The 271,753-nt window shown below is 32.7% G+C and overlaps 15 pseudogenes; 4 read left to right on the top strand and 11 right to left on the bottom strand.

The window, feature by feature from the left end:
• Positions 1–74,311: 74,311 nt before the first annotated feature.
• Positions 74,312–132,452, bottom strand: LOC145982406 (NADH-ubiquinone oxidoreductase chain 4 pseudogene; annotated as a pseudogene).
• LOC145982428 (cytochrome c oxidase subunit 3 pseudogene) lies at positions 75,329–76,105 on the top strand (annotated as a pseudogene).
• Positions 77,663–78,476, bottom strand: LOC145982378 (NADH-ubiquinone oxidoreductase chain 5-like; annotated as a pseudogene).
• A 141-nt stretch (positions 132,453–132,593) lies between the features above and the next one.
• On the bottom strand, positions 132,594–214,751 carry LOC145982405 (NADH-ubiquinone oxidoreductase chain 4 pseudogene; annotated as a pseudogene).
• LOC145982436 (cytochrome c oxidase subunit 3 pseudogene) lies at positions 133,611–134,387 on the top strand (annotated as a pseudogene).
• LOC145982377 (NADH-ubiquinone oxidoreductase chain 5 pseudogene) lies at positions 135,448–136,948 on the bottom strand (annotated as a pseudogene).
• A 2,681-nt stretch (positions 214,752–217,432) lies between the features above and the next one.
• LOC145982403 (NADH-ubiquinone oxidoreductase chain 5 pseudogene) lies at positions 217,433–218,924 on the bottom strand (annotated as a pseudogene).
• A 74-nt stretch (positions 218,925–218,998) lies between these two features.
• Positions 218,999–221,055, bottom strand: LOC145982402 (NADH-ubiquinone oxidoreductase chain 4 pseudogene; annotated as a pseudogene).
• Positions 221,056–221,257: 202 nt separating this feature from the next.
• Positions 221,258–222,397, top strand: LOC145982401 (cytochrome b pseudogene; annotated as a pseudogene).
• Positions 222,398–222,487: 90 nt separating this feature from the next.
• LOC145982434 (NADH-ubiquinone oxidoreductase chain 1 pseudogene) lies at positions 222,488–223,426 on the bottom strand (annotated as a pseudogene).
• A 7,392-nt stretch (positions 223,427–230,818) lies between these two features.
• Positions 230,819–231,595, top strand: LOC145982370 (cytochrome c oxidase subunit 3 pseudogene; annotated as a pseudogene).
• A 25,116-nt stretch (positions 231,596–256,711) lies between these two features.
• Positions 256,712–258,214, bottom strand: LOC145982400 (NADH-ubiquinone oxidoreductase chain 5 pseudogene; annotated as a pseudogene).
• Positions 258,215–258,229: 15 nt separating this feature from the next.
• LOC145982399 (NADH-ubiquinone oxidoreductase chain 4 pseudogene) lies at positions 258,230–260,327 on the bottom strand (annotated as a pseudogene).
• Positions 260,328–261,759: 1,432 nt separating this feature from the next.
• On the bottom strand, positions 261,760–262,707 carry LOC145982425 (NADH-ubiquinone oxidoreductase chain 1 pseudogene; annotated as a pseudogene).
• Positions 262,708–269,142: 6,435 nt separating this feature from the next.
• On the bottom strand, positions 269,143–271,323 carry LOC145982398 (NADH-ubiquinone oxidoreductase chain 1 pseudogene; annotated as a pseudogene).
• Positions 271,324–271,753: the final 430 nt, after the last annotated feature.

The raw sequence follows: 271,753 nt of genomic DNA, 5'->3' as shown, positions 1-271,753 counted from the left end.
TTGGACTTTAAAATGAATAGTTGATTTTTCGAGGAATACGCTTTTAATGTTAGTACTCGTTCGAAACTCACTTTCTCTACAGAGCTAGTCAGAGATGATTTTCTTTAAAATGTTGAATTATTAAGCTATGTAGAGCCCGAAACGTGTTTTAGTTATGACATTTGGACTATGGAATGAATATTTGATTTTTCGAGAAATACGCGTACAATGCTGGTAAACGTTTGAAACTCATTTTTTCTACTTTCCTAGCCAGAAATGATTTTCATTAAAATGTTGAATTATTAAGATCATAAGAGCCTGAAAAGCGTTTTAATTATGACATTTCGCCTATAATATCAAAACTTGATTTTTCGAGAAATTCGCTTTAAATGATAATTTTCGTTTGAAACTCATTTTCTCTTCAGACTATGCCAGAGATGATTTTCTTAATAATTTTGAATTATTATGCTTTTCAGAGCCAGAAAAGCGTTTTAATTGTGACATTTGATCTATGGGTTTATTAGTTGATTTTTCGAGAAATACGCGTTCAAAGCTAGTACTCGTTCAAAACTCATTTTTTCTACAGACCAAGCCAGAGATGATTTTCTTTAAAATGTTGAATTAATATGCTTCTCAGAGCGTGAAAAGCGTTTTAATTAAGACATTTGGACTATAGAATGAATAGTTGATTTTTGTAGAAATACGCTTACAATGCTGGTACACGTTTGAAACTCATTTTCTCTACAGACCAAGCCAGAGATGATTTTTTTCTATTGTTACCTCTTCCGTGAGACACGAAATTTATAAGAAAAGGGCCTGTAACTAGGTAATCTATAAATAAAATCTTCTATATGATTACTTTTTATTAAGCCCGTTTTTCCGTACCGTCACGGAAAATCCGAATATATTTAAACCTTTACTTCTTGGCTGAGGCTCGAAGTTCAAAAGAAATTTTTGGATGAAATCCTATCGACTGCGTGAGGTTTGTATCTAAGCAAACTTTAAATAAAATCTCCTACATGATTATTTTCTCTTAAGCTTATTTTCGATTTTGGACCATCACGGAAAACCCGGGAAATATATTTTAGTTCTTACTTCTACGCTGAGACACGAAGTTCTAATGAAACTATGGACGAAATCTTATCGAGTATGTAAGGTTTGTATCTAGCGAATTTTTAAATAAAATCATCAATGTCATTAACTTCTATTTAGTCCGTTTTTTTATTTTTGTACCACCAGGGAAAATCCGGGAAATATTTATCAATTCTTACTTATTCTTTGAAAATATTAAGAAACTGGACCATATCTTATCGAGTGTGTATGACCTGTAACGAGGTAATTTATAAATAAAATCTTCTATGTGATTAATTTCTATTGAGCCAGTTTTTTTTATTTTTGTACCGTTAGATAAATTCAGGGAAATATTTTATAATTCTTACGTCCTCGCTCAGATACGAAGTTCACAAGAAACTATGGACAAAATATTGTTGAGTGTGTAGGGTTTGTATCCAGTTAGTCTTTAAATAAAATCTTCTATATGATTACTTTCTATTAAACCCGTACTTTATTTTTGTACATCAGGGAAATTTTTTTAAATTCTTACTTCCTGGCTGAGATGTAGAATTCATAAGAAACAATGGACCAATATCGAATGTGTGAGGTTTGTATCTAGGTATTCTTTAAATAAAATCATTTATATGATTACTTTCTATTAAGTCCGTATTTTATTTTTGTTCGTACATTCAGGGAAAACCCTTTAAATATTTTTAAATTCTTACTTCTTCGCTGAATCACGAAGTTCACAACAAATTATGGACCAAATCTTATCGACTGTGTAAGGGTTGTATCTAGGCAATCCATAAATAAAATCTCCTATATGACTACTTTCTCTTAAGCTCATTTTCAATTTTTGTACCATCACGGAAAACCAGGGAAATATATTTTAATTCTTACTTCTTCGCTGAGACAAGAAATTCATAAGAAACTATGGACAAAATATTATCGAATGTGTGAGGTTTGTATCTAAGTAATCCTTAAATAAAATCGTCTATACGATTTCCTTGTTTAATGCCCGTTTTTGTTTTTTGTGCGGTCACAGAAAACTCGTGAAATATGTCTTAAATATCACTTCTTCGCTGAGACACAAAGTTCACAAGAAACTATGGACGAAATCTTATCGAGTATCCGAGGTTCGTATATAAGTAATCTATAAATAAAGTATCCTATATGATTACTTTATATTAAACCCGTACTTTATTTTTGTACATCAGGGAAAACTCGGGAAATTTTTTTAAATTCTTACTTCTTGGCTGAGACATAGAATTCATACGAAACTATGGACCAATATCGAGTGTGTGAGGTTTGTATCTAGGTAGTCTTTAAATAAAATCATTTATATGATTACTTTCTATTAAGTCCGTTTTTTATTTTTGTACGTACATTCAGGGAAAACCCTGGAAATATTTTTAAATTCTTGCTTCCTCGCTGAATCACGAAGTTCACAAGAAATTATGGACCAAATCTTATCGACTGTGTAAGGGTTGTATCTAGGCAATCCATAAATAAAATCTCCTATATGACTACTTTCTCTTAAGCTCATTTTCAATTTTTGTACCATCACGGAAAACCAGGGAAATATATTTTAATTCTTACTTCTTCGCTGAGACACGAAATTCATAAGAAACTATGGACAAAATATTATCGAATGATTTGTACTTAGAAGGTTTGTATCTAAGTAATCCTTAAATAAAATCGTCTATACGATTTCCTTGTATTAAGCCCGTTTTTGTTTTTTGTGCGGTCACAGAAAACTCGGAAAAATTTCATAATTCTTATTTCTTTGCTGAGACACGAAGTTCTCAAGAACCTATGGACAAAATGTTATCTAATGTGAGAGGTTTGTATCTAAGTAATCCTTAAATCAAATATTTTATATGATTACTTTCTATTTTGCTCGTTTTTCATTTTTGTACTTTGACGGAAAATAATGTTGCTCACGGGACGGGACATGTCCCGTCTCATCTCCTGTCTCGTCTCGAAAACGAGACGAGACACGAGACGGGACAGGCCTTTTGAAATTCGAGACGGGACGAGACGGAATGCCTTTCTCGTCTCGTTTTCGAGACGAGACACGAAACGGGACGGGACGGCTTTTGAAAAGTCTCGTCTCGTCTCGAATGTCTCGAAAAAAAAATAAAAGCAAAAATTTAATCAGTTGCAAATAGTTGTTTGCTTGGAATAAAGTATTTCAATTAGAAACTTTCATAAGCGTGTATTAAGTCGAAATAAGACTATTCTAGAGAGAGTAATGAATGAAATCCTAAACTTATTTTTAATACTCCCCATTTTTGTTTTTCAATTCATTACAGGTTAATAACTTTATGTTACGATACTACTCCAGATACTAATACAATTCAGAATAACATCAAGTAAAAGGGCAGGTAGAGAAGGTGGAAGGAGGGGCCAAAAGATCGTGGAATGTCTGCGTCCGAGGTTTATCTTGTAAAAATAGTCTCAACTCTATAGGTTGGAAGGATAAACGGACCGACGGATGTGGTTTATTTTTATTAATTAATTTTTACATCAAAGGGTGTACAGAAGTGATTGTTATTAGGAAGTAGGAAAAGCATTGAAGGAAACATGGCAGTACAAATTGATAAGGAGTTGTTGGGAAAGTTATTAAGGAGTCCAAGATATAAGCAAGACTAAGAGAAGGAGATAATTAGGGACAAATAATCTTGCATTATCCCTCTCCGAACTGCTGAGAGCTAAAGAGGAGGAGAAAATACTGGAAATATGGAAAGAAGTAATTTGGTGATTTTAGTGTTTACATGGAACCATGACAAGATTTTACCACATGATTATTTGCACGTGTTGCGAAATTATTAGAATGTTATGGAAGTTTCGGAAATGTCTTTGTTGAGAAAATCCTTGTTGTTTCCCTCAGGCATTCTACAGGTGGTTGGATTCGATTTTTTTACGTCTGTTTGAAGATTATTTAGAATGCTTTTTTTATGTATTTATTTCTTATTTAAGTTGAATACTATTCCTTGGATTGTAATAACGAAATACTGAACCTGATATAGAATAGATTTCACGTGAAGGAAGTGCACTAACTTCTGTATAATCGTCGTAGAAGGAAACTTTGTTCTATTGGGACTCCCCGATGGTACAGTGGTAGCACTTCACCTTGTAATCAAGGGGTGCCGGTTTCGATAACCGGGGAAGGAACATAGTGATTTGAATCCCATTTTAAAGTCTGGGTCCAGTTCCGATTAGCTTTTCTGTGAATCAAATGAAGGAATGTTGTAGCTGTTCTTTTTATTCTGTTCTTTTTATTCGTTACTAAACAATTTTCACAAAGTAGTTTTATCAAACTTCAGAAGGAAGCTGACAGCAATGTTAGGGTGGCGGGAGTCTGTTTACGGCCAGGGCGTTTTCCGAGACTATTTTTCGCCGCTTCCCACTGACAGAGGTTTTGCTTTGAACAATGGACACCGTTCCTTCAGGGGGCAAACCTGCAGTAGCGGGTAAGTGCCATAAATCCAGGCCTAAAATAGGAATGAAAGTTGATGCAAGGGTGGGGCAATAAAAATTCTGTAATTTGCTTTGCTTGCTGACAGGAAGTTTTGCAGGAAAAGCTGAAAAGGAAAACGGCAAACTTTGAATGCAAGAGGGACAGTGAACACAAGTTCTTTGTATTATTCGCCGACACACAAGCTTCCATTTCGAAGGTGAGGCTATCAGCAGCGAAGATATTAGAGGATTGGAAGCAGTGACGACGCCAGAGGAGGCAGGGGGGCGCCACTTCGCCCTCTCCCGGGCCCTCCAACTGAAGTTAATTAAATATCAAATAATAAAGAGAGTTCATTTATAAGTATATGACGATTTTCACCTTTTCAAAGTGGTGTATTCTGCATGATATCACTTTCCTGTTTATAATACCAACTTGATTAACAAATATTAATTTGTTTAGTATATATATATATAGCTATGTGTATGTGACTTTCGTTCAAGATTCGAGCGCCGACCTGGGCATAGGTGATTTCTCATTCATTTATGTCCTATAATCGTCGAGATTAACCTAAGTTTTAAAAAGTTTTAAGAACTGGGAAAAAGTGTTGAATGTGGATGGTTTTAAAACATCACGAATATTTTCAGGATCACAAGACATCATCTGTAGTACGCGCAAATTATTCTAATCGTGGTCGTTAGTGATAACGCTAATTATTAAAATACATTCAAAGTTGATTCAAGATTTGATTGGTTGGTTGATTTTGTGTTTTAAGTCCATTTTATGCACAGAAAAGTCAATCGGGACTTAGCTTAAAGTGCCTCCACTGGGTATCGAACCTGGGACCAAAGGTGATCGAAAAAACTCGGCACTAAATGTCAGTTGTTGTGGATTCATCGCGGTTTCTTACTATTCAGGGACTTGAATTTCGAGATGATGAGTCTGAGGAAACCTTAACAAAGGGAATTTCTTCGATACTCTTGAAGTTAATGAGGATATATTATTTCGAAATGTATTGAACATGAACCTTAAAATGCAAATTACACTTAAAATTCGAATCAAAACATATCGCGGGCACGTAAAATAACGCTATTTAGGATTTGCCACGCTTCAATCATTGGATACAGGTTCGCTCTTTCTCGAACACATCAAAATCGAAGTACATCTTCCCACGAACCCCATAGGTGCCTATAATTGTTTAGCACAGACATACGTTGGAGTGGTAGAGTAAGAGTAAGTAATGCCAGGGTCAGAATATTTCTTGAATCGTGAGTAACTGTAATCTTTGTCTGATTTTTTTTATCCTGTGATAACATTTCCCTGAAAGGTGAAATACAAATTTTGCCCAAAACTCTTCAGCATTACGAAGATGGTTGTCCTTAAAATCTTTGAAAAGGCTTGCTCGAAACAGAATGCTGGATGCAAACTGCCTCATTTGGCTATTCTTGCCATTGAGAAGAAATGTCAAGTCCTGGACGTACCAAAGGTGGCAATGTGTTCTCCAAACCACACAGAGCAGAATTCTCCTACAGGAGAAATACACTTCACTAAGTGCCTCACATTGTTTCTAATACTTAAGAAGATTCATTTCTTCCAACGTCACGTTTATTTTGCAAGAAAATTAAACTCTTCGAAGCATTTTTTCGTCATTTATATTATTATCTTATAACTTAAATATTTATATCAGTAGTTTCATCTCAAGAAAGACGATGAATTATAAAATTATGAATGTCTTTTAATACTGAAATAGGCTACTGGAGACAACGCAACTTACCAATAAAAAAGAATTAATGTCTTTATTAAAACGAATCATGTGGAGATAAACTAGTAATCAAGAAGTAAATTTAGGCAGTAAACGTCCACTCTAATTAAAAGACAAACACAAAACACCATACATGAATATAATAATAATAATAATTATTATTATTATTATTATAATTATTTTAATAGTCACTATTATAAGTATTATTATATATGTATATATATATAAATGTGTAGTGTTTTCTGGCGTTTTAATTGTGACTACCCCCTTACAATATTTTGTTGCAAGCCTTTCGCCCCCACCCCCCAGTCACATTTCCCTGGCGCCGTCACTGGTTGGAAGTAAATTTATTAGGACGAGGAAAGTGACATTAGCTGTTGACAGTGTTGCACCAAAGGACTTGATATGTGGTACTGTTTGTATAAATTATAGGAAATTTAAGCAAAAAATTATAATTGTTGAGACTTGAGAGTTGTTTCCTTCAGATAAAAAAGTTCAGATAAAACAAGAATTTAGCCTTACTGTTATGAAAAGAAATAACGCAGTACAGGGAAAGAATAACTCCTCACATGTGTCGCACCTGGTGGGATGCAACCCACATGCACAAGAGTATTGCAGGAAGTCTATGAACGAGGATGAAAAGGGATGATTTACTTCAAAATGTTAAATTATTATGCTTTTCAGAGGCTGAAAAGCGTTTTAATTATGACATTTTAACTATGGGATTAATAGTTGATTTTTCGAGAAATACGCGTTCAATGCAAGTACTCGTTCGAAACTCATTTTCTCTACAGAGCTAGTCAGAGATGATTTTCTCTAAAACGTTGAATTATTAAGCTTTACAGAGCCTGAAAAGCGTTTTAATTAATACATTTGGACTATGGAATGAATATTTGATTTTTGGAGAAATACTCGTTCAATGCTGGTACAGGTTTGAAACTTATTTTCTCTACAGACCTAGCTAGTGATGATTTTCATTAAAATGTTGAATTATTAATCTTTTCAGAGCCTGAAAATCGTTTTAATTCTGACATTTGGACTATAGGATTAATATCTGATTTTTCGAGATATACGCGTTCAAAGCTAGTACTCGTTTGAAACTCATTTTCTCTACAGGCCTAACCTGAGATGATTTTTTTTAAAATGTTGAATTATTGAGTTTTTCAGAGGCTGAAAAGCGTTATAATTCTGACATTTCGACTAAGGATCAAAATTTGATTTTTCGAGAAGTTTGCGTTCAATGTTAATACTCACATGAGACTCATTTCTATACAGACCAAGCCAGAAATGATTTTCTTTAAAATGTTGAAGTATTATGCTTTTCAGAGGTTGTAAAGCGTTTTAATTAAGACATTTGGACTTTAAAATGAATAGTTAATTTTTCGAGAAATACGCTTTTAATGTTAGTACTCGTTCGAAACTCATTTTCTCTACAGAGCTAGTCAGAGATGATTTTCTTTAAAATGTTGAAATATTAAGCTACGTAGAGCCTGAAAAGTGTTTTAATTATGACATTTGGACTATGGAATGAATATTTGATTTTTCGAGAAATACGCGTTCAATGCTAGTACTCGTTCTAAACTCATTTTTTCTACAGACCAAGCCAGAGATGATTTTCTTTAAAATGTTGAATTAATATGCTTTCCAGAGCGTGAAATGCGTTTTAATTAAGACATTTGGACTATAGAATGAATAGTTGATTTTTGTAGAAATACGCGTACAATGCTGGTACACGTTTGAAACTCATTTTCTCTACAGACCTAGCCAGAAATGATTTTTTAAAATGTTGTCTTATTAAGCTTTTCAGCGCCTGAGAAGCGTTTTAATTCTGACATTTCGACTATAGGATCAAAACTTGAGTTTTCGAGAAATTCGCGTTCAATGCTAATACTCGTTTGAAACTCTTTTTCTCTACAGACCAAGCCAGAGATGATTTTCTTTCAATTGTTACCTCTTCCCTGAGACACGAAATTTATAAGAAAAGGGCCTGTAACTAGGTAATCTATAAATAAAATCTTCTATATGATTACTTTTTATTAAGCCCGTTTTTTTGTACCGTCACGGAAAACCCGGAAATATATTTAAACCTTTACTTCTTGGCTGAGGCTCGAAGTTCAAAAGAAATTTTTGGATGAAATCCTATCGACTGTGTGAAGTTTGTATCTAAGCAAACTTTAAATAAAATCTCCTACATGATTATTTTCTCTTAAGCTTATTTTCGATTTTGGACCATCACGGAAAACCCGGGAAATATATTTTAGTTCTAACTTCTTCGCTGAGACACGAAGTTCAAATGAAACTATGGACGAAATCTTATCGATTATGTAAGGTTTGTATCTAGCGAATTTTTAAATAAAATCATCTAAGTCCGTTTTTTTATTTTTGTACCACCAGGGAAAATCCTTGAAATATTTATCAATTCTTACTTATTCTTTGAAAATATTAAGAAACTGGACCATATCTTATCGAGTGTGTATGACCTGTAACGAGGTAATTTATAAATAAAATCTTCTATGTGATTAATTTCTATTGAGCCAGTTTTTTTATTTTTGTTCCGTTAGATAAATTCAGGGAAATATTTTATAATTCTTACGTCCTCGCTCAGATACAAAGTTCACAAGAAACTATGGACAAAATATTGTTGAGTGTGTAGGGTTTGTATCCAGTTAGTCTTTAAATAAAATCTTCTATATGATTACTTTCTATTAAACCCGTACTTTATTTTTGTACATCAGGGAAAACTCGGGAATTTTTTTTAAATTCTTACTTCTTGGCTGAGACATAGAATTCATAAGAAACACATTATCGAATGTGTGAGATTTGTATCGAGGAATTATTATATAATATCTCCTATATGGTTAGTCTCAATTCAGAACATTTTTAATTTTTGTACCATCAAGGAATACCCGGGAAATATATTTTTGTTCTTACTTCCTCGCTGAAACACGAATTTCACAAGAAACTATGAACCAAATTTTATCTAGTGTGTAGGGTTTGTATCCAGTTAATCTTTGAATAAAATCTTCTCTATGATTACTTTCTTTTAAGCCCGTATTTTATTTTGGTAAATCAGGGAAAACTAGGGAAATTATAATTCTTACGTCCGCGTTGATACACGAAATTCACAAGAAACTATGCACCAAATATTATCGAGTGTGAGAGATTTGTATCTAAGTAATCTTTAAATATAATCTTCTATGTGATTACTTTCTATTAAGCACGATTTTTATTTTTGTACCATCACGGAAAACCCGTGACATCTGTCTTAAATATCACTTCTTCGCTGAGACACAAAGTTCACAAGAAACTATGGACGAAATCTTAACGAGTATCCGAGGTTCGTATATAAGTAATCTATAAATAAAGTATCCTATATGATTACTTTATATTAAGCCTATTTTCAATCTTTGTAAGGTTGCGGAAAATGCGGTAAATATGTTTTTTTAACTTTTACTTCCTCGTTACGATACGCTGTTCACAAGAAATTATTTACCAGATATTATCGAATGTGTGGAGTTTGTATCTAAGTAATACTTAAATAAAATCTTCTACACAATTACTTACTATGAAGCCCGTTTTTTTGTACCGTCAAAAAAACACGGGAAATATTTCTTAATTCTTATTTCTTCGCTGAGACACGAGGTTCAGAAGAAACTATGGACAAAATATTGTTGAGTGTGTAGGGTTTGTATCCAGTTAGTCTTTAAATAAAATCTTCTATATGATTACTTTCTATTAAACCCGTACTTTATTTTTGTACTACAGGGAAAACTAGGGAAATTTTTTTAAATTCTTACTTCTTGGCTGAGACATAGAATTCATAAGAAACTATGGACCAATATCGAGTGTGTGAGGTTTGTATCTAGGTAATCTTTAAATAAAATCATTTATATGATTACTTTCTATTAAGTCCGTTTTTTATTTTTGTACGTACATTCAGGGAAAACCCTGGAAATATTTTTAAATTCTTACTTCCTCGCTGAATCACGAAGTTCACAAGAAATTATGGACCAAATCTTATCGACTGTGTAAGGGTTGTATCTAGGCAATCCATAAATAAAATCTCCTATATGACTACTTTCTCTTAAGCTCATTTTCAATTTTTGTACCATCACGGAAAACCAGGGAAATATATTTTAATTCTTACTTCTTCGCTGAGACACGAAATTCATAAGAAACTATGGACAAAATATTATCGAATGTGTGAGGTTTTTATCTAAGTAATCCTTAAATAAAATCGTCTATACGATTTCCTTGTATTAAGCCCGTTTTTGTTTTTTGTGCGGTCACAGAAAACTCGGAAAAATTTCATAATTCTTATTTCTTTGCTGAGACACGAAGTTCTCAAGAACCTATGGACAAAATATTATCTAATGTGAGAGGTTTGTATCTAAGTAATCCTTAAATAAAATATTTTATATGATTACTTTCTATTTTGCTCGTTTTTCATTTTTGTACCTTGACGGAAAATAGTGTTGCTCATGGGACGGGACATGTCCCGTCTCGTCTCCTGTCTCGTCTCGAAAAGGAGACGAGACATGAGACGGGACAAGCCTTTTAAAATTCGAGACGGGACCAGACGGAATGCCTTTCTCGTCTCGTTTTCGAGACGAGATACGAGACGGGACGGGACGGCTTTTGTAAAGTCTCGTCTCGTCTCGAATGTCTCGAAAAAAAAAATAAGAGCAAAAATTTTATCAGTTGCAAATAGTTGTTTGCTTGGAATAAAGGATTTCAATTAGAAACTTTGATAAGCGTGTATTAAGTCGAAATAAGACTATTCTAGAGAGAGTAATGAATGAAAACCTAAACTTATTTTTAATACTCTCTCGAAACACAGCATTACTCCCCATTTTTGTTTTTCAATTCATTCCAGGTTAATAACATTATGTTACGATAGTACTCCTTATACTAATACAATTCTGAATAACATCAAGTAAAAGGGCAGGTAGAGAAGGAGGAAGGAGGGGCCAAAAGATCGTGGAATGTCTGCGTTCGAGGTTTATCTTGTAAAAATAGTCTCAGCTCCATAGGTTGGAAGGATAAACGGACCGGCGGATATGGTTTATTTTTATTAATTAATTTTTACATCAAAGGGTGTACAGAAGTGATTGTTATTAGGAAGTAGGAAAAGCATTGTAGGAAACATGGCAGTACAAATTGATAAGGAGTTGTTGTTAAAGTTATTAAGGAGTCCAAGATATAAGCAAGACTAAGAGAAGGAGATAATTAAGGACAAATAATCTTGCATTATCCCACTCCGAACTTCTGAGAGCTAAAGAGGAGGAGAAAATACAGGAAATATGGAAAGAAGTAATTTGGTGATTTTCGTGTTTACATGGAACCATGACAAGATTTTACCACATGATTATTTGCACGTGTTGCGAAATTATTAGAATGTTATGGAAGTTTCGGAAATGTCTTTGTTGAGAAAATCCTTGTTGTTTCCCTCAGGCATTCTACAGGTGGTTGGATTCGATTTTTTTACGTCTGTTTGAAGATTATTTAGAATGCTTTTTTATGTATTTATTTCTTATTTAAGTTGAATACTATTCCTTGGATTGTAATTACGAAATACTGAGCCTGATATAGAATAGATTTCACATGAAGGAAGTGCACTAACTTCTGTATAATCGTCGTAGAAGGAAACTTTGTTCTATTGGGACTCCCCGATGGTACAGTGGTAGCACTTCACCTTGTAATCAAGGGGTGCCGGGTTCGATAACCGGTGAAGGAACATAGTGATTTGAATCCCATTTTAAAGTGAGGGGCCAGTTCCGATTAGCTTTTCTGTGAATCAAATGAAGGAAAGTTGTAGCTGTTCTTTTTATTCTGTAAATTTAGCCTTCAAGTTTATTAGCAAAATACATGTAGTGTCTACTGTCTACATTTTCAGTCGTTACTAAACAAATTTCACAAAGTAGTTTTATCAAACTTCAGAGGGAAGCTGACAGCAATGTTAGGGTGGCGGGAGTCTGTTTACGGCCAGGGCGTTTTCCGAGACTATTTTTCGCCGCTTCCCACTGACAGAGGTTTTGCTTTGAACAATGGACACCGTTCCTTCAGGGGGCAAACCTGCAGTAGCGGGTAAGTGCCATAAATCCAGGCCTAAAGTAGGAATGAAAGTTGATGCAAGGGTGGGGCAATAAAAAATCTGTAATTTGCTTTGCTTGCTGACAGGAAGTTTTGCAGGAAAAGCTGAAAAGGAAAACGGCAAACTTTGAATGCAAGAGGGACAGTGAACACAAGTTCTTTGTATTATTCGCCGACACACAAGATTCCATTTCGAAGGTGAGGCTATCAGCAGCGAAGTTATTAGAGGGTTGGAAGCAGTGACAACGCCAGAGGAGGCAGGGGGGCGCCACTTCGCCCTCTCCCGGGCCCTTTTTTTTAATTATTAAAATACATTCAAAGTTGATTCAAGATTTGATTGGTTGGTTGATTTTGTGTTTTAAGTCCATTTTATGCACAGAAAAGTCAATCGGGACTTAGCTTAAAGTGCCTCCACTGGGAATCGAACCTGGGACCAAAGGTGATCGAAAAAACTCGGCACTAAATGTCAGTTGTTGTGGATTCATCGCGGTTTCTTACTATTCAGGGACTTGAATTTCGAGATGATGAGTCTGAGGAAACCTTAACAAAGGGAATTTCTTCGATACTCTTGAAGTTAATGAGGATATATTATTTCGAAATGTATTGAACATGAACCTTAAAATGCAAATTACACTTAAAATTCGAATCAAAACATATCGCGGGCACGTAAAATAACGCTATTTAGGATTTGCCACGCTTCAATCATTGGATACAGGTTCGCTCTTTCTCGAACACATCAAAATCGAAGTACATCTTCCCACGAACCCCATAGGTGCCTATAATTGTTTAGCACAGACATACGTTGGAGTGGTAGAGTAAGAGTAAGTAATGCCAGGGTCAGAATAATTCTTGAATCGTGAGTAACTGTAATCTTTGTCTGATTTTTTTTATCCTGTGATAACATTTCCCTGAAAGGTGAAATACAAATTTTGCCCAAAACTCTTCAGCATTACGAAGATGGTTGTCCTTAAAATCTTTGAAAAGGCTTGCTCGAAACAGAATGCTGGATGCAAACTGCCTCATTTGGCTATTCTTGCCATTGAGAAGAAATGTCAAGTCCTGGACGTACCAAAGGTGACAATGTGTTCTCCAAACCACACACAGCAGAATTCTCCTACAGGAGAAATACACTTCACTAAGTGCCTCACATTGTTTCTAATACTTAAGAAGATTCATTTCTTCCAACGTCACGTTTATTTTGCAAGAAAATTAAACTCTTCGAAGCATTTTTTCGTCATTTATATTATTATCTTATAACTTAAATATTTATATCAGTAGTTTCATCTCAAGAAAGACGATGAATTATAAAATTATGAATGTCTTTTAATACTGAAATAGGCTACTGGAGACAACGCAACTTACCAATAAAAAAGAATTAATGTCTTTATTAAAACGAATCATGTGGAGATAAACTAGTAATCAAGAAGTAAATTTAGGCAGTAAACGTCCACTCTAAATAAAAGACAAACACAAAACACCATACATGAATATAATAATAATAATAATAATTATTATTATTATTATAATTATTTTAATAGTCATTATTATAAGTATTATTATATATGTATATATATATAAATGTGTAGTGTTTTCTGGCGTTTTAATTGTGACTACCCCCTTACAATATTTTGTTGCAAGCCTTTCGCCCCCCCCAGTCACATTTCCCTGGCGCCGTCACTGGTTGGAAGTAAATTTATTAGGACGAGGAAAGTGACATTAGCTGTTGACAGTGTTGCACCAAAGGACTTGATATGTGGTACTGTTTGTATAAATTATAGGAAATTTAAGCAAAAAATTATAATTGTTGAGACTTGAGAGTTGTTTCCTTCAGATAAAAAAGTTCAGATAAAACAAGAATTTAGCCTTACTGTTATGAAAAGAAATAACGCAGTACAGGGAAAGAATAACTCCTCACATGTGTCGCACCTGGTGGGATGCAACCCACATGCACAAGAGTATTGCAGGAAGTCTATGAACGAGGATGAAAAGGGATGATTTACTTCAAAATGTTAAATTATTATGCTTTTCAGAGGCTGAAAAGCGTTTTAATTATGACATTTTAACTATGGGATTAATAGTTGATTTTTCGAGAAATACGCGTTCAATGCAAGTACTCGTTCGAAACTCATTTTCTCTACAGAGCTAGTCAGAGATGATTTTCTCTAAAACGTTGAATTATTAAGCTTTACAGAGCCTGAAAAGCGTTTTAATTAATACATTTGGACTATGGAATGAATATTTGATTTTTGGAGAAATACGCGTTCAATGCTGGTACAGGTTTGAAACTTATTTTCTCTACAGACCTAGCTAGTGATGATTTTCATTAAAATGTTGAATTATTAATCTTTTCAGAGCCTGAAAATCGTTTTAATTCTGACATTTGGACTATAGGATTAATATCTGATTTTTCGAGATATACGCGTTCAAAGCTAGTACTCGTTTGAAACTCATTTTCTCTACAGGCCTAACCTGAGATGATTTTTTTTAAAATGTTGAATTATTGAGTTTTTCAGAGGCTGAAAAGCGTTATAATTCTGACATTTCGACTAAGGATCAAAATTTGATTTTTCGAGAAGTTTGCGTTCAATGTTAATACTCACATGAGACTCATTTCTATACAGACCAAGCCAGAAATGATTTTCTTTAAAATGTTGAAGTATTATGCTTTTCAGAGGTTGTAAAGCGTTTTAATTAAGACATTTGGACTTTAAAATGAATAGTTAATTTTTCGAGAAATACGCTTTTAATGTTAGTACTCGTTCGAAACTCATTTTCTCTACAGAGCTAGTCAGAGATGATTTTCTTTAAAATGTTGAAATATTAAGCTACGTAGAGCCTGAAATGTGTTTTAATTATGACATTTGGACTATGGAATGAATATTTGATTTTTCGAGAAATACGCGTTCAATGCTAGTACTCGTTCTAAACTCATTTTTTCTACAGACCAAGCCAGAGATGATTTTCTTTAAAATGTTGAATTAATATGCTTTCCAGAGCGTGAAATGCGTTTTAATTAAGACATTTGGACTATAGAATGAATAGTTGATTTTTGTAGAAATACGCGTACAATGCTGGTACACGTTTGAAACTCATTTTCTCTACAGACCTAGCCAGAAATGATTTTTTAAAATGTTGTCTTATTAAGCTTTTCAGCGCCTGAGAAGCGTTTTAATTCTGACATTTCGACTATAGGATCAAAACTTGAGTTTTCGAGAAATTCGCGTTCAATGCTAATACTCGTTTGAAACTCTTTTTCTCTACAGACCAAGCCAGAGATGATTTTCTTTCAATTGTTACCTCTTCCCTGAGACACGAAATTTATAAGAAAAGGGCCTGTAACTAGGTAATCTATAAATAAAATCTTCTATATGATTACTTTTTATTAAGCCCGTTTTTTTGTACCGTCACGGAAAACCCGGAAATATATTTAAACCTTTACTTCTTGGCTGAGGCTCGAAGTTCAAAAGAAATTTTTGGATGAAATCCTATCGACTGTGTGAAGTTTGTATCTAAGCAAACTTTAAATAAAATCTCCTACATGATTATTTTCTCTTAAGCTTATTTTCGATTTTGGACCATCACGGAAAACCCGGGAAATATATTTTAGTTCTAACTTCTTCGCTGAGACACGAAGTTCAAATGAAACTATGGACGAAATCTTATCGATTATGTAAGGTTTGTATCTAGCGAATTTTTAAATAAAATCATCTAAGTCCGTTTTTTTATTTTTGTACCACCAGGGAAAATCCTTGAAATATTTATCAATTCTTACTTATTCTTTGAAAATATTAAGAAACTGGACCATATCTTATCGAGTGTGTATGACCTGTAACGAGGTAATTTATAAATAAAATCTTCTATGTGATTAATTTCTATTGAGCCAGTTTTTTTATTTTTGTTCCGTTAGATAAATTCAGGGAAATATTTTATAATTCTTACGTCCTCGCTCAGATACGAAGTTCACAAGAAACTATGGACAAAATATTGTTGAGTGTGTAGGGTTTGTATCCAGTTAGTCTTTAAATAAAATCTTCTATATGATTACTTTCTATTAAACCCGTACTTTATTTTTGTACATCAGGGAATTTTTTTTAGATTCTTACTTCCTGGCTGAGATGTAGAATTCATAAGAAACAATGGACCAATATCGAGTGTGTGAGGTTTGTATCTAGGTATTCTTTAAATAAAATCATTTATATGATTACTTTCTATTAAGTCCGTATTTTATTTTTGTTCGTACATTCAGGGAAAACCCTGGAAATATTTTTAAATTCTTACTTCTTCGCTGAATCACGAAGTTCACAACAAATTATGGACCAAATCTTATCGACTGTGTAAGGGTTGTATCTAGGCAATCCATAAATAAAATCTCCTATATGACTACTTTCTCTTAAGCTCATTTTCAATTTTTGTACCATCACGGAAAACCAGGGAAATAGATTTTAATTCTTACTTCTTCGCTGAGACAAGAAATTCATAAGAAACTATGGACAAAATATTATCGAATGTGTGAGGTTTGTATCTAAGTAATCCTTAAATAAAATCGTCTATACGATTTCCTTGTTTAATGCCCGTTTTTGTTTTTTGTGCGGTCACAGAAAACTCGTGAAATATGTCTTAAATATCACTTCTTCGCTGAGACACAAAGTTCACAAGAAACTATGGACGAAATCTTATCGAGTATCCAAGGTTCGTATATAAGTAATCTATAAATAAAGTATCCTATATGATTACTTTATATTAAACCCGTACTTTATTTTTGTACATCAGGGAAAACTCGGGAAATTTTTTTAAATTCTTACTTCTTGGCTGAGACATAGAATTCATACGAAACTATGGACCAATATCGAGTGTGTGAGGTTTGTATCTAGGTAGTCTTTAAATAAAATCATTTATATGATTACTTTCTATTAAGTCCGTTTTTTATTTTTGTACGTACATTCAGGGAAAACCCTGGAAATATTTTTAAATTCTTGCTTCCTCGCTGAATCACGAAGTTCACAAGAAATTATGGACCAAATCTTATCGACTGTGTAAGGGTTGTATCTAGGCAATCCATAAATAAAATCTCCTATATGACTACTTTCTCTTAAGCTCATTTTCAATTTTTGTACCATCACGGAAAACCAGGGAAATATATTTTAATTCTTACTTCTTCGCTGAGACACGAAATTCATAAGAAACTATGGACAAAATATTATCGAATGATTTGTACTTAGAAGGTTTGTATCTAAGTAATCCTTAAATAAAATCGTCTATACGATTTCCTTGTATTAAGCCCGTTTTTGTTTTTTGTGCGGTCACAGAAAACTCGGAAAAATTTCATAATTCTTATTTCTTTGCTGAGACACGAAGTTCTCAAGAACCTATGGACAAAATGTTATCTAATGTGAGAGGTTTGTATCTAAGTAATCCTTAAATCAAATATTTTATATGATTACTTTCTATTTTGCTCGTTTTTCATTTTTGTACTTTGACGGAAAATAATGTTGCTCACGGGACGGGACATGTCCCGTCTCATCTCCTGTCTCGTCTCGAAAACGAGACGAGACACGAGACGGGACAAGCCTTTTGAAATTCGAGACGGGACGAGACGGAATGCCTTTCTCGTCTCGTTTTCGAGACGAGACACGAAACGGGACGGGACGGCTTTTGAAAAGTCTCGTCTCGTCTCGAATGTCTCGAAAAAAAAATAAAATCAAAAATTTAATCAGTTGCAAATAGTTGTTTGCTTGGAATAAAGTATTTCAATTAGAAACTTTGATAAGCGTGTATTAAGTCGAAATAAGACTATTCTAGAGAGAGTAATGAATGAAATCCTAAACTTATTTTTAATACTCCCCATTTTTGTTTTTCAATTCATTACAGGTTAATAACTTTATGTTACGATACTACTCCAGATACTAATACAATTCAGAATAACATCAAGTAAAAGGGCAGGTAGAGAAGGTGGAAGGAGGGGCCAAAAGATCGTGGAATGTCTGCGTCCGAGGTTTATCTTGTAAAAATAGTCTCAACTCTATAGGTTGGAAGGATAAACGGACCGACGGATGTGGTTTATTTTTATTAATTAATTTTTACATCAAAGGGTGTACAGAAGTGATTGTTATTAGGAAGTAGGAAAAGCATTGAAGGAAACATGGCAGTACAAATTGATAAGGAGTTGTTGGGAAAGTTATTAAGGAGTCCAAGATATAAGCAAGACTAAGAGAAGGAGATAATTAGGGACAAATAATCTTGCATTATCCCTCTCCGAACTGCTGAGAGCTAAAGAGGAGGAGAAAATACTGGAAATATGGAAAGAAGTAATTTGGTGATTTTAGTGTTTACATGGAACCATGACAAGATTTTACCACATGATTATTTGCACGTGTTGCGAAATTATTAGAATGTTATGGAAGTTTCGGAAATGTCTTTGTTGAGAAAATCCTTGTTGTTTCCCTCAGGCATTCTACAGGTGGTTGGATTCGATTTTTTTACGTCTGTTTGAAGATTATTTAGAATGCTTTTTTTATGTATTTATTTCTTATTTAAGTTGAATACTATTCCTTGGATTGTAATAACGAAATACTGAACCTGATATAGAATAGATTTCACGTGAAGGAAGTGCACTAACTTCTGTATAATCGTCGTAGAAGGAAACTTTGTTCTATTGGGACTCCCCGATGGTACAGTGGTAGCACTTCACCTTGTAATCAAGGGGTGCCGGTTTCGATAACCGGGGAAGGAACATAGTGATTTGAATCCCATTTTAAAGTCTGGGTCCAGTTCCGATTAGCTTTTCTGTGAATCAAATGAAGGAATGTTGTAGCTGTTCTTTTTATTCTGTTCTTTTTATTCGTTACTAAACAATTTTCACAAAGTAGTTTTATCAAACTTCAGAGGGAAGCTGACAGCAATGTTAGGGTGGCGGGAGTCTGTTTACGGCCAGGGCGTTTTCCGAGACTATTTTTCGCCGCTTCCCACTGACAGAGGTTTTGCTTTGAACAATGGACACCGTTCCTTCAGGGGGCAAACCTGCAGTAGCGGGTAAGTGCCATAAATCCAGGCCTAAAATAGGAATGAAAGTTGATGCAAGGGTGGGGCAATAAAAATTCTGTAATTTGCTTTGCTTGCTGACAGGAAGTTTTGCAGGAAAAGCTGAAAAGGAAAACGGCAAACTTTGAATGCAAGAGGGACAGTGAACACAAGTTCTTTGTATTATTCGCCGACACACAAGCTTCCATTTCGAAGGTGAGGCTATCAGCTGCGAAGATATTAGAGGATTGGAAGCAGTGACGACGCCAGAGGAGGCAGGGGGGCGCCACTTCGCCCTCTCCCGGGCCCTCCAACTGAAGTTAATTAAATATCAAATAATAAAGAGAGTTCATTTATAAGTATATGACGATTTTCACCTTTTCAAAGTGGTGTATTCTGCATGATATCACTTTCCTGTTTATAATACCAACTTGATTAACAAATATTAATTTGTTTAGTATATATATATATAGCTATGTGTATGTGACTTTCGTTCAAGATTCGAGCGCCGACCTGGGCATAGGTGATTTCTCATTCATTTATGTCCTATAATCGTCGAGATTAACCTAAGTTTTAAAAAGTTTTAAGAACTGGGAAAAAGTGTTGAATGTGGATGGTTTTAAAACATCACGAATATTTTCAGGACCACAAGACATCATCTGTAGTACGCGCAAATTATTCTAATCGTGGTCGTTAGTGATAACGCTAATTATTAAAATACATTCAAAGTTGATTCAAGATTTGATTGGTTGGTTGATTTTGTGTTTTAAGTCCATTTTATGCACAGAAAAGTCAATCGGGACTTAGCTTAAAGTGCCTCCACTGGGTATCGAACCTGGGACCAAAGGTGATCGAAAAAACTCGGCACTAAATGTCAGTTGTTGTGGATTCATCGCGGTTTCTTACTATTCAGGGACTTGAATTTCGAGATGATGAGTCTGAGGAAACCTTAACAAAGGGAATTTCTTCGATACTCTTGAAGTTAATGAGGATATATTATTTCGAAATGTATTGAACATGAACCTTAAAATGCAAATTACACTTAAAATTCGAATCAAAACATATCGCGGGCACGTAAAATAACGCTATTTAGGATTTGCCACGCTTCAATCATTGGATACAGGTTCGCTCTTTCTCGAACACATCAAAATCGAAGTACATCTTCCCACGAACCCCATAGGTGCCTATAATTGTTTAGCACAGACATACGTTGGAGTGGTAGAGTAAGAGTAAGTAATGCCAGGGTCAGAATATTTCTTGAATCGTGAGTAACTGTAATCTTTGTCTGATTTTTTTTATCCTGTGATAACATTTCCCTGAAAGGTGAAATACAAATTTTGCCCAAAACTCTTCAGCATTACGAAGATGGTTGTCCTTAAAATCTTTGAAAAGGCTTGCTCGAAACAGAATGCTGGATGCAAACTGCCTCATTTGGCTATTCTTGCCATTGAGAAGAAATGTCAAGTCCTGGACGTACCAAAGGTGGCAATGTGTTCTCCAAACCACACAGAGCAGAATTCTCCTACAGGAGAAATACACTTCACTAAGTGCCTCACATTGTTTCTAATACTTAAGAAGATTCATTTCTTCCAACGTCACGTTTATTTTGCAAGAAAATTAAACTCTTCGAAGCATTTTTTCGTCATTTATATTATTATCTTATAACTTAAATATTTATATCAGTAGTTTCATCTCAAGAAAGACGATGAATTATAAAATTATGAATGTCTTTTAATACTGAAATAGGCTACTGGAGACAACGCAACTTACCAATAAAAAAGAATTAATGTCTTTATTAAAACGAATCATGTGGAGATAAACTAGTAATCAAGAAGTAAATTTAGGCAGTAAACGTCCACTCTAAATAAAAGACAAACACAAAACACCATACATGAATATAATAATAATAATAATTATTATTATTATTATTATAATTATTTTAATAGTCACTATTATAAGTATTATTATATATGTATATATATATAAATGTGTAGTGTTTTCTGGCGTTTTAATTGTGACTACCCCCTTACAATATTTTGTTGCAAGCCTTTCGCCCCCACCCCCCAGTCACATTTCCCTGGCGCCGTCACTGGTTGGAAGTAAATTTATTAGGACGAGGAAAGTGACATTAGCTGTTGACAGTGTTGCACCAAAGGACTTGATATGTGGTACTGTTTGTATAAATTATAGGAAATTTAAGCAAAAAATTATAATTGTTGAGACTTGAGAGTTGTTTCCTTCAGATAAAAAAGTTCAGATAAAACAAGAATTTAGCCTTACTGTTATGAAAAGAAATAACGCAGTACAGGGAAAGAATAACTCCTCACATGTGTCGCACCTGGTGGGATGCAACCCACATGCACAAGAGTATTGCAGGAAGTCTATGAACGAGGATGAAAAGGGATGATTTACTTCAAAATGTTAAATTATTATGCTTTTCAGAGGCTGAAAAGCGTTTTAATTATGACATTTTAACTATGGGATTAATAGTTGATTTTTCGAGAAATACGCGTTCAATGCAAGTACTCGTTCGAAACTCATTTTCTCTACAGAGCTAGTCAGAGATGATTTTCTCTAAAACGTTGAATTATTAAGCTTTACAGAGCCTGAAAAGCGTTTTAATTAATACATTTGGACTATGGAATGAATATTTGATTTTTGGAGAAATACTCGTTCAATGCTGGTACAGGTTTGAAACTTATTTTCTCTACAGACCTAGCTAGTGATGATTTTCATTAAAATGTTGAATTATTAATCTTTTCAGAGCCTGAAAATCGTTTTAATTCTGACATTTGGACTATAGGATTAATATCTGATTTTTCGAGATATACGCGTTCAAAGCTAGTACTCGTTTGAAACTCATTTTCTCTACAGGCCTAACCTGAGATGATTTTTTTTAAAATGTTGAATTATTGAGTTTTTCAGAGGCTGAAAAGCGTTATAATTCTGACATTTCGACTAAGGATCAAAATTTGATTTTTCGAGAAGTTTGCGTTCAATGTTAATACTCACATGAGACTCATTTCTATACAGACCAAGCCAGAAATGATTTTCTTTAAAATGTTGAAGTATTATGCTTTTCAGAGGTTGTAAAGCGTTTTAATTAAGACATTTGGACTTTAAAATGAATAGTTAATTTTTCGAGAAATACGCTTTTAATGTTAGTACTCGTTCGAAACTCATTTTCTCTACAGAGCTAGTCAGAGATGATTTTCTTTAAAATGTTGAAATATTAAGCTACGTAGAGCCTGAAAAGTGTTTTAATTATGACATTTGGACTATGGAATGAATATTTGATTTTTCGAGAAATACGCGTTCAATGCTAGTACTCGTTCTAAACTCATTTTTTCTACAGACCAAGCCAGAGATGATTTTCTTTAAAATGTTGAATTAATATGCTTTCCAGAGCGTGAAATGCGTTTTAATTAAGACATTTGGACTATAGAATGAATAGTTGATTTTTGTAGAAATACGCGTACAATGCTGGTACACGTTTGAAACTCATTTTCTCTACAGACCTAGCCAGAAATGATTTTTTAAAATGTTGTCTTATTAAGCTTTTCAGCGCCTGAGAAGCGTTTTAATTCTGACATTTCGACTATAGGATCAAAACTTGAGTTTTCGAGAAATTCGCGTTCAATGCTAATACTCGTTTGAAACTCTTTTTCTCTACAGACCAAGCCAGAGATGATTTTCTTTCAATTGTTACCTCTTCCCTGAGACACGAAATTTATAAGAAAAGGGCCTGTAACTAGGTAATCTATAAATAAAATCTTCTATATGATTACTTTTTATTAAGCCCGTTTTTTTGTACCGTCACGGAAAACCCGGAAATATATTTAAACCTTTACTTCTTGGCTGAGGCTCGAAGTTCAAAAGAAATTTTTGGATGAAATCCTATCGACTGTGTGAAGTTTGTATCTAAGCAAACTTTAAATAAAATCTCCTACATGATTATTTTCTCTTAAGCTTATTTTCGATTTTGGACCATCACGGAAAACCCGGGAAATATATTTTAGTTCTAACTTCTTCGCTGAGACACGAAGTTCAAATGAAACTATGGACGAAATCTTATCGATTATGTAAGGTTTGTATCTAGCGAATTTTTAAATAAAATCATCTAAGTCCGTTTTTTTATTTTTGTACCACCAGGGAAAATCCTTGAAATATTTATCAATTCTTACTTATTCTTTGAAAATATTAAGAAACTGGACCATATCTTATCGAGTGTGTATGACCTGTAACGAGGTAATTTATAAATAAAATCTTCTATGTGATTAATTTCTATTGAGCCAGTTTTTTTATTTTTGTTCCGTTAGATAAATTCAGGGAAATATTTTATAATTCTTACGTCCTCGCTCAGATACAAAGTTCACAAGAAACTATGGACAAAATATTGTTGAGTGTGTAGGGTTTGTATCCAGTTAGTCTTTAAATAAAATCTTCTATATGATTACTTTCTATTAAACCCGTACTTTATTTTTGTACATCAGGGAAAACTCGGGAATTTTTTTTAAATTCTTACTTCTTGGCTGAGACATAGAATTCATAAGAAACACATTATCGAATGTGTGAGATTTGTATCGAGGAATTATTATATAATATCTCCTATATGGTTAGTCTCAATTCAGAACATTTTTAATTTTTGTACCATCAAGGAATACCCGGGAAATATATTTTTGTTCTTACTTCCTCGCTGAAACACGAATTTCACAAGAAACTATGAACCAAATTTTATCTAGTGTGTAGGGTTTGTATCCAGTTAATCTTTGAATAAAATCTTCTCTATGATTACTTTCTTTTAAGCCCGTATTTTATTTTGGTAAATCAGGGAAAACTAGGGAAATTATAATTCTTACGTCCGCGTTGATACACGAAATTCACAAGAAACTATGCACCAAATATTATCGAGTGTGAGAGATTTGTATCTAAGTAATCTTTAAATATAATCTTCTATGTGATTACTTTCTATTAAGCACGATTTTTATTTTTGTACCATCACGGAAAACCCGTGACATCTGTCTTAAATATCACTTCTTCGCTGAGACACAAAGTTCACAAGAAACTATGGACGAAATCTTAACGAGTATCCGAGGTTCGTATATAAGTAATCTATAAATAAAGTATCCTATATGATTACTTTATATTAAGCCTATTTTCAATCTTTGTAAGGTTGCGGAAAATGCGGTAAATATGTTTTTTTAACTTTTACTTCCTCGTTACGATACGCTGTTCACAAGAAATTATTTACCAGATATTATCGAATGTGTGGAGTTTGTATCTAAGTAATACTTAAATAAAATCTTCTACACAATTACTTACTATGAAGCCCGTTTTTTTGTACCGTCAAAAAAACACGGGAAATATTTCTTAATTCTTATTTCTTCGCTGAGACACGAGGTTCAGAAGAAACTATGGACAAAATATTGTTGAGTGTGTAGGGTTTGTATCCAGTTAGTCTTTAAATAAAATCTTCTATATGATTACTTTCTATTAAACCCGTACTTTATTTTTGTACTACAGGGAAAACTAGGGAAATTTTTTTAAATTCTTACTTCTTGGCTGAGACATAGAATTCATAAGAAACTATGGACCAATATCGAGTGTGTGAGGTTTGTATCTAGGTAATCTTTAAATAAAATCATTTATATGATTACTTTCTATTAAGTCCGTTTTTTATTTTTGTACGTACATTCAGGGAAAACCCTGGAAATATTTTTAAATTCTTACTTCCTCGCTGAATCACGAAGTTCACAAGAAATTATGGACCAAATCTTATCGACTGTGTAAGGGTTGTATCTAGGCAATCCATAAATAAAATCTCCTATATGACTACTTTCTCTTAAGCTCATTTTCAATTTTTGTACCATCACGGAAAACCAGGGAAATATATTTTAATTCTTACTTCTTCGCTGAGACACGAAATTCATAAGAAACTATGGACAAAATATTATCGAATGTGTGAGGTTTGTATCTAAGTAATCCTTAAATAAAATCGTCTATACGATTTCCTTGTATTAAGCCCGTTTTTGTTTTTTGTGCGGTCACAGAAAACTCGGAAAAATTTCATAATTCTTATTTCTTTGCTGAGACACGAAGTTCTCAAGAACCTATGGACAAAATATTATCTAATGTGAGAGGTTTGTATCTAAGTAATCCTTAAATAAAATATTTTATATGATTACTTTCTATTTTGCTCGTTTTTCATTTTTGTACCTTGACGGAAAATAGTGTTGCTCATGGGACGGGACATGTCCCGTCTCGTCTCCTGTCTCGTCTCGAAAAGGAGACGAGACATGAGACGGGACAAGCCTTTTGAAATTCGAGACGGGACCAGACGGAATGCCTTTCTCGTCTCGTTTTCGAGACGAGATACGAGACGGGACGGGACGGCTTTTGTAAAGTCTCGTCTCGTCTCGAATGTCTCGAAAAAAAAAATAAGAGCAAAAATTTTATCAGTTGCAAATAGTTGTTTGCTTGGAATAAAGGATTTCAATTAGAAACTTTGATAAGCGTGTATTAAGTCGAAATAAGACTATTCTAGAGAGAGTAATGAATGAAAACCTAAACTTATTTTTAATACTCTTTCGAAACACAGCATTACTCCCCATTTTTGTTTTTCAATTCATTCCAGGTTAATAACATTATGTTACGATAGTACTCCTTATACTAATACAATTCTGAATAACATCAAGTAAAAGGGCAGGTAGAGAAGGAGGAAGGAGGGGCCAAAAGATCGTGGAATGTCTGCGTTCGAGGTTTATCTTGTAAAAATAGTCTCAGCTCCATGGGTTGGAAGGATAAACGGACCGGCGGATATGGTTTATTTTTATTAATTAATTTTTACATCAAAGGGTGTACAGAAGTGATTGTTATTAGGAAGTAGGAAAAGCATTGTAGGAAACATGGCAGTACAAATTGATAAGGAGTTGTTGTTAAAGTTATTAAGGAGTCCAAGATATAAGCAAGACTAAGAGAAGGAGATAATTAAGGACAAATAATCTTGCATTATCCCACTCCGAACTTCTGAGAGCTAAAGAGGAGGAGAAAATACAGGAAATATGGAAAGAAGTAATTTGGTGATTTTCGTGTTTACATGGAACCATGACAAGATTTTACCACATGATTATTTGCACGTGTTGCGAAATTATTAGAATGTTATGGAAGTTTCGGAAATGTCTTTGTTGAGAAAATCCTTGTTGTTTCCCTCAGGCATTCTACAGGTGGTTGGATTCGATTTTTCTACGTCTGTTTGAAGATTATTTAGAATGCTTTTTTATGTATTTATTTCTTATTTAAGTTGAATACTATTCCTTGGATTGTAATTACGAAATACTGAGCCTGATATAGAATAGATTTCACATGAAGGAAGTGCACTAACTTCTGTATAATCGTCGTAGAAGGAAACTTTGTTCTATTGGGACTCCCCGATGGTACAGTGGTAGCACTTCACCTTGTAATCAAGGGGTGCCGGGTTCGATAACCGGTGAAGGAACATAGTGATTTGAATCCCATTTTAAAGTGAGGGGCCAGTTCCGATTAGCTTTTCTGTGAATCAAATGAAGGAAAGTTGTAGCTGTTCTTTTTATTCTGTAAATTTAGCCTTCAAGTTTATTAGCAAAATACATGTAGTGTCTACTGTCTACATTTTCAGTCGTTACTAAACAAATTTCACAAAGTAGTTTTATCAAACTTCAGAGGGAAGCTGACAGCAATGTTAGGGTGGCGGGAGTCTGTTTACGGCCAGGGCGTTTTCCGAGACTATTTTTCGCCGCTTCCCACTGACAGAGGTTTTGCTTTGAACAATGGACACCGTTCCTTCAGGGGGCAAACCTGCAGTAGCGGGTAAGTGCCATAAATCCAGGCCTAAAGTAGGAATGAAAGTTGATGCAAGGGTGGGGCAATAAAAATTCTGTAATTTGCTTTGCTTGCTGACAGGAAGTTTTGCAGGAAAAGCTGAAAAGGAAAACGGCAAACTTTGAATGCAAGAGGGACAGTGAACACAAGTTCTTTGTATTATTCGCCGACACACAAGATTCCATTTCGAAGGTGAGGCTATCAGCAGCGAAGTTATTAGAGGGTTGGAAGCAGTGACAACGCCAGAGGAGGCAGGGGGGCGCCACTTCGCCCTCTCCCGGGCCCTTTTTTTTAATTATTAAAATACATTCAAAGTTGATTCAAGATTTGATTGGTTGGTTGATTTTGTGTTTTAAGTCCATTTTATGCACAGAAAAGTCAATCGGGACTTAGCTTAAAGTGCCTCCACTGGGAATCGAACCTGGGACCAAAGGTGATCGAAAAAACTCGGCACTAAATGTCAGTTGTTGTGGATTCATCGCGGTTTCTTACTATTCAGGGACTTGAATTTCGAGATGATGAGTCTGAGGAAACCTTAACAAAGGGAATTTCTTCGATACTCTTGAAGTTAATGAGGATATATTATTTCGAAATGTATTGAACATGAACCTTAAAATGCAAATTACACTTAAAATTCGAATCAAAACATATCGCGGGCACGTAAAATAACGCTATTTAGGATTTGCCACGCTTCAATCATTGGATACAGGTTCGCTCTTTCTCGAACACATCAAAATCGAAGTACATCTTCCCACGAACCCCATAGGTGCCTATAATTGTTTAGCACAGACATACGTTGGAGTGGTAGAGTAAGAGTAAGTAATGCCAGGGTCAGAATAATTCTTGAATCGTGAGTAACTGTAATCTTTGTCTGATTTTTTTTATCCTGTGATAACATTTCCCTGAAAGGTGAAATACAAATTTTGCCCAAAACTCTTCAGCATTACGAAGATGGTTGTCCTTAAAATCTTTGAAAAGGCTTGCTCGAAACAGAATGCTGGATGCAAACTGCCTCATTTGGCTATTCTTGCCATTGAGAAGAAATGTCAAGTCCTGGACGTACCAAAGGTGACAATGTGTTCTCCAAACCACACACAGCAGAATTCTCCTACAGGAGAAATACACTTCACTAAGTGCCTCACATTGTTTCTAATACTTAAGAAGATTCATTTCTTCCAACGTCACGTTTATTTTGCAAGAAAATTAAACTCTTCGAAGCATTTTTTCGTCATTTATATTATTATCTTATAACTTAAATATTTATATCAGTAGTTTCATCTCAAGAAAGACGATGAATTATAAAATTATGAATGTCTTTTAATACTGAAATAGGCTACTGGAGACAACGCAACTTACCAATAAAAAAGAATTAATGTCTTTATTAAAACGAATCATGTGGAGATAAACTAGTAATCAAGAAGTAAATTTAGGCAGTAAACGTCCACTCTAAATAAAAGACAAACACAAAACACCATACATGAATATAATAATAATAATAATTATTATTATTATTATTATAATTATTTTAATAGTCATTATTATAAGTATTATTATATATGTATATATATATAAATGTGTAGTGTTTTCTGGCGTTTTAATTGTGACTACCCCCTTACAATATTTTGTTGCAAGCCTTTCGCCCCCCCCAGTCACATTTCCCTGGCGCCGTCACTGGTTGGAAGTAAATTTATTAGGACGAGGAAAGTGACATTAGCTGTTGACAGTGTTGCACCAAAGGACTTGATATGTGGTACTGTTTGTATAAATTATAGGAAATTTAAGCAAAAAATTATAATTGTTGAGACTTGAGAGTTGTTTCCTTCAGATAAAAAAGTTCAGATAAAACAAGAATTTAGCCTTACTGTTATGAAAAGAAATAACGCAGTACAGGGAAAGAATAACTCCTCACATGTGTCGCACCTGGTGGGATGCAACCCACATGCACAAGAGTATTGCAGGAAGTCTATGAACGAGGATGAAAAGGGATGATTTACTTCAAAATGTTAAATTATTATGCTTTTCAGAGGCTGAAAAGCGTTTTAATTATGACATTTTAACTATGGGATTAATAGTTGATTTTTCGAGAAATACGCGTTCAATGCAAGTACTCGTTCGAAACTCATTTTCTCTACAGAGCTAGTCAGAGATGATTTTCTCTAAAACGTTGAATTATTAAGCTTTACAGAGCCTGAAAAGCGTTTTAATTAATACATTTGGACTATGGAATGAATATTTGATTTTTGGAGAAATACGCGTTCAATGCTGGTACAGGTTTGAAACTTATTTTCTCTACAGACCTAGCTAGTGATGATTTTCATTAAAATGTTGAATTATTAATCTTTTCAGAGCCTGAAAATCGTTTTAATTCTGACATTTGGACTATAGGATTAATATCTGATTTTTCGAGATATACGCGTTCAAAGCTAGTACTCGTTTGAAACTCATTTTCTCTACAGGCCTAACCTGAGATGATTTTTTTTAAAATGTTGAATTATTGAGTTTTTCAGAGGCTGAAAAGCGTTATAATTCTGACATTTCGACTAAGGATCAAAATTTGATTTTTCGAGAAGTTTGCGTTCAATGTTAATACTCACATGAGACTCATTTCTATACAGACCAAGCCAGAAATGATTTTCTTTAAAATGTTGAAGTATTATGCTTTTCAGAGGTTGTAAAGCGTTTTAATTAAGACATTTGGACTTTAAAATGAATAGTTAATTTTTCGAGAAATACGCTTTTAATGTTAGTACTCGTTCGAAACTCATTTTCTCTACAGAGCTAGTCAGAGATGATTTTCTTTAAAATGTTGAAATATTAAGCTACGTAGAGCCTGAAAAGTGTTTTAATTATGACATTTGGACTATGGAATGAATATTTGATTTTTCGAGAAATACGCGTTCAATGCTAGTACTCGTTCTAAACTCATTTTTTCTACAGACCAAGCCAGAGATGATTTTCTTTAAAATGTTGAATTAATATGCTTTCCAGAGCGTGAAATGCGTTTTAATTAAGACATTTGGACTATAGAATGAATAGTTGATTTTTGTAGAAATACGCGTACAATGCTGGTACACGTTTGAAACTCATTTTCTCTACAGACCTAGCCAGAAATGATTTTTTAAAATGTTGTCTTATTAAGCTTTTCAGCGCCTGAGAAGCGTTTTAATTCTGACATTTCGACTATAGGATCAAAACTTGAGTTTTCGAGAAATTCGCGTTCAATGCTAATACTCGTTTGAAACTCTTTTTCTCTACAGACCAAGCCAGAGATGATTTTCTTTCAATTGTTACCTCTTCCCTGAGACACGAAATTTATAAGAAAAGGGCCTGTAACTAGGTAATCTATAAATAAAATCTTCTATATGATTACTTTTTATTAAGCCCGTTTTTTTGTACCGTCACGGAAAACCCGGAAATATATTTAAACCTTTACTTCTTGGCTGAGGCTCGAAGTTCAAAAGAAATTTTTGGATGAAATCCTATCGACTGTGTGAAGTTTGTATCTAAGCAAACTTTAAATAAAATCTCCTACATGATTATTTTCTCTTAAGCTTATTTTCGATTTTGGACCATCACGGAAAACCCGGGAAATATATTTTAGTTCTAACTTCTTCGCTGAGACACGAAGTTCAAATGAAACTATGGACGAAATCTTATCGATTATGTAAGGTTTGTATCTAGCGAATTTTTAAATAAAATCATCTAAGTCCGTTTTTTTATTTTTGTACCACCAGGGAAAATCCTTGAAATATTTATCAATTCTTACTTATTCTTTGAAAATATTAAGAAACTGGACCATATCTTATCGAGTGTGTATGACCTGTAACGAGGTAATTTATAAATAAAATCTTCTATGTGATTAATTTCTATTGAGCCAGTTTTTTTATTTTTGTTCCGTTAGATAAATTCAGGGAAATATTTTATAATTCTTACGTCCTCGCTCAGATACAAAGTTCACAAGAAACTATGGACAAAATATTGTTGAGTGTGTAGGGTTTGTATCCAGTTAGTCTTTAAATAAAATCTTCTATATGATTACTTTCTATTAAACCCGTACTTTATTTTTGTACATCAGGGAAAACTCGGGAATTTTTTTTAAATTCTTACTTCTTGGCTGAGACATAGAATTCATAAGAAACACATTATCGAATGTGTGAGATTTGTATCGAGGAATTATTATATAATATCTCCTATATGGTTAGTCTCAATTCAGAACATTTTTAATTTTTGTACCATCAAGGAATACCCGGGAAATATATTTTTGTTCTTACTTCCTCGCTGAAACACGAATTTCACAAGAAACTATGAACCAAATTTTATCTAGTGTGTAGGGTTTGTATCCAGTTAATCTTTGAATAAAATCTTCTCTATGATTACTTTCTTTTAAGCCCGTATTTTATTTTGGTAAATCAGGGAAAACTAGGGAAATTATAATTCTTACGTCCGCGTTGATACACGAAATTCACAAGAAACTATGCACCAAATATTATCGAGTGTGAGAGATTTGTATCTAAGTAATCTTTAAATATAATCTTCTATGTGATTACTTTCTATTAAGCACGATTTTTATTTTTGTACCATCACGGAAAACCCGTGACATCTGTCTTAAATATCACTTCTTCGCTGAGACACAAAGTTCACAAGAAACTATGGACGAAATCTTAACGAGTATCCGAGGTTCGTATATAAGTAATCTATAAATAAAGTATCCTATATGATTACTTTATATTAAGCCTATTTTCAATCTTTGTAAGGTTGCGGAAAATGCGGTAAATATGTTTTTTTAACTTTTACTTCCTCGTTACGATACGCTGTTCACAAGAAATTATTTACCAGATATTATCGAATGTGTGGAGTTTGTATCTAAGTAATACTTAAATAAAATCTTCTACACAATTACTTACTATGAAGCCCGTTTTTTTGTACCGTCAAAAAAACACGGGAAATATTTCTTAATTCTTATTTCTTCGCTGAGACACGAGGTTCAGAAGAAACTATGGACAAAATATTGTTGAGTGTGTAGGGTTTGTATCCAGTTAGTCTTTAAATAAAATCTTCTATATGATTACTTTCTATTAAACCCGTACTTTATTTTTGTACTACAGGGAAAACTAGGGAAATTTTTTTAAATTCTTACTTCTTGGCTGAGACATAGAATTCATAAGAAACTATGGACCAATATCGAGTGTGTGAGGTTTGTATCTAGGTAATCTTTAAATAAAATCATTTATATGATTACTTTCTATTAAGTCCGTTTTTTATTTTTGTACGTACATTCAGGGAAAACCCTGGAAATATTTTTAAATTCTTACTTCCTCGCTGAATCACGAAGTTCACAAGAAATTATGGACCAAATCTTATCGACTGTGTAAGGGTTGTATCTAGGCAATCCATAAATAAAATCTCCTATATGACTACTTTCTCTTAAGCTCATTTTCAATTTTTGTACCATCACGGAAAACCAGGGAAATATATTTTAATTCTTACTTCTTCGCTGAGACACGAAATTCATAAGAAACTATGGACAAAATATTATCGAATGTGTGAGGTTTGTATCTAAGTAATCCTTAAATAAAATCGTCTATACGATTTCCTTGTATTAAGCCCGTTTTTGTTTTTTGTGCGGTCACAGAAAACTCGGAAAAATTTCATAATTCTTATTTCTTTGCTGAGACACGAAGTTCTCAAGAACCTATGGACAAAATATTATCTAATGTGAGAGGTTTGTATCTAAGTAATCCTTAAATAAAATATTTTATATGATTACTTTCTATTTTGCTCGTTTTTCATTTTTGTACCTTGACGGAAAATAGTGTTGCTCATGGGACGGGACATGTCCCGTCTCGTCTCCTGTCTCGTCTCGAAAAGGAGACGAGACATGAGACGGGACAAGCCTTTTGAAATTCGAGACGGGACCAGACGGAATGCCTTTCTCGTCTCGTTTTCGAGACGAGATACGAGACGGGACGGGACGGCTTTTGTAAAGTCTCGTCTCGTCTCGAATGTCTCGAAAAAAAAAATAAGAGCAAAAATTTTATCAGTTGCAAATAGTTGTTTGCTTGGAATAAAGGATTTCAATTAGAAACTTTGATAAGCGTGTATTAAGTCGAAATAAGACTATTCTAGAGAGAGTAATGAATGAAAACCTAAACTTATTTTTAATACTCTTTCGAAACACAGCATTACTCCCCATTTTTGTTTTTCAATTCATTCCAGGTTAATAACATTATGTTACGATAGTACTCCTTATACTAATACAATTCTGAATAACATCAAGTAAAAGGGCAGGTAGAGAAGGAGGAAGGAGGGGCCAAAAGATCGTGGAATGTCTGCGTTCGAGGTTTATCTTGTAAAAATAGTCTCAGCTCCATAGGTTGGAAGGATAAACGGACCGGCGGATATGGTTTATTTTTATTAATTAATTTTTACATCAAAGGGTGTACAGAAGTGATTGTTATTAGGAAGTAGGAAAAGCATTGTAGGAAACATGGCAGTACAAATTGATAAGGAGTTGTTGTTAAAGTTATTAAGGAGTCCAAGATATAAGCAAGACTAAGAGAAGGAGATAATTAAGGACAAATAATCTTGCATTATCCCACTCCGAACTTCTGAGAGCTAAAGAGGAGGAGAAAATACAGGAAATATGGAAAGAAGTAATTTGGTGATTTTCGTGTTTACATGGAACCATGACAAGATTTTACCACATGATTATTTGCACGTGTTGCGAAATTATTAGAATGTTATGGAAGTTTCGGAAATGTCTTTGTTGAGAAAATCCTTGTTGTTTCCCTCAGGCATTCTACAGGTGGTTGGATTCGATTTTTCTACGTCTGTTTGAAGATTATTTAGAATGCTTTTTTATGTATTTATTTCTTATTTAAGTTGAATACTATTCCTTGGATTGTAATTACGAAATACTGAGCCTGATATAGAATAGATTTCACATGAAGGAAGTGCACTAACTTCTGTATAATCGTCGTAGAAGGAAACTTTGTTCTATTGGGACTCCCCGATGGTACAGTGGTAGCACTTCACCTTGTAATCAAGGGGTGCCGGGTTCGATAACCGGTGAAGGAACATAGTGATTTGAATCCCATTTTAAAGTGAGGGGCCAGTTCCGATTAGCTTTTCTGTGAATCAAATGAAGGAAAGTTGTAGCTGTTCTTTTTATTCTGTAAATTTAGCCTTCAAGTTTATTAGCAAAATACATGTAGTGTCTACTGTCTACATTTTCAGTCGTTACTAAACAAATTTCACAAAGTAGTTTTATCAAACTTCAGAGGGAAGCTGACAGCAATGTTAGGGTGGCGGGAGTCTGTTTACGGCCAGGGCGTTTTCCGAGACTATTTTTCGCCGCTTCCCACTGACAGAGGTTTTGCTTTGAACAATGGACACCGTTCCTTCAGGGGGCAAACCTGCAGTAGCGGGTAAGTGCCATAAATCCAGGCCTAAAGTAGGAATGAAAGTTGATGCAAGGGTGGGGCAATAAAAATTCTGTAATTTGCTTTGCTTGCTGACAGGAAGTTTTGCAGGAAAAGCTGAAAAGGAAAACGGCAAACTTTGAATGCAAGAGGGACAGTGAACACAAGTTCTTTGTATTATTCGCCGACACACAAGATTCCATTTCGAAGGTGAGGCTATCAGCAGCGAAGTTATTAGAGGGTTGGAAGCAGTGACAACGCCAGAGGAGGAAGGGGGGCGCCACTTCGCCCTCTCCCGGGCCCTTTTTTTTAATTATTAAAATACATTCAAAGTTGATTCAAGATTTGATTGGTTGGTTGATTTTGTGTTTTAAGTCCATTTTATGCACAGAAAAGTCAATCGGGACTTAGCTTAAAGTGCCTCCACTGGGAATCGAACCTGGGACCAAAGGTGATCGAAAAAACTCGGCACTAAATGTCAGTTGTTGTGGATTCATCGCGGTTTCTTACTATTCAGGGACTTGAATTTCGAGATGATGAGTCTGAGGAAACCTTAACAAAGGGAATTTCTTCGATACTCTTGAAGTTAATGAGGATATATTATTTCGAAATGTATTGAACATGAACCTTAAAATGCAAATTACACTTAAAATTCGAATCAAAACATATCGCGGGCACGTAAAATAACGCTATTTAGGATTTGCCACGCTTCAATCATTGGATACAGGTTCGCTCTTTCTCGAACACATCAAAATCGAAGTACATCTTCCCACGAACCCCATAGGTGCCTATAATTGTTTAGCACAGACATACGTTGGAGTGGTAGAGTAAGAGTAAGTAATGCCAGGGTCAGAATAATTCTTGAATCGTGAGTAACTGTAATCTTTGTCTGATTTTTTTTATCCTGTGATAACATTTCCCTGAAAGGTGAAATACAAATTTTGCCCAAAACTCTTCAGCATTACGAAGATGGTTGTCCTTAAAATCTTTGAAAAGGCTTGCTCGAAACAGAATGCTGGATGCAAACTGCCTCATTTGGCTATTCTTGCCATTGAGAAGAAATGTCAAGTCCTGGACGTACCAAAGGTGACAATGTGTTCTCCAAACCACACACAGCAGAATTCTCCTACAGGAGAAATACACTTCACTAAGTGCCTCACATTGTTTCTAATACTTAAGAAGATTCATTTCTTCCAACGTAACGTTTATTTTGCAAGAAAATTAAACTCTTCGAAGCATTTTTTCGTCATTTATATTATTATCTTATAACTTAAATATTTATATCAGTAGTTTCATCTCAAGAAAGACGATGAATTATAAAATTATGAATGTCTTTTAATACTGAAATAGGCTACTGGAGACAACGCAACTTACCAATAAAAAAGAATTAATGTCTTTATTAAAACGAATCATGTGGAGATAAACTAGTAATCAAGAAGTAAATTTAGGCAGTAAACGTCCACTCTAAATAAAAGACAAACACAAAACACCATACATGAATATAATAATAATAATTATTATTATTATTATTATTATAATTATTTTAATAGTCATTATTATAAGTATTATTATATATGTATATATATATAAATGTGTAGTGTTTTCTGGCGTTTTAATTGTGACTACCCCCTTACAATATTTTGTTGCAAGCCTTTCGCCCCCCCCCAGTCACATTTCCCTGGCGCCGTCACTGGTTGGAAGTAAATTTATTAGGACGAGGAAAGTGACATTAGCTGTTGACAGTGTTGCACCAAAGGACTTGATATGTGGTACTGTTTGTATAAATTATAGGAAATTTAAGCAAAAAATTATAATTGTTGAGACTTGAGAGTTGTTTCCTTCAGATAAAAAAGTTCAGATAAAACAAGAATTTAGCCTTACTGTTATGAAAAGAAATAACGCAGTACAGGGAAAGAATAACTCCTCACATGTGTCGCACCTGGTGGGATGCAACCCACATGCACAAGAGTATTGCAGGAAGTCTATGAACGAGGATGAAAAGGGATGATTTACTTCAAAATGTTAAATTATTATGCTTTTCAGAGGCTGAAAAGCGTTTTAATTATGACATTTTAACTATGGGATTAATAGTTGATTTTTCGAGAAATACGCGTTCAATGCAAGTACTCGTTCGAAACTCATTTTCTCTACAGAGCTAGTCAGAGATGATTTTCTCTAAAACGTTGAATTATTAAGCTTTACAGAGCCTGAAAAGCGTTTTAATTAATACATTTGGACTATGGAATGAATATTTGATTTTTGGAGAAATACGCGTTCAATGCTGGTACAGGTTTGAAACTTATTTTCTCTACAGACCTAGCTAGTGATGATTTTCATTAAAATGTTGAATTATTAATCTTTTCAGAGCCTGAAAATCGTTTTAATTCTGACATTTGGACTATAGGATTAATATCTGATTTTTCGAGATATACGCGTTCAAAGCTAGTACTCGTTTGAAACTCATTTTCTCTACAGGCCTAACCTGAGATGATTTTTTTTAAAATGTTGAATTATTGAGTTTTTCAGAGGCTGAAAAGCGTTATAATTCTGACATTTCGACTAAGGATCAAAATTTGATTTTTCGAGAAGTTTGCGTTCAATGTTAATACTCACATGAGACTCATTTCTATACAGACCAAGCCAGAAATGATTTTCTTTAAAATGTTGAAGTATTATGCTTTTCAGAGGTTGTAAAGCGTTTTAATTAAGACATTTGGACTTTAAAATGAATAGTTAATTTTTCGAGAAATACGCTTTTAATGTTAGTACTCGTTCGAAACTCATTTTCTCTACAGAGCTAGTCAGAGATGATTTTCTTTAAAATGTTGAAATATTAAGCTACGTAGAGCCTGAAAAGTGTTTTAATTATGACATTTGGACTATGGAATGAATATTTGATTTTTCGAGAAATACGCGTTCAATGCTAGTACTCGTTCTAAACTCATTTTTTCTACAGACCAAGCCAGAGATGATTTTCTTTAAAATGTTGAATTAATATGCTTTCCAGAGCGTGAAATGCGTTTTAATTAAGACATTTGGACTATAGAATGAATAGTTGATTTTTGTAGAAATACGCGTACAATGCTGGTACACGTTTGAAACTCATTTTCTCTACAGACCTAGCCAGAAATGATTTTTTAAAATGTTGTCTTATTAAGCTTTTCAGCGCCTGAGAAGCGTTTTAATTCTGACATTTCGACTATAGGATCAAAACTTGAGTTTTCGAGAAATTCGCGTTCAATGCTAATACTCGTTTGAAACTCTTTTTCTCTACAGACCAAGCCAGAGATGATTTTCTTTCAATTGTTACCTCTTCCCTGAGACACGAAATTTATAAGAAAAGGGCCTGTAACTAGGTAATCTATAAATAAAATCTTCTATATGATTACTTTTTATTAAGCCCGTTTTTTTGTACCGTCACGGAAAACCCGGAAATATATTTAAACCTTTACTTCTTGGCTGAGGCTCGAAGTTCAAAAGAAATTTTTGGATGAAATCCTATCGACTGTGTGAAGTTTGTATCTAAGCAAACTTTAAATAAATCTCCTACATGATTATTTTCTCTTAAGCTTATTTTCGATTTTGGACCATCACGGAAAACCCGGGAAATATATTTTAGTTCTAACTTCTTCGCTGAGACACGAAGTTCAAATGAAACTATGGACGAAATCTTATCGATTATGTAAGGTTTGTATCTAGCGAATTTTTAAATAAAATCATCTAAGTCCGTTTTTTTATTTTTGTACCACCAGGGAAAATCCTTGAAATATTTATCAATTCTTACTTATTCTTTGAAAATATTAAGAAACTGGACCATATCTTATCGAGTGTGTATGACCTGTAACGAGGTAATTTATAAATAAAATCTTCTATGTGATTAATTTCTATTGAGCCAGTTTTTTTATTTTTGTTCCGTTAGATAAATTCAGGGAAATATTTTATAATTCTTACGTCCTCGCTCAGATACAAAGTTCACAAGAAACTATGGACAAAATATTGTTGAGTGTGTAGGGTTTGTATCCAGTTAGTCTTTAAATAAAATCTTCTATATGATTACTTTCTATTAAACCCGTACTTTATTTTTGTACATCAGGGAAAACTCGGGAATTTTTTTTAAATTCTTACTTCTTGGCTGAGACATAGAATTCATAAGAAACACATTATCGAATGTGTGAGATTTGTATCGAGGAATTATTATATAATATCTCCTATATGGTTAGTCTCAATTCAGAACATTTTTAATTTTTGTACCATCAAGGAATACCCGGGAAATATATTTTTGTTCTTACTTCCTCGCTGAAACACGAATTTCACAAGAAACTATGAACCAAATTTTATCTAGTGTGTAGGGTTTGTATCCAGTTAATCTTTGAATAAAATCTTCTCTATGATTACTTTCTTTTAAGCCCGTATTTTATTTTGGTAAATCAGGGAAAACTAGGGAAATTATAATTCTTACGTCCGCGTTGATACACGAAATTCACAAGAAACTATGCACCAAATATTATCGAGTGTGAGAGATTTGTATCTAAGTAATCTTTAAATATAATCTTCTATGTGATTACTTTCTATTAAGCACGATTTTTATTTTTGTACCATCACGGAAAACCCGTGACATCTGTCTTAAATATCACTTCTTCGCTGAGACACAAAGTTCACAAGAAACTATGGACGAAATCTTAACGAGTATCCGAGGTTCGTATATAAGTAATCTATAAATAAAGTATCCTATATGATTACTTTATATTAAGCCTATTTTCAATCTTTGTAAGGTTGCGGAAAATGCGGTAAATATGTTTTTTTAACTTTTACTTCCTCGTTACGATACGCTGTTCACAAGAAATTATTTACCAGATATTATCGAATGTGTGGAGTTTGTATCTAAGTAATACTTAAATAAAATCTTCTACACAATTACTTACTATGAAGCCCGTTTTTTTGTACCGTCAAAAAAACACGGGAAATATTTCTTAATTCTTATTTCTTCGCTGAGACACGAGGTTCAGAAGAAACTATGGACAAAATATTGTTGAGTGTGTAGGGTTTGTATCCAGTTAGTCTTTAAATAAAATCTTCTATATGATTACTTTCTATTAAACCCGTACTTTATTTTTGTACTACAGGGAAAACTAGGGAAATTTTTTTAAATTCTTACTTCTTGGCTGAGACATAGAATTCATAAGAAACTATGGACCAATATCGAGTGTGTGAGGTTTGTATCTAGGTAATCTTTAAATAAAATCATTTATATGATTACTTTCTATTAAGTCCGTTTTTTATTTTTGTACGTACATTCAGGGAAAACCCTGGAAATATTTTTAAATTCTTACTTCCTCGCTGAATCACGAAGTTCACAAGAAATTATGGACCAAATCTTATCGACTGTGTAAGGGTTGTATCTAGGCAATCCATAAATAAAATCTCCTATATGACTACTTTCTCTTAAGCTCATTTTCAATTTTTGTACCATCACGGAAAACCAGGGAAATATATTTTAATTCTTACTTCTTCGCTGAGACACGAAATTCATAAGAAACTATGGACAAAATATTATCGAATGTGTGAGGTTTGTATCTAAGTAATCCTTAAATAAAATCGTCTATACGATTTCCTTGTATTAAGCCCGTTTTTGTTTTTTGTGCGGTCACAGAAAACTCGGAAAAATTTCATAATTCTTATTTCTTTGCTGAGACACGAAGTTCTCAAGAACCTATGGACAAAATATTATCTAATGTGAGAGGTTTGTATCTAAGTAATCCTTAAATAAAATATTTTATATGATTACTTTCTATTTTGCTCGTTTTTCATTTTTGTACCTTGACGGAAAATAGTGTTGCTCATGGGACGGGACATGTCCCGTCTCGTCTCCTGTCTCGTCTCGAAAAGGAGACGAGACATGAGACGGGACAAGCCTTTTGAAATTCGAGACGGGACCAGACGGAATGCCTTTCTCGTCTCGTTTTCGAGACGAGATACGAGACGGGAGGGGACGGCTTTTGTAAAGTCTCGTCTCGTCTCGAATGTCTCGAAAAAAAAAATAAGAGCAAAAATTTTATCAGTTGCAAATAGTTGTTTGCTTGGAATAAAGGATTTCAATTAGAAACTTTGATAAGCGTGTATTAAGTCGAAATAAGACTATTCTAGAGAGAGTAATGAATGAAAACCTAAACTTATTTTTAATACTCTTTCGAAACACAGCATTACTCCCCATTTTTGTTTTTCAATTCATTCCAGGTTAATAACATTATGTTACGATAGTACTCCTTATACTAATACAATTCTGAATAACATCAAGTAAAAGGGCAGGTAGAGAAGGAGGAAGGAGGGGCCAAAAGATCGTGGAATGTCTGCGTCCGAGGTTTATCTTGTAAAAATAGTCTCAGCTCCATAGGTTGGAAGGTTAAACGGACCGGCGGATATGGTTTATTTTTATTAATTAATTTTTACATCAAAGGGTGTACAGAAGTGATTGTTATTAGGAAGTAGGAAAAGCATTGTAGGAAACATGGCAGTACAAATTGATAAGGAGTTGTTGTTAAAGTTATTAAGGAGTCCAAGATATAAGCAAGACTAAGAGAAGGAGATAATTAAGGACAAATAATCTTGCATTATCCCACTCCGAACTTCTGAGAGCTAAAGAGGAGGAGAAAATACAGGAAATATGGAAAGAAGTAATTTGGTGATTTTCGTGTTTACATGGAACCATGACAAGATTTTACCACATGATTATTTGCACGTGTTGCGAAATTATTAGAATGTTATGGAAGTTTCGGAAATGTCTTTGTTGAGAAAATCCTTGTTGTTTCCCTCAGGCATTCTACAGGTGGTTGGATTCGATTTTTCTACGTCTGTTTGAAGATTATTTAGAATGCTTTTTTATGTATTTATTTCTTATTTAAGTTGAATACTATTCCTTGGATTGTAATTACGAAATACTGAGCCTGATATAGAATAGATTTCACATGAAGGAAGTGCACTAACTTCTGTATAATCGTCGTAGAAGGAAACTTTGTTCTATTGGAACTCCCCGATGGTACAGTGGTAGCACTTCACCTTGTAATCAAGGGGTGCCGGGTTCGATAACCGGTGAAGGAACATAGTGATTTGAATCCCATTTTAAAGTGAGGGGCCAGTTCCGATTAGCTTTTCTGTGAATCAAATGAAGGAAAGTTGTAGCTGTTCTTTTTATTCTGTAAATTTAGCCTTCAAGTTTATTAGCAAAATACATGTAGTGTCTACTGTCTACATTTTCAATCGTTACTAAACAATTTTCACAAAGTAGTTTTATCAAACTTCAGAGGGAAGCTGACAGCAATGTTAGGGTGGCGGGAGTCTGTTTACGGCCAGGGCGTTTTCCGAGACTATTTTTCGCCGCTTCCCACTGACAGAGGTTTTGCTTTGAACAATGGACACCGTTCCTTCAGGGGGCAAACCTGCAGTAGCGGGTAAGTGCCATAAATCCAGGCCTAAAGTAGGAATGAAAGTTGATGCAAGGGTGGGGCAATAAAAATTCTGTAATTTGCTTTGCTTGCTGACAGGAAGTTTTGCAGGAAAAGCTGAAAAGGAAAACGGCAAACTTTGAATGCAAGAGGGACAGTGAACACAAGTTCTTTGTATTATTCGCCGACACACAAGATTCCATTTCGAAGGTGAGGCTATCAGCAGCGAAGTTATTAGAGGGTTGGAAGCAGTGACAACGCCAGAGGAGGCAGGGGGGCGCCACTTCGCCCTCTCCCGGACCCTTTTTTTTAATTATTAAAATACATTCAAAGTTGATTCAAGATTTGATTGGTTGGTTGATTTTGTGTTTTAAGTCCATTTTATGCACAGAAAAGTCAATCGGGACTTAGCTTAAAGTGCCTCCACTGGGAATCGAACCTGGGACCAAAGGTGATCGAAAAAACTCGGCACTAAATGTCAGTTGTTGTGGATTCATCGCGGTTTCTTACTATTCAGGGACTTGAATTTCGAGATGATGAGTCTGAGGAAACCTTAACAAAGGGAATTTCTTCGATACTCTTGAAGTTAATGAGGATATATTATTTCGAAATGTATTGAACATGAACCTTAAAATGCAAATTACACTTAAAATTCGAATCAAAACATATCGCGTGCACGTAAAATAACGCTATTTAGGATTTGCCACGCTTCAATCATTGGATACAGGTTCGCTCTTTCTCGAACACATCAAAATCGAAGTACATCTTCCCACGAACCCCATAGGTGCCTATAATTGTTTAGCACAGACATACGTTGGAGTGGTAGAGTAAGAGTAAGTAATGCCAGGGTCAGAATAATTCTTGAATCGTGAGTAACTGTAATCTTTGTCTGATTTTTTTTATCCTGTGATAACATTTCCCTGAAAGGTGAAATACAAATTTTGCCCAAAACTCTTCAGCATTACGAAGATGGTTGTCTTTAAAATCTTTGAAAAGGCTTGCTCGAAACAGAATGCTGGATGCAAACTGCCTCATTTGGCTATTCTTGCCATTGAGAAGAAATGTCAAGTCCTGGACGTAACAAAGGTGGCAATGTGTTCTCCAAACCACACACAGCAGAATTCTCCTACAGGAGAAATACACTTCACTAAGTGCCTCACATTGTTTCTAATACTTAAGAAGATTCATTTCTTCCAACGTCACGTTTATTTTGCAAGAAAATTAAACTCTTCGAAGCATTTTTTCGTCATTTATATTATTATCTTATAACTTAAATATTTATATCAGTAGTTTCATCTCAAGAAAGACGATGAATTATAAAATTATGAATGTCTTTTAATACTGAAATAGGCTACTGGAGACAACGCAACTTACCAATAAAAAAGAATTAATGTCTTTATTAAAACGAATCATGTGGAGATAAACTAGTAATCAAGAAGTAAATTTAGGCAGTAAACGTCCACTCTAAATAAAAGACAAACACAAAACACCATACATGAATATAATAATAATAATTATTATTATTATTATTATTATAATTATTTTAATAGTCATTATTATAAGTATTATTATATATGTATATATATATAAATGTGTAGTGTTTTCTGGCGTTTTAATTGTGACTACCCCCTTACAATATTTTGTTGCAAGCATTTCGCCCCCACCCCCCCAGTCACATTTCCCTGGCGCCGTCACTGGTTGGAAGTAAATTTATTAGGACGAGGAAAGTGACATTAGCTGTTGACAGTGTTGCACCAAAGGACTTGATATGTGGTACTGTTTGTATAAATTATAGGAAATTTAAGCAAAAAATTATAATTGTTGAGACTTGAGAGTTGTTTCCTTCAGATAAAAAAGTTCAGATAAAACAAGAATTTAGCCTTACTGTTATGAAAAGAAATAACGCAGTACAGGGAAAGAATAACTCCTCACATGTGTCGCACCTGGTGGGATGCAACCCACATGCACAAGAGTATTGCAGGAAGTCTATGAACGAGGATGAAAAGGGATGATTTACTTCAAAATGTTAAATTATTATGCTTTTCAGAGGCTGAAAAGCGTTTTAATTATGACATTTTAACTATGGGATTAATAGTTGATTTTTCGAGAAATACCCGTTCAATGCAAGTACTCGTTCGAAACTCATTTTCTCTACAGAGCTAGTCAGAGATGATTTTCTCTAAAACGTTGAATTATTAAGCTTTACAGAGCCTGAAAAGCGTTTTAATTAATACATTTGGACTATGGAATGAATATTTGATTTTTGGAGAAATACGCGTTCAATGCTGGTACTGGTTTGAAACTTATTTTCTCTACAGACCTAGCTAGTGATGATTTTCATTAAAATGTTGAATTATTAATCTTTTCAGAGCCTGAAAATCGTTTTAATTCTGACATTTGGACTATAGGATTAATATCTGATTTTTCGAGATATACGCGTTCAAAGCTAGTACTCGTTTGAAACTCATTTTCTCTACAGGCCTAACCTGAGATGATTTTTTTTAAAATGTTGAATTATTGAGTTTTTCAGAGGCTGAAAACCGTTATAATTCTGACATTTCGACTAAGGATCAAAATTTGATTTTTCGAGAAGTTTGCGTTCAATGTTAATACTCACATGAGACTCATTTCTATACAGACCAAGCCAGAAATGATTTTCTTTAAAATGTTGAAGTTTTATGCTTTTCAGAGGTTGTAAAGCGTTTTAATTAAGACATTTGGACTTTAAAATGAATAGTTAATTTTTCGAGAAATACGCTTTTAATGTTAGTACTCGTTCGAAACTCATTTTCTCTACAGAGCTAGTCAGAGATGATTTTCCTTAAAATGTTGAAATATTAAGCTACGTAGAGCCTGAAAAGTGTTTTAATTATGACATTTGGACTATGGAATGAATATTTGATTTTTCGAGAAATACGCGTTCAATGCTAGTACTCGTTCTAAACTCATTTTTTCTACAGACCAAGCCAGAGATGATTTTCTTTAAAATGTTGAATTAATATGCTTTCCAGAGCGTGAAATGCGTTTTAATTAAGACATTTGGACTATAGAATGAATAGTTGATTTTTGTAGAAATACGCGTACAATGCTGGTACACGTTTGAAACTCATTTTCTCTACAGACCTAGCCAGAAATGATTTTCATTAAAATGTTGTCTTATTAAGCTTTTCAGCGCCTGAGAAGCGTTTTAATTCTGACATTTCGACTATAGGATCAAAACTTGAGTTTTCGAGAAATTCGCGTTCAATGCTAATACTCGTTTGAAACTCTTTTTCTCTACAGACCAAGCCAGAGATGATTTTCTTTCAATTGTTACCTCTTCCCTGAGACACGAAATTTATAAGAAAAGGGCCTGTAACTAGGTAATCTATAAATAAAATCTTCTATATGATTACTTTTTATTAAGCCCGTTTTTTTGTACCGTCACGGAAAACCCGGAAATATATTTAAACCTTTACTTCTTGGCTGAGGCTCGAAGTTCAAAAGAAATTTTTGGATGAAATCCTATCGACTGTGTGAAGTTTGTATCTAAGCAAACTTTAAATAAAATCTCCTACATGATTATTTTCTCTTAAGCTTATTTTCGATTTTGGACCATCACGGAAAACCCGGGAAATATATTTTAGTTCTAACTTCTTCGCTGAGACACGAAGTTCAAATGAAACTATGGACGAAATCTTATCGATTATGTAAGGTTTGTATCTAGCGAATTTTTAAATAAAATCATCTAAGTCCGTTTTTTTATTTTTGTACCACCAGGGAAAATCCTTGAAATATTTATCAATTCTTACTTATTCTTTGAAAATATTAAGAAACTGGACCATATCTTATCGAGTGTGTATGACCTGTAACGAGGTAATTTATAAATAAAATCTTCTATGTGATTAATTTCTATTGAGCCAGTTTTTTTATTTTTGTTCCGTTAGATAAATTCAGGGAAATATTTTATAATTCTTACGTCCTCGCTCAGATACAAAGTTCACAAGAAACTATGGACAAAATATTGTTGAGTGTGTAGGGTTTGTATCCAGTTAGTCTTTAAATAAAATCTTCTATATGATTACTTTCTATTAAACCCGTACTTTATTTTTGTACATCAGGGAAAACTCGGGAATTTTTTTTAAATTCTTACTTCTTGGCTGAGACATAGAATTCATAAGAAACACATTATCGAATGTGTGAGATTTGTATCGAGGAATTATTATATAATATCTCCTATATGGTTAGTCTCAATTCAGAACATTTTTAATTTTTGTACCATCAAGGAATACCCGGGAAATATATTTTTGTTCTTACTTCCTCGCTGAAACACGAATTTCACAAGAAACTATGAACCAAATTTTATCTAGTGTGTAGGGTTTGTATCCAGTTAATCTTTGAATAAAATCTTCTCTATGATTACTTTCTTTTAAGCCCGTATTTTATTTTGGTAAATCAGGGAAAACTAGGGAAATTATAATTCTTACGTCCGCGTTGATACACGAAATTCACAAGAAACTATGCACCAAATATTATCGAGTGTGAGAGATTTGTATCTAAGTAATCTTTAAATATAATCTTCTATGTGATTACTTTCTATTAAGCACGATTTTTATTTTTGTACCATCACGGAAAACCCGTGACATCTGTCTTAAATATCACTTCTTCGCTGAGACACAAAGTTCACAAGAAACTATGGACGAAATCTTAACGAGTATCCGAGGTTCGTATATAAGTAATCTATAAATAAAGTATCCTATATGATTACTTTATATTAAGCCTATTTTCAATCTTTGTAAGGTTGCGGAAAATGCGGTAAATATGTTTTTTTAACTTTTACTTCCTCGTTACGATACGCTGTTCACAAGAAATTATTTACCAGATATTATCGAATGTGTGGAGTTTGTATCTAAGTAATACTTAAATAAAATCTTCTACACAATTACTTACTATGAAGCCCGTTTTTTTGTACCGTCAAAAAAACACGGGAAATATTTCTTAATTCTTATTTCTTCGCTGAGACACGAGGTTCAGAAGAAACTATGGACAAAATATTGTTGAGTGTGTAGGGTTTGTATCCAGTTAGTCTTTAAATAAAATCTTCTATATGATTACTTTCTATTAAACCCGTACTTTATTTTTGTACTACAGGGAAAACTAGGGAAATTTTTTTAAATTCTTACTTCTTGGCTGAGACATAGAATTCATAAGAAACTATGGACCAATATCGAGTGTGTGAGGTTTGTATCTAGGTAATCTTTAAATAAAATCATTTATATGATTACTTTCTATTAAGTCCGTTTTTTATTTTTGTACGTACATTCAGGGAAAACCCTGGAAATATTTTTAAATTCTTACTTCCTCGCTGAATCACGAAGTTCACAAGAAATTATGGACCAAATCTTATCGACTGTGTAAGGGTTGTATCTAGGCAATCCATAAATAAAATCTCCTATATGACTACTTTCTCTTAAGCTCATTTTCAATTTTTGTACCATCACGGAAAACCAGGGAAATATATTTTAATTCTTACTTCTTCGCTGAGACACGAAATTCATAAGAAACTATGGACAAAATATTATCGAATGTGTGAGGTTTGTATCTAAGTAATCCTTAAATAAAATCGTCTATACGATTTCCTTGTATTAAGCCCGTTTTTGTTTTTTGTGCGGTCACAGAAAACTCGGAAAAATTTCATAATTCTTATTTCTTTGCTGAGACACGAAGTTCTCAAGAACCTATGGACAAAATATTATCTAATGTGAGAGGTTTGTATCTAAGTAATCCTTAAATAAAATATTTTATATGATTACTTTCTATTTTGCTCGTTTTTCATTTTTGTACCTTGACGGAAAATAGTGTTGCTCATGGGACGGGACATGTCCCGTCTCGTCTCCTGTCTCGTCTCGAAAAGGAGACGAGACATGAGACGGGACAAGCCTTTTGAAATTCGAGACGGGACCAGACGGAATGCCTTTCTCGTCTCGTTTTCGAGACGAGATACGAGACGGGACGGGACGGCTTTTGTAAAGTCTCGTCTCGTCTCGAATGTCTCGAAAAAAAAAATAAGAGCAAAAATTTTATCAGTTGCAAATAGTTGTTTGCTTGGAATAAAGGATTTCAATTAGAAACTTTGATAAGCGTGTATTAAGTCGAAATAAGACTATTCTAGAGAGAGTAATGAATGAAAACCTAAACTTATTTTTAATACTCTTTCGAAACACAGCATTACTCCCCATTTTTGTTTTTCAATTCATTCCAGGTTAATAACATTATGTTACGATAGTACTCCTTATACTAATACAATTCTGAATAACATCAAGTAAAAGGGCAGGTAGAGAAGGAGGAAGGAGGGGCCAAAAGATCGTGGAATGTCTGCGTTCGAGGTTTATCTTGTAAAAATAGTCTCAGCTCCATAGGTTGGAAGGATAAACGGACCGGCGGATATGGTTTATTTTTATTAATTAATTTTTACATCAAAGGGTGTACAGAAGTGATTGTTATTAGGAAGTAGGAAAAGCATTGTAGGAAACATGGCAGTACAAATTGATAAGGAGTTGTTGTTAAAGTTATTAAGGAGTCCAAGATATAAGCAAGACTAAGAGAAGGAGATAATTAAGGACAAATAATCTTGCATTATCCCACTCCGAACTTCTGAGAGCTAAAGAGGAGGAGAAAATACAGGAAATATGGAAAGAAGTAATTTGGTGATTTTCGTGTTTACATGGAACCATGACAAGATTTTACCACATGATTATTTGCACGTGTTGCGAAATTATTAGAATGTTATGGAAGTTTCGGAAATGTCTTTGTTGAGAAAATCCTTGTTGTTTCCCTCAGGCATTCTACAGGTGGTTGGATTCGATTTTTCTACGTCTGTTTGAAGATTATTTAGAATGCTTTTTTATGTATTTATTTCTTATTTAAGTTGAATACTATTCCTTGGATTGTAATTACGAAATACTGAGCCTGATATAGAATAGATTTCACATGAAGGAAGTGCACTAACTTCTGTATAATCGTCGTAGAAGGAAACTTTGTTCTATTGGGACTCCCCGATGGTACAGTGGTAGCACTTCACCTTGTAATCAAGGGGTGCCGGGTTCGATAACCGGTGAAGGAACATAGTGATTTGAATCCCATTTTAAAGTGAGGGGCCAGTTCCGATTAGCTTTTCTGTGAATCAAATGAAGGAAAGTTGTAGCTGTTCTTTTTATTCTGTAAATTTAGCCTTCAAGTTTATTAGCAAAATACATGTAGTGTCTACTGTCTACATTTTCAGTCGTTACTAAACAAATTTCACAAAGTAGTTTTATCAAACTTCAGAGGGAAGCTGACAGCAATGTTAGGGTGGCGGGAGTCTGTTTACGGCCAGGGCGTTTTCCGAGACTATTTTTCGCCGCTTCCCACTGACAGAGGTTTTGCTTTGAACAATGGACACCGTTCCTTCAGGGGGCAAACCTGCAGTAGCGGGTAAGTGCCATAAATCCAGGCCTAAAGTAGGAATGAAAGTTGATGCAAGGGTGGGGCAATAAAAATTCTGTAATTTGCTTTGCTTGCTGACAGGAAGTTTTGCAGGAAAAGCTGAAAAGGAAAACGGCAAACTTTGAATGCAAGAGGGACAGTGAACACAAGTTCTTTGTATTATTCGCCGACACACAAGATTCCATTTCGAAGGTGAGGCTATCAGCAGCGAAGTTATTAGAGGGTTGGAAGCAGTGACAACGCCAGAGGAGGCAGGGGGGCGCCACTTCGCCCTCTCCCGGGCCCTTTTTTTTAATTATTAAAATACATTCAAAGTTGATTCAAGATTTGATTGGTTGGTTGATTTTGTGTTTTAAGTCCATTTTATGCACAGAAAAGTCAATCGGGACTTAGCTTAAAGTGCCTCCACTGGGTATCGAACCTGGGACCAAAGGTGATCGAAAAAACTCGGCACTAAATGTCAGTTGTTGTGGATTCATCGCGGTTTCTTACTATTCAGGGACTTGAATTTCGAGATGATGAGTCTGAGGAAACCTTAACAAAGGGAATTTCTTCGATACTCTTGAAGTTAATGAGGATATATTATTTCGAAATGTATTGAACATGAACCTTAAAATGCAAATTACACTTAAAATTCGAATCAAAACATATCGCGGGCACGTAAAATAACGCTATTTAGGATTTGCCACGCTTCAATCATTGGATACAGGTTCGCTCTTTCTCGAACACATCAAAATCGAAGTACATCTTCCCACGAACCCCATAGGTGCCTATAATTGTTTAGCACAGACATACGTTGGAGTGGTAGAGTAAGAGTAAGTAATGCCAGGGTCAGAATAATTCTTGAATCGTGAGTAACTGTAATCTTTGTCTGATTTTTTTTATCCTGTGATAACATTTCCCTGAAAGGTGAAATACAAATTTTGCCCAAAACTCTTCAGCATTACGAAGATGGTTGTCCTTAAAATCTTTGAAAAGGCTTGCTCGAAACAGAATGCTGGATGCAAACTGCCTCATTTGGCTATTCTTGCCATTGAGAAGAAATGTCAAGTCCTGGACGTACCAAAGGTGACAATGTGTTCTCCAAACCACACACAGCAGAATTCTCCTACAGGAGAAATACACTTCACTAAGTGCCTCACATTGTTTCTAATACTTAAGAAGATTCATTTCTTCCAACGTCACGTTTATTTTGCAAGAAAATTAAACTCTTCGAAGCATTTTTTCGTCATTTATATTATTATCTTATAACTTAAATATTTATATCAGTAGTTTCATCTCAAGAAAGACGATGAATTATAAAATTATGAATGTCTTTTAATACTGAAATAGGCTACTGGAGACAACGCAACTTACCAATAAAAAAGAATTAATGTCTTTATTAAAACGAATCATGTGGAGATAAACTAGTAATCAAGAAGTAAATTTAGGCAGTAAACGTCCACTCTAAATAAAAGACAAACACAAAACACCATACATGAATATAATAATAATAATAATTATTATTATTATTATTATAATTATTTTAATAGTCATTATTATAAGTATTATTATATATGTATATATATATAAATGTGTAGTGTTTTCTGGCGTTTTAATTGTGACTACCCCCTTACAATATTTTGTTGCAAGCCTTTCGCCCCCCCCAGTCACATTTCCCTGGCGCCGTCACTGGTTGGAAGTAAATTTATTAGGACGAGGAAAGTGACATTAGCTGTTGACAGTGTTGCACCAAAGGACTTGATATGTGGTACTGTTTGTATAAATTATAGGAAATTTAAGCAAAAAATTATAATTGTTGAGACTTGAGAGTTGTTTCCTTCAGATAAAAAAGTTCAGATAAAACAAGAATTTAGCCTTACTGTTATGAAAAGAAATAACGCAGTACAGGGAAAGAATAACTCCTCACATGTGTCGCACCTGGTGGGATGCAACCCACATGCACAAGAGTATTGCAGGAAGTCTATGAACGAGGATGAAAAGGGATGATTTACTTCAAAATGTTAAATTATTATGCTTTTCAGAGGCTGAAAAGCGTTTTAATTATGACATTTTAACTATGGGATTAATAGTTGATTTTTCGAGAAATACGCGTTCAATGCAAGTACTCGTTCGAAACTCATTTTCTCTACAGAGCTAGTCAGAGATGATTTTCTCTAAAACGTTGAATTATTAAGCTTTACAGAGCCTGAAAAGCGTTTTAATTAATACATTTGGACTATGGAATGAATATTTGATTTTTGGAGAAATACGCGTTCAATGCTGGTACAGGTTTGAAACTTATTTTCTCTACAGACCTAGCTAGTGATGATTTTCATTAAAATGTTGAATTATTAATCTTTTCAGAGCCTGAAAATCGTTTTAATTCTGACATTTGGACTATAGGATTAATATCTGATTTTTCGAGATATACGCGTTCAAAGCTAGTACTCGTTTGAAACTCATTTTCTCTACAGGCCTAACCTGAGATGATTTTTTTTAAAATGTTGAATTATTGAGTTTTTCAGAGGCTGAAAAGCGTTATAATTCTGACATTTCGACTAAGGATCAAAATTTGATTTTTCGAGAAGTTTGCGTTCAATGTTAATACTCACATGAGACTCATTTCTATACAGACCAAGCCAGAAATGATTTTCTTTAAAATGTTGAAGTATTATGCTTTTCAGAGGTTGTAAAGCGTTTTAATTAAGACATTTGGACTTTAAAATGAATAGTTAATTTTTCGAGAAATACGCTTTTAATGTTAGTACTCGTTCGAAACTCATTTTCTCTACAGAGCTAGTCAGAGATGATTTTCTTTAAAATGTTGAAATATTAAGCTACGTAGAGCCTGAAAAGTGTTTTAATTATGACATTTGGACTATGGAATGAATATTTGATTTTTCGAGAAATACGCGTTCAATGCTAGTACTCGTTCTAAACTCATTTTTTCTACAGACCAAGCCAGAGATGATTTTCTTTAAAATGTTGAATTAATATGCTTTCCAGAGCGTGAAATGCGTTTTAATTAAGACATTTGGACTATAGAATGAATAGTTGATTTTTGTAGAAATACGCGTACAATGCTGGTACACGTTTGAAACTCATTTTCTCTACAGACCTAGCCAGAAATGATTTTTTAAAATGTTGTCTTATTAAGCTTTTCAGCGCCTGAGAAGCGTTTTAATTCTGACATTTCGACTATAGGATCAAAACTTGAGTTTTCGAGAAATTCGCGTTCAATGCTAATACTCGTTTGAAACTCTTTTTCTCTACAGACCAAGCCAGAGATGATTTTCTTTCAATTGTTACCTCTTCCCTGAGACACGATATTTATAAGAAAAGGGCCTGTAACTAGGTAATCTATAAATAAAATCTTCTATATGATTACTTTTTATTAAGCCCGTTTTTTTGTACCGTCACGGAAAACCCGGAAATATATTTAAACCTTTACTTCTTGGCTGAGGCTCGAAGTTCAAAAGAAATTTTTGGATGAAATCCTATCGACTGTGTGAAGTTTGTATCTAAGCAAACTTTAAATAAAATCTCCTACATGATTATTTTCTCTTAAGCTTATTTTCGATTTTGGACCATCACGGAAAACCCGGGAAATATATTTTAGTTCTAACTTCTTCGCTGAGACACGAAGTTCAAATGAAACTATGGACGAAATCTTATCGATTATGTAAGGTTTGTATCTAGCGAATTTTTAAATAAAATCATCTAAGTCCGTTTTTTTATTTTTGTACCACCAGGGAAAATCCTTGAAATATTTATCAATTCTTACTTATTCTTTGAAAATATTAAGAAACTGGACCATATCTTATCGAGTGTGTATGACCTGTAACGAGGTAATTTATAAATAAAATCTTCTATGTGATTAATTTCTATTGAGCCAGTTTTTTTATTTTTGTTCCGTTAGATAAATTCAGGGAAATATTTTATAATTCTTACGTCCTCGCTCAGATACAAAGTTCACAAGAAACTATGGACAAAATATTGTTGAGTGTGTAGGGTTTGTATCCAGTTAGTCTTTAAATAAAATCTTCTATATGATTACTTTCTATTAAACCCATACTTTATTTTTGTACATCAGGGAAAACTCGGGAATTTTTTTTAAATTCTTACTTCTTGGCTGAGACATAGAATTCATAAGAAACACATTATCGAATGTGTGAGATTTGTATCGAGGAATTATTATATAATATCTCCTATATGGTTAGTCTCAATTCAGAACATTTTTAATTTTTGTACCATCAAGGAATACCCGGGAAATATATTTTTGTTCTTACTTCCTCGCTGAAACACGAATTTCACAAGAAACTATGAACCAAATTTTATCTAGTGTGTAGGGTTTGTATCCAGTTAATCTTTGAATAAAATCTTCTCTATGATTACTTTCTTTTAAGCCCGTATTTTATTTTGGTAAATCAGGGAAAACTAGGGAAATTATAATTCTTACGTCCGCGTTGATACACGAAATTCACAAGAAACTATGCACCAAATATTATCGAGTGTGAGAGATTTGTATCTAAGTAATCTTTAAATATAATCTTCTATGTGATTACTTTCTATTAAGCACGATTTTTATTTTTGTACCATCACGGAAAACCCGTGACATCTGTCTTAAATATCACTTCTTCGCTGAGACACAAAGTTCACAAGAAACTATGGACGAAATCTTAACGAGTATCCGAGGTTCGTATATAAGTAATCTATAAATAAAGTATCCTATATGATTACTTTATATTAAGCCTATTTTCAATCTTTGTAAGGTTGCGGAAAATGCGGTAAATATGTTTTTTTAACTTTTACTTCCTCGTTACGATACGCTGTTCACAAGAAATTATTTACCAGATATTATCGAATGTGTGGAGTTTGTATCTAAGTAATACTTAAATAAAATCTTCTACACAATTACTTACTATGAAGCCCGTTTTTTTGTACCGTCAAAAAAACACGGGAAATATTTCTTAATTCTTATTTCTTCGCTGAGACACGAGGTTCAGAAGAAACTATGGACAAAATATTGTTGAGTGTGTAGGGTTTGTATCCAGTTAGTCTTTAAATAAAATCTTCTATATGATTACTTTCTATTAAACCCGTACTTTATTTTTGTACTACAGGGAAAACTAGGGAAATTTTTTTAAATTCTTACTTCTTGGCTGAGACATAGAATTCATAAGAAACTATGGACCAATATCGAGTGTGTGAGGTTTGTATCTAGGTAATCTTTAAATAAAATCATTTATATGATTACTTTCTATTAAGTCCGTTTTTTATTTTTGTACGTACATTCAGGGAAAACCCTGGAAATATTTTTAAATTCTTACTTCCTCGCTGAATCACGAAGTTCACAAGAAATTATGGACCAAATCTTATCGACTGTGTAAGGGTTGTATCTAGGCAATCCATAAATAAAATCTCCTATATGACTACTTTCTCTTAAGCTCATTTTCAATTTTTGTACCATCACGGAAAACCAGGGAAATATATTTTAATTCTTACTTCTTCGCTGAGACACGAAATTCATAAGAAACTATGGACAAAATATTATCGAATGTGTGAGGTTTGTATCTAAGTAATCCTTAAATAAAATCGTCTATACGATTTCCTTGTATTAAGCCCGTTTTTGTTTTTTGTGCGGTCACAGAAAACTCGGAAAAATTTCATAATTCTTATTTCTTTGCTGAGACACGAAGTTCTCAAGAACCTATGGACAAAATATTATCTAATGTGAGAGGTTTGTATCTAAGTAATCCTTAAATAAAATATTTTATATGATTACTTTCTATTTTGCTCGTTTTTCATTTTTGTACCTTGACGGAAAATAGTGTTGCTCATGGGACGGGACATGTCCCGTCTCGTCTCCTGTCTCGTCTCGAAAAGGAGACGAGACATGAGACGGGACAAGCCTTTTGAAATTCGAGACGGGACCAGACGGAATGCCTTTCTCGTCTCGTTTTCGAGACGAGATACGAGACGGGAGGGGACGGCTTTTGTAAAGTCTCGTCTCGTCTCGAATGTCTCGAAAAAAAAAATAAGAGCAAAAATTTTATCAGTTGCAAATAGTTGTTTGCTTGGAATAAAGGATTTCAATTAGAAACTTTGATAAGCGTGTATTAAGTCGAAATAAGACTATTCTAGAGAGAGTAATGAATGAAAACCTAAACTTATTTTTAATACTCTTTCGAAACACAGCATTACTCCCCATTTTTGTTTTTCAATTCATTCCAGGTTAATAACATTATGTTACGATAGTACTCCTTATACTAATACAATTCTGAATAACATCAAGTAAAAGGGCAGGTAGAGAAGGAGGAAGGAGGGGCCAAAAGATCGTGGAATGTCTGCGTCCGAGGTTTATCTTGTAAAAATAGTCTCAGCTCCATAGGTTGGAAGGTTAAACGGACCGGCGGATATGGTTTATTTTTATTAATTAATTTTTACATCAAAGGGTGTACAGAAGTGATTGTTATTAGGAAGTAGGAAAAGCATTGTAGGAAACATGGCAGTACAAATTGATAAGGAGTTGTTGTTAAAGTTATTAAGGAGTCCAAGATATAAGCAAGACTAAGAGAAGGAGATAATTAAGGACAAATAATCTTGCATTATCCCACTCCGAACTTCTGAGAGCTAAAGAGGAGGAGAAAATACAGGAAATATGGAAAGAAGTAATTTGGTGATTTTCGTGTTTACATGGAACCATGACAAGATTTTACCACATGATTATTTGCACGTGTTGCGAAATTATTAGAATGTTATGGAAGTTTCGGAAATGTCTTTGTTGAGAAAATCCTTGTTGTTTCCCTCAGGCATTCTACAGGTGGTTGGATTCGATTTTTTTACGTCTGTTTGAAGATTATTTAGAATGCTTTTTTATGTATTTATTTCTTATTTAAGTTGAATACTATTCCTTGGATTGTAATTACGAAATACTGAGCCTGATATAGAATAGATTTCACATGAAGGAAGTGCACTAACTTCTGTATAATCGTCGTAGAAGGAAACTTTGTTCTATTGGGACTCCCCGATGGTACAGTGGTAGCACTTCACCTTATAATCAAGGGGTGCCGGGTTCGATAACCGGTGAAGGAACATAGTGATTTGAATCCCATTTTAAAGTGAGGGGCCAGTTCCGATTAGCTTTTCTGTGAATCAAATGAAGGAAAGTTGTAGCTGTTCTTTTTATTCTGTAAATTTAGCCTTCAAGTTTATTAGCAAAATACATGTAGTGTCTACTGTCTACATTTTCAATCGTTACTAAACAATTTTCACAAAGTAGTTTTATCAAACTTCAGAGGGAAGCTGACAGCAATGTTAGGGTGGCGGGAGTCTGTTTACGGCCAGGGCGTTTTCCGAGACTATTTTTCGCCGCTTCCCACTGACAGAGGTTTTGCTTTGAACAATGGACACCGTTCCTTCAGGGGGCAAACCTGCAGTAGCGGGTAAGTGCCATAAATCCAGGCCTAAAGTAGGAATGAAAGTTGATGCAAGGGTGGGGCAATAAAAATTCTGTAATTTGCTTTGCTTGCTGACAGGAAGTTTTGCAGGAAAAGCTGAAAAGGAAAACGGCAAACTTTGAATGCAAGAGGGACAGTGAACACAAGTTCTTTGTATTATTCGCCGACACACAAGATTCCATTTCGAAGGTGAGGCTATCAGCAGCGAAGTTATTAGAGGGTTGGAAGCAGTGACAACGCCAGAGGAGGCAGGGGGGCGCCACTTCGCCCTCTCCCGGGCCCTTTTTTTTAATTATTAAAATACATTCAAAGTTGATTCAAGATTTGATTGGTTGGTTGATTTTGTGTTTTAAGTCCATTTTATGCACAGAAAAGTCAATCGGGACTTAGCTTAAAGTGCCTCCACTGGGAATCGAACCTGGGACCAAAGGTGATCGAAAAAACTCGGCACTAAATGTCAGTTGTTGTGGATTCATCGCGGTTTCTTACTATTCAGGGACTTGAATTTCGAGATGATGAGTCTGAGGAAACCTTAACAAAGGGAATTTCTTCGATACTCTTGAAGTTAATGAGGATATATTATTTCGAAATGTATTGAACATGAACCTTAAAATGCAAATTACACTTAAAATTCGAATCAAAACATATCGCGTGCACGTAAAATAACGCTATTTAGGATTTGCCACGCTTCAATCATTGGATACAGGTTCGCTCTTTCTCGAACACATCAAAATCGAAGTACATCTTCCCACGAACCCCATAGGTGCCTATAATTGTTTAGCACAGACATACGTTGGAGTGGTAGAGTAAGAGTAAGTAATGCCAGGGTCAGAATAATTCTTGAATCGTGAGTAACTGTAATCTTTGTCTGATTTTTTTTATCCTGTGATAACATTTCCCTGAAAGGTGAAATACAAATTTTGCCCAAAACTCTTCAGCATTACGAAGATGGTTGTCTTTAAAATCTTTGAAAAGGCTTGCTCGAAACAGAATGCTGGATGCAAACTGCCTCATTTGGCTATTCTTGCCATTGAGAAGAAATGTCAAGTCCTGGACGTAACAAAGGTGGCAATGTGTTCTCCAAACCACACACAGCAGAATTCTCCTACAGGAGAAATACACTTCACTAAGTGCCTCACATTGTTTCTAATACTTAAGAAGATTCATTTCTTCCAACGTCACGTTTATTTTGCAAGAAAATTAAACTCTTCGAAGCATTTTTTCGTCATTTATATTATTATCTTATAACTTAAATATTTATATCAGTAGTTTCATCTCAAGAAAGACGATGAATTATAAAATTATGAATGTCTTTTAATACTGAAATAGGCTACTGGAGACAACGCAACTTACCAATAAAAAAGAATTAATGTCTTTATTAAAACGAATCATGTGGAGATAAACTAGTAATCAAGAAGTAAATTTAGGCAGTAAACGTCCACTCTAAATAAAAGACAAACACAAAACACCATACATGAATATAATAATAATAATAATTATTATTATTATTATTATAATTATTTTAATAGTCATTATTATAAGTATTATTATATATGTATATATATATAAATGTGTAGTGTTTTCTGGCGTTTTAATTGTGACTACCCCCTTACAATATTTTGTTGCAAGCATTTCGCCCCCACCCCCCCAGTCACATTTCCCTGGCGCCGTCACTGGTTGGAAGTAAATTTATTAGGACGAGGAAAGTGACATTAGCTGTTGACAGTGTTGCACCAAAGGACTTGATATGTGGTACTGTTTGTATAAATTATAGGAAATTTAAGCAAAAAATTATAATTGTTGAGACTTGAGAGTTGTTTCCTTCAGATAAAAAAGTTCAGATAAAACAAGAATTTAGCCTTACTGTTATGAAAAGAAATAACGCAGTACAGGGAAAGAATAACTCCTCACATGTGTCGCACCTGGTGGGATGCAACCCACATGCACAAGAGTATTGCAGGAAGTCTATGAACGAGGATGAAAAGGGATGATTTACTTCAAAATGTTAAATTATTATGCTTTTCAGAGGCTGAAAAGCGTTTTAATTATGACATTTTAACTATGGGATTAATAGTTGATTTTTCGAGAAATACGCGTTCAATGCAAGTACTCGTTCGAAACTCATTTTCTCTACAGAGCTAGTCAGAGATGATTTTCTCTAAAACGTTGAATTATTAAGCTTTACAGAGCCTGAAAAGCGTTTTAATTAATACATTTGGACTATGGAATGAATATTTGATTTTTGGAGAAATACGCGTTCAATGCTGGTACTGGTTTGAAACTTATTTTCTCTACAGACCTAGCTAGTGATGATTTTCATTAAAATGTTGAATTATTAATCTTTTCAGAGCCTGAAAATCGTTTTAATTCTGACATTTGGACTATAGGATTAATATCTGATTTTTCGAGATATACGCGTTCAAAGCTAGTACTCGTTTGAAACTCATTTTCTCTACAGGCCTAACCTGAGATGATTTTTTTTAAAATGTTGAATTATTGAGTTTTTCAGAGGCTGAAAAGCGTTATAATTCTGACATTTCGACTAAGGATCAAAATTTGATTTTTCGAGAAGTTTGCGTTCAATGTTAATACTCACATGAGACTCATTTCTATACAGACCAAGCCAGAAATGATTTTCTTTAAAATGTTGAAGTATTATGCTTTTCAGAGGTTGTAAAGCGTTTTAATTAAGACATTTGGACTTTAAAATGAATAGTTAATTTTTCGAGAAATACGCTTTTAATGTTAGTACTCGTTCGAAACTCATTTTCTCTACAGAGCTAGTCAGAGATGATTTTCTTTAAAATGTTGAAATATTAAGCTACGTAGAGCCTGAAAAGTGTTTTAATTATGACATTTGGACTATGGAATGAATATTTGATTTTTCGAGAAATACGCGTTCAATGCTAGTACTCGTTCTAAACTCATTTTTTCTACAGACCAAGCCAGAGATGATTTTCTTTAAAATGTTGAATTAATATGCTTTCCAGAGCGTGAAATGCGTTTTAATTAAGACATTTGGACTATAGAATGAATAGTTGATTTTTGTAGAAATACGCGTACAATGCTGGTACACGTTTGAAACTCATTTTCTCTACAGACCTAGCCAGAAATGATTTTTTAAAATGTTGTCTTATTAAGCTTTTCAGCGCCTGAGAAGCGTTTTAATTCTGACATTTCGACTATAGGATCAAAACTTGAGTTTTCGAGAAATTCGCGTTCAATGCTAATACTCGTTTGAAACTCTTTTTCTCTACAGACCAAGCCAGAGATGATTTTCTTTCAATTGTTACCTCTTCCCTGAGACACGAAATTTATAAGAAAAGGGCCTGTAACTAGGTAATCTATAAATAAAATCTTCTATATGATTACTTTTTATTAAGCCCGTTTTTTTGTACCGTCACGGAAAACCCGGAAATATATTTAAACCTTTACTTCTTGGCTGAGGCTCGAAGTTCAAAAGAAATTTTTGGATGAAATCCTATCGACTGTGTGAAGTTTGTATCTAAGCAAACTTTAAATAAAATCTCCTACATGATTATTTTCTCTTAAGCTTATTTTCGATTTTGGACCATCACGGAAAACCCGGGAAATATATTTTAGTTCTAACTTCTTCGCTGAGACACGAAGTTCAAATGAAACTATGGACGAAATCTTATCGATTATGTAAGGTTTGTATCTAGCGAATTTTTAAATAAAATCATCTAAGTCCGTTTTTTTATTTTTGTACCACCAGGGAAAATCCTTGAAATATTTATCAATTCTTACTTATTCTTTGAAAATATTAAGAAACTGGACCATATCTTATCGAGTGTGTATGACCTGTAACGAGGTAATTTATAAATAAAATCTTCTATGTGATTAATTTCTATTGAGCCAGTTTTTTTATTTTTGTTCCGTTAGATAAATTCAGGGAAATATTTTATAATTCTTACGTCCTCGCTCAGATACAAAGTTCACAAGAAACTATGGACAAAATATTGTTGAGTGTGTAGGGTTTGTATCCAGTTAGTCTTTAAATAAAATCTTCTATATGATTACTTTCTATTAAACCCGTACTTTATTTTTGTACATCAGGGAAAACTCGGGAATTTTTTTTAAATTCTTACTTCTTGGCTGAGACATAGAATTCATAAGAAACACATTATCGAATGTGTGAGATTTGTATCGAGGAATTATTATATAATATCTCCTATATGGTTAGTCTCAATTCAGAACATTTTTAATTTTTGTACCATCAAGGAATACCCGGGAAATATATTTTTGTTCTTACTTCCTCGCTGAAACACGAATTTCACAAGAAACTATGAACCAAATTTTATCTAGTGTGTAGGGTTTGTATCCAGTTAATCTTTGAATAAAATCTTCTCTATGATTACTTTCTTTTAAGCCCGTATTTTATTTTGGTAAATCAGGGAAAACTAGGGAAATTATAATTCTTACGTCCGCGTTGATACACGAAATTCACAAGAAACTATGCACCAAATATTATCGAGTGTGAGAGATTTGTATCTAAGTAATCTTTAAATATAATCTTCTATGTGATTACTTTCTATTAAGCACGATTTTTATTTTTGTACCATCACGGAAAACCCGTGACATCTGTCTTAAATATCACTTCTTCGCTGAGACACAAAGTTCACAAGAAACTATGGACGAAATCTTAACGAGTATCCGAGGTTCGTATATAAGTAATCTATAAATAAAGTATCCTATATGATTACTTTATATTAAGCCTATTTTCAATCTTTGTAAGGTTGCGGAAAATGCGGTAAATATGTTTTTTTAACTTTTACTTCCTCGTTACGATACGCTGTTCACAAGAAATTATTTACCAGATATTATCGAATGTGTGGAGTTTGTATCTAAGTAATACTTAAATAAAATCTTCTACACAATTACTTACTATGAAGCCCGTTTTTTTGTACCGTCAAAAAAACACGGGAAATATTTCTTAATTCTTATTTCTTCGCTGAGACACGAGGTTCAGAAGAAACTATGGACAAAATATTGTTGAGTGTGTAGGGTTTGTATCCAGTTAGTCTTTAAATAAAATCTTCTATATGATTACTTTCTATTAAACCCGTACTTTATTTTTGTACTACAGGGAAAACTAGGGAAATTTTTTTAAATTCTTACTTCTTGGCTGAGACATAGAATTCATAAGAAACTATGGACCAATATCGAGTGTGTGAGGTTTGTATCTAGGTAATCTTTAAATAAAATCATTTATATGATTACTTTCTATTAAGTCCGTTTTTTATTTTTGTACGTACATTCAGGGAAAACCCTGGAAATATTTTTAAATTCTTACTTCCTCGCTGAATCACGAAGTTCACAAGAAATTATGGACCAAATCTTATCGACTGTGTAAGGGTTGTATCTAGGCAATCCATAAATAAAATCTCCTATATGACTACTTTCTCTTAAGCTCATTTTCAATTTTTGTACCATCACGGAAAACCAGGGAAATATATTTTAATTCTTACTTCTTCGCTGAGACACGAAATTCATAAGAAACTATGGACAAAATATTATCGAATGTGTGAGGTTTGTATCTAAGTAATCCTTAAATAAAATCGTCTATACGATTTCCTTGTATTAAGCCCGTTTTTGTTTTTTGTGCGGTCACAGAAAACTCGGAAAAATTTCATAATTCTTATTTCTTTGCTGAGACACGAAGTTCTCAAGAACCTATGGACAAAATATTATCTAATGTGAGAGGTTTGTATCTAAGTAATCCTTAAATAAAATATTTTATATGATTACTTTCTATTTTGCTCGTTTTTCATTTTTGTACCTTGACGGAAAATAGTGTTGCTCATGGGACGGGACATGTCCCGTCTCGTCTCCTGTCTCGTCTCGAAAAGGAGACGAGACATGAGACGGGACAAGCCTTTTGAAATTCGAGACGGGACCAGACGGAATGCCTTTCTCGTCTCGTTTTCGAGACGAGATACGAGACGGGAGGGGACGGCTTTTGTAAAGTCTCGTCTCGTCTCGAATGTCTCGAAAAAAAAAATAAGAGCAAAAATTTTATCAGTTGCAAATAGTTGTTTGCTTGGAATAAAGGATTTCAATTAGAAACTTTGATAAGCGTGTATTAAGTCGAAATAAGACTATTCTAGAGAGAGTAATGAATGAAAACCTAAACTTATTTTTAATACTCTTTCGAAACACAGCATTACTCCCCATTTTTGTTTTTCAATTCATTCCAGGTTAATAACATTATGTTACGATAGTACTCCTTATACTAATACAATTCTGAATAACATCAAGTAAAAGGGCAGGTAGAGAAGGAGGAAGGAGGGGCCAAAAGATCGTGGAATGTCTGCGTCCGAGGTTTATCTTGTAAAAATAGTCTCAGCTCCATAGGTTGGAAGGTTAAACGGACCGGCGGATATGGTTTATTTTTATTAATTAATTTTTACATCAAAGGGTGTACAGAAGTGATTGTTATTAGGAAGTAGGAAAAGCATTGTAGGAAACATGGCAGTACAAATTGATAAGGAGTTGTTGTTAAAGTTATTAAGGAGTCCAAGATATAAGCAAGACTAAGAGAAGGAGATAATTAAGGACAAATAATCTTGCATTATCCCACTCCGAACTTCTGAGAGCTAAAGAGGAGGAGAAAATACAGGAAATATGGAAAGAAGTAATTTGGTGATTTTCGTGTTTACTTGGAACCATGACAAGATTTTACCACATGATTATTTGCACGTGTTGCGAAATTATTAGAATGTTATGGAAGTTTCGGAAATGTCTTTGTTGAGAAAATCCTTGTTGTTTCCCTCAGGCATTCTACAGGTGGTTGGATTCGATTTTTTTACGTCTGTTTGAAGATTATTTAGAATGCTTTTTTATGTATTTATTTCTTATTTAAGTTGAATACTATTCCTTGGATTGTAATTACGAAATACTGAGCCTGATATAGAATAGATTTCACATGAAGGAAGTGCACTAACTTCTGTATAATCGTCGTAGAAGGAAACTTTGTTCTATTGGGACTCCCCGATGGTACAGTGGTAGCACTTCACCTTGTAATCAAGGGGTGCCGGGTTCGATAACCGGTGAAGGAACATAGTGATTTGAATCCCATTTTAAAGTGAGGGGCCAGTTCCGATTAGCTTTTCTGTGAATCAAATGAAGGAAAGTTGTAGCTGTTCTTTTTATTCTGTAAATTTAGCCTTCAAGTTTATTAGCAAAATACATGTAGTGTCTACTGTCTACATTTTCAATCGTTACTAAACAATTTTCACAAAGTAGTTTTATCAAACTTCAGAGGGAAGCTGACAGCAATGTTAGGGTGGCGGGAGTCTGTTTACGGCCAGGGCGTTTTCCGAGACTATTTTTCGCCGCTTCCCACTGACAGAGGTTTTGCTTTGAACAATGGACACCGTTCCTTCAGGGGGCAAACCTGCAGTAGCGGGTAAGTGCCATAAATCCAGGCCTAAAGTAGGAATGAAAGTTGATGCAAGGGTGGGGCAATAAAAATTCTGTAATTTGCTTTGCTTGCTGACAGGAAGTTTTGCAGGAAAAGCTGAAAAGGAAAACGGCAAACTTTGAATGCAAGAGGGACAGTGAACACAAGTTCTTTGTATTATTCGCCGACACACAAGATTCCATTTCGAAGGTGAGGCTATCAGCAGCGAAGTTATTAGAGGGTTGGAAGCAGTGACAACGCCAGAGGAGGCAGGGGGGCGCCACTTCGCCCTCTCCCGGGCCCTTTTTTTTAATTATTAAAATACATTCAAAGTTGATTCAAGATTTGATTGGTTGGTTGATTTTGTGTTTTAAGTCCATTTTATGCACAGAAAAGTCAATCGGGACTTAGCTTAAAGTGCCTCCACTGGGAATCGAACCTGGGACCAAAGGTGATCGAAAAAACTCGGCACTAAATGTCAGTTGTTGTGGATTCATCGCGGTTTCTTACTATTCAGGGACTTGAATTTCGAGATGATGAGTCTGAGGAAACCTTAACAAAGGGAATTTCTTCGATACTCTTGAAGTTAATGAGGATATATTATTTCGAAATGTATTGAACATGAACCTTAAAATGCAAATTACACTTAAAATTCGAATCAAAACATATCGCGTGCACGTAAAATAACGCTATTTAGGATTTGCCACGCTTCAATCATTGGATACAGGTTCGCTCTTTCTCGAACACATCAAAATCGAAGTACATCTTCCCACGAACCCCATAGGTGCCTATAATTGTTTAGCACAGACATACGTTGGAGTGGTAGAGTAAGAGTAAGTAATGCCAGGGTCAGAATAATTCTTGAATCGTGAGTAACTGTAATCTTTGTCTGATTTTTTTTATCCTGTGATAACATTTCCCTGAAAGGTGAAATACAAATTTTGCCCAAAACTCTTCAGCATTACGAAGATGGTTGTCTTTAAAATCTTTGAAAAGGCTTGCTCGAAACAGAATGCTGGATGCAAACTGCCTCATTTGGCTATTCTTGCCATTGAGAAGAAATGTCAAGTCCTGGACGTAACAAAGGTGGCAATGTGTTCTCCAAACCACACACAGCAGAATTCTCCTACAGGAGAAATACACTTCACTAAGTGCCTCACATTGTTTCTAATACTTAAGAAGATTCATTTCTTCCAACGTCACGTTTATTTTGCAAGAAAATTAAACTCTTCGAAGCATTTTTTCGTCATTTATATTATTATCTTATAACTTAAATATTTATATCAGTAGTTTCATCTCAAGAAAGACGATGAATTATAAAATTATGAATGTCTTTTAATACTGAAATAGGCTACTGGAGACAACGCAACTTACCAATAAAAAAGAATTAATGTCTTTATTAAAACGAATCATGTGGAGATAAACTAGTAATCAAGAAGTAAATTTAGGCAGTAAACGTCCACTCTAAATAAAAGACAAACACAAAACACCATACATGAATATAATAATAATAATAATTATTATTATTATTATTATAATTATTTTAATAGTCATTATTATAAGTATTATTATATATGTATATATATATAAATGTGTAGTGTTTTCTGGCGTTTTAATTGTGACTACCCCCTTACAATATTTTGTTGCAAGCATTTCGCCCCCACCCCCCCAGTCACATTTCCCTGGCGCCGTCACTGGTTGGAAGTAAATTTATTAGGACGAGGAAAGTGACATTAGCTGTTGACAGTGTTGCACCAAAGGACTTGATATGTGGTACTGTTTGTATAAATTATAGGAAATTTAAGCAAAAAATTATAATTGTTGAGACTTGAGAGTTGTTTCCTTCAGATAAAAAAGTTCAGATAAAACAAGAATTTAGCCTTACTGTTATGAAAAGAAATAACGCAGTACAGGGAAAGAATAACTCCTCACATGTGTCGCACCTGGTGGGATGCAACCCACATGCACAAGAGTATTGCAGGAAGTCTATGAACGAGGATGAAAAGGGATGATTTACTTCAAAATGTTAAATTATTATGCTTTTCAGAGGCTGAAAAGCGTTTTAATTATGACATTTTAACTATGGGATTAATAGTTGATTTTTCGAGAAATACGCGTTCAATGCAAGTACTCGTTCGAAACTCATTTTCTCTACAGAGCTAGTCAGAGATGATTTTCTCTAAAACGTTGAATTATTAAGCTTTACAGAGCCTGAAAAGCGTTTTAATTAATACATTTGGACTATGGAATGAATATTTGATTTTTGTAGAAATACGCGTTCAATGCTGGTACTGGTTTGAAACTTATTTTCTCTACAGACCTAGCTAGTGATGATTTTCATTAAAATGTTGAATTATTAATCTTTTCAGAGCCTGAAAATCGTTTTAATTCTGACATTTGGACTACAGGATTAATATCTGATTTTTCGAGATATACGCGTTCAAAGCTAGTACTCGTTTGAAACTCATTTTCTCTACAGGCCTAACCTGAGATGATTTTTTTTAAAATGTTGAATTATTGAGTTTTTCAGAGGCTGAAAAGCGTTATAATTCTGACATTTCGACTAAGGATCAAAATTTGATTTTTCGAGAAGTTTGCGTTCAATGTTAATACTCACATGAGACTCATTTCTATACAGACCAAGCCAGAAATGATTTTCTTTAAAATGTTGAAGTTTTATGCTTTTCAGAGGTTGTAAAGCGTTTTAATTAAGACATTTGGACTTTAAAATGAATAGTTAATTTTTCGAGAAATACGCTTTTAATGTTAGTACTCGTTCGAAACTCATTTTCTCTACAGAGCTAGTCAGAGATGATTTTCCTTAAAATGTTGAAATATTAAGCTACGTAGAGCCTGAAAAGTGTTTTAATTATGACATTTGGACTATGGAATGAATATTTGATTTTTCGAGAAATACGCGTTCAATGCTAGTACTCGTTCTAAACTCATTTTTTCTACAGACCAAGCCAGAGATGATTTTCTTTAAAATGTTGAATTAATATGCTTTCCAGAGCGTGAAATGCGTTTTAATTAAGACATTTGGACTATAGAATGAATAGTTGATTTTTGTAGAAATACGCGTACAATGCTGGTACACGTTTGAAACTCATTTTCTCTACAGACCTAGCCAGAAATGATTTTCATTAAAATGTTGTCTTATTAAGCTTTTCAGCGCCTGAGAAGCGTTTTAATTCTGACATTTCGACTATAGGATCAAAACTTGAGTTTTCGAGAAATTCGCGTTCAATGCTAATACTCGTTTGAAACTCTTTTTCTCTACAGACCAAGCCAGAGATGATTTTCTTTCAATTGTTACCTCTTCCCTGAGACACGAAATTTATAAGAAAAGGGCCTGTAACTAGGTAATCTATAAATAAAATCTTCTATATGATTACTTTTTATTAAGCCCGTTTTCTTGTACCGTCACGGAAAACCCGGAAATATATTTAAACCTTTACTTCTTGGCTGAGGCTCGAAGTTCAAAAGAAATTTTTGGATGAAATCCTATCGACTGTGTGAAGTTTGTATCTAAGCAAACTTTAAATAAAATCTCCTACATGATTATTTTCTCTTAAGCTTATTTTCGATTTTGGACCATCACGGAAAACCCGGGAAATATATTTTAGTTCTAACTTCTTCGCTGAGACACGAAGTTCAAATGAAACTATGGACGAAATCTTATCGATTATGTAAGGTTTGTATCTAGCGAATTTTTAAATAAAATCATCTAAGTCCGTTTTTTTATTTTTGTACCACCAGGGAAAATCCTTGAAATATTTATCAATTCTTACTTATTCTTTGAAAATATTAAGAAACTGGACCATATCTTATCGAGTGTGTATGACCTGTAACGAGGTAATTTATAAATAAAATCTTCTATGTGATTAATTTCTATTGAGCCAGTTTTTTTATTTTTGTTCCGTTAGATAAATTCAGGGAAATATTTTATAATTCTTACGTCCTCGCTCAGATACAAAGTTCACAAGAAACTATGGACAAAATATTGTTGAGTGTGTAGGGTTTGTATCCAGTTAGTCTTTAAATAAAATCTTCTATATGATTACTTTCTATTAAACCCGTACTTTATTTTTGTACATCAGGGAAAACTCGGGAATTTTTTTTAAATTCTTACTTCTTGGCTGAGACATAGAATTCATAAGAAACACATTATCGAATGTGTGAGATTTGTATCGAGGAATTATTATATAATATCTCCTATATGGTTAGTCTCAATTCAGAACATTTTTAATTTTTGTACCATCAAGGAATACCCGGGAAATATATTTTTGTTCTTACTTCCTCGCTGAAACACGAATTTCACAAGAAACTATGAACCAAATTTTATCTAGTGTGTAGGGTTTGTATCCAGTTAATCTTTGAATAAAATCTTCTCTATGATTACTTTCTTTTAAGCCCGTATTTTATTTTGGTAAATCAGGGAAAACTAGGGAAATTATAATTCTTACGTCCGCGTTGATACACGAAATTCACAAGAAACTATGCACCAAATATTATCGAGTGTGAGAGATTTGTATCTAAGTAATCTTTAAATATAATCTTCTATGTGATTACTTTCTATTAAGCACGATTTTTATTTTTGTACCATCACGGAAAACCCGTGAAATATGTCTTAAATATCACTTCTTCGCTGAGACACAAAGTTCACAAGAAACTATGGACGAAATCTTATCGAGTATCCGAGGTTCGAATATAAGTAATCTATAAATAAAGTATCCTATATGATTACTTTATATTAAGCCTATTTTCAATCTTTGTAAGGTTGCGGAAAATGCGGTAAATATGTTTTTTTAACTTTTACTTCCTCGTTACGATACGCAGTTCACAAGAAATTATTTACCAGATATTATCGAATGTGTGGAGTTTGTATCTAAGTAATACTTAAATAAAATCTTCTACACAATTACTTACTATGAAGCCCGTTTTTTTGTACCGTCAAAAAAACACGGGAAATATTTCTTAATTCTTATTTCTTCGCTGAGACACGAGGTTCAGAAGAAACTATGGACAAAATATTGTTGAGTGTGTAGGGTTTGTATCCAGTTAGTCTTTAAATAAAATCTTCTATATGATTACTTTCTATTAAACCCGTACTTTATTTTTGTACTACAGGGAAAACTAGGGAAATTTTTTTAAATTCTTACTTCTTGGCTGAGACATAGAATTCATAAGAAACTATGGACCAATATCGAGTGTGTGAGGTTTGTATCTAGGTAATCTTTAAATAAAATCATTTATATGATTACTTTCTATTAAGTCCGTTTTTTATTTTTGTACGTACATTCAGGGAAAACCCTGGAAATATTTTTAAATTCTTACTTCCTCGCTGAATCACGAAGTTCACAAGAAATTATGGACCAAATCTTATCGACTGTGTAAGGGTTGTATCTAGGCAAAAAAAAAAGGTAAAGTGCTCCCCTGTGCATAGCACCACGCCATGAAGGCGTATAGGGGGTGTGGGGGTAACGCCCCACACTTTCTTGATCCGGTCGTGAGTGGGGGTGATGTGATCAGCATCACGCCCTTGACCGCCTTTACCCCCCAGGGTTTCCCCCAGGTACCCATGTTATTCGACGCTGGGTGGGCGCCGGGGCCGCTTCCAACCTTAGAAAAGTTCCCGGATTTGAACCGGCCGGGGATCGAACCCGGGACCTTGAGCATGGTAGTCAGACGCGTTACCGACTGAGCCACCGCGGCCACCTTGTATCTAGGCAATCCATAAATAAAATCTCCTATATGACTACTTTCTCTTAAGCTCATTTTCAATTTTTGTACCATCACGGAAAACCAGGGAAATATATTTTAATTCTTACTTCTTCGCTGAGACACGAAATTCATAAGAAACTATGGACAAAATATTATCGAATGTGTGAGGTTTGTATCTAAGTAATCCTTAAATAAAATCGTCTATACGATTTCCTTGTATTAAGCCCGTTTTTGTTTTTTGTGCGGTCACAGAAAACTCGGAAAAATTTCATAATTCTTATTTCTTTGCTGAGACACGAAGTTCTCAAGAACCTATGGACAAAATATTATCTAATGTGAGAGGTTTGTATCTAAGTAATCCTTAAATAAAATATTTTATATGATTACTTTCTATTTTGCTCGTTTTTCATTTTTGTACCTTGACGGAAAATAGTGTTGCTCATGGGACGGGACATGTCCCGTCTCGTCTCCTGTCTCGTCTCGAAAAGGAGACGAGACATGAGACGGGACAAGCCTTTTGAAATTCGAGACGGGACCAGACGGAATGCCTTTCTCGTCTCGTTTTCGAGACGAGATACGAGACGGGACAGGACGGCTTTTGTAAAGTCTCGTCTCGTCTCGAATGTCTCGAAAAAAAAATAAGAGCAAAAATTTTATCAGTTGCAAATAGTTGTTTGCTTGGAATAAAGGATTTCAATTAGAAACTTTGATAAGCGTGTATTAAGTCGAAATAAGACTATTCTAGAGAGAGTAATGAATGAAAACCTAAACTTATTTTTAATACTCTTTCGAAACACAGCATTACTCCCCATTTTTGTTTTTCAATTCATTCCAGGTTAATAACATTATGTTACGATAGTACTCCTTATACTAATACAATTCTGAATAACATCAAGTAAAAGGGCAGGTAGAGAAGGTGGAAGGAGGGGCCAAAAGATCGTGGAATGTCTGCGTCCGAGGTTTATCTTGTAAAAATAGTCTCAGCTCCATGGGTTGGAAGGATAAACGGACCGACGGATATGGTTTATTTTTATTAATTAATTTTTACATCAAAGGGTGTACAGAAGTGATTGTTATTAGGAAGTAGGAAAAGCATTGTAGGAAACATGGCAGTACAAATTGATAAGGAGTTGTTGTTAAAGTTATTAAGGAGTCCAAGATATAAGCAAGACTAAGAGAAGGAGATAATTAAGGACAAATAATCTTGCATTATCCCACTCCGAACTTCTGAGAGCTAAAGAGGAGGAGAAAATACAGGAAATATGGAAAGAAGTAATTTGGTGATTTTAGTGTTTACATGGAACCATGACAAGATTTTACCACATGATTATTTGCACGTGTTGCGAAATTATTAGAATGTTATGGAAGTTTCGGAAATGTCTTTGTTGAGAAAATCCTTGTTGTTTCCCTCAGGCATTCTACAGGTGGTTGGATTCGATTTTTTTACGTCTGTTTGAAGATTATTTAGAATGCTTTTTTATGTATTTATTTCTTATTTAAGTTGAATACTATTCCTTGGATTGTAATTACGAAATACTGAGCCTGATATAGAATAGATTTCACGTGAAGGAAGTGCACTAACTTCTGTATAATCGTCGTAGAAGGAAACTTTGTTCTATTGGGACTCCCCGATGGTACAGTGGTAGCACTTCACCTTGTAATCAAGGGGTGCCGGGTTCGATAACCGGTGAAGGAACATAGTGATTTGAATCCCATTTTAAAGTGAGGGGCCAGTTCCGATTAGCTTTTCTGTGAATCAAATGAAGGAAAGTTGTAGCTGTTCTTTTTATTCTGTAAATTTAGCCTTCAAGTTTATTAGCAAAATACATGTAGTGTCTACTGTCTACATTTTCAATCGTTACTAAACAATTTTCACAAAGTAGTTTTATCAAACTTCAGAGGGAAGCTGACAGCAATGTTAGGGTGGCGGGAGTCTGTTTACGGCCAGGGCGTTTTCCGAGACTATTTTTCGCCGCTTCCCACTGACAGAGGTTTTGCTTTGAACAATGGACACCGTTCCTTCAGGGGGCAAACCTGCAGTAGCGGGTAAGTGCCATAAATCCAGGCCTAAAGTAGGAATGAAAGTTGATGCAAGGGTGGGGCAATAAAAATTCTGTAATTTGCTTTGCTTGCTGACAGGAAGTTTTGCAGGAAAAGCTGAAAAGGAAAACGGCAAACTTTGAATGCAAGAGGGACAGTGAACACAAGTTCTTTGTATTATTCGCCGACACACAAGCTTCCATTTCGAAGGTGAGGCTATCAGCAGCGAAGTTATTAGAGGATTGGAAGCAGTGACGACGCCAGAGGAGGCAGGGGGGCGCCACTTCGCCCTCTCCCGGGCCCTCCAACTGAAGTTAATTAAATATCAAATAATAAAGAGAGTTCATTTATAAGTATATGACGATTTTCACCTTTTCAAAGTGGTGTATTCTGCATGATATCACTTTCCTGTTTATAATACCAACTTGATTAACAAATATTAATTTGTTTAGTATATATATATATAGCTATGTGTATGTGACTTTCGTTCAAGATTCGAGCGCCGACCTGGGCATAGGTGATTTCTCATTCATTTATGTCCTATAATCGTCGAGATTAACCTAAGTTTTAAAAAGTTTTAAGAACTGGGAAAAAGTGTTGAATGTGGATGGTTTTAAAACATCACGAATATTTTCAGGACCACAAGACATCATCTGTAGTACGCGCAAATTATTCTAATCGTGGTCGTTAGTGACAACGCTAATTATTAAACTACATTCAAAGTTGATTCAAGATTTGATTGGTTGGTTGATTTTGTGTTTTAAGTCCATTTTATGCACAGAAAAGTCAATCGGGACTTAGCTTAAAGTGCCTCCACTGGGTATCGAACCTGGGACCAAAGGTGATCGAAAAAACTCGGCACTAAATGTCAGTTGTTGTGGATTCATCGCGGTTTCTTACTATTCAGGGACTTGAATTTCGAGATGATGAGTCTGAGGAAACCTTAACAAAGGGAATTTCTTCGATACTCTTGAAGTTAATGAGGATATATTATTTCGAAATGTATTGAACATGAACCTTAAAATGCAAATTACACTTAAAATTCGAATCAAAACATATCGCGGGCACGTAAAATAACGCTATTTAGGATTTGCCACGCTTCAATCATTGGATACAGGTTCGCTCTTTCTCGAACACATCAAAATCGAAGAACATCTTCCCACGAACCCCATAGGTGCCTGTAATTGTTTAGCACAGACATACGTTGGAGTGGTAGAGTAAGAGTAAGTAATGCCAGGGTCAGAATATTTCTTGAATCGTGAGTAACTGTAATCTTTGTCTGATTTTTTTTATCCTGTGATAACATACAAGTGCCCGACCAACATTATTTAATCTACTACAAGCATCATCAATTGAATGGTATCAAATGTCACCTCCCTCTGAACATACATATTCAGAACTCCCAATACTACTTACTAACAACTAATTTTTAAGGTGGCAGAGAAGTGCATTGAATTTGAGCTTCAATTATAAGGAATATCCCTTACTTAAAAGTGGCAACCTGAAATCAAGTAGGATTACAAGATAGATCCTCCCCATTAATAGAACAAATAATATTTTTCCATGACCACACAATATTAATTTTAATTATAATTACAGTATTAGTAGGATACTTAATAGCATCATTATTTAATAACAAATTAACAAACCGAATACTTTTAGAAGGACAAACATTAGAAACAATATGAACAATTATACCAGCAATTACCCTAGTTTTTATTGCCCTACCCTCTCTACGTTTATTATACTTATTAGATGAAATTAATCAACCTTCATTGACCCTTAAAACTATTGGACATCAATGATATTGAAGTTATGAATACTCCGATTTTATAAGGGCAGAATTTGACTCATATATATCCCCAACAAATGAAATATCTATAGACTCATTTCGATTATTAGATGTAGATAATCGAACAGTATTACCAATTAACATAGATATCCGAGTACTAACTACATCTGCAGATGTATTACACTCATGAGCCATACCATCCATAGGGATTAAAATAGATGCCACCCCAGGACGACTTAACCAGGCAGGAGTAAATATTAGTCGAATTGGCTTATTTTTCGGACAATGTTCAGAAATTTGTGGTTCTAATCATAGATTCATACCAATTATTGTTGAAACTACAACTCACAAATCTTTTATTAATTGACTAATAAAAATTATACAAGAATCATTAGATGACTGAAAAGTAAGTAATGGTCTCTTAAACCACAAAATAGTAATATAACAACTACTTCTAATGAAAAGAGTTAGTTAATCTATAACATAGGAATGTCAAACCTAAATTATCTTTATAGATACTTTTTTATTCCACAAATATACCCATTAAATTGAATTATTCTATTTATAATATTTATATCAATTTATTTTCTATTTATAATCATCAATTATTATAATTATAATAAATTATTAAATAGTAACAACTTTAAAATAGAAAATAAAACCAAAAATTAAATACTGAAAATGATAACAAGATTATTTTCATCATTCGATCCAACATCATCAATTATAAATATATCACTAAATTGAATTAGAACATTCCTGGGATTATTAATAATCCCAGCCCCATTTTGATTAATACAATCACGAACCTCTATATTATATAACATAATAATAATAAAGTTACATGAAGAATTTAAAACATTTTTAGGGATAATTAGTCACCAGGGAAGAACCCTAATATTTATTAGTATATTTTCAATAATCTTATTTAATAATTCAATAGGATTACTACCCTATGTATTTACTAGATCAAGTCACTTAGTATTTACCCTAACCCTGGCCCTACCAATATGATTATCATTTATATTATTTGGGTGAATCAATAATACAAAACATATATTAGCACACCTAGTACCGGAAGGTGTGCCAGCACTATTAATACCAATTATAGTAGGTATTGAAATAATTAGAAATCTAATTCGTCCAATAACTCTATCAGTGCGACTAGCAGCAAACATAATAGTTGGACATTTAATAATATCAATAATTGGAAATACAGGAACAATATTAGAAATTATTGGACTTTCAATATTAATTTTAGCACAAATTATATTAATTATTATAGAAACAGCCGTAGCATTTATCCAATCTTATGTATTTGCCTTATTAATTGCTATTTATTCTAGAGAATCAAAATAAACAATGTCAGCAAACCAAAACCACCCATATCACCTAGTAGATCAAAGCCCATGACCAGCAACAGGAGCTATTAGAGCAATAATATTAACAACAGGGATAATTAGATGATTTCACCAACAAAATATAATTCTATTATCAATAGGAATAACAACTATACTTCTTACAATAATTCAATGATGACGAGATATTTCACGAGAGGGAACATATCAAGGATTACATACAAATCAAGTTATAATAGGACTACGATGGGGCATAATTCTATTTATTATCTCAGAGGTATTATTTTTTGTATCCTTCTTTTGAGCATTTTTCCATAGAAGATTATCCCCAACAATTGAACTGGGGATATTATGACCACCAAGGGGAATTACTCCATTTAACCCAATACAAGTACCTTTATTAAATACAGCAATTTTACTAGCCTCAGGAGTAACAGTAACATGAGCCCATCATGGGTTATTAGAAAAAAACCACTCACATACAACGCAAGCCCTTATATTAACACTAATATTAGGAATATATTTTACTATTCTTCAGGCATATGAATATTATGAATCCCCCTTTACTATCGCTGATGCAGTATATGGATCCACATTCTTTATAGCAACAGGATTTCATGGGTTACATGTTATTATTGGATCAACATTCCTAGGGGTATGTTTAGCTCGACACATCTTATGCCATTTTTCACCAACACATCACTTCGGATTTGAAGCAGCAGCCTGATATTGACATTTCGTAGATGTAGTATGATTATTCCTTTATATTTCAATTTACTGATGAGGTAGATAATTTACTTAGTATATTTAAAGTACGCTTAACTTCCAATTAAAAAGATTATAATAAAATAAAGTAAATAATTAATATAATCATAAGTACCTCATTATTAATTATAATAATTACCTCAATTGTAATAATATTATCCACATTACTATCAAAAAAAATAATTACAGACCGAGAAAAAAGATCACCGTTTGAGTGTGGATTTGACCCAAAATCCTCAGCACGAATTCCATTCTCTATACAATTCTTTCTAATTGCAGTAATTTTTCTAATTTTTGATGTAGAAATTGTATTACTATTACCAATGACAGTTATTATTACTAATTCAAAACTAATATATTGAATATGTGTTAGACTCCTATTCCTATTAATCTTGCTTTTAGGTTTATATCATGAATGAACCCAAGGATCACTAGAATGAGCATGCTAGAGTAATAGTTAATAATAATATTTGAGTTGCATTCAAAAGGTATTGAATAGTTCAATTTACTTTATTGAGCAAGAAGCAAAAGCAATCAGCTTCGACCTGAATAAATTGGTATATATTACCCTTGCTTATTTGACTGAAGCCAAAGGAAGGCGGCATATTAATGTTAATAATAAAATTAGGATTATCTCCTCAGTTAAGGGGTATATTATTAAGTGGGGGCTGCTAACTTCCATCTTTAGTGGTGAAACTCCATTAATACTCTCACACTATTTCTTTAGTATAAAATTACATTATCTTTTCATGATAAAGCTGAACTTTAAATAAGTTCAAGAAATGCCTATAGAATTATTTTATCCTTCCTAATAACTTCAATATTATGCTTTATTATAAGCTATATAAACACATATAAATTATTAATAAAATTACTATTAAAAATGAAAATATAAAATAAATATTAAAATAATTAGAATGTATTAATTGGATATTTAAAGAACCACTCCTTATATATTTATAGACTCCCTGTCCCCCCATAAGTTCACTTCATCCATAATCAACAGCCTTAATATATAGACCTCCAGTAATAAATGAACTACCAATTAATCCACCAGAGGATAAATAAGGTAAAAATCATATCCCCCCTAATAAATAATATATTATTTTATTATTAAAAAATGGATAAATTTCGAACAAGAAAGATGTAATATTATACCCAATTCACCCTCCCAATAAAATACATATAATTGCCCCTATTTTCAAACTAAGTGGGATAATAATAACAAAAACAGAAGGAAATATTAATCATATTAACCCAGAACCACCTACAATAGATAAGAATAATAGGCCTAACATACCTTTAAATATGCCTCATCCCCCATCATCTGAAAAGAATTGAAATGATATACCTCTATAAGATTTACCAACTAAATAATAATTTAATCGAAAACTATAGGCTATAGTTATACCCGTAGAAACTCATAATAAAACAAATATTACTAAATTAAAAGAAGATATACTTAATATTTCCAAAATTAAATCCTTAGAATAAAACCCAGCCAAAAACGGTATTCCACATAAGGCAAGACTAGAAATTATTATACAAGAAATAGTTATTGGTATTTTATTAATTAGACCCCCCATACAAAATTAGCACCAACCCCAGCTATAAATATAGTTAACCCTGACAGTAATAAGAGTATCCTACCAAAAACAGTATATATATCAGTATATCTCCAAAACGAATTAATAAATAAACTCCAGCAGTAACCAAAGTAGAAGAATGAACTAATGCAGAAACTGGGGTGGGTGCAGCCATAGCTGCCGGCAATCATGCAGAAAATGGAATTTGTGCACTCTTTGTTATCCCAGCAATAATAATAAATCTAGTAATTAATATTATATCAAAGTCAGAAACTAATCATAAATAATAGATATAATTTCAGCTACCATAATTTAATATTCAAGCAATAGATAATAAAATAAATACATCACCAATTCGGTTAGACAAAGCAATTAATATTCCAGCAGAATAGGAACGAACATTCTGATAATAAATTACTAGGCAGTAAGAAACTAGTCCTAGACCATCCCATCCTAAAATAATTCTAATAATATTAGGAGAAATAATTAAAAACATTATAGACCCGACAAATAATAAAACTAAAATAATAAATCGATTTATATTATAATCCCCTTCTATATAAGAACCTCTATAATTAATAACCATAGAAGAGATATATATAACTAATCCTATAAAAATTAAAGATATTCAATCAAATAATATTGTTATGATAATACTAGAACTATTCAAATTAACAATATTTCACTCAATAAAAATTGTAATATCCCTAATTAAAAATATTATCCCTAATAATAATAAAATTATTCTACAATTTATAAAATAATTGATACTATACTTGTAATAAAAAAATTAAAAAACATTGATCTAAGAACTTTTTAGCTACCAGTAAGTCCACAACTTACTATTCTACTTAAACTACTTAAATAATTTAAATTCAATGAAATATTGGAGAACAAAAAACAATTAAAAAATTTAATGGAAATAAATGACAAAATAATAATAAATATTCACGAATGTTACTTCTTCAGCAAGAAAATACACCAGAGTAGTATATTCCATGTTGAGTGTAAGAATATAAATATAAAGTATAACCAGCACTTAAAAAGGAGAGTAATGCAACACCTACAAAACTAAAGTAGGATCACCCAATAATTCTATTTAATAGACTAATTTCACCCAACAGATTAATAGAAGGGGGGCAGCTATATTAGTAATTCTCAATATAAATCATCATAAAGATAATCTAGGAATATAACTAATTATCCCCCTATTAATTAATATACTACGACTACCTAATCGTTCATAAGTAATATTTACTAGACAAAATATTCCAGAAGAACAAAGACCATGTGCTACTATTAAAGTAAGACTACATGCCCCTATAGTTATAATCCCCATCAAAACAAGACCTATATGTGCTACAGATGAATATGCAACCAAAGCCTTTAAATCAATTTGACGTATACAAACAAGACTAATTATTCAAATTCCAACAATGCTAATACCAAATCAAAAAATATTATATTTAACAGCTAATCTCTCAATACAAGAAATAATTCGCAAAATCCCATACCCTCCGAGCTTTAATAAAATCCCAGCCAAAATCATAGACCCACTAACTGGAGCCTCAACATGAGCCCTAGGTAATCACAAATGAACCAAAAATATAGGTATTTTTACTAAAAAGGCAAACACCATTCTAATATATCAATATTAATATATCTAAATATATATATATATATAAACCCCCCACCTTATAATTTAACATAAAAATACCAACCAAAAGAGGTAAAGAAGCAAGTAATGTATAAAAAAGTAAATATACCCCCGCTTGTACTCGTTCTGGCTGATACCCTCACCCTAAAATTAAAAATAAAGTAGGTACTAATGATCCCTCAAAAAACAAATAAAATAAAAAAAAATATTCTTATAAAAGTTAATATTAACAATAATAATAAAATAATTAACAAAAATATAAATCTACAAGGATAAAAATAAATAGATATAATACTATTTCTAGCCACTATTATTAAAAAAATAATTCAAATGCTAAGCAAAATTAAAGAGTAAGACATCACATCTAAGCCAATAAAATAACCAGCCCCCCATACTCCGATACCAAATCATACTATTAATAAAAACAAAAAACAACCAAAAATAATAGAAATTTGACCACCATTCATAAAGAACTATTAAATCTCAAAAGGATTAAAAATATAAAATAAAAAATATATTTTAACATTTCAATAATACAAAAGAATTAAAATAATCATTACCATGAGTACGTGTAACTGATACTATAACAGATAGACCAAGAGCCCCCTCACATACACAAAACGAAATAAATAATAAACAAAAATAAGCTTCTTCCTGATTATTAATAAAATAATAAGTTATATATAAATATAAGGATAACACAATAAATTCAAGTCTTAATAGAGTTACTAATAAGTGCCTACGTTGAGAAATAAAGCATAAAAATCTAGTAAATAAAATAAATAATATAAATAATACTCTTAACATAAGTTTTTATAGTTTAATAAAAACAATGGTCTTGTAAATCATTAATGAATTAATAATTCTAAAAACATCAAGGAAGATATAATTACATCATCATTAGCTCCCAAAGCCAATATTTTTATTAAACTACCCCTTGATATTAAAATACAATTAATACTAATTACTGTTATATTACTATTAGCACTAATAATATTATACATAAAACATCCACTGTCTATGGGGATCACACTAATTATACAAACTATTACTGCATGCCTAACAATATCCACATTCTTAAAATCCACATGATTTTACGATTGAAAATGTAGACAGTAGATACTACATGTATTTTGCTAATAAACTTGAAGGCTAAATTTACAGAATAAAAAGAACAGCTACAACATTCCTTCATTTGATTCACAGAAAAGCTAATCGGAACTGGACCCACACTTTAAAATGGGATTCAAATCACTATGTTCCTTCACCGGTTATCGAACCCGGCACCCCTTGATTACAAGGTGAAGTGCTACCACTGTACAATCGGGGAGTCCCAATAGAACAAAGTTTCCTTCTACGACGATTATACAGAAGTTAGTGCACTTCCTTCATGTGAAATCTATTCTATATCAGGCTCAGTATTTCGTTATTACAATCCAAGGAATAGTATTCAACTTAAATAAGAAATAAATACATAAAAAAGCATTCTAAATAATCTTCAAACAGACGTAAAAAAATCGCATCCAACCACCTGTAGAATGCCTGAGGGAAACAACAAGAATTTTCTCAACAAAGACATTTCCGAAACTTCCATAACATTCTAATAATTTCGCAACACGTGCAAATAATCATGTGGTAAAATCTTGTCATGGTTCCATGTAAACACGAAAATCACCAAATTACTTCTTTCCATATTTCCTGTATTTTCTCCTCCTCTTTAGCTCTCAGCAGTTCGGAGTGGGATAATGCAAGAATATTTGTCCCTAATTATCTCCTTCTCTTAGTCTTGCTTATATCTTGGACTCCTTAATAACTTTCCCAACAACTCCTTATCAATTTGTACTGCCATGTTTCCTACAATGATTTTCCTACTTCCTAATAACAATCACTTCTGTACACCCTTTGATGTAAAAATTAATTAATAAAAATAAACCACATCCGTCGGTCCGTTTATCCTTCCAACCTATAGAGCTGAGACTATTTTTACAAGATAAACCTCGGACGCAGACATTCCACGATCTTTTGGCCCCTCCTTCCACCTTCTCTACCTGCCCTTTTACTTGATGTTATTCAGAATTGTATTAGTATCTGGAGTACTATCGTAACATAAAGTTATTAACCTGGAATGAATTGAAAAACAAAAATGGGGAGTAATGCTGTATTTCGAAAGAGTATTAAAAATAAGTGTAAGTTTTCATTCATTACTCTCTCTAGAATAGTCTTATTTCGACTTAATACACGCTTATCAAAGTTTCTAATTGAAATACTTTATTCCAAGCAAACAACTATTTGCAACTGATTAAATTTTTGCTTTTATTTTTTTTTCGAGACATTCGAGACGAGACGAGACTTTTCAAAAGCCGTCCCATCCCGTCTCGTGTCTCGTCTCGAAAACGAGACGAGAAAGGCATTCCGTCTCGTCCCGTCTCGAATTTCAAAAGGCTTGTCCCGTCTCATGTCTCGTCTCGTTTTCGAGACGAGACAGGAGACGAGACGGGACATGTCCCGTCCCGTGAGCAACACTATTTTCCGTCAAGGTACAAAAATGAAAAACGAGCAAAATAGAAAGTAATCATATAAAATATTTTATTTAAGGATTACTTAGATACAAACCTCTCACATTAGATAACATTTTGTCCATAGGTTCTTGAGAACTTCATGTCTCAGCAAAGAAATAAGAATTATGAAATTTTTCCGAGTTTTCTGTGACCGCACAAAAAACGAAAACGGGCTTAATACAAGGAAATCGTATAGACGATTTTATTTAAGGATTACTTAGATACAAACCTCACACATTCGATAATATTTTGGCCATAGTTTCTTATGAATTTCGTGTCTCAGCGAAGAAGTAAGAATTAAAATATATTTCCCTGGTTTTCCGTGATGGTACAAAAATTGAAAATGAGCTTAAGAGAAAGTAGTCATATAGGAGATTTTATTTATGGATTGCCTAGATACAACCCTTACACAGTCGATAAGATTTGGTCCATAATTTCTTGTGAACTTCGTGATTCAGCGAGGAAGCAAGAATTTAAAAATATTTCCAGGGTTTTCCCTGAATGTACGTACAAAAATAAAAAAGAGGACTTAATAGAAAGTAATCATATAAATGTTTTTATTTAAAGATTACCTAGATACAAACCTCACACACTCGATATTGGTCCATAGTTTCTTATGAATTCTATGTCTCAGCCAAGAAGTAAGAATTTAAAAAAAATTCCCGAGTTTTCCCTGATGTACAAAAATAAAGTACGGGTTTAATAGAAAGTAATCATATGAAAGATTTTATTTAAAGACTAACTGGATACAAACCCTACACACTCAACAATATTTTGTCCATAGTTTCTTCTGAACCTCGTGTCTCAGCGAAGAAATAAGAATTAAGAAATATTTCCCGTGTTTTGTTGACGGTACAAAAAAACGGGCTTCATAGAAAGTAATTGTGTAGAAGATTTTATTTAAGTATTACTTCTTAGATACAAACTCCACACATTCGATAATATCTGGTAAATAATTTCTTGCGAACTGCGTATCGTAACGAGGAAGTAAAAGTTAAACATATTTACCGCATTTTCCGCCACCTTACAAAGATTGAAAATAGGCTTAATATAAAGTAATCATATAGGATACTTTATTTATAGATTACTTATATACGAACCTCGGATACTCGATAAGATTTCGTCCATAGTTTCTTGTGAACTTTGTGTCTCAGCGAAGAAGTGATATTTAAGACATATTTCACGGGTTTTCCGTGATGGTACAAAAATAAAAATCGTGCTTAATGGAAAGTAATCACATAGAAGATTATATTTAAAGATTACTTAGATACAAATCTCACACACTCGATAATATTTGGTGCATAGTTTCTTGTGAATTTCGTCACGGAAAACCCGTGAAATATGTCTTAAATATCACTTCTTCGCTGAGACACAAAGTTCACAAGAAACTATGGACGAAATCTTATCGAGTATCCGATGTTCGTATATAAGTAATCTATAAATAAAGTATCCTATATGATTACTTTATATTAAGCCTATTTTCAATCTTTGTAAGGTGGCGGAAAATGCGGTAAATATGTTTTTTTAACTTTTACTTCCTCGTTACGATACGCAGTTTACAAGACATTATTTACCAGATATTATCGAATGTGTGGAGTTTGTATCTAAGTAATACTTAAATAAAATCTTCTACACAATTACTTACTATGAAGCCCGTTTTTTGGTACCGTCAACAAAACACGGGAAATATTTCTTAATTCTTATTTCTTCGCTGAGACACGTGGTTCAGAAGAAACTATGGACAAAATATTGTTGAGTGTTAAGGGTTTGTATCCAGTTAGTCTTTAAATAAAATTTTCCATATGATTACTTTCTATTAAACCCGTACTTTATTTTTGTACTACAGGGAAAACTCGGGAATTTTTTTTAAATTCTTACTTCTTGGCTGCGACATAGAATTCATAAGAAACTATGGACCAATATCGAGTGTGTGAGGTTTGTATCTAGGTAACCTTTAAATAAAATCATTTATATGATTACTTTCTATTAAGTCCGTTTTTTATTTTTGTACGTACATTCAGGGAAAACCCTGGAAATATTTTTAAATTCTTGCTTCCTCGCTGAATCACGAAGTTCACACGAAATTATGGACCAAATCTTATCGACTGTGTAAGGGTTGTATCTAGGCAATCCATAAATAAAATCTCCTATATGACTACTTTCTCTTAAGCTCATTTTCAATTTTTGTACCATCACGGAAAACCAGGGAAATATATTTTAATTCTTACTTCTTCGCTGAGACACGAAATTCATAAGAAACTATGGACAAAATATTATCGAATGTGTGAGGTTTGTATCTAAGTAATCCTTAAATAAAATCGTCTATACGATTTCCTTGTATTAAGCCCGTTTTTGTTTTTCGTGCGATCACAGAAAACTCGGAAAAATTTCATAATTCTTATTTCTTTGCTGAGACACGAAGTTCACAAGAACCTATGGACAAAATGTTATCTAATGTGAGAGGTTTGTATCTAAGTAATCCCTAAATAAAATGTTTTATATAATTACTTTCTATTTTGCTAGTTTTTCATTTTTTATCAATTTGTACTGCCATGTTTCCTACAATGCTTTTCCTACTTCCTAATAACAATCACTTCTGTACACCCTTTGATGTAAAAATTAATTAATAAAAATAAACCATATCCGTCGGTCCGTTTATCCTTCCAACCTATAGAGCTGAGACTATTTTTACAAGATAAACCTCGGACGCAGACATTCCACGATCTTTTGGCCCCTCCGTCCACCTTCTCTACCTGCCCTTTTACTTGATGTTATTCAGAATTGTATTAGTATCTGGAGTACTATCGTAACATAAAGTTATTAACCTGGAATGAATTGAAAAACAAAAATGGGGAGTAATGCTGTGTTTCGAAAGAGTATTAAAAATAAGTGTAGGTTTTCATTCATTACTCTCTCTAGAATAGTCTTATTTCGACTTAATACACGCTTATCAAAGTTTCTAATTGAAATACTTTATTCCAAGCAAACAACTATTTGCAACTGATTAAATTTTTGCTTTTATTTTTTTTTTTCGAGACATTCGAGACGAGACGAGACTTTTCAAAAGCCGTCCAATCCCGTCTCGTGTCTCGTCTCGAAAACGAGACGAGAAAGGCATTCCCTGTCATCCCGTCTCGAATTGCAAAAGGCTTGTCCCGTCTCATGTCTCGTCTCGTTTTCGAGACGAGACAGGAGACGAGACGGGACTTGTCCCGTCCCGTGAGCAACACTATTTTCAGTCAAGGTACAAAAATGAAAAACGAGCAAAATAGAAAGTAATCATATAAAATATTTTATTTAAGGATTACTTAGATACAAACCTCTCACATTAGATAACATTTTGTCCATAGGTTCTTGAGAACTTCGTGTCTCAGCAAAGAAATAAGAATTATGAAATTTTTCCGAGTTTTCTGTGACCGCACAAAAAACAAAAACGGGCTTAATACAAGGAAATCGTATAGACGATTTTATTTAAGGATTACTTAGATACAAACCTCACACATTCGATAATATTTTGTCCATAGTTTCTTATGAATTTCGTGTCTCAGCGAAGAAGTAAGAATTAAAATATATTTCCCTGGTTTTCCGTGATGGTACAAAAATTGAAAATGAGCTTAAGAGAAAGTAGTCATATAGGAGATTTTATTTATGGATTGCCTAGATACAACCCTTACACAGTCGATAAGATTTGGTCCATAATTTCGTGTGAACTTCGTGATTCAGCGAGGAAGTAAGAATTTAAAAATATTTCCAGGGTTTTCCCTGAATGTACGTACAAAAATAAAAAACGGACTTAATAGAAAGTAATCATATAAATGATTATATTTAAAGATTACCTAGATACAAACCTCACACACTCGATATTGGTCCATAGTTTCTTATGAATTCTATGTCTCAGCCAAGAAGTAAGAATTTTAAAAAAATTCAAGAGTTTTCCCTGATGTACAAAAATAAAGTACGGGTTTAATAGAAAGTAATCATATAGAAGATTTTATTTAAAGACTAACTAACCCTTAACACTCAACAATATTTTGTCCATAGTTTCTCCTGAACCTCGTGTCTCAGCGAAGAAATAAGAATTAAGAAATATTTCCCGTGTTTTGTTGACGGTACAAAAAAACGGGCTCCATAGTAAGTAATTGTGTAGAAGATTTTATTTAAGTATTACTTAGATACAAACTCCACACATTCGATAATATCTGGTAAATAATTTCTTGTGAACTGCGTATCGTAACGAGGAAGTAAAAGTTAAAAAAACATATTTACCGCATTTTCCGCCACCTTACAAAGATTGGAAATAGGCTTAATATAAAGTAATCATATAGGATACTTTATTTATAGATTACTTATATACGAACCTCGGATACTCGATAAGATTTCGTCCATAGTTTCTTGTGAACTTTGTGTCTCAGCGATGAAGTGATATTTAAGACATATTTCACGGGTTTTCCGTGATGGTACAAAAATAAAAATCGTGCTTAATAGAAAGTAATCACATAGAAGATTATATTTAAAGATTACTTAGATACAAATCTCACACACTCGATAATATTTGGTGCATAGTTTCTTGTGAATTTCGTGTATCAACGCGGACGTAAGAATTATAAAATATTTCATTAGTTTTCCCTGATTTACCAAAATAAAATACGGGCTTAAAAGAAAGTAATCATAGAGAAGATTTTTTTCAAAGATTAACTGGATACAAACGCTACACACTAGATAAAATTTGGTTCATTGTTTCTTGTGAAATTCGTGTTTCAGCGAGGAAGTAAGAACAAAAATATATTTCCCGGGTATTCCTTGATGGTACAAAAATTAAAAATGTTCTGAATTGAGACTAACCATATAGGAGATATTATATAATAATTCCTCGATACAAATCTCACACATTCGATAATGTGTTTCTTATGAATTCTATGTCTCAGCCAAGAAGTGAAAATTTAAAAAAAATTCCCGAGTTTTCCCTGATGTACAAAAATAAAGTACGGGTTTAATAGAAAGTAATCATCTAGAAGATTTTATTTAAAGACTAACTGGATACAAACCCTACACACTCAACAATATTTTGTCCATAGTTTCTTGTGAACTTCGTATCTGAGCGAGGACATAAGAATTATAAAATATTTCCCTGAATTTATCTAACGGTACAAAAATAAAAAAACGGGCTCAATAGAAATTAATCACATAGAAGATTTTATTTATAAATTACCTCGTTACAGGTCATACACACTCGATAAGATATGGTCGAGTTTCTTAATATTTTCAAAGAATAAGTAAGAATTGATAAATATTTCCCGGATTTTCCCTGGTGGTACAAAAATAAAAAAACGGACTTAATAGAAGGTAATCACATAGATGATTTTATTTAAAAATTCACTAGATACAAACCTTACATACTCGATAAGATTTCGTCCATAGTTTCATTTGAACTTCGTGTCTCAGCGAAGAAGTAAGAACTAAAATATATTTCCCGGGTTTTCCGTGATGGTCCAAATTCGAAAATAAGCTTAAGAGAAAATAATCATGTAGGAGATTTTATTTAATGTTTGCTTAGATACAAACCTCACGCAGTCGATAGGATTTCATCCAAAATTTCTTTTGAACTTCGAGCCTCGGCCAAGAGGTAAAGGTTTAAATATATTTCCGGGTTTTCCGTGACGGTACAAAAAAACGGGCTTAATAAAAAGTAATCATATAGAAGATTTTATTTATAGATTACCTAGTTACAGGCCCTTTTCTTATAAATTTCGTGTCTCAGGGAAGAGGTAACAATTGAAAGAAAATCATCTCTGGCTTGGTCTGTAGAGAAAAAGAATTTCAAACGAGTATTAGCATTGAACGCGAATTTCTCGAAAACTCAAGTTTTGATCCTATAGTCGAAATGTCAGAATTAATGAAAATCATTTCTGGCTAGGTCTGTAGAGAAAATGAGTTTCAAACGTGTACCAGCATTGTACGCGTATTTCTACAAAAATCAACTATTCATTCTATGGTCCAAATGTCATAATTAAAACGCTTTTCACGGTCTGAAAAGCATATTAATTCAACATTTTAAAGAAAATCTTCTTTGGCTTGGTCTGTAGAAAAAATGAGTTTCGAACGAGAACTAGCATTGAACGCGTATTTCTTACTTCCTCGCTGAATCACGAAGTTCACACGATATTATGGACCAAATCTTATCGACTGTGTAAGGGTTGTATCTAGGCAATCCATAAATAAAATCTCCTATATGACTACTTTCTCTTAATCTCATTTTCAATTTTTGTACCATCACGGAAAACCAGGGAAATATATTTTAAATATATATAGGAGATTTTATTTATGGATTGCCTAGATACAACCCTTACACAGTCGATAAGATTTGGTCCATAATTTCGTGTGAACTTCGTGATTCAGCGAGGAAGTAAGAATTTAAAAATATTTCCAGGGTTTTCCCTGAATGTACGTACAAAAATAAAAAACGGACTTAATAGAAAGTAATCATATAAATGATTATATTTAAAGATTACCTAGATACAAACCTCACACACTCGATATTGGTCCATAGTTTCTTATGAATTCTATGTCTCAGCCAAGAAGTAAGAATTTTAAAAAAATTCAAGAGTTTTCCCTGATGTACAAAAATAAAGTACGAGTTTAATAGAAAGTAATCATATAGAAGATTTTATTTAAAGACTAACTAACCCTTAACACTCAACAATATTTTGTCCATAGTTTCTTCTGAACCTCGTGTCTCAGCGAAGAAATAAGAATTAAGAAATATTTCCCGTGTTTTGTTGACGGTACAAAAAAACGGGCTTCATAGTAAGTAATTGTGTAGAAGATTTTATTTAAGTATTACTTAGATACAAACTCCACACATTCGATAATATCTGGTAAATAATTTCTTGTGAACTGCGTATCGTAACGAGGAAGTAAAAGTTAAAAAAACATATTTACCGCATTTTCCGCCACCTTACAAAGATTGAAAATAGGCTTAATATAAAGTAATCATATAGGATACTTTATTTATAGATTACTTATATACGAACCTCGGATACTCGATAAGATTTCGTCCATAGTTTCTTGTGAACTTTGTGTCTCAGCGAAGAAGTGATATTTAAGACATATTTCACGGGTTTTCCGTGATGGTACAAAAATAAAAATCGTGCTTAATAGAAAGTAATCACATAGAAGATTATATTTAAAGATTACTTAGATACAAATCTCACACACTCGATAATATTTGGTGCATAGTTTCTTGTGAATTTCGTGTATCAACGCGGACGTAAGAATTATAAAATATTTCATTAGTTTTCCCTGATTTACCAAAATAAAATACGGGCTTAAAAGAAAGTAATCATAGAGAAGATTTTTTTCAAAGATTAACTGGATACAAACGCTACACACTAGATAAAATTTGGTTCATTGTTTCTTGTGAAATTCGTGTTTCAGCGAGGAAGTAAGAACAAAAATATATTTCCCGGGTATTCCTTGATGGTACAAAAATTAAAAATGTTCTGAATTGAGACTAACCATATAGGAGATATTATATAATAATTCCTCGATACAAATCTCACACATTCGATAATGTGTTTCTTATGAATTCTATGTCTCAGCCAAGAAGTGAAAATTTAAAAAAAATTCCCGAGTTTTCCCTGATGTACAAAAATAAAGTACGGGTTTAATAGAAAGTAATCATCTAGAAGATTTTATTTAAAGACTAACTGGATACAAACCCTACACACTCAACAATATTTTGTCCATAGTTTCTTGTGAACTTCGTATCTGAGCGAGGACATAAGAATTATAAAATATTTCCCTGAATTTATCTAACGGTACAAAAATAAAAAAACGGGCTCAATAGAAATTAATCACATAGAAGATTTTATTTATAAATTACCTCGTTACAGGTCATACACACTCGATAAGATATGGTCGAGTTTCTTAATATTTTCAAAGAATAAGTAAGAATTGATAAATATTTCCCGGATTTTCCCTGGTGGTACAAAAATAAAAAAACGGACTTAATAGAAGGTAATCACATAGATGATTTTATTTAAAAATTCACTAGATACAAACCTTACATACTCGATAAGATTTCGTCCATAGTTTCATTTGAACTTCGTGTCTCAGCGAAGAAGTAAGAACTAAAATATATTTCCCGGGTTTTCCGTGATGGTCCAAATTCGAAAATAAGCTTAAGAGAAAATAATCATGTAGGAGATTTTATTTAATGTTTGCTTAGATACAAACCTCACGCAGTCGATAGGATTTCATCCAAAATTTCTTTTGAACTTCGAGCCTCGGCCAAGAGGTAAAGGTTTAAATATATTTCCGGGTTTTCCGTGACGGTACAAAAAAACGGGCTTAATAAAAAGTAATCATATAGAAGATTTTATTTATAGATTACCTAGTTACAGGCCCTTTTCTTATAAATTTCGTGTCTCAGGGAAGAGGTAACAATTGAAAGAAAATCATCTCTGGCTTGGTCTGTAGAGAAAAAGAATTTCAAACGAGTATTAGCATTGAACGCGAATTTCTCGAAAACTCAAGTTTTGATCCTATAGTCGAAATGTCAGAATTAATGAAAATCATTTCTGGCTAGGTCTGTAGAGAAAATGAGTTTCAAACGTGTACCAGCATTGTACGCGTATTTCTACAAAAATCAACTATTCATTCTATGGTCCAAATGTCATAATTAAAACGCTTTTCACGGTCTGAAAAGCATATTAATTCAACATTTTAAAGAAAATCTTCTTTGGCTTGGTCTGTAGAAAAAATGAGTTTCGAACGAGAACTAGCATTGAACGCGTATTTCTTACTTCCTCGCTGAATCACGAAGTTCACACGATATTATGGACCAAATCTTATCGACTGTGTAAGGGTTGTATCTAGGCAATCCATAAATAAAATCTCCTATATGACTACTTTCTCTTAATCTCATTTTCAATTTTTGTACCATCACGGAAAACCAGGGAAATATATTTTAAATATATATAGGAGATTTTATTTATGGATTGCCTAGATACAACCCTTACACAGTCGATAAGATTTGGTCCATAATTTCGTGTGAACTTCGTGATTCAGCGAGGAAGTAAGAATTTAAAAATATTTCCAGGGTTTTCCCTGAATGTACGTACAAAAATAAAAAACGGACTTAATAGAAAGTAATCATATAAATGATTATATTTAAAGATTACCTAGATACAAACCTCACACACTCGATATTGGTCCATAGTTTCTTATGAATTCTATGTCTCAGCCAAGAAGTAAGAATTTTAAAAAAATTCAAGAGTTTTCCCTGATGTACAAAAATAAAGTACGAGTTTAATAGAAAGTAATCATATAGAAGATTTTATTTAAAGACTAACTAACCCTTAACACTCAACAATATTTTGTCCATAGTTTCTTCTGAACCTCGTGTCTCAGCGAAGAAATAAGAATTAAGAAATATTTACCGTGTTTTGTTGACGGTACAAAAAAACGGGATTCATAGTAAGTAATTGTGTAGAAGATTTTATTTAAGTATTACTTAGATACAAACTCCACACATTCGATAATATCTGGTAAATAATTTCTTGTGAACTGCGTATCGTAACGAGGAAGTAAAAGTTAAAAAAACATATTTACCGCATTTTCCGCCACCTTACAAAGATTGAAAATAGGCTTAATATAAAGTAATCATATAGGATACTTTATTTATAGATTACTTATATACGAACCTCGGATACTCGATAAGATTTCGTCCATAGTTTCTTGTGAACTTTGTGTCTCAGCGAAGAAGTGATATTTAAGACATATTTCACGGGTTTTCCGTGATGGTACAAAAATAAAAATCGTGCTTAATAGAAAGTAATCACATAGAAGATTATATTTAAAGATTACTTAGATACAAATCTCACACACTCGATAATATTTGGTGCATAGTTTCTTGTGAATTTCGTGTATCAACGCGGACGTAAGAATTATAAAATATTTCATTAGTTTTCCCTGATTTACCAAAATAAAATACGGGCTTAAAAGAAAGTAATCATAGAGAAGATTTTTTTCAAAGATTAACTGGATACAAACGCTACACACTAGATAAAATTTGGTTCATTGTTTCTTGTGAAATTCGTGTTTCAGCGAGGAAGTAAGAACAAAAATATATTTCCCGGGTATTCCTTGATGGTACAAAAATTAAAAATGTTCTGAATTGAGACTAACCATATAGGAGATATTATATAATAATTCCTCGATACAAATCTCACACATTCGATAATGTGTTTCTTATGAATTCTATGTCTCAGCCAAGAAGTGAAAATTTAAAAAAAATTCCCGAGTTTTCCCTGATGTACAAAAATAAAGTACGGGTTTAATAGAAAGTAATCATCTAGAAGATTTTATTTAAAGACTAACTGGATACAAACCCTACACACTCAACAATATTTTGTCCATAGTTTCTTGTGAACTTCGTATCTGAGCGAGGACATAAGAATTATAAAATATTTCCCTGAATTTATCTAACGGTACAAAAATAAAAAAACGGGCTCAATAGAAATTAATCACATAGAAGATTTTATTTATAAATTACCTCGTTACAGGTCATACACACTCGATAAGATATGGTCGAGTTTCTTAATATTTTCAAAGAATAAGTAAGAATTGATAAATATTTCCCGGATTTTCCCTGGTGGTACAAAAATAAAAAAACGGACTTAATAGAAGGTAATCACATAGATGATTTTATTTAAAAATTCACTAGATACAAACCTTACATACTCGATAAGATTTCGTCCATAGTTTCATTTGAACTTCGTGTCTCAGCGAAGAAGTAAGAACTAAAATATATTTCCCGGGTTTTCCGTGATGGTCCAAATTCGAAAATAAGCTTAAGAGAAAATAATCATGTAGGAGATTTTATTTAATGTTTGCTTAGATACAAACCTCACGCAGTCGATAGGATTTCATCCAAAATTTCTTTTGAACTTCGAGCCTCGGCCAAGAGGTAAAGGTTTAAATATATTTCCGGGTTTTCCGTGACGGTACAAAAAAACGGGCTTAATAAAAAGTAATCATATAGAAGATTTTATTTATAGATTACCTAGTTACAGGCCCTTTTCTTATAAATTTCGTGTCTCAGGGAAGAGGTAACAATTGAAAGAAAATCATCTCTGGCTTGGTCTGTAGAGAAAAAGAATTTCAAACGAGTATTAGCATTGAACGCGAATTTCTCGAAAACTCAAGTTTTGATCCTATAGTCGAAATGTCAGAATTAATGAAAATCATTTCTGGCTAGGTCTGTAGAGAAAATGAGTTTCAAACGTGTACCAGCATTGTACGCGTATTTCTACAAAAATCAACTATTCATTCTATGGTCCAAATGTCATAATTAAAACGCTTTTCACGGTCTGAAAAGCATATTAATTCAACATTTTAAAGAAAATCTTCTTTGGCTTGGTCTGTAGAAAAAATGAGTTTCGAACGAGAACTAGCATTGAACGCGTATTTCTTACTTTCTCGCTGAATCACGAAGTTCACACGAAATTATGGACCAAATCTTATCGACTGTGTAAGGGTTGTATCTAGGCAATCCATAAATAAAATCTCCTATATGACTACTTTCTCTTAAGCTCATTTTCAATTTTTGTACCATCACGGAAAACCAGGGAAATATATTTTAAATATATATAGGAGATTTTATTTATGGATTGCCTAGATACAACCCTTACACAGTCGATAAGATTTGGTCCATAATTTCGTGTGAACTTCGTGATTCAGCGAGGAAGTAAGAATTTAAAAATATTTCCAGGGTTTTCCCTGAATGTACGTACAAAAATAAAAAACGGACTTAATAGAAAGTAATCATATAAATGATTATATTTAAAGATTACCTAGATACAAACCTCACACACTCGATATTGGTCCATAGTTTCTTATGAATTCTATGTCTCAGCCAAGAAGTAAGAATTTTAAAAAAATTCAAGAGTTTTCCCTGATGTACAAAAATAAAGTACGGGTTTAATAGAAAGTAATCATATAGAAGATTTTATTTAAAGACTAACTAACCCTTAACACTCAACAATATTTTGTCCATAGTTTCTTCTGAACCTCGTGTCTCAGCGAAGAAATAAGAATTAAGAAATATTTCCCGTGTTTTGTTGACGGTACAAAAAAACGGGCTTCATAGTAAGTAATTGTGTAGAAGATTTTATTTAAGTATTACTTAGATACAAACTCCACACATTCGATAATATCTGGTAAATAATTTCTTGTGAACTGCGTATCGTAACGAGGAAGTAAAAGTTAAAAAAACATATTTACCGCATTTTCCGCCACCTTACAAAGATTGAAAATAGGCTTAATATAAAGTAATCATATAGGATACTTTATTTATAGATTACTTATATACGAACCTCGGATACTCGATAAGATTTCGTCCATAGTTTCTTGTGAACTTTGTGTCTCAGCGAAGAAGTGATATTTAAGACATATTTCACGGGTTTTCCGTGATGGTACAAAAATAAAAATCGTGCTTAATAGAAAGTAATCACATAGAAGATTATATTTAAAGATTACTTAGATACAAATCTCACACACTCGATAATATTTGGTGCATAGTTTCTTGTGAATTTCGTGTATCAACGCGGACGTAAGAATTATAAAATATTTCATTAGTTTTCCCTGATTTACCAAAATAAAATACGGGCTTAAAAGAAAGTAATCATAGAGAAGATTTTTTTCAAAGATTAACTGGATACAAACGCTACACACTAGATAAAATTTGGTTCATTGTTTCTTGTGAAATTCGTGTTTCAGCGAGGAAGTAAGAACAAAAATATATTTCCCGGGTATTCCTTGATGGTACAAAAATTAAAAATGTTCTGAATTGAGACTAACCATATAGGAGATATTATATAATAATTCCTCGATACAAATCTCACACATTCGATAATGTGTTTCTTATGAATTCTATGTCTCAGCCAAGAAGTGAAAATTTAAAAAAAATTCCCGAGTTTTCCCTGATGTACAAAAATAAAGTACGGGTTTAATAGAAAGTAATCATCTAGAAGATTTTATTTAAAGACTAACTGGATACAAACCCTACACACTCAACAATATTTTGTCCATAGTTTCTTGTGAACTTCGTATCTGAGCGAGGACATAAGAATTATAAAATATTTCCCTGAATTTATCTAACGGTACAAAAATAAAAAAACGGGCTCAATAGAAATTAATCACATAGAAGATTTTATTTATAAATTACCTCGTTACAGGTCATACACACTCGATAAGATATGGTCGAGTTTCTTAATATTTTCAAAGAATAAGTAAGAATTGATAAATATTTCCCGGATTTTCCCTGGTGGTACAAAAATAAAAAAACGGACTTAATAGAAGGTAATCACATAGATGATTTTATTTAAAAATTCACTAGATACAAACCTTACATACTCGATAAGATTTCGTCCATAGTTTCATTTGAACTTCGTGTCTCAGCGAAGAAGTAAGAACTAAAATATATTTCCCGGGTTTTCCGTGATGGTCCAAATTCGAAAATAAGCTTAAGAGAAAATAATCATGTAGGAGATTTTATTTAATGTTTGCTTAGATACAAACCTCACGCAGTCGATAGGATTTCATCCAAAATTTCTTTTGAACTTCGAGCCTCGGCCAAGAGGTAAAGGTTTAAATATATTTCCGGGTTTTCCGTGACGGTACAAAAAAACGGGCTTAATAAAAAGTAATCATATAGAAGATTTTATTTATAGATTACCTAGTTACAGGCCCTTTTCTTATAAATTTCGTGTCTCAGGGAAGAGGTAACAATTGAAAGAAAATCATCTCTGGCTTGGTCTGTAGAGAAAAAGAATTTCAAACGAGTATTAGCATTGAACGCGAATTTCTCGAAAACTCAAGTTTTGATCCTATAGTCGAAATGTCAGAATTAATGAAAATCATTTCTGGCTAGGTCTGTAGAGAAAATGAGTTTCAAACGTGTACCAGCATTGTACGCGTATTTCTACAAAAATCAACTATTCATTCTATGGTCCAAATGTCATAATTAAAACGCTTTTCACGGTCTGAAAAGCATATTAATTCAACATTTTAAAGAAAATCTTCTTTGGCTTGGTCTGTAGAAAAAATGAGTTTCGAACGAGAACTAGCATTGAACGCGTATTTCTTACTTTCTCGCTGAATCACGAAGTTCACACGAAATTATGGACCAAATCTTATCGACTGTGTAAGGGTTGTATCTAGGCAATCCATAAATAAAATCTCCTATATGACTACTTTCTCTTAAGCTCATTTTCAATTTTTGTACCATCACGGAAAACCAGGGAAATATATTTTAAATATATATAGGAGATTTTATTTATGGATTGCCTAGATACAACCCTTACACAGTCGATAAGATTTGGTCCATAATTTCGTGTGAACTTCGTGATTCAGCGAGGAAGTAAGAATTTAAAAATATTTCCAGGGTTTTCCCTGAATGTACGTACAAAAATAAAAAACGGACTTAATAGAAAGTAATCATATAAATGATTATATTTAAAGATTACCTAGATACAAACCTCACACACTCGATATTGGTCCATAGTTTCTTATGAATTCTATGTCTCAGCCAAGAAGTAAGAATTTTAAAAAAATTCAAGAGTTTTCCCTGATGTACAAAAATAAAGTACGAGTTTAATAGAAAGTAATCATATAGAAGATTTTATTTAAAGACTAACTAACCCTTAACACTCAACAATATTTTGTCCATAGTTTCTTCTGAACCTCGTGTCTCAGCGAAGAAATAAGAATTAAGAAATATTTCCCGTGTTTTGTTGACGGTACAAAAAAACGGGCTTCATAGTAAGTAATTGTGTAGAAGATTTTATTTAAGTATTACTTAGATACAAACTCCACACATTCGATAATATCTGGTAAATAATTTCTTGTGAACTGCGTATCGTAACGAGGAAGTAAAAGTTAAAAAAACATATTTACCGCATTTTCCGCCACCTTACAAAGATTGAAAATAGGCTTAATATAAAGTAATCATATAGGATACTTTATTTATAGATTACTTATATACGAACCTCGGATACTCGATAAGATTTCGTCCATAGTTTCTTGTGAACTTTGTGTCTCAGCGAAGAAGTGATATTTAAGACATATTTCACGGGTTTTCCGTGATGGTACAAAAATAAAAATCGTGCTTAATAGAAAGTAATCACATAGAAGATTATATTTAAAGATTACTTAGATACAAATCTCACACACTCGATAATATTTGGTGCATAGTTTCTTGTGAATTTCGTGTATCAACGCGGACGTAAGAATTATAAAATATTTCATTAGTTTTCCCTGATTTACCAAAATAAAATACGGGCTTAAAAGAAAGTAATCATAGAGAAGATTTTTTTCAAAGATTAACTGGATACAAACGCTACACACTAGATAAAATTTGGTTCATTGTTTCTTGTGAAATTCGTGTTTCAGCGAGGAAGTAAGAACAAAAATATATTTCCCGGGTATTCCTTGATGGTACAAAAATTAAAAATGTTCTGAATTGAGACTAACCATATAGGAGATATTATATAATAATTCCTCGATACAAATCTCACACATTCGATAATGTGTTTCTTATGAATTCTATGTCTCAGCCAAGAAGTGAAAATTTAAAAAAAATTCCCGAGTTTTCCCTGATGTACAAAAATAAAGTACGGGTTTAATAGAAAGTAATCATCTAGAAGATTTTATTTAAAGACTAACTGGATACAAACCCTACACACTCAACAATATTTTGTCCATAGTTTCTTGTGAACTTCGTATCTGAGCGAGGACATAAGAATTATAAAATATTTCCCTGAATTTATCTAACGGTACAAAAATAAAAAAACGGGCTCAATAGAAATTAATCACATAGAAGATTTTATTTATAAATTACCTCGTTACAGGTCATACACACTCGATAAGATATGGTCGAGTTTCTTAATATTTTCAAAGAATAAGTAAGAATTGATAAATATTTCCCGGATTTTTTTTTGTACCGTCAAAAAAACACGGGAATTATTTCTTAATTCTTATTTCTTCGCTGAGACACGAGGTTCAGAAGAAACTATGGACAAAATATTGTTGAGTGTGTAGGGTTTGTATCCAGTTAGTCTTTAAATAAAATCTTCTATATGATTACTTTCTATTAAACCCGTACTTTATTTTTGTACTACAGGGAAAACTAGGGAAATTTTTTTAAATTCTTACTTCTTGGCTGAGACATAGAATTCATAAGAAACTATGGACCAATATCGAGTGTGTGAGGTTTGTATCTAGGTAATCTTTAAATAAAATCATTTATATGATTACTTTCTATTAAGTCCGTTTTTTATTTTTGTACGTACATTCAGGGAAAACCCTGGAAATATTTTTAAATTCTTACTTCCTCGCTGAATCACGAAGTTCACAAGAAATTATGGACCAAATCTTATCGACTGTGTAAGGGTTGTATCTAGGCAATCCATAAATAAAATCTCCTATATGACTACTTTCTCTTAAGCTCATTTTCAATTTTTGTACCATCACGGAAAACCAGGGAAATATATTTTAATTCTTACTTCTTCGCTGAGACACGAAATTCATAAGAAACTATGGACAAAATATTATCGAATGTGTGAGGTTTGTATCTAAGTAATCCTTAAATAAAATCGTCTATACGATTTCCTTGTATTAAGCCCGTTTTTGTTTTTTGTGCGGTCACAGAAAACTCGGAAAAATTTCATAATTCTTATTTCTTTGCTGAGACACGAAGTTCTCAAGAACCTATGGACAAAATATTATCTAATGTGAGAGGTTTGTATCTAAGTAATCCTTAAATAAAATATTTTATATGATTACTTTCTATTTTGCTCGTTTTTCATTTTTGTACCTTGACGGAAAATAGTGTTGCTCATGGGACGGGACATGTCCCGTCTCGTCTCCTGTCTCGTCTCGAAAAGGAGACGAGACATGAGACGGGACAAGCCTTTTGAAATTCGAGACGGGACCAGACGGAATGCCTTTCTCGTCTCGTTTTCGAGACGAGATACGAGACGGGACGGGACGGCTTTTGTAAAGTCTCGTCTCGTCTCGAATGTCTCGAAAAAAAAAATAAGAGCAAAAATTTTATCAGTTGCAAATAGTTGTTTGCTTGGAATAAAGGATTTCAATTAGAAACTTTGATAAGCGTGTATTAAGTCGAAATAAGACTATTCTAGAGAGAGTAATGAATGAAAACCTAAACTTATTTTTAATACTCTTTCGAAACACAGCATTACTCCCCATTTTTGTTTTTCAATTCATTCCAGGTTAATAACATTATGTTACGATAGTACTCCTTATACTAATACAATTCTGAATAACATCAAGTAAAAGGGCAGGTAGAGAAGGAGGAAGGAGGGGCCAAAAGATCGTGGAATGTCTGCTTTCGAGGTTTATCTTGTAAAAATAGTCTCAGCTCCATAGGTTGGAAGGATAAACGGACCGGCGGATATGGTTTATTTTTATTAATTAATTTTTACATCAAAGGGTGTACAGAAGTGATTGTTATTAGGAAGTAGGAAAAGCATTGTAGGAAACATGGCAGTACAAATTGATAAGGAGTTGTTGTTAAAGTTATTAAGGAGTCCAAGATATAAGCAAGACTAAGAGAAGGAGATAATTAAGGACAAATAATCTTGCATTATCCCACTCCGAACTTCTGAGAGCTAAAGAGGAGGAGAAAATACAGGAAATATGGAAAGAAGTAATTTGGTGATTTTCGTGTTTACATGGAACCATGACAAGATTTTACCACATGATTATTTGCACGTGTTGCGAAATTATTAGAATGTTATGGAAGTTTCGGAAATGTCTTTGTTGAGAAAATCCTTGTTGTTTCCCTCAGGCATTCTACAGGTGGTTGGATTCGATTTTTCTACGTCTGTTTGAAGATTATTTAGAATGCTTTTTTATGTATTTATTTCTTATTTAAGTTGAATACTATTCCTTGGATTGTAATTACGAAATACTGAGCCTGATATAGAATAGATTTCACATGAAGGAAGTGCACTAACTTCTGTATAATCGTCGTAGAAGGAAACTTTGTTCTATTGGGACTCCCCGATGGTACAGTGGTAGCACTTCACCTTGTAATCAAGGGGTGCCGGGTTCGATAACCGGTGAAGGAACATAGTGATTTGAATCCCATTTTAAAGTGAGGGGCCAGTTCCGATTAGCTTTTCTGTGAATCAAATGAAGGAAAGTTGTAGCTGTTCTTTTTATTCTGTAAATTTAGCCTTCAAGTTTATTAGCAAAATACATGTAGTGTCTACTGTCTACATTTTCAGTCGTTACTAAACAAATTTCACAAAGTAGTTTTATCAAACTTCAGAGGGAAGCTGACAGCAATGTTAGGGTGGCGGGAGTCTGTTTACGGCCAGGGCGTTTTCCGAGACTATTTTTCGCCGCTTCCCACTGACAGAGGTTTTGCTTTGAACAATGGACACCGTTCCTTCAGGGGGCAAACCTGCAGTAGCGGGTAAGTGCCATAAATCCAGGCCTAAAGTAGGAATGAAAGTTGATGCAAGGGTGGGGCAATAAAAATTCTGTAATTTGCTTTGCTTGCTGACAGGAAGTTTTGCAGGAAAAGCTGAAAAGGAAAACGGCAAACTTTGAATGCAAGAGGGACAGTGAACACAAGTTCTTTGTATTATTCGCCGACACACAAGATTCCATTTCGAAGGTGAGGCTATCAGCAGCGAAGTTATTAGAGGGTTGGAAGCAGTGACAACGCCAGAGGAGGCAGGGGGGCGCCACTTCGCCCTCTCCCGGGCCCTTTTTTTTAATTATTAAAATACATTCAAAGTTGATTCAAGATTTGATTGGTTGGTTGATTTTGTGTTTTAAGTCCATTTTATGCACAGAAAAGTCAATCGGGACTTAGCTTAAAGTGCCTCCACTGGGTATCGAACCTGGGACCAAAGGTGATCGAAAAAACTCGGCACTAAATGTCAGTTGTTGTGGATTCATCGCGGTTTCTTACTATTCAGGGACTTGAATTTCGAGATGATGAGTCTGAGGAAACCTTAACAAAGGGAATTTCTTCGATACTCTTGAAGTTAATGAGGATATATTATTTCGAAATGTATTGAACATGAACCTTAAAATGCAAATTACACTTAAAATTCGAATCAAAACATATCGCGGGCACGTAAAATAACGCTATTTAGGATTTGCCACGCTTCAATCATTGGATACAGGTTCGCTCTTTCTCGAACACATCAAAATCGAAGTACATCTTCCCACGAACCCCATAGGTGCCTATAATTGTTTAGCACAGACATACGTTGGAGTGGTAGAGTAAGAGTAAGTAATGCCAGGGTCAGAATAATTCTTGAATCGTGAGTAACTGTAATCTTTGTCTGATTTTTTTATCCTGTGATAACATTTCCCTGAAAGGTGAAATACAAATTTTGCCCAAAACTCTTCAGCATTACGAAGATGGTTGTCCTTAAAATCTTTGAAAAGGCTTGCTCGAAACAGAATGCTGGATGCAAACTGCCTCATTTGGCTATTCTTGCCATTGAGAAGAAATGTCAAGTCCTGGACGTACCAAAGGTGACAATGTGTTCTCCAAACCACACACAGCAGAATTCTCCTACAGGAGAAATACACTTCACTAAGTGCCTCACATTGTTTCTAATACTTAAGAAGATTCATTTCTTCCAACGTCACGTTTATTTTGCAAGAAAATTAAACTCTTCGAAGCATTTTTTCGTCATTTATATTATTATCTTATAACTTAAATATTTATATCAGTAGTTTCATCTCAAGAAAGACGATGAATTATAAAATTATGAATGTCTTTTAATACTGAAATAGGCTACTGGAGACAACGCAACTTACCAATAAAAAAGAATTAATGTCTTTATTAAAACGAATCATGTGGAGATAAACTAGTAATCAAGAAGTAAATTTAGGCAGTAAACGTCCACTCTAAATAAAAGACAAACACAAAACACCATACATGAATATAATAATAATAATTATTATTATTATTATTATTATAATTATTTTAATAGTCATTATTATAAGTATTATTATATATGTATATATATATAAATGTGTAGTGTTTTCTGGCGTTTTAATTGTGACTACCCCCTTACAATATTTTGTTGCAAGCCTTTCGCCCCCCCCAGTCACATTTCCCTGGCGCCGTCACTGGTTGGAAGTAAATTTATTAGGACGAGGAAAGTGACATTAGCTGTTGACAGTGTTGCACCAAAGGACTTGATATGTGGTACTGTTTGTATAAATTATAGGAAATTTAAGCAAAAAATTATAATTGTTGAGACTTGAGAGTTGTTTCCTTCAGATAAAAAAGTTCAGATAAAACAAGAATTTAGCCTTACTGTTATGAAAAGAAATAACGCAGTACAGGGAAAGAATAACTCCTCACATGTGTCGCACCTGGTGGGATGCAACCCACATGCACAAGAGTATTGCAGGAAGTCTATGAACGAGGATGAAAAGGGATGATTTACTTCAAAATGTTAAATTATTATGCTTTTCAGAGGCTGAAAAGCGTTTTAATTATGACATTTTAACTATGGGATTAATAGTTGATTTTTCGAGAAATACGCGTTCAATGCAAGTACTCGTTCGAAACTCATTTTCTCTACAGAGCTAGTCAGAGATGATTTTCTCTAAAACGTTGAATTATTAAGCTTTACAGAGCCTGAAAAGCGTTTTAATTAATACATTTGGACTATGGAATGAATATTTGATTTTTGGAGAAATACGCGTTCAATGCTGGTACAGGTTTGAAACTTATTTTCTCTACAGACCTAGCTAGTGATGATTTTCATTAAAATGTTGAATTATTAATCTTTTCAGAGCCTGAAAATCGTTTTAATTCTGACATTTGGACTATAGGATTAATATCTGATTTTTCGAGATATACGCGTTCAAAGCTAGTACTCGTTTGAAACTCATTTTCTCTACAGGCCTAACCTGAGATGATTTTTTTTAAAATGTTGAATTATTGAGTTTTTCAGAGGCTGAAAAGCGTTATAATTCTGACATTTCGACTAAGGATCAAAATTTGATTTTTCGAGAAGTTTGCGTTCAATGTTAATACTCACATGAGACTCATTTCTATACAGACCAAGCCAGAAATGATTTTCTTTAAAATGTTGAAGTATTATGCTTTTCAGAGGTTGTAAAGCGTTTTAATTAAGACATTTGGACTTTAAAATGAATAGTTAATTTTTCGAGAAATACGCTTTTAATGTTAGTACTCGTTCGAAACTCATTTTCTCTACAGAGCTAGTCAGAGATGATTTTCTTTAAAATGTTGAAATATTAAGCTACGTAGAGCCTGAAAAGTGTTTTAATTATGACATTTGGACTATGGAATGAATATTTGATTTTTCGAGAAATACGCGTTCAATGCTAGTACTCGTTCTAAACTCATTTTTTCTACAGACCAAGCCAGAGATGATTTTCTTTAAAATGTTGAATTAATATGCTTTCCAGAGCGTGAAATGCGTTTTAATTAAGACATTTGGACTATAGAATGAATAGTTGATTTTTGTAGAAATACGCGTACAATGCTGGTACACGTTTGAAACTCATTTTCTCTACAGACCTAGCCAGAAATGATTTTTTAAAATGTTGTCTTATTAAGCTTTTCAGCGCCTGAGAAGCGTTTTAATTCTGACATTTCGACTATAGGATCAAAACTTGAGTTTTCGAGAAATTCGCGTTCAATGCTAATACTCGTTTGAAACTCTTTTTCTCTACAGACCAAGCCAGAGATGATTTTCTTTCAATTGTTACCTCTTCCCTGAGACACGAAATTTATAAGAAAAGGGCCTGTAACTAGGTAATCTATAAATAAAATCTTCTATATGATTACTTTTTATTAAGCCCGTTTTTTTGTACCGTCACGGAAAACCCGGAAATATATTTAAACCTTTACTTCTTGGCTGAGGCTCGAAGTTCAAAAGAAATTTTTGGATGAAATCCTATCGACTGTGTGAAGTTTGTATCTAAGCAAACTTTAAATAAAATCTCCTACATGATTATTTTCTCTTAAGCTTATTTTCGATTTTGGACCATCACGGAAAACCCGGGAAATATATTTTAGTTCTAACTTCTTCGCTGAGACACGAAGTTCAAATGAAACTATGGACGAAATCTTATCGATTATGTAAGGTTTGTATCTAGCGAATTTTTAAATAAAATCATCTAAGTCCGTTTTTTTATTTTTGTACCACCAGGGAAAATCCTTGAAATATTTATCAATTCTTACTTATTCTTTGAAAATATTAAGAAACTGGACCATATCTTATCGAGTGTGTATGACCTGTAACGAGGTAATTTATAAATAAAATCTTCTATGTGATTAATTTCTATTGAGCCAGTTTTTTTATTTTTGTTCCGTTAGATAAATTCAGGGAAATATTTTATAATTCTTACGTCCTCGCTCAGATACAAAGTTCACAAGAAACTATGGACAAAATATTGTTGAGTGTGTAGGGTTTGTATCCAGTTAGTCTTTAAATAAAATCTTCTATATGATTACTTTCTATTAAACCCGTACTTTATTTTTGTACATCAGGGAAAACTCGGGAATTTTTTTTAAATTCTTACTTCTTGGCTGAGACATAGAATTCATAAGAAACACATTATCGAATGTGTGAGATTTGTATCGAGGAATTATTATATAATATCTCCTATATGGTTAGTCTCAATTCAGAACATTTTTAATTTTTGTACCATCAAGGAATACCCGGGAAATATATTTTTGTTCTTACTTCCTCGCTGAAACACGAATTTCACAAGAAACTATGAACCAAATTTTATCTAGTGTGTAGGGTTTGTATCCAGTTAATCTTTGAATAAAATCTTCTCTATGATTACTTTCTTTTAAGCCCGTATTTTATTTTGGTAAATCAGGGAAAACTAGGGAAATTATAATTCTTACGTCCGCGTTGATACACGAAATTCACAAGAAACTATGCACCAAATATTATCGAGTGTGAGAGATTTGTATCTAAGTAATCTTTAAATATAATCTTCTATGTGATTACTTTCTATTAAGCACGATTTTTATTTTTGTACCATCACGGAAAACCCGTGACATCTGTCTTAAATATCACTTCTTCGCTGAGACACAAAGTTCACAAGAAACTATGGACGAAATCTTAACGAGTATCCGAGGTTCGTATATAAGTAATCTATAAATAAAGTATCCTATATGATTACTTTATATTAAGCCTATTTTCAATCTTTGTAAGGTTGCGGAAAATGCGGTAAATATGTTTTTTTAACTTTTACTTCCTCGTTACGATACGCTGTTCACAAGAAATTATTTACCAGATATTATCGAATGTGTGGAGTTTGTATCTAAGTAATACTTAAATAAAATCTTCTACACAATTACTTACTATGAAGCCCGTTTTTTTGTACCGTCAAAAAAACACGGGAAATATTTCTTAATTCTTATTTCTTCGCTGAGACACGAGGTTCAGAAGAAACTATGGACAAAATATTGTTGAGTGTGTAGGGTTTGTATCCAGTTAGTCTTTAAATAAAATCTTCTATATGATTACTTTCTATTAAACCCGTACTTTATTTTTGTACTACAGGGAAAACTAGGGAAATTTTTTTAAATTCTTACTTCTTGGCTGAGACATAGAATTCATAAGAAACTATGGACCAATATCGAGTGTGTGAGGTTTGTATCTAGGTAATCTTTAAATAAAATCATTTATATGATTACTTTCTATTAAGTCCGTTTTTTATTTTTGTACGTACATTCAGGGAAAACCCTGGAAATATTTTTAAATTCTTACTTCCTCGCTGAATCACGAAGTTCACAAGAAATTATGGACCAAATCTTATCGACTGTGTAAGGGTTGTATCTAGGCAATCCATAAATAAAATCTCCTATATGACTACTTTCTCTTAAGCTCATTTTCAATTTTTGTACCATCACGGAAAACCAGGGAAATATATTTTAATTCTTACTTCTTCGCTGAGACACGAAATTCATAAGAAACTATGGACAAAATATTATCGAATGTGTGAGGTTTGTATCTAAGTAATCCTTAAATAAAATCGTCTATACGATTTCCTTGTATTAAGCCCGTTTTTGTTTTTTGTGCGGTCACAGAAAACTCGGAAAAATTTCATAATTCTTATTTCTTTGCTGAGACACGAAGTTCTCAAGAACCTATGGACAAAATATTATCTAATGTGAGAGGTTTGTATCTAAGTAATCCTTAAATAAAATATTTTATATGATTACTTTCTATTTTGCTCGTTTTTCATTTTTGTACCTTGACGGAAAATAGTGTTGCTCATGGGACGGGACATGTCCCGTCTCGTCTCCTGTCTCGTCTCGAAAAGGAGACGAGACATGAGACGGGACAAGCCTTTTGAAATTCGAGACGGGACCAGACGGAATGCCTTTCTCGTCTCGTTTTCGAGACGAGATACGAGACGGGACGGGACGGCTTTTGTAAAGTCTCGTCTCGTCTCGAATGTCTCGAAAAAAAAAATAAGAGCAAAAATTTTATCAGTTGCAAATAGTTGTTTGCTTGGAATAAAGGATTTCAATTAGAAACTTTGATAAGCGTGTATTAAGTCGAAATAAGACTATTCTAGAGAGAGTAATGAATGAAAACCTAAACTTATTTTTAATACTCTTTCGAAACACAGCATTACTCCCCATTTTTGTTTTTCAATTCATTCCAGGTTAATAACATTATGTTACGATAGTACTCCTTATACTAATACAATTCTGAATAACATCAAGTAAAAGGGCAGGTAGAGAAGGAGGAAGGAGGGGCCAAAAGATCGTGGAATGTCTGCGTTCGAGGTTTATCTTGTAAAAATAGTCTCAGCTCCATAGGTTGGAAGGATAAACGGACCGGCGGATATGGTTTATTTTTATTAATTAATTTTTACATCAAAGGGTGTACAGAAGTGATTGTTATTAGGAAGTAGGAAAAGCATTGTAGGAAACATGGCAGTACAAATTGATAAGGAGTTGTTGTTAAAGTTATTAAGGAGTCCAAGATATAAGCAAGACTAAGAGAAGGAGATAATTAAGGACAAATAATCTTGCATTATCCCACTCCGAACTTCTGAGAGCTAAAGAGGAGGAGAAAATACAGGAAATATGGAAAGAAGTAATTTGGTGATTTTCGTGTTTACATGGAACCATGACAAGATTTTACCACATGATTATTTGCACGTGTTGCGAAATTATTAGAATGTTATGGAAGTTTCGGAAATGTCTTTGTTGAGAAAATCCTTGTTGTTTCCCTCAGGCATTCTACAGGTGGTTGGATTCGATTTTTCTACGTCTGTTTGAAGATTATTTAGAATGCTTTTTTATGTATTTATTTCTTATTTAAGTTGAATACTATTCCTTGGATTGTAATTACGAAATACTGAGCCTGATATAGAATAGATTTCACATGAAGGAAGTGCACTAACTTCTGTATAATCGTCGTAGAAGGAAACTTTGTTCTATTGGGACTCCCCGATGGTACAGTGGTAGCACTTCACCTTGTAATCAAGGGGTGCCGGGTTCGATAACCGGTGAAGGAACATAGTGATTTGAATCCCATTTTAAAGTGAGGGGCCAGTTCCGATTAGCTTTTCTGTGAATCAAATGAAGGAAAGTTGTAGCTGTTCTTTTTATTCTGTAAATTTAGCCTTCAAGTTTATTAGCAAAATACATGTAGTGTCTACTGTCTACATTTTCAGTCGTTACTAAACAAATTTCACAAAGTAGTTTTATCAAACTTCAGAGGGAAGCTGACAGCAATGTTAGGGTGGCGGGAGTCTGTTTACGGCCAGGGCGTTTTCCGAGACTATTTTTCGCCGCTTCCCACTGACAGAGGTTTTGCTTTGAACAATGGACACCGTTCCTTCAGGGGGCAAACCTGCAGTAGCGGGTAAGTGCCATAAATCCAGGCCTAAAGTAGGAATGAAAGTTGATGCAAGGGTGGGGCAATAAAAATTCTGTAATTTGCTTTGCTTGCTGACAGGAAGTTTTGCAGGAAAAGCTGAAAAGGAAAACGGCAAACTTTGAATGCAAGAGGGACAGTGAACACAAGTTCTTTGTATTATTCGCCGACACACAAGATTCCATTTCGAAGGTGAGGCTATCAGCAGCGAAGTTATTAGAGGGTTGGAAGCAGTGACAACGCCAGAGGAGGCAGGGGGGCGCCACTTCGCCCTCTCCCGGGCCCTTTTTTTTAATTATTAAAATACATTCAAAGTTGATTCAAGATTTGATTGGTTGGTTGATTTTGTGTTTTAAGTCCATTTTATGCACAGAAAAGTCAATCGGGACTTAGCTTAAAGTGCCTCCACTGGGTATCGAACCTGGGACCAAAGGTGATCGAAAAAACTCGGCACTAAATGTCAGTTGTTGTGGATTCATCGCGGTTTCTTACTATTCAGGGACTTGAATTTCGAGATGATGAGTCTGAGGAAACCTTAACAAAGGGAATTTCTTCGATACTCTTGAAGTTAATGAGGATATATTATTTCGAAATGTATTGAACATGAACCTTAAAATGCAAATTACACTTAAAATTCGAATCAAAACATATCGCGGGCACGTAAAATAACGCTATTTAGGATTTGCCACGCTTCAATCATTGGATACAGGTTCGCTCTTTCTCGAACACATCAAAATCGAAGTACATCTTCCCACGAACCCCATAGGTGCCTATAATTGTTTAGCACAGACATACGTTGGAGTGGTAGAGTAAGAGTAAGTAATGCCAGGGTCAGAATAATTCTTGAATCGTGAGTAACTGTAATCTTTGTCTGATTTTTTTATCCTGTGATAACATTTCCCTGAAAGGTGAAATACAAATTTTGCCCAAAACTCTTCAGCATTACGAAGATGGTTGTCCTTAAAATCTTTGAAAAGGCTTGCTCGAAACAGAATGCTGGATGCAAACTGCCTCATTTGGCTATTCTTGCCATTGAGAAGAAATGTCAAGTCCTGGACGTACCAAAGGTGACAATGTGTTCTCCAAACCACACACAGCAGAATTCTCCTACAGGAGAAATACACTTCACTAAGTGCCTCACATTGTTTCTAATACTTAAGAAGATTCATTTCTTCCAACGTCACGTTTATTTTGCAAGAAAATTAAACTCTTCGAAGCATTTTTTCGTCATTTATATTATTATCTTATAACTTAAATATTTATATCAGTAGTTTCATCTCAAGAAAGACGATGAATTATAAAATTATGAATGTCTTTTAATACTGAAATAGGCTACTGGAGACAACGCAACTTACCAATAAAAAAGAATTAATGTCTTTATTAAAACGAATCATGTGGAGATAAACTAGTAATCAAGAAGTAAATTTAGGCAGTAAACGTCCACTCTAAATAAAAGACAAACACAAAACACCATACATGAATATAATAATAATAATTATTATTATTATTATTATTATAATTATTTTAATAGTCATTATTATAAGTATTATTATATATGTATATATATATAAATGTGTAGTGTTTTCTGGCGTTTTAATTGTGACTACCCCCTTACAATATTTTGTTGCAAGCCTTTCGCCCCCCCCAGTCACATTTCCCTGGCGCCGTCACTGGTTGGAAGTAAATTTATTAGGACGAGGAAAGTGACATTAGCTGTTGACAGTGTTGCACCAAAGGACTTGATATGTGGTACTGTTTGTATAAATTATAGGAAATTTAAGCAAAAAATTATAATTGTTGAGACTTGAGAGTTGTTTCCTTCAGATAAAAAAGTTCAGATAAAACAAGAATTTAGCCTTACTGTTATGAAAAGAAATAACGCAGTACAGGGAAAGAATAACTCCTCACATGTGTCGCACCTGGTGGGATGCAACCCACATGCACAAGAGTATTGCAGGAAGTCTATGAACGAGGATGAAAAGGGATGATTTACTTCAAAATGTTAAATTATTATGCTTTTCAGAGGCTGAAAAGCGTTTTAATTATGACATTTTAACTATGGGATTAATAGTTGATTTTTCGAGAAATACGCGTTCAATGCAAGTACTCGTTCGAAACTCATTTTCTCTACAGAGCTAGTCAGAGATGATTTTCTCTAAAACGTTGAATTATTAAGCTTTACAGAGCCTGAAAAGCGTTTTAATTAATACATTTGGACTATGGAATGAATATTTGATTTTTGGAGAAATACGCGTTCAATGCTGGTACAGGTTTGAAACTTATTTTCTCTACAGACCTAGCTAGTGATGATTTTCATTAAAATGTTGAATTATTAATCTTTTCAGAGCCTGAAAATCGTTTTAATTCTGACATTTGGACTATAGGATTAATATCTGATTTTTCGAGATATACGCGTTCAAAGCTAGTACTCGTTTGAAACTCATTTTCTCTACAGGCCTAACCTGAGATGATTTTTTTTAAAATGTTGAATTATTGAGTTTTTCAGAGGCTGAAAAGCGTTATAATTCTGACATTTCGACTAAGGATCAAAATTTGATTTTTCGAGAAGTTTGCGTTCAATGTTAATACTCACATGAGACTCATTTCTATACAGACCAAGCCAGAAATGATTTTCTTTAAAATGTTGAAGTATTATGCTTTTCAGAGGTTGTAAAGCGTTTTAATTAAGACATTTGGACTTTAAAATGAATAGTTAATTTTTCGAGAAATACGCTTTTAATGTTAGTACTCGTTCGAAACTCATTTTCTCTACAGAGCTAGTCAGAGATGATTTTCTTTAAAATGTTGAAATATTAAGCTACGTAGAGCCTGAAAAGTGTTTTAATTATGACATTTGGACTATGGAATGAATATTTGATTTTTCGAGAAATACGCGTTCAATGCTAGTACTCGTTCTAAACTCATTTTTTCTACAGACCAAGCCAGAGATGATTTTCTTTAAAATGTTGAATTAATATGCTTTCCAGAGCGTGAAATGCGTTTTAATTAAGACATTTGGACTATAGAATGAATAGTTGATTTTTGTAGAAATACGCGTACAATGCTGGTACACGTTTGAAACTCATTTTCTCTACAGACCTAGCCAGAAATGATTTTTTAAAATGTTGTCTTATTAAGCTTTTCAGCGCCTGAGAAGCGTTTTAATTCTGACATTTCGACTATAGGATCAAAACTTGAGTTTTCGAGAAATTCGCGTTCAATGCTAATACTCGTTTGAAACTCTTTTTCTCTACAGACCAAGCCAGAGATGATTTTCTTTCAATTGTTACCTCTTCCCTGAGACACGATATTTATAAGAAAAGGGCCTGTAACTAGGTAATCTATAAATAAAATCTTCTATATGATTACTTTTTATTAAGCCCGTTTTTTTGTACCGTCACGGAAAACCCGGAAATATATTTAAACCTTTACTTCTTGGCTGAGGCTCGAAGTTCAAAAGAAATTTTTGGATGAAATCCTATCGACTGTGTGAAGTTTGTATCTAAGCAAACTTTAAATAAAATCTCCTACATGATTATTTTCTCTTAAGCTTATTTTCGATTTTGGACCATCACGGAAAACCCGGGAAATATATTTTAGTTCTAACTTCTTCGCTGAGACACGAAGTTCAAATGAAACTATGGACGAAATCTTATCGATTATGTAAGGTTTGTATCTAGCGAATTTTTAAATAAAATCATCTAAGTCCGTTTTTTTATTTTTGTACCACCAGGGAAAATCCTTGAAATATTTATCAATTCTTACTTATTCTTTGAAAATATTAAGAAACTGGACCATATCTTATCGAGTGTGTATGACCTGTAACGAGGTAATTTATAAATAAAATCTTCTATGTGATTAATTTCTATTGAGCCAGTTTTTTTATTTTTGTTCCGTTAGATAAATTCAGGGAAATATTTTATAATTCTTACGTCCTCGCTCAGATACAAAGTTCACAAGAAACTATGGACAAAATATTGTTGAGTGTGTAGGGTTTGTATCCAGTTAGTCTTTAAATAAAATCTTCTATATGATTACTTTCTATTAAACCCGTACTTTATTTTTGTACATCAGGGAAAACTCGGGAATTTTTTTTAAATTCTTACTTCTTGGCTGAGACATAGAATTCATAAGAAACACATTATCGAATGTGTGAGATTTGTATCGAGGAATTATTATATAATATCTCCTATATGGTTAGTCTCAATTCAGAACATTTTTAATTTTTGTACCATCAAGGAATACCCGGGAAATATATTTTTGTTCTTACTTCCTCGCTGAAACACGAATTTCACAAGAAACTATGAACCAAATTTTATCTAGTGTGTAGGGTTTGTATCCAGTTAATCTTTGAATAAAATCTTCTCTATGATTACTTTCTTTTAAGCCCGTATTTTATTTTGGTAAATCAGGGAAAACTAGGGAAATTATAATTCTTACGTCCGCGTTGATACACGAAATTCACAAGAAACTATGCACCAAATATTATCGAGTGTGAGAGATTTGTATCTAAGTAATCTTTAAATATAATCTTCTATGTGATTACTTTCTATTAAGCACGATTTTTATTTTTGTACCATCACGGAAAACCCGTGACATCTGTCTTAAATATCACTTCTTCGCTGAGACACAAAGTTCACAAGAAACTATGGACGAAATCTTAACGAGTATCCGAGGTTCGTATATAAGTAATCTATAAATAAAGTATCCTATATGATTACTTTATATTAAGCCTATTTTCAATCTTTGTAAGGTTGCGGAAAATGCGGTAAATATGTTTTTTTAACTTTTACTTCCTCGTTACGATACGCTGTTCACAAGAAATTATTTACCAGATATTATCGAATGTGTGGAGTTTGTATCTAAGTAATACTTAAATAAAATCTTCTACACAATTACTTACTATGAAGCCCGTTTTTTTGTACCGTCAAAAAAACACGGGAAATATTTCTTAATTCTTATTTCTTCGCTGAGACACGAGGTTCAGAAGAAACTATGGACAAAATATTGTTGAGTGTGTAGGGTTTGTATCCAGTTAGTCTTTAAATAAAATCTTCTATATGATTACTTTCTATTAAACCCGTACTTTATTTTTGTACTACAGGGAAAACTAGGGAAATTTTTTTAAATTCTTACTTCTTGGCTGAGACATAGAATTCATAAGAAACTATGGACCAATATCGAGTGTGTGAGGTTTGTATCTAGGTAATCTTTAAATAAAATCATTTATATGATTACTTTCTATTAAGTCCGTTTTTTATTTTTGTACGTACATTCAGGGAAAACCCTGGAAATATTTTTAAATTCTTACTTCCTCGCTGAATCACGAAGTTCACAAGAAATTATGGACCAAATCTTATCGACTGTGTAAGGGTTGTATCTAGGCAATCCATAAATAAAATCTCCTATATGACTACTTTCTCTTAAGCTCATTTTCAATTTTTGTACCATCACGGAAAACCAGGGAAATATATTTTAATTCTTACTTCTTCGCTGAGACACGAAATTCATAAGAAACTATGGACAAAATATTATCGAATGTGTGAGGTTTGTATCTAAGTAATCCTTAAATAAAATCGTCTATACGATTTCCTTGTATTAAGCCCGTTTTTGTTTTTTGTGCGGTCACAGAAAATTCGGAAAAATTTCATAATTCTTATTTCTTTGCTGAGACACGAAGTTCTCAAGAACCTATGGACAAAATATTATCTAATGTGAGAGGTTTGTATCTAAGTAATCCTTAAATAAAATATTTTATATGATTACTTTCTATTTTGCTCGTTTTTCATTTTTGTACCTTGACGGAAAATAGTGTTGCTCATGGGACGGGACATGTCCCGTCTCGTCTCCTGTCTCGTCTCGAAAAGGAGACGAGACATGAGACGGGACAAGCCTTTTGAAATTCGAGACGGGACCAGACGGAATGCCTTTCTCGTCTCGTTTTCGAGACGAGATACGAGACGGGAGGGGACGGCTTTTGTAAAGTCTCGTCTCGTCTCGAATGTCTCGAAAAAAAAAATAAGAGCAAAAATTTTATCAGTTGCAAATAGTTGTTTGCTTGGAATAAAGGATTTCAATTAGAAACTTTGATAAGCGTGTATTAAGTCGAAATAAGACTATTCTAGAGAGAGTAATGAATGAAAACCTAAACTTATTTTTAATACTCTTTCGAAACACAGCATTACTCCCCATTTTTGTTTTTCAATTCATTCCAGGTTAATAACATTATGTTACGATAGTACTCCTTATACTAATACAATTCTGAATAACATCAAGTAAAAGGGCAGGTAGAGAAGGAGGAAGGAGGGGCCAAAAGATCGTGGAATGTCTGCGTCCGAGGTTTATCTTGTAAAAATAGTCTCAGCTCCATAGGTTGGAAGGTTAAACGGACCGGCGGATATGGTTTATTTTTATTAATTAATTTTTACATCAAAGGGTGTACAGAAGTGATTGTTATTAGGAAGTAGGAAAAGCATTGTAGGAAACATGGCAGTACAAATTGATAAGGAGTTGTTGTTAAAGTTATTAAGGAGTCCAAGATATAAGCAAGACTAAGAGAAGGAGATAATTAAGGACAAATAATCTTGCATTATCCCACTCCGAACTTCTGAGAGCTAAAGAGGAGGAGAAAATACAGGAAATATGGAAAGAAGTAATTTGGTGATTTTCGTGTTTACATGGAACCATGACAAGATTTTACCACATGATTATTTGCACGTGTTGCGAAATTATTAGAATGTTATGGAAGTTTCGGAAATGTCTTTGTTGAGAAAATCCTTGTTGTTTCCCTCAGGCATTCTACAGGTGGTTGGATTCGATTTTTTTACGTCTGTTTGAAGATTATTTAGAATGCTTTTTTATGTATTTATTTCTTATTTAAGTTGAATACTATTCCTTGGATTGTAATTACGAAATACTGAGCCTGATATAGAATAGATTTCACATGAAGGAAGTGCACTAACTTCTGTATAATCGTCGTAGAAGGAAACTTTGTTCTATTGGGACTCCCCGATGGTACAGTGGTAGCACTTCACCTTGTAATCAAGGGGTGCCGGGTTCGATAACCGGTGAAGGAACATAGTGATTTGAATCCCATTTTAAAGTGAGGGGCCAGTTCCGATTAGCTTTTCTGTGAATCAAATGAAGGAAAGTTGTAGCTGTTCTTTTTATTCTGTAAATTTAGCCTTCAAGTTTATTAGCAAAATACATGTAGTGTCTACTGTCTACATTTTCAATCGTTACTAAACAATTTTCACAAAGTAGTTTTATCAAACTTCAGAGGGAAGCTGACAGCAATGTTAGGGTGGCGGGAGTCTGTTTACGGCCAGGGCGTTTTCCGAGACTATTTTTCGCCGCTTCCCACTGACAGAGGTTTTGCTTTGAACAATGGACACCGTTCCTTCAGGGGGCAAACCTGCAGTAGCGGGTAAGTGCCATAAATCCAGGCCTAAAGTAGGAATGAAAGTTGATGCAAGGGTGGGGCAATAAAAATTCTGTAATTTGCTTTGCTTGCTGACAGGAAGTTTTGCAGGAAAAGCTGAAAAGGAAAACGGCAAACTTTGAATGCAAGAGGGACAGTGAACACAAGTTCTTTGTATTATTCGCCGACACACAAGATTCCATTTCGAAGGTGAGGCTATCAGCAGCGAAGTTATTAGAGGGTTGGAAGCAGTGACAACGCCAGAGGAGGCAGGGGGGCGCCACTTCGCCCTCTCCCGGGCCCTTTTTTTTAATTATTAAAATACATTCAAAGTTGATTCAAGATTTGATTGGTTGGTTGATTTTGTGTTTTAAGTCCATTTTATGCACAGAAAAGTCAATCGGGACTTAGCTTAAAGTGCCTCCACTGGGAATCGAACCTGGGACCAAAGGTGATCGAAAAAACTCGGCACTAAATGTCAGTTGTTGTGGATTCATCGCGGTTTCTTACTATTCAGGGACTTGAATTTCGAGATGATGAGTCTGAGGAAACCTTAACAAAGGGAATTTCTTCGATACTCTTGAAGTTAATGAGGATATATTATTTCGAAATGTATTGAACATGAACCTTAAAATGCAAATTACACTTAAAATTCGAATCAAAACATATCGCGTGCACGTAAAATAACGCTATTTAGGATTTGCCACGCTTCAATCATTGGATACAGGTTCGCTCTTTCTCGAACACATCAAAATCGAAGTACATCTTCCCACGAACCCCATAGGTGCCTATAATTGTTTAGCACAGACATACGTTGGAGTGGTAGAGTAAGAGTAAGTAATGCCAGGGTCAGAATAATTCTTGAATCGTGAGTAACTGTAATCTTTGTCTGATTTTTTTTATCCTGTGATAACATTTCCCTGAAAGGTGAAATACAAATTTTGCCCAAAACTCTTCAGCATTACGAAGATGGTTGTCTTTAAAATCTTTGAAAAGGCTTGCTCGAAACAGAATGCTGGATGCAAACTGCCTCATTTGGCTATTCTTGCCATTGAGAAGAAATGTCAAGTCCTGGACGTAACAAAGGTGGCAATGTGTTCTCCAAACCACACACAGCAGAATTCTCCTACAGGAGAAATACACTTCACTAAGTGCCTCACATTGTTTCTAATACTTAAGAAGATTCATTTCTTCCAACGTCACGTTTATTTTGCAAGAAAATTAAACTCTTCGAAGCATTTTTTCGTCATTTATATTATTATCTTATAACTTAAATATTTATATCAGTAGTTTCATCTCAAGAAAGACGATGAATTATAAAATTATGAATGTCTTTTAATACTGAAATAGGCTACTGGAGACAACGCAACTTACCAATAAAAAAGAATTAATGTCTTTATTAAAACGAATCATGTGGAGATAAACTAGTAATCCAGAAGTAAATTTAGGCAGTAAACGTCCACTCTAAATAAAAGACAAACACAAAACACCATACATGAATATAATAATAATAATAATTATTATTATTATTATTATAATTATTTTAATAGTCATTATTATAAGTATTATTATATATGTATATATATATAAATGTGTAGTGTTTTCTGGCGTTTTAATTGTGACTACCCCCTTACAATATTTTGTTGCAAGCATTTCGCCCCCACCCCCCCAGTCACATTTCCCTGGCGCCGTCACTGGTTGGAAGTAAATTTATTAGGACGAGGAAAGTGACATTAGCTGTTGACAGTGTTGCACCAAAGGACTTGATATGTGGTACTGTTTGTATAAATTATAGGAAATTTAAGCAAAAAATTATAATTGTTGAGACTTGAGAGTTGTTTCCTTCAGATAAAAAAGTTCAGATAAAACAAGAATTTAGCCTTACTGTTATGAAAAGAAATAACGCAGTACAGGGAAAGAATAACTCCTCACATGTGTCGCACCTGGTGGGATGCAACCCACATGCACAAGAGTATTGCAGGAAGTCTATGAACGAGGATGAAAAGGGATGATTTACTTCAAAATGTTAAATTATTATGCTTTTCAGAGGCTGAAAAGCGTTTTAATTATGACATTTTAACTATGGGATTAATAGTTGATTTTTCGAGAAATACGCGTTCAATGCAAGTACTCGTTCGAAACTCATTTTCTCTACAGAGCTAGTCAGAGATGATTTTCTCTAAAACGTTGAATTATTAAGCTTTACAGAGCCTGAAAAGCGTTTTAATTAATACATTTGGACTATGGAATGAATATTTGATTTTTGGAGAAATACGCGTTCAATGCTGGTACTGGTTTGAAACTTATTTTCTCTACAGACCTAGCTAGTGATGATTTTCATTAAAATGTTGAATTATTAATCTTTTCAGAGCCTGAAAATCGTTTTAATTCTGACATTTGGACTATAGGATTAATATCTGATTTTTCGAGATATACGCGTTCAAAGCTAGTACTCGTTTGAAACTCATTTTCTCTACAGGCCTAACCTGAGATGATTTTTTTTAAAATGTTGAATTATTGAGTTTTTCAGAGGCTGAAAAGCGTTATAATTCTGACATTTCGACTAAGGATCAAAATTTGATTTTTCGAGAAGTTTGCGTTCAATGTTAATACTCACATGAGACTCATTTCTATACAGACCAAGCCAGAAATGATTTTCTTTAAAATGTTGAAGTATTATGCTTTTCAGAGGTTGTAAAGCGTTTTAATTAAGACATTTGGACTTTAAAATGAATAGTTAATTTTTCGAGAAATACGCTTTTAATGTTAGTACTCGTTCGAAACTCATTTTCTCTACAGAGCTAGTCAGAGATGATTTTCTTTAAAATGTTGAAATATTAAGCTACGTAGAGCCTGAAAAGTGTTTTAATTATGACATTTGGACTATGGAATGAATATTTGATTTTTCGAGAAATACGCGTTCAATGCTAGTACTCGTTCTAAACTCATTTTTTCTACAGACCAAGCCAGAGATGATTTTCTTTAAAATGTTGAATTAATATGCTTTCCAGAGCGTGAAATGCGTTTTAATTAAGACATTTGGACTATAGAATGAATAGTTGATTTTTGTAGAAATACGCGTACAATGCTGGTACACGTTTGAAACTCATTTTCTCTACAGACCTAGCCAGAAATGATTTTTTAAAATGTTGTCTTATTAAGCTTTTCAGCGCCTGAGAAGCGTTTTAATTCTGACATTTCGACTATAGGATCAAAACTTGAGTTTTCGAGAAATTCGCGTTCAATGCTAATACTCGTTTGAAACTCTTTTTCTCTACAGACCAAGCCAGAGATGATTTTCTTTCAATTGTTACCTCTTCCCTGAGACACGAAATTTATAAGAAAAGGGCCTGTAACTAGGTAATCTATAAATAAAATCTTCTATATGATTACTTTTTATTAAGCCCGTTTTTTTGTACCGTCACGGAAAACCCGGAAATATATTTAAACCTTTACTTCTTGGCTGAGGCTCGAAGTTCAAAAGAAATTTTTGGATGAAATCCTATCGACTGTGTGAAGTTTGTATCTAAGCAAACTTTAAATAAAATCTCCTACATGATTATTTTCTCTTAAGCTTATTTTCGATTTTGGACCATCACGGAAAACCCGGGAAATATATTTTAGTTCTAACTTCTTCGCTGAGACACGAAGTTCAAATGAAACTATGGACGAAATCTTATCGATTATGTAAGGTTTGTATCTAGCGAATTTTTAAATAAAATCATCTAAGTCCGTTTTTTTATTTTTGTACCACCAGGGAAAATCCTTGAAATATTTATCAATTCTTACTTATTCTTTGAAAATATTAAGAAACTGGACCATATCTTATCGAGTGTGTATGACCTGTAACGAGGTAATTTATAAATAAAATCTTCTATGTGATTAATTTCTATTGAGCCAGTTTTTTTATTTTTGTTCCGTTAGATAAATTCAGGGAAATATTTTATAATTCTTACGTCCTCGCTCAGATACAAAGTTCACAAGAAACTATGGACAAAATATTGTTGAGTGTGTAGGGTTTGTATCCAGTTAGTCTTTAAATAAAATCTTCTATATGATTACTTTCTATTAAACCCGTACTTTATTTTTGTACATCAGGGAAAACTCGGGAATTTTTTTTAAATTCTTACTTCTTGGCTGAGACATAGAATTCATAAGAAACACATTATCGAATGTGTGAGATTTGTATCGAGGAATTATTATATAATATCTCCTATATGGTTAGTCTCAATTCAGAACATTTTTAATTTTTGTACCATCAAGGAATACCCGGGAAATATATTTTTGTTCTTACTTCCTCGCTGAAACACGAATTTCACAAGAAACTATGAACCAAATTTTATCTAGTGTGTAGGGTTTGTATCCAGTTAATCTTTGAATAAAATCTTCTCTATGATTACTTTCTTTTAAGCCCGTATTTTATTTTGGTAAATCAGGGAAAACTAGGGAAATTATAATTCTTACGTCCGCGTTGATACACGAAATTCACAAGAAACTATGCACCAAATATTATCGAGTGTGAGAGATTTGTATCTAAGTAATCTTTAAATATAATCTTCTATGTGATTACTTTCTATTAAGCACGATTTTTATTTTTGTACCATCACGGAAAACCCGTGACATCTGTCTTAAATATCACTTCTTCGCTGAGACACAAAGTTCACAAGAAACTATGGACGAAATCTTAACGAGTATCCGAGGTTCGTATATAAGTAATCTATAAATAAAGTATCCTATATGATTACTTTATATTAAGCCTATTTTCAATCTTTGTAAGGTTGCGGAAAATGCGGTAAATATGTTTTTTTAACTTTTACTTCCTCGTTACGATACGCTGTTCACAAGAAATTATTTACCAGATATTATCGAATGTGTGGAGTTTGTATCTAAGTAATACTTAAATAAAATCTTCTACACAATTACTTACTATGAAGCCCGTTTTTTTGTACCGTCAAAAAAACACGGGAAATATTTCTTAATTCTTATTTCTTCGCTGAGACACGAGGTTCAGAAGAAACTATGGACAAAATATTGTTGAGTGTGTAGGGTTTGTATCCAGTTAGTCTTTAAATAAAATCTTCTATATGATTACTTTCTATTAAACCCGTACTTTATTTTTGTACTACAGGGAAAACTAGGGAAATTTTTTTAAATTCTTACTTCTTGGCTGAGACATAGAATTCATAAGAAACTATGGACCAATATCGAGTGTGTGAGGTTTGTATCTAGGTAATCTTTAAATAAAATCATTTATATGATTACTTTCTATTAAGTCCGTTTTTTATTTTTGTACGTACATTCAGGGAAAACCCTGGAAATATTTTTAAATTCTTACTTCCTCGCTGAATCACGAAGTTCACAAGAAATTATGGACCAAATCTTATCGACTGTGTAAGGGTTGTATCTAGGCAATCCATAAATAAAATCTCCTATATGACTACTTTCTCTTAAGCTCATTTTCAATTTTTGTACCATCACGGAAAACCAGGGAAATATATTTTAATTCTTACTTCTTCGCTGAGACACGAAATTCATAAGAAACTATGGACAAAATATTATCGAATGTGTGAGGTTTGTATCTAAGTAATCCTTAAATAAAATCGTCTATACGATTTCCTTGTATTAAGCCCGTTTTTGTTTTTTGTGCGGTCACAGAAAACTCGGAAAAATTTCATAATTCTTATTTCTTTGCTGAGACACGAAGTTCTCAAGAACCTATGGACAAAATATTATCTAATGTGAGAGGTTTGTATCTAAGTAATCCTTAAATAAAATATTTTATATGATTACTTTCTATTTTGCTCGTTTTTCATTTTTGTACCTTGACGGAAAATAGTGTTGCTCATGGGACGGGACATGTCCCGTCTCGTCTCCTGTCTCGTCTCGAAAAGGAGACGAGACATGAGACGGGACAAGCCTTTTGAAATTCGAGACGGGACCAGACGGAATGCCTTTCTCGTCTCGTTTTCGAGACGAGATACGAGACGGGAGGGGACGGCTTTTGTAAAGTCTCGTCTCGTCTCGAATGTCTCGAAAAAAAAAATAAGAGCAAAAATTTTATCAGTTGCAAATAGTTGTTTGCTTGGAATAAAGGATTTCAATTAGAAACTTTGATAAGCGTGTATTAAGTCGAAATAAGACTATTCTAGAGAGAGTAATGAATGAAAACCTAAACTTATTTTTAATACTCTTTCGAAACACAGCATTACTCCCCATTTTTGTTTTTCAATTCATTCCAGGTTAATAACATTATGTTACGATAGTACTCCTTATACTAATACAATTCTGAATAACATCAAGTAAAAGGGCAGGTAGAGAAGGAGGAAGGAGGGGCCAAAAGATCGTGGAATGTCTGCGTCCGAGGTTTATCTTGTAAAAATAGTCTCAGCTCCATAGGTTGGAAGGTTAAACGGACCGGCGGATATGGTTTATTTTTATTAATTAATTTTTACATCAAAGGGTGTACAGAAGTGATTGTTATTAGGAAGTAGGAAAAGCATTGTAGGAAACATGGCAGTACAAATTGATAAGGAGTTGTTGTTAAAGTTATTAAGGAGTCCAAGATATAAGCAAGACTAAGAGAAGGAGATAATTAAGGACAAATAATCTTGCATTATCCCACTCCGAACTTCTGAGAGCTAAAGAGGAGGAGAAAATACAGGAAATATGGAAAGAAGTAATTTGGTGATTTTCGTGTTTACATGGAACCATGACAAGATTTTACCACATGATTATTTGCACGTGTTGCGAAATTATTAGAATGTTATGGAAGTTTCGGAAATGTCTTTGTTGAGAAAATCCTTGTTGTTTCCCTCAGGCATTCTACAGGTGGTTGGATTCGATTTTTTTACGTCTGTTTGAAGATTATTTAGAATGCTTTTTTATGTATTTATTTCTTATTTAAGTTGAATACTATTCCTTGGATTGTAATTACGAAATACTGAGCCTGATATAGAATAGATTTCACATGAAGGAAGTGCACTAACTTCTGTATAATCGTCGTAGAAGGAAACTTTGTTCTATTGGGACTCCCCGATGGTACAGTGGTAGCACTTCACCTTGTAATCAAGGGGTGCCGGGTTCGATAACCGGTGAAGGAACATAGTGATTTGAATCCCATTTTAAAGTGAGGGGCCAGTTCCGATTAGCTTTTCTGTGAATCAAATGAAGGAAAGTTGTAGCTGTTCTTTTTATTCTGTAAATTTAGCCTTCAAGTTTATTAGCAAAATACATGTAGTGTCTACTGTCTACATTTTCAATCGTTACTAAACAATTTTCACAAAGTAGTTTTATCAAACTTCAGAGGGAAGCTGACAGCAATGTTAGGGTGGCGGGAGTCTGTTTACGGCCAGGGCGTTTTCCGAGACTATTTTTCGCCGCTTCCCACTGACAGAGGTTTTGCTTTGAACAATGGACACCGTTCCTTCAGGGGGCAAACCTGCAGTAGCGGGTAAGTGCCATAAATCCAGGCCTAAAGTAGGAATGAAAGTTGATGCAAGGGTGGGGCAATAAAAATTCTGTAATTTGCTTTGCTTGCTGACAGGAAGTTTTGCAGGAAAAGCTGAAAAGGAAAACGGCAAACTTTGAATGCAAGAGGGACAGTGAACACAAGTTCTTTGTATTATTCGCCGACACACAAGATTCCATTTCGAAGGTGAGGCTATCAGCAGCGAAGTTATTAGAGGGTTGGAAGCAGTGACAACGCCAGAGGAGGCAGGGGGGCGCCACTTCGCCCTCTCCCGGGCCCTTTTTTTTAATTATTAAAATACATTCAAAGTTGATTCAAGATTTGATTGGTTGGTTGATTTTGTGTTTTAAGTCCATTTTATGCACAGAAAAGTCAATCGGGACTTAGCTTAAAGTGCCTCCACTGGGAATCGAACCTGGGACCAAAGGTGATCGAAAAAACTCGGCACTAAATGTCAGTTGTTGTGGATTCATCGCGGTTTCTTACTATTCAGGGACTTGAATTTCGAGATGATGAGTCTGAGGAAACCTTAACAAAGGGAATTTCTTCGATACTCTTGAAGTTAATGAGGATATATTATTTCGAAATGTATTGAACATGAACCTTAAAATGCAAATTACACTTAAAATTCGAATCAAAACATATCGCGTGCACGTAAAATAACGCTATTTAGGATTTGCCACGCTTCAATCATTGGATACAGGTTCGCTCTTTCTCGAACACATCAAAATCGAAGTACATCTTCCCACGAACCCCATAGGTGCCTATAATTGTTTAGCACAGACATACGTTGGAGTGGTAGAGTAAGAGTAAGTAATGCCAGGGTCAGAATAATTCTTGAATCGTGAGTAACTGTAATCTTTGTCTGATTTTTTTTATCCTGTGATAACATTTCCCTGAAAGGTGAAATACAAATTTTGCCCAAAACTCTTCAGCATTACGAAGATGGTTGTCTTTAAAATCTTTGAAAAGGCTTGCTCGAAACAGAATGCTGGATGCAAACTGCCTCATTTGGCTATTCTTGCCATTGAGAAGAAATGTCAAGTCCTGGACGTAACAAAGGTGGCAATGTGTTCTCCAAACCACACACAGCAGAATTCTCCTACAGGAGAAATACACTTCACTAAGTGCCTCACATTGTTTCTAATACTTAAGAAGATTCATTTCTTCCAACGTCACGTTTATTTTGCAAGAAAATTAAACTCTTCGAAGCATTTTTTCGTCATTTATATTATTATCTTATAACTTAAATATTTATATCAGTAGTTTCATCTCAAGAAAGACGATGAATTATAAAATTATGAATGTCTTTTAATACTGAAATAGGCTACTGGAGACAACGCAACTTACCAATAAAAAAGAATTAATGTCTTTATTAAAACGAATCATGTGGAGATAAACTAGTAATCAAGAAGTAAATTTAGGCAGTAAACGTCCACTCTAAATAAAAGACAAACACAAAACACCATACATGAATATAATAATAATAATAATTATTATTATTATTATTATAATTATTTTAATAGTCATTATTATAAGTATTATTATATATGTATATATATATAAATGTGTAGTGTTTTCTGGCGTTTTAATTGTGACTACCCCCTTACAATATTTTGTTGCAAGCATTTCGCCCCCACCCCCCCAGTCACATTTCCCTGGCGCCGTCACTGGTTGGAAGTAAATTTATTAGGACGAGGAAAGTGACATTAGCTGTTGACAGTGTTGCACCAAAGGACTTGATATGTGGTACTGTTTGTATAAATTATAGGAAATTTAAGCAAAAAATTATAATTGTTGAGACTTGAGAGTTGTTTCCTTCAGATAAAAAAGTTCAGATAAAACAAGAATTTAGCCTTACTGTTATGAAAAGAAATAACGCAGTACAGGGAAAGAATAACTCCTCACATGTGTCGCACCTGGTGGGATGCAACCCACATGCACAAGAGTATTGCAGGAAGTCTATGAACGAGGATGAAAAGGGATGATTTACTTCAAAATGTTAAATTATTATGCTTTTCAGAGGCTGAAAAGCGTTTTAATTATGACATTTTAACTATGGGATTAATAGTTGATTTTTCGAGAAATACGCGTTCAATGCAAGTACTCGTTCGAAACTCATTTTCTCTACAGAGCTAGTCAGAGATGATTTTCTCTAAAACGTTGAATTATTAAGCTTTACAGAGCCTGAAAAGCGTTTTAATTAATACATTTGGACTATGGAATGAATATTTGATTTTTGGAGAAATACGCGTTCAATGCTGGTACTGGTTTGAAACTTATTTTCTCTACAGACCTAGCTAGTGATGATTTTCATTAAAATGTTGAATTATTAATCTTTTCAGAGCCTGAAAATCGTTTTAATTCTGACATTTGGACTATAGGATTAATATCTGATTTTTCGAGATATACGCGTTCAAAGCTAGTACTCGTTTGAAACTCATTTTCTCTACAGGCCTAACCTGAGATGATTTTTTTTAAAATGTTGAATTATTGAGTTTTTCAGAGGCTGAAAAGCGTTATAATTCTGACATTTCGACTAAGGATCAAAATTTGATTTTTCGAGAAGTTTGCGTTCAATGTTAATACTCACATGAGACTCATTTCTATACAGACCAAGCCAGAAATGATTTTCTTTAAAATGTTGAAGTTTTATGCTTTTCAGAGGTTGTAAAGCGTTTTAATTAAGACATTTGGACTTTAAAATGAATAGTTAATTTTTCGAGAAATACGCTTTTAATGTTAGTACTCGTTCGAAACTCATTTTCTCTACAGAGCTAGTCAGAGATGATTTTCCTTAAAATGTTGAAATATTAAGCTACGTAGAGCCTGAAAAGTGTTTTAATTATGACATTTGGACTATGGAATGAATATTTGATTTTTCGAGAAATACGCGTTCAATGCTAGTACTCGTTCTAAACTCATTTTTTCTACAGACCAAGCCAGAGATGATTTTCTTTAAAATGTTGAATTAATATGCTTTCCAGAGCGTGAAATGCGTTTTAATTAAGACATTTGGACTATAGAATGAATAGTTGATTTTTGTAGAAATACGCGTACAATGCTGGTACACGTTTGAAACTCATTTTCTCTACAGACCTAGCCAGAAATGATTTTCATTAAAATGTTGTCTTATTAAGCTTTTCAGCGCCTGAGAAGCGTTTTAATTCTGACATTTCGACTATAGGATCAAAACTTGAGTTTTCGAGAAATTCGCGTTCAATGCTAATACTCGTTTGAAACTCTTTTTCTCTACAGACCAAGCCAGAGATGATTTTCTTTCAATTGTTACCTCTTCCCTGAGACACGAAATTTATAAGAAAAGGGCCTGTAACTAGGTAATCTATAAATAAAATCTTCTATATGATTACTTTTTATTAAGCCCGTTTTCTTGTACCGTCACGGAAAACCCGGAAATATATTTAAACCTTTACTTCTTGGCTGAGGCTCGAAGTTCAAAAGAAATTTTTGGATGAAATCCTATCGACTGTGTGAAGTTTGTATCTAAGCAAACTTTAAATAAAATCTCCTACATGATTATTTTCTCTTAAGCTTATTTTCGATTTTGGACCATCACGGAAAACCCGGGAAATATATTTTAGTTCTAACTTCTTCGCTGAGACACGAAGTTCAAATGAAACTATGGACGAAATCTTATCGATTATGTAAGGTTTGTATCTAGCGAATTTTTAAATAAAATCATCTAAGTCCGTTTTTTTATTTTTGTACCACCAGGGAAAATCCTTGAAATATTTATCAATTCTTACTTATTCTTTGAAAATATTAAGAAACTGGACCATATCTTATCGAGTGTGTATGACCTGTAACGAGGTAATTTATAAATAAAATCTTCTATGTGATTAATTTCTATTGAGCCAGTTTTTTTATTTTTGTTCCGTTAGATAAATTCAGGGAAATATTTTATAATTCTTACGTCCTCGCTCAGATACAAAGTTCACAAGAAACTATGGACAAAATATTGTTGAGTGTGTAGGGTTTGTATCCAGTTAGTCTTTAAATAAAATCTTCTATATGATTACTTTCTATTAAACCCGTACTTTATTTTTGTACATCAGGGAAAACTCGGGAATTTTTTTTAAATTCTTACTTCTTGGCTGAGACATAGAATTCATAAGAAACACATTATCGAATGTGTGAGATTTGTATCGAGGAATTATTATATAATATCTCCTATATGGTTAGTCTCAATTCAGAACATTTTTAATTTTTGTACCATCAAGGAATACCCGGGAAATATATTTTTGTTCTTACTTCCTCGCTGAAACACGAATTTCACAAGAAACTATGAACCAAATTTTATCTAGTGTGTAGGGTTTGTATCCAGTTAATCTTTGAATAAAATCTTCTCTATGATTACTTTCTTTTAAGCCCGTATTTTATTTTGGTAAATCAGGGAAAACTAGGGAAATTATAATTCTTACGTCCGCGTTGATACACGAAATTCACAAGAAACTATGCACCAAATATTATCGAGTGTGAGAGATTTGTATCTAAGTAATCTTTAAATATAATCTTCTATGTGATTACTTTCTATTAAGCACGATTTTTATTTTTGTACCATCACGGAAAACCCGTGAAATATGTCTTAAATATCACTTCTTCGCTGAGACACAAAGTTCACAAGAAACTATGGACGAAATCTTATCGAGTATCCGAGGTTCGAATATAAGTAATCTATAAATAAAGTATCCTATATGATTACTTTATATTAAGCCTATTTTCAATCTTTGTAAGGTTGCGGAAAATGCGGTAAATATGTTTTTTTAACTTTTACTTCCTCGTTACGATACGCAGTTCACAAGAAATTATTTACCAGATATTATCGAATGTGTGGAGTTTGTATCTAAGTAATACTTAAATAAAATCTTCTACACAATTACTTACTATGAAACCCGTTTTTTTGTACCGTCAAAAAAACACGGGAAATATTTCTTAATTCTTATTTCTTCGCTGAGACACGAGGTTCAGAAGAAACTATGGACAAAATATTGTTGAGTGTGTAGGGTTTGTATCCAGTTAGTCTTTAAATAAAATCTTCTATATGATTACTTTCTATTAAACCCGTACTTTATTTTTGTACTACAGGGAAAACTCGGGAATTTTTTTTAAATTCTTACTTCTTGGCTGAGACATAGAATTCATAAGAAACTATGGACCAATATCGAGTGTGTGAGGTTTGTATCTAGGTAATCTTTAAATAAAATCATTTATATGATTACTTTCTATTAAGTCCGTTTTTTATTTTTGTACGTACATTCAGGGAAAACCCTGGAAATATTTTTAAATTCTTACTTCCTCGCTGAATCACGAAGTTCACAAGAAATTATGGACCAAATCTTATCGACTGTGTAAGGGTTGTATCTAGGCAAAAAAAAAAGGTAAAGTGCTCCCCTGTGCATAGCACCACGCCATGAAGGCGTATAGGGGGTGTGGGGGTAACGCCCCACACTTTCTTGATCCGGTCGTGAGTGGGGGTGATGTGATCAGCATCACGCCCTTGACCGCCTTTACCCCCCAGGGTTTCCCCCAGGTACCCATGTTATTCGACGCTGGGTGGGCGCCGGGGCCGCTTCCAACCTTAGAAAAGTTCCCGGATTTGAACCGGCCGGGGATCGAACCCGGGACCTTGAGCATGGTAGTCAGACGCGTTACCGACTGAGCCACCGCGGCCACCTTGTATCTAGGCAATCCATAAATAAAATCTCCTATATGACTACTTTCTCTTAAGCTCATTTTCAATTTTTGTACCATCACGGAAAACCAGGGAAATATATTTTAATTCTTACTTCTTCGCTGAGACACGAAATTCATAAGAAACTATGGACAAAATATTATCGAATGTGTGAGGTTTGTATCTAAGTAATCCTTAAATAAAATCGTCTATACGATTTCCTTGTATTAAGCCCGTTTTTGTTTTTTGTGCGGTCACAGAAAACTCGGAAAAATTTCATAATTCTTATTTCTTTGCTGAGACACGAAGTTCTCAAGAACCTATGGACAAAATATTATCTAATGTGAGAGGTTTGTATCTAAGTAATCCTTAAATAAAATATTTTATATGATTACTTTCTATTTTGCTCGTTTTTCATTTTTGTACCTTGACGGAAAATAGTGTTGCTCATGGGACGGGACATGTCCCGTCTCGTCTCCTGTCTCGTCTCGAAAAGGAGACGAGACATGAGACGGGACAAGCCTTTTGAAATTCGAGACGGGACCAGACGGAATGCCTTTCTCGTCTCGTTTTCGAGACGAGATACGAGACGGGACAGGACGGCTTTTGTAAAGTCTCGTCTCGTCTCGAATGTCTCGAAAAAAAAATAAGAGCAAAAATTTTATCAGTTGCAAATAGTTGTTTGCTTGGAATAAAGGATTTCAATTAGAAACTTTGATAAGCGTGTATTAAGTCGAAATAAGACTATTCTAGAGAGAGTAATGAATGAAAACCTAAACTTATTTTTAATACTCTTTCGAAACACAGCATTACTCCCCATTTTTGTTTTTCAATTCATTCCAGGTTAATAACATTATGTTACGATAGTACTCCTTATACTAATACAATTCTGAATAACATCAAGTAAAAGGGCAGGTAGAGAAGGTGGAAGGAGGGGCCAAAAGATCGTGGAATGTCTGCGTCCGAGGTTTATCTTGTAAAAATAGTCTCAGCTCCATGGGTTGGAAGGATAAACGGACCGACGGATATGGTTTATTTTTATTAATTAATTTTTACATCAAAGGGTGTACAGAAGTGATTGTTATTAGGAAGTAGGAAAAGCATTGTAGGAAACATGGCAGTACAAATTGATAAGGAGTTGTTGTTAAAGTTATTAAGGAGTCCAAGATATAAGCAAGACTAAGAGAAGGAGATAATTAAGGACAAATAATCTTGCATTATCCCACTCCGAACTTCTGAGAGCTAAAGAGGAGGAGAAAATACAGGAAATATGGAAAGAAGTAATTTGGTGATTTTAGTGTTTACATGGAACCATGACAAGATTTTACCACATGATTATTTGCACGTGTTGCGAAATTATTAGAATGTTATGGAAGTTTCGGAAATGTCTTTGTTGAGAAAATCCTTGTTGTTTCCCTCAGGCATTCTACAGGTGGTTGGATTCGATTTTTCTACGTCTGTTTGAAGATTATTTAGAATGCTTTTTTATGTATTTATTTCTTATTTAAGTTGAATACTATTCCTTGGATTGTAATTACGAAATACTGAGCCTGATATAGAATAGATTTCACGTGAAGGAAGTGCACTAACTTCTGTATAATCGTCGTAGAAGGAAACTTTGTTCTATTGGGACTCCCCGATGGTACAGTGGTAGCACTTCACCTTGTAATCAAGGGGTGCCGGGTTCGATAACCGGTGAAGGAACATAGTGATTTGAATCCCATTTTAAAGTGAGGGGCCAGTTCCGATTAGCTTTTCTGTGAATCAAATGAAGGAAAGTTGTAGCTGTTCTTTTTATTCTGTAAATTTAGCCTTCAAGTTTATTAGCAAAATACATGTAGTGTCTACTGTCTACATTTTCAATCGTTACTAAACAATTTTCACAAAGTAGTTTTATCAAACTTCAGAGGGAAGCTGACAGCAATGTTAGGGTGGCGGGAGTCTGTTTACGGCCAGGGCGTTTTCCGAGACTATTTTTCGCCGCTTCCCACTGACAGAGGTTTTGCTTTGCTTCAGGGGGCAAACCTGCAGTAGCGGGTAAGTGCCATAAATCCAGGCCTAAAGTAGGAATGAAAGTTGATGCAAGGGTGGGGCAATAAAAATTCTGTAATTTGCTTTGCTTGCTGACAGGAAGTTTTGCAGGAAAAGCTGAAAAGGAAAACGGCAAACTTTGAATGCAAGAGGGACAGTGAACACAAGTTCTTTGTATTATTCGCCGACACACAAGCTTCCATTTCGAAGGTGAGGCTATCAGCAGCGAAGTTATTAGAGGATTGGAAGCAGTGACGACGCCAGAGGAGGCAGGGGGGCGCCACTTCGCCCTCTCCCGGGCCCTCCAACTGAAGTTAATTAAATATCAAATAATAAAGAGAGTTCATTTATAAGTATATGACGATTTTCACCTTTTCAAAGTGGTGTATTCTGCATGATATCACTTTCCTGTTTATAATACCAACTTGATTAACAAATATTAATTTGTTTAGTATATATATATATAGCTATGTGTATGTGACTTTCGTTCAAGATTCGAGCGCCGACCTGGGCATAGGTGATTTCTCATTCATTTATGTCCTATAATCGTCGAGATTAACCTAAGTTTTAAAAAGTTTTAAGAACTGGGAAAAAGTGTTGAATGTGGATGGTTTTAAAACATCACGAATATTTTCAGGACCACAAGACATCATCTGTAGTACGCGCAAATTATTCTAATCGTGGTCGTTAGTGACAACGCTAATTATTAAACTACATTCAAAGTTGATTCAAGATTTGATTGGTTGGTTGATTTTGTGTTTTAAGTCCATTTTATGCACAGAAAAGTCAATCGGGACTTAGCTTAAAGTGCCTCCACTGGGTATCGAACCTGGGACCAAAGGTGATCGAAAAAACTCGGCACTAAATGTCAGTTGTTGTGGATTCATCGCGGTTTCTTACTATTCAGGGACTTGAATTTCGAGATGATGAGTCTGAGGAAACCTTAACAAAGGGAATTTCTTCGATACTCTTGAAGTTAATGAGGATATATTATTTCGAAATGTATTGAACATGAACCTTAAAATGCAAATTACACTTAAAATTCGAATCAAAACATATCGCGGGCACGTAAAATAACGCTATTTAGGATTTGCCACGCTTCAATCATTGGATACAGGTTCGCTCTTTCTCGAACACATCAAAATCGAAGAACATCTTCCCACGAACCCCATAGGTGCCTGTAATTGTTTAGCACAGACATACGTTGGAGTGGTAGAGTAAGAGTAAGTAATGCCAGGGTCAGAATATTTCTTGAATCGTGAGTAACTGTAATCTTTGTCTGATTTTTTTTATCCTGTGATAACATACAAGTGCCCGACCAACATTATTTAATCTACTACAAGCATCATCAATTGAATGGTATCAAATGTCACCTCCCTCTGAACATACATATTCAGAACTCCCAATACTACTTACTAACAACTAATTTTTAAGGTGGCAGAGAAGTGCATTGAATTTGAGCTTCAATTATAAGGAATATCCCTTACTTAAAAGTGGCAACCTGAAATCAAGTAGGATTACAAGATAGATCCTCCCCATTAATAGAACAAATAATATTTTTCCATGACCACACAATATTAATTTTAATTATAATTACAGTATTAGTAGGATACTTAATAGCATCATTATTTAATAACAAATTAACAAACCGAATACTTTTAGAAGGACAAACATTAGAAACAATATGAACAATTATACCAGCAATTACCCTAGTTTTTATTGCCCTACCCTCTCTACGTTTATTATACTTATTAGATGAAATTAATCAACCTTCATTGACCCTTAAAACTATTGGACATCAATGATATTGAAGTTATGAATACTCCGATTTTATAAGGGCAGAATTTGACTCATATATATCCCCAACAAATGAAATATCTATAGACTCATTTCGATTATTAGATGTAGATAATCGAACAGTATTACCAATTAACATAGATATCCGAGTACTAACTACATCTGCAGATGTATTACACTCATGAGCCATACCATCCATAGGGATTAAAATAGATGCCACCCCAGGACGACTTAACCAGGCAGGAGTAAATATTAGTCGAATTGGCTTATTTTTCGGACAATGTTCAGAAATTTGTGGTTCTAATCATAGATTCATACCAATTATTGTTGAAACTACAACTCACAAATCTTTTATTAATTGACTAATAAAAATTATACAAGAATCATTAGATGACTGAAAAGTAAGTAATGGTCTCTTAAACCACAAAATAGTAATATAACAACTACTTCTAATGAAAAGAGTTAGTTAATCTATAACATAGGAATGTCAAACCTAAATTATCTTTATAGATACTTTTTTATTCCACAAATATACCCATTAAATTGAATTATTCTATTTATAATATTTATATCAATTTATTTTCTATTTATAATCATCAATTATTATAATTATAATAAATTATTAAATAGTAACAACTTTAAAATAGAAAATAAAACCAAAAATTAAATACTGAAAATGATAACAAGATTATTTTCATCATTCGATCCAACATCATCAATTATAAATATATCACTAAATTGAATTAGAACATTCCTGGGATTATTAATAATCCCAGCCCCATTTTGATTAATACAATCACGAACCTCTATATTATATAACATAATAATAATAAAGTTACATGAAGAATTTAAAACATTTTTAGGGATAATTAGTCACCAGGGAAGAACCCTAATATTTATTAGTATATTTTCAATAATCTTATTTAATAATTCAATAGGATTACTACCCTATGTATTTACTAGATCAAGTCACTTAGTATTTACCCTAACCCTGGCCCTACCAATATGATTATCATTTATATTATTTGGGTGAATCAATAATACAAAACATATATTAGCACACCTAGTACCGGAAGGTGTGCCAGCACTATTAATACCAATTATAGTAGGTATTGAAATAATTAGAAATCTAATTCGTCCAATAACTCTATCAGTGCGACTAGCAGCAAACATAATAGTTGGACATTTAATAATATCAATAATTGGAAATACAGGAACAATATTAGAAATTATTGGACTTTCAATATTAATTTTAGCACAAATTATATTAATTATTATAGAAACAGCCGTAGCATTTATCCAATCTTATGTATTTGCCTTATTAATTGCTATTTATTCTAGAGAATCAAAATAAACAATGTCAGCAAACCAAAACCACCCATATCACCTAGTAGATCAAAGCCCATGACCAGCAACAGGAGCTATTAGAGCAATAATATTAACAACAGGGATAATTAGATGATTTCACCAACAAAATATAATTCTATTATCAATAGGAATAACAACTATACTTCTTACAATAATTCAATGATGACGAGATATTTCACGAGAGGGAACATATCAAGGATTACATACAAATCAAGTTATAATAGGACTACGATGGGGCATAATTCTATTTATTATCTCAGAGGTATTATTTTTTGTATCCTTCTTTTGAGCATTTTTCCATAGAAGATTATCCCCAACAATTGAACTGGGGATATTATGACCACCAAGGGGAATTACTCCATTTAACCCAATACAAGTACCTTTATTAAATACAGCAATTTTACTAGCCTCAGGAGTAACAGTAACATGAGCCCATCATGGGTTATTAGAAAAAAAACACTCACATACAACGCAAGCCCTTATATTAACACTAATATTAGGAATATATTTTACTATTCTTCAGGCATATGAATATTATGAATCCCCCTTTACTATCGCTGATGCAGTATATGGATCCACATTCTTTATAGCAACAGGATTTCATGGGTTACATGTTATTATTGGATCAACATTCCTAGGGGTATGTTTAGCTCGACACATCTTATGCCATTTTTCACCAACACATCACTTCGGATTTGAAGCAGCAGCCTGATATTGACATTTCGTAGATGTAGTATGATTATTCCTTTATATTTCAATTTACTGATGAGGTAGATAATTTACTTAGTATATTTAAAGTACGCTTAACTTCCAATTAAAAAGATTATAATAAAATAAAGTAAATAATTAATATAATCATAAGTACCTCATTATTAATTATAATAATTACCTCAATTGTAATAATATTATCCACATTACTATCAAAAAAAATAATTACAGACCGAGAAAAAAGATCACCGTTTGAGTGTGGATTTGACCCAAAATCCTCAGCACGAATTCCATTCTCTATAAAATTCTTTCTAATTGCAGTAATTTTTCTAATTTTTGATGTAGAAATTGTATTACTATTACCAATGACAGTTATTATTACTAATTCAAAACTAATATATTGAATATGTGTTAGACTCCTATTCCTATTAATCTTGCTTTTAGGTTTATATCATGAATGAACCCAAGGATCACTAGAATGAGCATGCTAGAGTAATAGTTAATAATAATATTTGAGTTGCATTCAAAAGGTATTGAATAGTTCAATTTACTTTATTGAGCAAGAAGCAAAAGCAATCAGCTTCGACCTGAATAAATTGGTATATATTACCCTTGCTTATTTGACTGAAGCCAAAGGAAGGCGGCATATTAATGTTAATAATAAAATTAGGATTATCTCCTCAGTTAAGGGGTATATTATTAAGTGGGGGCTGCTAACTTCCATCTTTAGTGGTGAAACTCCATTAATACTCTCACACTATTTCTTTAGTATAAAATTACATTATCTTTTCATGATAAAGCTGAACTTTAAATAAGTTCAAGAAATGCCTATAGAATTATTTTATCCTTCCTAATAACTTCAATATTATGCTTTATTATAAGCTATATAAACACATATAAATTATTAATAAAATTACTATTAAAAATGAAAATATAAAATAAATATTAAAATAATTAGAATGTATTAATTGGATATTTAAAGAACCACTCCTTATATATTTATAGACTCCCTGTCCCCCCATAAGTTCACTTCATCCATAATCAACAGCCTTAATATATAGACCTCCAGTAATAAATGAACTACCAATTAATCCACCAGAGGATAAATAAGGTAAAAATCATATCCCCCCTAATAAATAATATATTATTTTATTATTAAAAAATGGATAAATTTCGAACAAGAAAGATGTAATATTATACCCAATTCACCCTCCCAATAAAATACATATAATTGCCCCTATTTTCAAACTAAGTGGGATAATAATAACAAAAACAGAAGGAAATATTAATCATATTAACCCAGAACCACCTACAATAGATAAGAATAATAGGCCTAACATACCTTTAAATATGCCTCATCCCCCATCATCTGAAAAGAATTGAAATGATATACCTCTATAAGATTTACCAACTAAATAATAATTTAATCGAAAACTATAGGCTATAGTTATACCCGTAGAAACTCATAATAAAACAAATATTACTAAATTAAAAGAAGATATACTTAATATTTCCAAAATTAAATCCTTAGAATAAAACCCAGCCAAAAACGGTATTCCACATAAGGCAAGACTAGAAATTATTATACAAGAAATAGTTATTGGTATTTTATTAATTAGACCCCCCATACAACGAATATCCTGAACATCCCCTATTACATGAATAACTACACCGGCACATAAAAACAATAAAGACTTAAATATAGCATGTGTCAATAAATGGAAAAATGATAACTCCTTTAACCCCACAGATAATGTTAACATTATTAACCCAAGTTGTCTTAATGTAGATAAAGCAATAATTTTCCTCAAATCATATTCAAAATTAGCACCAACCCCAGCTATAAATATAGTTAACCCTGACAGTAATAAGAGTATCCTACCAAAAACAGTATATATATCAGTATATCTCCAAAACGAATTAATAAATAAACTCCAGCAGTAACCAAAGTAGAAGAATGAACTAATGCAGAAACTGGGGTGGGTGCAGCCATAGCTGCCGGCAATCATGCAGAAAATGGAATTTGTGCACTCTTTGTTATCCCAGCAATAATAATAAATCTAGTAATTAATATTATATCAAAGTCAGAAACTAATCATAAATAATAGATATAATTTCAGCTACCATAATTTAATATTCAAGCAATAGATAATAAAATAAATACATCACCAAATCGGTTAGACAAAGCAATTAATATTCCAGCAGAATAGGAACGAACATTCTGATAATAAATTACTAGGCAGTAAGAAACTAGTCCTAGACCATCCCATCCTAAAATAATTCTAATAATATTAGGAGAAATAATTAAAAACATTATAGACCCGACAAATAATAAAACTAAAATAATAAATCGATTTATATTATAATCCCCTTCTATATAAGAACCTCTATAATTAATAACCATAGAAGAGATATATATAACTAATCCTATAAAAATTAAAGATATTCAATCAAATAATATTGTTATGATAATACTAGAACTATTCAAATTAACAATATTTCACTCAATAAAAATTGTAATATCCCTAATTAAAAATATTATCCCTAATAATAATAAAATTATTCTACAATTTATAAAATAATTGATACTATACTTGTAATAAAAAAATTAAAAAACATTGATCTAAGAACTTTTTAGCTACCAGTAAGTCCACAACTTACTATTCTACTTAAACTACTTAAATAATTTAAATTCAATGAAATATTGGAGAACAAAAAACAATTAAAAAATTTAATGGAAATAAATGACAAAATAATAATAAATATTCACGAATGTTACTTCTTCAGCAAGAAAATACACCAGAGTAGTATATTCCATGTTGAGTGTAAGAATATAAATATAAAGTATAACCAGCACTTAAAAAGGAGAGTAATGCAACACCTACAAAACTAAAGTAGGATCACCCAATAATTCTATTTAATAGACTAATTTCACCCAACAGATTAATAGAAGGGGGGCAGCTATATTAGTAATTCTCAATATAAATCATCATAAAGATAATCTAGGAATATAACTAATTATCCCCCTATTAATTAATATACTACGACTACCTAATCGTTCATAAGTAATATTTACTAGACAAAATATTCCAGAAGAACAAAGACCATGTGCTACTATTAAAGTAAGACTACATGCCCCTATAGTTATAATCCCCATCAAAACAAGACCTATATGTGCTACAGATGAATATGCAACCAAAGCCTTTAAATCAATTTGACGTATACAAACAAGACTAATTATTCAAATTCCAACAATGCTAATACCAAATCAAAAAATATTATATTTAACAGCTAATCTCTCAATACAAGAAATAATTCGCAAAATCCCATACCCTCCGAGCTTTAATAAAATCCCAGCCAAAATCATAGACCCACTAACTGGAGCCTCAACATGAGCCCTAGGTAATCACAAATGAACCAAAAATATAGGTATTTTTACTAAAAAGGCAAACACCATTCTAATATATCAATATTAATATATCTAAATATATATATATATATAAACCCCCCACCTTATAATTTAACATAAAAATACCAACCAAAAGAGGTAAAGAAGCAAGTAATGTATAAAAAAGTAAATATACCCCCGCTTGTACTCGTTCTGGCTGATACCCTCACCCTAAAATTAAAAATAAAGTAGGTACTAATGATCCCTCAAAAAACAAATAAAATAAAAAAAAATATTCTTATAAAAGTTAATATTAACAATAATAATAAAATATTTAACAAAAATATAAATCTACAAGGATAAAAATAAATAGATATAATACTATTTCTAGCCACTATTATTAAAAAAATAATTCAAATGCTAAGCAAAATTAAAGAGTAAGACATCACATCTAAGCCAATAAAATAACCAGCCCCCCATACTCCGATACCAAATCATACTATTAATAAAAACAAAAAACAACCAAAAATAATAGAAATTTGACCACCATTCATAAAGAACTATTAAATCTCAAAAGGATTAAAAATATAAAATAAAAAATATATTTTAACATTTCAATAATACAAAAGAATTAAAATAATCATTACCATGAGTACGTGTAACTGATACTATAACAGATAGACCAAGAGCCCCCTCACATACACAAAACGAAATAAATAATAAACAAAAATAAGCTTCTTCCTGATTATTAATAAAATAATAAGTTATATATAAATATAAGGATAACACAATAAATTCAAGTCTTAATAGAGTTACTAATAAGTGCCTACGTTGAGAAATAAAGCATAAAAATCTAGTAAATAAAATAAATAATATAAATAATACTCTTAACATAAGTTTTTATAGTTTAATAAAAACAATGGTCTTGTAAATCATTAATGAATTAATAATTCTAAAAACATCAAGGAAGATATAATTACATCATCATTAGCTCCCAAAGCCAATATTTTTATTAAACTACCCCTTGATATTAAAATACAATTAATACTAATTACTGTTATATTACTATTAGCACTAATAATATTATACATAAAACATCCACTGTCTATGGGGATCACACTAATTTTACAAACTATTACTGCATGCCTAACAATATCCACATTCTTAAAATCCACATGATTTTACGATTGAAAATGTAGACAGTAGATACTACATGTATTTTGCTAATAAACTTGAAGGCTAAATTTACAGAATAAAAAGAACAGCTACAACATTCCTTCATTTGATTCACAGAAAAGCTAATCGGAACTGGACCCACACTTTAAAATGGGATTCAAATCACTATGTTCCTTCACCGGTTATCGAACCCGGCACCCCTTGATTACAAGGTGAAGTGCTACCACTGTACAATCGGGGAGTCCCAATAGAACAAAGTTTCCTTCTACGACGATTATACAGAAGTTAGTGCACTTCCTTCATGTGAAATCTATTCTATATCAGGCTCAGTATTTCGTTATTACAATCCAAGGAATAGTATTCAACTTAAATAAGAAATAAATACATAAAAAAGCATTCTAAATAATCTTCAAACAGACGTAAAAAAATCGAATCCAACCACCTGTAGAATGCCTGAGGGAAACAACAAGAATTTTCTCAACAAAGACATTTCCGAAACTTCCATAACATTCTAATAATTTCGCAACACGTGCAAATAATCATGTGGTAAAATCTTGTCATGGTTCCATGTAAACACGAAAATCACCAAATTACTTCTTTCCATATTTCCTGTATTTTCTCCTCCTCTTTAGCTCTCAGCAGTTCGGAGTGGGATAATGCAAGAATATTTGTCCCTAATTATCTCCTTCTCTTAGTCTTGCTTATATCTTGGACTCCTTAATAACTTTCCCAACAACTCCTTATCAATTTGTACTGCCATGTTTCCTACAATGATTTTCCTACTTCCTAATAACAATCACTTCTGTACACCCTTTGATGTAAAAATTAATTAATAAAAATAAACCACATCCGTCGGTCCGTTTATCCTTCCAACCTATAGAGCTGAGACTATTTTTACAAGATAAACCTCGGACGCAGACATTCCACGATCTTTTGGCCCCTCCTTCCACCTTCTCTACCTGCCCTTTTACTTGATGTTATTCAGAATTGTATTAGTATCTGGAGTACTATCGTAACATAAAGTTATTAACCTGGAATGAATTGAAAAACAAAAATGGGGAGTAATGCTGTATTTCGAAAGAGTATTAAAAATAAGTGTAAGTTTTCATTCATTACTCTCTCTAGAATAGTCTTATTTCGACTTAATACACGCTTATCAAAGTTTCTAATTGAAATACTTTATTCCAAGCAAACAACTATTTGCAACTGATTAAATTTTTGCTTTTATTTTTTTTTCGAGACATTCGAGACGAGACGAGACTTTTCAAAAGCCGTCCCATCCCGTCTCGTGTCTCGTCTCGAAAACGAGACGAGAAAGGCATTCCGTCTCGTCCCGTCTCGAATTTCAAAAGGCTTGTCCCGTCTCATGTCTCGTCTCGTTTTCGAGACGAGACAGGAGACGAGACGGGACATGTCCCGTCCCGTGAGCAACACTATTTTCCGTCAAGGTACAAAAATGAAAAACGAGCAAAATAGAAAGTAATCATATAAAATATTTTATTTAAGGATTACTTAGATACAAACCTCTCACATTAGATAACATTTTGTCCATAGGTTCTTGAGAACTTCATGTCTCAGCAAAGAAATAAGAATTATGAAATTTTTCCGAGTTTTCTGTGACCGCACAAAAAACGAAAACGGGCTTAATACAAGGAAATCGTATAGACGATTTTATTTAAGGATTACTTAGATACAAACCTCACACATTCGATAATATTTTGGCCATAGTTTCTTATGAATTTCGTGTCTCAGCGAAGAAGTAAGAATTAAAATATATTTCCCTGGTTTTCCGTGATGGTACAAAAATTGAAAATGAGCTTAAGAGAAAGTAGTCATATAGGAGATTTTATTTATGGATTGCCTAGATACAACCCTTACACAGTCGATAAGATTTGGTCCATAATTTCTTGTGAACTTCGTGATTCAGCGAGGAAGCAAGAATTTAAAAATATTTCCAGGGTTTTCCCTGAATGTACGTACAAAAATAAAAAAGAGGACTTAATAGAAAGTAATCATATAAATGTTTTTATTTAAAGATTACCTAGATACAAACCTCACACACTCGATATTGGTCCATAGTTTCTTATGAATTCTATGTCTCAGCCAAGAAGTAAGAATTTAAAAAAAATTCCCGAGTTTTCCCTGATGTACAAAAATAAAGTACGGGTTTAATAGAAAGTAATCATATGAAAGATTTTATTTAAAGACTAACTGGATACAAACCCTACACACTCAACAATATTTTGTCCATAGTTTCTTCTGAACCTCGTGTCTCAGCGAAGAAATAAGAATTAAGAAATATTTCCCGTGTTTTGTTGACGGTACAAAAAAACGGGCTTCATAGAAAGTAATTGTGTAGAAGATTTTATTTAAGTATTACTTCTTAGATACAAACTCCACACATTCGATAATATCTGGTAAATAATTTCTTGCGAACTGCGTATCGTAACGAGGAAGTAAAAGTTAAACATATTTACCGCATTTTCCGCCACCTTACAAAGATTGAAAATAGGCTTAATATAAAGTAATCATATAGGATACTTTATTTATAGATTACTTATATACGAACCTCGGATACTCGATAAGATTTCGTCCATAGTTTCTTGAGAACTTTGTGTCTCAGCGAAGAAGTGATATTTAAGACATATTTCACGGGTTTTCCGTGATGGTACAAAAATAAAAATCGTGCTTAATGGAAAGTAATCACATAGAAGATTATATTTAAAGATTACTTAGATACAAATCTCACACACTCGATAATATTTGGTGCATAGTTTCTTGTGAATTTCGTCACGGAAAACCCGTGAAATATGTCTTAAATATCACTTCTTCGCTGAGACACAAAGTTCACAAGAAACTATGGACGAAATCTTATCGAGTATCCGATGTTCGTATATAAGTAATCTATAAATAAAGTATCCTATATGATTACTTTATATTAAGCCTATTTTCAATCTTTGTAAGGTGGCGGAAAATGCGGTAAATATGTTTTTTTAACTTTTACTTCCTCGTTACGATACGCAGTTTACAAGACATTATTTACCAGATATTATCGAATGTGTGGAGTTTGTATCTAAGTAATACTTAAATAAAATCTTCTACACAATTACTTACTATGAAGCCCGTTTTTTGGTACCGTCAACAAAACACGGGAAATATTTCTTAATTCTTATTTCTTCGCTGAGACACGTGGTTCAGAAGAAACTATGGACAAAATATTGTTGAGTGTTAAGGGTTTGTATCCAGTTAGTCTTTAAATAAAATTTTCCATATGATTACTTTCTATTAAACCCGTACTTTATTTTTGTACTACAGGGAAAACTCGGGAATTTTTTTTAAATTCTTACTTCTTGGCTGCGACATAGAATTCATAAGAAACTATGGACCAATATCGAGTGTGTGAGGTTTGTATCTAGGTAACCTTTAAATAAAATCATTTATATGATTACTTTCTATTAAGTCCGTTTTTTATTTTTGTACGTACATTCAGGGAAAACCCTGGAAATATTTTTAAATTCTTGCTTCCTCGCTGAATCACGAAGTTCACACGAAATTATGGACCAAATCTTATCGACTGTGTAAGGGTTGTATCTAGGCAATCCATAAATAAAATCTCCTATATGACTACTTTCTCTTAAGCTCATTTTCAATTTTTGTACCATCACGGAAAACCAGGGAAATATATTTTAATTCTTACTTCTTCGCTGAGACACGAAATTCATAAGAAACTATGGACAAAATATTATCGAATGTGTGAGGTTTGTATCTAAGTAATCCTTAAATAAAATCGTCTATACGATTTCCTTGTATTAAGCCCGTTTTTGTTTTTCGTGCGATCACAGAAAACTCGGAAAAATTTCATAATTCTTATTTCTTTGCTGAGACACGAAGTTCACAAGAACCTATGGACAAAATGTTATCTAATGTGAGAGGTTTGTATCTAAGTAATCCCTAAATAAAATGTTTTATATAATTACTTTCTATTTTGCTAGTTTTTCATTTTTTATCAATTTGTACTGCCATGTTTCCTACAATGCTTTTCCTACTTCCTAATAACAATCACTTCTGTACACCCTTTGATGTAAAAATTAATTAATAAAAATAAACCATATCCGTCGGTCCGTTTATCCTTCCAACCTATAGAGCTGAGACTATTTTTACAAGATAAACCTCGGACGCAGACATTCCACGATCTTTTGGCCCCTCCGTCCACCTTCTCTACCTGCCCTTTTACTTGATGTTATTCAGAATTGTATTAGTATCTGGAGTACTATCGTAACATAAAGTTATTAACCTGGAATGAATTGAAAAACAAAAATGGGGAGTAATGCTGTGTTTCGAAAGAGTATTAAAAATAAGTGTAGGTTTTCATTCATTACTCTCTCTAGAATAGTCTTATTTCGACTTAATACACGCTTATCAAAGTTTCTAATTGAAATACTTTATTCCAAGCAAACAACTATTTGCAACTGATTAAATTTTTGCTTTTATTTTTTTTTTTCGAGACATTCGAGACGAGACGAGACTTTTCAAAAGCCGTCCAATCCCGTCTCGTGTCTCGTCTCGAAAACGAGACGAGAAAGGCATTCCCTGTCATCCCGTCTCGAATTGCAAAAGGCTTGTCCCGTCTCATGTCTCGTCTCGTTTTCGAGACGAGACAGGAGACGAGACGGGACTTGTCCCGTCCCGTGAGCAACACTATTTTCAGTCAAGGTACAAAAATGAAAAACGAGCAAAATAGAAAGTAATCATATAAAATATTTTATTTAAGGATTACTTAGATACAAACCTCTCACATTAGATAACATTTTGTCCATAGGTTCTTGAGAACTTCGTGTCTCAGCAAAGAAATAAGAATTATGAAATTTTTCCGAGTTTTCTGTGACCGCACAAAAAACAAAAACGGGCTTAATACAAGGAAATCGTATAGACGATTTTATTTAAGGATTACTTAGATACAAACCTCACACATTCGATAATATTTTGTCCATAGTTTCTTATGAATTTCGTGTCTCAGCGAAGAAGTAAGAATTAAAATATATTTCCCTGGTTTTCCGTGATGGTACAAAAATTGAAAATGAGCTTAAGAGAAAGTAGTCATATAGGAGATTTTATTTATGGATTGCCTAGATACAACCCTTACACAGTCGATAAGATTTGGTCCATAATTTCGTGTGAACTTCGTGATTCAGCGAGGAAGTAAGAATTTAAAAATATTTCCAGGGTTTTCCCTGAATGTACGTACAAAAATAAAAAACGGACTTAATAGAAAGTAATCATATAAATGATTATATTTAAAGATTACCTAGATACAAACCTCACACACTCGATATTGGTCCATAGTTTCTTATGAATTCTATGTCTCAGCCAAGAAGTAAGAATTTTAAAAAAATTCAAGAGTTTTCCCTGATGTACAAAAATAAAGTACGGGTTTAATAGAAAGTAATCATATAGAAGATTTTATTTAAAGACTAACTAACCCTTAACACTCAACAATATTTTGTCCATAGTTTCTCCTGAACCTCGTGTCTCAGCGAAGAAATAAGAATTAAGAAATATTTCCCGTGTTTTGTTGACGGTACAAAAAAACGGGCTCCATAGTAAGTAATTGTGTAGAAGATTTTATTTAAGTATTACTTAGATACAAACTCCACACATTCGATAATATCTGGTAAATAATTTCTTGTGAACTGCGTATCGTAACGAGGAAGTAAAAGTTAAAAAAACATATTTACCGCATTTTCCGCCACCTTACAAAGATTGGAAATAGGCTTAATATAAAGTAATCATATAGGATACTTTATTTATAGATTACTTATATACGAACCTCGGATACTCGATAAGATTTCGTCCATAGTTTCTTGTGAACTTTGTGTCTCAGCGATGAAGTGATATTTAAGACATATTTCACGGGTTTTCCGTGATGGTACAAAAATAAAAATCGTGCTTAATAGAAAGTAATCACATAGAAGATTATATTTAAAGATTACTTAGATACAAATCTCACACACTCGATAATATTTGGTGCATAGTTTCTTGTGAATTTCGTGTATCAACGCGGACGTAAGAATTATAAAATATTTCATTAGTTTTCCCTGATTTACCAAAATAAAATACGGGCTTAAAAGAAAGTAATCATAGAGAAGATTTTTTTCAAAGATTAACTGGATACAAACGCTACACACTAGATAAAATTTGGTTCATTGTTTCTTGTGAAATTCGTGTTTCAGCGAGGAAGTAAGAACAAAAATATATTTCCCGGGTATTCCTTGATGGTACAAAAATTAAAAATGTTCTGAATTGAGACTAACCATATAGGAGATATTATATAATAATTCCTCGATACAAATCTCACACATTCGATAATGTGTTTCTTATGAATTCTATGTCTCAGCCAAGAAGTGAAAATTTAAAAAAAATTCCCGAGTTTTCCCTGATGTACAAAAATAAAGTACGGGTTTAATAGAAAGTAATCATCTAGAAGATTTTATTTAAAGACTAACTGGATACAAACCCTACACACTCAACAATATTTTGTCCATAGTTTCTTGTGAACTTCGTATCTGAGCGAGGACATAAGAATTATAAAATATTTCCCTGAATTTATCTAACGGTACAAAAATAAAAAAACGGGCTCAATAGAAATTAATCACATAGAAGATTTTATTTATAAATTACCTCGTTACAGGTCATACACACTCGATAAGATATGGTCGAGTTTCTTAATATTTTCAAAGAATAAGTAAGAATTGATAAATATTTCCCGGATTTTCCCTGGTGGTACAAAAATAAAAAAACGGACTTAATAGAAGGTAATCACATAGATGATTTTATTTAAAAATTCACTAGATACAAACCTTACATACTCGATAAGATTTCGTCCATAGTTTCATTTGAACTTCGTGTCTCAGCGAAGAAGTAAGAACTAAAATATATTTCCCGGGTTTTCCGTGATGGTCCAAATTCGAAAATAAGCTTAAGAGAAAATAATCATGTAGGAGATTTTATTTAATGTTTGCTTAGATACAAACCTCACGCAGTCGATAGGATTTCATCCAAAATTTCTTTTGAACTTCGAGCCTCGGCCAAGAGGTAAAGGTTTAAATATATTTCCGGGTTTTCCGTGACGGTACAAAAAAACGGGCTTAATAAAAAGTAATCATATAGAAGATTTTATTTATAGATTACCTAGTTACAGGCCCTTTTCTTATAAATTTCGTGTCTCAGGGAAGAGGTAACAATTGAAAGAAAATCATCTCTGGCTTGGTCTGTAGAGAAAAAGAATTTCAAACGAGTATTAGCATTGAACGCGAATTTCTCGAAAACTCAAGTTTTGATCCTATAGTCGAAATGTCAGAATTAATGAAAATCATTTCTGGCTAGGTCTGTAGAGAAAATGAGTTTCAAACGTGTACCAGCATTGTACGCGTATTTCTACAAAAATCAACTATTCATTCTATGGTCCAAATGTCATAATTAAAACGCTTTTCACGGTCTGAAAAGCATATTAATTCAACATTTTAAAGAAAATCTTCTTTGGCTTGGTCTGTAGAAAAAATGAGTTTCGAACGAGAACTAGCATTGAACGCGTATTTCTTACTTCCTCGCTGAATCACGAAGTTCACACGATATTATGGACCAAATCTTATCGACTGTGTAAGGGTTGTATCTAGGCAATCCATAAATAAAATCTCCTATATGACTACTTTCTCTTAATCTCATTTTCAATTTTTGTACCATCACGGAAAACCAGGGAAATATATTTTAAATATATATAGGAGATTTTATTTATGGATTGCCTAGATACAACCCTTACACAGTCGATAAGATTTGGTCCATAATTTCGTGTGAACTTCGTGATTCAGCGAGGAAGTAAGAATTTAAAAATATTTCCAGGGTTTTCCCTGAATGTACGTACAAAAATAAAAAACGGACTTAATAGAAAGTAATCATATAAATGATTATATTTAAAGATTACCTAGATACAAACCTCACACACTCGATATTGGTCCATAGTTTCTTATGAATTCTATGTCTCAGCCAAGAAGTAAGAATTTTAAAAAAATTCAAGAGTTTTCCCTGATGTACAAAAATAAAGTACGAGTTTAATAGAAAGTAATCATATAGAAGATTTTATTTAAAGACTAACTAACCCTTAACACTCAACAATATTTTGTCCATAGTTTCTTCTGAACCTCGTGTCTCAGCGAAGAAATAAGAATTAAGAAATATTTCCCGTGTTTTGTTGACGGTACAAAAAAACGGGCTTCATAGTAAGTAATTGTGTAGAAGATTTTATTTAAGTATTACTTAGATACAAACTCCACACATTCGATAATATCTGGTAAATAATTTCTTGTGAACTGCGTATCGTAACGAGGAAGTAAAAGTTAAAAAAACATATTTACCGCATTTTCCGCCACCTTACAAAGATTGAAAATAGGCTTAATATAAAGTAATCATATAGGATACTTTATTTATAGATTACTTATATACGAACCTCGGATACTCGATAAGATTTCGTCCATAGTTTCTTGTGAACTTTGTGTCTCAGCGAAGAAGTGATATTTAAGACATATTTCACGGGTTTTCCGTGATGGTACAAAAATAAAAATCGTGCTTAATAGAAAGTAATCACATAGAAGATTATATTTAAAGATTACTTAGATACAAATCTCACACACTCGATAATATTTGGTGCATAGTTTCTTGTGAATTTCGTGTATCAACGCGGACGTAAGAATTATAAAATATTTCATTAGTTTTCCCTGATTTACCAAAATAAAATACGGGCTTAAAAGAAAGTAATCATAGAGAAGATTTTTTTCAAAGATTAACTGGATACAAACGCTACACACTAGATAAAATTTGGTTCATTGTTTCTTGTGAAATTCGTGTTTCAGCGAGGAAGTAAGAACAAAAATATATTTCCCGGGTATTCCTTGATGGTACAAAAATTAAAAATGTTCTGAATTGAGACTAACCATATAGGAGATATTATATAATAATTCCTCGATACAAATCTCACACATTCGATAATGTGTTTCTTATGAATTCTATGTCTCAGCCAAGAAGTGAAAATTTAAAAAAAATTCCCGAGTTTTCCCTGATGTACAAAAATAAAGTACGGGTTTAATAGAAAGTAATCATCTAGAAGATTTTATTTAAAGACTAACTGGATACAAACCCTACACACTCAACAATATTTTGTCCATAGTTTCTTGTGAACTTCGTATCTGAGCGAGGACATAAGAATTATAAAATATTTCCCTGAATTTATCTAACGGTACAAAAATAAAAAAACGGGCTCAATAGAAATTAATCACATAGAAGATTTTATTTATAAATTACCTCGTTACAGGTCATACACACTCGATAAGATATGGTCGAGTTTCTTAATATTTTCAAAGAATAAGTAAGAATTGATAAATATTTCCCGGATTTTACCTGGTGGTACAAAAATAAAAAAACGGACTTAATAGAAGGTAATCACATAGATGATTTTATTTAAAAATTCACTAGATACAAACCTTACATACTCGATAAGATTTCGTCCATAGTTTCATTTGAACTTCGTGTCTCAGCGAAGAAGTAAGAACTAAAATATATTTCCCGGGTTTTCCGTGATGGTCCAAATTCGAAAATAAGCTTAAGAGAAAATAATCATGTAGGAGATTTTATTTAATGTTTGCTTAGATACAAACCTCACGCAGTCGATAGGATTTCATCCAAAATTTCTTTTGAACTTCGAGCCTCGGCCAAGAGGTAAAGGTTTAAATATATTTCCGGGTTTTCCGTGACGGTACAAAAAAACGGGCTTAATAAAAAGTAATCATATAGAAGATTTTATTTATAGATTACCTAGTTACAGGCCCTTTTCTTATAAATTTCGTGTCTCAGGGAAGAGGTAACAATTGAAAGAAAATCATCTCTGGCTTGGTCTGTAGAGAAAAAGAATTTCAAACGAGTATTAGCATTGAACGCGAATTTCTCGAAAACTCAAGTTTTGATCCTATAGTCGAAATGTCAGAATTAATGAAAATCATTTCTGGCTAGGTCTGTAGAGAAAATGAGTTTCAAACGTGTACCAGCATTGTACGCGTATTTCTACAAAAATCAACTATTCATTCTATGGTCCAAATGTCATAATTAAAACGCTTTTCACGGTCTGAAAAGCATATTAATTCAACATTTTAAAGAAAATCTTCTTTGGCTTGGTCTGTAGAAAAAATGAGTTTCGAACGAGAACTAGCATTGAACGCGTATTTCTTACTTTCTCGCTGAATCACGAAGTTCACACGAAATTATGGACCAAATCTTATCGACTGTGTAAGGGTTGTATCTAGGCAATCCATAAATAAAATCTCCTATATGACTACTTTCTCTTAAGCTCATTTTCAATTTTTGTACCATCACGGAAAACCAGGGAAATATATTTTAAATATATATAGGAGATTTTATTTATGGATTGCCTAGATACAACCCTTACACAGTCGATAAGATTTGGTCCATAATTTCGTGTGAACTTCGTGATTCAGCGAGGAAGTAAGAATTTAAAAATATTTCCAGGGTTTTCCCTGAATGTACGTACAAAAATAAAAAACGGACTTAATAGAAAGTAATCATATAAATGATTATATTTAAAGATTACCTAGATACAAACCTCACACACTCGATATTGGTCCATAGTTTCTTATGAATTCTATGTCTCAGCCAAGAAGTAAGAATTTTAAAAAAATTCAAGAGTTTTCCCTGATGTACAAAAATAAAGTACGGGTTTAATAGAAAGTAATCATATAGAAGATTTTATTTAAAGACTAACTAACCCTTAACACTCAACAATATTTTGTCCATAGTTTCTTCTGAACCTCGTGTCTCAGCGAAGAAATAAGAATTAAGAAATATTTCCCGTGTTTTGTTGACGGTACAAAAAAACGGGCTTCATAGTAAGTAATTGTGTAGAAGATTTTATTTAAGTATTACTTAGATACAAACTCCACACATTCGATAATATCTGGTAAATAATTTCTTGTGAACTGCGTATCGTAACGAGGAAGTAAAAGTTAAAAAAACATATTTACCGCATTTTCCGCCACCTTACAAAGATTGAAAATAGGCTTAATATAAAGTAATCATATAGGATACTTTATTTATAGATTACTTATATACGAACCTCGGATACTCGATAAGATTTCGTCCATAGTTTCTTGTGAACTTTGTGTCTCAGCGAAGAAGTGATATTTAAGACATATTTCACGGGTTTTCCGTGATGGTACAAAAATAAAAATCGTGCTTAATAGAAAGTAATCACATAGAAGATTATATTTAAAGATTACTTAGATACAAATCTCACACACTCGATAATATTTGGTGCATAGTTTCTTGTGAATTTCGTGTATCAACGCGGACGTAAGAATTATAAAATATTTCATTAGTTTTCCCTGATTTACCAAAATAAAATACGGGCTTAAAAGAAAGTAATCATAGAGAAGATTTTTTTCAAAGATTAACTGGATACAAACGCTACACACTAGATAAAATTTGGTTCATTGTTTCTTGTGAAATTCGTGTTTCAGCGAGGAAGTAAGAACAAAAATATATTTCCCGGGTATTCCTTGATGGTACAAAAATTAAAAATGTTCTGAATTGAGACTAACCATATAGGAGATATTATATAATAATTCCTCGATACAAATCTCACACATTCGATAATGTGTTTCTTATGAATTCTATGTCTCAGCCAAGAAGTGAAAATTTAAAAAAAATTCCCGAGTTTTCCCTGATGTACAAAAATAAAGTACGGGTTTAATAGAAAGTAATCATCTAGAAGATTTTATTTAAAGACTAACTGGATACAAACCCTACACACTCAACAATATTTTGTCCATAGTTTCTTGTGAACTTCGTATCTGAGCGAGGACATAAGAATTATAAAATATTTCCCTGAATTTATCTAACGGTACAAAAATAAAAAAACGGGCTCAATAGAAATTAATCACATAGAAGATTTTATTTATAAATTACCTCGTTACAGGTCATACACACTCGATAAGATATGGTCGAGTTTCTTAATATTTTCAAAGAATAAGTAAGAATTGATAAATATTTCCCGGATTTTCCCTGGTGGTACAAAAATAAAAAAACGGACTTAATAGAAGGTAATCACATAGATGATTTTATTTAAAAATTCACTAGATACAAACCTTACATACTCGATAAGATTTCGTCCATAGTTTCATTTGAACTTCGTGTCTCAGCGAAGAAGTAAGAACTAAAATATATTTCCCGGGTTTTCCGTGATGGTCCAAATTCGAAAATAAGCTTAAGAGAAAATAATCATGTAGGAGATTTTATTTAATGTTTGCTTAGATACAAACCTCACGCAGTCGATAGGATTTCATCCAAAATTTCTTTTGAACTTCGAGCCTCGGCCAAGAGGTAAAGGTTTAAATATATTTCCGGGTTTTCCGTGACGGTACAAAAAAACGGGCTTAATAAAAAGTAATCATATAGAAGATTTTATTTATAGATTACCTAGTTACAGGCCCTTTTCTTATAAATTTCGTGTCTCAGGGAAGAGGTAACAATTGAAAGAAAATCATCTCTGGCTTGGTCTGTAGAGAAAAAGAATTTCAAACGAGTATTAGCATTGAACGCGAATTTCTCGAAAACTCAAGTTTTGATCCTATAGTCGAAATGTCAGAATTAATGAAAATCATTTCTGGCTAGGTCTGTAGAGAAAATGAGTTTCAAACGTGTACCAGCATTGTACGCGTATTTCTACAAAAATCAACTATTCATTCTATGGTCCAAATGTCATAATTAAAACGCTTTTCACGGTCTGAAAAGCATATTAATTCAACATTTTAAAGAAAATCTTCTTTGGCTTGGTCTGTAGAAAAAATGAGTTTCGAACGAGAACTAGCATTGAACGCGTATTTCTTACTTCCTCGCTGAATCACGAAGTTCACACGATATTATGGACCAAATCTTATCGACTGTGTAAGGGTTGTATCTAGGCAATCCATAAATAAAATCTCCTATATGACTACTTTCTCTTAATCTCATTTTCAATTTTTGTACCATCACGGAAAACCAGGGAAATATATTTTAAATATATATAGGAGATTTTATTTATGGATTGCCTAGATACAACCCTTACACAGTCGATAAGATTTGGTCCATAATTTCGTGTGAACTTCGTGATTCAGCGAGGAAGTAAGAATTTAAAAATATTTCCAGGGTTTTCCCTGAATGTACGTACAAAAATAAAAAACGGACTTAATAGAAAGTAATCATATAAATGATTATATTTAAAGATTACCTAGATACAAACCTCACACACTCGATATTGGTCCATAGTTTCTTATGAATTCTATGTCTCAGCCAAGAAGTAAGAATTTTAAAAAAATTCAAGAGTTTTCCCTGATGTACAAAAATAAAGTACGAGTTTAATAGAAAGTAATCATATAGAAGATTTTATTTAAAGACTAACTAACCCTTAACACTCAACAATATTTTGTCCATAGTTTCTTCTGAACCTCGTGTCTCAGCGAAGAAATAAGAATTAAGAAATATTTCCCGTGTTTTGTTGACGGTACAAAAAAACGGGCTTCATAGTAAGTAATTGTGTAGAAGATTTTATTTAAGTATTACTTAGATACAAACTCCACACATTCGATAATATCTGGTAAATAATTTCTTGTGAACTGCGTATCGTAACGAGGAAGTAAAAGTTAAAAAAACATATTTACCGCATTTTCCGCCACCTTACAAAGATTGAAAATAGGCTTAATATAAAGTAATCATATAGGATACTTTATTTATAGATTACTTATATACGAACCTCGGATACTCGATAAGATTTCGTCCATAGTTTCTTGTGAACTTTGTGTCTCAGCGAAGAAGTGATATTTAAGACATATTTCACGGGTTTTCCGTGATGGTACAAAAATAAAAATCGTGCTTAATAGAAAGTAATCACATAGAAGATTATATTTAAAGATTACTTAGATACAAATCTCACACACTCGATAATATTTGGTGCATAGTTTCTTGTGAATTTCGTGTATCAACGCGGACGTAAGAATTATAAAATATTTCATTAGTTTTCCCTGATTTACCAAAATAAAATACGGGCTTAAAAGAAAGTAATCATAGAGAAGATTTTTTTCAAAGATTAACTGGATACAAACGCTACACACTAGATAAAATTTGGTTCATTGTTTCTTGTGAAATTCGTGTTTCAGCGAGGAAGTAAGAACAAAAATATATTTCCCGGGTATTCCTTGATGGTACAAAAATTAAAAATGTTCTGAATTGAGACTAACCATATAGGAGATATTATATAATAATTCCTCGATACAAATCTCACACATTCGATAATGTGTTTCTTATGAATTCTATGTCTCAGCCAAGAAGTGAAAATTTAAAAAAAATTCCCGAGTTTTCCCTGATGTACAAAAATAAAGTACGGGTTTAATAGAAAGTAATCATCTAGAAGATTTTATTTAAAGACTAACTGGATACAAACCCTACACACTCAACAATATTTTGTCCATAGTTTCTTGTGAACTTCGTATCTGAGCGAGGACATAAGAATTATAAAATATTTCCCTGAATTTATCTAACGGTACAAAAATAAAAAAACGGGCTCAATAGAAATTAATCACATAGAAGATTTTATTTATAAATTACCTCGTTACAGGTCATACACACTCGATAAGATATGGTCGAGTTTCTTAATATTTTCAAAGAATAAGTAAGAATTGATAAATATTTCCCGGATTTTCCCTGGTGGTACAAAAATAAAAAAACGGACTTAATAGAAGGTAATCACATAGATGATTTTATTTAAAAATTCACTAGATACAAACCTTACATACTCGATAAGATTTCGTCCATAGTTTCATTTGAACTTCGTGTCTCAGCGAAGAAGTAAGAACTAAAATATATTTCCCGGGTTTTCCGGGATGGTCCAAATTCGAAAATAAGCTTAAGAGAAAATAATCATGTAGGAGATTTTATTTAATGTTTGCTTAGATACAAACCTCACGCAGTCGATAGGATTTCATTAAAAATTTCTTTTGAACTTCGAGCCTCGGCCAAGAGGTAAAGGTTTAAATATATTTCCGGGTTTTCCGTGACGGTACAAAAAAACGGGCTTAATAAAAAGTAATCATATAGAAGATTTTATTTATAGATTACCTAGTTACAGGCCCTTTTCTTATAAATTTCGTGTCTCAGGGAAGAGGTAACAATTGAAAGAAAATCATCTCTGGCTTGGTCTGTAGAGAAAAAGAATTTCAAACGAGTATTAGCATTGAACGCGAATTTCTCGAAAACTCAAGTTTTGATCCTATAGTCGAAATGTCAGAATTAATGAAAATCATTTCTGGCTAGGTCTGTAGAGAAAATGAGTTTCAAACGTGTACCAGCATTGTACGCGTATTTCTACAAAAATCAACTATTCATTCTATGGTCCAAATGTCATAATTAAAACGCTTTTCACGGTCTGAAAAGCATATTAATTCAACATTTTAAAGAAAATCTTCTTTGGCTTGGTCTGTAGAAAAAATGAGTTTCGAACGAGAACTAGCATTGAACGCGTATTTCTTACTTCCTCGCTGAATCACGAAGTTCACACGATATTATGGACCAAATCTTATCGACTGTGTAAGGGTTGTATCTAGGCAATCCATAAATAAAATCTCCTATATGACTACTTTCTCTTAAGCTCATTTTCAATTTTTGTACCATCACGGAAAACCAGGGAAATATATTTTAAATATATATAGGAGATTTTATTTATGGATTGCCTAGATACAACCCTTACACAGTCGATAAGATTTGGTCCATAATTTCGTGTGAACTTCGTGATTCAGCGAGGAAGTAAGAATTTAAAAATATTTCCAGGGTTTTCCCTGAATGTACGTACAAAAATAAAAAACGGACTTAATAGAAAGTAATCATATAAATGATTATATTTAAAGATTACCTAGATACAAACCTCACACACTCGATATTGGTCCATAGTTTCTTATGAATTCTATGTCTCAGCCAAGAAGTAAGAATTTTAAAAAAATTCAAGAGTTTTCCCTGATGTACAAAAATAAAGTACGAGTTTAATAGAAAGTAATCATATAGAAGATTTTATTTAAAGACTAACTAACCCTTAACACTCAACAATATTTTGTCCATAGTTTCTTCTGAACCTCGTGTCTCAGCGAAGAAATAAGAATTAAGAAATATTTCCCGTGTTTTGTTGACGGTACAAAAAAACGGGCTTCATAGTAAGTAATTGTGTAGAAGATTTTATTTAAGTATTACTTAGATACAAACTCCACACATTCGATAATATCTGGTAAATAATTTCTTGTGAACTGCGTATCGTAACGAGGAAGTAAAAGTTAAAAAAACATATTTACCGCATTTTCCGCCACCTTACAAAGATTGAAAATAGGCTTAATATAAAGTAATCATATAGGATACTTTATTTATAGATTACTTATATACGAACCTCGGATACTCGATAAGATTTCGTCCATAGTTTCTTGTGAACTTTGTGTCTCAGCGAAGAAGTGATATTTAAGACATATTTCACGGGTTTTCCGTGATGGTACAAAAATAAAAATCGTGCTTAATAGAAAGTAATCACATAGAAGATTATATTTAAAGATTACTTAGATACAAATCTCACACACTCGATAATATTTGGTGCATAGTTTCTTGTGAATTTCGTGTATCAACGCGGACGTAAGAATTATAAAATATTTCATTAGTTTTCCCTGATTTACCAAAATAAAATACGGGCTTAAAAGAAAGTAATCATAGAGAAGATTTTTTTCAAAGATTAACTGGATACAAACGCTACACACTAGATAAAATTTGGTTCATTGTTTCTTGTGAAATTCGTGTTTCAGCGAGGAAGTAAGAACAAAAATATATTTCCCGGGTATTCCTTGATGGTACAAAAATTAAAAATGTTCTGAATTGAGACTAACCATATAGGAGATATTATATAATAATTCCTCGATACAAATCTCACACATTCGATAATGTGTTTCTTATGAATTCTATGTCTCAGCCAAGAAGTGAAAATTTAAAAAAAATTCCCGAGTTTTCCCTGATGTACAAAAATAAAGTACGGGTTTAATAGAAAGTAATCATCTAGAAGATTTTATTTAAAGACTAACTGGATACAAACCCTACACACTCAACAATATTTTGTCCATAGTTTCTTGTGAACTTCGTATCTGAGCGAGGACATAAGAATTATAAAATATTTCCCTGAATTTATCTAACGGTACAAAAATAAAAAAACGGGCTCAATAGAAATTAATCACATAGAAGATTTTATTTATAAATTACCTCGTTACAGGTCATACACACTCGATAAGATATGGTCGAGTTTCTTAATATTTTCAAAGAATAAGTAAGAATTGATAAATATTTCCCGGATTTTCCCTGGTGGTACAAAAATAAAAAAACGGACTTAATAGAAGGTAATCACATAGATGATTTTATTTAAAAATTCACTAGATACAAACCTTACATACTCGATAAGATTTCGTCCATAGTTTCATTTGAACTTCGTGTCTCAGCGAAGAAGTAAGAACTAAAATATATTTCCCGGGTTTTCCGTGATGGTCCAAATTCGAAAATAAGCTTAAGAGAAAATAATCATGTAGGAGATTTTATTTAATGTTTGCTTAGATACAAACCTCACGCAGTCGATAGGATTTCATCCAAAATTTCTTTTGAACTTCGAGCCTCGGCCAAGAGGTAAAGGTTTAAATATATTTCCGGGTTTTCCGTGACGGTACAAAAAAACGGGCTTAATAAAAAGTAATCATATAGAAGATTTTATTTATAGATTACCTAGTTACAGGCCCTTTTCTTATAAATTTCGTGTCTCAGGGAAGAGGTAACAATTGAAAGAAAATCATCTCTGGCTTGGTCTGTAGAGAAAAAGAATTTCAAACGAGTATTAGCATTGAACGCGAATTTCTCGAAAACTCAAGTTTTGATCCTATAGTCGAAATGTCAGAATTAATGAAAATCATTTCTGGCTAGGTCTGTAGAGAAAATGAGTTTCAAACGTGTACCAGCATTGTACGCGTATTTCTACAAAAATCAACTATTCATTCTATGGTCCAAATGTCATAATTAAAACGCTTTTCACGGTCTGAAAAGCATATTAATTCAACATTTTAAAGAAAATCTTCTTTGGCTTGGTCTGTAGAAAAAATGAGTTTCGAACGAGAACTAGCATTGAACGCGTATTTCTTACTTCCTCGCTGAATCACGAAGTTCACACGATATTATGGACCAAATCTTATCGACTGTGTAAGGGTTGTATCTAGGCAATCCATAAATAAATTCTCCTATATGACTACTTTCTCTTAAGCTCATTTTCAATTTTTGTACCATCACGGAAAACCAGGGAAATATATTTTAAATATATATAGGAGATTTTATTTATGGATTGCCTAGATACAACCCTTACACAGTCGATAAGATTTGGTCCATAATTTCGTGTGAACTTCGTGATTCAGCGAGGAAGTAAGAATTTAAAAATATTTCCAGGGTTTTCCCTGAATGTACGTACAAAAATAAAAAACGGACTTAATAGAAAGTAATCATATAAATGATTATATTTAAAGATTACCTAGATACAAACCTCACACACTCGATATTGGTCCATAGTTTCTTATGAATTCTATGTCTCAGCCAAGAAGTAAGAATTTTAAAAAAATTCAAGAGTTTTCCCTGATGTACAAAAATAAAGTACGAGTTTAATAGAAAGTAATCATATAGAAGATTTTATTTAAAGACTAACTGGATACAAACCCTACACACTCAACAATATTTTGTCCATAGTTTCTTCTGAACCTCGTGTCTCAGCGAAGAAATAAGAATTAAGAAATATTTCCCGTGTTTTGTTGACGGTACAAAAAAACGGGCTTCATAGTAAGTAATTGTGTAGAAGATTTTATTTAAGTATTACTTAGATACAAACTCCACACATTCGATAATATCTGGTAAATAATTTCTTGTGAACTGCGTATCGTAACGAGGAAGTAAAAGTTAAAAAAACATATTTACCGCATTTTCCGCCACCTTACAAAGATTGAAAATAGGCTTAATATAAAGTAATCATATAGGATACTTTATTTATAGATTACTTATATACGAACCTCGGATACTCGATAAGATTTCGTCCATAGTTTCTTGTGAACTTTGTGTCTCAGCGAAGAAGTGATATTTAAGACATATTTCACGGGTTTTCCGTGATGGTACAAAAATAAAAATCGTGCTTAATAGAAAGTAATCACATAGAAGATTATATTTAAAGATTACTTAGATACAAATCTCACACACTCGATAATATTTGGTGCATAGTTTCTTGTGAATTTCGTGTATCAACGCGGACGTAAGAATTATAAAATATTTCATTAGTTTTCCCTGATTTACCAAAATAAAATACGGGCTTAAAAGAAAGTAATCATAGAGAAGATTTTTTTCAAAGATTAACTGGATACAAACGCTACACACTAGATAAAATTTGGTTCATTGTTTCTTGTGAAATTCGTGTTTCAGCGAGGAAGTAAGAACAAAAATATATTTCCCGGGTATTCCTTGATGGTACAAAAATTAAAAATGTTCTGAATTGAGACTAACCATATAGGAGATATTATATAATAATTCCTCGATACAAATCTCACACATTCGATAATGTGTTTCTTATGAATTCTATGTCTCAGCCAAGAAGTGAAAATTTAAAAAAAATTCCCGAGTTTTCCCTGATGTACAAAAATAAAGTACGGGTTTAATAGAAAGTAATCATCTAGAAGATTTTATTTAAAGACTAACTGGATACAAACCCTACACACTCAACAATATTTTGTCCATAGTTTCTTGTGAACTTCGTATCTGAGCGAGGACATAAGAATTATAAAATATTTCCCTGAATTTATCTAACGGTACAAAAATAAAAAAACGGGCTCAATAGAAATTAATCACATAGAAGATTTTATTTATAAATTACCTCGTTACAGGTCATACACACTCGATAAGATATGGTCGAGTTTCTTAATATTTTCAAAGAATAAGTAAGAATTGATAAATATTTCCCGGATTTTCCCTGGTGGTACAAAAATAAAAAAACGGACTTAATAGAAGGTAATCACATAGATGATTTTATTTAAAAATTCACTAGATACAAACCTTACATACTCGATAAGATTTCGTCCATAGTTTCATTTGAACTTCGTGTCTCAGCGAAGAAGTAAGAACTAAAATATATTTCCCGGGTTTTCCGTGATGGTCCAAATTCGAAAATAAGCTTAAGAGAAAATAATCATGTAGGAGATTTTATTTAATGTTTGCTTAGATACAAACCTCACGCAGTCGATAGGATTTCATCCAAAATTTCTTTTGAACTTCGAGCCTCGGCCAAGAGGTAAAGGTTTAAATATATTTCCGGGTTTTCCGTGACGGTACAAAAAAACGGGCTTAATAAAAAGTAATCATATAGAAGATTTTATTTATAGATTACCTAGTTACAGGCCCTTTTCTTATAAATTTCGTGTCTCAGGGAAGAGGTAACAATTGAAAGAAAATCATCTCTGGCTTGGTCTGTAGAGAAAAAGAATTTCAAACGAGTATTAGCATTGAACGCGAATTTCTCGAAAACTCAAGTTTTGATCCTATAGTCGAAATGTCAGAATTAATGAAAATCATTTCTGGCTAGGTCTGTAGAGAAAATGAGTTTCAAACGTGTACCAGCATTGTACGCGTATTTCTACAAAAATCAACTATTCATTCTATGGTCCAAATGTCATAATTAAAACGCTTTTCACGGTCTGAAAAGCATATTAATTCAACATTTTAAAGAAAATCTTCTTTGGCTTGGTCTGTAGAAAAAATGAGTTTCGAACGAGAACTAGCATTGAACGCGTATTTCTTACTTCCTCGCTGAATCACGAAGTTCACACGATATTATGGACCAAATCTTATCGACTGTGTAAGGGTTGTATCTAGGCAATCCATAAATAAAATCTCCTATATGACTACTTTCTCTTAATCTCATTTTCAATTTTTGTACCATCACGGAAAACCAGGGAAATATATTTTAAATATATATAGGAGATTTTATTTATGGATTGCCTAGATACAACCCTTACACAGTCGATAAGATTTGGTCCATAATTTCGTGTGAACTTCGTGATTCAGCGAGGAAGTAAGAATTTAAAAATATTTCCAGGGTTTTCCCTGAATGTACGTACAAAAATAAAAAACGGACTTAATAGAAAGTAATCATATAAATGATTATATTTAAAGATTACCTAGATACAAACCTCACACACTCGATATTGGTCCATAGTTTCTTATGAATTCTATGTCTCAGCCAAGAAGTAAGAATTTTAAAAAAATTCAAGAGTTTTCCCTGATGTACAAAAATAAAGTACGGGTTTAATAGAAAGTAATCATATAGAAGATTTTATTTAAAGACTAACTAACCCTTAACACTCAACAATATTTTGTCCATAGTTTCTTCTGAACCTCGTGTCTCAGCGAAGAAATAAGAATTAAGAAATATTTCCCGTGTTTTGTTGACGGTACAAAAAAACGGGCTTCATAGTAAGTAATTGTGTAGAAGATTTTATTTAAGTATTACTTAGATACAAACTCCACACATTCGATAATATCTGGTAAATAATTTCTTGTGAACTGCGTATCGTAACGAGGAAGTAAAAGTTAAAAAAACATATTTACCGCATTTTCCGCCACCTTACAAAGATTGAAAATAGGCTTAATATAAAGTAATCATATAGGATACTTTATTTATAGATTACTTATATACGAACCTCGGATACTCGATAAGATTTCGTCCATAGTTTCTTGTGAACTTTGTGTCTCAGCGAAGAAGTGATATTTAAGACATATTTCACGGGTTTTCCGTGATGGTACAAAAATAAAAATCGTGCTTAATAGAAAGTAATCACATAGAAGATTATATTTAAAGATTACTTAGATACAAATCTCACACACTCGATAATATTTGGTGCATAGTTTCTTGTGAATTTCGTGTATCAACGCGGACGTAAGAATTATAAAATATTTCATTAGTTTTCCCTGATTTACCAAAATAAAATACGGGCTTAAGAGAAAGTAATCATAGAGAAGATTTTTTTCAAAGATTAACTGGATACAAACGCTACACACTAGATAAAATTTGGTTCATTGTTTCTTGTGAAATTCGTGTTTCAGCGAGGAAGTAAGAACAAAAATATATTTCCCGGGTATTCCTTGATGGTACAAAAATTAAAAATGTTCTGAATTGAGACTAACCATATAGGAGATATTATATAATAATTCCTCGATACAAATCTCACACATTCGATAATGTGTTTCTTATGAATTCTATGTCTCAGCCAAGAAGTGAAAATTTAAAAAAAATTCCCGAGTTTTCCCTGATGTACAAAAATAAAGTACGGGTTTAATAGAAAGTAATCATCTAGAAGATTTTATTTAAAGACTAACTGGATACAAACCCTACACACTCAACAATATTTTGTCCATAGTTTCTTGTGAACTTCGTATCTGAGCGAGGACATAAGAATTATAAAATATTTCCCTGAATTTATCTAACGGTACAAAAATAAAAAAACGGGCTCAATAGAAATTAATCACATAGAAGATTTTATTTATAAATTACCTCGTTACAGGTCATACACACTCGATAAGATATGGTCGAGTTTCTTAATATTTTCAAAGAATAAGTAAGAATTGATAAATATTTCCCGGATTTTCCCTGGTGGTACAAAAATAAAAAAACGGACTTAATAGAAGGTAATCACATAGATGATTTTATTTAAAAATTCACTAGATACAAACCTTACATACTCGATAAGATTTCGTCCATAGTTTCATTTGAACTTCGTGTCTCAGCGAAGAAGTAAGAACTAAAATATATTTCCCGGGTTTTCCGGGATGGTCCAAATTCGAAAATAAGCTTAAGAGAAAATAATCATGTAGGAGATTTTATTTAATGTTTGCTTAGATACAAACCTCACGCAGTCGATAGGATTTCATCCAAAATTTCTTTTGAACTTCGAGCCTCGGCCAAGAGGTAAAGGTTTAAATATATTTCCGGGTTTTCCGTGACGGTACAAAAAAACGGGCTTAATAAAAAGTAATCATATAGAAGATTTTATTTATAGATTACCTAGTTACAGGCCCTTTTCTTATAAATTTCGTGTCTCAGGGAAGAGGTAACAATTGAAAGAAAATCATCTCTGGCTTGGTCTGTAGAGAAAAAGAATTTCAAACGAGTATTAGCATTGAACGCGAATTTCTCGAAAACTCAAGTTTTGATCCTATAGTCGAAATGTCAGAATTAATGAAAATCATTTCTGGCTAGGTCTGTAGAGAAAATGAGTTTCAAACGTGTACCAGCATTGTACGCGTATTTCTACAAAAATCAACTATTCATTCTATGGTCCAAATGTCATAATTAAAACGCTTTTCACGGTCTGAAAAGCATATTAATTCAACATTTTAAAGAAAATCTTCTTTGGCTTGGTCTGTAGAAAAAAATGAGTTTCGAACGAGAACTAGCATTGAACGCGTATTTCTTACTTCCTCGCTGAATCACGAAGTTCACACGATATTATGGACCAAATCTTATCGACTGTGTAAGGGTTGTATCTAGGCAATCCATAAATAAAATCTCCTATATGACTACTTTCTCTTAAGCTCATTTTCAATTTTTGTACCATCACGGAAAACCAGGGAAATATATTTTAAATATATATAGGAGATTTTATTTATGGATTGCCTAGATACAACCCTTACACAGTCGATAAGATTTGGTCCATAATTTCGTGTGAACTTCGTGATTCAGCGAGGAAGTAAGAATTTAAAAATATTTCCAGGGTTTTCCCTGAATGTACGTACAAAAATAAAAAACGGACTTAATAGAAAGTAATCATATAAATGATTATATTTAAAGATTACCTAGATACAAACCTCACACACTCGATATTGGTCCATAGTTTCTTATGAATTCTATGTCTCAGCCAAGAAGTAAGAATTTTAAAAAAATTCAAGAGTTTTCCCTGATGTACAAAAATAAAGTACGAGTTTAATAGAAAGTAATCATATAGAAGATTTTATTTAAAGACTAACTAACCCTTAACACTCAACAATATTTTGTCCATAGTTTCTTCTGAACCTCGTGTCTCAGCGAAGAAATAAGAATTAAGAAATATTTCCCGTGTTTTGTTGACGGTACAAAAAAACGGGCTTCATAGTAAGTAATTGTGTAGAAGATTTTATTTAAGTATTACTTAGATACAAACTCCACACATTCGATAATATCTGGTAAATAATTTCTTGTGAACTGCGTATCGTAACGAGGAAGTAAAAGTTAAAAAAACATATTTACCGCATTTTCCGCCACCTTACAAAGATTGAAAATAGGCTTAATATAAAGTAATCATATAGGATACTTTATTTATAGATTACTTATATACGAACCTCGGATACTCGATAAGATTTCGTCCATAGTTTCTTGTGAACTTTGTGTCTCAGCGAAGAAGTGATATTTAAGACATATTTCACGGGTTTTCCGTGATGGTACAAAAATAAAAATCGTGCTTAATAGAAAGTAATCACATAGAAGATTATATTTAAAGATTACTTAGATACAAATCTCACACACTCGATAATATTTGGTGCATAGTTTCTTGTGAATTTCGTGTATCAACGCGGACGTAAGAATTATAAAATATTTCATTAGTTTTCCCTGATTTACCAAAATAAAATACGGGCTTAAAAGAAAGTAATCATAGAGAAGATTTTTTTCAAAGATTAACTGGATACAAACGCTACACACTAGATAAAATTTGGTTCATTGTTTCTTGTGAAATTCGTGTTTCAGCGAGGAAGTAAGAACAAAAATATATTTCCCGGGTATTCCTTGATGGTACAAAAATTAAAAATGTTCTGAATTGAGACTAACCATATAGGAGATATTATATAATAATTCCTCGATACAAATCTCACACATTCGATAATGTGTTTCTTATGAATTCTATGTCTCAGCCAAGAAGTGAAAATTTAAAAAAAATTCCCGAGTTTTCCCTGATGTACAAAAATAAAGTACGGGTTTAATAGAAAGTAATCATCTAGAAGATTTTATTTAAAGACTAACTGGATACAAACCCTACACACTCAACAATATTTTGTCCATAGTTTCTTGTGAACTTCGTATCTGAGCGAGGACATAAGAATTATAAAATATTTCCCTGAATTTATCTAACGGTACAAAAATAAAAAAACGGGCTCAATAGAAATTAATCACATAGAAGATTTTATTTATAAATTACCTCGTTACAGGTCATACACACTCGATAAGATATGGTCGAGTTTCTTAATATTTTCAAAGAATAAGTAAGAATTGATAAATATTTCCCGGATTTTCCCTGGTGGTACAAAAATAAAAAAACGGACTTAATAGAAGGTAATCACATAGATGATTTTATTTAAAAATTCACTAGATACAAACCTTACATACTCGATAAGATTTCGTCCATAGTTTCATTTGAACTTCGTGTCTCAGCGAAGAAGTAAGAACTAAAATATATTTCCCGGGTTTTCCGTGATGGTCCAAATTCGAAAATAAGCTTAAGAGAAAATAATCATGTAGGAGATTTTATTTAATGTTTGCTTAGATACAAACCTCACGCAGTCGATAGGATTTCATCCAAAATTTCTTTTGAACTTCGAGCCTCGGCCAAGAGGTAAAGGTTTAAATATATTTCCGGGTTTTCCGTGACGGTACAAAAAAACGGGCTTAATAAAAAGTAATCATATAGAAGATTTTATTTATAGATTACCTAGTTACAGGCCCTTTTCTTATAAATTTCGTGTCTCAGGGAAGAGGTAACAATTGAAAGAAAATCATCTCTGGCTTGGTCTGTAGAGAAAAAGAATTTCAAACGAGTATTAGCATTGAACGCGAATTTCTCGAAAACTCAAGTTTTGATCCTATAGTCGAAATGTCAGAATTAATGAAAATCATTTCTGGCTAGGTCTGTAGAGAAAATGAGTTTCAAACGTGTACCAGCATTGTACGCGTATTTCTACAAAAATCAACTATTCATTCTATGGTCCAAATGTCATAATTAAAACGCTTTTCACGGTCTGAAAAGCATATTAATTCAACATTTTAAAGAAAATCTTCTTTGGCTTGGTCTGTAGAAAAAATGAGTTTCGAACGAGAACTAGCATTGAACGCGTATTTCTTACTTTCTCGCTGAATCACGAAGTTCACACGAAATTATGGACCAAATCTTATCGACTGTGTAAGGGTTGTATCTAGGCAATCCATAAATAAAATCTCCTATATGACTACTTTCTCTTAAGCTCATTTTCAATTTTTGTACCATCACGGAAAACCAGGGAAATATATTTTAAATATATATAGGAGATTTTATTTATGGATTGCCTAGATACAACCCTTACACAGTCGATAAGATTTGGTCCATAATTTCGTGTGAACTTCGTGATTCAGCGAGGAAGTAAGAATTTAAAAATATTTCCAGGGTTTTCCCTGAATGTACGTACAAAAATAAAAAACGGACTTAATAGAAAGTAATCATATAAATGATTATATTTAAAGATTACCTAGATACAAACCTCACACACTCGATATTGGTCCATAGTTTCTTATGAATTCTATGTCTCAGCCAAGAAGTAAGAATTTTAAAAAAATTCAAGAGTTTTCCCTGATGTACAAAAATAAAGTACGGGTTTAATAGAAAGTAATCATATAGAAGATTTTATTTAAAGACTAACTAACCCTTAACACTCAACAATATTTTGTCCATAGTTTCTTCTGAACCTCGTGTCTCAGCGAAGAAATAAGAATTAAGAAATATTTCCCGTGTTTTGTTGACGGTACAAAAAAACGGGCTTCATAGTAAGTAATTGTGTAGAAGATTTTATTTAAGTATTACTTAGATACAAACTCCACACATTCGATAATATCTGGTAAATAATTTCTTGTGAACTGCGTATCGTAACGAGGAAGTAAAAGTTAAAAAAACATATTTACCGCATTTTCCGCCACCTTACAAAGATTGAAAATAGGCTTAATATAAAGTAATCATATAGGATACTTTATTTATAGATTACTTATATACGAACCTCGGATACTCGATAAGATTTCGTCCATAGTTTCTTGTGAACTTTGTGTCTCAGCGAAGAAGTGATATTTAAGACATATTTCACGGGTTTTCCGTGATGGTACAAAAATAAAAATCGTGCTTAATAGAAAGTAATCACATAGAAGATTATATTTAAAGATTACTTAGATACAAATCTCACACACTCGATAATATTTGGTGCATAGTTTCTTGTGAATTTCGTGTATCAACGCGGACGTAAGAATTATAAAATATTTCATTAGTTTTCCCTGATTTACCAAAATAAAATACGGGCTTAAAAGAAAGTAATCATAGAGAAGATTTTTTTCAAAGATTAACTGGATACAAACGCTACACACTAGATAAAATTTGGTTCATTGTTTCTTGTGAAATTCGTGTTTCAGCGAGGAAGTAAGAACAAAAATATATTTCCCGGGTATTCCTTGATGGTACAAAAATTAAAAATGTTCTGAATTGAGACTAACCATATAGGAGATATTATATAATAATTCCTCGATACAAATCTCACACATTCGATAATGTGTTTCTTATGAATTCTATGTCTCAGCCAAGAAGTGAAAATTTAAAAAAAATTCCCGAGTTTTCCCTGATGTACAAAAATAAAGTACGGGTTTAATAGAAAGTAATCATCTAGAAGATTTTATTTAAAGACTAACTGGATACAAACCCTACACACTCAACAATATTTTGTCCATAGTTTCTTGTGAACTTCGTATCTGAGCGAGGACATAAGAATTATAAAATATTTCCCTGAATTTATCTAACGGTACAAAAATAAAAAAACGGGCTCAATAGAAATTAATCACATAGAAGATTTTATTTATAAATTACCTCGTTACAGGTCATACACACTCGATAAGATATGGTCGAGTTTCTTAATATTTTCAAAGAATAAGTAAGAATTGATAAATATTTCCCGGATTTTCCCTGGTGGTACAAAAATAAAAAAACGGACTTAATAGAAGGTAATCACATAGATGATTTTATTTAAAAATTCACTAGATACAAACCTTACATACTCGATAAGATTTCGTCCATAGTTTCATTTGAACTTCGTGTCTCAGCGAAGAAGTAAGAACTAAAATATATTTCCCGGGTTTTCCGTGATGGTCCAAATTCGAAAATAAGCTTAAGAGAAAATAATCATGTAGGAGATTTTATTTAATGTTTGCTTAGATACAAACCTCACGCAGTCGATAGGATTTCATCCAAAATTTCTTTTGAACTTCGAGCCTCGGCCAAGAGGTAAAGGTTTAAATATATTTCCGGGTTTTCCGTGACGGTACAAAAAAACGGGCTTAATAAAAAGTAATCATATAGAAGATTTTATTTATAGATTACCTAGTTACAGGCCCTTTTCTTATAAATTTCGTGTCTCAGGGAAGAGGTAACAATTGAAAGAAAATCATCTCTGGCTTGGTCTGTAGAGAAAAAGAATTTCAAACGAGTATTAGCATTGAACGCGAATTTCTCGAAAACTCAAGTTTTGATCCTATAGTCGAAATGTCAGAATTAATGAAAATCATTTCTGGCTAGGTCTGTAGAGAAAATGAGTTTCAAACGTGTACCAGCATTGTACGCGTATTTCTACAAAAATCAACTATTCATTCTATGGTCCAAATGTCATAATTAAAACGCTTTTCACGGTCTGAAAAGCATATTAATTCAACATTTTAAAGAAAATCTTCTTTGGCTTGGTCTGTAGAAAAAATGAGTTTCGAACGAGAACTAGCATTAAACGCGTATTTCTCGAAAAATCAACTAATAATCCCATAGATCAAATGTCAGAATTAAAACGCTTTTCTGGCTCTGAAATGCATAAAAATTCAAAATTATTAAGAAAATCATCTCTGGCATGGTCTGAAGAGAAAATGAGTTTCAAACGAAAATTATCATTTAAAGCGAATTTCTCGAAAAATCAAGTTTTGATATTATAGGCGAAATGTCACAATTAAAACGCTTTTCAGGCTCTAATAATCTTAATAATTCAACATTTTAATGAAAATCATTTCTGGCTAGGTAAGTAGAGAAAATGAGTTTCAAGCGTTTACCAGCATTGTACGAGTATTTATCGAAAAATCAAATATTCATTCCATAGTCCAAATGTCATAATTAAAACACTTTTCAGGCTCTATATAGCTTAATAATTCAACATTTTAAAGCTTAAATGCCTTAACTAAAACGCTTTTCAACCTCTGAAAAGCATAATAATTCAACATTTTAAAGAAAATCATTTCTGGCTTGGTTTGTATAGAAATGAGTCTCATGTGAGTATTAACATTGAACGCAAATTTCTCGAAAAATCAAGTTTTGATCCTTAGTCGAAATGTCAGAATTATAACTCTTTTCAGCCTCTGAAAATCTTAATAATTGAACATTTTATAGAAAACCATCTCAGGTTAGGTCTGTAGAGAAAATGAGTTTCAAACGAGTACTAGCTTTGAACGCGTATATCTCGAAAAATTAGATATTAATCCTATAGTCCAAATGTCTTAATTAAAACGCTTTTGAGGATCTGAAAAGCATAATAATTTAACATTTTAAAGTAAATCATCTCTGGCTTTGTCTGTATAGAAAATGAGTCTTAGTGAGTATTAGCATTGAACGCGAATTTCTCGAAAAATTAAGTTTTGATCCTATAGTAGAAATGTCAGAATTAAAACGCTTTTCAGTCTCTGAAAAGCTTAATAATTCAACATATTATTGAAAATCATCACTAGCTAGGTCTGTAGAGAAAATAAGTTTCAAACCTGTACCAGTATTGAACGCGTATTTCTCTAAAAATCATAGTCCAAATGTATTAATTAAAACGCTTTTCAGGCTCTGTAAAGCTTAATAATTCAACGTTTTAGAGAAAATCATCTCTGACTAGTTCTGTAGAGAAAATGAGTTTCGAACGAGTACTAGCATTAAACGCGTATTTCTCGAAAAATCAACTATTAATCCCATAGTTAAAATGTCATAATTAAAACGCTTTTCATCCTCTGAAAAGCATAATAATTTAACATTTTGAAGTAAATCATCTCTGGCTTGGTCTGTATAGAAAATGGGTTTTGAAGTGTTTACTAGCATTGAACGCGAATTTCTCGAAACACAAAATATTTTTTTCCGGAAAGTGGGATAAAGCTCCAAATATTTTACCCATTGCGTATTGAGAATAAATAAGGTTCGTTAATAATGAGGACATTAATATTAAAAATGCAGTTTGTTGGTTACTGATTGCTAGGTATCTTATGAAATCTACCTTGTGGTTTTTCTGGCTTCCATACAAGAGTGCCCTTTTCATTACTGCTATACCTTTTGGAAGTTTTGCAATGTTTTTCACTAGACCTTCTTTCTTTCTGAATGTCGAACTTCCGTGCACTATGAAAATGTACATTTCTTCTTTAAATTCTAAGCTTGGCGCTCGGGATAAACAAAAGAGATTTTAAATGTGTAGTAATAAAAGATTTCAATATTTAGTATATTACAAATAGAAAGCGTATGATCGCAATAAAAAGATTGTTCGGCAGGAATAATTAACCATCGATTATGCTAAAAAATATATTTTTTGTTTAGCTAGAGCAAGGTCCCAGGAGGATGCAAGAAGCCGTTCCTGCAAATGTGTATGTTGTACGAAGCGAAGAAACGTGACAAAACCATCACGAATGGAAGGCAAACCTGCATATATTTTATATCGCACATTTACAGAACCGTGCCTCCTAAAGTTACTAAAATCCCAACTTCAATGATTCTTTTAGACATGATATAGTTGAAAAAAATATGTTTAGATGCACCAAAAGTGCATCATTATCAGATTATGCATTAAACGTGTTATTGAAATCAACATATTTGTGTAAATTGGGTGCCTCCCAGATGGCGTAGTAATAACGTCGAGGTCTTCTAATCAAGGGTCCCCTCGTTCGATACCAAATGGAGGCACAAAGTGGATCGGATCACACTTTAAACTGTAGGTCGATTCGCGATTTAGGCTATTTGTGAATCAAGTGGACTTAAAACCCAATATCAACCTTAAGAATATTAGAATCCACTAATTCACCCGCAGCTAAGTCAAATTTCACACATCCCTTTTCGTCCTCGTTCAAAGACTTCCTGCAATACTCTTGTGCATGTGGGTTGCATCCCACCAGGTGCGACACATGTGAGGAGTTATTCTTTCCCTGTACTGCGTTATTTCTTTTCATAACAGTAAGGCTAAATTCTTGTTTTATCTGAACTTTTTTATCTGAAGGAAACAACTCTCAAGTCTCAACAATTATAATTTTTTGCTTAAATTTCCTATAATTTATACAAACAGTATCACATATCACGTCTTTTGGTGCAACACTGTCAACAGCTAATGTTACTTTCCTCGTCCTAATAAATTTACTTCCAACCAGTGACGGCGCCAGGGAAATGTGACTGGGGGGGTGGGGGCGAAAGGCTGGCAACAAAATATTGTAAGGGGGTAGTCACATTAAAAAGCCAGAAAACACTACACATATATATATACATATATAATAATACTTATAATAATGACTATTATAATTATTATTATTATTATTATATTCATGTATGGTGTTTTGTGTTTGTCTTTTATTTAGAGTGGACGTTTATTGCCTAAATTTACTTCTTGATTACTAGTTTATTTCCACATGATTCGTTTTAATAAAGACATTAATTCTTTTTAGTTGGTAAGTTGCGTTGTCTCTAGTAGCCTATTTCAGTATTGAAAGACATTCATAATTTTATAATTCATCGTCTTTCTTGAGATGAAACTACTGATATAAATATTTAAGTTATAAGATAATAATATAAATGACGAAAAAAATGCTTCGAAGAGTTTAATTTTCTTGCAAAATAAACGTGACGTTGGAAGTATTAGACGTTCTTAAGTATTAGAAACAATGTGAGGCACTTAGTGAAGTGTATTTCTCCTGTAGGAGAATTCTGCTGTGTGTGGTTTGGAGAACACATTGCCACCTTTGGTACGTCCAGGACTTGACATTTCTTCTCAATGGCAAGAACAGCCAAATGAGGCAGTTTGCATCCAGCATCCTGTTTCGAGCAAGCCTTTTCAAAGATTTTAAGGACAACCATCTTCGTAATGCTGAAGAGTTTTGGGCAAAAAACCTTTCAGAAAATGTTATCACAGGAAAAAAAAATCAGACAAAGATTACAGTTACTCACGATTCAAGAAATATTCTGACCCTGGCATTACTTACTCTTACTCTACCACTCCAACGTATGTCTGTGCTAATCAATTACAGGCACCTATGGGGTTCGTGGGAAGATGTTCTTCGATTTTGATGTGTTCGAGAAAGAGCGAACCTGTATCCAATGATTGAAGCGTGGCAAATCCTAAATTGCGTTATATTGCGTATATTCGCTTTAAATGATAATTTTCGTTTGAAACTCATTTTCTCTTTAGACCATGCCAGAGATGATTTTCTTAATAATTTTGAATTATTATGCATTTCAGAGCCAGAAAAGCGTTTTAATTCTGACATTTGATCTATGGGTTTATTAGTTGATTTTTCGAGAAATACGCGTTCAATGCTAGTACTCGTTCAAAACTCATTTTTTCTACAGACCAAGCCAGAGATGATTTTCTTTAAAACGTTGAATTAATATGCTTTTCAGAGCGTGAAAAGCGTTTTAATTAAGACATTTGGACTATAGAATGAATAGTTGATTTTTGTAGAAATACGCGTACAATGCTAGTACACGTTTGAAACTCATTTTCTCTACAGACCAAGCCAGAGATGACTTTTTTTCAATTGTTACCTCTTCCCTGAGACACGAAATTTATAAGAAAAGGGCCTGTAACTAGGTAATCTATAAATAAAATCTTCTTAATGATTACTTTTTATTAAGCCCGTTTTTTTGTACCGTCACGGAAAACCCGGAAATATATTTAAACCTTTACTTCTTGGCTGAGGCTCGAAGTTCAAAAGAAATTTTTGGATGAAATCCTATCGACGTGAGGTTTTACATGATTATTTTCTCTTAAGCTTATTTTCGATTTTGGACCATCACGGAAAACCCGGGAAATATATTTTAGTTCTTACTTCTTCGCTGAGACACGAAGTTCAAAAGAAACTATGGACGAAATCTTATCGAGTATGTAAGGTTTGTATCTAGGGAAATTTTAAATAAAATCATCAATGTGATTAAACTGTAGGTCGATTCGCGAATTAGCCTATTTGTGAATCAAGTCGACTTGAAACCCAATATCAACCTTAAGAATATTAGAATCCACTAATTCACCCGCAGCTAAGTCAAATTTCACACATCCCTTTTCATCCTCGTTCATAGACTTCCTGCAATATTCTTGTGCATGTGGGTTGCATCCCACCAGGTGCGACACATGTGAGGAGTTATTCCTTCCCTGTACTGCGTTATTTCTTTTCATAACAGTAAGGCTAAATTCTTGTTTTATCTGAACTTTTTTATCTGAAGGAAACAACTCTCAAGTCTCAACAATTATAATTTTTGCTTAAATTTCCTATAATTTATACAAACAGTAGCACATATCACGTCCTTTGGTGCAACACTGTCAACAGCTAATGTTACTTTCCTCGTCCTAATAAATTTACTTCCAACCAGTGACGGCGCCAGGGAAATGTGACTGGGGGGGGGGTGCGAAAGGCTTGCAACAAAATATTGTAAGGGGGTAGTCACATTAAAACGCCAGAAAACACTACACATATATATATATATATATATATATACATATATAATAATACTTATAATAATGACTATTATAATAATTATAATAATAATTACAATAATTACTATTATTATTATATTCATGTATGGTGTTTTGTGTTTGTCTTTTATTTAGAGTGGACGTTTACTGTCTAAATTTACTTCTTGTTTACTAGTTTATCTCCACATGATTCGTTTTAATAAAGACATTAATTCTTTTTTATTGGTAAGTTGCGTTGTCTCTAGTAGCCTATTTCAGTATTGAAAGACATTCATAATTTTATAATTCATCGTCTTTCTTGAGATGAAACTACTGATATAAATATTTAAGTTATAAGATAATAATATAAATGACGAAAAAATGCTTCGAAGAGTTTAATTTTCTGCAAAATAAACGTGACGTTGGAACAAATGAATCTTCTTAAGTATTGGAAACAATGTGAGGCACTTAGTGAAGCGTATTTCTCCTGTAGGAGAATTCTGCTCTGTGTGGTTTGGAGAACACATTGCCACCTTTGGTACGTCCAGGACTTGACATTTCTTCTCAATGGCAAGAACAGCCAAATGAGGCAGTTTGCATCCAGCATCCTGTTTCGAGCAAGCCTTTTCAAAGATTTTAAGGACAACCATCTTCGTAATGCTGAAGAGTTTTGGGCAAAATTTGTATTTCACCTTTCAGGGAAATGTTATCACAGGATAAAAAAAAATCAGACAAAGATTACAGTTATCTCACGATTCAAGAAATATTCTGACCATGGCATTACTTACTCTTACCCTACCACTCCAACGTATGTCTGTGCAATTACAGGCACCTATGGAGTTCGTGGGAAGATGTTCTTCGATTTTGATATATTCGAGAAAGAGCAAACCTGTATCCAATGATTGAAGCGTGGCAAATCCTAAATAGCGTTATTTTACGTGCCCGCGATATGTTTTGATTCGAATTTTAAGTGTAATTTGCATTTTAAGGTTCATGTTCAATACATTTCGAAATAATATATCCTCATTAACTTCAAGAGTATCGAAGAAATTCCCTTTGTTAAGGTTTCCTCAGACTCATCATCTCGAAATTCAAGTCCCTGAATAGTAAGAAACCGCGATGAATCCACAACAACTGACATTTAGTGCCGGGTTTTTTCGATCACCTTTGGTCCCAGGTTCGATACCCAGTGGAGGCACTTTAACCTAAGTCCCGATTGACTTTTCTGTGCATAAAATGGACTTAAAACACAAAATCAACCAACCAATCAAATCTTGAATCAACTTTGAATGTATTTTAATAATTAGCGTTGTCACTAACGACCACGATTAGAATAATTTGCGCGTACTACAGATGATGTCTTGTGGTCCTGAAAATATTCGTGATGTTTTAAAACCATCCACATTCAACACTTTTTCCCAGTTCTTAAAACTTTTTAAAACTTAGGTTAATCTCGACGATTATAGGACATAAATGAATGAGAAATCACCTATGCCCAGGTCGGCGCTCGAATCTTGAACGAAAGTCACATACACATAACTATATATATATATACTAAACAAATTAATATTTGTTAATCAAGTTAATATTATAAACAGGAAAGTGATATCATGCAGAATACACCACTTTGAAAAGGTGAAAATCGTCATATACTTATAAATGAACTCTCTTTATTATTTGATATTTAATTAACTTCAGTTGGAGGGCCCGGGAGAGGGCGAAGTGGCGCCCCCCTGCCTCCTCTGGCGTCGTCACTGCTTACAACCCTCTAATAACTTCGCTGCTGATAGCCTCACCTTCGAAATGGAAGCTTGTGTGGCGGCGAATAATACAAAGAACTTGTGTTCACTGTCCCTCTTGCATTCAAAGTTTGCCGTTTTCCTTTTCAGCTTTTCCTGCAAAACTTCCTGTCAGCAAGCAAAGCAAATTACAGAATTTTTATTGCCCCACCCTTGCATCAACTTTCATTCCTACTTTAGGCCTGGATTTATGGCACTTACCCGCTACTGCAGGTTTGCCCCCTGAAGGAACGGTGTCCATTGTTCAAAGCAAAACCTCTGTCAGTGGGAAGCGGCGAAAAATAGTCTCGGAAAACGCCCTGGCCGTAAACAGACTCCCGCCACCCTAACATTGCTGTCAGCTTCCCTCTGAAATTTGATAAAACTACTTTGTGAAATTTGTTTAGTTACGATTGAAAATGTAGAAAGTAGATACCACATGTATTTTGATAATAAACTTGAAGGCTAAATTTACAGAATAAAAAGAACAGCTACAACATTCCTTCATTTGATTCACAGAAAAGCTAATCGGAACTGGACCCACACTTTAAAATGGGATTCAAATCACTATGTTCCTTCACCGGTTATCGAACCCGGCACCCCTTGATTACAAGGTGAAGTGCTACCACTGTACCATCGGGGAGTCCCAATAGAACAAAGTTTCCTTCTACGACGATTATACAGAAGTTAGTGCACTTCCTTCATATGAAATCTATTCTATATCAGGCTCAGTATTTCGTTATTACAATCCAAGGAATAGTATTCAACTTAAATAAGAAATAAATACATAAAAAAGCATTCTAAATAATCTTCAAACAGACGTAAAAAAATTGAATCCTACCACCTGTAGAATGCCTGAGGGAAACAACAAGAATTTTCTCAACAAAGACATTTCCGAAACTTCCATAACATTATAATAATTTCGCAACACGTGCAAATAATCATGTGGTAAAATCTTGTCATGGTTCCATGTAAACACGAAAATCTCCAAATTATTTCTTTCCATATTTCCTGTATTTTCTCCTCCTCTTTAGCTCTCAGCAGTTCGGAGTGGGATAATGCAAGATTATTTGTCCCTAATTATCTCCTTCTCTTAGTCTTGCTTATATCTTGGACTCCTTAATAACTTTCCCAACAACTCCTTATCAATTTGTACTGCCATGTTTCCTACAATGCTTTTCCTACTTCCTAATAACAATCACTTCTGTACACCCTTTGATGTAAAAATTAATTAATAAAAATAAACCACATCCGTCGGTCCGTTTATCCTTCCAACCTATAAAGCTGAGACTATTTTTACAAGATAAACCTCGGACGCAGACATTCCACGATCCTTTGGCCCCTCCTTCCACCTTCTCTACCTGCCCTTTTACTTGAAGTTATTCAGAATTTTATTAGTATCTGGAGTACTATCGTAACATAAAGTTATTAACCTGGAATGAATTGAAAAACAAAAATGGGGAGTAATGCTGTGTTTCGAAAGAGTATTAAAAATAAGTTTAGGTTTTCATTCATTACTCTCTCTAGAATAGTCTTATTTCGACTTAATACACGCTTATCAAAGTTTCTAATTGAAATACTTTATTCCAAGCAAACAACTATTTGCAACTGATTAAATATTTTGCTTTTATTTTTTTTTCGAGACATTCGAGACGAGACGAGACTTTTCGAAAACGAGACGAGAAAGGCATTCCGTCTCGTCCCGTCTCGAATTTCAAAAGGCTTGTCCCGTCTCATGTCTCGTCTCGTTTTCGAGACGAGACAGGAGACGAGACGGGACATGTCCCGTCCCGTGAGCAACACTATTTTCCGTCAAGGTACAAAAATGTAAAACGAGCAAAATAGAAAGTAATCATATAAAATATTTTATTTAAGGCTTACTTAGATACAAACCTCTCACATTAGATAACATTTTGTCCATAGGTTCTTGAGAACTTCGTGTCTCAGCAAAGAAATAAGAATTATGAAATTTTTCCGAGTTTTCTGTGACCGCACAAAAAACAAAAACGGGCTTAATACAAGGAAATCGTATAGACGATTTTATTTAAGGATTACTTAGATACAAACCTCACACATTCGATAATATTTTGTCCATAGTTTCTTATGAATTTCGTGTCTCAGCGAAGAAGTAAGAATTAAAATATATTTCCCTGGTTTTCCGTGATGGTACAAAAATTGAAAATGAGCTTAAGAGAAAGAAGTCATATAGGAGATTTTATTTATGGATTGCCTAGATACAACCCTTACACAGTCGATAAGATTTGGTCCATAATTTCTTGTGAACTTCGTGATTCTGCGAGGAAGTAAGAATTTAAAAATATTTCCAGGTTTTTCCCTGAATGTACGTACAAAAATAAAAAACGGACTTAATAGAAAGTAATCATATAAATGATTTTATTTAAAGATTACCTAGATACAAACCTCACACACTCGATATTGGTCCATAGTTTCTTATGAATTCTATGTCTCAGCCAAGAAGTAAGAATTTAAAAAAATTTCCCGAGTTTTCCCTGATGTACAAAAATAAAGTACGGGTTTAATAGAAAGTAATCATATGGAAGATTTTATTTAAAGACTAACTGGATACAAACCCTACACACTCAACAATATTTTGTCCATAGTTTCTTCTGAAACTCGTGTCTCAGCGAAGAAATAAGAATTAAGAAATATTTCCTGTGTTTTGTTGACGGTACAAAAAAACGGGCTTCATAGTAAGTAATTGTGTAGAAGATTTTATTTAAGTATTACTTAGATACAAACTCCACACATTCGATAATATCTGGTAAATAATTTCTTGTGAACTGCGTATCGTAACGAGGAAGTAAAGTTAAAAAAACATATTTAAAGCATTTTCCGCCACTTTACAAAGATTGAAAATAGGCTTAATATAAAGTAATCATATAGGATACTTTATTTATAGATTACTTAAATACGAACCTCGGATACTCGATAAGATTTCGTCCATAGTTTCTTGTAAACTTTGTGTCTCAGCAAAGAAGTGATATTTAAGACATATTTCACGGGTTTTCCGTGATGGTACAAAAATAAAAATCGTGCTTAATAGAAAGTAATCACATAGAAGATTATATTTAAAGATTACTTAGATTCAAATCTCACACACTCGATAATATTTGGTGCATAGTTTCTTGTGAATTTCGTGTATCAACGCGGACGTAAGAATTATAATTTCCCTAGTTTTCCCTGATTTACGAAAATAAAATACGGGCTTAAAAGAAAGTAATCATAGAGAAGATTTTATTCAAAGATTAACTGGATACAAACCCTACACACTAGATAAAATTTGGTTCATAGTTTCTTGTGAAATTCGTGTTTCAGCGAGGAAGTAAGAACAAAAATATATTTCCCGGGTATTCCTTGATGGTACAAAAATTAAAAATGTTCTGAATTGAGACTAACCATATAGGAGATATTATATAATAATTCCTCGATACAAATCTCACACATTCGATAATGTGTTCTTATGAATTCTATGTCTCAGCCAAGAAGTAAGAATTTAAAAAAAATTCCCGAGTTTTCCCTGATGTACAAAAATAAAGTACGGGTTTAATAGAAAGTAATCATATAGAAGATTTTATTTAAAGACTAACTGGATACAAACCCTACACACTCAACAATATTTTGTCCATAGTTTCTTGTGAACTTCGTATCTGAGCGAGGACATAAGAATTATAAAATATTTCCCTGAATTTATCTAACGGTACAAAAATAAAAAAAACTGGCTCAATAGAAATTAATCACATAGAAGATTTTATTTATAAATTACCTCGTTACAGGTCATACACACTCGATAAGATATGGTCCAGTTTCTTAATATTTTCAAAGAATTAGTAATAATTGATAAATATTTCCCGGATTTTCCCTGGTGGTACAAACATAAAAAAACGGACTTAATAGAAGGTAATCACATAGATGATTTTATTTAAAAATTCGCTAGATACAAACCTTACATACTCGATAAAATTTCGTCCATAGTTTCATTTGAACTTCGTGTCTCAGCGAAGAAGTAAGAACTAAAATATATTTCCCGGGTTTTCCGTGATGGTCCAAAATCGAAAATAAGCTTAAGAGAAAATAATCATGTAGGAGATTTTATTTAAAGTTTGCTTAGATACAAACCTCACGCAGTCGGTAGGATTTCATCCAAAATTTCTTTTGAACTTCGTGCCTCAGCCATGAAGTAAAGGTTTAAAAATATTTCCGGGTTTTCCGTGACGGTACAAAAAAACGGGCTTCATAAAAATTAATCATATAGAAGATTTTATTTATAGATTACCTAGTCTCAAACCCTTTTCTTATAAATTTCGTGTCTCAGGAAAGAGGTAATGAAAAATGTCTTAATTATCACTTCTTCGCAGAGACTCAAAGTTCACAAGAAACTATGGACGAAATCTTATCGAGTATACTATCGTATATAAGTAATCTATAAATAAAGTATCCTATATGATTACTTTATATTAAGCCTATTTTCAATCTTTGTAAGGTGGCGGAAAATGCGGTAAATACGTTTTTTTAACTTTTACTTCCTCGTTACGATACGCAGTTCACAAGAAATTATTTACCAGATATTATCGAATGTGTTGAGTTTGTATCTAAGTAATACTTAAATAAAATCTTCTACACAATTACTTTCTATGAAGCCCGTTTATTTGTACCGTCAACAAAACACGGGAAATATTTCTTAATTCTTATTTCTTCGCTGAGACACGAGGTTCAGAAGAAACTATGGACAAAATATTGTTGAGTGTGTAGGGTTTGTATCCAGTTAGTCTTTAAATAAAATCTTCGATGTGATTACTTTCTATTAAACCCGTACTTTATTTTTGTACATCAGGGAAAACTCGGGAAATTTTTTTAAATTCTTACTTCTTGGCTGAGACATAGAATTCATAAGAAACTATGGACCAATATCGAGTGTGAGAGGTTTGTATCTAGGTAATCTTTAAATAAAATCATTTATATGATTACATTCTATTAAGTCCGTTTTTTATTTTTGTACGTACATTCAGGGAAAACCCTGGAAATATTTTTAAATTCTTACTTCCTCGCTCAATCACGAAGTTCACAAGAAATTATGGGCCAAATCTTATCGAATGTGTAAGGGTTGTATCTAGGCAATCCATAAATAAAATCTCCTATATGACTACATTCTCTTAAGCTCATTTTCAATTTTTGTACCATCACGGAAAACCAGGGAAATATATTTTAATTCTTACTTCTTCGCTGAGACACGAAATTCATAAGAAACTATGGACAAAATATTATCGAATGTGTGAGGTTTGTATCTAAGTAATCCTTAAATAAAATCGTCTAGACGATTTCCTTGTATTAAGCCCGTTTTTGTTTTTTGTGCGGTCACAGAAAACTCGGAAAAATTTCATAATTCTTATTTCTTTGATGAGACACGAAGTTCTCAAGAACCTATGGACAAAATGTTATCTAATGTGAGAGGTTTGTATCTAAGTAATCCTTAAATAAAATATTTTATATGATTACTTTTTATTTTGCTCGTTTTTCATTTTTGTACCTTGACGGAAAATAGTGTTGCTCACGGGACGGGACATGTCCCGTCTCGTCTCCTGTCTCGTCTCGAAAACGAGACGAGACACGAGACTTGACAAGCCTTTTGAAATTCGAGACGGGACGGGACGGAATGCCTTTCTCGTCTCGTTTTCCAGACGAGACAATCGATTTTTTACGTCTGTTTGAAGATTATTTAGAATGCTTTTTTATGTATTTATTTCTTATTTAAGTTGAATACTATTCCTTGGATTGTAGTAACGAAATACTGAGCCTGATAAAAATAGATTTCAGATGAAGGAAGTGCACTAACTTCTGTATAATCGTCGTAGAAGGAAACTTTGTTCTATAGGGACTCACCGATGGTACAGTGGTAGCACTTCACCTTGTAATCAAGGGGTGCCGGTGAAGGAACATAGTGATTTGAATCCCATTTTGAAGTGTGGGTCCAGTTCCGATTAGCTTTTCTGTGAATCAAATGAAGGAATGTTGTAGCTGTTCTTTTTATTCTGTAAATTTAGCCTTCAAGTTTATTAGCAAAATACATGTAGTATCTACTGTCTACATTTTCAATCGTTACTAAACAAATTTCACAAAGTAGTTTTATCAAATTTCAGAGGGAAGCTGACAGCAATGTTAGTGTGGCGGGAGTCTGTTTATCGCCAGGGCGTTTTCCGAGACTATTTTTCGCCGCTTAAAACTGACGGAGGTTTTCCTTTGAACAATGGACACCCTTCCTTCAGGGGCAAAACCTGCAGTAGCGGGTAAGTGCCATAAATCCAGGCCTAAAGTAGGAATGAAAGTTGATGCAAGGGAGGGGCAATAAAAATTCTGTAATTTGCTTTGCTTGCTGACAGGAAGTTTTGCAGGAAAAGCTGAAAAGGAAAACGGCAAACTTTGAATGCAAGAGGGACAGTGAACACAAGTTCTTTGTATTTTTCGCCGACACACAAGCTTCCATTTCGAAGGTGAGGCTATCAGCAGCGAAGTTATTAGAGGGTTGGAAGCAGTGACGACGCCAGAGGAGGCAGGGGGGCGCCACTTCGCCCTCTCCCGGGCCCTCCAACTGAAGTTAATTAAATATCAAATAATAAGGAGAGTTCATTTATAAGTATATGACGATTTTCACCTTTTCAAAGTGGTGTATTCTGCATGATATCACTTTCCTGTTTATAATACCAACTTGATTAACAAATATTAATTTGTTTAGTATATATATAGCTATGTGTATGTGACTTTCGTTCAAGATTCGAGTGCCGACCTGGGCATAGGTGATTTCTCATTCACTTATGTCCTATAATCGTCGAGATTAACCTAAGTTTTAAAAAGTTTTAAGAACAGGGAAAAAGTGTTGAATGTGGATGGTTTTAAAACATCACGAATATTTTCAGGACCACAAGACATCATCTGTAGTACGCGCAAATTATTCTAATCGTGGTCGTTAGTGACAACGCTAATTATTAAAATACATTCAAAGTTGATTCAAGATTTGATTGGTTGGTTGATTTTGTGTTTTAAGTCCATTTTATGCACAGAAAAGTCAATCGGGACTTAGCTTAAAGTGCCTCCACTGGGTATCGAACTTGGGACCAAAGGTGATCGAAAAAACCCGGCACTAAATGTCAGTTGTTGTGGATTCATCGCGGTTTCTTACTATTCATGGACTTGAATTTCGAGATGATGAGTCTGAGGAAACCTTAACAAAGGGAATTTCTTCGATACTCTTGAAGTTAATGAGAATATATTATTTCGAAATGTATTGAACATGAACCTTAAAATGCAAATTACACTTAAAATCAAAACATATCGCGGGCACGTAAAATAACGCTATTTAGGATTTGCCACGCTTCAATCATTGGATACAGGTTTGCTCTTTCTCGAATATATCAAAATCGAAGAACATCTTCCCACGAACTCCATAGGTGCCTGTAATTGCACAGACATACGTTGGAGTGGTAGGGTAAGAGTAAGTAATGCCATGGTCAGAATATTTCTTGAATCGTGAGATAACTGTAATCTTTGTCTGATTTTTTTTTATCCTGTGATAACATTTCCCTGAAAGGTGAAATACAAATTTTGCCCAAAACTCTTCAGCATTACGAAGATGGTTGTCCTTAAAATCTTTGAAAAGCTTGCTCGAAACAGGATGCTGGATTCAAACTGCCTCATTTGGCTGTTCTTGCCATTGAGAAGAAATGTCAAGTCCTGGACGTACCAAAGGTGGCAATGTGTTCTCCAAACCACACAGAGCAGTATTCTCCTACAGGAGAAATACGCTTCACTAAGTGCCTCACATTGTTTCCAATACTTAAGAAGATTCATTTGTTCCAACGTCACGTTTATTTTGCAGAAAATTAAACTCTTCGAAGCATTTTTTCGTCATTTATATTATTATCTTATAACTTAAATATTTATATCAGTAGTTTCATCTCAAGAAAGACGATGAATTATAAAATTATGAATGTCTTTCAATACTGAAATAGGCTACTAGAGACAACGCAACTTACCAATAAAAAAGAATTAATGTCTTTATTAAAACGAATCATGTGGAGATAAACTAGTAAACAAGAAGTAAATTTAGACAGTAAACGTCCACTCTAAATAAAAGACAAACACAAAACACCATACATGTATATAATAATAATAATAATTATTGTAATTATTATTATAATTATTATAATAGTCATTATTATAAGTATTATTATATATGTATATATATATATATATGTGTAGTGTTTTCTGGCGTTTTAATGTGACTACCCCCTTACAATATTTTGTTGCAAGCCTTTCGCCCCCCCCCCCCAGTCACATTTCCCTGGCGCCGTCACTGGTTGGAAGTAAATTTATTAGGACGAGGAAAGTAACATTAGCTGTTGACAGTGTTGCACCAAAGGACGTGATATGTGCTACTGTTTGTATAAATTATAGGAAATTTAAGCAAAAATTATAATTGTTGAGACTTGAGAGTTGTTTCCTTCAGATAAAAAAGTTCAGATAAAACAAGAATTTAGCCTTACTGTTATGAAAAGAAATAACGCAGTACAGGGAAGGAATAACTCCTCACATGTGTCGCACCTGGTGGGATGCAACCCACATGCACAAGAATATTGCAGGAAGTCTATGAACGAGGATGAAAAGGGATGTGTGAAATTTGACTTAGCTGCGGGTGAATTAGTGGATTCTAATATTCTTAAGGTTGATATTGGGTTTCAAGTCGACTTGATTCACAAATAGGCTAATTCGCGAATCGACATACAGTTTAATCACATTGATGATTTTATTTAAAATTTCCCTAGATACAAACCTTACATACTCGATAAGATTTCGTCCATAGTTTCTTTTGAACTTCGTGTCTCAGCGAAGAAGTAAGAACTAAAATATATTTCCCGGGTTTTCCGTGATGGTCCAAAATCGAAAATAAGCTTAAGAGAAAATAATCATGTAAAACCTCACGTCGATAGGATTTCATCCAAAAATTTCTTTTGAACTTCGAGCCTCAGCCAAGAAGTAAAGGTTTAAATATATTTCCGGGTTTTCCGTGACGGTACAAAAAAACGGGCTTAATAAAAAGTAATCATTAAGAAGATTTTATTTATAGATTACCTAGTTACAGGCCCTTTTCTTATAAATTTCGTGTCTCAGGGAAGAGGTAACAATTGAAAAAAAGTCATCTCTCGCTTGGTCTGTAGAGAAAATGAGTTTCAAACGTGTACTAGCATTGTACGCGTATTTCTACAAAAATCAACTATTCATTCTATAGTCCAAATGTCTTAATTAAAACGCTTTTCACGCTCTGAAAAGCATATTAATTCAACGTTTTAAAGAAAATCATCTCTGGCTTGGTCTGTAGAAAAAATGAGTTTTGAACGAGTACTAGCATTGAACGCGTATTTCTCGAAAAATCAACTAATAAACCCATAGATCAAATGTCAGAATTAAAACGCTTTTCTGGCTCTGAAATGCATAATAATTCAAAATTATTAAGAAAATCATCTCTGGCATGGTCTAAAGAGAAAATGAGTTTCAAACGAAAATTATCATTTAAAGCGAATATACGCAATATAACGCAATTTAGGATTTGCCACGCTTCAATCATTGGATACAGGTTCGCTCTTTCTCGAACACATCAAAATCGAAGAACATCTTCCCACGAACCCCATAGGTGCCTGTAATTGTTTAGCACAGACATACGTTGGAGTGGTAGAGTAAGAGTAAGTAATGCCAGGGTCAGAATATTTCTTGAATCGTGAGTAACTGTAATCTTTGTCTGATTTTTTTTTCCTGTGATAACATTTTCTGAAAGGTTTTTTGCCCAAAACTCTTCAGCATTACGAAGATGGTTGTCCTTAAAATCTTTGAAAAGGCTTGCTCGAAACAGGATGCTGGATGCAAACTGCCTCATTTGGCTGTTCTTGCCATTGAGAAGAAATGTCAAGTCCTGGACGTACCAAAGGTGGCAATGTGTTCTCCAAACCACACACAGCAGAATTCTCCTACAGGAGAAATACACTTCACTAAGTGCCTCACATTGTTTCTAATACTTAAGAACGTCTAATACTTCCAACGTCACGTTTATTTTGCAAGAAAATTAAACTCTTCGAAGCATTTTTTTCGTCATTTATATTATTATCTTATAACTTAAATATTTATATCAGTAGTTTCATCTCAAGATAGACGATGAATTATAAAATTATGAATGTCTTTCAATACTGAAATAGGCTACTAGAGACAACGCAACTTACCAACTAAAAAGAATTAATGTCTTTATTAAAACGAATCATGTGGAGATAAACTAGTAATCAAGAAGTAAATTTAGGCAATAAACGTCCACTCTAAATAAAAGACAAACACAAAACACCATACATGAATATAATAATAATAATAATAATTATAATAGTCATTATTTTAAGTATTATTATATATGTATATATATATGTGTAGTGTTTTCTGGCTTTTTAATGTGACTACCCTATTACAATATTTTGTTGCCAGCCTTTCGCCCCCACCCCCCCAGTCACATTTCCCTGGCGCCGTCACTGGTTGGAAGTAAATTTATTAGGACGAGGAAAGTAACATTAGCTGTTGACAGTGTTGCACCAAAAGACGTGATATGTGATACTGTTTGTATAAATTATAGGAAATTTAAGCAAAAAATTATAATTGTTGAGACTTGAGAGTTGTTTCCTTCAGATAAAAAAGTTCAGATAAAACAAGAATTTAGCCTTACTGTTATGAAAAGAAATAACGCAGTACAGGGAAAGAATAACTCCTCACATGTGTCGCACCTGGTGGGATGCAACCCACATGCACAAGAGTATTGCAGGAAGTCTTTGAACGAGGACGAAAAGGGATGTGTGAAATTTGACTTAGCTGCGGGTGAATTAGTGGATTCTAATATTCTTAAGGTTGATATTGGGTTTTAATTCCACTTGATTCACAAATAGCCTAAATCGCGAATCGACCTACAGTTTAAAGTGTGATCCGATCCACTTTGTGCCTCCATTTGGTATCGAACGAAGGGACCCTTGATTAGAAGACCTCGACGTTATTACTACGCCATCTGGGAGGCACCCAATTTACACAAATATGTTGATTTCAATAACACGTTTAATGCATAATCTGATAATGATGCACTTTTGGTGCATCTAAACATATTTTTTTCAACTATATCATGTCTAAAAGAATCATTGAAGTTGGGATTTTAGTAACTTTAGGAGGCACGGCTCTGTAAATGTGCGATATAAAATATATGCAGGTTTGCCTTCCATTCATGATGGTTTTGTCACGTTTCTTCGCTTCGTACAACATACACATTTGCAGGAACGGCTTCTTGCATCCTCCTGGGACCTTGCTCTAGCTAAACAAAAAATATATTTTTTAGCATAATCGATGGTTAATTATTCCTGCCGAACAAGGATTTTATTGCGATCATACGCTTTCTATTTGTAATATACTAAATATTGAAATCTTTTATTACTACACATTTAAAATCTCTTTTGTTGCTCCCGAGCGCAAAGCTTAGAATTTAAAGAAGAAATGTACATTTTCATAGTGCACGGAAGTTCGACATTCAGAAAGAAAGAAGGTCTAGTGAAAAACATTGCAAAACTTCCAAAAGGTATAGCAGTAATGAAAAGGGCACTCTTGTATGGAAGCCAGAAAAACCACAAGGTAGATTTCATAAGATACCTAGCAATCAGTAACCAACAAACTGCATTTTTAATATTAATGTCCTCATTATTAACGAACCTTATTTATTCTCAATACGCAATGGGTAAAATATTTGGAGCTTTATCCCACTTTCCGGAAAAAAATATTTTGTGTTTCGAGAAATTCGCGTTCAATGCTAGTAAACACTTCAAAACCCATTTTCTATACAGACCAAGCCAGAGATGATTTACTTCAAAATGTTAAATTATTATGCTTTTCAGAGGCTGAAAAGCGTTTTAATTATGACATTTTAACTATGGGATTAATAGTTGATTTTTCGAGAAATACGCGTTTAATGCTAGTACTCGTTCGAAACTCATTTTCTCTACAGAACTAGTCAGAGATGATTTTCTCTAAAACGTTGAATTATTAAGCTTTACAGAGCCTGAAAAGCGTTTTAATTAATACATTTGGACTATGATTTTTAGAGAAATACGCGTTCAATACTGGTACAGGTTTGAAACTTATTTTCTCTACAGACCTAGCTAGTGATGATTTTCATTAATATGTTGAATTATTAAGCTTTTCAGAGACTGAAAAGCGTTTTAATTCTGACATTTCTACTATAGGATCAAAACTTAATTTTTCGAGAAATTCGCGTTCAATGCTAATACTCACTAAGACTCATTTTCTATACAGACCAAGCCAGAGATGATTTACTTTAAAATGTTAAATTATTATGCTTTTCAGATCCTCAAAAGCGTTTTAATTAAGACATTTGGACTATAGGATTAATATCTAATTTTTCGAGATATACGCGTTCAAAGCTAGTACTCGTTTGAAACTCATTTTCTCTACAGACCTAACCTGAGATGGTTTTCTATAAAATGTTCAATTATTAAGATTTTCAGAGGCTGAAAAGAGTTATAATTCTGACATTTCGACTAAGGATCAAAACTTGATTTTTCGAGAAATTTGCGTTCAATGTTAATACTCACATGAGACTCATTTCTATACAAACCAAGCCAGAAATGATTTTCTTTAAAATGTTGAATTATTATGCTTTTCAGAGGTTGAAAAGCGTTTTAGTTAAGGCATTTAAGCTTTAACATGTTGAATTATTAAGCTATATAGAGCCTGAAAAGTGTTTTAATTATGACATTTGGACTATGGAATGAATATTTGATTTTTCGATAAATACTCGTACAATGCTGGTAAACGCTTGAAACTCATTTTCTCTACTTACCTAGCCAGAAATGATTTTCATTAAAATGTTGAATTATTAAGATTATTAGAGCCTGAAAAGCGTTTTAATTGTGACATTTCGCCTATAATATCAAAACTTGATTTTTCGAGAAATTCGCTTTAAATGATAATTTTCGTTTGAAACTCATTTTCTCTTCAGACCATGCCAGAGATGATTTTCTTAATAATTTTGAATTTTTATGCATTTCAGAGCCAGAAAAGCGTTTTAATTCTGACATTTGATCTATGGGATTATTAGTTGATTTTTCGAGAAATACGCGTTTAATGCTAGTTCTCGTTCGAAACTCATTTTTTCTACAGACCAAGCCAAAGAAGATTTTCTTTAAAATGTTGAATTAATATGCTTTTCAGACCGTGAAAAGCGTTTTAATTATGACATTTGGACCATAGAATGAATAGTTGATTTTTGTAGAAATACGCGTACAATGCTGGTACACGTTTGAAACTCATTTTCTCTACAGACCTAGCCAGAAATGATTTTCATTAATTCTGACATTTCGACTATAGGATCAAAACTTGAGTTTTCGAGAAATTCGCGTTCAATGCTAATACTCGTTTGAAATTCTTTTTCTCTACAGACCAAGCCAGAGATGATTTTCTTTCAATTGTTACCTCTTCCCTGAGACACGAAATTTATAAGAAAAGGGCCTGTAACTAGGTAATCTATAAATAAAATCTTCTATATGATTACTTTTTATTAAGCCCGTTTTTTTGTACCGTCACGGAAAACCCGGAAATATATTTAAACCTTTACCTCTTGGCCGAGGCTCGAAGTTCAAAAGAAATTTAGGATGAAATCCTATCGACTGCGTGAGGTTTGTATCTAAGCAAACATTAAATAAAATCTCCTACATGATTATTTTCTCTTAAGCTTATTTTCGAATTTGGACCATCACGGAAAACCCGGGAAATATATTTTAGTTCTTACTTCTTCGCTGAGACACGAAGTTCAAATGAAACTATGGACGAAATCTTATCGAGTATGTAAGGTTTGTATCTAGTGAATTTTTAAATAAAATCATCTATGTGATTACCTTCTATTAAGTCCGTTTTTTATTTTTGTACCACCAGGGAAAATCCGGGAAATATTTATCAATTCTTACTTATTCTTTGAAAATATTAAGAAACTCGACCATATCTTATCGAGTGCGTATGACCTGTAACGAGGTAATTTATAAATAAAATCTTCTATGTGATTAATTTCTATTGAGCCCGTTTTTTTATTTTTGTACCGTTAGATAAATTCAGGGAAATATTTTATAATTCTTATGTCCTCGCTCAGATACGAAGTTCACAAGAAACTATGGACAAAATATTGTTGAGTGTGTAGGGTTTGTATCCAGTTAGTCTTTAAATAAAATCTTCTAGATGATTACTTTCTATTAAACCCGTACTTTATTTTTGTACATCAGGGAAAACTCGGGAATTTTTTTTAAATTTTCACTTCTTGGCTGAGACATAGAATTCATAAGAAACACATTATCGAATGTGTGAGATTTGTATCGAGGAATTATTATATAATATCTCCTATATGGTTAGTCTCAATTCAGAACATTTTTAATTTTTGTACCATCAAGGAATACCCGGGAAATATATTTTTGTTCTTACTTCCTCGCTGAAACACGAATTTCACAAGAAACAATGAACCAAATTTTATCTAGTGTGTAGCGTTTGTATCCAGTTAATCTTTGAAAAAAATCTTCTCTATGATTACTTTCTTTTAAGCCCGTATTTTATTTTGGTAAATCAGGGAAAACTAATGAAATATTTTATAATTCTTACGTCCGCGTTGATACACGAAATTCACAAGAAACTATGCACCAAATATTATCGAGTGTGTGAGATTTGTATCTAAGTAATCTTTAAATATAATCTTCTATGTGATTACTTTCTATTAAGCACGATTTTTATTTTTGTACCATCACGGAAAACCCGTGAAATAATTCTTAAATATCACTTCTTCGCTGAGACACAAAGTTCACAAGAAACTATGGACGAAATCTTATCGAGTATCCGAGGTTCGTATATAAGTAATCTATAAATAAAGTATCCTATATGATTACTTTATATTAAGCCTATTTTCAATCTTTGTAAGGTGGCGGAAAATGCGGTAAATATGTTTTTTTAACTTTTACTTCCTCGTTACGATACGCAGTTCACAAGAAATTATTTACCAGATATTATCGAATGTGTGGAGTTTGTATCTAAGTAATACTTAAATAAAATCTTCTACACAATTACTTACTATGAAGCCCGTTTTTTTGTACCGTCAACAAAACACGGGAAATATTTCTTAATTCTTATTTCTTCGCTGAGACACGAGGTTCAGAAGAAACTATGGACAAAATATTGTTGAGTGTTAAGGGTTAGTTAGTCTTTAAATAAAATCTTCTATATGATTACTTTCTATTAAACCCGTACTTTATTTTTGTACATCAGGGAAAACTCTTGAATTTTTTTAAATTCTTACTTCTTGGCTGAGACATAGAATTCATAAGAAACTATGGACCAATATCGAGTGTGTGAGGTTTGTATCTAGGTAATCTTTAAATATAATCATTTATATGATTACTTTCTATTAAGTCCGTTTTTTATTTTTGTACGTACATTCAGGGAAAACCCTGGAAATATTTTTAAATTCTTACTTCCTCGCTGAATCACGAAGTTCACACGAAATTATGGACCAAATCTTATCGACTGTGTAAGGGTTGTATCTAGGCAATCCATAAATAAAATCTCCTATATATATTTAAAATATATTTCCCTGGTTTTCCGTGATGGTACAAAAATTGAAAATGAGCTTAAGAGAAAGTAGTCATATAGGAGATTTTATTTATGGATTGCCTAGATACAACCCTTACACAGTCGATAAGATTTGGTCCATAATTTCGTGTGAACTTCGTGATTCAGCGAGGAAGTAAGAAATACGCGTTCAATGCTAGTTCTCGTTCGAAACTCATTTTTTCTACAGACCAAGCCAAAGAATATTTTCTTTAAAATGTTGAATTAATATGCTTTTCAGACCGTGAAAAGCGTTTTAATTATGACATTTGGTCCATAGAATGAATAGTTGATTTTTGTAGAAATACGCGTACAATGCTGGTACACGATTGAAACTCATTTTCTCTACAGACCTAGCCAGAAATGATTTTCATTAATTCTGACATTTCGACTATAGGATCAAAACTTGAGTTTTCGAGAAATTCGCGTTCAATGCTAATACTCGTTTGAAATTCTTTTTCTCTACAGACCAAGCCAGAGATGATTTTCTTTCAATTTTCTTTCAAAGAATAAGTAAGAATTGATAAATATTTCCCGGATTTTCCCTGGTGGTACAAAAATAAAAAAACGGACTTAATAGAAGGTAATCACATAGATGGTTTTATTTAAAAATTCGCTAGATACAAACCTTACATACTCGATAAGATTTCGTCCATAGTTTCATTTGAACTTCGTGTCTCAGCGAAGAAGTAAGAACTAAAATATATTTCCCGGGTTTTCCGTGATGGTCCTAAATCGAAAATAAACTTAAGAGAAAATAATCATGTAGGAGATTTTATTTAAAGTTTGCTTAGATACAAACCTCACGCAGTCGATAGGATTTCATCCAAAAATTTATTTTGAACTTCGAGCCTCAGCCAAGAAGTAAAGGTTTATATATATTTCCGGGTTTTCCGTGACGGTACAAAAAAAAGGGCTTAATAGAAAGTAATCATATAGAAGATTTTATTTATAGATTACCTAGTTACACGCCCTTTTCTTATAAATTTCGTGTCTCAGGGAAGAGGTAACAATTGAAAGAAAATCATCTCTGGCTTGGTCTGTAGAGAAAAAGAGTTTCAAACTAGTAATAGCATTGTACGCGAATTTTTCGAAAACTCAAGTTTTGATCCTATAGTCGAAATGTCAGAATTAAAAGACTTCTCAGGCTCTGAAAATCTTAATAATACATTTTAATGAAAATCATTTCTGGCTAGGTCTGTAGAGAAAATGAGTTTCGAACGTGTACCAGCATTGTACGCGTATTTCTACAGAAATCAACTATTCATTCTATAGTCCAAATGTCTTAATTAAAACGCTTTACACGCTCTGAAAAGCATTTTAATTCAACATTTTAAAGAAAATCATCTCTTGCTTGGTCTGTAGAAAAAATGAGTTTTAAACGAGTAGTAGCATTGAACGCGTATTTCTGGTAAAATCAACTAATAATCCCATAAACAAAATGTCAGAATTAAAACGCTTTTCTGACTATGAAATGCATAATAATTCAAAATTATTAAAAAATCATCTCTGGCATGGTCTGAAGAGAAAATGAGTTTCAAACGAAAATTATCATTTAAAGCGAATTTCTCGAAAAATCAAATATTCATTCCATAGTCCAAATGTCATAATTAAAACGCTTTTCAGGCTCTATAAAGCTTAATAATTCATCATTTTAAAGAAAATCATCTCTGACTAGCTCTGTAGAGAAAATGAAATTCGAACGAGTACTAACATTAAAAGCGTATTTCTCGAAAAATCAACTATTCATTTTAAAGTCCAAATGTCTTAATTAAAACGCTTTTCAACCTCTGAAAAGCATAATAATTCAACATTTTAAAGAAAATCATTTCTGGCTTGGTCTGTATAGAAATGTCTCTCACGTGAGTTTTAAAATTGAACTCAAATTTCTCGAAAAATCAAGTTTTGATCCTATATACTAAATGTCAGAATTATAACGCTTTTCAGCCTCTGAAAAGCTTAATAATTCAACATTTTAAAGAAAATCATCTCAGGTTAGGTCTGTAGGGAAAATGAGTTTCAAACGAGTACTAGCTTTGAACGCGTATATCACGAAAAATCAGATACTAATCCTATAGTCCAATGGTCTTAATTAAAACGCTTTTTAGGATCTGAAAAACTTAATAATTTATCATTTTAAAGTAAATCATCTCTGGCTTGGTCTGTATAGAAAATGAGTCTTAGTGAGTATTAGCATTGAACGCGAATATCTCAAAAAATTAAGTTTTGATCCTATAGTAGAAATGTCAGAATTAAAACGCTTTTCAGGCTCTGAAAAGCTTAATAATTCAACATTTTAATGAAAATCATCACTAGCTAGGCCTGTAGAGGAAATAAGTTTCAAACCTGTACCAGCATTGAACGCTTATTTCTCTAAAAATCAAATATTCATTCCATAGTCCAAATGTATTAATGAAAACGCTTTTCAGGCTCTGTAAAGCTTAATATTTCAACGTTTTAAAGAAAATCATCTCTGACTAGCTCTGTAGAGAAAATGAGTTTCGAACGAGTTCTTGCGTATTCTCGAAAAATCAACTATTAATCCCATAGTTAAAATGTCATAATTAAAACGCTTTTCAGCCTCTGAAAAGCATAATAATTTACCATTTTGCAGTAAATCATCTCTGGCTTGGTCTGTATAGAAAATGGGTTTTGAAGTGGGTATTAGCATTGAACGCGAATTTCTCGAAACACAAAATATTTTTTTCCGGAAAGTGGGATAAAGCACCAGATATTTTACCCATTGCGTGGTGAGAATAAATAAGGTTCGTTAATAATGAGGACATTAATATTAAAAATTCAGTTTGTGTGTTACTGATTGCTAGGTATCTTATGAAATCTACCTTGTGGTTTTTTTGGCTTCCATACAAGAGTGCTCTTTTCATTACTGCTGTACCTTTTGGAAGTTTTGAAATGTTTTCCACTAGACCTTCTTTCTTTCTGAATGTCGAACTTCCGTGCACTATGAAAATGTACATTTCTTCTTTAAATTCTAAGCTTGGCGCTCGGGAGCAACAAAAGAGATTTTAAATGTGTAGTAAGAAAACATTTCAATACTTAGTATATTACAAATAGAAAGCGTATGATCGCAATAAAATCCTTGTTCGGCAGGAATAATTAACCATCGATTATGCTAAACAAATATATTTTTTGTTTAGCTAGAGCAAGGTCCCAGGAGGATGCAAGAAGCCGTTCCTGTAAAAGTGTATGTTGTACGAAGCGAAGAAACGTGACAAAACCACCACGTATGGAACGCAAACCTGCATATATTTTATATCGCACATTTACAGAGCCGTGCCTCGTGAAGTTACAAAAATCCCAACTTCAATGATTCTTTTAGACATGATATAGTTGAAAAAAATATGTTTAAATGCACCAAAAGTGCATCATTATCAGATTATGCATTAAACGTGTTATTGAAATCAACATATTTGTGTAAATTGGGTGCCTCCCCGATGGCGTAGTAATAACGTCGAGGTCTTGTAATCAAGGGTCCCTTCGTTCGATACCAAATGGAGGCACAAAGTGGATCGGATCACACTTTAAACTGTAGGTCGATTCGCGATTTAGCCTATTTGTGAATCAAGGGGACTTAAAACCCAATATCAACCTTAAGAATATTAGAATCCACTAATTCACCCGCAGCTAAGTCAAATTTCACACATCCCTTTTCATCCTCGTTCAAAGACTTCCTGCAATACTCTTGTGCATGTGGGTTGCATCCCACCAGGTGCGACACATGTGAGGAGTTATTCTTTCCCTGTACTGCGTTATTTCTTTTCATAACAGTAAGGCTAAATTCTTGTTTTATCTGAACTTTTTTATCTGAAGGAAACAACTCTCAAGTCTCAACAATTATAATTTTTTGCTTAAATTTCCTATAATTTATACAAACAGTAGCACATATCACGTCCATTGGTGCAACACTGTCAACAGTTAATGTTACTTTCCTCGTCCTAATAAATTTACTTCCAACCAGTGACAAACCTGCAGTAGCGGGTAAGTGCCATAAATCCAGGCCTAAAGTAGGAATGAAAGTTGATGCAAGGGTGGGGCAATAAAAATTCTGTAATTTGCTTTGCTTGCTGACAGGAAGTTTTGCAGGAAAAGCTGAAAAGGAAAACGGCAAACTTTGAATGCAAGAGGGACAGTGAACACAAGTTCTTTGTATTATTCGCCGCCACACAAGCTTCCATTTCGAAGGTGAGGCTATCAGCAGCGAAGTTATTAGAGGGTTGGAAGCAGTGACGACGCCAGAGGAGGCAGGGGTGGCCACTTCGCCCTCTCCCGGGCCCTCCAACTGAAGTTAATTAAATATCAAATAATAAAGAGAGTTCATTTATAAGTATATGACGATTTTCACCTTTTCAAAGTGGTGTATTCTGCATGATATCACTTTCCTGTTTATAATACCAACTTGATTAACAAATATTAATTTGTTTAGTATATATATATATAGCTATGTGTATGTGACTTTCGTTCAAGATTCGAGCGCCGACCTGGGCATAGGTGATTTCTCATTCATTTATGTCCTATAATCGTCGAGATTAACCTAAGTTTTAAAAAGTTTTAAGAACTGGGAAAAAGTGTTGAATGTGGATGGTTTTAAAACATCACGAATTTTTTCAGGACCACAAGACATCATCTGTAGTACGCGCAAATTATTCTAATCGTGGTCGTTAGTGACAACGCTAATTATTAAAATACATTCAAAGTTGATTCAAGATTTGATTGGTTGGTTGATTTTGTGTTTTAAGTCCATTTTATGCACAGAAAAGTCAATCGGGACTTAGCTTAAAGTGCCTCCACTGGGTATCGAACCTGGGACCAAAGGTGATCGAAAAAAACCGGCACTAAATGTCAGTTGTTGTGGATTCATCGCGGTTTCTTACTATTCAGGGACTTGAATTTCGAGATGATGAGTATGAGGAAACCTTAACAAAGGGAATTTCTTCGATACTCTTGATGTTAATGAGGATATATTATTTCGAAATGTATTGAACATGAACCTTAAAATGCAAATTACATTTAAAATTCGAATCAAAACATATCGCGGGCACGTAAAATAGCGCAATTTAGGATTTGCCACGCTTCAATCATTGGATTCAGGTTCGCTCTTTCTCGAACACATCAAAATCGAAGAACATCTTCCCACGAACCCCAAAGGTGCCTGTAATTGTTTAGCACAGACATACGTTGGAGTGGTAGAGTAAGAGTAAGTAATGCCAGGGTCAGAATATTTCTTGAATCGTGAGTAACTGTAATCTTTGTCTGATTTCTTTTATCCTGTGATAACATTTCCCTGAAAGGTGAAATACAAATTTTGCCCAAAACTCTTCAGCATTACGAAGAAGGTTGTCCTTAAAATCTTTGAAAAGGCTTGCTCGAAACAGGATGCTGGATGCGAACTGCCTCATTTGGCTGTTCTTGCCATTGAGAAGAAATGTCAAGTCCTGGACGTACCAAAGGTGGCAATGTGTTCTCCAAACCACACAGAGCAGAATTCTCCTACAGGAGAAATACACTTCACTAAGTGCCTCACATTGTTTCTAATACTTAAGAACGTCTAATACTTCCAACGTCACGTTTATTTTGAAAGAAAATTAAACTCTTCGAAGCATTTTTTCGTCATTTATATTATTATCTTATAACTTAAATATTTATATCAGTAGTTTCATCTCAAGAAAGACGATGAATTATAAAATTATGAATGTCTTTCAATACTGAAATAGGCTACTGGAGACAACGCAACTTACCAATAGAAAAGAATTAATGTCTTTATTAAAACGAATCATGTGGAGATTAACTAGTAATCAAGACGTAAATTTACGCAGTAAACGTCCACTCTAAATAAAAGACAAACACAAAACACCATACATGAATATAATAATAATAATAATAATTATTATTATTATTATAATTATTTTAATAGTCATTATTATAAGTATTATTATATATGTATATATATATATATATGTAGTGTTTTCTGGCGTTTTAATGTGACTACCCCCTTACAATATTTTGTTGCAAGCCTTTCGCCCCCACCCTCCCAGTCACATTTCCCTGGCGCCGTCACTGGTTGGAAGCAAATTTATTAGGACGAGGAAAGTGACATTAGCTGTTGACAGTGTTGCACCAAAGGACTTGATATGTTTGTATAAATTATAGGAAATTTAAGCAAAAAATTATAATTGTTGAGACTTGAGAGTTGTTTCCTTCAGATAAAAAAGTTCAGATAAAACAAGAATTTAGCCTAACTGTTATGAAAAGAAATAACGCAGTACAGGGAAAGAATAACTCCTCACATGTGTCGCACCTGGTGGGATGCAACCCACATGCACAAGAGTATTGCAGGAAGTCTATGAACGAGGATGAAAAGGGATGTGTGAAATTTGACTTAGCTGCGGGTGAATTAGTGGATTCTAATATTCTTAAGGTTGATATTGGGTTTTAAGTCCACTTGATTCACAAATAGGCTAAATCGCGAATCGACCTACAGTTTAAAGTGTGATCCGATCCACTTTGTGCCTCCATTTGGTATCGAACGAGGGGACCCTTGATTACAACACCTCGACGTTATTACTACGCCATCGGGGAGGCACCCAATTTACACAAATATGTTGATTTCAATAACACGTTTAATGCATAATCTGATAATGATGCACTTTTGGTGCATCTAAACATATTTTTTTTAACTATATCATGTCTGAAAGAATCATTGAAGTTGGGATTTTTGTAACTTCAGGAGGCACGGCTCTGTAAATGTGCGATATAAAATATATGCAGGTTTGCCTTCCATACGTGGTGGTTTTGTCACGTTTCTTCGCTTCGTACAACATACACTTTTGCAGGAACGGCTTCTTGCATCCTCCTGGGACCTTGCTCTAGCTAAACAAAAAATATATTTGTTTAGCATAATCGATGGTTAATTATTCCTGCCGAACAAGGATTTTATTGCGATCATACGCTTTCTAATTGTAATATACTAAGTATTGAAATGTTTTCTTACTACACATTTAAAATCTCTTTTGTTGCTCCCGAGCGCAAAGCTTAGAATTTAAAGAAGAAATGTACATTTTCATAGAGCACGGAAGTTCGACATTCAGAAAGAAAGAAGGTATAGTGGAAAACATTTCAAAACTTCCAAAAGGTATAGCAGTAATGAAAAGAGCACTCTTGTATGGAAGCCAGAAAAACCACAAGGTAGATTTCATAAGATATCTAGCAATCAGTAACCAACAAACTGCATTTTTAATATTAATGTTCTTATTATTAACGAACCTTATTTATTCTCACCACGCAATGGGTAAAATATTTGGAGCTTTATCCCACTTTCCGGAAAAAAATATTTTGTGCTTCGAGAAATTCGCGTTCAATGCCAATACCCACTTCAAAACCCATTTTCTATACAGACCAAGCCAGAGATGATTTACTGCAAAATGTTAAATTATTATGCTTTTTAGAGGCTGAAAAGCGTTTTAATTATGACATTTTAACTATGGGATTAATAGTTGATTTCTCGAGAAATACGCGTTCAATGCTAGTACTCCTTCGAAACTCATTTTCTCTACAGAGCTAGTCAGAGATGATTTTCTCTAAAACGTTGAATTATTAAGCTTTACAGAGTATGAAAAGCATTATAATTCTGACATTTCGACTAAGGATCAAAACAAGATTTTTCGAGAAATTTGCGTTCAATGTTAACACTCATATGAGACTCATTTATATACAGACCAGGCCAGAAATGATTTTCTTTAAAATGTAGAATTATTATGTTTTTCAGAGGTTGAAAAGCGTTTTAATTAAGACATGTGGACTTTAAAATGAATAGTTGATATTTCGAGAAATATTCTTTTAATGTTAGTACTCGTTCGAAACTCATTTTCTCTACAGAGCTAGTCAGAGATGATTTTCTTTAAAATGTTGAATTATTAAGCTATATAGAGCCTGAAAAGTGTTTTAGATAATGACATTTGGACTATGGAATGAATATTTGATTTTTCGATAAATACTCGTACAATGCTGGTAAACGTTTGAAACTCATTTTCTCTACTTACCTAGCTAGAAATGATTTTCATTAAAATGTTGAATTATTAAGATTATAAGAGCCTGAAAAGCGTTTTAATTATGACATTTCGCCTATAATATCAAAACTTGATTTTTCGAGAAATTCGCTTTAGATGATAATTTTCGTTTGAAACTCATTTTCTCTTCAGACCATGCCAGAGATGATTTTCTTAATAATTTTGAATTATTATGCATTTCAGAGCCAGAAAAGCGTTTTAATTCTGACATTTGATCTATGGGATTATTAGTTGATTTTTCGAGAAATACGCGTTCAATGCTAGTACTCGTTCAAAACTGATTTTTTCTACAGACCAAGCCAAAGATGATTTTCTTGAAAATGTTGAATTAGTATGCTTTTCAGAGCGTGAAAAGCGTTTTAATTAAGACATTTGGACCATAATATGAATAGTTGATTTTTGAAGAAATACACGTACAATGCTAGTACACGTTTGAAACTCATTTTCTCTACAGATTTAGCGAGAAATGATTTTCATTAAAATGTTGTCTTATTAAGCTTTTCAGCGCCTGAGATGCGTTTTAATTCTTACATTTCGACTATAGGATCAAAACTTGAGTTTTCGAGAAATTCGCGTTCAATGCTAATACTCGTTTGAAACTCTTTTTCTCTACAGACCAAGCCAGAGATGATTTTCTTTCAATTGTTACCTCTTCCCTGAGACACGAAATTTACAAGAAAAGGGCCTGTAACTAGGTAATCTATAAATAAAATCTTCTATATGATTACTTTTTATTAAGCCCGTTTTTTTGTACCGTCACGGAAAACCCGGAAATATATTTAAACCATTACTTCTTGGCTGAGGCTCGAAGTTCAAAAGAAATTTTGGATGAAATCCTATCGACTGCGTGAGGTTTGTATCTTAGCAAACTTTAAATAAAATATCCTACATGATTATTTTCTCTTAAGCTTATTTTCGATTTTGGACCATCACGGAAAACCCGGGAAATATATTTTAGTTCTTACTTCTTCTCTGAGACACGAAGTTCAAATGAAACTATGGACGAAATCTTATCGAGTATGTAAGGTTTGTATCTAGCGAATTTTTAAATAAAATCTAACTAACTAACTAACTAACTAACTCTCTAGCCTTCTTAAACCCGAAGGTTCATGGCTGCAACAACACAGGCCTTCCATGTTTCCATATCTTGAGCAAGATCTATATAAAATCATCTATGTGATTACCTTCTATTAAGTCCGTTTTTTTATTTTTGTACCACCAGGGAAAACCCGGGAAATATTTATCAATTCTTACTTATTCTTTGAAAATATTAAGAAACTGGACGATATCTTATCGAGGTAACGAGGTAACTTATAAATAAAATCTTCGATGTGATTAATTTCTATTGAGCCAGTTTTTTTTATTTTTGTACCGTTAGATAAATTCAGGGAAATATTTTATAATTATTACGTCCTCGCTCAGATACGAAGTTCACAAGAAACTAAGGACAAAATATTGTTGAGTGTGTAGGGTTTGTATCCAGTTAGTCTTTAAATAAAATCTTCTATATGATTATTTTCTATTAAACCCGTACTTTATTTTTGTACATCAAGGAAAACTCGGGAATTTTTTTAAAATTCTTACTTCTTGGTTGAGATTAGAATTCATAAGAAACACATTATCGAATGTGTGAGATTTGTATCGAGGAATTATTATATAATATCTCCTATATGGTTAATCTCAATTCAGAACATTTTTAATTTTTGTACCATCAAGGAATACCCGGGAAATATATTTTTGTTCTTACTTCCTCGCTGAAACACGAATTTCACAAGAAACTATGAACCAAATTTTATCTAGTGTATAGGGTTTGTAATCAGTTAATCTTTGAATAAAATCTTCTATATGATTACTTTCTTTTAAGCCCGTATTTTATTTTGGTAAATCAGGGAAAACTAGGGAAATATTTTATAATTCTTACGTCCGCGTTGATACACGAAATTCACAAGAAACTATGCACCAAATATTATCGAGTGTGTGAGATTTGTATCTAAGTAATCTTTAAATATAATCTTCTATGTGATTACTTTCTATTAAGCACGATTTTTATTTTTGTACCATCACGGAAAACCCGTGAAATATGCCTTAATTATCACTTCTTTGCTGAGACACAAAGTTCACAAGAAATTATGGACGAAATCTTATCGAGTATCCGAGGTTGGTATATAAGTAATCTATAAATAAAGTATCCTATATGATTAATTTATATTAAGCCTATTTTCAATCTTTGTAAGGTGGCGGAAAATGCGGTAAATATGTTTTTTTAACTTTTACTTCCTCGTTACGATACGCAGTTCACAAGAAATTATTTACCAGATATTATCGAATGTGTGGAGTTTGTATCTAAGTAATACAAAAATAAAATCTTCTACACAATTACTTTCTATGAAGCCCGTTTTTTTGTACCGTCAACAAAACACGGAAAATATTTCTTAATTCTTATTTCTTCGCTGAGACACGAGGTTCAGAAGAAACTATGGACAAAATATTGTTGAGTGTGTAGGGTTTGTATCCAGTTAGTCTTGAAATAAAATCTTCCATATGATTACTTTCTATTAAACCCGTACTTTATTTTTGTACATCAGGGTAAACTCGGGAAATTTTTTTAAATTCTTACTTCTTGGCTGAGACATAGAATTCATAAGAAACTATGGACCAATATCGAGTGTGTGAGGTTTGTATCTAGGTAATCTTTAAATAAAATCATTTATATGATTACTTTCTATTAAGTCCGTTTTTTATTTTTGTACGTACATTCAGGGAAAACCCTGGAAATATTTTTAAATTCTTACTTCCTCGCTGAATCACGAAGTTCACAAGAAATTATGGACCAAATCTTATCGACTGTGTAAAGGTTGTATCTAGGCAATCCATAAATAAAATCTCCTATATGACTACTTTCTCTTAAGCTCATTTTCAATTTTTGTACCATCACGGAAAACCAGGGAAATATATTTCAATTCTTACTTCTTCGCTGAGACACGAAATTCATAAGAAACTATGGACAAAATATTATCGAATGTGTGAGGTTTGTATCTAAGTAATCCTTAAATAAAATCGTCTATACGATTTCCTTGTATTAAGCCCGTTTTTGTTTTTTGTGCGGTCACAGAAAACTCGAAAAAATTTCATAATTCTTATTTCTTTGCTGAGACACGAAGTTCTCAAGAACATATGGACGAAATGTTATCTAATGTGAGAGGTTTGTATCTAAGTAATCCTTAAATAAAATATTTTATATGATTACTTTCTATTTTGCTCGTTTTTCATTTTTGTACCTTGACGGAAAATAGTGTTGCTCACGGGACGGGACATATCCCGTCTCGTCTCCTGTCTCGTCTCGAAAACGAGACGAGACACGAGACGGGACAAGCTTTTTGAAATTTGAGACGGGACGAGACGGAATGCCTTTCTCGTCTCGTTTTCGAGGCGAGACACGATACGGGACGGGACGGCTTTTGAAAAGTCTCGTCTCGTCTCGAATGTCTCGAAAAAAAAATAAATGCAAAATATTTAATCAGTTGCAAATAGTTGTTTGCTTGGAATAAAGTATTTCAATTAGAAACTTTGATAAGCGTGTATTAAGTCGAAATAAGACTATTCTAGAGAGAGTAATGAATGAAAACCTAAACTTATTTTTAATACTCTTTCGAAACACAGCATTACTCCCCATTTTTGTTTTTCAATTCATTCCACGTTAATAAGTATTACTTAGATACAAACTCCACACATTCGATAATATCTGGTAAATAATTTCTTGTGAACTTCGTATCTGAGCGAGGACGTAAGAATTATAAAATATTTCCCTGAATTTATCTAACGGTACAAAAATAAAAAAACTGGCTCAATAGAAATTAATCACATAGAAGATTTTATTTATAAATTACCTCGTTACAGGTCATACACACTCGATAAGATATGGTCCAGTTTCTTAATATTTTCAAAGAATAAGTAAGAATTGATAAATATTTCCCGGATTTTCCCTGGTGGTACAGAAATAAAAAAACGGACTTAATAGAAGGTAATCACATAGATGATTTTATTTAAAAATTCGCTAGACACAAACCTTACATACTCGATAAGATTTCGTCCATAGTTTCATTTGAACTTCGTGTCTCAGCGAAGAAGTAAGAACTAAAATATATTTCCCGGGTTTTCCGTGATGGTCCAAAATCGAAAATAAGCTTAAGAGAAAATAATCATATAGGATATTTTATTTAAAGTTTGCTTAGATACAAACCTCACGCAGTCGATAGGATTTCATCCAAAATTTCTTTTGAACTTCGAGCCTCAGCCAAGAAGTAATGGTTTAAATATATTTCCGGGTTTTCCGTGACGGTACAAAAAAACGGGCTTAATAAAAAGTAATCATATAGAAGATTTTATTTATAGATTACCTAGTTACAGGCCCTTTTCTTATAAATTTCGTGTCTCAGGGAAGAGGTAACAATTGAAAGAAAATCATCTCTGGCTTGGTCTGTAGAGAAAAAGAGTTTCAAACGAGTATTAGCATTGAACGCGAATTTCTCGAAAACTCAAGTTTTGATCCTATAGTCGAAATGTCAGAATTAAAACGCATCTCAGGCGCTGAAAAGCTTAATAGGACAACATTTTAATGAAAATCATTTCTCGCTAAATCTGTAGAGAAAATGAGTTTCAAACGTGTACCAGCATTGTACGCGTATTTTTTCAAAAATCAACTATTGATTCTATGGTCCAAATGTCTTAATTAAAAAGCTTTTCACGCTCTGAAAAGCATATTAATTCAACATTTTAAAGAAAATCATCTTTGGCTTGGGCTGTAGAAAAAATGAGTTTTGAACGAGTACTAGAATTGAACGCGTATTTCTCGAAAAATCAACAAATAATCCCATAGATCAAATGTCAGAATTAAAACGCTTTTCTGGCTCTGAAATGCATAATAATTCAAAATTATTAAGAAAATCATCTCTGGCATGGTCTGAAGAGAAAATGAGTTTCGAACGAGTACTAACATTAAAAGCGTATTTCTCGAAAAATCAACTATTCATTTTAAAGTCCAAATGTCTTAATTAAATGCTTTTCAACCTCTGAAAAACATAATAATTCTACATTTTAAAGAAAATCATTTTTGGCTTGGTCTGTATAGAAATGAGTCTCATGTGAGTATTAACATTGAACGCAAATTTCTCGAAAAATCAAGTTTTGATCCTTAGTCGAAATGTCAGAATTATAATGCTTTTCATACTCTGTAAAGCTTAATAATTCAACGTTTTAGAGAAAATCATCTCTGACTAGCTCTGTAGAGAAAATGAGTTTCGAACGAGTACTAGCATTGAACGCGTATTTCCCGAAAAATAAACTATTAATCCCATAGTTAAAATGTCATAATTAAAACGCTTTTCAGCCTCTGAAAAGCATAATAATTTAACATTTTGCAGTAAATCATCTCTGACTTGGTCTGTATAGAAAATGGGTTTTGAAGTGGGTATTAGCATTGTACGCGAATTTCTCGAAACAGAAAATATTTTTTTCCGGAAAGTGGGATAAAGCTCCAGATATTTTACCCATTGCGTGGTGAGAATAAATAAGGATCGTTAATAATGAGGACATTAATATTAAAAATTCAGTTTGAGTGTTACTGATTGCTAGGTATCTTATGAAATCTACCTTGTGGTTTTTCTGGTTTCCATACAAGAGTGTTATTTTCATTACTGCTATACCTTTTGGAAGTTTTGAAATGTTTTCCACTAGACCTTCTTTCTTTCTGAATGTCGAACTTCCGTGCACTATGAAAATGTACATTTCTTCTTTAAATTCTAAGCTTGGCGCTCGGGAGCAACAAAAGAGATTTTAAATGTGTAGTAAGAAAACATTTCAATACTTAGTATATTACAAATAGAAAGCGTATGGACGCAATAAAATCCTTGTTCGGCAGGAATAATTAACCATCGATTATGCTAAACAAATATATTTTTTGTTTAGCTAGAGCAAGGTCCCAGGAGGATGCAAGAAGCCGTTCCTGCAAAAGTGTATGTTGTACGGAGCGAAGAAACGTGACAAAACCACCACGTATGGAAGGCAAACCTGCATATATTTTATATCGCACATTTACAGAGCCGTGCCTCGTGAAGTTACAAAAATCCCAACTTCAATGATTCTTTTAGACATGATATAGTTGAAAAAAATATGTTTAGATGCACCAAAAGTGCATCATTATCAGATTATGCATTAAACGTGTTATTGAAATCAACATATTTGTGTAAATTGGGTGCCTTCCCGATGGCGTAGTAATAACGTCGAGGTCTTGTAATCAAGGGTCCCCTCGTTCGATACCAAATGGAGGCACAAAGTGGATCGGATCACACTTTAAACTGTAGGTCGATTCGCGATTTAGCCTATTTGTGAATCAAGTGGACTTAAAACCCAATATCAACTTTAAGAATATTAGAATCCACTAATTCACCCGCAGCTAAGTCAAATTTCACACATCCCTTTTCATCCTCGTTCATAGACTTCCTGCAATACTCTTGTGCATGTTGGTTGCATCCCACCAGGTGCGACACATGTGAGGAGTTATTCTTTCCCTGTGCTGCGTTATTTCTTTTCATAACAGTAAGGCTAAATTCTTGTTTTATCTGAACTTTTTTATCTGAAGGAAACAACTCTCAAGTCTCAACAATTATAATTTTTTGCTTAAATTTCCTATAATTTATACAAACAGTACCACATATCACATCCATTGGTGCAACAGTGTCAACAGTTAATGTTACATTCCTCGTCCTAATAAATTTACTTCCAACCAGTGACGGCGCCAAGGAAATGTGACTGGGGGGGGGCGAAAGGCTGGCAACAAAATAATGTAAGGGGGTAGTCACATTAAAAAGCCAGAAAACACTACACATATATATATATACATATATAATAATACTTATAATAATGACTATTTTAATAATTATAATAATAATTATAATAATTATTATTATTATTATATTCATGTATGGTGTTTTGTGTTTGTCTTTTATTTAGAGTGGACGTTTACTGTCTAAATTTACTTCTTGTTTACTAGTTTATCTCCACATGATTCGTTTTAATAAAGACATTAATTCTTTTTTATTTGTAAGTTGCGTTGTCTCTAGTAGCCTATTTCAGTATTGAAAGACATTCATAATTTTATAATTCATCGTCTTTCTTGAGATGAAACTACTGATATAAATATTTAAGTTATAAGATAATAATATAAATGACGAAAAAATGCTACGAAGAGTTTAATTTTCTTGCAAAATAAACGTGACGTTGGAAGTATTGGACGTTCTTAAGTATTAGAAACAATGTGAGGCACTTAGTGAAGTGTATTTCTCCTGTAGGAGAATTCTGCTCTGTGTGATTTGGAGAACACATTGCCACCTTTGTTACGTCCAGGACTTGACATTTCTTCTCAATGGCAAGAACAGCCAAATGAGGCAGTTTGCATCCAGCATCCTGTTTCGAGCAAGCCTTTTCAAAGATTTTAAGGACAACCATCTTCGTAATGCTGAAGAGTTTTGGGCAAAATTTGTATTTCACCTTTCAGGGAAATGTTATCACAGGATAAAAAAAAAATCAGACAAAGATTACAGTTATCTCACGATTCAAGAAATATTCTGACCCTGGCATAACTTACTCTTACTCTACCACTCCAACGTATGTCTGTGCTAAACAATTACAGGCACCTATGGGGTTCGTGGGAAGATGTTCTTCGATTTTGATATGTTCGAGAAAGAGCGAACCTGTATCCAATGATTGAAGCGTGGCAAATCCTAAATAGCGTTATTTTACGTGCCCGCGATATGTTTTGATTCGAATTTTAAGTGTAATTTGCATTTTAATTTTCATGTTCAATACATTTCGAAATAATATATCCTCATTAACTTCAAGAGTATCGAAGAAATTCCCTTTGTTAAGGTTTCCTCATACTCATCATCTCGAAATTCAAGTCCCTGAATAGTAAGAAACCGCGATGAATCCACAACAACTGACATTTAGTGCCGGGTTTTTTCGATCACCTTTGGTCCCAGGTTCGATACCCAGTGGAGGCAATTTAAGCTAAGTCCCGATTGACTTTTCTGTGCATAAAATGGACTTAAAACACAAAATCAACCAACCAATCAAATCTTGAATCAACTTTGAATGTATTTTAATAATTACCGTTGTCACTAACGACCACGATTAGAATAATTTGCGCGTACTACAGATGATGTCTTGTGGTCTTGAAAATATTCGTGATGTTTTAAAACCATCCACATTCAACACTTTTTCCCAGTTCTTAAAACTTTTTAAAACTTAGGTTAATCTCGACGATTATAGGACATAAATGAATGAGAAATCACCTTTGCCCAGGTCGGCACTCGAATCTTGAACGAAAGTCACATACACATAGCTATATATATACTAAACAAATTAATATTTGTTAATCAAGTTGGTATTATAAACAGGAAAGTGATATCATGCAGAATACACCACTTTGAAAAGGTGAAAATCGTCATATACTTATAAATGAACTCTCTTTATTATTTGATATTTAATTAACTTCAGTTGGAGGGCCCGGGAGAGGGCGAAGTGGCGCCCCCCTGCCTCCTCTGGCGTCGTCACTGCTTCCAACCCTCTAATAACTTCGCTGCTGATAGCCTCACCTTCGAAATGGAAGCTTGTGTGGCGGCGAATAATACAAAGAACTTGTGTTCACTGTCCCTCTTGCATTCAAAGTTTGCCGTTTTCCTTTTCAGCTTTTCCTGCAAAACTTCCTGTCAGCAAGCAAAGCAAATTACAGAATTTTTATTGCCCCACCCTTGCATCAACTTTCATTCCTACTTTAGGCCTGGATTTATGGCACTTACCCGCTACTGCAGGTTTGCCCCCTGAAGGAAGGGTGTCCATTGTTCAAAGGAAAACCTCTGTCAGTGGGAAGCGGCGAAAAATAGTCACGGAAAACGCCCTGGCCGTAAACAGACTCCCGCCACCCTAACATTGCTGTCAGCTTCCCTCTGAAGTTTGATAAAACTACTTTGTGAAATTTGTTTAGTTACGATTGAAAATGTAGAAAGTAGATACCACATGTATTTTGCTAATAAACTTGAAGGCTAAATTTACAGAATAAAAAGAACAGCTACAACATTCCTTCATTTGATTCACAGAAAAGCTAATCGGAACTGGACCCACACTTTAAAATGGGATTCAAATCACTATGTTCCTTCACCGGTTATCGAACCCGGCACCCCTTGATTACAAGGTGAAGTGCTACCACTCTACCATCGTGGAGTCCCAATAGAACAAAGTTTCCTTCTACGACGATTATACAGAAGTTAGTGCACTTCCTTCATATGAAATCTATTCTATATCAGGCTCAGTATTTCGTTATTACAATCCAAGGAATAGTATTCAACTTAAATAAGAAATAAATACATAAAAAAGCATTCTAAATAATCTTCAAACAGACGTAAAAAAATTGAATCCAACCACCTGTAGAATGCCTGAGGGAAACAACAAGAATTTTCTCAACAAAGACATTTCCAAAACTTCCATAACATTCTAATAATTTCGCAACACGTGCAAATAATCATGTGGTAAAATCTTGTCATGGTTCCATGTAAACACTAAAATCACCAAATTACTTCTTTCCATATTTCCTGTATTTTCTCCTCCTCTTTAGCTCTCAGCAGTTCGGAGTGGGATAATGCAAGATTATTTGTCCCTAATTATCTCCTTCTCTTAGTCTTGCTTATATCTTGGACTCCTTAATAACTTTCCCAACAACTCCTTATCAATTTGTACTGCCATGTTTCCTACAATGCTTTTCCAACTTCCTAATAACAATCACTTCTGTACACCCTTTGATGTAAAAATTAATTAATAAAAATAAACCACATCCGTCGGTCCGTTTATCCTTCCAACCTATAGAGTTGAGACTATTTTTACAAGATAAACCTCGGACGCAGACATTCCACGATCTTTTGGCCCCTCCTTCCACCTTCTCTACCTGCCCTTTTACTTGATATTATTCAGAATTGTATTAGTATCTGGAGTACTATCGTAACATAAAGTTATTAACCTGGAATGAATTGAAAAACAAAAATGAGGAGTAATGCTGTGTTTCGAAAGAATATTGAAAATAAGTTTAGGTTTTCATTCATTACTCTCTCTAGAATAGTCTTATTTCGACTTAATACACGCTTATCAAAGTTTCTAATTGAAATACTTTATTCCAAGCAAACAACTAATTGCAACTGATTAAATATTTTGCATTTATTTTTTTTCGAGACATTCGAGAGGAGACGAGACTTTTCAAAAGCCGTCCCGTCCCGTATCGTGTCTCGTCTCGAAAACGAGACGAGAAAGGCATTCCGTCTCGTCCCGTCTCGAATTTCAAAATTCTTGTCCCGTCTCGTGTCTTGTGAAATTCGTGTTTCAGCGAGGAAGTAAGAACAAAAATATATTTAGCGGGTATTCCTTGATGGTACAAAAATTAAAAATGTTCTGAATTGAGACTAACCATATAGGAGATATTATATAATAATTCCTCGATACAAATCTCACACATTCGATAATGTGCTTCTTATGAATTCTATGTCTCAGCCAAGAAGTTAGAATATAAAAACAATTCCCGAGTTTTCCCTGATGTACAAAAATAAAGTACGGGTTTAATAGAAAGTAATCATATAGAAGATTTTATTTAAAGACTAACTGGATACAAACCCTAAACACTCAACAATATTTTGTCCATAGTTTCTTGTGAACATCGTATCTGAGCGAGGACGTAAGAATTATAAAATATTTCCCAGAATTTATCTAACGGTACAAAAATAAAAAAAACTGGCTCAATAGAAATTAATCACATAGAAGATTTTATTTATAAATTACCTCGTTACAGGTCATACACACTCGATAAGACATGGTCCAGTTTCTTAATATTTTCAAAGAATAAGTAAGAATTGATAAATATTTCCCGGATTTTCCCTGGTGGTACAAAAATAAAAAAACGGACTTAATAGAAGGTAATCACATAGATGATTTTATTTAAAAATTCGCTAGATACAAACCTTACATACTCGATAAGATTTCGTCCATAGTTTCATTTGAACTTCGTGTCTCAGCGAAGAAGTAAGAACTAAAATATATTTCCCGGGTTTTCCGTGAAGGTCCTAAATCGAAAATAAGCTTAAGAGAAAATAATCATGTAGGATATTTTATTTAAAGTTTGTTTAGATACAAACCTCACGCAGTCGATAGGATTTCATTCAAAAATTTCTTTTGAACTTCGAGCCTCAGCCAAGAAGTAAAGGTTTATATATATTTCCGGGTTCTCCGTGACGGTACAAAAAAACGGGCTTAATAGAAAGTAATCATATAGAAGATTTTATTTATAGATTACCTAGTTACACGCCCTTTTCTTATAAATTTCGTGTCTCAGGGAAGAGGTAACAATTGAAAGAAAATCATCTTTGGCTTGGTCTGTAGAGAAAAAGAGTTTCAAACGAGTATTAGCATTGTACGCGAATTTCTCGAAAACTCAAGTTTTGATCCTATAGTCGAAATGTCAGAATTAAAAGACTTCTCAGGCTCTCAAAAGCTTAATAATACAACATTTTAATGAAAATCATTTCTGGCTAGGTCTGTAGAGAAAATGAGTTTCGAACGTGTACTAGCATTGTACGTGTATTTCTACAGAAATCAACTATTCATTCTATAGTCCAAATGTCTTAATTAAAACGCTTTTCACGCTCTGAAAAGCATATTAATTCAACATTTTAAAGAAAATCATCTTTGGCTTGGTCTGTAGAAAAAATGAGTTTTAAACGAGTACTAGCATTGAACGCGTATTTCTCGTAAAATCAACTAATAATCCCATAAACCAAATGTCAGAATTAAAACGCCTTTCTGACTATGAAATGCATAATAATTCAAAATTATTAAAAAATCATCTCTGGCATGGTCTGAAGAGAAAATGAGTTTCAAACGAAAATTATCATTTAAAGCGAATTTCTCGAAAAATCAAGTTTTGATATTATAGGTGAAATGTCAGTATTAAAACGCTTTTCAGGCTCTTATAATCTTAATAATTCAACATTTTAATGAAAATCATTTCTGGCTAGGTAAGTAGAGAAAATGAGTTTCAAACGTGTACCAGCATTGTACGCGTATTTCTCGAAAAATCAAATATTCATTCCATAGTCCAAATGTCATAATTAAAACGCTTTTCAGGCTCTATAAAGCTTAATAATTCATCATTTTAAAGAAAATCATCTCTGACTAGCTCTGTAGAGAAAATGAAATTCGAACGAGTACTAACATTAAAAGCGTATTTCTCGAAAAATCAACTATTCATTTTAAAGTCCAAATGTCTTAATTAAAACGCTTTTCAACCTCTGAAAAGCATAATAATTCAACATTTTAAAGAAAATCATTTCTGGCTTGGTCTGTATAGAAATGAGTCTCACGTGAGTTTTAACATTGAACTCAAATTTCTCGAAAAATCAAGTTTTGATCCTATAGTCTAAATGTCAGAATTATAACGCTTTTCAGCCTCTAAAAAGCTTAATAATTCAACATTTTAATGAAAATTCTCTCTAGCTAGGCCTGTAGAGGAAATAAGTTTCAAACCAGTACCAGCATTGAACGCTTATTTCTCTAAAAATAAAATATTCATTCCATAGTCCAAATGTACTAATGTAAACGCTTTTCAGGCTCTGTAAAGCTTAATATTTCAACGTTTTAAAGAAAATCATCTCTGACTAGCTCTGTAGAGAAAATGAGTTTCGAACGAGTTCTTGCGTATTCTCGAAAAATCAACTATTAATCCCATAGTTAAAATGTCATAATTAAAACGCTTTTCAGCCTCTGAAAAGCATAATAATTTAACATTTTGCAGTAAATCATCTCTGGCTTGGTCTGTATAGAAAATGGGTTTTGAAGTGGGTATTAGCATTGAACGCGAATTTCTCGAAACACAAAATATTTTTTTCCGGAAAGTGGGATAAAGCTCCAGATATTTTACCCATTGCGTGGTGAGAATAAATAAGGTTCGTTAATAATGAGGACATTAATATTAAAAATTCAGTTTGTGTGTTACTGATTGCTAGGTATCTTATGAAATCTACCTTGTGGTTTTTCTGGCTTCCATACAAGAGTGCTCTTTTCATTACTGTTATACCTTTTGGAAGTTTTGAAATGTTTTCCACTAGACCTTCTTTCTTTCTGAATGTCGAACTTCCGTGCACTATGAAAATGTACATTTCTTCTTTAAATTCTAAGCTTGGCGCTCGGGAGCAACAAAAGAGATTTTAAATGTGTAGTAAGAAAACATTTCAATACTTAGTATATTACAAATAGAAAGCGTATGGACGCAATAAAATCCTTGTTCGGCAGGAATAATTAACCATCGATTATGCTAAACAAATATATTTTTTGTTTAGCTAGAGCAAGGTCCCAGGAGGATGCAAGAAGCCGTTCCTGCAAAAGTGTATGTTGTACGAAGCGAAGAAACGTGACAAAACCACCACGTATGGAAGGCAAACCTGCATATATTTTATATCGCACATTTACAGAGCCGTGCCTCGTGAAGTTACAAAAATCCCAACTTCAATGATTCTTTTAGACATGATATAGTTGAAAAAAATATGTTTAGATGCACCAAAAGTGCATCATTATCAGATTATGCATTAAACGTGTTATTGAAATCAACATATTTGTGTAAATTGGGTGCTTTCCCGATGGCGTAGTAATGACGTCGAGGTCTTGTAATCAAGGGTCCCCTCGTTCGATACCAAATGGAGGCACAAAGTGGATCGGATCACACTTTAAACTGTAGGTCGATTCGCGATTTAGCCTATTTGTGAATCAAGTGGACTTAAAACCCAATATCAACCTTAAGAATATTAGAATCCACTAATTCACCCGCAGCTAAGTCAAATTTCACACATCCCTTTTCATCCTCGTTCATAGACTTCCTGCAATACTCTTGTGCATGTGGGTTGCATCCCACCAGGTGCGACACATGTGAGGAGTTATTCTTTCCCTGTACTGCGTTATTTCTTTTCATAACAGTAAGGCTAAATTCTTGTTTTATCTGAACTTTTTTATCTGGAGGAAACAACTCTCAAGTCTCAACAATTATAATTTTTTGCTTAAATTTCCTATAATTTATACAAACAGTACCACATATCACATCCATTGGTGCAACAGTGTCAACAGTTAATGTTACATTCCTCGTCCTAATGAATTTACTTCCAACCAGTGACGGCGCCAAGGAAATGTGACTGGGGGGGGGGGGCGAAAGGCTGGCAACAAAATAATGTAAGGGGGTAGTCACATTAAAAAGCCAGAAAACACTACACATATATATATATATATATATATATATATATACATATATAATAATACTTATAATAATGACTATTTTAATAATTATAATAATAATTATAATAATTATTATTATTATTATATTCATGTATGGTGTTTTGTGATTGTCTTTTATTTAGAGTGGACGTTTACTGTCTAAATTTACTTCTTGTTTACTAGTTTATCTCCACATGATTCGTTTTAATAAAGACATTAATTCTTTTTTATTTGTAAGTTGCGTTGTCTCTAGTAGCCTATTTCAGTATTGAAAGACATTCATAATTTTATAATTCATCGTCTTTCTTGAGATGAAACTACTGATATAAATATTTAAGTTATAAGATAATAATATAAATGACGAAAAAATGCTTCGAAGAGTTTAATTTTCTTGCAAAATAAACGTGACGTTGGAAGAAATGAATCTTCTTAAGTATTAGAAACAATGTGAGGCATTTCGTGAAGCGTATTTCTCCTGTTGGAGAATTCTGCTCTGTGTGGTTTGGAGAACACATTGCCACCTTTGTTACGTCCAGGACTTGACATTTCTTCTCAATGGCAAGAACAGCCAAATGAGGCAGTTTGCATCCAGCATCCTGTTTCGAGCAAGCCTTTTCAAAGATTTTAAGGACAACCATCTTCGTAATGCTGAAGAGTTTTGGGCAAAATTTGTATTTCACTTTTCAGGGAAATGTTATCACAGGATAAAAAAAAAATCAGACAAAGATTACAGTTATCTCACGATTCAAGAAATATTCTGACCCTGGCATTACTTACTCTTACCCTACCACTCCAACGTATGTCTGTGCTAAACAATTACAGGCACCTATGGGGTTCGTGGGAAGATGTTCTTCGATTTTGATGTGTTCGAGAAAGAGCGAACCTGTATCCAATGATTGAAGCGTGGCAAATCCTAAACAGCGTTATTTTACGTGCCCGCGATATGTTTTGATTCGAATTTTAAGTGTAATTTGCATTTTAAGGTTCATGTTCAATACATTTCGAAATAATATATCCTCATTAACTTCAAGAGTATCGAAGAAATTCCCTTTGTTAAGGTTTCCTCCGACTCATCATCTCGAAATTCAAGTCCATGAATAGTAAGAAACCGCGATGAATCCACAACAACTGACATTTAGTGCCGGGTTTTTTCGATCACCTTTGCTCCCAGGTTCGATACCCAGTGGAGGCACTTTAAGCTAAGTCCCGATTGACTTTTCTGTGCATAAAATGGACTTAAAACACAAAATCAACCAACCAATCAAATCTTGAATCAACTTTGAATGTATTTTAATAATTAGCGTTGTCACTAACGACAACGATTAGAATAATTTGCGCGTACTACAGATGATGTCTTGTGGTTCTGAAAATATTCGTGATGTTTTAAAACCATCCACATTCAACACTTTTTCCCAGTTCTTAAAACTTTATAGGACATAAATGAATGAGAAATCACCTATGCCCAGGTCGGCACTCGAATCTTGAAAGAAAGTCACATACACATAGCTATATATATACTAAACAAATTAACATTTGTTAATAAAGTTGGTATTATAAACAGGAAAGTGATATCATGCAGAATACACCACTTTGAAAAGGTGAAAATCGTCATATACTTATAAATGAACTCTCTTTATTATTTGATATTTAATTAACTTCAGTTGGAGGGCCCGGGAGAGGGCGAAGTGGCGCCCCCCTGCCTCCTCTGGCGTCGTCACTGCTTACAACCCTCTAATAACTTCGCTGCTGATAGCCTCACCTTCAAAATGGAAGCTCGTGTGTCGGCGAAAAATACAAAGAACTTGTGTTCACTGTCCCTCTTGCATTCAAAGTTTGCCGTTTTCCTTTTCAGCTTTTCCTGCAAAACTTCCTGTCAGCAAGCAAAGCAAATTACAGAATTTTTATTGCCCCTCCCTTGCATCGACTTTCTTTCCTACTTTAGGCCTGGATTTATGGCACTTACCCGCTACTGCAGGTTTGCCCCCTGAATGAACGGTGTCCATTGTTTAAAGCAAAACCTCTGTCAGTGGGAAGCGGCGAAAAATAGTCTCGGAAAACGCCCTGGCCGTAAACAGACTCCCGCCACCCTCACATTGCTGTCAGCTTCCCTCTGAAGTTTGATAAAACTACTTTGTGAAATTTGTTTAGTAACGATTGAAAATGTAGACAGTAGATACTACATGTATTTTGCTAATAAACTTGAAGGCTAAATTTACAGAATAAAAAGAACAGTTACAACATTCCTTCATTTGATTCACAGAAAAGCTAATCGGAACTGGACCCACACTTTAAAATGGGATTCAAATCACTATGTTCCTTCACCGGTTATCGAACCCGGCACCCCTTGATTACAAGGTGAAGTGCTACCACTGTACCATCGGGGAGTCCCAATAGAACAAAGTTTCCTTCTACGACGATTATACAGAAGTTAGTGCACTTCCTTCATATGAAATCTATTCTATATCAGGCTCAGTATTTCGTTATTACAATCCAAGGAATAGTATTCAACTTAAATAAGAAATAAATACATAAAAAAGCATTCTAAATAATCTTCAAACAGACGTAAAAAATCGAATGTCTCGTCTGGAAAACGAGACGAGAAAGGCGAAAGTAATCATACAAAATATTTCATTTAAGGATTACTTAGATACAAACCTCTCACATTAGATAACATTTTGTCCTTAGGTTCTTGAGAACTTCGTGTCTCAGCAAAGAAATAAGAATTATGAAATTTTTCCGAGTTTTCTGTGACTGCACATAAAACAAAAGCGGGCTTAATACAAGGAAATCGTATAGACGATTTTATTTAAGGATTACTTAGATACAAACCTCACACATTCGATAATATTTTGTCCATAGTTTCTTATGAATTTCGTGTCTCAGCGAAGAAGTAAGAATTAAAATATATTTCCCTGGTTTTCCGTGATGGTACAAAAATTGAAAATGAGCTTAAGAGAAAGTAGTCATATAGGAGATTTTATTTATGGATTGCCTAGATACAACCCTTACACAGTCGATAAGATTTGGTCCATAATTTCTTGTGAACTTCGTGATTCAGCGAGGAAGTAAGAATTTAAAAATATTTCCAGGGTTTTCCCTGAATGTACGTACAAAAATAAAAAACGGACTTAATAGAAAGTAATCATATAAATGATTTTATTTAAAGATTACCTACATACAAACCTCACACACTCGATATTGGTCCATAGTTTCTTATGAATTCTATGTCTCAGCCAAGAAGTTAGAATTTAAAAAAAATTCCCGAGTTTTCCCTGATGTACAAAAATAAAGTACGGGTTTAATAGAAAGTAATCACATCGAAGATTTTATTTAAAGACTAACTGGATACAAACCCTACACACTCAACAATATTTTGTCCATAGTTTCTTCTGAACCTCGTGTCTCAGCGAAGAAATAAGAATTAAGAAATATTTCCCGTGTTTTGTTGACGGTACAAAAAAACGGGCTTCATAGAAAGTAATTGTGTAGAAGATTTTATTTAAGTATTACTTAGATACAAACTCAACACATTCGATAATATCTGGTAAATAATTTCTTGTGAACTGCGTATCGTAACGAGGAAGTAAAAGTTAAAAAAACGTATTTACCGCATTTTCCGCCACCTTACAAAGATTGAAAATAGGCTTAATATAAAGTAATCATATAGGATACTTTATTTATAGATTACTTATATACGAACCTCGGATACTCGATAAGATTTCGTCCATAGTTTCTTGTGAACTTTGTCTCAATTGTAATAATATTATCCACATTGCTATCAAAAAAAATAATTACAGACGGAGAAAAAAGATCACCGTTTGAGTGTGGATTTGACCCAAAATCCTCAGCACGAATTCCATTCTCTATAAAATTCTTTCTAATTGCAGTAATTTTTCTAATTTTTGATGTAGAAATTGTATTACTATTACCAATAACAGTTATTATTACTAATTCAAAACTAATATATTGAATATGTGTTAGACTCCTATTCCTATTAATCTTGCTTTTAGGTTTATGTCATGAATGAACCCAAGGATCACTAGAATGAGCATGCTAGAGTAATAGTTAATAATAATATTTGAGTTGCATTCAAAAGGTATTGAATAGTTCAATTTACTTTATTGAGCAAGAAGCAAAAGCAATCAGCTTCGACCTGAATAAATTGGTATATATTACCCTTGCTTATTTGACTGAAGCCAAAGGAAGGCGGCATATTAATGTTAATAATAAAATTAGGATTATCTCCTCAGTTAAGGGGTATATTATTAAGTGGGGGCTGCTAACTTCCATCTTTAGTGGTGAAACTCCATTAATACTCTCACACTATTTCTTTAGTATAAAATTACATTATCTTTTCATGATAAAGCTGAACTTTAAATAAGTTCAAGAAATGCCTATAGAATTATTTTATCCTTCCTAATAACTTCAATATTATGCTTTATTATAAGCTATATAAACACATATAAATTATTAATAAAATTACTATTAAAAATGAAAATATAAAATAAATATTAAAATAATTAGAATGTATTAATTGGATATTTAAAGAACCACTCCTTATATATTTATAGACTCCCTGTCCCCCCATAAGTTCACTTCATCCATAATCAACAGCCTTAATATATAGACCTCCAGTAATAAATGAACTACCAATTAATCCACCAGAGGATAAATAAGGTAAAAATCATATCCCCCCTAATAAATAATATATTATTTTATTATTAAAAAATGGATAAATTTCGAACAAGAAAGATGTAATATTATACCCAATTCACCCTCCCAATAAAATACATATAATTGCCCCTATTTTCAAACTAAGTGGGATAATAATAACAAAAACAGAAGGAAATATTAATCATATTAACCCAGAACCACCTACAATAGATAAGAATAATAGGCCTAACATACCTTTAAATATGCCTCATCCCCCATCATCTGAAAAGAATTGAAATGATATACCTCTATAAGATTTACCAACTAAATAATAATTTAATCGAAAACTATAGGCTATAGTTATACCCGTAGAAACTCATAATAAAACAAATATTACTAAATTAAAAGAAGATATACTTAATATTTCCAAAATTAAATCCCTAGAATAAAACCCAGCCAAAAACGGTATTCCACATAAGGCAAGACTAGAAATTATTATACAAGAAATAGTTATTGGTATTTTATTAATTAGACCCCCCATACAACGAATATCCTGAACATCCCCTATTACATGAATAACTACACCGGCACATAAAAACAATAAAGACTTAAATATAGCATGTGTCAATAAATGGAAAAATGATAACTCCTTTAACCCCACAGATAATGTTAACATTATTAACCCAAGTTGTCTTAATGTAGATAAAGCAATAATTTTCCTCAAATCATATTCAAAATTAGCACCAACCCCAGCTATAAATATAGTTAACCCTGACAGTAATAAGAGTATCCTACCAAAAACAGTATATATATCAGTATATCTCCAAAACGAATTAATAAATAAACTCCAGCAGTAACCAAAGTAGAAGAATGAACTAATGCAGAAACTGGGGTGGGTGCAGCCATAGCTGCCGGCAATCATGCAGAAAATGGAATTTGTGCACTCTTTGTTATCCCAGCAATAATAATAAATCTAGTAATTAATATTATATCAAAGTCAGAAACTAATCATAATTAATAGATATAATTTCAGCTACTATTCAAGCAATAGATAATAAAATAAATACATCACCAATTCGGTTAGACAAAGCAGTTAATATTCCAGCAGAATAGGAACGAACATTCTGATAATAAATTACTAGGCAGTAAGAAACTAGTCCTAGACCATCCCATCCTAAAATAATTCTAATAATATTAGGAGAAATAATTAAAAACATTATAGACCCGACAAATAATAAAACTAAAATAATAAATCGATTTATATTATAATCCCCTTCTATATAAGAACCTCTATAATTAATAACCATAGAAGAGATATATATAACTAATCCTATAAAAATTAAAGATATTCAATCAAATAATATTTTTATGATAATACTAGAACTATTCAAATTAACAATATTTCACTCAATAAAAATTGTAATATCCCTAATTAAAAATATTATCCCTAATAATAATAAAATTATTCTACTAATTAATAAAATAATTGATACTATACTTGTAATAAAAAAATTAAAAACCATTGATCTAAGAACTTTTTAGCTACCAGTAAGTCCACAACTTACTATTCTACTTAAACTACTTAAATAATTTAAATTCAATGAAATATTGGAGAACAAAAAACAATTAAAAAATTTAATGGAAATAAATGACAAAATAATAATAAATATTCACGAATGTTACTTCTTCAGCAAGAAAATACACCAGAGTAGTATATTCCATGTCGAGTGTAAGAATATAAATATAAAGTATAACCAGCACTTAAAAAGGAGAGTAATGCAACACCTACAAAACTAAAGTAGGATCACCCAATAATTCTATTTAATAGACTAATTTCACCCAACAGATTAATAGAAGGGGGGCAGCTATATTAGTAATTCTCAATATAAATCATCATAAAGATAATCTAGGAATATAACTAATTATCCCCCTATTAATTAATATACTACGACTACCTAATCGTTCATAAGTAATATTTACTAGACAAAATATTCCAGAAGAACAAAGACCATGTGCTACTATTAAAGTAAGACTACCATTTATTCCTCATGCCCCTATAGTTATAATCCCCATCAAAACAAGACCTATATGTGCTACAGATGAATATGCAAAAAAAAGCCTTTAAATCAATTTGACGTATACAAACAAGACTAATTATTCAAATTCCAACAATGCTAATACCAAATCAAAAAATATTATATTTAGCAGCTAATCTCTCAGTACAAGAAATAATTCGCAAAATCCCATACCCTCCGAGCTTTAATAAAATCCCAGCCAAAATCATAGACCCACTAACTGGAGCCTCAACATGAGCCCTAGGTAATCACAAATGAACCAAAAATATAGGTATTTTTACTAAAAAGGCAAACACCATTCTAATATATCAATATTAATATATCTAAATATATATATATATATAAACCCCCCACCTTATAATTTAACATAAAAATACCAACCAAAAGAGGTAAAGAAGCAAGTAATGTATAAAAAAGTAAATATACCCCCGCTTGTACTCGTTCTGGCTGATACCCTCACCCTAAAATTAAAAATAAAGTAGGTACTAATGATCCCTCAAAAAACAAATAAAATAAAAAAAAAATTATTCTTATAAAAGTTAATATTAACAATAATAATAAAATAATTAACAAAAATATAAATCTACAAGGATAAAAATAAATAGATATAATACTATTTCTAGCCACTATTATTAAAAAAATAATTCAAATGCTAAGCAAAATTAAAGAGTAAGACATCACATCTAAGCCAATAAAATAACCAGCCCCCCATACTCCGATACCAAATCATACTTTTAATAAAAACAAAAAACAACCAAAAATAATAGAAATTTGAACCACCATTCATAAAGAACTATTAAATCTCAAAAGGATTAAAAATATAAAATAAAAAATATATTTTAACATTTCAATAATACAAAAGAATTAAAATAATCATTACCATGAGTACGTGTAACTGATAACTATAACAGATAGACCAAGAGCCCCCTCACATACACAAAACGAAATAAATAATAAACAAAAATAAGCTTCTTCCTGATTATTAATAAAATAATAAGTTATATATAAATATAAGGATAACACAATAAATTCAAGTCTTAATAGAGTTACTAATAAGTGCCTACGTTGAGAAATAAAGCATAAAAATCTAGTAAATAAAATAAATAATATAAATAATACTCTTAACATAAGTTTTTATAGTTTAATAAAAACAATGGTCTTGTAAATCATTAATGAATTAATAATTCTAAAAACATCAAGGAAGATATAATTACATCATCATTAGCTCCCAAAGCCAATATTTTTATTAAACTACCCCTTGATATTAAAATACAATTAATACTAATTACTGTTATATTAATATTAGCACTAATAATATTATATATAAAACATCCACTATCTATGGGGATCACACTAATTATACAAACTATTACTGCATGCCTAACAATATCCACATTTTTAAAATCCACATGACTTTCCTATGTATTATTTCTAGTATTTTTAGGAGGAATATTAGTTCTATTTATTTATACAACAAGACTTACACCAAATGAAATATTTAAAATAAGAACAAAAATAATAATTATGAGTGTAACTTTAATATTATTATGTTTATTTATATTAATAATAATAGACCCATTATTAACCCCTCAATACTACAAAATATAGATACTTATACAACCTGAAGAAGTACACCACCCTTACCAGGAATAAAATTATACAATGAATCCATTATAATAATAACTACTATAACAGTAGTATATCTATTTATTACATTAATTGCAATTGTAAAAATTACTAGACTTTCACATGGGCCTCTAAAAATAATTAAATAATTACAAATGACAAAACCAGCACGGATTTATCACCCTCTACTCAAATTAGCAAATAATGCATTAGTAGACTTGCCAGCCCCACTAAATATTTCCTATTGATGAAATTTTGGCTCACTCATAGGAATATGTCTTTCAATACAAATCTTAACAGGTCTTTTTTTAGCAATACATTATATTTCAAGAACAGATTTAGCCTTTTCTAGAGTAATACACATCTGCCGAGATGTGAATTATGGGTGAATACTACGAACTATTCATGCTAATGGCGCCTCCATATTTTTTATTTGAATATATATACATGTTGGACGAGGAATATATTATGGATCCTACTTATATTTTCACTCATGATCTATTGGGGTTATAATTATATTAGCAACAATAGCAACAGCATTTGGTGGATATGTATTACCATGAGGGCAAATATCATTTTGAGGTGCGACAGTAATTACTAATTTACTCTCGGCAATTCCATATTTAGGGACTACGTTAGTCCAATGAATTTGGGGGGGATTTGCAGTAGATAGTGCTACACTAACTCGATTCTTCGCCTTTCATTTTTTATTACCATTTATTTTAATAGCAATATCCATAATTCATCTACTTTTCTTGCATCAAACTGGGTCTAATAATCCACTATCTATTAATAGCAACATGGATAAAATTCCATTCCACCCATACTTCTCAATAAAAGATATATTAGGGTTTATACTTATAATTTTAAGACTAATACAACTCTCATTAATATTTCCAACAACCCTAGGAGACCCTGAAAACTTTACCCCTGCAAATCCACTAGTAACCCCAGTACACATTCAACCAGAGTGATACTTTCTGTTTGCATACGCCATTCTACGATCAATCCCAAATAAGCTTGGAGGAGTAGTAGCACTAGTATTATCTATTATAATTTTATTTATTATACCAATACACCATAAAAGAAATTTTCGTGGACTACAATTTTATCCATTAAATCAAGTATTATTTTGATTAATATTTGCAACCTTTATTTTATTAACCTGAATTGGAGCCCGACCCGTAGAAACTCCATACATTACTACTGGGCAAGTATTAACAATTATATATTTTATATATTTCATTATATCCCCAGCAACCCTACTACTATGAGATAAAATCTTAAAAAAATGACTTCTTGACTGAAACTTTAAGTGTATGTCTTGAAAACATAAAATAGAATATAAATATTCTAGAAGTCTTCACATTCTAATTATTATGCAACTAAATATAAATTGATACAATCAACCCCCTAAAACCAACAAAAAAAAATAAATAATTTAAAGAAACCGGAAGAAAACTTTTTCAAGCTAAATATATAAGTTTATCATAACGAAATCGTGGTAGTGTCCCTCGAATTCAAATATAAATAAATCCTAAAAAAATAACCCTTAAGTAAAAAAAATAAGAAAAGTGGTATCCCCCCAACAATAAATTTCTAAATAAAACACTTATAAATAAAATACTAGCATATTCAGATATAAAAATTAAAGCAAATCCACCAGCGCTATACTCAACATTAAACCCAGAAACAAGTTCAGATTCCCCCTCAGCAAAATCAAAAGGAGTCCGGTTAGTTTCAGCTAAACAAGAACTCAATCAGGCTAACGCCAACGGTAAAGCAATAAAGATAAACCATAAATAATCCTGAAAAACATTAAATAAAAGTAAATTATAGCCACCAATTAAAAAAATAAAAGATAGTAAAATTAATACTAATCTAACCTCATAAGAAATAGTTTGAGCAACGGCTCGAAGACCCCCAAGTAACGCATAATTAGAATTAGATGCCCACCCAGCAGATATTACTCTATACACTCCTATTCTCATACAACATAAAAAGAAAAATACCCCCAAATAAAAATTAAATAATAAGGTGTGATATGGAAAAACAACCAAAGACAAAAATAAACTAAAAACTGGAGATATATAATATGGATAATAGTTTCTCAAAGTAGGTAATGTTTGCTCCTTAGTAAATAATTTAACTGCATCAGCAAAAGGCTGAAAAATACCACAAATCCCAACCCGATTAGGCCCCTTACGAATTTGAATATAACCTAAAACCCTGCGCTCAAATAAAGTAAAAAAAGCAACTCTAATTAAAACACATACAACTAAAATAATAAAAGAAATAACTCCAATAAATAAATCTGATATCATCTACTATAAAAAGAAATTTATCTTCATTATTGAATTCTAAATTCAATGCACTTCTCTGCCATAATAGTAATTATTATTAATCAATATTATATATATAATATAAGTATTTGGTCCTTTCGTACTAAAACACTTTTGATATTAAGAGATAGAAACCAACCTGGCTCACGCCGGTTTGAACTCAGATCATGTAAGAAATTAAAGGTCGAACAGACCATCAAATTTGAAATGCTACCCCCAAATGATATCTTAATCCAACATCGAGGTCGCAACCCCTCCTGTCGATATGATCTCTCAAGAAAGATTACGCTGTTATCCCTAAGGTAACTTATTCTTTAAATCACTAAAAATGGATCCAAATAACAAAAATTATTGAATATTAAATAAAAAAGAGCTAATTATTATCTTCCCATCACCCCAACAAAATACTATTTAATAATATATATAATTATATTACTAATCAAAACATCATTAAAATAATATAAAGATCTATGGGGTCTTATCGTCCCCTTAAAAAAATAAAGCCTTTTCACTCTAAAGTAAAATTATATATTAATTAACTAAAGACAGTCTATTCCTCGTCCAACGATTCATTCTAGCCCCCAATTAAAAGACTAATGATTATGCTACCTTCGCACGGTCAAAATACCGCGGCCATTAAACAAATGTCATTGGGCAGGTTATACTTCATATAAAAAATCATGAAAAGATGTTTTTGATAAACAGGCGAGAATAAATTTTGCCTAATTCCTTTAATTAATTAAGTAAATATACTAATAGAATCATAATTTCAAAATAAAACCAATTAAAACATATAATTAAGTAAGCAAGTAAAACCAAACTAAATTTTTAATAAAATTTCAAATAAATTATAACAAAATTACAAAAATTAGCAATCTCCAAACCAATAAATATAATAGTTTAATATAAAGTTATAACCAACATATTAACCAGAAGCACATCCCCCTAGTCATAACTAAACATTAATATTATAATATATATATATTAATATAAAAAATATTAAAATGCAAAGCTATATTAAATATAATTCCCTAATAACTAGATATAAGGTAAGTGGAATAACATTTTATTACAAATAACAATTTTAACAGAAAAATATTACACTTTTACCTTAAAATTAGTCTACTAGCTCCTCACCCTTCGAGAGAATAGAATATTCAATTAAAATTTAATCCTCCCTGATACAAAAGGTACGATTATTGACATCTCCTATAATAAAAATCAATATTTCATATATTTAATAAATCCCAACACTGTACTAATAACCTATAACAAACTAATTCATATACACTAAGTATATAACCAACCCCAATAAAATTACTTTTCATATAAAATCAACTTATAAACTAAATTCAAATAGTAATAAAATTTCTATCAAAATATGTCGAATTGCACGACTAACTACTCAATGTAAATGAATATTCTAACTAACAGAAATATTTTGATATTATATTAAAACTAGGTACACCTTCCGGTACACCTACTATGTTACGACTTATCTCACCTATATAAATGAGAGCGACGGGCGATGTGTGCATGCCCTAGAGCTAATAAACCAAAATGTTATTCTAAAACAAAATTACAATTAAATCCAATTTCAAATATAATTTCAATATATTATCCAAATCAACATAATGTAACCCATCTCCACCCACTAATAAGCTGCACCTTGACCTGAAATATATTTCAACAGAAAAAAAGAATATATATATTTAAATATTCAAATTACGGTGGTATACAAACTGATACTTTACAATAATAGGTCAAATAAAACGCGGAATATCGATTACGGGACAGGTTCCTCTAAATAGAATAAAGCACCGCCAAATTCTTTGAGTTTCAAGATCATAACTAATACTACTCAAACCAAATTTACAATGATAATAATAGGGTATCTAATCCTAGTTTAACATATCACCTTTATAGAATTAATAAAAATAAAGAACAAATTATATTAAAAATTTCACCTAATAAATAAAATATAAACAACCAAAAATCAATTATTACAGCAATTAAGCCAACAACTCTCCACTTATGTCCCCACGTCTAACCGCGGCAGCTGGCACGAATTTAGCCGGACAAAATAAATATTAAAATTTAAAATCCTGTAATCTAATTTACATTAAAATTAAACAAAACCACACACTGCGAACTAAATTCAAATACACCGTCTCAACCCATAAAAAATTGGCGGAAATTTTCCCTCTCTTTAATAAATACATATGTAAAATTTAACTAGGGAATTTTAAGCTAGAATAAAACTTTAGTTCTAAAATATAAAGAGAGGTTCTTTATTATTATATAGTATGTATTATATTAAATTAAATTATAATTAGAAATTATCTCACGAAAATTTCCTCCCTTTTTATTTTTACTCACTTTCCCATACTATATAGAACACAATTTTTTTTCCCCTCAAAATTGTGTTCTATATAGATATATTAACTTCTTTTTTCTCTAGACTCAATAAGTATTAAAATGACATGTTAATTAAGTCAATTACTTTAAGTTAGACTACAAAAACTTAAAAAAAATTGGATAAAATTAAAAGGGATTCTGAAGTATTTTATATTATTTAATAAATAGGTTCTACTTATTGATCATAACAATAAAAGTCTAATAAATAGTATTATTAACCCACTATTATAACTTATATATAAATAAGATGTCTGAAAAAGGATTACCATGATAGGGTAAAGTATACATGAAATTTAACATGTTCTTATTAATTTATTTGTAACAAAAATGAATTTTTATAATTGAAAGAATTAAACTTTCTCCAATGGTATCAAACCCCATAGTGCATCATACACCAAAATATAATAAAAAGGTAAGCTAATTAAGCTAGAGGGCTCAGACCCCACATATGAAGGTCTATAATTAATCCTTCCCTTTTTAATGCTCACAACCCCCAAGAAAATAATATTCCTATTGACCCTCACAATAGGAACCCTCCTTTCTATTTCTTCCACCTCATGATATGCAGCCTGAATAGGCTTAGAAATTAATCTAATATCTTTTATCCCATTAATTTCTACACCAAATAATCAACGAAAAACTTCCTAATTCAAGCATTAGCATCATCAATAATTTTGGCTGCAGCATTAATTATAATTAATGCTGCAAACTTCAATATACAGATCCAGCTTTTAACCATAGCTTTATTAATAAAAATAGGAGCTGCTCCATTTCACATTTGAATACCAGAAGTTATAGAAGGAATAACATGAATTAACTGCCTAGTAATAACAACTATTCAAAAAATTGCTCCATCAACATTGCTTAGTTATGTAATTGACAATTTAAACATAATTTTAATTTTAACAATTAGAACATCAGCAATTATTGGAGCAATTGGAGGATTAAATCAAACCTCGTTACGAAAAATTATAGCCTTTTCATCAATTAACCACATATCATGAATTATTCTAAGAATAACATCAGAAGATAATACCTGGTTAACATATTTACTACTTACTATACATCCTTATAACTACCTCTACCATTATGTTATTTTCAATAAACAAAACATACTACGTCCATCAACTGTTTATATTAAAACTTGAATAAAAATATCTTTATTCATAGCAATATTATCTCTTGGTGGACTACCACCTCTACTAGGGTTTTTACCAAAATGGATAGTCATTATCCAAACAACCAACTTTAAGCAATTAATTATAATTATAATCCTAATTAGCATATCGTTGCTAACCTTATATTATTACTTACGAACCTCACTTACATCAATTTTAATAAATTATAAAACTAATATATGGAATATCATTAACAACAAGCCATTAAACTTAAAAGAACAAGTATTATCAGTAGTTACAATTTTTCTCTCAGTATGTGGACTACCTATAATCCAACCAATTTACATATCTCTATAAAATCTTTATAAGGTCTTAAGTTAATTTTAAACTAATGACCTTCAAAGTCATAAATAAGGGGTACTCTTTTAGGCCTTAATACATATATGTATCACCCTGAAATTGCAGTTCAAAATTATTATTCTTAACTATAAAGCCAAAATTTAATGAGAGAGTTTTAAACTCATAAATAAATTTACAGTTTATCACCTATAACTTCAGTCATCTCATTCTTGCAACGATGATTATTTTCTACTAACCATAAAGATATTGGTACAATATATTTAATTTTCGGAGTATGATCAGGAATAGTTGGAACATCATTAAGTATCTTAATCCGTATAGAATTAGGCCAAAAAGGAAGTTTAATTGGAGATGATCAGATCTACAATGTGATTGTAACTGCACACGCATTTATTATAATTTTTTTCATAGTAATACCTATTATAATTGGGGGATTTGGAAACTGACTAGTACCTTTAATAATTGGAGCCCCAGACATAGCCTTCCCACGATTAAATAATATAAGATTTTGATTACTACCTCCATCATTAACTCTACTATTATCAGGAAGAATTGTAGAGAGTGGTGCAGGAACTGGTTGAACAGTATATCCTCCCCTATCTGCAGGAATTGCACATGCCGGAGCCTCTGTAGATTTATCAATTTTTTCATTACATTTAGCAGGAGTATCCTCTATTCTAGGGGCAGTAAATTTTATTACAACAGTAATTAATATACGAACTATAGGAATATCCATAGAACGAGTACCATTATTCGTATGGTCAGTAGTAATCACTGCAGTTCTACTATTATTATCACTACCAGTTCTAGCAGGAGCAATTACAATGCTATTAACAGATCGAAATTTAAATACCTCATTTTTTGACCCATCTGGTGGTGGAGACCCAATCTTATATCAACACCTATTCTGATTCTTTGGACACCCAGAAGTATATATTCTAATTCTACCGGGATTTGGAATAATTTCACATATTGTAACTCAAGAAAGAGGTAAAAAAGAAACATTTGGAGTTCTTGGAATAATTTATGCAATAATAGCAATTGGGTTCCTAGGATTTATTGTATGAGCACATCATATATTTACTGTAGGAATAGATGTTGATACTCGAGCATATTTTACTGCAGCTACAATAATTATCGCTGTACCAACAGGAATTAAGGTATTTAGATGAATTGCAACACTACATGGAACACAAATTAATTACTCTCCATCAATATTATGAGCATTAGGATTTATTTTCTTATTTACAATAGGGGGATTAACAGGAGTAGTATTAGCAAATTCATCACTAGACATTGTGCTGCATGACACATACTATGTTGTAGCACATTTTCATTATGTATTATCTATAGGAGCAGTATTTGCTATTATAGCAGGACTAGTACATTGATTTCCATTATTTACAGGAGTAATAATAAATCCAGATTGATTAAAAATTCAATTTATCTCAATATTTATTGGAGTTAACTTAACATTCTTCCCACAACATTTTCTAGGATTAAGAGGAATACCGCGACGATATTCGGATTATCCAGATGCATATACAATATGAAATGTTGTTTCAAGATTAGGATCAATCTTATCATTTACAGCAGTAATTATTATAATATTTATTACCTGAGAAGGTATGACAAGTGCCCGACCAACATTATTTAATCTACAACAAGCATCATCAATTGAATGGTATCAAATGTCACCTCCCTCTGAACATACATATTCAGAACTCCCAATACTACTTACTAACAACTAATTTTTAAGGTGGCAGAGAAGTGCATTGAATTTAAGCTTCAAATATAAGGAATATCCCTTACTTAAAAGTGGCAACCTGAAATCAAGTAGGATTACAAGATAGATCCTCCCCATTAATAGAACAAATAATATTTTTCCATGACCACACAATATTAATTTTAATTATAATTACAGTATTAGTAGGATACTTAATAGCATCATTATTTAATAACAAATTAACAAACCGAATACTTTTAGAAGGACAAACATTAGAAACAATATGAACAATTATACCAGCAATTACCCTAGTTTTTATTGCCCTACCCTCTCTACGTTTATTATACTTATTAAATGAAATTAATCAACCTTCATTGACCCTTAAAACTATTGGACATCAATGATATTGAAGTTATGAATACTCCGATTTTATAAGGGCAGAATTTGACTCATATATATCCCCAACAAATGAAATATCTATAGACTCATTTCGATTATTAGATGTAGATAATCGAACAGTATTACCAATTAACATAGATATCCGAGTACTAACTACATCTGCAGATGTATTACACTCATGAGCCATACCATCCATAGGGATTAAAATAGATGCCACCCCAGGACGACTTAACCAGGCAGGACTAAATATTAGTCGAATTGGCTTATTTTTCGGACAATGTTCAGAAATTTGTGGTTCTAATCATAGATTCATACCAATTATTGTTGAAACTACAACTCACAAATCTTTTATTAATTGACTAATAAAAATTATACAAGAATCATTAGACGACTGAAAAGTAAGTAATGGTCTCTTAAACCACAAAATAATAATATAACAACTACTTCTAATGAAAAGAGTTAGTTAATCTATAACATAGGAATGTCAAACCTAAATTATCTTTATAGATACTTTTTTATTCCACAAATATACCCATTAAATTGAATTATTCTATTTATAATATTTATATCAATTTATTTTCTATTTATAATCATCAATTATTATAATTATAATAAATTATTAAATAGTAACAACTTTAAAATAGAAAATAAACCAAAAATTAAATACTGAAAATGATAACAAGATTATTTTCATCATTCGATCCAACATCATCAATTATAAATATATCACTAAATTGAATAAGAACATTCCTGGGATTATTAATAATCCCAGCCCCATTTTGATTAATACAATCACGAACCTCTATATTATATAACATAATAATAATAAAGTTACATGAAGAATTTAAAACATTTTTAGGGATAATTAGTCACCAGGGAAGAACCCTAATATTTATTAGTATATTTTCAATAATCTTATTTAATAATTCAATAGGATTACTACCCTATGTATTTACTAGATCAAGTCACTTAGTATTTACCCTAACCCTGGCCCTACCAATATGATTATCATTTATATTATTTGGGTGAATCAATAATACAAAACATATATTAGCACACCTAGTACCGGAAGGTGTGCCAGCACTATTAATACCAATTATAGTAGGTATTGAAATAATTAGAAATCTAATTCGTCCAATAACTCTATCAGTGCGACTAGCAGCAAACATAATAGTTGGACATTTAATAATATCAATAATTGGAAATACAGGAACAATATTAGAAATTATTGGACTTTCAATATTAATTTTAGCACAAATTATATTAATTATTATAGAAACAGCCGTAGCATTTATCCAATCTTATGTATTTGCCTTATTAATTGCTATTTATTCTAGAGAATCAAAATAAACAATGTCAGCAAACCAAAACCACCCATATCACCTAGTAGATCAAAGCCCATGACCAGCAACAGGAGCTATTAGAGCAATAATATTAACAACAGGGATAATTAGATGATTTCACCAACAAAATATAATTCTATTATCAATAGGAATAACAACTATACTTCTTACAATAATTCAATGATGACGAGATATTTCACGAGAGGGAACATATCAAGGATTACATACAAATCAAGTTATAATAGGACTACGATGGGGCATAATTCTATTTATTATCTCAGACGTATTATTTTTTGTATCCTTCTTTTGAGCATTTTTCCATAGAAGATTATCCCCAACAATTGAACTGGGGATATTATGACCACCAAGGGGAATTACTCCATTTAACCCAATACAAGTACCTTTATTAAATACAGCAATTTTACTAGCCTCAGGAGTAACAGTAACATGAGCCCATCATGGGTTATTAGAAAAAAAACACTCACATACAACGCAAGCCCTTATATTAACACTAATATTAGGAATATATTTTACTATTCTTCAGGCATATGAATATTATGAATCCCCCTTTACTATCGCTGATGCAGTATATGGATCCACATTCTTTATAGCAACAGGATTTCATGGGTTACATGTTATTATTGGATAAACATTCCTAGGGGTATGTTTAGCTCGACACATCTTATGCCATTTTTCACCAACACATCACTTCGGATTTGAAGCAGCAGCCTGATATTGACATTTCGTAGATGTAGTATGATTATTCCTTTATATTTCAATTTACTGATGAGGTAGATAATTTACTTAGTATATTTAAAGTACGCTTAACTTCCAATTAAAAAGATTATAATAAAATAAAGTAAATAATTAATATAATCATAAGTACCTCATTATTAATTATAATAATTACCTCAATTGTAATAATATTATCCACATTACTATCAAAAAAAATAATTACAGACCGAGAAAAAAGATCACCGTTTGAGTGTGGATTTGACCCAAAATCCTCAGCACGAATTCCATTCTCTATAAAATTCTTTCTAATTGCAGTAATTTTTCTAATTTTTGATGTAGAAATTGTATTACTATTACCAATAACAGTTATTATTACTAATTCAAAACTAATATATTGAATATGTGTTAGACTTCTATTCCTATTAATCTTGCTTTTAGGTTTATATCATGAATGAACCCAAGGATCACTAGAATGAGCATGCTAGAGTAATAGTTAATAATAATATTTGAGTTGCATTCAAAAGGTATTGAATAGTTCAATTTACTTTATTGAGCAAGAAGCAAAAGCAATCAGCTTCGACCTGAATAAATTGGTATATATTACCCTTGCTTATTTGACTGAAGCCAAAGGAAGGCGGCATATTAATGTTAATAATAAAATTAGGATTATATCCTCAGTTAAGGGGTATATTATTAAGTGGGGGCTGCTAACTTCCATCTTTAGTGGTGAAACTCCATTAATACTCTCACACTATTTCTTTAGTATAAAATTACATTATCTTTTCATGATAAAGCTGAACTTTAAATAAGTTCAAGAAATGCCTATAGAATTATTTTATCCTTCCTAATAACTTCAATATTATGCTTTATTATAAGCTATATAAACACATATAAATTATTAATAAAATTACTATTAAAAATGAAAATATAAAATAAATATTAAAATAATTAGAATGTATTAATTGGATATTTAAAGAACCACTCCTTATATATTTATAGACTCCCTGTCCCCCCATAAGTTCACTTCATCCATAATCAACAGCCTTAATATATAGACCTCCAGTAATAAATGAACTACCAATTAATCCACCAGAGGATAAATAAGGTAAAAATCATATCCCCCCTAATAAATAATATATTATTTTATTATTAAAAAATGGATAAATTTCGAACAAGAAAGATGTAATATTATACCCAATTCACCCTCCCAATAAAATACATATAATTGCCCCTATTTTCAAACTAAGTGGGATAATAATAACAAAAACAGAAGGAAATATTAATCATATTAACCCAGAACCACCTACAATAGATAAGAATAATAGGCCTAACATACCTTTAAATATGCCTCATCCCCCATCATCTGAAAAGAATTGAAATGATATACCTCTATAAGATTTACCAACTAAATAATAATTTAATCGAAAACTATAGGCTATAGTTATACCCGTAGAAACTCATAATAAAACAAATATTACTAAATTAAAAGAAGATATACTTAATATTTCCAAAATTAAATCCTTAGAATAAAACCCAGCCAAAAACGGTATTCCACATAAGGCAAGACTAGAAATTATTATACAAGAAATAGTTATTGGTATTTTATTAATTAGACCCCCCATACAAAATTAGCACCAACCCCAGCTATAAATATAGTTAACCCTGACAGTAATAAGAGTATCCTACCAAAAACAGTATATATATCAGTATATCTCCAAAACGAATTAATAAATAAACTCCAGCAGTAACCAAAGTAGAAGAATGAACTAATGCAGAAACTGGGGTGGGTGCAGCCATAGCTGCCGGCAATCATGCAGAAAATGGAATTTGTGCACTCTTTGTTATCCCAGCAATAATAATAAATCTAGTAATTAATATTTTATGAAAGTCAGAAACTAATCATAATTAATAGATATAATTTCAGCTACCATAATTTAATATTCAAGCAATAGATAATAAAATAAATACATCACCAATTCGGTTAGACAAAGCAGTTAATATTCCAGCAGAATAGGAACGAGCATCCTGATAATAAATTACTAGGCAGTAAGAAACTAGCCCTAGACCATCCCATCCTAAAATAATTCGTACAAAAATAAAAAACGGACTTAATAGAAAGTAATCAAATAAATGATTTTATTTAAAGATTACCTAGATACAAACCTCACACACTCGATATTGGTCCATAGTTTCTTATGAATTCTATGTCTCAGCCAAGAAGTAATAATTTAAAAAAATTTCCAGAGTTTTCCCTGATGTACAAAAATAAAGTACGGGTTTAATAGAAAGTAATCATATAGAAGATTTTATTTAAAGACTAACTGGATACAAACCCCACACTCAACAATATTTTGTCCATAGTTTCTTCTGAACCTCGTGTCTCAGCGAAGATATAAGAATTAAGAAATATTTTCCGTGTTTTGTTGACGGTACAAAAAAACGGGCTTCATAGAAAGTAATTGTGTAGAAGATTTTATTTAAGTATTACTTAGATACAAACTCCACACATTCGATAATATCCGGTAAATAATTTCTTGTGAACTGCGTATCTTAACGAGGAAGTAAAAGTTAAAAAAACATATTTACCGCATTTTCCGCCACCTTACAAAGATTGAAAAAAGGCTTAATATAAAGTAATCATATAGGATACTTTATTTATAGATTACTTATATACGAACCTCGGATACTCGATAAGATTTCGTCCATAGTTTCTTGTGAACTTTGTGTCTCAGCAAAGATGTGATAATTAAGACATATTTCAGGGGTTTTCCGTGATGATACAAAAATAAAAATCGTGCTTAATAGAAGGTAATCACATAGAAGATTATATTTAAAGATTACTTAGATACAAATCTCACACACTCGATAATATTTGGTGCATAGTTTCTTGTGAATTTCGTGTATCAACGCGGACGTAAGAATTATAAAATATTTCCCTAGTTTTCCCTGATTTACCAAAATAAAATACAGGCTTAAAAGAAGGTAATCATAGAGAAGATTTTATTCAAAGATTAACTGGATACAAACCCTACACACTAGATAAAATTTGGTTCATAGTTTCTTGTGAAATTCGTGTTTCAGCGAGGAAGAAAGAACAAAAATATATTTCCCGGGTATTCCTTGATGGTACAAAAATTAAAAATGTTCTGAATTGAGACTAACCATATAGGAGATATTATATAATAATTCCTCGATACAAATCTCACACATTCGATAATGTGTTTCTTATGAATTCTATATCTCAGCCAAGAAGTTAGAATTTAAAAACAATTCCCGAGTTTTCCCTGATGTACAAAAATAAAGTACGGGTTTAATAGAAAGTAATCATATAGAAGATTTTGTTTTTCAATTCATTCCAGGTTAATTCCTTTAACCCCACAGATAATGTTAACATTATTAGCCCAAGTTGTCTTAACGTAGATAAAGCAATAATTTTCCTTTACGATAGTACTCCAGATACTAATACAATTCTGAATAACATCAAGTAAAAGGGCAGGTAGAAAAGGTGGAAGGAGGGGCCAAAAGATCGTGGAATGTCTGCGTCCGAGGTTTATCTTGTAAAAATAGTCTCAGCTCTATAGTTTGGAAGGATAAACGGACCGACAGATGTGGTTTATTTTTATTAATTAATTTTTACATCAAAGGGTGTACAGAAGTGATTGTTATTAGGAAGTAGGAAAAGCATTGTAGGAAACATGGCAGTACAAATTGATAAGGAGTTGTTGGGAAAGTTATTAAGGAGTCCAAGATATAAGCAAGACTAAGAGAAGGAGATAATTAGGGACAAATAATCTTGCATTATCCCACTCCGAACTGCTGAGAGCTAAAGAGGAGGAGAAAATACAGGAAATATGGAAAGAAGTAATTTGGTGATTTTCGTGTTTACATGGAACCATGACAAGATTTTACCACATGATTATTTGCACGTTGATTTGATCTGAGACACGAAATTTATAAGAAAAGGGCCTGTAACTAGGTAATCTATAAATAAAATCTTCTATATGATTACTTTTTATTAAGCCCGTTTTTTGTACCGTCACGGAAAACCCGGAAATATATTTAAACCTTTACTTCTTGGCCGAGGCTCGAAGTTCAAAAGAAATTTTGGATGAAATCCTATCGACTGCGTGAGGTTTGTATCTAAGCAAACATTAAATAAAATCTCCTACATGATTATTTTCTCTTAAGCTTATTTTCGAATTTGGACCATCACGGAAAACCCGTGAAATATGTCTTAAATATCACTTCTTCGCTGAGACACAAAGTTCACAAGAAACTATGGACGAAATCTTATCGAGTATCCGAGGTTCGTATATAAGTAATCTATAAATAAAGTATCCTATATGATTACTTTATATTAAGCCTATTTTCAATCTTTGTAAGGTGGCGGAAAATGCGGTAAATATGTTTTTTTAACTTTTACTTCCTCGTTACGATACGCAGTTCACAAGAAATTATTTACCAGATATTATCGAATGTGTGGAGTTTGTATCTAAGTAATACTTAAATAAAATCTTCTACACAATTACTTACTATGAAGCCCGTTTTTTTGTAACGTCAACAAAACACGGGAAATATTTCTTAATTCTTATTTCTTCGCTGAGACACGAGGTTCAGAAGAAACTATGGACAAAATATTGTTGAGTGTTAAGGGTTTGTATCCAGTTAGTCTTTAAATAAAATCTTCTATATGATTACTTTCTATTAAACCCGTACTTTATTTTTGTACATCAGGGAAAACTCGGGAATTTTTTTTAAATTCTTACTTCTTGGCTGAGACATAGAATTCATAAGAAACTATGGACCAATATCGAGTGTGTGAGGTTTGTATCTAGGTAATCTTTAAATATAATCATTTATATGATTACTTTCTATTAAGTCCGTTTTTTATTTTTGTACGTACATTCAGGGAAAACCATGGAAATATTTTTAAATTCTTACTTCCTCGCTGAATCACGAAGTTCACACGAAATTATGGACCAAATCTTGTCGACTGTGTAAGGGTTGTATCTAGGCAATCCATAAATAAAATCTCCTATATGACTACTTTCTCTTAAGCTCATTTTCAATTTTTGAACCATCACGGAAAACCAGGGAAATATATTTTAATTCTTACTTCTTCGCTGAGACACGAAATTCATAAGAAACTATGGACAAAATATTATCGAATGTGTGAGGTTTGTATCTAAGTAATCCTTAAATAAAATCGTCTATACGATTTCCTTGTATTAAGCCCGTTTTTGTTTTTTGTGCGGTCACAGAAAACTCGGAAAAATTTCATAATTCTTATTTCTTTGCTGAAACACGAAGTTCTCAAGAACCTATGTTATCTAATGTGAGAGGTTTGTATCTAAGTAATCCTTAAATAAAATATTTTATATGATTACTTTCTATTTTGCTCGTTTTTCATTTTTGTACCTTGACTGAAAATAGCGTTGCTCACGGGACGGGACATGTCCCGTCTCGTCTCCTGTCTCGTCTCGAAAACGAGACGAGACAATAGACGGGACAAGCCTTTTGAAATTCGAGACGGGACGAGACGGAATGCCTTTCTCGTCTCGTTTTCGAAAAGTCTCGTCTCGTCTCGAATGTCTCGAAAAAAAAAAATAAAAGCAAAATATTTAATCAGTTGCAAATAGTTGTTTGCTTGGAATAAAGTATTTCAATTAGAAACTTTGATAAGCGTGTATTAAGTCGAAATAAGACTATTCTAGAGAGAGTAATGAAAGAAAACCTAAACTTATTTTTAATACTCTTTCGAAACACAGCATTACTCCCCATTTTTGTTTTTCAATTCATTCCAGGTTAATAACTTTATGTTACGATAGTACTCCAGATACTAATACAATTCTGAATAACATCAAGTAAAAGGGCAGGTAGAGAAGGTGGAAGGAGGGGCCAAAAGATCGTGGAATGTATGCGTCCGAGGTTTATCTTGTGAAAATAGTCTCAGCTCTATAGGTTGGAAGGATAAACGGACCGACGGATGTGGTTTATTTTTATTAATTAATTTTTACATCAAAAGGTGTACAGAAGTGATTGTTATTAGGAAGTAGGAAAAGCATTGTAGGAAACATTTCAGTACAAATTGATAAGGAGTTGTTGGGAAAGTTATTAAGGAGTCCAAGATATAAGCAAGACTAAGAGAAGGAGATAATTAGGGACAAATAATCTTGCATTATCCCACTCCGAACTGCTGAGAGCTAAAGAGGAGGAGAAAATGCAGGAAATATGGAAAGAAGTAATTTGGTGATTTTCGTGTTTACATGGAACCATGACAAGATTTTACCACATGATTATTTGCACGTGTTGCGAAATTATTAGAATGTTATGGAAGTTTCGGAAATGTCTTTGTTGAGAAAATTGGTGGTTGGATTCGATTTTTTTACGTCTGTTTGAAGATTATTTAGAATGCTTTTTTATGTATTTATTTCTTATTTAAGTTGAATACTATTCCTTGGATTGTAATAACGAAATACTGAGCCTGATATAGAATAGATTTCATATGAAGGAAGTGCACTAACTTCTGTATAATCGTCGTAGAAGGAAACTTTGTTCTATTGGGACTCCCCGATGGTACAGTGGTAGCACTTCACCTTGTAATCAAGGGGTGCCGGGTTCGATAACCGGTGAAGGAACATAGTGATTTGAATCCCATTTTGAAGTGTGGGTCCAGTTCCGATTAGCTTTTCTGTGAATCAAATGAAGGAATGTTGTAGCTGTTCTTTTTATTCTTCAAGTTAATTTGCAAAATACATGTAGTATCTACTGTCTACATTTTCAATCGTTACTAAACAAATTTCACAAAGTAGTTTTATCAAACTTCAGAGGGAAGCTGACAGCAATGTTAGGGTGGCGGGAGTCTGTTTACGGCCAGGGCGTTTTCCGTGACTATTTTTCGCCGCTTCCCACTGACAGAGGTTTTACTTTGAACAATGGACACCGTTCCTTCAGGGGGCAAACCTGCAGTAGCGGGAAAGTGCCATAAATCCAGGCCTAAAGTAGGAATGAAAGTTGATGCAAGGGTGGGGCAATAAAAATTCTGTAATTTGCTTTGCTTGCTGACAGGAAGTTTTGCAGGAAAAGCTGAAAAGGAAAACGGCAAACTTTGAATGCAAGAGGGACAGTGAACACAAGTTCTTTGTATTAATCGCCGACACACAAGCTTCCATTTCGAAGGTGAGGCTATCAGCTGCGAAGTTATTAGAGGGTTGTAAGCAGTGACGACGCCAGAGGAGGCAGGGGGGCGCCACTTCCCCCTCTCCCGGGCCCTCCAACTGAAGTTAATTAAATATCAAATAATAAAGAGAGTTCATTTATAAGTATATGACGATTTTCACCTTTTCAAAGTGGTGTATTCTGCATGATATCACTTTCCTGTTTATAATACCAACTTGATTAACAAATATTAATTTGTTTTGTATATATATATATATATATAGCTATGTGTATGTGACTTTCGTTCAAGATTCGAGCGCCGACCTTTGCATAGGTGATTTCTCATTCATTTATGTCCTATAATCGTCGAGATTAACCTAAGTTTTAAAAAGTTTTAAGAACTGGGAAAAAGTGTTGAATGTGGATGGTTTTAAAACATCACGAATATTTTCAGGACCACAAGACATCATCTGTAGTACGCGCAAATTATTCTAATCGTGGTCGTTAGGGACAACACTAATTATTAAAATACATTCAAAGTTGATTCAAGATTTGATTGGTTGGTTGATTTTGTGTTTTAAGTCCATTTTATGCACAGAAAAGTCAACCGGGACTTAGCTTAAAGTGCCTCCACTGGGTATCGAACCTGGGACCAAAGGTGATCGAAAAAAAACGGCACTAAATGTCAGTTGTTGTGGATTCATCGCGGTTTCTTACTATTCAGGGACTTGAATTTCGAGATGATGAGTCTGAGGAAACCTTAACAAAGGGAATTTCTTCGATACTCTTGAAGTTAATGAGGATATATTATTTCGAAATGTATTGAACATGAACCTTAAAATGCAAATTACACTTAAAATTCGAATCAAAACATATCGCGGGCACGTAAAATAACGCAATTTAGGATTTGCCACGCTTCAATCATTGGATACAGGTTCGCTCTTTCTCGAACACATCAAAATCGACGAACATCTTCCCACGAACCCCATAGGTGCCTGTAATTGTTTAGCACAGACATACGTTGGAGTGGTAGAGTAAGAGTAAGTAATGCCAGGGTCAGAATATTTCTTGAATCGTGAGTAACTGTAATCTTTGTCTGATTTTTTTTTTATCCTGTGATAACATTTCCCTGAAAGGTGAAATACAAATTTTGCCCAAAACTCTTCAGCATTACGAAGATGGTTGTCCTTAAAATCTTTGAAAAGGCTTGCTCGAAACAGGATGCTGGATGCAAACTGCCTCATTTGGCTGTTCTTGCCATTCAGAAGAAATGTCAAGTCCTGGACGTACCAAAGGTAGCAATGTGTTCTCCAAACCACACAGAGCAGAATTCTCCTACAGGAAAAATACGCTTCACTAAGTGCCTTACATTGTTTCTAATACTTAAGAAGATTCATTTCTTCCAACGCAACTTACCAATAAAAAAGAATTAATGTCTTTATTAAAACGAATCATGTGGAGATAAACTAGTAATCAAGAAGTAAATTTAGGCTGTAAACGTCCACTCTAAATAAAAGACAAACATAAAACACCATACATGAATATAATAATAATAATAATTATTGTAATTATTATTATTATAATTATTATAATAGTCATTATTATAAGTATTATTATATATGTATATATATATATATATATGTGTAGTGTTTTCTGGCTTTTTAATGTGACTTCCCTCTTACAATATTTTGTTGCCAGCCTTTCGCCCCCCCCCCCAGTCACATTTCACTGGCGCCGTCACTGGTTGGAAGTAAATTTATTAGGACGAAGAAAGTAACATTAGCTGTTGACAGTGTTGCACCAAAGGACGTGATTTGTGATACTGTTTGTATAAATTATAGGAAATTTAAGCAAAAAATTATAATTGTTGAGACTTGAGAGTTGTTTCCTTCAGATAAAAAAGTTCAGATAAAACAAGAATTTAGCCTTACTGTTATGAAAAGAAATAACGCAGTATAGGGAAAGAATAACTCCTCACATGTGTCGCACCTGGTGGGATGCAACCCACATGCACAAGAGTATTGCAGGAAGTCTATGAACGAGGATGAAAAGGGATGTGTGAAATTTGACTTAGCTGCGGGTGAATTAGTGGATTCTAATATTCTTAAGGTTGATATTGGGTTTTAAGTCCACTTGATTCACAAATAGGCTAAATCGCGAATCGACCTACAGTTTAAAGTGTGATCCGATCCACTTTGTGCCTCCATTTGGTATCGAACGAGGGGACCCTTGATTACAAGACCTCGACGTTATTACTACGCCATCGGGGAGGCGCCCAATTTACACAAATATGTTGATTTCAATAACACGTTTAATGCATAATCTGATAATGATGCACTTTTGGTGCATCTAAACATATTTTTTTCAACTATATCATGACTGAAAGAATCATTGAAGTTGGGATTTTTGTAGCTTCAGGAGGCACGGCTCTGTAAATGTGCGATATAAAATATATGCAGGTTTGCCTTCCATACGTGGTGGTTTTGTCACGTTTCTTCGCTTCGTACAACATACACTTTTGCAGGAACTGCTTCTTGCATCCTCCTCTAGCTAAACAAAAAATATATTTGTTCAGCATAATCGATGGTTATTATTCCTGCCGAACAAGGATTTTATTGCGATCATACGCTTTCTATTTGTAATATACTAAGTATTGAAATGCTTTCTTACAACACATTTAAAATCTCTTTTGTTGCTCCCGAGCGCCAAGCTTTGAACTTAAAGAAGAAATGTACATTTTCATAGTGCACGGAAGTTCGACATTCAGAAAGAAAGAAGGTCTAGTGGAAAACATTTCAAAACTTCCAAAAGGTATAGCAGTAATGAAAAGAGCACTCTTGTATGGAAGCCAGAAAAACCACAAGGTAGATTTCATAAGATGCCTAGCAATCAGTAACCAACAAACTGCATTTTTAATATTAATGTTCTCATTATTAACGAACCTTATTTATTCTCACCACGCAATGGGTAAAATATTTGGAGCTTTATCCCACTTTCCGGAAAAAAATATTTTGTGTTTCGAGAAATTCGCGTTCAATGCTATAACACACTTCAAAACCCATTTTCTATACAGACCAAGCCAGAGATGATTTACTTCGAAACGTTAAATTATTATGCTTTTCAGTGGCTGAAAAGCGTTTTAATTATGACATTTTAACTATGGGATTAATAGTTGATTTTTCGAGAAATACGCGTTCAATGCTAGTACTCGTTCAAAACTCATTTTCTCTACAGAGGCAGTCAGAGATGATTTTCTCTAAAAGGGTTGAATTATTAAGCTTTACAGAGCCTGAGAAGCGTTTTAATTAATACATTTGGACTATGGAATGAATATTTGATTTTTAGAGAAATACGCGTTCAATGCTGGTACAGGTTTGAAACTTATTTTCTCTACAGACCTAGTTAGTGAATATTTTTCATTAAAATGTTGAATTATTAAGCTTTACAGAGCCTGAAAAGCGTTTTAATTAAGACATTTGGACTATAGGATTAATATCTGATTTTTCGAGATTTACGCGTTCAAAGCTAGTATTCGTTTGAAATTCATTTTCTCTACAGACCTAACCTGAGATGATTTTCTTTAAAATGTTGAATTATTAAGATTTTCAGAGGCTGAAAAGCATTATAATTCTGACATTTCGACTAGGGATCAAAACTTGATTTTACGAGAAATTTTCGATGAATGTTAATACTCACATGAGACTCATTCTATACAGACCAAGAAAGAAATGATTTTCTTTAAAATGTAGAATTATTATGTTTTTCAGAGGTTGAAAAGCGTTTTAATTAAGACATTTGGACTTTAAAATGAATAGTTGATTTTTCGAGAAATACGCTTTTAATGTTAGTAATCGTTCGAAACTCATTTTCTCTACAGAGCTAGTCAGAGATGATTTTCTTTAAAATGTTGAATTATTAAGCTATATAGAGCCTGAAAAGTGTTTTAGTTATGACATTTGGACTATGGAATGAATATTTGATTTTTCGATAAATACTCGTACAATGCTGGTAAACGTTTGAAACTCATTTTCTCTACTTACCTAGCCAGAAATGATTTTCATTAAAATGTTGAATTATTAAGATTATAAGAGCCTGAAAAGCGTTTTAATTATGACATTTCGCCTATAATATCAAAACTTGATTTTTCGAGAAATTCGCTTTAGATGATAATTTTCGTTTGAAACTCATTTTCTCTTAAGACCATGCCAGAGATGATTTTCTTAATAATTTTGAATTATTATGCATTTCAGAGCCAGAAAAGCGTTTTAATTCTGACATTTGATCTATGGGATTATTAGTTGATTTTTCGAGAAATACGCGTTCAATGCTAGTACTCGTTCAAAACTCATTTTTTCTACAGCCCAAGCCAAAGATGATTTTCTTTAAAATGTTGAATTAATATGCTTTTCAGAGCGTGAAAAGCGTTTTAATTAAGACATTTGGACCATAGAATGAATAGTTGATTTTTGAAGAAATACGCGTACAATGCTGGTACACGTTCGAAACTCATTTTCTCTACAGATTTAGCGTGAAATGATTTTCATTAAAATGTTGTCTTATTAAGCTTTTCAGCGCCTGAGATGCGTTTTAATTCTGACATTTCGACTATAGGATCAAAACTTGAGTTTTCGAGAAATTCGCGATCAATGCTAATACTCGTTTGAAACTCTTTTTCTCTTCAGACCAAGCCAGAGATGATTTTCTTTCAATTGTTACCTCTTCCCTGAGACACGAAATTTATAAGAAAAGGGCCTGTAACTAGGTAATCTATAAATAAAATCTTCTATATGTTTATTTTTTTTATTAAGCCCGTTTTTTTGTACCGTCACGGAAAACCCGGAAATATATTTAAACCATTACTTCTTGGCTGAGGCTCGAAGTTCAAAAGAAATTTTGGATGAAATCCTATCGACTGCGTGAGGTTTGTATCTAAGCAAACTTTAAATAAAATATCCTACATGATTATTTTCTCTTAAGCTTATTTTCGATTTTGGACCATCACGGAAAACCCGGGAAATATATTTTAGTTCTTACTTCTTCGCTGAGACACGAAGTTCAAATGAAACTATGGACGAAATCTTATCGAGTATGTAAGGTTTGTATCTAGCGAATTTTTAAATAAAATCATCTATGTGATTACCTTCTATTAAGTCCGTTTTTTTATTTTTGTACCACCAGTATCCTATATGATTAATTTATATTAAGCCTATTTTCAATCTTTGTAAGGTGGCGGAAAATGCGGTAAATATGTTTTTTTAACTTTTACTTCCTCGTTACGATACGCAGTTCACAAGAAATTATTTACCAGATATTATCGAATGTGTGGAGTTTGAATCTAAGTAATACTTATTAACGTGGAATGAATTGAAAAACAAAAATGAGGAGTATGTGTTGAATGTGAGAATGTGTTTCGAAAGAGTATTAAAAATAAGTTTAGGTTTTAATTAATTACTCTCTCTAGAATAGACTTATTTCGACTTAATACACGCTTATCAAAGTTTCTAATTGAAATACTTTATTCCAAGCAAACAACTATTTGCAACTGATTAAATATTTTGCTTTTATTTTTTTTTTTCGAGACATTCGAGACGAGACGAGACTTTTCAAAGCCGTCCCGTCCCGTAGTATCTCGAAAACGAGACGAAAAAGGCATTCCGTCTCGTCGCGTCTCGAATTTCAAAAGGCTTGTACCGTCTCGTGTCTCGTCTCGTTTTCGAGACGAGACAGGAGACGAGACGGGACATGTCCCGTCCCGTGAGCAACACTATTTTCAGTCAAGGTACAAAAATGAAAAACGAGCAAAATAGAAAGTAATCGTATAAAATATTTTATTTAAGGATTACTTAGATACGAACCTCTCACATTAGATTAGAAAGGTTCTTGAGAACTTCGTGTCTCAGCAAAGAAATAAGAATTATGAAATTTTTCCGAGTTTTCTGTGACTGCACAAAAAACAAAAACGGGCTTAATACAAGGAAATCGTATAGACGATTTAAAATAATTATTACTTAGATACAAACCTCACACATTCGATAATATTTTGTCCATAGTTTCTTATGAATTTCGTGTCTCAGCGAAGAAGTAAGAATTAAAATATATTTCCCTGGTTTTCCGTGATGGTACAAAAATTGAAAATGAGCTTAAGAGAAAGTAGTCATATAGGAGATTTTATTTATGGATTGCCTAGATACAACCTTTACACAGTCGATAAGATTTGGTCCATATTTTCTTGTGAACTTCGTGATTCAGCGAGGAAGTAAGAATTTAAAAATATTTCCAGGGTTTTCCCTGAATGTACGTACAAAAATAAAAAACGGACTTAATAGAAAGTAATCATATAAATGATTTTATTTAAAGATTACCTAGATACAAACCTCACACACTCGATATTGGTCCATAGTTTCTTATGAATTCTATGTCTCAGCCAAGAAGTAAGAATTTAAAAAAATTTCCCGAGTTTTCCCTGATGTACAAAAATAAAGTACGGGTTTAATAGAAAGTAATCATATGGAAGATTTTATTTAAAGACTAACTGGATACAAACCCTACACACTCAACAATATTTTGTCCATAGTTTCTTCTGAACCTCGTGTCTCAGCGAGGAAATAAGAATTAAGAAATATTTTCCGTGTTTTGTTGACGGTACAAAAAAACGGGCTTCATAGAAAGTAATTGTGTAGAAGATTTTATTTTTGTATTACTTAGATACAAACTCCACACATTCGATAATATCTGGTAAATAATTTCTTGTGAACTGCGTATCGTAACGAGGAAGTAAAAGCGCGTACTACAGATGATGTCTTGTGGTCCTGAAAATATTCGTGATGTTTTAAAACCATCCACTTTCAACACTTTTTCCCAGTTCTTAAAACTTTTTAAAACTTAGGTTAATCTCGACGATTATAGGACATAAATGAATGAGAAATCACCTATGCCCAGGTCGGCACTCGAATCTTGAACGAAAGTCACATACACATAGCTATATATATACTAAACAAATTAATATTTGTTAATCAAGTTGGTATTATAAACAGGAAAGTGATATCATGCAGAATACACCACTTTGAAAAGGTGAAAATCGTCATATACTTATAAATGAACTCTCTTTATTATTTGATATTTAATTAACTTCAGTTGGAGGGCCCGGGAGAGGGCGAAGTGGCGCCCCCCTGCCTCCTCTGGCGTCGTCACTTCTTACAACCCTCTAATAACTTCGCTGCTGATAGCCTCACCTTCGAAATGGAAGCTTGTGTGTTGGCGAATAATACAAAGAACTTGTGTTCACTGTCCCTCTTGCATTCAAAGTTTGCCGTTTTCCTTTTCAGCTTTTCCTGCAAAACTTCCTGTCAGCAAGCAAAGCAAATTACAGAATTTTTATTGCCCCTCCCTTGCATCAACTTTCATTCCTACTTTAGGCCTGGATTTATGGTTCTTACCCGCTACTGCAGGTTTGCCCCCTGAAGGAACGGTGTCCATTGTTCAAAGCAAAACCGCGGTCAGTGGGAAGCGGCGAAAAATAGTCTCGGAAAACGCCCTGGCCGTAAACAGGCTCCCGCCACCCTGACATTGCTGTCAGCTTCCCTCTGAAGTTTGATAAAACTACTTTGTGAAATTTGTTTAGTAACGATTGAAAATGTAGACAGTAGATACTAACATGTATTTTGCTAATAAACTTGAAGGCTAAATTTACAGAATAAAAAGAACAGCTACAACATTCCTTCATTTGATTCACAGAAAAGCTAATCGGAACTGGACCCACACTTCAAAATGGGATTCAAATCACTATGTTCCTTCACCGGTTATCGAACCCGGCACCCCTTGATTACAAGGTGAAGTGCTACCACTGTACCATCGGGGAGTCCCAATAGAACAAAGTTTCCTTCTACGACGATTATACAGAAGTTAGTGCACTTCCTTCATTTGAAATCTATTCTATATCAGGCTCAGTATTTTGTTATTACAATCCAAGGAATAGTATTCAACTTAAATAAGAAATAAATACATAGAAAAGCATTCTAAATAATCTTCAAACAGACGTAAAAAAATCGAATCCAACCACCTGTAGAATGCCTGAGGGAAACAACAAGAATTTTCTCAACAAAGACATTTCCGAAACTTCCATAACATTCTAATAATTTCGCAACACGTGCAAATAATCATGTGGTAAAATCTTGTCATGGTTCCATGTAAACACTAAAATCACCAAATTACTTCTTTCCATATTTCCTGTATTTTCTCCTCCTCTTTAGCTCTCAGCAGTTCGGAGTGGGATAATGCAAGATTATTTGTCCCTAATTATCTCCTTCTCTTAGTCTTGCTTATATCTTGGACTCCTTAATAACTTTCCCAACAACTCCTTATCAATTTGTACTGCCATGTTTCCTACAATGCTTTTCCAACTTCCTAATAACAATCACTTCTGTACACCCTTTGATGTAAAAATTAATTAATAAAAATAAACCATATCCGTCGGTCCGTTTATCCTTCCAACCTATAGAGCTGAGACTATTTTTACAAGATAAACCTCGGACGCAGACATTCCACGATCTTTTGGCCCCTCCTTTCAACTTCTCTACCTGCCCTTTTACTTGATATTATTCAGAATTGTATTAGTATCTGGAGTACTATCGTAACAAAAATGGGGAGTAATGCTGTGTTTCGAAAGAGTATTAAAAATAAGTTTAGGTTTTCATTCATTACTCTCTCTAGAATAGTCTTATTTCGACTTAATACACGCTTATCAAAGTTTCTAATTGAAATACTTTATTCCAAGCAAACAACTATTTGCAACTGATTAAATATTTTGCATTTATTTTTTTTCGAGACATTCGAGACGAGACGAGACTTTTCAAAAGCCGTCCCGTCCCGTATCGTGTCTCGTCTCGAAAACGAGACGAGAAAGGCATTCCGTCTCGTCCCGTCTCGAATTTCAAAAGGCTTGTCCCGTCTCGTGTCTTGTGAAATTCGTGTTTCAGCGAGGAAGTAAGAACAAAAATATATTTCCCGGGTATTCCTTGATGGTACAAAAATTAAAAATGTTCTGAATTGAGACTAACCATATAGGAGATATTATATAATAATTCGTCGATACAAATCTCACACATTCGATAATGTGTTTCTTATGAATTCTACGTCTCAGCCAAGAAGTTAGAATTTAAAAACAATTCCCGAGTTTTCCCTGATGTACAAAAATAAAGTACGGGTTTAACAGAAAGTAATCATATAGAAGATTTTATTTAAAGACTAACTGGATACAAACCCTACACACTCAACAATATTTTGTCCATAGTTTCTTGTGAACATCGTATCTGAGCGAGGACGTAAGAATTATAAAATATTTCCCAGAATTTATCTAACGGAACAAAAATAAAAAAAACTGGCTCAATAGAAATTAATCACATAGAAGATTTTATTTATAAATTACCTCGTTACAGGTCATACACACTCGATAAGATATGGTCCAGTTTCTTAATATTTTCAAAGAATAAGTAAGAATTGATAAATATTTCCCGGATTTTCCCTGGTGGTACAAAAATAAAAAAACGGACTTAATAGAAGGTAATCACATAGATGATTTTATTTAAAAATTCGCTAGATACAAACCTTACATACTCGATAAGATTTCGTCCATAGTTTCATTTGAACTTCGTGTCTCAGCGAAGAAGTAAGAACTAAAATATATTTCCCGGGTTTTCCGTGATGGTCCTAAATCGAAAATAAGCTTAAGAGAAAATAATCATGTAGGAGATTTTATTTAAAGTTTGCTTAGATACAAACCTCACGCAGTCGATAGGATTTCATCCAAAAATTTCTTTTGAACTTCGAGCCTCAGCCAAGAAGTAAAGGTTTATATATATTTCCGGGTTTTCCGTGACGGTACAAAAAAAAGGGCTTAATAGAAAGTAATCATATAGAAGATTTTATTTATAGATTACCTAGTTACACGCCCTTTTCTTATAAATTTCGTGTCTCAGGGAAGAGGTAACAATTGAAAGAAAATCATCTCTGGCTTGGTCTGTAGAGAAAAAGAGTTTCAAACGAGTATTAGCATTGAACGCGTATTTCTCGTAAAATCAGCTAATAATCCCATAAACCAAATGTCAGAATTAAAACGTCTTTCTGACTATGAAATGCATAATAATTCAAAATTATTAAAAAATCATCTCTGGCATGGTCTGAAGAGAAAATGAGTTTCAAACGAAAATTATCATTTAAAGCGAATTTCTCGAAAACTCAAGTTTTGATCCTATAGTCGGAATGTCAGAATTAAAACACTTCTCAGGCTCTGAAAATCTTAATAATACAACATTTTAATGAAAATCATTTCTGGCTAGGTCTGTAGAGAAAATGAGTTTCGAACGTGTACCAGCATTGTACGCGTATTTCTACAGAAATCAACTATTCATTCTATAGTCCAAATGTCTTAATTAAAACGCTTTTCACGCTCTGAAAAGCATTTTAATTCAACATTTTAAAGAAAATCATCTCTTGCTTGGTCTGTAGAAAAAATGAGTTTTAAACGAGTACTAGCATTGAACGCGTATTTCTCGTAAATTCAACTAATAATCCCATAAACCAAATGTCAGAATTAAAACGTCTTTCTGATTATGAAATGCATAATAATTCAAAATTATTAAAAAATCATCTCTGGCATGGTCTGAAGAGAAAATGAGTTTCAAACGAAAATTATCATTTAAAGCGAATTTCTCGAAAAATCAAGTTTTGATATTATAGGTGAAATGTCAGTATTAAAACGCTTTTCAGGCACTTATAATCTTAATAATTCAACATTTTAATGAAAATCATTTCTGGCTAGGTAAGTAGAGAAAATGAGTTTCAAACGTGTACCAGCATTGTACGCGTATTTCTCGAAAAATCAAATATTCATTCCATAGTCCAAATGTCATAATTAAAACGCTTTTCAGGCTCTATAAAGCTTAATAATTCATCATTTTAAAGAAAATCATCTCTGACTAGCTCTGTAGAGAAAATGAAATTCGAACGAGTACTAACATTAAAAGCGTATTTCTCGAAAAATCAACTATTCATTTTAAAGTCCAAATGTCTTAATTAAAACGCTTTTCAACCTCTGAAAAGCATAATAATTCAACATTTTAAAGAAAATCATTTCTGGCTTGGTCTGTATAGAAATGAGTCTCACGTGAGTTTTAACATTGAACTCAAATTTCTCGAAAAATCAAGTTTTGATCCTATAGTCTAAATGTCAGAATTATAACGCTTTTCAGCCTCTGAAAAGCTTAATAATTCAACATTTTAAAGAAAATCATCTCAGGTTAGGTCTGTAGGGAAAATGAGTTTCAAACGAGTACTAGCTTTGAACGCGTATATCTCGAAAAATCAGATACTAATCCTATAGTCCAAAGGTCTTAATTAAAACGCTTTTTAGGATCTGAAAAGCATAATAATTTAACATTTTAAAGTAAATCATCACTGGCTTGGTCTGTATAGAAAATGAGTCTTAGTGAGTATTAGCATTGAACGCGAATTTCTCAAAAAATTAAGTTTTGATCCTATAGTAGAAATGTCAGAATTAAAACGCTTTTCAAGCTCTGAAAAGCTTAATAATTCAACATTTTAATGAAAATCATCTCTAGCTAGGCCTGTAGAGGAAATAAGTTTCAAACCTGTACCAGCATTGAACGCTTATTTCTCTAAAAATCAAATATTCATTCCATAGTCCAAATGTATTAATGAAAACGCTTTTCAGGCTCTGTAAAGCTTAATATTTCAACGTTTTAAAGAAAATCATCTCTGACTAGCTCTGTAGAGAATGAGTTTCGAATGAGTTCTTGCGTATTCTCGAAAAATCAACTATTAATCCCATAGTTAAAAAGTCATAATTAAAACGTTTTTCAGCCTCTGAAAAGCATAATAATTTAACATTTTGCAGTAAATCATCTCTGGCTTGGTCTGTATAGAAAATGGGTTTTGAAGTGGGTATTAGCATTGAACGCGAATTTCTCGAAACACAAAATATTTTTTTTCCGGAAAGTGGGATAAAGCTCCAGATATTTTACCCATTGCGTGGTGAGAATAAATAAGGTTCGTTAATAATGAGGACATTAATATTAAAAATTCAGTTTGTGTGTTACTGATTGCTAGGTATCTTATGAAATCTACCTGGTGGTTTTTCTGGCTTCCATACAAGAGTGCTCTTTTCATTACTGCTATACCTTTTGGAAGTTTTGAAATGTTTTCCACTAGACCTTCTTTCTTTCTGAATGTCGAACTTCCGTGCACTATGAAAATGTACATTTCTTCTTTAAATTCTAAGCTTGGCGCTCGGGAGCAACAAAAGAGGTTTTAAATGCGGATGATCGCAATAAAATCCTTGTTCGGCAGGAATAATTAACCATCGATTATGCTAAACAAATATATTTTTTGTTTAGCTAGAGCAAGGTCCCAGGAGGATGCAAGAAGCCGTTCCTGCAAAAGTGTATGTTGTACGAAGCGAAGAAACGTGACAAAACCACCACGTATGGAAGGCAAACCTGCATATATTTTATATCGCACATTTACAGAGCCGTGCCTCCTGAAGTTACAAAAATCCCAACTTCAATGATTCTTTCAGACATGATATAGTTGAAAAAAATATGTTTAGATGCACCAAAATTGCATCATTATCAGATTATGCATTAAACGTGTTATTGAAATCAACATATTTGTGTAAATTGGGTGCCTCCCCGATGGCGTAGTAATAACGTCGAGGTCTTGTAATCAAGGGTCCCCTCGTTCGATACCAAATGGAGGCACAAAGTGGATCGGATCACACTTCAAACTGTAGGTCGATTCGCGATTTAGCCTATTTGTGAATCAATATTTGTGAACCAATATCAACCTTAAGAATATTAGAATCCACTAATTCACCCGCAGCTAAGTCAAATTTCACACATCCCTTTTCATCCTCGTTCATAGACTTCCTGCAATACTCTTGTGCATGTGGGTTGCATCCCACCAGGTGCGACACATGTGAGGAGTTATTCTTTCCCTGTACTGCGTTATTTCTTTTCATAACAGTAAGGCTAAATTCTTGTTTTATCTGAACTTTTTTATCTGAAGGAAACAACTCTCAAGTCTCAACAATTATAATTTTTTGCTTAAATTTCCTATAATTTATACAAACAGTAGCACATATCACGTCCATTGGTGCAACACTGTCAACAGTTAATGTTACTTTCCTCGTCCTAATAAATTTACTTCCAACCAGTGACGGCGCCAGGGAAATGTGACTGGGGGGGCGAAATTCTGGCAACAAAATAATGTAAGGGGGTAGTCACATTAAAAAGCCAGAAAACACTACACATATATATATATATATATATATATATATAATAATACTTATAATAATGACTATTTTAATAATTATAATAATAATTATAATAATTATTATTATTATTATATTCATGTATGGTGTTTTGTGTTTGTCTTTTATTTAGAGTGGACGTTTATTGCCTAAATTTACTTCTTGATTACTAGTTTATCTCCACATGATTCGTTTTAATAAAGACATTAATTCTTTTTAGATGGTAAGTTGCGTTGTCTCTAGTAGCCTATTTCAGTATTGAAAGACATTCATAATTTTATAATTCATCGTCTTTCTTGAGATGAAACTACTGATATAAATATTTAAGTTATAAGATAATAATATAAATGACGAAAAAATGCTTCGAAGAGTTTAATTTTCTTGCAAAATAAACGTGACGTTGGAACAAATGAATCTTCTTAAGTATTAGAAACAATGTGAGGCATTTAGTGAAGCGTATTTCTCCTGTTGGAGAATTCTGCTCTGTGTGGTTTGGAGAACACATTGCCACCTTTGTTACGTCAAGGACTTGACATTTCTTCTCAATGGCAAGAACAGCCAAATGAGGCAGTTTGCATCCAGCATCCTGTTTCGAGCAAGCCTTTTCAAAGATTTTAAGGACAACCATCTTCGTAATGCTGAAGAGTTTTGGGCAAAAAACCTTTCAGAAAATGCTATCACAGGATAAAAAAAATCAGACAAAGATTACAGTTACTCACGATTCAAGAAATATTCTGACCATGGCATTACTTACTCTTACCCTACCACTCCAACGTATGTCTGTGCTAAACAATTACAGGCACCTATGGGGTTCGTGGGAAGATGTTCTTCGATTTTGATATATTCGAGAAAGAGCGAACCTGTATCCAATGATTGAAGCGTGGCAGATCCTAAATAGCGTTATTTTACGTGCCCGCGATATGTTTTGATTCGAATTTTAAGTGTAATTTGCATTTTAAGGTTCATGTTCAATACATTTCGAAATAATATATCCTCATTAACTTCAAGAGTATCGAAGAAATTCCCTTTGTTAAGGTTTTCTCAGACTCATCATCTCGAAATTCAAGTCCCTGAATAGTAAGAAACCGCGATGAATCCACAACAACTGACATTTAGTGCCGGGTTTTTTCGATCACCTTTGCTCCAAGGTTCGATACCCAGTGGAGGCACTTTAAGCTAAGTCCCGATTGACTTTTCTGTGCATAAAATGGACTTAAAACACAAAATCAACCAACCAATCAAATCTTGAATCAACTTTGAATGTATTTTAATAATTAGCGTTGTCACTAACGACCACGATTAGAATAATTTGCGCGTACTACAGATGATGTCTTGTGGTCCTGAAAATATTCGTGATGTTTTAAAACCATCCACATTCAACACTTTTTCCCAGTTCTTAAAACTTTTTAAAACTTAGGTTAATCTCGACGATTATAGGACATAAATGAATGAGAAATCACCTATGCCCAGGTCGGCACTCGAATCTTGAACGAAAGTCACATACACATAGCTACATATATACTAAACAAATTAACATTTGTTAATCAAGTTGGTATTATAAACAGGAAAGTGATATCATGCAGAATACACCACTTTGAAAAGGTGAAAATCGTCATATACTTATAAATGAACTCTCTTTATTATTTGATATTTAATTAACTTCAGTTGGAGGGCCCGGAGAGTGCGAAGTGGCGCCCCCTGCCTCCTCTGGCGTCGTCACTGCTTCCAACCCTCTAATAACTTCGCAGCTGATAGCCTCACCTTCGAAATGGAAGCTTGTGTGTCGGCGAATAATACAAAGAACTTGTGTTCACTGTCCCTCTTGCATTCAAAGTTTGCCGTTTTCCTTTTCAGCTTTTCCTGCAAAACTTCCTGTCAGCAAGCAAAGCAAATTACAGAAATTTTATTGCCCCTCCCTTGCATCAACTTTCATTCCTACTTTAGGCCTGGATTTATGGCACTTACCCGCTACTGCAGGTTTGCCCCCTGAATGAACGGTGTCCATTGTTTAAAGCAAAACCTCTGTCAGTGGGAAGCGGCGAAAAATAGTCTCGGAAAACGCCCTGGCCGTAAACAGACTCCCGCCACCCTAACATTGCAGTGAGCTTCCCTCTGAAGTTTGATAAAACTACTTTGTGAAATTTGTTTAGTAACGATTGAAAATGTAGACAGTAGATACTACATGTATTTTGCTAATAAACTTGAAGGCTAAATTTACAGAATAAAAAGAACAGTTACAACATTCCTTCATTTGATTCACAGAAAAGCTAATCGGAACTGGACCCACACTTTAAAATGGGATTCAAATCACTATGTTCCTTCACCGGTTATCGAACCCGGCACCCCTTGATTACAAGGTGAAGTGCTACCACTGTACCATCGGGGAGTCCCAATAGAACAAAGTTTCCTTCTACGACGATTATACAGAAGTTAGTGCACTTCCTTCATATGAAATCTATTCTAAATCAGGCTCAGTATTTCGTTATTACAATCCAAGGAATAGTATTCAAATTAAATAAGAAATAAATACATAAAAAAGCATTCTAAATAATCTTCAAACAGACGTAAAAAATCGAATGTCTCGTCTGGAGAACGAGACGAGAAAGGCGAAAGTAATCATATAAAATATTTCATTTAAGGATTACTTAGATACAAACCTCTCACATTAGATAACATTTTGTCCTTAGGTTCTTGAGAACTTCGTGTCTCAGCAAAGAAATAAGGATTATGAAATTTTTCCGAGTTTTCTGTGACTGCACAAAAAACAAAAACGTGCTTAATACAAGGAAATCGTATAGACGATTTTATTTAAGGATTACTTAGATACAAACCTCACACATTCGATAATATTTTGTCCATAGTTTCTTATGAATTTCGTGTCTCAGCGAAGAAGTAAGAATTAAAATATATTTCCCTGGTTTTCCGTGATGGTACAAAAATTGAAAATGAGCTTAAGAGAAAGTAGTCATATAGGAGATTTTATTTATGGATTGCCTAGATACAACCCTTACACAGTCGATAAGATTTGGTCCATAATTTCTTGTGAACTTCGTGATTCAGCCAGGAAGTAAGAATTTAAAAATATTTCCAGGGTTTTCCCTGAATGTACGTACAAAAATAAAAAACGGACTTAATAGAAAGTAATCATATAAATGATTTTATTTAAAGATTACCTAGATACAAACCTCACACACTCGATATTGGTGTATAGTTTCTTATGAATTCTATGTCTCAGTCAAGAAGTAAGAATTTAAAAAAAATTCCCGAGTTTTCCCTGATGTACAAAAATAAAGTAAGGGTTTAATAGAAAGTAATCATATGGAAGATTTTATTTCAAGACTAACTGGATACAAACCCTACACACTCAACAATATTTTGTCCATAGTTTCTTCTGAACCTCGTGTCTCAGCGAAGAAATAAGAATTAAGAAATATTTCCCGTGTTTTGTTGACGGTACAAAAAAACGGGCTTCATAGTAAGTAATTGTGTAGAAGATTTTATTTAAGTATTACTTAGATACAAACTCAACACATTCGATAATATCTGGTAAATAATTTCTTGTGAACTGCGTATCGTAACAAGGAAGTAAAAGTTAAAAAAACATATTTACCGCATTTTCCGCCACCTTACAAAGATTGAAAATAGGCTTAATATAAAGTAATCATATAGGATACTTTATTTATAGATTTCTTATATACGAACCTCGGATACTCGATAAGATTTCGTCCATAGTTTCTTGTGAACTTTTTCTCAATTGTAATAATATTATCCACATTACTATCAAAAAAAATAATTACAGACCGAGAAAAAAGATCACCGTTTGAGTGTGGATTTGACCCAAAATCCTCAGCACGAATTCCATTCTCTATAAAATTCTTTCTAATTGCAGTAATTTTTCTAATTTTTGATGTAGAAATTGTATTACTATTACCAATAACAGTTATTATTACTAATTCAAAACTAATATATTGAATATGTGTTAGACTCCTATTCCTATTAATCTTGCTTTTAGGTTTATATCATGAATGAACCCAAGGATCACTAGAATGAGCATGCTAGAGTAATAGTTAATAATAATATTTGAGTTGCATTCAAAAGGTATTGAATAGTTCAATTTACTTTATTGAGCAAGAAGCAAAAGCAATCAGCTTCGACCTGAATAAATTGGTATATATTACCCTTGCTTATTTGACTGAAGCCAAAGGAAGGCGGCATATTAATGTTAATAATAAAATTAGGATTATCTCCTCAGTTAAGGGGTATATTATTAAGTGGGGGCTGCTAACTTCCATCTTTAGTGGTGAAACTCTATTAATACTCTCACACTATTTCTTTAGTATAAAATTACATTATCTTTTCATGATAAAGCTGAACTTTAAATAAGTTCAAGAAATGCCTATAGAATTATTTTATCCTTCCTAATAACTTCAATATTATGCTTTATTATAAGCTATATAAACACATATAAATTATTAATAAAATTACTATTAAAAATGAAAATATAAAATAAATATTAAAATAATTAGAATGTATTAATTGGATATTTAAAGAACCACTCCTTATATATTTATAGACTCCCTGTCCCCCCATAAGTTCACTTCATCCATAATCAACAGCCTTAATATATAGACCTCCAGTAATAAATGAACTACCAATTAATCCACCAGAGGATAAATAAGGTAAAAATCATATCCCCCCTAATAAATAATATATTATTTTATTATTAAAAAATGGATAAATTTCGAACAAGAAAGATGTAATATTATACCCAATTCACCCTCCCAATAAAATACATATAATTGCCACTATTTTCAAACTAAGTGGGATAATAATAACAAAAACAGAAGGAAATATTAATCATATTAACCCAGAACCACCTACAATAGATAAGAATAATAGGCCTAACATACCTTTAAATATGCCTCATCCCCCATCATCTGAAAAGAATTGAAATGATATACCTCTATAAGATTTACCAACTAAATAATAATTTAATCGAAAACTATAGGCTATAGTTATACCCGTAGAAACTCATAATAAAACAAATATTACTAAATTAAAAGAAGATATACTTAATATTTCCAAAATTAAATCCTTAGAATAAAACCCAGCCAAAAACGGTATTCCACATAAGGCAAGACTAGAAATTATTATACAAGAAATAGTTATTGGTATTTTATTAATTAGACCCCCCTACAACGAATATCCTGAACATCCCCTATTACATGAATAACTACACTGGCACATAAAAACAATAAAGACTTAAATATAGCATGTGTCAATAAATGGAAAAATGATAACTCCTTTAACCCCACAGATAATGTTAACATTATTAACCCAAGTTGTCTTAATGTAGATAAAGCAATAATTTTCCTCAAATCATATTCAAAATTAGCACCAACCCCAGCTATAAATATAGTTAACCCTGACAGTAATAAGAGTATCCTACCAAAAACAGTATATATATATCAGTATATCTCCAAAACGAATTAATAAATAAACTCCAGCAGTAACCAAAGTAGAAGAATGAACTAATGCAGAAACTGGGGTGGGTGCAGCCATAGCTGCCGGCAATCATGCAGAAAATGGAATTTGTGCACTCTTTGTTATCCCAGCAATAATAATAAATCTAGTAATTAATATTATATCAAAGTCAGAAACTAATCATAAATAATAGATATAATTTCAGCTACCATAATTTAATATTCAAGCAATAGATAATAAAATAAATACATCACCAATTCGGTTAGACAAAGCAGTTAATATTCCAGCAGAATAGGAACGAACATTCTGATAATAAATTACTAGGCAGTAAGAAACTAGTCCTAGACCATCCCATCCTAAAATAATTCTAATAATATTAGGAGAAATAATTAAAAACATTATAGACCCGACAAATAATAAAACTAAAATAATAAATCGATTTATATTATAATCCCCTTCTATATAAGAACCTCTATAATTAATAACCATAGAAGAGATATATATAACTAATCCTATAAAAATTAAAGATATTCAATCAAATAATATTGTTATGATAATACTAGAACTATTCAAATTAACAATATTTCACTCAATAAAAATTGTAATATCCCTAATTAAAAATATTATCCCTAATAATAATAAAATTATTCTACTAATTAATAAAATAATTGATACTATACTTGTAATAAAAAAATTAAAAACCATTGATCTAAGAACTTTTTAGCTACCAGTAAGTCCACAACTTACTATTCTACTTAAACTACTTAAATAATTCAAATTCAATGAAATATTGGAGAACAAAAAAAAAAATAAAAAATTTAATGGAAATAAATGACAAAATAATAATAAATATTCACGAATGTTACTTCTTCAGCAAGAAAATACACCAGAGTAGTATATTCCATGTTGAGTGTAAGAATATAAATATAAAGTATAACCAGCACTTAAAAAGGAGAGTAAACTAAAGTAGGATCACCCAATAATTCTATTTAATAGACTAATTTCACCCAACAGATTAATAGAAGGGGGGGCAGCTATATTAGTAATTCTCAATATAAATCATCATAAAGATAATCTAGGAATATAACTAATTATCCCCCTATTAATTAATATACTACGACTACCTAATCGTTCATAAGTAATATTTACTAGACAAAATATTCCAGAAGAACAAAGACCATGTGCTACTATTAAAGTAAGACTACCATTTATTCCTCATGCCCCTATAGTTATAATCCCCATCAAAACAAGACCTATATGTGCTACAGATGAATATGCAACCAAAGCCTTTAAATCAATTTGACGTATACAAACAAGACTAATTATTCAAATTCCAACAATGCTAATACCAAATCAAAAAATATTATATTTAACAGCTAATCTCTCAATACAAGAAATAATTCGCAAAATCCCATACCCTCCGAGCTTTAATAAAATCCCAGCCAAAATCATAGACCCACTAACTGGAGCCTCAACATGAGCCCTAGGTAATCACAAATGAACCAAAAATATAGGTATTTTTACTAAAAAGGCAAACACCATTCTAATATATCAATATTAATATATCTAAATATATATATATATAAACCCCCCACCTTATAATTTAACATAAAAATACCAACCAAAAGAGGTAAAGAAGCAAGTAATGTATAAAAAAGTAAATATACCCCCGCTTGTACTCGTTCTGGCTGATACCCTCACCCTAAAATTAAAAATAAAGTAGGTACTAATGATCCCTCAAAAAACAAATAAAATAAAAAAAAAATATTCTTATAAAAGTTAATATTAACAATAATAATAAAATAATTAACAAAAATATAAATCTACAAGGATAAAAATAAATAGATATAATACTATTTCTAGCCACTATTATTAAAAAAATAATTCAAATGCTAAGCAAAATTAAAGAGTAAGACATCACATCTAAGCCAATAAAATAACCAGCCCCCCATACTCCGATACCAAATCATACTATTAATAAAAACAAAAAACAACCAAAAATAATAGAAATTTGAACCACCATTCATAAAGAACTATTAAATCTCAAAAGGATTAAAAATATAAAATAAAAAATATATTTTAACATTTCAATAATACAAAAGAATTAAAATAATCATTACCATGAGTACGTGTAACTGATACTATAACAGATAGACCAAGAGCCCCCTCACATACACAAAACGAAATAAATAATAAACAAAAATAAGCTTCTTCCTGATTATTAATAAAATAATAAGTTATATATAAATATAAGGATAACACAATAAATTCAAGTCTTAATAGAGTTACTAATAAGTGCCTACGTTGAGAAATAAAGCATAAAAATCTAGTAAATAAAATAAATAATATAAATAATACTCTTAACATAAGTTTTAATAGTTTAATAAAAACAATGGTCTTGTAAATCATTAATGAATTAATAATTCTAAAAACATCAAGGAAGATATAATTACATCATCATTAGCTCCCAAAGCCAATATTTTTATTAAACTTCCCCTTGATATTAAAATACAATTAATACTAATCACTGTTATATTAATATTAGCACTAATAATATTATATATAACACATTAACTATCTATGGGGATCACACTAATTATACAAACTATTACTGCATGCCTAACAATATCCACATTTTTAAAATCCACATGACTTTCCTATGTATTATTTCTAGTATTTTTAGGAGGAATATTAGTTCTATTTATTTATACAACAAGACTTACACCAAATGAAATATTTAAAATAAGAACAAAAATAATAATTATGAGTGTAACTTTAATATTATTATGTTTATTTATATTAATAATAATATACCCATTATTAACCCCCTCAATACTACAAAATATAGATACTTATACAACCTGAAGAAGTACACCACCCTTACCAGGAATAAAATTATACAATGAATCCATTATAATAATAACTACTATAACAGTAGTATATCTATTTATTACATTAATTTCAATTGTAAAAATTACTAGACTTTCACATGGGCCTCTAAAAATAATTAAATAATTACAAATGACAAAACCAGCACGGATTTATCACCCTCTACTCAAATTAGCAAATAATGCATTAGTAGACTTGCCAGCCCCACTAAATATTTCCTATTGATGAAATTTTGGCTCACTCATAGGAATATGTCTTTCAATCCAAATCTTAACAGGTCTTTTTTTAGCAATACATTATATTTCAAGAACAGATTTAGCCTTTCTAGAGTAATACACATCTGCCGAGATGTGAATTATGGGTGAATACTACGAACTATTCATGCTAATGGCGCCTCCATATTTTTTATTTGTATATATATACATGTTGGACGAGGAATATATTATGGATCCTACTTATATTTTCACACATGATCTATTGGGGTTATAATTATATTAGCAACAATAGCAACAGCATTTGTTGGATATGTATTACCATGAGGGCAAATATCATTTTGAGGTGCCACAGTAATTACTAATTTACTCTCGGCAATTCCATATTTAGGGACTACGTTAGTCCAATGAATTTGGGGGGGATTTGCAGTAGATAGTGCTACACTAACTCGATTCTTCGCCTTTCATTTTTTATTACCATTTATTTTAATAGCAATATCCATAATTCATCTACTTTTCTTGCATCAAACTGGGTCTAATAATCCACTATCTATTAATAGCAACATGGATAAAATTCCATTCCACCCATACTTCTCAATAAAAGATATATTAGGGTTTATACTTATAATTTTAAGACTAATACAACTCTCATTAATATTTCCAACAACCCTAGGAGACCCTGAAAACTTTACCCCTGCAAATCCACTAGTAACCCCAGTACACATTCAACCAGAGTGATACTTTCTGTTTGCATACGCCATTCTACGATCAATCCCAAATAAGCTTGGAGGAGTAGTAGCACTAGTATTATCTATTATAATTTTATTTATTATACCAATACACCATAAAAGAAATTTTCGTGGACTACAATTTTATCCATTAAATCAAGTATTATTTTGATTAATATTTGCAACCTTTATTTTATTAACCTGAATTGGAGCCCGACCCGTAGAAACTCCATACATTACTACTGGGCAAGTATTAACAATTATATATTTTATATATTTCATTATATCCCCAGCAACCCTACTACTATGAGATAAAATCTTAAAAAAATGACTTCTTGACTGAAACTTTAAGTGTATGTCTTGAAAACATAAAATAGAATATAAATATTCTAGAAGTCTTCACATTCTAATTATTATGCAACTAAATATAAATTGATACAATCAACCCCCTAAAACCAACAAAAAAAAATAAATAATTTAAAGAAACCGGAAGAAAACTTTTTCAAGCTAAATATATAAGTTTATCATAACGAAATCGTGGTAGTGTCCCTCGAATTCAAATATAAATAAATCCTAAAAAAATAACCCTTAAGTAAAAAAAATAAGAAAAGTGGTATCCCCCCAACAATAAAATTCTAAATAAAACACTTATAAATAAAATACTAGCATATTCAGATATAAAAATTAAAGCAAATCCACCAGCGCTATACTCAACATTAAACCCAGAAACAAGTTCAGATTCCCCCTCAGCAAAATCAAAAGGAGTCCGGTTAGTTTCAGCTAAACAAGAACTCAATCAGGCTAACGCCAACGGTAAAGCAATAAAGATAAACCATAAATAATCCTGAAAAACATTAAATAAAAGTAAATTATAGCCACCAATTAAAAAAATAAAAGATAGTAAAATTAATACTAATCTAACCTCATAAGAAATAGTTTGAGCAACGGCTCGAAGACCCCCAAGTAACGCATAATTAGAATTAGATGCCCACCCAGCAGATATTACTCTATACACTCCTATTCTCATACAACATAAAAAGAAAAATACCCCCAAATAAAAATTAAATAATAAGGTGTGATATGGAAAAACAACCCAAACAACCAAAGACAAAAATAAACTAAAAACTGGAGATATATAATATGGATAATAGTTTCTCAAAGTAGGTAATGTTTGCTCCTTAGTAAATAATTTAACTGCATCAGCAAAAGGCTGAAAAATACCACAAATCCCAACCCGATTAGGCCCCTTACGAATTTGAATATAACCTAAAACCCTGCGCTCAAATAAAGTAAAAAAAGCAACTCTAATTAAAACACATACAACTAAAATAATAAAAGAAATAACTCCAATAAATAAATCTGATATCATCTACTATAAAAAGAAATTTATCTTCATTATTGAATTCTAAATTCAATGCACTTCTCTGCCATAATAGTAATTATTATTAATCAATATTATATATATAATATAAGTATTTGGTCCTTTCGTACTAAAACACTTTTGATATTAAGAGATAGAAACCAACCTGGCTCACGCCGGTTTGAACTCAGATCATGTAAGAAATTAAAGGTCGAACAGACCATCAAATTTGAAATGCTACCCCCAAATGATATCTTAATCCAACATCGAGGTCGCAACCCCTCCTGTCGATATGATCTCTCAAGAAAGATTACGCTGTTATCCCTAAGGTAACTTATTCTTTAAATCACTAAAAATGGATCCAAATAACAAAAATTATTGAATATTAAATAAAAAAGAGCTAATTATTATCTTCCCATCACCCCAACAAAATACTATTTAATAATATATATAATTATATTACTAATCAAAACATCATTAAAATAATATAAAGATCTATAGGGTCTTATCGTCCCCTTAAAAAAATAAAGCCTTTTCACTCTAAAGTAAAATTATATATTAATTAACTAAAGACAGTCTATTCCTCGTCCAACCATTCATTCTAGCCCCCAATTAAAAGACTAATGATTATGCTACCTTCGCACGGTCAAAATACCGCGGCCATTAAACAAATGTCATTGGGCAGGTTATACTTCATATAAAAATCATGAAAAGATGTTTTTGATAAACAGGCGAGAATAAATTTTGCCTAATTCCTTTAATTAATTAAGTAAATATACTAATAGAATCATAATTTCAAAATAAAACCAATTAAAACATATAATTAAGTAAGCAAGTAAAACCAAACTAAATTTTTAATAAAATTTCAAATAAATTATAACAAAATTACAAAAATTAGCAATCTCCAAACCAATAAATATAATAGTTTAATATAAAGTTATAACCAACATATTAACCAGAAGCACATCCCCCTAGTCATAACTAAACATTAATATTATAATATATATATATTAATATAAAAAATATTAAAATGCAAAGCTATATTAAATATAATTCCCTAATAACTGGATATAAGGTAAGTCGAATAACATTTTATTACAAATAACAATTTTAACAGAAAAATATAACACTTTTACCTTAAAATTAGTCTACTAGCTCCTCACCCTTCGAGAAAATAGAATATTCAATTAAAATTTAATCCTCCCTGATACAAAAGGTACGATTATTGACATCTCCTGTAATAAAAATCAATATTTCATATATTTAATAAATCCCAACACTGTACTAATAACCTATAACAAACTAATTCATATACACTAAGTATATAACCAACCCCAATAAAATTACTTTTCATATAAAATCAACTTATAAACTAAATTCAAATAGTAATAAAATTTCTATCAAAATATGTCGAATTGCACGACTAACTACTCAATGTAAATGAATATTCTAACTAACAGAAATATTTTGATATTATATTCAAACTAGGTACACCTTCCGGTACACCTACTATGTTACGACTTATCTCACCTATATAAATGAGAGCGACGGGCGATGTGTGCATGCCCTAGAGCTAATAAACCAAAATGTTATTCTAAAACAAAATTACAATTAAATCCAATTTCAAATATAATTTCAATATATTATCCAAATCAACATAATGTAACCCATCTCCACCCACTAATAAGCTGCATCTTGACCTGAAATATATTTCAACAGAAAAAAAGAATATATATATTTAAATATTCAAATTACGGTGGTATACAAACTGATACTTTACAATAATAGGTCAAATAAAACGCGGAATATCGATTACGGGACAGGTTCCTCTAAATAGAATAAAGCACCGCCAAATTCTTTGAGTTTCAAGATCATAACTAATACTACTCAAACCAAATTTACAATGATAATAATAGGGTATCTAATCCTAGTTTAACATATCACATTTATAGAATTAATAAAAATAAAGAACAAATTATATTAAAAATTTCACCTAATAAATAAAATATAAACAACCAAAAATCAATTATTACTACAATTAAGCCAACAACTCTCCACTTATGTCCCCACGTCTAACCGCGGCAGCTGGCACGAATTTAGCCGGACAAAATAAATATTAAAATTTAAAATCCTGTAATCTAATTTACATTAAAATTAAACAAAACCACACACTGCGAACTAAATTCAAATACACCGTCTCAACCCATAAAAAATTGGCGGAAATTTTCCCTCTCTTTAATAAATACATATGTAAAATTTAACCAGGGAATTTTAAGCTAGAATAAAACTTTAGTTCTAAAATATAAAGAGAGGTTCTTTATTATTATATAGTATGTATTATATTAAATTAAATTATAATTAGAAATTATCTCACGAAAATTTCCTCCCTTTTTATTTTTACTCACTTTCCCATACTATATAGAACACATTTTTTTTCCCTCAAAATTGTGTTCTATATAGATATATTAACTTCTTTTTTCTCTAGACTCAATAAGTATTAAAATGACATGTTAATTAAGTCAATTACTTTAAGTTAGACTACAAAAACTTAAAAAAAATTGGATAAAATTAAAAAGGATTCTGAAGTATTTTATATTATTTAATAAATAGATTCTACTTATTGATCATAACAATAAAAGTCTAATAAATAGTATTATTAACCCACTATTATAACTTATATATAAATAAGATGTCTGAAAAAGGATTACCATGATAGGGTAAAGTATACATGAAATTTAACATGTTCTTATTAATTTATTTGTAACAAAAATGAATTTTTATAATTGAAAGAATTAAACTTTCTCCAATGGTATCAAACCCCATAGTGCATCATACACCAAAATATAATAAAAAGGTAAGCTAATTAAGCTAGAGGGCTCATACCCCACATATGAAGGTCTATAATTAATCCTTCCCTTTTTAATGCTCACAACCCCCAAGAAAATAATATTCCTATTGACCCTCACAATAGGAACCCTCCTTTCTATTTCTTCCACCTCATGATATGCAGCCTGAATAGGCTTAGAAATTAATCTAATATCTTTTATCCCATTAATTTCTACACCAAATAATCAACGAAATACAGAAGCATCACTTAAATACTTCCTAATTCAAGCATTAGCATCATCAATAATTTTGGCTGCAGCATTAATTATAATTAATGCTGCAAACTTCAATATACAGATCCAGCTTTTAACCATAGCTTTATTAATAAAAATAGGAGCTGCTCCATTTCACATTTGAATACCAGAAGTTATAGAAGGAATAACATGAATTAACTGCCTAGTAATAACAACTATTCAAAAAATTGCTCCATCAACATTGCTTAGTTATGTAATTGACAATTTAAACATAATTTTAATTTTAACAATTAGAACATCAGCAATTATTGGAGCAATTGGAGGATTAAATCAAACCTCGTTACGAAAAATTATAGCCTTTTCATCAATTAACCACATATCATGAATTATTCTAAGAATAACATCAGAAGATAATACCTGGTTAACATATTTACTACTTACTATACATCCTTATAACTACCTCTACCATTATGTTATTTTCAATGAACAAAACATACTACGTCCATCAACTGTTTATATTAAAACTTCCGCCCATTAAAAAAATATCTTTATTCATATCAATATTATCTCTTGGTGGACTACCACCTCTACTAGGGTTTTTACCAAAATGGATAGTCATTATCCAAACAACCAACTTTAAGCAATTAATTATAATTATAATCCTAATTAGCATATCGTTGCTAACCTTATATTATTACTTACGAACCTCACTTACATCAATTTTAATAAATTATAAAACTAATATATGGAATATCATTACTTAAACTTAAAAGAACAAGTATTATCAGTAGTTACAATTTTTCTCTCAGTATGTGGACTACCTATAATCCAACCAATTTACATATCTCTATAAAATCTTTATAAGGTCTTAAGTTAATTTTAAACTAATGACCTTCAAAGTCATAAATAAGGGGTACTCTTTTAGGCCTTAATACATATATGTATCACCCTGAAATTGCAGTTCAAAATTATTATTCTTAACTATAAAGCCAAAATTTAATGAGAGAGTTTTAAACTCATACATAAATTTACAGTTTATCACCTATAACTTCAGTCATCTCATTCTTGCAACGATGATTATTTTCTACTAACCATAAAGATATTGGTACAATATATTTAATTTTCGGAGTATGATCAGGAATAGTTGGAACATCATTAAGTATCTTAATCCGTATAGAATTAGGTCAACTAGGAAGTTTAATTGGAGATGATCAGATCTACAATGTGATTGTAACTGCACACGCATTTATTATAATTTTTTTCATAGTAATACCTATTATAATTGGGGGATTTGGAAACTGACTAGTACCTTTAATAATTGGAGCCCCAGACATAGCCTTCCCACGATTAAATAATATAAGATTTTGATTACTACCTCCATCATTAACTCTACTATTATCAGGAAGAATTGTAGAGAGTGGTGCAGGAACTGGTTGAACAGTATATCCTCCCCTATCTGCAGGAATTGCACATGCCGGAGCCTCTGTAGATTTATCAATTTTTTCATTACATTTAGCAGGAGTATCCTCTATTCTAGGGGCAGTAAATTTTATTACAACAGTAATTAATATACGAACTATAGGAATATCCATAGAACGAGTACCATTATTCGTATGGTCAGTAGTAATCACTGCAGTTCTACTATTATTATCACTACCAGTTCTAGCAGGAGCAATTACAATGCTATTAACAGATCGAAATTTAAATACCTCATTTTTTGACCCATCTGGTGGTGGAGACCCAATCTTATATCAACACCTATTCTGATTCTTTGGACACCCAGAAGTATATATTCTAATTCTACCGGGATTTGGAATAATTTCACATATTGTAACTCAAGAAAGAGGTAAAAAAGAAACATTTGGAGTTCTTGGAATAATTTATGCAATAATAGCAATTGGGTTCCTAGGATTTATTGTATGAGCACATCATATATTTACTGTAGGAATAGATGTTGATACTCGAGCATATTTTACTGCAGCTACAATAATTATCGCTGTACCAACAGGAATTAAGGTATTTAGATGAATTGCAACACTACATGGAACACAAATTAATTACTCTCCATCAATATTATGAGCATTAGGATTTATTTTCTTATTTACAATAGGGGGATTAACAGGAGTAGTATTTGCAAATTCATCACTAGACATTGTGCTGCATGACACATACTATGTTGTAGCACATTTTCATTATGTATTATCTATAGGAGCAGTATTTGCTATTATAGCAGGACTAGTACATTGATTTCCATTATTTACAGGAGTAATAATAAATCCAGATTGATTAAAAATTCAATTTATCTCAATATTTATTGGAGTTAACTTAACATTCTTCCCACAACATTTTCTAGGATTAAGAGGAATACCGCGACGATATTCGGATTATCCAGATGCATATACAATATGAAATGTTGTTTCAAGATTAGGATCAATCTTATCATTTACAGCAGTAATTATTATAATTTTTATTACCTGAGAAGGTATGACAAGTGCCCGACCAACATTATTTAATCTACAACAAGCATCATCAATTGAATGGTATCAAATGTCACCTCCCTCTGAACATACATATTCAGAACTCCCAATACTACTTACTAACAACTAATTTTTAAGGTGGCAGAGAAGTGCATTGAATTTAAGCTTCAAATATAAGGAATATCCCTTACTTAAAAGTGGCAACCTGAAATCAAGTAGGATTACAAGATAGATCCTCCCCATTAATAGAACAAATAATATTTTTCCATGACCACACAATATTAATTTTAATTATAAATTTAATTCTGAAAACATCAAGGAAGATATAATTACATCATCATTAGCTCCCAAAGCCAATATTTTTATTAAACTACCCCTTGATATTAAAATAAAATTAATACTAATTACTGTTATATAACTATTAGCACTAATAATATTATACATAAAACATCCACTGTCTATGGGGATCACACTAATTATACAAACTATTACTGCATGCCTAACAATATCCACATTCTTAAAATCCACATGACTTTCCTATGTATTATTTCTAGTATTTTTAGGAGGAATATTAGTTCTATTTATTTATACAACAAGACTTACACCAAATGAAATATTTAAAATAAGAACAAAAATAATAATTATGAGTGTAACTTTAATATTATTATGTTTATTTATATTAATAATAATAGACCCATTATTAACCCCCTCAATACTACAAAATATAGATACTTATACAACCTGAAGAAGTACACCACCCTTACCAGGAATAAAATTATACAATGAATCCATTATAATAATAACTACTATAACAGTAGTATATCTATTTATTACATTAATTGCAATTGTAAAAATTACTAGACTTTCACATGGGCCTCTAAAAATAATTAAATAATTACAAATGACAAAACCAGCACGGATTTATCACCCTCTACTCAAATTAGCAAATAATGCATTAGTAGACTTGCCAGCCCCACTAAATATATCCTATTGATGAAATTTTGGCTCACTCATAGGAATATGTCTTTCAATCCAAATCTTAACAGGTCTTTTTTTAGCAATACATTATATTTCAAGAACAGATTTAGCCTTTTCTAGAGTAATACACATCTGCCGAGATGTGAATTATGGGTGAATACTACGAACTATTCATGCTAATGGCGCCTCCATATTTTTTATTTGTATATATATACATGTTGGACGAGGAATATATTATGGATCCTACTTATATTTTCACTCATGATCTATTGGGGTTATAATTATATTAGCAACAATAGCAACAGCATTTGTTGGATATGTATTACCATGAGGGCAAATATAATTTTGAGGTGCCACAGTAATTACTAATTTACTCTCGGCAATTCCATATTTAGGGACTACGTTAGTCCAATGAATTTGGGGGGGATTTGCAGTAGATAGTGCTACACTAACTCGATTCTTCGCCTTTCATTTTTTATTACCATTTATTTTAATAGCAATATCCATAATTCATCTACTTTTCTTGCATCAAACTGGGTCTAATAATCCACTATCTATTAATAGCAACATGGATAAAATTCCATTCCACCCATACTTCTCAATAAAAGATATATTAGGGTTTATACTTATAATTTTAAGACTAATACAACTCTCATTAATATTTCCAACAACCCTAGGAGACCCTGAAAACTTTACCCCTGCAAATCCACTAGTAACCCCAGTACACATTCAACCAGAGTGATACTTTCTGTTTGCATACGCCATTCTACGATCAATCCCAAATAAGCTTGGAGGAGTAGTAGCACTAGTATTATCTATTATAATTTTATTTATTATACCAATACACCATAAAAGAAATTTTCGTGGACTACAATTTTATCCATTAAATCAAGTATTATTTTGATTAATATTTGCAACCTTTATTTTATTAACCTGAATTGGAGCCCGACCCGTAGAAACTCCATAAATAAAATTATAATAGATAATACTAGTGCTACTACTGGGCAAGTATTAACAATTATATATTTTATATATTTCATTATATCCCCAGCAACCCTACTACTATGAGATAAAATCTTAAAAAAATGACTTCTTGACTGAAACTTTAAGTGTATGTCTTGAAAACATAAAATAGAATATAAATATTCTAGAAGTCTTCACATTCTAATTATTATGCAACTAAATCAACCCCCTAAAACCAACAAAAAAAATAAATAATTTAAAGAAACCGGAAGAAAACTTTTTCAAGCTAAATATATAAGTTTATCATAACGAAATCGTGGTAGTGTCCCTCGAATTCAAATATAAATAAATCCTAAAAAAATAACCCTTAAGTAAAAAAAATAAGAAAAGTGGTATCATCCCAACAATAAAATTCTAAATAAAACACTTATAAATAAAATACTAGCAAATTCAGATATAAAAATTAAAGCAAATCCACCAGCGCTATACTCAACATTAAACCCAGAAACAAGTTCAGATTCCCCCTCAGCAAAATCAAAAGGAGTCCGGTTAGTTTCAGCTAAACAAGAACTCAATCAGGCTAACGCCAACGGTAAAGCAATAAAGATAAACCATAAATAATCCTGAAAAACATTAAATAAAAGTAAATTATAGCGACCAATTAAAAAAATAAAAGATAGTAAAATTAATACTAATCTAACCTCATAAGAAATAGTTTGAGCAACGGCTCGAAGACCCCCAAGTAACGCATAATTAGAATTAGATGCCCACCCAGCAGATATTACTCTACTCATACAACATAAAAAGAAAAATACCCCCAAATAAAAATTAAATAATAAGGTGTGATATGGAAAAACAACCAAAGACAAAAATAAACTAAAAACTGGAGATATATAATATGGATAATAGTTTCTCAAAGTAGGTAATGTTTGCTCCTTAGTAAATAATTTAACTGCATCAGCAAAAGGCTGAAAAATACCACAAATCCCAACCCGATTAGGCCCCTTACGAATTTGAATATAACCTAAAACCCTGCGCTCAAATAAAGTAAAAAAAGCAACTCTAATTAAAACACATACAACTAAAATAATAAAAGAAATAACTCCAATAAATAAATCTGATATCATCTACTATAAAAAGAAATTTATCTTCATTATTGAATTCTAAATTCAATGCACTTCTCTGCCATAATAGTAATTATTATTAATCAATATTATATATATAATATAAGTATTTGGTCCTTTCGTACTAAAACACTTTTAATATTAAGAGATAGAAACCAACCTGGCTCACGCCGGTTTGAACTCAGATCATGTAAGAAATTAAAGGTCGAACAGACCATCAAATTTGAAATGCTACCCCCAAATGATATCTTAATCCAACATCGAGGTCGCAACCCCTCCTGTCGATATGATCTCTCAAGAAAGATTACGCTGTTATCCCTAAGGTAACTTATTCTTTAAATCACTAAAAATTTATCCAAATAACAAAAATTATTGAATATTAAATAAAAAAGAGCTAATTATTATCTTCCCATCACCCCAACAAAATACTATT

The sequence above is a fragment of the Lepisma saccharinum genome, unplaced genomic scaffold (genome assembly GCF_977018435.1).
Source record: "Lepisma saccharinum unplaced genomic scaffold, izLepSacc3.1 HAP1_SCAFFOLD_162, whole genome shotgun sequence".
Taxonomy (NCBI): Eukaryota; Metazoa; Arthropoda; class Insecta; order Zygentoma; family Lepismatidae; genus Lepisma; species Lepisma saccharinum.
Note: the sequence above shows the minus strand (reverse complement) of the source record. Positions and strands in the feature narration are given on the sequence as shown.